Raw genomic sequence first — 203,997 nt, 5'->3', positions numbered from 1 at the left:
AATTCCTTATAAGTAATCAGTCTTGACTAAGATAATTTATTTTTCTGAAGAACTCAAAGGGCTTTGCATGTACATCATGTCACTTAATCTGATCAGGGCCATATGCCTGAAATGAACAAAACAGGATAACCATTGGAAAGACATACAGATATGAAGAGTGTTTGTAGGTGGACCAGCAACCAGAAGAACAAAGGAAAGAACATTCATGTAAAAATCCGATTTTAGTGAAGTATATTTTGCTGTTTGTCTTCTATATCTAGGGGAGAAAGATTAGAGCATATCATTCATTATTTGTCCCTTTCCCTCCCATTCTTTCCCTTCCCCTTCCTTTCCCCTTCCTTCTCTTCCCTTCCCCTTCCCTTTCCCTTCCTTCCCTTTTCCTCCTTTCATTCCTCTCTCCCTCCCTCCCTCCCTTTCTTTGTTAATGATGGACTGATTCATTAGGGAAGAGGTTGCAACTGAGCTGAATGAGACTACAGCATATAGGGTAATAAGTGACTGGGGAATGGGGTATGAGGACAGGGAAGGCATGCCTAGAAGCTGGAGCAGCACACGCAAATATGAAGACAATGTGAGAAAGTTCAAAGGGTATGTGAAAGCAAAAGTGTAAATAATGCGGCAGCATTCAGATCTGGAGAGCCTATATTCCAAGGAAAGGAGTCTAGGCTTTGCCTATGTAAAGAATGGAGTAATATACGGTAGGTATGGCCAGATTTATGCTTCAGAAAGCTTATTGTGTAGCATACAGAGAATGCCTTAAAGGGATTTGGGAAATAGTGGGCAATCAAAATTCAGGGAAGTTAATCTATTTGGAAAACCCTTGCTAACAACACAACATGAAAGGTTTAAAGCCCTAAAGTGCAGGGTGAGGCTATGCAAGTCGGTAGAGGAAGTAGAGGGCGAATGATGTTTGACACATTTGAGGAGCTCTAAGTTGTTGAATCTAAGTTGTTGGATGAGTCAACTATATAGATTTTGAAGGTGCCGTCAGTACTGATAATACTACTCCTAGTTAATATTTATTGGGTACTTACTTTGTGTCGAGCACTTTTCTAAGCATGTTACACGTATTAACACATTTAGACCTTACAACAACCCTAGAAGTCAGTACTATTATTTTCCTCTTATGGTTGAGGAAGGTGAAGCAGAGATTACATACCTGATCCGTATTAGAGTTTGTCGTGGGGGAGTGGTGGCTATCTAGGCCCATGGCGCAGGGGCAAAAGAGTTTACCGTTGTAGGTAAAAGAAAGACAAACTTGTTAGAGAAAGGAGGAAAATACGTTGCCAGGGAGACAGTGGGCAGGATCAGCAGAAGGAAAGCTGACTGCAAAGAAACAAAGGCTTGCTGGAGATTTTATAGGATGGTGTTTCTGCTGTATGCTGAAGACGGCTTTGTGCAGTACAGATAATGCCAAGGTTGCAGTGAGCTCACTTGCAGGTGTCTGGTGATAGTCGGGCACAGGAAGATTCAAGTTATTTGCACAGGAGGGCTATGTGTCCTTGTAGCTTATCTGCGTTTTCTTTTTGCTTTCCCCTGCTCCCACCAGCCTGACTCCTTTTCCCTAATTAGGACACCACAGAATTGTGCTTACATCTCTTGCAGTCTGCCTTCAGAGTTCCTGTCTTTAACTACTATGCAATGCTACCTTTCTGGTAGCAGTTGGGGTGGAAAGGTCTACGAGCCAGGTGCCATAGTCCTTAGTGAATAAAGGGCCGTGTTAACAGGCCCTTTTGGTTGCAAGAAAGGGAGCCTGTTTTAGGTAATGGAGGTATCTTTCATGATACACAAGACCTAGAAAGCCAACAGGAGCCCAGGCAGCTCTAAGGATGAGCAACTCCTGCTGATTCATCACCTGAGTTGGTTTTCAATTATAGTATCTTTTTTTTCTTCATATTATTTTTCCCATCATCTTCTTGAACCTAACTAGCCAGTTTTTTTTTTTTTTTTGAATTACAAGTCCAACTTCTGAAGGGAAAGAGTGATGATGGTTTAGAAGTGACCCAGGGGAGCAAAAAATATTTTTCATACCTCTTTACTCATGAGAATAAAATAATAGAGGAAGGCAGCTCTTTCAAATAAGAAGAATGTGTATGAAAATGTATTTGGGAAAAAATTTTGTTTCCTGTAAGGAGAGAAGATGGAAGTAGCGCAATATCAGAAAAAAAAGAATTTTTTTTTTTAGTTTTTGAAAACATGACTGACTTTGTTGAGCAAACAATGACAGTGTGTACGACAACTGTGAAATGAGTAAAAGGGGAACTTTTAAAATTTAAGTTTAAATGGAAGCATTTGAGGAAGGACTGTGCATGAAGTAGTATGAGGAAATATTTACACAAAATTGTTGTGAAGGAGAGTGACAAATTCTAAAAGCCATACGAATTTTTCTAAGCCATGTTAAATTATGCATAGCATCTAACATGGCAGATTCACTTTCATTATTCCAAGAGTGCATATTATTTGGAGAATCACACTGTAAAACGTTGTTGCAATTTTTATTTCAGTATAGATGTGTTAGAGGTAAATGATGGGAAATTATGGTTGAAAATTTATGTAAGATTTTGGAGATCAGATTAAGGAAATGCATATATAATATAAATCATCAACATATGAAATGAACAGAAAGGCAGAAGCATAATAAGTGTGTTTACTTTTCAAAATTTATGTTCACTAAATACTAAAAGTAGTAATCTTTTACTTTTAAGTATAATTAACAATACATAAAAAGATTTAAACCAGCAATACAAGAATTGTATTTATTTCAACAATTCAATTAACCATTTATTAAGCATTATGTAATACACACTATACTTGTGGATACCAAAAATAAGGCTAGCCAAAGCTCATATTTGATATTTCCAAACATATTTTATAATTATATTGTATTGTTATGAATTTTTTTTTTCAATCAGAGTCTTGCTCTGTCGCCCAGGTTGGAGTGCAGTGGCATGATCTCGGCTCACTGCAACCTTCGCCTCCTGGGTTCAAGCAATTCTTCAGCCTCAGCCTCCCAAGTAGCTGGCACTACAGGCGCATGCCACCGTGCACGGCTAATTTTTGTATTTCTAGTAGAGACAGGGTTTCACCATATTGCCCAGCTGGCTCGAACTCCTGACCTCGTGATCCACCCACCTCGGCCTCCCAAAGTGCTGGGATAACAGGCATGAGCCACCGTGTCAGGCCGAGATATTTTTATTTACATAAACTTTATGTAGTTTGCTTGTATTAAAAAGAGTATAATTTCAATTTTGTTCTTTTGCTGATAATCTTCTGTTGACACACAGCATTTCCATTTCATGATGCAATTCAATTTTAAAATACGACATATCTTATTTCCACCTTCTTCAGAATTGGAAATTTGAAAGCTAGATCCCCAATAATTGTATTAATTAAGAATTTATGCCAGGCACAGTGGCTCACACCTGTAATCCCAGCACTTTGGGAGGCCAAGCTGGGTGGATCACAAGGTCAGCAGTTCAAGACCAGTCTGGCTAACATGGTGAAACCCCGCCTCTACTAAAAATATAAAAATTAGCTGGGCGTGGTGGCATGTGCCTGTAATCCCAGCTATTCAGGAGGCTGAGGCAGAAGAATCACTTGAACCCAGGAGACGGAGATTGCAGTGAGTTGAGATCACGCCACTGCACTCCATCCTGGGTGACAGAGCGAGACTCTGTTTCAAAAACAAAGAATTTATGATGCAAATGTACAATAATATAAATAAGATTCTAAAATACAATTTAGAAAAATATGATTATTAGTATTATTGGTTTCTCTTTAAGTTTCAGTAAGACTGGGCACACATGAAATTGACATCCTGTTAATTTCTATATAACATATTCACTTTTATTTTATTATTATTTCTTCTTTTCTTATTTTAGGACTTTTAAAATAAAATAGTTTTTTAAAAATTGAATTTTACCAAAATAAATATTGTATTTTTAAAATATTTAAGAAACAAGATTAAAACAAAGATGAAGCTTGGGCAATATAGGGAGAGCCTATCTCTACAAAAAATTTTTTTAAAAATTAGTCAAGCATGGTGGCACCCACCTGTAGTCCCAGGTACTCTGGAGGCTAAGGTGGGAGAATCCCTTGAACCCAGGAGGCGAATGTTGCAGTGAGCTGAGATTGAGCCACTCCAGTCTGAGATAGAGCGAGATCCTGTCTCACAAAACAAACACTGTTGAAGCCTAGAGATGCTGTAGTTATTTAATAAAATCTTTGAAAGGTACTTTTATTCAGGTAAATCACTCACTTCCTTTATAGTTACTTTTATCTGAAATTTTTCCACTAACTGATTTGCTAGGATGTATAATTTGGAAATTTATTAGCATTATTTTTCAAAGGTAGAAATGATAACAGGAACGGAAAGAATAAAAACCCCTTTCTTCTGCTTATTTCTCTTTATCTATGATGCAGATACCACACATACAAGGCCTTTGTTTTAAGGTGTAATTTCATAGATAGGGGTATATATCTATGATATAGTATTACTTGTATAGAATTTTTTCTTTACGAACATCCATAAAAACAAAGAAAAATCTTTTAAAGCAAGAGTCTTTGAATAGTTAAACTTGATTAACTGGCATTCTACTAACCAGGGTTATGGTTAGTTACCTGAAAATTCACTTGCATTCCACTCCTGTGAGAAACAGACAAAGAAAAAGGAAAAAAAAAAAGTGTAACAAGTGTTTTGTCAAATGTAAGAATATGTCCTAAACTTAGTATAGTTTTTTTTTTAAATGCTTTTTGTTTTTGTTTAGATGCTTAAACCACCTGCATTTAACTTTACCATACAATACGAGGGAACTTCCTGTTTGGAAAGATGAACTTTAGACAAGATATTCTGGAACAATAATGATTCACTTGGGTTTACTGTATTGGATTTATTGAATTAGAAAAATACACACATGCATTTTAGGGAAAGTACAAGAAAAATGTTTCCCTTAACAGTTCAAGTCAGTGGAAAACTAAATCAACTAATGTATTAAGTTGAATTTCGTAGAGCAGAGCTGGAGATGGGGATTCTTGTGCGAGCGACTTGAGAGTGTGCTTTAAGGTGAAACCTCTAAGAGAGTGAGGAAAGCAAGACAGGGCAGAGGAAGAATCGAAGCAAATGTGTGTTCAGCTGAAGTCTAACCTTCCTTAGCCTGATCCCACATGAGACACTGGGTCTAAATGGAACCACAGACTTGCCCCACCATTAGGACAGGAGGCTGAGCTTTGGCACTCCTTTATCAGTTACCATCTGGCTGGGGCCTATCGTTTATGTGGGGAGAAGTATAACTTCTCAGGTGTTTTTGGGTGGTGGCTCCCATAAACTGATGGCATTTCTCAGAAGAGGGTAGCTATGAGCTCATGGCAGCCAGTACTGTCAACAGCTGATGGAAGAGTCTTGATGTCTGAGAAAGGGCTCCTGGTGGGACACCGCCAATGTCCATTACAACCAGTATAATCTATTCAAAGAACACTGAGAAATCAATGTTCAAGGGAAACAGCTTTTCCTATAATGGAATTTAAACTATATTTTCATAATGAATATCGTATAGAAGAAAGAACACTATATTGGGAATTACGAGATCCCAGTTCTCTTGTGTAATCCTCGTCTCCTAGCTCTCACAGCTATTATCTGTAACATTTGTAACACAATCTTCAAGTTCTCTTTACCTTAAAAGTCATTTTCTATTATTCCCTTTTATTATGCACAGTTTTCTGCTCATTAACATGATCTATTTTCATTTGTTGGTTATATCTTATTTAAAAGAGTCATAAGAACTATAATTTCCAAATTTCATTCATTTATTTAACAAATATTTATTCGAGTTTTGGGCAATGAGAAATAGAATAAGACAGAGCTCATAGTCTCATGAAGTTTATGTTTTTTTAATAAGCAAATTTTAAGAAATGTGGTTTAAAATATATGGGAAGGCAAGAAGTTTTCGTCTTAGAAAAATAATTAATTTGAATTTATATTAAAATCTCTACACAGCAAAGAGTTAAAGGGAATATAATAAGGATATCCTTTTTCTGACATTTGAAAATGTATGTAGTATGGATTTTTTTTTAAGTAAGAGGATTCTTGAAAATAAAGAAAGAATAAACTCTTTAGAAAGGTTTTTTTTTTGTCTCGCATTGTTTAATTGTTGAAAATTCTTTTTGGTTAAAATTATTAAAGAAGCCAGTCTCTTCCACTTAAATTGTGAGATCTTCTGAGAGGAAGTAAACAAATATGCCAACAAGACTGAGCGATCTTAAGTGCATTTTCTAGCAGCATGAACAAAGGTAGTCTGCTCAGCAAAAGAACCCTGAAAAGCAGCCAAAGCAGCAGTCTAAGTTAAAAGGAGAGAACTCAGAGGTCAAAGTGAAAGTGTTAGTAAAGGTAGCAAATCTCTTACTAGATGTTGAATTACCCGGTGAGGGAGTCTATAAGCCACAGCTGAGTGCAATCACAAAGATGCCAAAAGAGATGCCAGATAGTTCATGTTAGTAGTCACAAATGCGTGTGGTTTAAAAGGCGAAAAGAAACCAGCTGAGAAGTGAAACTTAAGTTTATTAAAATTTTACTAGCATATTGTCAGGATGTATTGATAGAGAAAGTATATTGTCTATTTTGTTTCGACATGCAGCACGTGTAGTGATATTTGTATTCTATTTAATGGACCTATTTAATAAACTTGGTAATAATTTATATTCAGCATATTCAGTTTTCACTATTATTTCAAGGTTTTTAAATTTTAAAATATTTAATTGACAAATAAGGATTTTATGTATTCTAAGTTTACATCATGATGATTTGATATACCTATACACTGTGTAACGATTGCGATCTAATTAATTAATTAACACATCACCACAACCCATGCTGTACATTAGATCCCCAGAACTAGTCATCTTATAACTGTACTCTTTGACTAACATCTCTCTATTTCCCCCAAACCCCAGCCCCTGGTATCCCTGTTATATTTTTTGAATGAGGTTGACTTTTTTTCAATCATGAAGTATTTGTCACTCTGTGTCTAGGTTATTTTACTTAGCATGATGCCCTCCAGATTTATCTATGTTGTCACAAATGGTAGGATTTACTTCTTTGCTATGGCTGAATAATGCTTCGTCTGTGTGTGTGTGTGTGTGTGTGTGTGTGTGTATGTGTATCACATTTAAAAAAATTCATCCGTTAGTGGACACTCAGGTTGTTTCCATGTTTTAATTATTGTGAATAAATGCTGTAATCAACACTGGGATGGAGATATCTCATTGAGATACTGATTTCACTCCCTTGGATATATACCCAGAAGTAGGATTGCTAGATCTTATAGTAGGTCTTTTTTTAATTTTTTGAGGAATCTCCATACTGTTTTCCATAATGACTGTACCAATTTACCTTCCTACCAACAGTGTACAAGGGTTCCCTTTTCTCCACACACTCACCAATACTTGTCTTTTTGAGAAAAGCCATCCTAACAGGTGTGAGGTATTAGCTCATTGAGGTGTAATTTAATTGTGGTTTTAATTTGCACCCTCTGGTGATTAGTGGTATTGAGCATCTTTTCATGTACTTGTTGGCTATTTCCATGTCTTCTTTGGAAAAATATCTATTCAGGTCACTTGCCCATTGTTAAATTGCATTATTGCGGTTTTTTGGTATTAAATTGTGTGAGTTCCATATATATATTTTGGATATATGATTATAATACCCTTAGCAGGTATATGGTTTGGCGATATTTTCTCCCATTTCATAGGTTGTCTTTTCATTTGTTCATTGTTTCTTTTGCTGTGCAGAAGTTTTTCAGTTTGATGCAGTACCACTTGTTTTCATTTGTTTGTTTGTTTTTGCTTTTGTTGCCTGTGCTTTTGGTATCATATCCAGAAAATCATCGCCAAAACCAATGTCAAGGAGCTTTTCCCCCTACATTTTCTTCTGAGTTTTACAGTTTCAGATTTTACATTTAAGTCTTAATCTTTACATTTAAGTCAAAGAGTTAGTTTTTGCATATGACATAAGATCAGGATCCAATTTCATTCTTTTGTGTGTGTTTTCATCATGAATTCTTGCCAGATACTTTTTATAGCATAAATGCTGAAATATGAAGAGTTATGATGCAGTTGCCCAGGTGGGGAGACATTATTAATAGTAATAGTGGTGTCTCCCCATTGTTACTGTCTTGGCTTGGAGAGAGAAAAAGGGAATCCATTATTATACAGCACGTCATCATGCAGGTAACTTAAAGCCAACTTATTTGGAGGCACATTCTTAAAACGTATTAACATATCTTTGTGTTAAATTATTTTCTAAATTAAAAATAAAATATTTTGTATGCTAGATAAAAATAATACTTACCTATTACCCAATGCAAAATGTGCTACATTCTCAATCAATACACTGTTATTCAAAATAATATAATGTCACAACAAACATTTTATATTTTCATATGTTTTTAACTTGTAAGTCACAGATTTTGCATACTATGCATATTCTGTTATCTTGGAAAAAAAGCAACATAGCCTAGTGATTTAAGCTACCAGTACTCCTCTTTACCTATTTTTTTGTGTGTATGTAAACCATATACAATTCCTACAGGAAAAAGAAGCATTTTACTTTTCTGGGAATGTCCCTCCCTTATCCGAAGAGATGTCAATCAAAAGTCCATCACAGGAGTGATATCCTGATCCAAACTTGTAATCAGAGGCATCTTCAGGACTTTTTAATTTTTATTTTTACTGTACAGTGGACAAGATTACTGTATTTTTGTCTGAGACTTGTAGCTTAGCACTAACGACAATCTAAGTCTAGAATCAGTGAGCATGTCTTCACCACCTCATAGGGAAGTGTCTGCCTATGAATGAAGACTAAAGAGAGGAGAGTTAAGATGTGACTAGAGAGAAAGAGAGAGACACTGTTTGAGCTCCTGGATCCAGTCTCAGCTATGTCAAAGGATGTAGATCTCTACATTTTTTAGTTAGATTAGCCAATAAATGTCTTCTTTTTACTTAGGCTAGTGTTGATTGAGTTTCTGTCACTTGCAACCAAAGAATCCCGGACATTATGCCTGTAGCTTTATTTTGTTTATGCTTAATTTCTAAAACATCAAAAAGTAAAAAGTTAAACATCAAAAAGTATCTTATAAGTGTATGGTGATATGTCAAATATTTTAAAAGCAATTAAATAATGAAGCTACTGTAATGAGTCATCCATAAAGTTTATGACAAATGTTACATTTTAGAAGACTATGGAAGGTAGAGCTTTGGTTATAATCATGTCATGTAACATAGTATAGATGCTAAAACTGTGAGCTCTGGAATCCAGTTGCCTGATATTGAATCCCAGTTCAGTTCATTATAAATTCTGTTTTTTGGCAAGTTACTTGACTTCTCTACCTCAGTTTCCCCAAGGTGACCATCATCACAGTGCTGGGGGGACAGTTCAATGTAATAATACATGTAAAGTGTGCCTGGCACATAGTAAGGAATCAGCAAATATTATCTGCTATAAATGCAATTTTGAGGGGGTTTATGAAAAAATTTACATCAAAACGAAGGCAATTGGTGGTAGCTGTAGGATTGTCAGCAATGAAGAAGAGGAGGATAAACTACTGAAGAGACTGAAGTGGACTACAATCTGGGAAAGCACTCTGATGAGATCATTTTTAGGTAAATGCCAACTGACTTGCTAATTTGGCCTAATAGTGCCTTTATAAACATCCGTACCTTCAGCTAGGATTTTGGTATGGGGAATAAAGTGAGTGAAGTGGAAGCAAAACTTTCTATTATTTATTCTGGTTGATAACTTGTATGATTGAGAAACTTTAGTAGTTTGGAGAAATACAGTACAGTAGTATTTGCATGGTCTATTCAAGGCACTTATTGAAACGTAGCCCATGTGTCTGAGGATTATTTTACTATTAAGTGTGCGTATATTTGAGAACCATTTTCTGGCTTCACTTTCATGCTTGAAGGAGAATGAGAACAAATCAGCAAGCATTGTGACCTATTCAATGTACCTCAGGGGATTATCATGTTGTTTTGTGTCACTCAAGGTTAGGAAGTCATAAATAGATAAGGGATTAGTGTTGGCACAAGAACCAGAAAGAAAACAGGTAGATACATTTTCCTGGGTAACTTTTATAGGCAATATTATTGCAACTCACTAGACTACAACCTACTAATATGTTGATCCTGTGAAATCCATGTGCTTGTCATCAGGGGATGACTCAGAAGGGAGTGTGTTGCTAATAGCTACTCTGTGATTCTCCAAGAGTCCTGGATCTGCAAATTAGTACAGAAAACTTCCTTAATAAACTGTAATCCATGTTTACTCATATAATTACCATCGATCTGAAAAGGTAAAAGGGAAAATTGTATGTCCTAGTCCATTAGTCTCATTAAACTTTTGTCAAATTATAATAAACAGAAAGTTTTCATAGTACTAAAATAGTATGTGTTTAAATGCAACATTAAATGTGCAGAAGAAGAGGTGACATCTAAGTTAAATATGGTTTGGGAATTACAAACATGTAACAAGCATATAACATTTGAGCTTTAATCTACAGAGAAATTTTGCACTAAAGACCAGTTTTGGATAGGATGCAATAGTATGTGGACTCAGTAGTATGTCACTTGAGTGTAGACACTAGGCTTGTTTGGAAGAGCACGTTCATTTCTCCAGCTTTCAATACCAGCAGGGAACCTTTAGCAAGGATGCCTTTAGAATCTGTACCAACCAGTGGTCCACCAGAGTCACCCTAGAGAGGAAAAGGATATATATATATGTATATATATATATGTATACACACACATACACACACACACACACACACACACACACATATATATACTTATTATTTTCATCTACTGATCTTTAGGCCATTTTCCCAGAATGATGGAACACCTCAGCATCTGGATTTCCCTGTGCTGTAATTCTTCCCATCATCCTGGATAATTTTCAACATCTGTTGGTGATACATGTAATACTTTAGTTCACAGTCTCTTGGCTTCCTTGACTCTGATCATTTTATTGAACCTTTCCATGTCACTCTTTGTTATCACCTGGAACTGCTCCACCTCTGAAACACCATTATTCAGTATTACGATTGTGTGCATCTACCCCTTACGTTTTTTTGTTCCACTTATTCCACTTTTTACTTTGTGTCTGCTCTTCAGTCTCACTAAGAATGTGAATCCTTGGACTCCTCTATGAATGTATTAGCTCATGTCCTCCTGCTCTTCTTTCTTTATGCCAGCTATATTTCATAATGCACCATACCACTGTGGAGCTTCTCAGCTCCCCATCTTTCTCCCCATCATAGCCTGGGCCAAAGCAGACACTGTGAAGCCATGTTACAAATTCACATCCTCAAACCAACACCTCTAAGCAATATTTATGTGTCTTTAGCCAGCTTCTTTTATTTTCTTTTTGTTTTTTTTTTTTCAGATGACTGTTAGCATTTTTTTTTAACAATGAAGTATTTTTTAAAAACTTTTATTTTAGGTTCAGGGGCACACATGCACATTTGTTATATAGGTGAATTGCATGTCATGGGGGTTTGGGGTCTAGGTTCTTTCATCACCCAGGTATAGTACCTAACATGCAGTTTGTCAGTCCTTACCTTCCTTCCACCTTCCACTCTCAAGTAGGCTCTGGTGTCTGTTGTTCCCTTCTTTGTGTCCATATGCACTCAATGTCAGCTCCCACTTATAAGTGAGAACACGCATTACTTGGTTTTCTGCTCCTGTATTAGTTTGCTTAGGGTAACTAAGCAGCTCCCTTTCTAATTTTTCAGGGCAGCCATTCCAAACTCTTGTGATTTCACAGTTTTTAAAAATCCCGTTCCCTCATTCTGAATCTAGTGTTTTACTTTTAAATTCTGAGAGTAAGTGGAGAGTAACAGGTGAGAATCCCTTCATTCCTTGTCTTGTCTTTTGGCTTCTCAGCTTACTTAAGTCAGTCCACATCTGTGTCTACTTTTCTTCTTCTCAGACAGGTAAATGTATTTCATCTTTTAAAAAATTGAGATCTGATCTACAAATAAACATTGTATATATTTAAGGTGTACAATGTGATGTTTTGATATACATATTCATTGTGAAATGATTCCCCCAATCAAGCTAATTAACCTATTCATAACCTCACATATTTACTTTTTTTTGGTGAGAACACTCAAGATCTCTCTGAGAAAATTTTAAGTATACATTATTATTAATGATAATCACCATGCTGTACATTAGATATCTAGAACTTATAACTGAAAGTTTGTACTCCTTGATCAACATCCCCTTATTTTCCCAACCACACCCCAACGCCCCATCCGTGGTAACTATTGTTACAGTATGTTTCAATGAGTTTGATTTTTTTTAGATTCTAGGTATAAGTGAATCTGTGGATTATTTTCTTTCTGTGTCTGGCTTATTTTACTTAGTATAGTGTCCTCTAAGTTTATCATTGTTGAAAATGACAGGATTTTTTTTTCTTTTATATGGCTGAATAATGCTCCTGTGTGTGTGTGTGTGTGTGTGTGTGTGTGTATCACAATTTTTAACCTACTCATTCCTAGATGGACACTTAGATGGTTTCCATATCTTGGCTATTGTGAATAAAGCTAGAATGAACATAGGAGTGTAAATATTTCTTTAAAATCCTGTTTACAATTCTTTTGGATAAATACTTAGAAGTGTGATTGCTGGATACCATAAAAATATGATAATTCTATTTTTAGTGTTTTTGAAGACAATTCATACTTTTTTCCCTAATGGCCGTACCAATTTACATTCCCACCAGTGGTGTACTCTTATCAGAACTTTTTGTTAATAGTCATCCTAATATGTGCAAGGTATAACCTCATTATGGTTTTGATTTATGCTTTCCTAGTGCTTAGTGATATTGAGCATCTTTTCATGCACCTGTCAGCCATTTGCATGTCCTCTTCGGAAAAATATCTACTCAGTTTATTTGTTCATTTTAAAATTAGGCTATTTTGTGTTTTCTTTTTAGCATTGAGTTGTGTGAGCACCCAAGAGTTCCTACAAAGAGGCTTGATGGAAGAGACTTAATAACATTTGCAGAATGTACCAAGAGGTCCATCAGGGTGGGACAGTTTGGAAAATATAGAAGAAAACTCACATTAATAGAAAGTTCAAATACCTATGTAGTAGGAAGGAGACTGAGTGAAAAACACATGCAAGAGATTAGTTTTGAATAGTAAAAGAAACTTGTTTATCCCAAGCCCAGAGGGTGAGAATGAGTACAAATATAAATGTATCAAGGAGAAAGGAAATAAAAGGATTTCTCATATGATTGCTTCCATTGTTTTTCTGGCTAGTAGGAGAAAATATCATATGCTAAAGAAGATAAGGACATGGTGAGATACGTAGGTAAAGAATATAATGAAAGTCCGGCGTAGCATTATAAAAATGCATTAATAATTGTACAGGGTGTTAAGGACCCACATGTAATTATGTAACTCCAGTTTACAAGAAGGCGTGATTTCTTCTAGCTGTTCTCAGTAGCTTGCATATAACAGCAAATACAGTTGATAGATTGCTCTGTGGTTGATGATTATTTGAATGGGTGTCGGGGAAGTCAAGGATGAAGTCACCGAGAGTGCTGTCAATAGAGTGGCTGAAATAATAAAACAATTGTCCTCGGCTGTTTAAGGTTAGGAGAGAGTCATGAGGGTGGGGTTTGACGCACTGAGAAGAAATTAAGAGGAACAGAGCTTTAAGCTCTTCATGATATTGAAGAATAGGTTTAGTGGGACAGCTGGAAAGCTAGAAATTTGTAGTTAGAGATGATGATTATGTATTGCAAATACTTGTTTGCATGTCTGCTGGCTCCTAGAGTACAGGAATATGCTGTGTTTATTTTAATTAACTTCCCTGCACATAGCACAGTATCTGGCACATAGGTAGTAGTCAATAAATAATCACTACATGAAAGATTGCATGAATAAAATAAAGGTTTTCTTGGATTTATCACTGATTCTACCTGCTTAGAAACTTTTGTTAGCTCTGGGACTATTGTTCATAAACAGCAACGGTTGTTAAAAGCACATTAAGCATAAGGAAAAACATCTTAGTGTAGAGTTCAGAGCATGGGCCCTAGAGGCCAATTTCCTGCGTCTAAATCTCAGTTCTTTTGCCGCTTAATAGCTCTGTGAGTTTAGACAAATTACTTGATCTTTTTGTTTCAATTTCCTCATCTAGAAATAGGGCTTACAATAGCACAAATATACTGCAGAGGACTGAGGTAACTATAATACATTGATATTTGTAAAGAGCTTAAAACAGTGCTTGGCACATGGGAATACTATATAAGAGTCGTTAAATCAATAAAATATTTAGGATGTTGGAACCACATTGTGAAAGCTCCATGATTGTTAGTTTTGCTATTAGACCCAGTTGAGTGTTTCTCAGTGAAATGACAATCACACTAAAGTCACCAGTGAACCATCTCATCTCTTCACTGCTTGTTCTAAATTGAGTCTCTTTCCCACTGCTGCTCCCAGCTTTATACAGCAAGGTAAATTAGCACTTTAGGACTTTAATGAGACCTATTTGATATCATTGTAATTCTAATTAGATACTTTGGCTAGGAAACATACTTAAGCCTTTAAAAATTGTCAATCCCTTGAGAAAACTGAACTGATTATTTGGAAATTTAAAACCACAAGAATAAAGTTCTTGAAATTAGAATAAACAGACTTACCTGGCAGGCATCCACACGTGGCTCCAGAAACCCCGCACACAACATTCCAGATGTGATGACTCTGCTATCTGCCTCCCCGTTGTTGCAGGTCCTATTATCTATAATCTTCACTAATCCCTTTTGGAGTACATTCGGAGTTGTTCCTAAAGGAAGAAAATTATATAATTTTTGTTGATGTCACTATTAATCTTTCTGGCTAGGCAATTAGTGTCTAACTTTAACACTATGTACAATTTCTAAATCAAATCAGTGTAAAGTATAATTAAGCTGTTAGCTGTTTTCTTAGTAACAAAAAAGCACGTAATGTTTATAAACATACCAAGCTATTGCTGAAAAACGACCATTTTTAGAAATATTTAGTGTATACATCTATATGTAATAAGATTTTTTCTTTTGAATTGTTTTGAAATTTTATATGTATTATATGTATTAATATGTAATAATATGTTTATTAATGTATTAATATGTTGTATATAAGCAAAAAATAAAAATAACGAGCATATTTTGAATAACTCAGTAAGCTATGTTTTAGAAGATAACTCATGGAAACTACATCTGATTTCTTATTCTGTACAGAAAAGACTGTCTTAGAAAACAAAATGAATCAGGTGCTGTGGCTCATGCCTGTAATCCCAGCACTTTGGGAGGCTGAGGTGGGGACATCACCTGAGGTCAGGAGTTTGAGATCAGCCTGACCAACATGGTGAAACCCCGTCTCTATTAAAAACACAAAAATTAGCCAAGTGTTGTGGTTCATGCCTGTGGTTCCAGCTACTCGGTAGGCTGAGGCAGGAGAATCGCTTGAACCTGAGAGGCGGAGGTTGCAGTGAGCCGAGATCACGCCATTGCACTCCAGCCTGGGCAACAGAGCGAGACTCTGTCTCAGAAAAAAACAACAACAACAACAACAACAACAACAACCAACCAACCAACCAAAGAAAACAAAATGAAAAACTCATATTGCAGGAGCATACATTTTATGATTATTTAAAAATTTTTCAGCTAAGTTTTTACTGTAATTCTGAACTTTGAAATTAATTTTAGGTTTATTTTTCTGCTTTCAAACTGCATTTATAACCGTGAATAGCCACTAAGTGTTCACATTATTAGGGTCATGGGGATGCATATATTTAAATCTTTGCTCAAGTATCACCTTGTCACCTCATTAAAAATGCTGAATTCCCTGTAGTCCCTATTTTTTTCTATGGCACTTAACCGTATAAAATTTGCTATAACCTACTTATTTCCTTTAATATACTTACATCCTTCATTTCTTGGAATTGTCCATTTTCCTTTGTTAAGGATGAAAGCTTTTTCCTTTTTTTTTTTTTTTACTAAGAAAATAGGCAGGAATATCTGCCCATTTCATTCATTAATGTATCCAAACCACCTAGAACAATCCCTGGAACAAAGGTGGTAATTATTTTTCATTAGTAAATGAATAAATGAATGAAGGAAATGAATTACTTATTCAAATAATGTTTTTTTGAAAAACTGCCATCTTAAGAGGAATTATAGTAAACAGCTCTATGAAGTTACAGTTTCTGCATGAATGTTGTTGAGTATAATTTTCAATCCATTCCACATTGTACTCTTAAAAATGATCCAGATAAAGTATTTTTCAGTTTAGGTATAATTCTTAGTACTTTTTAACTCCTAAAATTCAAGCCATATAATGGAGTCAGGTGAGGAACTCACCATCAGACTTTAAATGTTCCCCATCCAGTGACCACTGCTTCTGAATTGCATAGGAATATATAATTAACATCTGGAAGACATGCTTTTTGGATGTTGCTTGTATATAACACCGGTGAAGACAGATGCACAACAGCAATGTCATTGTCATGTGCAGGGTAATGCTAGTTTTCTTGAATTATAACATTCTTGATATTTCACTGTGTTTGTGGATTACTTAAAATAACATTCCATTCTTTAGGATCATGGACCCTAAAAAATAGATTTATTAATTAAAAGTCCTGTATATTGTACTGTAGGAATTAATGTCTTACAATTTTAAAAACAATTAGGTGTGTTTTGAGTTCCCATGATGCTTATAAGCATACAAAAATAAAGTTGTGTGTAAGAGAAAAATAAAAATAATGATAACAGCAGATTTTGAATAATGAAATGTCATGTTTAGAAGATAACCCATGAAAACTACATTTTATTTCTTATTCTGTACAGAAAAGACTGAAGGGGATTTAGAAAAATAAATAATGACAATATAGGATAATAAGATTAAATAAAAAGTGGGCAAGGGTATGGGAAAGTGAACTAAGGGAAATTATGGAAATAGTCTAAATCCTCTTTTTGACCATTAAAATCTATAAATAGAAATGTATTTCTGACCTATTATTTGTTAATCCAGGATTTTTATATTAAGTGCTGAAAAATAGTGCTGCTGAAACATTTTCAAACTCTCTGCTAAAGCAACATAAGAAGCAAGCACGATTTTGAAAGAGCTGAGCAGGTTTGGGAGAGATTTTTTGCTTAAAAAAGACCCAATGAGTGCTATATAAAACCAGTGGAAGTTAATGAAAAGCATCATCAAACAAAAGGGTAAACATGTCTTAGTTAAAAAGGGCAAACTATTGGTGCAATAATATACCCTTTAAAGACATCATCATTTCAAATAGGGCTGTACAAATATGGAAAGATATAGGATGAATTCAAAACCTATGACTAAATAATTTAAACCAAATGCAATAATGATGAGAAAGAAATAAGATCCATGTTCAATTGGGGATTTATAGTTTCTTTATAAAGATGAAGTACAGTGACTCTAGTGTAGTGGTTCTTGACGGGGGACAATTTCATCCCCCACATTTAGCAATGTCTGGAGACATTTTGGTTGTCAATACTGAGGGGTGCTACTAATATTAGGAGTCAGGTATGCCACTAAATATCCTTCAATGCACAGGACAACTTTAACAAAGAATTACTTATACAGTCTAAACTGTCTATACTGCCATTTTTGACAAATCATGCTTCAGCCTATGTCTGTCATTACGTTGATAATTAACTGAGTAATTTTGAGGCCATACCTCACAGTATTAGACAGTTGGATGTGTAGTTGTGTGGGTGCATTATTGAAAGACAGTAGGCTTTTAAGGACTTGAGTGACTTTGAGGCCTTACTTTATGAAGCAGTGAGCAGCAGTGATAAGCCAGCTGTTACTAAGCCATGTGGCTCCGTGTCGGTAGACGTTGTTCTGTGGAAGGCTAGCTTGCCAGGGCCATTCTCCTTCCTCAGCATCCAGACCCTCTGCTATTTTGTTGCCAGAGGGAGTTATTGTGCATTGTCCACAACCTGCTCAAAATACAGTTCTGCTTATGCATGTATATTGGTATAGTAGAACCTACCACAGAGAATCCATCCCATAAAAGGAACTTGAGAAATATTTGTAGAAATGAAGTCCATATTGGGCCAGGTGTGGTGGCTCACGCCTGTGTAATCCCAGCGTTTTGGGAGGCCAGCGTGGGCAGATCACAAGGTCAGGAGATCGAAACCATCCTGGTCAACATGGTGAAACCCAGTCTCTATTAAAAATACAAAAATTAGCTGGGTGTGGTGGTGTGTGCCTGTAATCCTAGCTACTCGGGAGGCTGAGGCAAGAGAATCACTTGAACCAGGGAGTCAGAGGTTGTGGTGAGCCGAGATTACACCACTGCACTCCAGCCTGGCGACAGTGCAAGACTCTGTCTCAAAAAAAAAAAAAAAGAAAAAAGAAATGAAGTCCATATTGTATTATCCATGACATAGCTTTTGTTTTTGTATTTCTTTAAGCTTTTGCTTTTGTATTTCTTTAAGAAAATATCAGGAAGATATTTTGAAATAAAAATGATACTTGATTACAAAGCCCTTTTCTGTAATGGGTATATTGCAAAACATTTGTACAAATTTGTATAATTTGTATAATGAAAATACTGCCATAATCAATGCGTGGGCATAAATTAATGCAGTGGCTTTCAATCAGGACAATTTTGTACACCACCTCCCCAAGAGAGATGTATTTGGCAATTCCTGTGTTAGAGCAGGTAGTTAGGTAGACATGAACAGAGCAGGAGAGCACCCCCGCAACCAGGAATGTCAGGTGACCATCAGGTGATGGTGAGGTGGTGGTTAAACTGTCTCTCTAAAGTAATAATTGGTCACAGCCAGTGCCAGGGAAAGGCAGTCACCCAACAGGTAGAAGACACCTGATGTGGGTGACCAGCAGCTTCCCAATCAGATCTCAGGAGTTGGGCAGTTGGGCTCAAGCATGAGCACTAAGAGGGAAAATGGTGGAGTTTAACTGGTATATGATCTTCCTTTAGGAAATCTCAACTGGTAAAAGAAAAACGCCTCAAATGAGCATGCATACAACTTTTGTAAACACACTGTGCGTGCAGCCCGTCCCAAGTGCTGGCAGGCCATCGTACCTGTGGACAGCTCACCCCAAGGGAAGAATCAGGGGAAAGTAAAGCAGATCCCAGAAGCATGTCAATATGTAAAATACCAAGTCAAATGTCAAACTGTGCACTTGATCTCTCAAGTCACTTGCTTAGCCCGCTTCCAAGTGTACTTTACTTCCTTTTGTTCGTGCTCTAAAACTTTTAAGTCAACTTTCACTTCAGCTCTAAAATACTTGCTCTGGTCTCTCATTCTGCCTTATGCCCCTTCAGTTGGATTCTTTTTTCTGAGGAGGCAAGAATTGAGGTTGCTGCAGACCCACACAGATTGGTTGCTGGTAACACTTGGAGACATTTTTGATTGTCACAATTGTGGAGTGAGAAGCCTACTGGTATCTCGTGGGTAAAGGCCAGGGATAGTGTTAAGTATTTTGTAATACACAGGACAGCCTCTGAAACAATTATGTGGCCCCACATGTCAATAGTGTTAAAGCTGAGAAACCGTGGGTTAGGTAAAAGTACTTGTTACTGAGAATGAGAATATTTAAATAAATTGGAAAGGTTAAATGGTCAATTGCTTCATATAGATGTTAATTATATATGTCTAGATGTACACTGAGATACTCTTTCCTAGGGTGAAAGGGCAATAGAAGATAAGGGAGAACCATGTATATTTTTACAATTTTTTATTAAAAATTTTTTCATGTAAACTTTAAAAAAGGCAACTGGTCCTCTGAAGTCCTTGAGTTTGTATATTGCTTCTAATTCTAGGTTATTCTCTTGTTGCAAACCAAACTTCATGTTGTGAAGGCATCCTTTTCATAAAAATCACTTGGCTAAACTGTGGCCTTTGTGGTTGCTTTTTCTAAATGAGCCAGCATTCACACTGACTTATTGAATGTAACTCCCTTTTCCTTTTCTTCCCACTCCTTTATCATAGACAACCATGATGTAATGCTTGTCCCGTACCATGGACAACCAGAGGTCTAATGGTTTCTTCCTATCCTCTCTTCTGTCTGGACAACTCCTAAAGGAAGTTGGCTTTTACTCAGCTTCCTTCAGAAAAATACAAAAACAAAGATGATTCTCCGTGGGTGAGGAGAACCTTGCCTCTGTGACTCTGCTTCCATCTTTCTCCTCTTACTCAGAACTCTAACTTGTTTTCATGCATTAACTTTCATTCTAAATTCTCATTTAATCATATAATTGCATGTTAGTCTTTCAGCTGCGACCTCTGCAGTTACTACCTTATTACCTCTGCTGAAGTCTTACCTGTCATCTTATAGCTTTGTTATGTCAGAAGAGATCATATGAAAAATTTCAAGGACTTAAGGACTGTAATGAAGATTGCTGGCTGATACTTTCAGAAACACAGGCAAATCAACTGATTTTGTACCGCCTTCCAACTCTTGTAACTACTTCTACTCGTTTACTACTGCATTTTAATACACTTTATGTTGCATATCAAGGCTCTATTTTTTAATGCTGTTTGATCTTCTTTACCCCTCCTTTTTAAATTTAAAGTACAAAGAAGCTAAATAGGCCAAGTGAAATTCAGAATACTGGTATGGATGGTTGTTTAGTATTCCAGCTCCATCCAGCTGGAAAGAGCTGATCTCTCTCTTACCACTGCTTTTATTCCTGTCTTGACTATCTCTCTTCTATGAACCTGACAAATCTCAATTGTGGATTTGGATCATATTGGTACTGAAGTTTTTCATTAGAATAATTGACTTTAAGACATTTTATTGAGGATTGTTTTCTCATACACTGTAAGAGAGAAAAATAATCCAGTACAGGTTTCCGTTTAAGTTTTGCCCAGGTTTCTCAGAAATAGCTATACTGTGACTGAGGGATAGTAAGAGCAGTCAGGGTCAGTGTCACCTGGTTCCAGAGGGTGAGTCCTCTAATCCAGCTGTCTCAGTCAGTCTCAGTCCCCAGATAAGAGCAGTGCCTCTTCTGACAGCCTGCTCTAGGTTCCTACAACCCAGGGGATCATATTTCCTAGGCAGGTAGTGGAAGAATGGAGGCAGAATGCCTTGGCCAGCCAGGAAGAAGCTGCTTGTATGTAAGGCAGCTTACTCTTTGCACACCAAATTTGGGTTCTAGGATCAGAATTCTCCAGTGAGTTTCTAGGCCTGGAGTTCTCATAAGCAAAATAGAAAATACTAATAGATGAAATTTAGTGAGTTCATAATATGAGCCATGTACTCTGATAAGTAATTTACTTGTGGTATTTTATCTTCAAAATAATTTGGAACTGGGGTATTGATAATTTAAATAACTGTAAAAACTCATCCAGTTAGTAAGTGACAGAGCTGGGACTCAAAATTCATATGTAGCTGGTTTTAGATTCTAATTTCTTAATTATCATTGCTTGTCCCTATAACCCCTCTGCCATATGGTGCGTGATAATGTATTCCTCACTTTAATCAATGATATCAGTCAATTTAAGGCCAACTCTGGCCTTAAAGCAGAGTTTCTAAAAGCAGCTTTTCTGTTATTACACATTTATGGATATGACAATGACTCTCAAGGAGAGGTCTCTTTTGGCATCCGAAGAATTAATTTTCCCTTGAAAACAACTTATTCTTGATGAACTAACTTGAGAAGATTTTTGGCTGCCGGCATTGCAATGTCTAAAAGTCACGGGAAAAGAAAGTGAAAATATTTACATTTATGAACACATTTTATTTTCATATTAATGTTAATTGTTTTCTTTTTGGAAACACATTATTCTGTAGGCATAATCATCTTATTCAATCTTGACTATAATTTCTATGTTCATAAGTTAGTATAGAGAGTAATAACATCCTTGCATTCATTCTTCGGTTTCTAAAGAGACTCTCAAGTTCTTCATTATAAGTTATCTGAAAAAGAGGTCTGGATCCTGGAAAGTACTAAAATATATGAAAAATTGTGATCTTCTATCATATTCTGAATGTACAACACAGAAAACTGAATGTATTTGACACCTTTTGTGGACCACTTTAAATTCTTTTTGACTTATCTCTTATTTCTTTATTTTTATTGTACTTTATTTATTTACTTATTTTTTGAGATGGAGTTTCACTCTTGTTGCCCAGGCTGGAGTGCAATGGTGTGATCTTGGCTCACTGCAACCTCTGCCTCCCGGGTAGCTGGGATTACAGGTGTGCACCACCAAGCCCAGCTAATTTTGTATTTTTAGTAGAGATAGGGTTTCGCCATGTTGGTCAGGCTGATCTCGAACTCCCGACCTCAGGTGATCCTCCTGCCTCAGCCTCCCAAAATGTTGGGATTACCGGCATGAGCCACCGCGTCCGGCCCTTATCTCTTATTTCAACTGCAGTTGTGGTGACTACATAAATTTGGATCTGCTTTGCTCAAAGGTAACTTGATAGGTGCCCTGCTAAGTCAGCACCTAAGCCTTCTCACTTTTTCTTTTTTTTTTTTTTTTTTTGAGACGGAGTCTCGCTCTGTCACCCAGGCTGGAGTGCAGTGGCGCAATCTCGGCTTGCTGCAAGCTCCACCTCCCGGGTTCACGCCATTCTCCTGCCTCAGCCTCCTGAGTAACTGGGACTACAGGCGCCCGCCACCATGCCTGGCTAATTTTTTTTTTTTTTTGTATTTTTAGTAGAAACGGGGTTTCACCGTGTTATCCAGGATGGTCTCAATCTCCTGACCTCGTGATTTGCCCACCTTGGCCTCCCAAAGTGCTGGGATTACAGGCGTGAGCCACTGGGCCCGGCCAGACTTCTCACTTTCTGCCAGAAGAAACCTGCTGGACACTCCAGATGGACAATTTGGAAACGCAGGAGTTAATGCCAGGATAGACAGTGACCAATGTAAAATGGGAGCTGATGGACAAAAGCTTCCCTCTTTAGTCATAGCGGGTACAGTTCTGAAATACAACTAATTAGGTCCCAGAGGGTGGAGCTAGGGTTGCCCCTAGTGATGGCCAACTCACTTTCAAGTCAACTACTGCATGCAAGCTTTTGTTTCAAGATCTGCTTTTTGAGAAACCAAGCTAAGACACTTGAATAATTATGTATCTTCACACATAACATTAATAACGAGGAGACAGTACATACATTGTTGTATTAAATGTGTTTTATTGTGTCAAGTGTATTTTACGATATTTTAGCTCTTTAAAAATGAATACTCTTTGTGTGTTAAGTTTCAGTTATTCAAAACATTTGGTTAAGCATGCCATCCCATTTTCCATTCATTTTGGGTCAAAAGAAATTTAATTCAGTAATGAAGCAAACTTTAACATTGTCTGCTAATCCCTGGATAGACAAATTATTTCAGGGAATATTGCAGAATGGAATTATTTACTGGAGTAACTATTTCCTGAAATAATTTGTCTATCCATTGATTAGTAGACAATATTAAAGTTTCCTTCATTACTGAATTAAATTTAAATTAGTAGATCCCTGATAGACAAATTATTAGATCCCATATCTCTGCAGAATTTCAAACCTGTTCTAATCCCATATGAGGTACGAGTAGAATCTGCAGAATTGCAAACCTGTTCATTTCATGTGATAAATGTGCGAGGAGAGGGTGAACAAATGAGCGATGCTTCAAATTTCAAATCCAGAAGACCATAAACCTACTTACCATATCTACTTAAGAGTTCCTCTTCAAAAATAAATCACCAGCTGTTGCATGAATTAAATAGTATGTCACTGTAGGTTCATTTTTATTAGGTTTCTGGATTTCTATAAATCCAAGAAAGAAAAGAACATTCAGTTCTACATGCCGATTACAATAACACACTCTTATTAGGTTGCACAACAAATCAGGGAGACAAAAGAACCATTTACCAGAAAGTCGACTTGTCTGAACAAAAAAGCCAAAGTAATTTAGCAGTGAGGGCTAAGTAGTCATCGGGGTTGTGAGTTGATATGAGTCACACCTACTTAAATTGAAAGCTGGCATTTTTTCATCTAATCTTTCACAGGTGCCTTCCAAAGGCTGTTTTTTATTTGACATGATACTTCTAGGGCTCAGTTTTTAGTTTTGTGGCTTGGCAAATATATCAAACCATATTAAGATTATTTAGGAATAATTAAACTTTTATCTAGACTGGAAAAAAATGTTAATTCCTATAGCTTTGGAACTAATTATTTAGAAACCCTATAATGTTTATGGAAGTTTCTTCTTACTTTGAGATTTTTCTTTATTGATGTATGTCTTGCTAAAGAGAAGAAATGACTTATAATTTACTTTTTTTTTTTTTCTTTTTGAGATGGAGACTCGCTCTGTCACCCAGGCTGGAGTGCAATGGTGCAATCTCTGCTCACTGCAACCTCTGCCTCCTGGGTTCAAGTGATTCTCCTGCCTCAGTCTCCTGAGTAGCTGGGATTACAGGCGCATGCCACCACGTTTGGCTACTTTTTGCATTTTTAGTAGAAATGGGGTTTCACCATGTTGGCCAGGCTGGGCTCGAACTCCTGACTTCGTGATCCACCCACCTTGGCCTCCCAAAGTACTGGGATTACAGGCGTGAGCCACCGCGCCCGGCCATAATTTACTTTTAATAGTTGTATTATCCCAGACCCCTTGGGTAGGTGGAAGACAGGTTATAATGACTGGGGAAGTGACTTAAGCCATCACCCCTTTTGGCAAAGTCGCTGCTGTGGCTGTTTTTGTTTCCTTCCTTTTAAGCCCCTTGGCACACCCTCAGAGTCTGGATATTCCGGTAGATTTACCTCGGAGTTAAGGAGTCAACATTGTAACCTAAGATACTCTGTTTACAATGTCCTATATAAAGGAAGTGACAAAAAACAATGGCACATGCCTACTGAGAAGAAATTCCATCAAAGGATAATAAGACAAAGCAGTTTTGAAAAACAGCTCAGCAAATGTGCATTGGTCTTCTCCTGTGGGGCAAGAATCAAAAAATAGATATTCTTCATGGACCATTGGTGGACCCAGCCCTCACTGAACTTGGAGTCTAATGGAAGAGATTTTAAAAAAATGTGTATAAGTTAAAATCAGTGTAAAAGTGCTGCAAACCAAAAATGAAATTCTAAATCCCCCTAACCATCTGAATGGACCCCTCCTCTCGGCAAGATCATTCGAAAATTAACCTGAAAAACTATTTCAAGGCCATGATTGGAAGTGGGGGTCAGATGTGTCTCATTGTACCCTCCTTCCTTTTGGAATTCCAGAAAAGCCAACCAGCATTAGGATCAACACAGACCTTAAGTCTAATAAGAAGCAATCTTTTCTCTCTGAAGTCTGCTGTTTGGAGGCCTCATCTGCGTGATAACACCTTCGTTTCCCCTTATCGTAACCCAGATATTCCTTTCTATTGATAATAACTCTTTAAACCAATTGCCAATCAGAAAAATTTTAAATCTGCTTGTGACCTGGAAGCCCTGCTTCCAGTTGTCCTGCCCTTCCTGATCAAACCAATGTAACTCTTACATGTACTGATTGATGTGTTATGTCTTCCTAAAATGTATAAAAGCAAACTGTACTCTGACCACCTTTAACACATGTTATCAGGACCTCCTGAAGCTGTTTAACCTTGGCAAAATAAACTTTCTAAATTGATTGAGACCTGTTTCAGATACTTTTGGGCTCACAATAATATGGAAGAAGTATGCATAGACAGTTGAAAACACCAGGAAAAGTCATTTAGCATAGAGGAGTGACAGGGGGAATTGGCATAGCTGATAACAAAAATTCTTTTGGAAGGGCAGAAGGGAGTCAAGATTTCTCTTAGGGGTAAAATAGGCAAAATTCACTGGCTGTTGAACATTAGATTAGAAAAAATCTTAGACACTTTCTAAATGGGCCTTTTGGATCTTCAGTATAGCAGGTCCATGACCACTGTTCATATTTGCCAAGGTTAGGAAGTGAAAAATGCAACTTTGGATGCACTGGTAAGAAGGAGGGCTCATCAAAAAGTCTGATTTCCAGTGAATATTTCTAACCTTAAAAGAAGAAATCTGAAACAGATAAGGATAATCAAATCTAAACTGTGTAATTTTGAAGTATAAGGAAAGATTTTCCAGGAGCTATAGATTAAATTACACTATAAATTCTATCTAGACCACAGGCTTTAACTCTACTTAGGTGAAGTAATGACTTCACCTTCATTACTTTACATGGGTCCAAATGCTAAATTAGCGGATGAGTTTTATTTTTTAGATAGTTTTGCTTTGAGCCTACCAATACAAATTTAGAAGAATTGAGCTGTATTCTCTTATGGAATGTGCTTTAGGCGATATTAAAAATGTTCATGTGGTAGATTTCTGAAAATGTTGAAACTTACGTACATGGACTTACCGAACAAGGTAACAACTGTAAATTGTTTTATGACACAGAAAACATCTTCTACCATGGCAGTTTATTTATAATACTTTTTCCAAAAAAGCTCTAATAGGACTGGTCTACATTAAAAATAAATGAGCAGAGCATAGACCTGGATTGTGGTTGAACAAAATTTGAATTCTTTACTTACTGCAGGTTGTTTGTTTGTTTTTGTAGAGATGGGGTTTCGCTATGATGCCCTGGCTGGTCTTGAACTCCTGGCTTCAAGAGATCTTCCTGTCTTGGCCTCCCACAGTGCTGGGATTATAGGCATGAACCACCATACCTGGCCTCACTGCAGGTTTTGATTAGTCCTCCTGGCTGCATATTTGGGCTCAAAAAAATGCTTTTCTTTATGTTACTAAATAGACTGAAATTTATCTCTGTGGGTACACATTATATATCATTTGTTATTTCTTAAAGTCATGTAGGTTAGTCTTTCACAGTACATATCTTCGATGTTTACCATTTTGACTCTGAAGATATAATGCTAAAGATTTTATTAAATAAAATTAAATCTTTATAAATTAATTGAAGTTAACTTATAATGAGTTGTATACACAGACAGTAGTTCTTAAGGTAGAACTGTACTTCATTTTTTTTAAACCTTTATACAGATTATAAGAAATATGAAAAATCAGGACTATTTTTATTTGGATATTATATATGCTTCTCCTACAACACAAGCCTTTTTTTATTTTAAGCTTTGGAAGCAGTACAAAAGACTGTTGTGATGAAGAGAGAAGAAGACATATAGCAAATCATATATTTAGGCAATCATGTTGATATAGTGAGGAATGGATAATGTATGTTATAACATGTCTTATGTGTTTCTAAGGGGCTCTTTTGAACACACACTAACAGGGGTTTAATATTTAGGATTAGCACTTTCAGTTTGGAAAGTTTCCAGCTTGGTTCTTCCAGGCCCCTAGATACCTTCTAAGGGTCCGCACTTTGATGGCACAGCTCTGATGTTTCATTCAGCAGAGAAGACTGTGGGTTCCTTCAAGTTCATGCCCATTGCTTTTTTTAAGACCTATCTTAAGAGGCATCTTTTCCAGTAAGCTTTCCTTCTTATCTCCCGCTTTTCAGATTATCGCTTAGCTTCATATTTCCTTGCCAGTTTGCACATAGTAGTTTCTGATACAAATTACCCATCACCTAATAATATTAACTCATTCATTATTAATGAATTCACTTTTTTCTTCTGGAATTTATTTCAAGTTTCTTGTTTTTACAATAAACGTATCTTTCCTATAGTTAAAAAAGCATTTCTTCTGGAAACTGTATATGATGGGAAAAATATAGAAAAATAAATATTTAGGTGGTAGTTAATAGACCCAATAACAACCATGACAGAATTTATAGACTTATTTTCTGCAGCACTTATATGGCACTTATATATGGCAATTGCATAGTTTTTGAATTTGCACAATTTAGCTTTCATTAAACACAAACTGTAACTATTATTTTCTTACTCAGAACATGTAGCATTCTTCCATTTCTTCAGAAATTCTGCGTAAGAGACAAGTATGTTGAAGGTACAAAAACGAAAAAAAAATATTGGTTTGAAACATTTTTTTTGAAATCCTTAAGCTTAAATTTTAAATAGAAATGAGACTGGCACACTTGGTAGCTATCTCTCTGTCTTTTTTAAAAAAAGAGCTATTAATATTTTGAATGCCTCTTCCTGTTCCTTAGTAATTTTTTTGCCACATTATGAGCTTCAATAAAATCTCATAGGGCCCAGTGGCTCAGGCCTGTAATCTCAGCACTTTGGGAGGCCAAGGCGGGTGGATCAGTTAAGGTCAAGAGTTTGAGACAAGCCTGGCCAACACGGTGAAACCCTGTGTCCACTAAAAATACAAAATTTAGCTGGGCCTGGTGGCGAGTGCCTGTAATCCCAGCTACTCTGTAGGCGAGGCAGGAGAATCACCTGAACCCAGGAGGCGGAGGTTGCAGTGACCCAGGATTGTGCCACTGTTTTCAGAGTTCTTAGGCTGGGCACAGTGGCTCATGCCTGTAATCCCAGCACTTTGGGAGGCCGAGGCAGGCGGATCACGAGGTCAGGAGATCAAGACCATCCATGGTTAACATGGTGAAACCCTGTCTGTACAAAAAATACAAAAAATTAGCCGGGCGTGGTGGCAGGCACCTGTAGTCCCAGCTACTCGGGAGGCTGAGGCAGGAGAATGGCGTGAACCCGGGAGGCGGAGCTTGCAGTGAGCCAAGATTGTGCCACTGCACTCCAGCCAGGGCAATCTAGACACTAGTGCTTTGTTATGTGATGTGCAAATATTTTTCCCCAGTCTGTGGCTTGTCTTTTCATCCTCTTAACAGGGTATTTCACAGAGCAGAAGTTTTTAGTTTTGTTGAAGTATAAGTGTTGTGCAGTTTTCAGCATACAAATCCTGTACATAATTTGTTAGAGGCTAGAAATGGTGAAAATATAGGGTTCCAACTCAGCCTTTGCCAGCATGGGTGCTGGTGAGGCAATAGTTTTTCAATGCTGTTTTGGCTGGCGTAGAGCCGTTATTGTCTAAAAGAATTTTTTCTTGCTAGGCTGATCCTTTCTTGGTCTTTTGGCCAGAAAGAGGGGGCTTTTTCTGGGGCTTCTTTTTTCTTCCTGTACCCTTGGGAGTTTTGGGGGTGCTGGCTTCTTTAGCTCCAATTTTGGAATATATGAAGTAAAAAGAAAATTCATAGAACCCAACTACCATGTTATTAAACTCTGAAGTCACTAGCCAGCCTGGCTGCTTCTGTTTGTCTTGTAATTAGTGGCTAGGGTTCTTAGTTGTATTTAGTGGGAGGAATAAGGACAAACACATTTATCCCATTTTCCTGGAATGAGAAATCATGCTTCCATACTGAATGTTTATAAAACTATTTTTATTTATCTTTTTTTGTTTTATCATCTGAAATTCTGACTCCTTTTTCTTTTAATAAGTGAAAATATTCCCTGACATTCTGCCTTTGACCCTCTCTCTCCTCATTTTCACGTATTCTTTGTAATCATATCCTTTTTCAGGATTTCATTATCAGCCTTTGGGAATGGACACTGTTTTTAGGGTTTTAGATGCGAGCTTTCTCCAGATGACCAATTCTTTATTTCTCAGAGCTTGCTAAATGATCACCCTCTGTCGCACACGCCTTCTCTGTTGTCTGCTTTTCTTTATGAGGTTATCATCCCTCCAGTTACTCAGACTGAGATGCTGTATTTGATTCCTCTCACAGTTGTGACTCATATCCAAGTAGATATGTTCTGTGAATTCTGTAAATATCATCTCTGACATATGCCCCCTCTTTCTAATATTATTTTCTCTATGACAGTGCAGGTTTTCAGTTCCTCACACTTGGACCATTGTAATTGCTTCCTAACTGATTCCTCTACCTGAAGACTGTCTCCCTTCTGATTCATTTTACACAGTACTATCGGACAAATTTTAGAAAACAAAACTGTGATTATGTGTCCCTCATAAAGACCATTTATACTACCAAAGCACAAACTGTTTAACCCAAAACTTTTCACTCTTAATTTTGATTATAACTCACTCAAGCCAGGAATGAGTAATACTGTGGCTTCAGGGTCTCAGGTTCCTGGGAAATGAAAGGAAGCTGAGACACATTTGAAAGGCGATAGGAGAATGGGTCAAGTTGTATGTGCAATTGGCCTCCTAGGAATATATGAGGCCAATGGGGTTTCTGAAAGGCCATAACAAATTTGGGCTTGGTGGTTATTGGCAGTCCACTTCAGCAGTTTGTATTAATTAGTGTTCCCTAGAGAAATAGAAGCAGCCAGGGCGTAGTGTCTCATGCCTGTGATTCCAGCACTTTGGGAGGCTGAGGTGGGAGGACTGTTTGCATCCAGGAGTTCCAGACCAGCCTGGGCAACATAGTGAGACCCCATCTCTACCAAAAATAAAAAATTAGTCAGGTGTGGTGGCACATGTTGTCCTTGCTACTCAGGAGGCTGAGGCAGGAGGATCACTGGAGCCTGGGAGGTTGATGGAGGCTTCAGTGAGCCATGATTGCACCACTGCACTCAGTGTGGGCAACAGAGCAAGACCCTGTTTCCAAAAAACAAAAAGAAAGCCAATAGTGTATGTGCATATGTATAAATATACATTAAATATATATATTTATACATATATATATTTATTTTGAGACAGAGAGTCTTGCTCTGTCACCAGGCTGAAGTACAGTGGCACAATCTCTGCTCACTGCAACCTCCACCTCCCCTGGTTCAAGTGATTCTTGTGCCTCAGCCTTCTGAGTAGCTGGGACTCCAGGCACCCGCCACCACACTTGGCTAATTTTTGGATTTTTTTTAAGGTGGAGGCAGGGTTTTTTCATGTTAGCCAGGCTGGTCTCAAACTCCTGGCCTCAAGTGATCCACCTGTCCCAGTCTCCCAAAGTGTAAAATATATATTTATTATGAGGAATTTGCTCACAGGATTATGGAGGCTGCAAAGTCCTGTGATTTGCTGATCTGCCACCTGCAAGCTGGAGACCCAGTGTAGTTCCAGCCTGAGTCCAAAGGCTTGAGAACAGGAGAGGTGATGATGTAAGTCCCAGCCTGGGGGCAGAAGAAAACCAATGTCCCAACCCAAACAGGCAGAGAGATAATTTAACCTTCTTTGGCCTTTTGGTTCTACTCAGGTCCTCAATAGATTGGATGACACATAACCATGTTGGGGAGGACAATCAGCTTTACCGAGTCCACCCGTTCAAATGTTAATCTGTTTTGCAAGCGACCTCACAAATATACCCAGAAATAATGTTTAACAAGATATTTAGGCATTCATTCCATGGGCAGGCAAGTTGATGAGTGAAATTAACCATCACACAGGTGTATTCCAACCTCAGAACTGGTCATCCATCAACACAGTAGTGTTTGATTCCAGGTGCTCAATCCTGTGGGCTAAAGACCCCAACCATTTAATGGAGGAGGTGGCAAGAACTAGCTTAGTTATTGGTAGCCCAGTCAAAAGGGCTAATAAGTTTCTATGAAGAGCTTCCATTTTAGCAGAGGACAAGAATGCAAAACTACAAATTAGCTAAAGTGGAAATAGTTGTACAAAACTATCTAAAGTGGAGAAACTGATTTGGAATTCATTCAAGTAGTGTCAAAGAAAGAATGTGATGCAGAGAGCACACGGCTGAAGTTCAGGACTCATACTGGGTATATTTGATCTAAATTGGCAACATGAATTTAGAACTACACTAAATAAAGTCTATTTGGGTCTAGTGTACTAATAGCCTGCCTACTTTGAAGTTTCGAAGACATTTTCCATGTCTGGAACTGAATCAATCCTGATGCACTCCCCAAGTAGTCCAGGCTATTAACTGCATTGGCCAACAAGATGGAATATTTTAGCACTAATGATTTAAAATTAGTGCCCAACTATAAAAAATAACTATTAGAAAATTATAGTGATTTTTCCTCTGACAGAGATTAGAACATAAGAACAATTAGGCTGGGCAGGTAGATGGCTCATGCCTGTAATCCCAGCACGTTGGGAGGCCGAAGCAGGCGGATTACTTGAGGTCAAGAGTTTAAAGCCAGCATGGCCAACATGGTGAAACCCCATCTCTACTAAAAATACAAAAAATGAGCCAGGCATGGTGGCACACACCTGTAGTCCCAGTTACTCAGGAGGCTGAGGCAGGAGAATTGGTTGAGCTTAGAAGGTAGAGGTTGCAGTGAGCCAAGATTGCACCACTGTAGTCTAGCCTGGGTGACAGAGTGAGTCTCCGTCTCTGTCTCTGTCTCAAAAAAAAAAGAACAATCACTCCATGGATATTTTTGTGGAAGTTTATCTCATGTGCCTTATTGGTAGTGGATTTCTTTAATTTGCTAATAACTAAACTCTCATGAAGTATTCAGACAGTGTCTAATATATAGTTGTATTATTTAATAATAAAGATTTCTAACTTTAAGCATAAGACTGAATTTGAAAAATACTTTAAAAATCCTTTTAGTATATTCCTGGTATTATAGAAAAACATTTTGAAATACCAACAGGTACAGTTCTCCACATCATTCAGGAGACTTGGCAATATTTTCTGTATGAATATTCTTTCTCTAAGATTAAAGCCAAGAATCAGGAAACAAGGGCATCTGTGTAGCCAAGAAAGAGAGAGAGATATATATAAAATCAATACACTGAAACTTACATAATTAAATAAGAAGGCCCAACATATTTTCATTCAAAGGCTATTTATTTTTCTAATTTATTTTTTAATTTGTTTTCCTTTTTTTTATTATACTTTAGGTTTTAGGGTACATGTGCACAATGTGCAGGTTTGTTACATATGTATCCATGTGCCACGTTGATTTCCTGCACCCATTAACTCGTCATTTAGCATTAGGTATATCTCCTAATGCTGTCCTTCCCCCCTCCCCCAACCCCACAACAGTCCCCAGAGTGTGATGTTCCCCTTCCTGTGTCCATGAGTTCTCATTGTTCAATTCCCACCTATGAGTGAGAACATGCGGTGTTTGGTTTTTTGTCCTTGCGATAGTTTACTGAGAATGATGTTTTCCAGTTTCATCCATGTCCCTACAAAGGATATGAACTCATCCTTTTTTATGGCTGCATAGTATTCCATGGTGTATATGTGCCACATTTTCTTAATCCAGTCTATCGTTGTTGGACATTTGGGTTGGTTCCAAGTCTTTGCTATTGTGAATAGTGCCGCAACAAACATACGTGTGCATGTGTCTTTATAGCAGCATGATTTATAGTCCTTTGGGTATATACCCAGTAATGGGATGGCTGGGTCAAATGGTATTTCTAGTTCTAGATCCCTGAGGAATCGCAACACTGTGAACAGGCAACCTACAGAATGGGAGAAAATTTTTGCAACCTACTCATCTGACAAAGGGCTAATATCCAGAATCTACAATGAACTCAAACATATTTACAAGAAAAAAACAAACAACCCCATCAAAAAGTGGGCAAAGGACATGAACAGACACTTCTCAAAAGAAGACATTTATGCAGCCAAAAAACACATGAAGAAATGCTCATCATCACTGGCCATCAGAGAAATGCAAATCAAAACCACAGTGAGATACCATCTCACACCAGTTAGAATGGCCATCATTAAAAAAATCAGGAAACAACAGGTGCTGGAGAGGATGTGGAGAAATAAGAACACTTTTAACACTGTTGGTGGGACTGTAAACTGTTTTTTAATTTTTTAACTTTTAGAGACAGTGTCTCACTCTGTTGCTCAGGCTGGAGTGCAATGTTGTGATTAGACCTCACTGAGGCCCTAAACTCCTGGGCTCTGGCAATCCTCCCCCCTTAGCCTCCTGAGTCGTTAAGACTACAGGTGCATGCCACTGTACCTGACTAATTTTTATTTTTATTTTTTTATAGAGATTGGGTCTCACTTTGTTGCCTAGGCTGGTCTTAAACTCCTGGCTTCAAGTGACCCTCCAACTTCAGCCTTTCAAAATATTGGGATTGCAGGCATGAGCCACTGCACCCAGCCAGTTTTTCTAATTTGTATATATAAATTACTGCAAAATACTTAAAATGAACTAGAAGGATATAGAAGAAAGACCATAGAAAGGATCATTGAACTGATTGATATTGAGGAATGACAAATAAATAAAATATAAAGAATAAATATGAGAACTCTAAAAACCAAATATTGGGGTCATTTGGTGATGGTGGCAATAACCGTACGTTTTCCAAAATGCCTGAAGGTCACCACAATATCCACTATATACCCTTAGTAATGTCAGAAAAGTCAGTGGTAAATTTGAGAAAGATTTTTGTAAAAATATAATTGTATTAGTCTGCTGTCACACTGCCATAAAGAACTACATGAGACTGGATAATGTATGAAGAAAAGAGGTTTTGTTGATTCACAGTTCTGCAGGCTTAATAGGGAGCATGACTGGGAGGCCTCAGGGAACTTACAATCATGGCAGAAGGTGAAGAGGAAGCAAGCACCTTCTTCCCAAAGCGACAGGAGACAGAGAGAACAAAGAGGGATGTCCACATACTCTTAAACCATCAGATCTTGTAAGAACTCACTCACTATCGTGAGAACAGCAAGGAGAAACCACCCCCATGAGCCAATGGCCTCCTACCAGGTCCCCCTCAAACACTGGAGATTACAATTCAACATGATATTTGAGTGGGAACATGGAGCCGAACCATATCAATAATTTTAAAAAGAACTTTTATATTTTATTTAAAAGATAAACTACTCAGAAAATTTACCAATTTAGAAAATGCTTATTTTCAGAGAATTGTGGGTGGTCAAAGTCTTACACTCTTTGGAATAATTTAAGAAACAGTTTGATAATATAACACAGGTTTATAGAACTGAAGATTGGTTCTTGATTAAGAAAGCCCACTGTGGGCAATAATATGCTTTAAAAAATGTCCTTTGGAATTTAGCAAAGAATGATTCATTAGTTCAGTTGCTTAAAGCATGACATAAATGAAGCCATGTCTTGTCTCAGGATTAAATTGCATGAAAAAGGTGTGTTCGATAACAATCTATACCTCTGTGTAGGCTAGCCACTCACAAATGAGTACTAGGCCAAGCTTCATTTTTCTTGTAGAACTCTTTGTAGTGGGTCAGGGCCATCGTCCTTGTATACTAATGTATTTGCTATTATTGTTTCTATTACTTCTATATAATTTGAATTTTTAGTTTAACCAATCATGGTTTTGAGTAAGTATGTTTTTAAAAATGTTTTTCATACCTATTCCATTCATGAGATGGAGTTTGCCAGGATAGACAAGACATTTTTATTTGGAAAATGATGACTATATTTTAAAACAAATGGTAGTCATACCCTTAAGTATGCCTACTAAAGTTCTGAGTAGTCAACTTTATGAGGCATTTCATTAAAAACCCTCACTTTAACGTATAAGGCATTTCTTTGCTTTTTCAAAGACTGATTTGAATTTTTCTTTCCAGAGCTTTCGGAAGAGATCTACTATGTGGTCATTTTTGCAGTTTTATAGTCAGTTCAGCTAATCTAGTGTTGTGTTCTTTCTTTTAGTTATTGGGTTGATAGCTTATGGCAGTGATAGTCAATTGTATCATGCCATGATGTCAACTGTTTGGTAAGTGAGATATCACTTGCATTTCTCTACTTGTTCTTTTCTTTCTTTTTTTTGCGTTGAAGTTTGAATTATATAAACATTAAATATCATATGTATATACTGTTTTGATTGTTAAACTATAGAATAGCCTAATGAGATCATATAAGAAGTCATAAATTACTTAATAAAAGAAAAATTGTTTTAACTAATTTTAACTATGTAATCACCTCTGTTACAGGAATGTGATATTGTTCAAGCATAAATGAATATAAATTTGAGAGCTTGGGGATGCTTAAAATCTTTTCCCATTGAGATCAACAGAATTAGATCAAGCAATTTACCCTAGGAGAGATTTTTCAGGAAATAATTCTTTCATAGGCAGAGGAAAACTATGCTATCAATAGTTTTTCTAGGTTTTATGCTAAATAGGCAATTTTAAAGTCTTCTGATTTAGAAGTTTAGAATTGATAGAGAAAACTTTGATCTCTCACTAAATAATACACTCCAGAAATACTGATTTTATTAATTTCTCAGAAAGTAGTAGCATTGCTACTTTTCATGAGATTCAGGAGTAATTGGAAAATAAAATTATACATTATATTTATGGATCTTAATAATTGAAGTACTTTTTACATCCTAAATCTGGGATGTTTGTTGAACATTTTCTATGTGTAAACTATTATTCCAGTCAAGGGGAGTACAATGATGAACAAGATTACTAATAAAAGTAAAAATGCAAAAACTATAAAAAATTAATTTTGTTTTATATGCTTTATACTATATGCATTTTATATTAGCTTCCTAGGGCTGCCATAACAAAGTACATGGACTGAGTGGCTTTAACAACAGAAATTTATTTTCTCACAATTCTAGAGGATAGAAGTCTGAAGTTAAAGTGTTAGCAGTTTTGGTTTTTTTCTAAGGCTTCCCTCCTTGGCTTTTAGATAGTCTTTTCCCTGTATTTTCCCATGATCTTTCCTCTGCACATATCTGTGTCCTAATTTCCTCCTCTTTTAAGGACAACAGTCATATTGGATTATGGCTTACCCTAATAACCATATTTTAACTTACTTCTATTCTCTTCAAATAAAGTTACATTCTGAGGCACTAGGGATTAGGATTTCAATATAAGAATTTGAGAAAACGCAATTGAGCCCATAAAAGTATTTTTATATTTTATTTATATATTTCATATTAATATAATAAAACACATTTTAATATTTTATATACTAAATACCCATCTGTAATACTTTGTATATGCTTGTATGTATGTATGTGTGTGTATGTTTCTAATATATAAAGAAAAATCAGCATACATTGAAATGACTGTACTAAATATTAATTTGAGAGACCTATATTAATACCTATATTATTTTTACCTGCAAACAATCAAATATTTATCAGAAAATATGTTTTTTTAGTTTTCTAGCAGTCAGTGTCTGAACAGATGAAATTCTCTGAACAGATAGTATTAAGTAGATCTCCAGTGCAGGTAAAGTCTTATTTTTTTGGGAAACTTAATTTTACTTAAAAAGCACTCCCAACATTATAAAGTATTTTGTTCAAATTATGTTTGCACATTGTGTGTAAAAATTAATGTCTCAATATTTCATGGATATTTATACCCATGAAATATTTTGTCCATTGAAAAAAACCTTAAAAAATCTCACCATGTAAGAACTTACAGGAAGGTACTTTTTCAATCTGATCAACTCACTATTGAGTCTAGGATAGCGCTTAAAATTTTTGGAAAACATATTGACTAAATGATATTGTAAACCTATTAAATCAATTTCTTAGGGGTGGGTATGTGCTGTAAAACGTCCTCCTCTATACCCATTGGTATATGTTTGCGTAGTTTCCTCAGTGCAGCTTGCCGTGGGATAAGCCCCAATGATAGTGTAATAAATAAGTGTGAGATTTTATGTGGCAAGTAGTTGGGTGATATTTTTCTATTCTTTTTAACTGCGTCCTTCCACTAGATTGAACTATTTAAAAATTGCTGCTTTTGTAGATGAAAAATTGAATAATGATAAATTTATCATAATTCAATCTATAGATACACAAATATCCTTCATTTATTTTTTCACCTTGGTTTTGTGTACAAGATGATATAAAAGTGATTCTTTTTTTTATTATTATTATACTTTAGGTTTTAGGGTACATGTGCACAATGTGCAGGTCTGTTACATATGTATCCATGTGCCGTGTTGGTTTGCTGCACCCATTAACTCGTCATTTAGCATTAGGTATATCTCCTAATGCTGTCCCTCCCCCTCCCCCCACCCCACAACAGTCCCTGGAGTGTGATGTTCCCCTTCCTGTGTCCATGATTTCTCATTGTTCGGTTCCCACCTATGAGTGAGAACATGCAGTGTTTGGTTTTTTGACCTTGCAATAGTGTACTGAGAATGATGTTTTCCAGTTTCATCCATGTCCCTACAAAGGATATGAACTCATCATTTTTTATGGCTGCATAGTATTCCATGGTGTATATGTGCCACATTTTCTTAATCCAGTCTATCGTTGTTGGACATTTGGGTTGGTTCCAAGTCTTTGCTATTGTGAATAGTGCCGCAATAAACATACGTGTGCATGTGTCTTTATAGCAGCATGATTTATAGTCCTTTGGGTATATACCCAGTAATGGGATGGCTGGGTCAAATGGTATTTCTAGTTCTAGATCCCTGAGGAATCGCCACACTGACTTCCACAATGGTTGAACTAGTTTACAGTCCCACCAACAGTGTAAAAGTGTTCCTATTTCTCCACATCCTCTCCAGCACCTGTTGTTTCCTGATTTTTTAATGATGGCCATTCTAACTGGTGTGAGATGGTATCTCACTGTGGTTTTGATTTGCATTTCTCTGATGGCCAGTGATGATGAGCATTTTTTCATGTGTTTTTTGGCTGCATAAATGTCTTCTTTTGAGAAGTGGCTGTTCATGTCCTTCACCCACTTTTTGATGGGGTTGTTTATTTTTTTCTTGTAAATTTGTTTGAGTTCATTGTAGATTCTGGATATTAGCCTTTTGTCAGATGAGTAGGTTTCAAAAATTTTCTCCCACTCTGTAGGTTGCCTGTTCACTCTGATGGTAGTTTCTTTTGCTGTGCAGAAGCTCTTCAGTTTAATTAGGTCCCATTTGTCAATTTTGGCTTTTGTTGCCATTGCTTTTGGCATTTTAGACATGAAGTCCTTGCCCACACCTATGTCCTGAATGGTATTGCCTAGGTTTTCTTGTAGGATTTTAATGGTTTTAGGTCTAACATTTAAGTCTTTAATCCATCTTGAATTAATTTTTGTATAAGGTGTAAGGAAGGGATCCAGTTTCAGCTTTCTACATATGGCTAGCCAGTTTTCCCAGCACCATTTATTAAATAGGGAATCCTTTCCCCATTTCTTGTTTTTGTCAGGTTTGTCAAAGATCAGATAGTTGTAGATATGCAGCATCATTTCTGAGGGCTCTGTTCTGTTCCATTGATCTATGTCTCTGTTGTGGTACCAGTACCATGCTGTTTTGGTTACTGTAGCCTTGTAGTATAGTTTGAAGTCAGGTAGCGTGATGCCTCCAGCTTTGTTCTTTTGGCTTAGGATTGACTTGGTGATGCGGGCTCTTTTTTGGTTCCATATGAACTTTAAAGTAGTTTTTTCCAATTCTGTGAAGAAAGTCATTGGTAGCTTGATGGGGATGGCATTGAATCTATAAATTACCTTGGGCAGTATGGCCATTTTCACGATATTGATTCTTCCAACCCATGAGCATGGAATGTTCTTCCATTTGTTTGTATCCTCTTTTATTTCATTGAGCAGTGGTTTGTAGTTCTCCTTGAAGAGGTCCTTCACGTCCCTTGTAAGTTGGATTCCTAGGTATTTTATTCTCTTTGAAGCAATTGTGAATGGGAGTTCACTCATGATTTGGCTCTCTGTTTGTCTGTGATTGGTGTACAAGAATGCTTGTGGTTTTTGTACATTGGTTTTGTATCCTGAGACTTTGCTGAAGTTGCTAATCAGCTTAAGGAGATTTTGGGCTGAGACGATGGGGTTTTCTAGATATACAATCATGTCATCTGCAAACAGGGACAATTTGACTTCCTCTTTTCCTAATTGAATACCCTTTATTTCCTTCTCCTGCCTGATTGCTCTGGCCAGAACTTCCAGCATTGTGTTCAATAGGAGTGGTGAGAGAGGGCATCCCTGTCTTGTGCCAGTTTTCAGAGGGAATGCGTCCAGTTTTCGCCCATTCAGTATGATATTGGCTGTGGGTTTGTCATAGATAGCTCTTATTATTTTGAGATATGTCCCATCAATACCTAATTTATTGAGAGTTTTTAGCATGAAGGTTGTTGAATTTTGTCAAAGGCCTTTTCTGCATCTATTGAGATAATCATGTGGTTTTTGTCTTTGGTTCTGTTTATATGCTGGATTACATTTATTGATTTGCGTATGTTGAACCAGCCTTGCATCCCAGGGATGAAGCCCACTTGATCATGGTGGATAAGCTTTTTGATGTGCTGCTGGATTCGGTTTGCCAGTATTTTATTGAGGATTTTTGCATCAATGTTCATCAAGGATATTGGTCTGAAATTCTCTTTTTTGGTTATGCATAGCAGACAATTTTAAATAGTCTCTTTAAGCCTATGACAGAATCAATATCTTAAAAGAAAAATTTATTTTTAGTCAAAAGAGGCTGCTGTTCTAATTCTCAAAAACAGCTTCTACACAGGGGTATTCAAGGCTATTGAAAATATTCTGTTTCTTATATGCATTTGTGCTGCTTTGAAAAATTTTTCTCTTAAATATATATCAATATAATATGCTCTTTTGTATATGTATTATTTCACTACATATGAAATGTATATACTCTTATTTTAAGCTAAAACCCAACCTATACTCTAGAATTGAAAAGTACTTTCTTGTTCAGAGCCATTTTTCTCCTCATCTGACCAGACTAGATACATTTTCATGGACTGGAAGAGGGAGTAGAATGTAGGAATGGAAAGCAATAGAGTGAGAAAAAGTCTTTGACCTTTAACCCTTCCCATGCTCCTTCCCTAACTCAGAGTTAGTGCTGGAGAGTAGGGACAATAAAACTCAGATAAACACGAAGGGAAATGAAAGTAGAGAGGGCTTATGTCCCCCTTCACATTTGGAGCTGAAAAGTGACAAACTTGCAGAATTCCTTGTACACCAATGGTGTTTAATCCTTGACTAGAGAGAGCCTCTAAGAGTATTGAGCCAGAGAGACCCCGAAATAGCCTTGTTGAGTTTGATGGTGACTGAGAGCAGTAGGGGTTAGTAGACCATGTGTTATATTCCTCTAAATGAGTTCAAGAGAAAGCTGGCAGACCAGGTGGGAGAGTGTGCAGTGGTTAGCAACATGATCTCTGAGTGAGAGACACGATGAAAACTCAGACTTCTGAGAGGATAGGAGGGTTGATCACGCCTGAAGACCAGACAGCACAATTACATCTCAGGGGATGACAGAGTGAACAGATGACGACTGAAGATCAGCCCCTCAGCCCAGTGCATTGGCAATGTACAAGGTGGGTCACTTGGAACCTAGAGAAGGATAAGGGATATGGTAAGTCAACTGAGAAAACCTCATACTGTCTAAGAAAACCCTGAATTGGCAAAATCTACCAAGAATAGAGTGTATATTTGCTGTCCTTAGGCAGAAAGGAGGCTTGAGAGATGTAATTAAAAAAATTACTTTCTGGGGGGCTTAGTTGAGTTTACAGCAAGAAAATATGCCAGATGGAATAGAAAGTTTGATATAAGCTTAAAAAGAAGCAGCTTTTAAAGATCATATTCATTTTTTGTTTAAGAAAATGGGCTTTTGGCTGGGTGCGGTGGCTCACGCCTGTAAACCCAGCACTTTGGGAGGCCGAGGCGGGTGGATCACAAGGTCAGGAGTTTGAGACCAGCCTGGCCTAAATGGTGAAACCCCATCTCTACTAAAAATACAAAAGAATTAGCTGGGTATGGTGGCATGCGCCTGTAGTCCCAGCTACTCGGGAGGCTGAGGCACAAGAATCCTTTGAACCCGGGAGGCGGAGGTTGCAGTGAGCTGATCGCGCCACTGCACTCCAGCCTGGGAAACGGAGCAAGACTCTGTCTCCAAAAAAAAAAAAAAAGAAAAACAAAAAGAAAAGAGGCTTTCATAAAAGTTTTAGTTTTTAAGCAATGAGATGTTTAGAAGTATTAAAAAAACAGGAAGATACCTTTAAGATATTCTATGGAAGAAGAATGCCATAGAAAGTTGTTTAAGGAAGTTATAATTCCCTAATATTATATGTTTGAAAGTATCTTCTCTATATACCTAACATTTGTGATGATGTATCTGAGAACATTTTCAAAAATAAAATATATATTTTTGTTGTTCATTTATTCTTTTCCTTCTTATTACAATTTTTATGGCCACTTTAAAAGCTACCAGTAAAATCAACCAGCCAACCACTGGATTGAAATTTAAAAGGTTAAAAACCTATTTTCTATAGTATTATTATTTATTTATATTTTTGTGAATTGACTGGTACATGTTTATTGAAAGGAAACAGAAGTGGCAAAGTCTTCTGAATTCATTACTGCTACTAAAGAACATTCACAAAGTGACAGTGAGCTCTGAACAGACCAACTTTAAAGTTTTATCTAATACACTGGAAAGCATGGACAGGAAGAATACCTCATCAACATCCCTTTCTCCAGATACGTTGTCAGGACTACATGAAATAATGAAAAAACTATTTTTAAATGAATATTAACTGATGTATTGACATATAAACTAAATAAAAAAACATTTTGGTAATTATAATGAAGCAACATGGAATGAATGTGAACATATATGAATATAAAGTGAATAAGGCAGAATGCAAATTTTTTTATGATTATAAATGAAGTAAAATTATGTATGTATTTAAATGAGAACTGAAAAGAGAATATGGAAAAGGAAAATTGCTGTGATTGATTGTTGGCAGTGTCATCAATTTGTTTTTAAGTTTTAAATTCCTTCCCATTATTATAATGCTATTTACCCAATAGTATCTTTTGAAATGAAGGAGCATTTTTAAAAATGTTGGCTTATTCATTTATAATCACTTTTGAACATTTCAGGTGAAATTTAAAAATAAATCTCTTTTAAAAGTAAGTATAAGATACATTTGCTTTCCCATCTACCTTTCAAATAGAAAACTTTTTATAAAGAGAAAATTTGTTAGCAGTGAGGAAGCTACACAGAATAAAACATAAATATATTTCAATTTTAGAAGGCCTTTAGAAAAGAAGACAAATGGCTTACTTTTTTAAGCATAAGTAAGCCATTTGAAAAGAAACATGATATGCAAAATTTTAAATTAAAATACCAATAAAGCTAATTTAAGAGTTAATTCTGGAATATATGCAATTCATAATTTGAGAAACAGTATTTTGGGTTTTGTTAACAAATATATATGTGTATACTCATTGTCGATAATTCATATTTTAACTATTTTTATAAAAGTTACCTAACACATAAATACTAGTGTTAGTCAAATTCTCTAGTTATTCCTACCTGAGATTCTATTTCTCCTGCACTTATGAAGCTTAGTTTGGCTGGATATGAATTTCTGGGTTGAAAATTCTTTCCTCTAAGAATGTTGACTATTGGCCCCCACTCTCTTCTGGTTTGTAGGGTTTCTGCTGAGAGGTCCACTATTAGTCTAATGGGCTTCCCTTTGTAGGTGACCTGGCCTTTCTCTCTGGCTGCCCTTAACATTTTTTCCTTCATTTTGACCTTGGAGAATCTGATGATTATGTGTCTTGGGGTTTATTGTCTTATGGAGTATCTTAGTGGTGTTCTCTGTAGTTACTGAATTTGCATGTTGGCCTGTCTTGCTAGGTTGGGGAAGTTCTCCTGGATAGTATCCTGAAGAGTGTTTTCCAACTTGGTTCCATTCTCTCCCCATCTCTTTCAGGTATTCCAATCAATCATAGGTTCCGTCTTTTTTTTTTTTTTTTTTTTTTTTTTTTTTTTTTTTTTGAGATGGAGCCTTGCTCTGTCGCCCAGGCTAGAGTGCAGTGGCACAATCTAGGCAAGTGATTCTCCTGCCTCAGCCTGTACCTGGGATTATAGGCATCTGCCACTGTGCCCAGCTAATTTTTGTATTTTAGTAGAGATGGGGTTTCACCATGTTGGCCAGGCTGGTCTCGAACTGCTGACCTCTTGATCCACCCACCTCAGCCTCCCAAAGTGCTGGGATTACAGGCATGAGCCACTGTGCTCAGCCTGTAGGTTCAGTCTTCTTACATAGAAGACTTTAAACCAATAAAGATCTGAAAAGACAAAGAAGAGCATTACATAATGGTAAAGGGATCAATGCAACAAGAAGAGCTAACTATCCTAAATATACATGCACCCAATACAGGAGCACCGAGATTCATAAAGCAAGTTCTTAGAGACCTACAAAGAGACTTAGACTCCCACATAATAATAGTGGGAGACTTTAACACCCCACTGTGAATATTAGCCAGACCAACAAGACAGAAAATTAACAAGGATATTCAGGATTTGAACTCAGCTCTGGATCAAGTAGACCTAACAGACATCTGCAGAACTCTCCACCCCCAAATCAACAGCATATACATTCCTCTCAGTGCCACATGGCACTTATTCTAAAATCAACCACATAATTGGAAGTAAAATACTCCTCAGCAAATGCAAAAGAGATGAAATCGTAACAGTCTCTCAGACCACAGTGCAATCAAATTAGAACTCAAGACTAAGAAACGCACTCAAAACCATACAACTACATGGAAATTGAACAAACTGCTCCTGAATGACTCCTGGGTAAATAATGAAATTAAGACAGAAATCAAGAAGTTCTTTGAAACCAATGAGAACAAAAAGACAATGTACCAGAATCTCTGGGACACAGCTAAGGCAGTGTTAAGAGGGAAATTTATAGCACAAATGCCCACATCAGAAAGCTAGAAAGATCTCAAATCAATGCCCTAACATCACAATTAAAAGAGCTAGAGAAGCAAGAGCAAACAAATCCAAAACTAGTAGAAGATAAGAAATATCTAAGGTCAGAGCAGAACTGAAGGAGATAGAAACATGAAAAACCCTTCAAAAAAATCAATGAATCCAGGAGCTGGTTTTTTGAAAAAATTAACAAAATAAATAAATAGACTACTAGCTAAACTAATAAAGAAGAAAAGAGAGAAGAATCAAATAAACCCAATAAAAAATGATAAAGGGGATATCACCACTGACCATACAGAAATACAAGCTATCATCAGAGAATATCATAAACACCTCTATGTAAATAAACTAGAAAATCTAGAAGAAATAGAAAAATTCCTGGACACATATACCCTCCCAAGACTAAGCCAGGAAGAAGTCAAATCCCTGAATGGACCAATAACATGTTCTGAAATTGAGGCAGTTACTAATAGCCTACCAACCAACCAAAAAAAAAAAAAAAAAAAAGCCCAGGACCAGATGGATTTACAGCTGAATTCTATCAGAGGTACAAAGAGGAGCTGGTACCATTCCTTCTGAAGCTACTTCAAACAATTGGAAAGGAAGGACTCCTCCCGAACTCATTTTATGAGGGCAGCATCATGCTGATACCAAAACCGGGCAGACACACAATAAAAAAAGAAAACATCAGGCCAATATTCCTGATGAACATCGATGTGAAAATTCTCAATAAAATACTGGTAAACTGAATCCAGCAGCACATTAAAAAGCCTATCCACCACAATCAAGTCAGCTTCATCCCTGGGATGCAAGGCTGGTTCAACATATGCAAATCAATAAATGTAATCCATCACATAAACAGAACCAATGACAAAAACCACATGATTATCTCAATAGATGCAGAAAAGGCCTTTGATAAAATTCAACATCCCTTCATGTTAGAAACTCACAATAAGCTAGATATTGATGGAAAATATCGAAAAATAGTAAGAGTTATTTATGACAAACCCACAGTCAATATCATACTGAATGGCAAAAGCTGAAAGCATTCCCTTTGAAAACCGGCACAAGACAAGGATGCCCTCTCTCACCACTCCTATTCAACATAGTATTGGAAGTTCTGGCCAGGGCAATCAGGCAAGAGAAAGACATAAGCGGTATTCAAACAGGAAGAGAAAGTCAAATTGTCTCTGTTTCAGATGACATGATTCTATATTTAGAAAATCCCATTGTCTCAGCCCCAAAACTCCTTAAGCTGATAAGCAACTTCAGCAAAGCCTCGGGATACAAAATCAATGTGCAAAAAATCACAAGTATTACTATACACCAACAATGGGCATGCAGAGAGCCAAATCATGAGTGAACTCCCATTCACAATTGCTACAAAGAGAATAAAATACCTAGGAATACAGCTAAGAAGGGATGTGAAGGACCTCTTCAAGGAGTACTGCAAACCACTCCTCAAGGAAATCAGAGAGGACACAAACAAATGAAAAAACATTCCATCCTCATATTGATTCTCAGAAAGAATCCATATTGTGAAAATAGCCCTACTGCCCAGGGTAATTTATAGATTCAATGCTATTCCCATCAAACTACCATTGATATTCTTCACAAAATTAGAAAAAAAAAAACACTTTAAATTTCATATGGAACCAAAAAAGAGTCCATATAGCCCAGAAAATCCTAAGCAAAAAGAAGCTGGAGGCATCATGCTACCTGACTTCAAACTATACTACAGGGCTACAGTAACCAAAACAGCATGGTACTGGTACCAAAACAGACATATAGACCAAAGAAACAGAACAGAGAACTCAGAAATAACACCACACATCTACAACCATCTGATTTTCGACAAACCTAACAAAAACAAGCCATGGGGAAAGGATTCCCTGTTTAATAAATGGTGCTGGGAAAACTGCTAGCCATAGACAGAAAACTGAAACTGGGCCCCTTCCTTACACCTAAACAAAAATTAACTCAAGATTGATTAAAGACTTAAATGTAAATCCCCAAACCATAAAAACCCTAGAAGAAAACCTAGGCAATACCATTCAGGACATAGGCATGGGCAAGGACTTCATGAGGAAAACACCAAAACCAATCGCAACAAAAGCCAAAATTGACAAATGGGATCTAATTAAACTAAAGAGCTTCTGCACAGCAAACAAAACAAAACAAACAAACAAAAAACTATCACCAGAGTGAACAGGCAACCTACAGAATGGGAGAAAATTTTTTTTAAAATATTTTATTTTAAATTATTATGGGTACATATTTATAGGGTACATGTGATATTTTGATACAAGTATACGATATATAATGATCAAATCAGGGTAACTGAAATAAGAATGGGAGAAAATTTTTTGCAACCTATCCATCTGACAAAGGTCTAATATCCAGAATGTACAAGGAACTTAACCAAATTTACAAAAAAAAATCCTCATTAAAAAGTGGGCAAAGGATATTAATAGGCACTTCTCAAAAGAAGACATCCATGTGGCCAATAAACATGAAAAAAAGCTCAACATCACTGATTGTTAGAGAAATGAAAATCAAAATCACAGTGAGATACCATCTCACGCCAATCAGAATGGCAATTATTAAAAAGTCAAGAAACATAGATGCTGATGAAGGTGTGGAGAAACAGGAACACTTTTACACTGTTGGTGGCCATGTGAGTTAGTTCAACCATTGTGGAAGACAGTGTGGTGATTCCTCAAGGATCTAGAACCTGAAATACCATTTGATGCAGGAATCCCATTACTGGATATATACCCAAAGTAATATAAATTATTCTACTATAAAGACACATGCACACAAGGTTATTGCAGAACTATTTACAATAGCAAAGACATGGAACCAACCCAAATGCCCATCAATGATAGACTGCATAAAGAAGATTTGGTACATATACACCATGGAATACTATGCAGCCATAAAAAGGAATGAGATCATGTTTCCTACAGGGACATGGACGAAGCTGGAAGCCATCATCCTCAGCAGACTAACACAGGAACAGAAAACCAAACACTGCATGTTAGCCACCGTGCCTGGCCAGACTTCTTTTGTTTAATTTTATGATTTTCATTTTTGTTGTAGAGTGATATTCTATTGTATGACCATAACAAAATCTATCTGTTCTACTGATGATGGATATTTGGTTGTTTCCACTGTTCGGCTATGATTAATAATGCTTCTTTGAATATTCCTGCACATGTACATCATTTATATCATATTTACTTTAGCATGGAATTCCTAGGTCATAAGATATGTATATGATATCCTTTATTAGATAGTACCATTTTCCAATTTTATTAAAGCAATTTACACCCCATTCTTGCCAGTTCTTCATATTGGCAACTTTTAATTTTTACCCATTCTGATTCATGTGTAGTGATGATATATTACAATGGCTTTAATTTTCATCTTTCTTATTTCCAATAATGTTGAGCCTTTTTTTCTTACATTTATTGGCTACTTCTTTTTTTCTGATGTGCCTAATCCAACTCTTTGCTCATTTTCCATTCTGTTATTGGTCTTTAAAAAATTTATTTGTAGTCGTTTTTCATGTATTCTAGATACAACATGATTTTTAATTTATATGTATTGTATAGAAATTAAAAATATGCTATTCTGGCATATTGACTATTTTTAGTTAAAGCCATTTGAAAACAGCAGGTACAAGATCACTCTGACCTTCGTGCTGTTTCTTAAAAGCAGGAGATGACATTCCCATGTGAAAGATGTACTCCCTCAACCAAAAGGAAAGAACCGTTTTATAATCAAGGATGGCATGCTGAGGCTGAGAACATTCTGCACAGATCTTGTTAAAATATCTTGTACTGTAATCCCAGCTCTTTGGTAGGCCGAAGCAGGCTGATCACTTGAGGTCAGGAGTTCAAGACCAGCCTGGCCAACGTGGCGAAATCCTGTCTTTATTGAAAATACAAGAATTAACCACGCATAATAGTGGGCACCTGTGATCCCAGCTACTTGAGAGGCTGAGGCAGGAGAATTGCTTGAACCCGGGAGGCAGAGGTTGCAGTGAGCTGAGATTGCGCCACTGCATTCTAGCCTGGGGTATGGAGTGAGATTCTGTCTATAATAAAACAAAAAAACAAAATAAAAGATCTTCTAGCCTTCCCTTATAATTTACTTTTTTTTTTAACCTTAGTGCTCTTCAACTCAGTATGTGTTCAACTCTTTTTTTTTTGAGACGGAGTCTCGCTCTGTCGCCCAGGCTGGAGTGCAGTGGCGCGATCTCGGCTCACTGCAAGTTCTGCCTCCTGGGTTCAAGCAATTCTCCTGCCTCAGCCTCTCCGAGTAGCTGGGACTACAGGTGCCCGCCACCGCACTTGGCTAATTTTTTGTATTTTTAGTGGAGACCAGGTTTCACCGTGTTAGCCAGGGTGGTCTCTATCTCCTGACCTTGTGATCCGCCCGCCTCGGCCTCCCAAAGTGCTGGGATTACAGGTGTGAGCCACCGTGCCCGGCCGTGTTCAACTCTTAACTGTATTTTGGGGTCTTCATTTTCTTATGAAGGCTCCTGTGCCATGTAGAACTTCTATTAACTTTGTATGATTTTTCTCTTGTTGATCTGTCTTATGTCAACTTAATTCTCAGGTCTAGCTGAAAAAAACTCTAAGATGGTAAAAGTAAACTTTTCCCACCCCTACAATTGCAAATATCTTTTCTCACTCTGTTATTTCGCCTTTTAATCTTACGATAGTGTCTTTTGAATAACAAAAAGTTTCGAATTAAAAAAATTTAGCATTATTTCCTTTAAGTCCCTTTTATTTGTGATACTAAAAGCTGTTTTTAAATCATCTTTAAAACTTCTTTCTTTACCTTGAAGTCATCAAGATATCATCTTGTATTATTTTCCAAAAGCTGTATTTCCCATTCTCTCTTCTCGTCATTCCAACATGACTTTTTCCCCTACTTCCCTGAAACTATTGTTGTAAATGCCATCTCGATCCCTCCCCTGAGCTACAGATGTATATTCGCAACTTTTTACCTGTTCTCATAGCTTGTACATTTCAAATGTATCAGATTCAGAAAGAAACTTGATTCTCTACTCTTCAAACTTGGTTCTCCTCCCAGATTTTTCTATCTCAGTTATTTTCTATCTCAGAACCAAAACTTGAGCCAACTTTGATTTCTCTCTTTTCTTCAGCACCTAAATCTAATCAATCAGAAATTATTATTTTTTTCCTATAGATATTTCCTAAATTTCAATATTTTCTACCATCTTCACTGCTAGCTCCTTAATCAAACTCAAGCTCATCCTTTTCCTAGATGACTGCAATGGTCTATTGATTAGTTTCACTTTTACTCTTGTCCTCTGGTAGTTCTCTGTAGAGTAGCCAGGTTCATCTTTAGAAAATGGAAAATTGATCATATATTTCCCTCCATACTCTTGTCCTCACATTTGGAATAAAACAGAAACTTATCTATGTGGCCCACATGTCTATTTCTTCAGCCTCACCTAATACCAGTCTCCCCTTCATTAATTTTGTTCCAGCCACACTGGCTTCTTACTGTTTTCCAAACCCACCAACTTTGTAGTTACCTCAGGAACTTTATACTTGCTTTATCTTTTGCCTGTCTTGCTCTTTCCCAGAATTCAGTTTGACTGGCCTAGCATAGTATCTGGCACATGGCAAGCGAGCAAAAACTATTGATAAATAAACAAATGGATGGTTAAAAAATGAATGAAAGGACAGATGCATAAATTTTGCAGAAAAATCTCTTTCTGAACATGTCAACCATCTTAAAAACGATCTTAACTGATTCAGGTGGTAAAAGTGTAGTTTTATTGTACAGATATATTGAGCAGTGGTGAAGTCTTGGCTTGTCGTGCACCCATCACCTGAATTGTGAACATTGTAACCAACAGGTACTTTTTCAATCCTCACCCACCTCTCCCTTTTGAATCCCCACTATTATTCCCCACTATATGTCCATGTGTACCCATTGTTTAGCTCTCACTTGTAAGCGAGAACACGTGTCAACAGATTTTTATTGCACTAGTAATTTCAGTATAACTTGTATGATAAAGAAATGCAATGAAACACCAGAAATAGAGAAGGAAATAACCTGTTTCCCCTACAGAAGATTAATCAAACTGACTGTTTTGAAATGAAAAGGACGAGGGTTGATATCTGGATTAGGTAGACATGTAATAAATATAAAGAGAAAAATCTATTTTGGGTCTCATTGAACCATTTCATATTTAGCAAGTTGGAAAGAAAAGGAAGTGAGTTGTGTAAACTAGAGCCTGTGAAGGATTTAGATTCATAATCTGAGAAGTTCTCAGTTTCCTTTTCCCTAACCACAGGGAAATTATCGTGGTTCGTGGCAAATTGCTGCTCCGAAAGACTCAGTTTTGATTTTATGATAAATTAAATATATTTTTATTAGTCTTCTATGACCTTCCCATTCTTTTGTTATCTTGTCAGAAATGTTGTACTCTATCATTTCATCCTTTATGTTATATTGCATAATGTGTTTGTCAACATCACTATTCTCTGCCTGTCTTAAGGGCAAGTATTATGTCTTATTTATCTTCGTTTCATTGGTTAGCAGAGAACCTCAAACATAGTAGGACTCAATACATTTATTAAAGGAGCAGTTTACACTCTGTAATTAAGACTTCAAATTAGTGCAATAAGTAGTAAACTGTTTGCTCTAAACTTTCTTGGATAATTCTCTTTTCATTAGTTCTATTCACTATTTTAAACTCAGGAGGATTCAGTTTTAGTGCCAAATGTTCACTTAGTTTGACACATTTTTAATTGATTAGTATGTGTGCTTTTGAAAATTGATAGTATGTATGCTGAACAGGATTCTCCTTGTTCAATAACTCTTTCTACAACTGAATTAGGGTGCTAGAAAGTTTCTTCCAGAGCTCCCAGAATGATTTTTTTAAGGACTGAAAGCATTTATAAATTGCCACTCCTCCATAACTACTCAAAATTACTTTCATGAAGCCATACATAGGTGTCAGGAAAAGTGAATTTATCAGTACATAAAAAAAGAAGCTCTTAAAATAAATGCTCCCCTAGTTTTCTAACATCTTTTCACAAAATATGCATATTTTGCTAAATAATTTTTTGTTTTCAATAAATAATTGAATTTGCTCTATTTTCTGCTAAATAATTATCTTCTTTTATATAGCTTTCAATACATAAGAATAAACACAAATATCTCTGCTATTATATGAGGGCAGCTGCACACACAAACACACAAACATACTCAAGCACAAAGTCTCCCTCCCCTTGAGGCTTACTCTAAATTACCAGTTCAATGTTGTCGTCACAGGGTGCAACTGAGGAGTGTCAAGCTGGACGCTTGCCTCAATTATAGCGCTTGATGAAAAGGCAGCAGAAAGTGCCAAGCCTTTACTAGAGTATAGGTGGCGGTTCTTTCATTGCAGAACCAATTAAATAAATGGTTTTGAATTGTCCTTCAAAAGCCATAACTTCCATAAATAATTAGGCAGGGAAATTATTTTAAAAAGAGTTTATTTGAAATAAAGTATAGCAAAGATTTGTTTGTACAATTCACCAAGAGTTGGTTGCATTTTCAACTCCCTTTCCCTAAAAGTAGATGGCTTTAATGTAGGTATTTTCACAATTTTACATCAGGAAATACAAGAAGTTTTCAGCAAATGTATGGAGCAGTCCTGATGCCCAGATGTAGGGAGTTAGCTTGTAGAAGGAGGAAGCTCTGACGCACAGATGATCATGCATAGGCAAACTTTAGCTATACTAGGAGCTCATAAAAACTCAGGAATATTAGTGATTCACACTACATAGATTTTTGTGCCATTACATTTTAGTGGATTTAATTTACATTATATTCTTTGGTGGGGGAGGCATGAGTCTGAGAAGGGGAGAGAGAGAGAAAGAGAAAATGAGAGAGGAAGAGTGACAAAGTTTTTTCTGTCTTCAAGATCATTCTATTGATATTAAGCTATTTAAACTTTTCCTTTGCAAACCAACTCTTCCCCCTCTTTAAACTTTCAATTCATTACTTAGATTTAGCGTTTGAAGACCCTTTTACGCTCAAAAATATAACTGCCAGTGATAGGAAGTCTGTAGTGGGACATTCTTCCCGATGATTAAATTTTTCATTCTTAAAATTATTATTATTTTGTTGTTAAAGAGTACTACGTAGTTGTAAAGCACCTGAGAAGTTTCTGAAGTTTGTATAGGTACATTTCTTAGCTTCTCTATAAAATAGATATAGTCTCTCCTTTATGTAGATGAAGGATATTTTTCATGGGTCATCATGAAAAATATCTATAATTCTTTGGGTCTCAGTTGAGGAGTGAACTATTTTAGCTTTTGCCTTAAATAGCTGAAAATTATCCACTATTTCCTACGGGAGCATGTTCTTACAGAATAATTAAGGTTAGGTTATACATATAGTACAACAGTTTCACATTTTTAATTTTAGGACTCATACTAACTATAAGATATTGAGTAACCCAAAATTTTAAATACATATTATTTCTCTTGCCTCATACTGTTCTTTTTGTCTTGAATATTATTCCATCACTTTTTCCTTTGCATGTTTCCACACTTTGCTTACTTCTCATCCTCAGTGAAACCCAGAGAAGACCCCTCTGACCCATTAGACCTGTGCAGGTTCCTCTACTATACATGCTCAAGGTTCCTGTTTTTCTCACTACGGGCATTTAGCACAACTGTAATGAAATTGTTAACTTTGAAATTAGTTTAGTGTGTTTCTTCTGTTACACAGCCACAGTACTATGCAACATTCATATAGTTCTCTGGAGAAAAGAGAAAACCTTTAATAATAAAGAAAGATTAAACAGTGTTTGTTAAACCATATTTATGTAACAAGATGTTAAATTAGGACATTTCTAGTTTCTTTTTCAGTTGAACTGTAAAGCTTTGGAATTTAAGACAGGCACACCTGCATACCGACTTTGCAACAGGGATGCACTTGTTGCACTAGATCTCAGTTTGTTGCCTAATCCAGTCAAGGTAGGCTGTCACTCGAGTATACACTCCTGGCTTATCTGGCAGGCCACACTGATCTCCCCAGCTTACTATCCCCACAAGAAACCAAAGCCGCCGTGAGTCTTCTTGCACTAGCGGGCCGCCAGAGTCACCCTGTAAAAAAACGGAATGACTGATTACTTAAGTGCAAAGACAAACCCAAAATATGAAGCTTGTTTCTATGGCAGTCGAGGAAGGAGTCACATTCATTATACAAATAAAGTCAGCCTGTTTCCTTTTGAAATATTATACCAAGTCGTGGAAAAATTACTGAAACCCTCAAAGTACCCACGTCATTCCTTCAGCAAGTCTGAGAAGATGACAAATGCATTTTTCAGATTTCCCCCAGTCACTGCGTGGCTGCCTCCTACTCATCCAGGCTTTCTCTCCCTCAGGAAAACTTCTCTGGCCAACCTTTTTCCTTCACACTCTCACCCTCTCCAGCTTTGGGCTCAATTGTTCTTCATTGTGTCCTTATATCTTGTGTGTGTCTCTGTCACTGCTTCACTATTTTATAAAAGCATATTTGTGCATTTGTGTGCCTATTTACACTTAATCCCACTGGTCAGTTTGTTTGTTTGTTCTGTTTTGTTTTGATGTAGCAGCTGCACGTCTCTGAAACACTCACTTGCATTTATGATATTTGTTCAATGTCTGTTTTTCCAGATATACTATAAGGTCCAACAGGAAAGAGAACATACCTATTCTGTTCACTGCTGAAACCTAAGCTTCTAGCCCTTAGGGGATATTTGTTGAATGAATGAGTTTCTAGAAGTTTCACTTATCTTCCTAACCTTAGCACCCTGCATGGTGTCTGATGCATAGTATATCATCAAAAAGTCTTCTTTCGGTGAAGCAATTTATATAGTCATAAGCAAAACACTCCTAATGACATACTTACCACCCAGTCATAATAATGAACTAACCAACCAATAAATATTTGTGCACATAATAACCTAGTTGGGGAGACAGATTGAGTATGTCTTACATTCTGCACGATGGATTAAGTCTGTGGGTTCTGAAACTAGATAGTCTGGACTTAAGTCCTCCACTTACCAGCTATGTGACCTTTGGTAAGCTGGTGAATAGCTCTCTGTACCTCTGTTTCCTCATATAATGTTTGTATGAGTTTAAAACTCGAAGCACTTTGAGTACAGCTTAGCATATAGTATAGTCAGTACTAATAAAAGTCAGCTATTATTACCAAGTGTGCTTCTAAATTAGTCAGCTATTCATCTGGCTGCTCTTAGTAGCTAGCTCGTCCATACCTGTTTAATTACTGGTCTAGATGGGGAGAAGGGTCAGTGTGTGAAGTGCCAATATGCATGGCAAGTACTTCATGAAGCTGGTTGTCACCTGCTTCTTTTAGACGACATATGCATGCTTCAGTTAACCAGTTCTCAGTACTTTATATTATTGTTTTTGTAGTGTTTTTTTTCTATAGTGAGAAATTATTTTGCATGATGTCTGACCAAATGTGGGCAAGCAAATGTTAAAGCAAGAGGGACTTGTAATTTTTCCATATCTAGCCAGCTTCACTGCTTGACCACAGACATTTGAATTTGTGTCCTCTCTTATAGACCATAGACTTGCTGAATGCAGGGATAGTATTGTTGTGCTAACATGTCTGGTGCATAGAAAGTAATTAATATAATTCCTTTGAATTAATGATTGTAAAAATGAACAAAAGAATGGATAAAAGAAATAGGATCTTGTAAGCTCGTATGTAAAGTGCTGTGGTTTTTTTTTTTTTGAATTGTGAACTATGCATTATAGTATTTCAGTTAAAAATCAGTGAGGCCTAGAGTGGAATATACATGGAAGGTATCATGGTGAGGTACGGCTTGAACTGGGCTTGAAGGAAGAGAATAATTTGTATGCACTGAAGGACAGAAGGTAAGGGACGTTATAAATGGGAAAATAATGAATAACACCCTTTTAAAACTCATGTTTATTTTTAAGTCTTAATTAATGGTCTTAGTAGGTCTGGAATTGTCAGTGTTGAGGTGTGTTGCTTATTTGATTGATGGATTCTTTGGAAGCTGTCATGAAACTTGAGAATTTGTTGTTTCAGGGCCAGTAGTAAAAGAGAAACAGGAAGGAGAGCGAGAAGGGTTTCCTAGCACAGAGACATCTCCACCGAAAGGAGATAAAGGGCTGGGTAATTAACAGTATCTCGACAATTGAAAAAGAAATCTCCACCTACACACAACTTGCAGTTGATAAAAATGTTTCATTTTGGGAAAAGTGCTCATGGATTGGGGGCTTGACATAAAATGTGAAAATTATTTTTTATCCACTTTTTAAAGACCATGAGCACTAAATATGAAAGTCAGTGACCTTTTGATGCGAAGAATAATTCTTATCCTTCTGTATACAATTCACCCATGAAAACAGCAACAAATTACTCAAGTAAACAGATTGATTTTTTTAAAACTCCAGACTAAAAGAATATGTAATTTCTGACACCAGCTGTTCCTGTTACAATGTGGAGTTGGATTTCATATATGTGGACAAAACCTATTAAAACATATAACTGCATCAATTATGTTTAGATAATTTAATTTAAAATTTTAGAATTCAAATTTGATTTTAATCACTTTACAGTGAGAATTTCATATTTGTTGTTTGTTTTTGTACATTTGGTTTAAAATTATGGGCTAGATCCAAATATAATAGTTATTTCTTTTCTTTTTCATTTGTACTGTTTCATTATTTTAGGAGCTTTTGTGACTCAAATTACTAGGAGTTTGTATAAATTTTCTATCTTCAAGGTGTCCATGAATTATTATGTATCTCTTAAAATTCATTTATTATATATCGATTAATTTTTATAATATAGTGATTAATTTTTTATTTAATCCTTCATAGCAGTGAAAAGATTGAGGTTAAAGTTATTAACACCAGTGACCATGGTCTACATTAACAATAGTGAAATAGATGAGATTTCTTTGTTGCTTAACATGTGCCTGATATATTTAGTCTTCATTTAATTTTTCTTAGTACCCAAAAAGTTAGGTGCTATTACGATTATCCCCAGCTTTTAGTTAAAGAGACTTGGTAATAGAGGTTAAGGAATTCAAATCGAGGTCTTTCTGATTCTTGCGCTTTGGATGGTTAACTACTCTGTAATTTGGCCTCTCAGACTTAATGCTTTCATGATAGATAAACTTCATTCATAAAAAAATTCATTTCTAAAATCTATATTATAAATTTTAGAGCAACAGGGCTGTGTATTGTAACTGTTACCCTTATGTCTATCACATTATCACATACTGGGAAGTACTTATACACTTCTTGGATGATGGCATGGATGAGATTGTCTTGAGCTTACCTGACATGCATCCACTCCACCTTGAGGTACTCCAGCACACAGCATTCCAGACAAGATGGCTCCATTATAACTATATGGTGCATTACATACATCATTACTTATTATTCTGACCTGTCCTTGCCTTAGCTCTGGAACTGTGTGGCCTGTTTGGTATAAAAGCAGGAAAAAAATGGACTTAAAGATGTGTACATTATTGACCCTGTAATAAATTTGAGAAGAAATAAATGTACTCCAAACATTATTTCATATTTAACAATGAAGGCTCCTAAAGATTTACCCTGGAGTTTCTTCGCAGCAAAAATTCCCCAAGTAGATGAGGATAACCCCTTTCACAGATCAGGTTTTTTTTTCTTTTTTTGCTTTAGCTTTGTCACACAGTGCCCCTTAAGCCTTTAGAGAAAACAAATATCTTAAAATTGACTAAAAGCATTTAAATTATCCACTGACAGATTCTGGATTGGAAGATTACATATTGAATAACCTTTAACCTAGCAGCAAAAGAGAAACCAGTCTAGTTTCAAGGCTAAAGAACTAGTCTATTTTATATTGATGTACTCTCAGAAACACTGCTAGTTTTTCACGACTGGTGCAAATGTTATCTATTACAACAATTTACTCTGGGCCACAAGAACACAATAGAACATATTCTAGGACTATTAAGGCTTTGTATTATTCCTTGGAGAGACAATCTACAACATGGGTAAAAGCCCAGGGAAATTGTCAATGCTACCCTTCCACTCCTTCGCTGATACTCTTACTGGTTCTAGTAGCTCTTGTGCACTGTCCTCATTTTAGTTTCCATTTTATTCATTCAGTAAACAAATATGACCAATGTTTATGTACACACCGAGTTTTTGCCATAGAGGCAGGATTTATTTTATCCCAGAATACTTTAAAGGGCAGTTAATACCTTAAGGATTATTAAGGCCTCATACAATGTCTAATCTAGATCCTCCCATTGCTTTGGGAGGCCAAGGCAGGAGGATGGCTTGAGGGCAGGAATTCCAGACCAGCCTGGGCAACAGAGCAAGAACCCGTCTGTAGAAAAAGAAAAAAGCTGGGTATGGTGGTACACACTTATTTATAATCCTAGCTACTTGGCAGGCTGAAGCAAGAGGATTTCTTAAGACCGGAGTTTGAGGCTGCAGTAAGCCCTGATTGCACCACTGCACTCCAGTCTGAGAAACAGTCTTTGTCTCTAAAAAACAAGCAAACAAACAAACAAAATCTTTTTTATTGTTTATAGGGAAGCTGTTTGAATCTTATAGAATCTCTGGATTATTAAAGAACTCATGTTTCTTCATAACTTTCTTTTACATTTTCCTATTACTATATTTGAGAATTCCTCATAGTTTCTGGGGCATTGCTTTGCTTTGCTAAGGAAACTCGGGGGTAGCCAGAGCTTGGGCGGAGCAGAGTATAGAATGGTTCTGTCTGTAGAAGAATAGAAACACCTATTCCAGGTGTTTCCTCATTTTAAAAATTACCTAATAGCAAATATAAGACATTTCTGTTGTTAACTTTTTTTTCTGAGACACTTACCAGCATATTCTTGAGCGCCCCATCCTGTTACATAAGCAGTAGAGCCAGGTGGAATATTCTGGGTGGCAGCTGGGAGACACACACTATGGATATCTTTGGTAAAGATGACACTGTTCTCAAGTCTCACAAGCGCAATGTCATTTTCATGAGTTGCAGATTTATAATTGTTATGAATTAAAATACTTCTTACTCTCATTCTTAGTTTAGGAAGTGTTGTGGAAATACCAAATGCGGCAATCCATTCACGAGGATTAGAGTTGCTAAAACATTATGAAAACACGCTATATGAGTAGGGAATTTGTGAACATTTCAGATATATAAATTCATCTTAGCCATCCTGTACCACTATCTAGAAACTAGTGGATCCACATCTCTTTGCTATATTTTCCTGCATTATAAGCTGGCAAGTGAGTTGAATTCTTCACTGGCCAAATACATGGTCACTTGTCTAAAGAAATGGAGAAGATTTTAGAAAACATATCATGGGGTGATCTTGGTGTTTTTCTATTCCATTGAAGTTATTCTGATACTTTAATGATAAGTAGCATAACACAAATATCTTCGATTTCTCTTTTGTCCATACCTCCCTTCCCATTTAAGCAACTAAGAAACCTGAAATAATGAACATTTTAGATTTAACTAATTTCTTTCAATCCTTGTCTTTTCCTTTAGCCAGGAGCTCCATTTAAATAGTAGTGTTGATAAGGGGCATTCTTACCTTGTTAATGGATGAATAATTTTTCTGCACTAAGTCTGATAATGGTTGAAGATCTTGGTATATGTGTGTGTGTGTGTGAATATATATACATATGTATGTATGGGGTCTTCAAAAGTTCATGGAAAATGTATATTATAAACAAACTGCATGGATTTCAAAAATTTTTGCATGCAGATAAACTCATACTAACTTATTATACTGAACAAGATCTACTTTGAGGTACTAAGAGGAATAAGACATGAATTTGAAAAGAGCTCTTATCAAAGCAACATGAATGCTGCTAAAATTGAAGCAAAAACACATCAAATTTATGGTGAAACTGGAAGAATGGTGAAATTATTTATGCCTTACAAAAAGTTTATGGCGACAGCATCTCCTCCAATCCTCAGTTTACTAATGGATAATGTGTTTTAAGAAAGAAAGAGATGTTGAGGGTGAAGCCCGTGGAAACAGACCATCCACATCAATTTGCTAGGAAAAATTTCATCTTGTTCATGTCTCAATTAAAGAGGACCAACAATTAACTGTGAGAAACAATAGACAATACCACAGACATCTCAACTGCTTCAGCCTATACAATTCTGACTGAAAAGCTAAAGCTGAGCAAGCTTTCTACTTGATGGACGCCAAAACTGTTCTGCCCAGATCAGCTGCACACAAGGTCAGAGCATCCAATAGAAATTTTAAACGTGTCAGATCAAGATTCTGAAGTATTTCTTTGAAGAATTATAACAGAAGATGAAACATGGCTTTACTAATACAATCTTGAAGACAAAGCACCATCAAAGCAATGGCTACAAAGAGGTAGAAGTGGTCCAGTCAAAGCAGAACCAGACTAGTCAAGAACAAAAGTTATGACAACAGATTTTTGGGATGCTGAAGGCGTTTTGCTTGTTGACCTTCTAAAGGGTCAATGAAAAATAACATCTTCTCATGAGAGTAAGAAAGTTAGCCAAAGCTTTGGTAGAAAAAGTGTCCAGGAAAGCTCCACCAGAGTCCTTCTCCATCACAGCCATGCTCATGCCCATTCCTCTCATCAAATAAGGTTAGTTTTATGAAAGTTTCAGCAAGAAATCACTAGGCATCCACCTCTCAGTCCTGATTTGACTCCCTCTGACTTATTTTTGTTTCCTAATCTTAAAACAATCTTTAAAGGGCACCCATTTGTCTTCAATAAGTACTGTAAAAAAGTAATGTAAAAAAGACTGCATTGACATAGTTAAATTCTCAGGACCCTCAGTTCTTTAGGGATGGACTATATGGCTGGTATTATTGCTTAGAAAAGTGTCTTGAACTTGAAGGAGTTTATGTTGAGAAATAAAGTTTATAATTTTTTATTTTATCTTTTAATTTTTTTTCCATAAGCTTATTGAACTCCCCTCATATATAGGTATATGCATGTGTGTACAAGTATATGTGCATCTATATACACAGGGGAAGACAGAGAGAGAACAGTAGCGTAAAAAAAAAAAAGGACATTACCTTTATGACCTAGGAATAGGGACTTTTTGGCTAAACAACAAAAACACAAACTAAAAGGTAAAAAAAAATGAATTCTATTAAATCAAAACTAGATATACTATAGACAAATTTACCAGATGGATGAGAAACCATGGGAAAACATTGGTAATGTTTAATAACTAAAATTTTTGTAGAATATATTTTAAAAGTCTGTAAACCACTAATAAATAAGCAGAAAAACCATTATAAAATAGGCAAAGAATATTAATGGCAGTTCATGGTAGGGGAGATCAAAACAGCTCTTAGATATATGAAAAGATACTCAAACTAGTAAACCGAGAAATTAAAATTATAAAAATGAGAATCTTATGTACATTTAAAAGATTGATACAACTTAAACAAAAGAATAATACTGAATGTTGATGTGGAGGGAAATTGGGCCTCTTTTGCATTACTGGTGAAGATTTAAGTGCCTGGAAGGTATTCTGGTATATTTAGCAGCCTGCATGTGTGCTTCTGAAATTCCTGAAGGTTTACAGAAAGATAAGTACAAATATTTTGTGTGTGCTCTTTGTGGCAATGGGAAGGTAGGTCATGCAACCTAATTGGATGAAGGAAATATGGTGGCTGCATACCGTGGGGTGCTATGCAGCAGTGCATCAGAAGAAAATTCCAAGGATTGAGTGAAAACAGTAGGAAATAATATTAGACTTTTACACAATGCTACTTATTTAAATTAAAGACATATACATACAAAAAAATATAGGTTTTATAGGTTCATGCATGTACCTTTAAGACATGTATATTTCGAATATATTAGTATGAGGCATATGGGCGGAAGGAGGGCAGTGGAAGTGAAATCCAGGGATGACAGGAGGAAAAGAAAAATAAAATGAGAGAAATGCCTTGTACAGACTGATGAAAATAAGGATCTGTGATTTGGAGGGCTGATTAACTTAACATTGTTCCTAAGGGTTGAGTAAAAACAAAATGTAACCAAATAATACCAATTTAGGAATTTTATGGAGATTAGATAGTGAAGTTAATACAGACAATAAAAATTATATGACCGGAAATAGTTTTATAAGACACAGTAGTTTGTGTAAGAGTGAACCTGAGTTAAAAATTTTGCCGAAAAAATATTAGAAAACAAACAAACCCATGCTGGTTTTATATTCAACTTCTTTCGCTCGGAATCTTTACAGTGAAGGTTCTGAAGAGACTCTTCTTTCTTTCCTTCCTTTTCTCTCTTCCCTCCCTCTCTTCCTCCCACTTATTTTCTTCCTTTCCTTCTTTCCAGCAAGTGAATTAGAGCATCATTTTGGAACCAGTCACATTTATATTTAAATCGTGGCTATGCCACATATGAAAAGTGTTATTTATGACAAGTTAATTAATAGCTCTGGGGTTTATTTACATATAAAATGTGATTGGTGATAACTTCTCACACAATTGTGAAGTATTAATGAGACAAATGTATTATGTCAAGTATAGTGTTTGGCACAAAGTGTACTTTCATGAAGGTAGCTATTATTTTCATTAATTATAGTTCAACAAGCCATTGTTAAGTGTCTACTTTGTATAAGGAATAGTATGAGTCTCCAGGAATAAAAATATAAGTAATTATGGTCTCTTTCCTTGAGGAACTCCACACTAGTGAAGGAAACTGCCAAGAGGTAAGTCAAATATCACAAATCATGAGAACAACTGTTAAAGGCAGATAACAAATTTCTGTGGAACTCAATGGAGAGGAAAGAGAGTATCAGGGAAAGCTACATAGAAGAGGTGTTAATTCAATAATCCTCTCTGAGAAGACCTCATCACTTCTATGTACTTTGATGTAAGGCTGGTCATGCCCCAAACAAATCCTCTCTGATGGTTCTCAGTGACAATCAGGTCTTTAGGGAGGGGTCCAATACAAGGTTCACAGAGTTTGTTAGCTTTAGTGGATCAATCATGGTGATGAATAGAAGGATGTGGGGTGGCAAAATTCAAAGTTCCATGGATTCCTGTGGTAATCATTGGTGATATTTATAACTGTGGCTTTCATTATAGTGATATCATTTAGTTTTTGGTGGTTGGGCCTAAATAGGGCTTAGAATCCAGTAAGGTTTCTATTCCATTCTTGGTTATACTAAGTGCCTGATAAGTCCAGGTATTTTAATTCCTGGTTCCCACACTCAAGAGTATGATTGAAATCAATGCGTGCCATTTCTGCTTTTTGGCCTTTCAAGTGGCAATGAAGATTGAAATGTTTTTGTGAATTTTGTCTCTTGGGTTATTTGGGATATAGTAATAAATTTGCCAATTTACATCAGAAAACTGATAATTCTGGAAGTATCTTTTAAAATTTCAAATTTGTTCACTGCATATAAAAATATTGTTATAAAATTACCATAAGAAAAATTCAAAATAATTTGGGATTTCCTAAAACTTTAGTTCAGAAACTACTCTAGTCTTTTAAATGTTTATTCCTTCTAAATTTAACAAATACTTTTGTAATAGGCACTGTACCATGAAGTAGTGCCTATAAATCTGAAAAAGACTACTTAGAAATTATCAAAAATTTCATACAATTCAAATAGAGATTTGGGAAATATATTAACATTACAAGGATAAGCAGATTGAGCAGATACTCATAGGTAGGGAAATGTAGGAAGAGTCCAGGGGAAGAGAACAATGCTGTTTATCTGAAGCTCAAGGTACATGCTTTGAGAAATAAGACTGGATTGATCTGGCTCTGGAAGACTTTGTGTGTGTGGTAAGGAGGTCCAATTTAGAGTAAGAGTCTGAAAAGAAAATTGATATGGTCAGGGGCACACGAGTTCAAATCTCCATTATTTTCTGGGTGAACTTTTTGAGTTAAGTTCCCAACAACTGTTGTGGTCTACGATGCCCCAGTAACAAGGCAGGTTTGAAATAGATTTTAGTTATGCTGAAATCTAAAATCCTTCTTTTATGAGCAATGTGAACTTTTCTTTTTTCCAATAGGGTAAGTTTATGCAACCTACTCTCCACTGGCAGCGTATCACCCTAGTGTTAGCAATAGTTTAGTCACCTCAATTGAGAATTCTTATAAGTTGCCTGAATTAATTTTATTTATGCTATTCATTGTAATTGATCATTATTTTTGTGCATTCTGATTCCAACATTCGAGTGTAAGCTCTTTGAAGACAGAGGCAATACTTTGTTTATACTAGTAGCTTCTACAATGTATAACACTGTGCTTATACTAGATACTCAATAATCTTTATGAATGAATAAATCAATGGCATGGGGCAGTCTCTAGGTTAGCCATCAGCTTCCATGATATAATGTGCAAATCTTCCACAACAATTCGTTTTGCTAACATTTAACATATGTTTACGTTAGTGTACTCAATGCTACCAGTAACACTAAGTTACAGATAACAGTGTTGTCCCTTAATTTGGAAAAAAAAAAAATAAAGCTTATGGAGATTTAGTAAATTTCTTAAGCTTTTATAGCTAGGATTTAAAAAACATTCTGACATATAAATCTTTGTTCTTTACTGTGCTAATATATTATTACCTGAAACAGAGAAATAGCACTAAATTAGCATGCTAAAGGGGAAAAATCCTTTTCCTTTCATAAATAGGAAGAAAATTCATATTGATTTTTTTGCATTGAATTATTTCTGGCTCAATTCAATCGTAGGGTAGAGGGTGCAGTCCTCATGACCTGTCTATTCTAATTGTTCCCAGATGGGTAGGTAGCAGTAGCCTCACCTTCTGAAGCAGTGAGCTGCTGTTATGATCCACATGTTACTGATCAGGCTGCCTCCACAGTGGTGGGCATTATTGAGCCGTAGACTGACTTGCCACGGCCAGCTTCCCTCCTCAGCCTCAGTGCCTCCAATGATTCTCTGCTCAGACAGTGTTATTAGGTCTGGACCGGCCCCACATTCTAATGAGAAAAGAGCATTAATGTGCTGGGAAGATCATGATTCCTTTATATTTGGAAGAAGCTGAAGAGTCTTTCCGTAATTTATGACTTTTATGTCTTATATATTCTTCCTCAGGACATGCTGGACTTTCCAAAAAACATGATCAATATATTTTTACAATGCATTTGTGACTACTGTTGCTTATAGATGGCATTTTGGAGAACATTTCTGAATTTAGTTGGCATATAGGCTTCCAATTTTGAGCAGCTTCAGAGTTCCTTGGAATTCCCCACGAGTTGAGGTTAAGATAGGTCATTATTGGATGTGCCAGCTCAGGCCACAGACTCCTGGGAAATTTCCTTTTTCTCAATAGTCTTGCTATGCTCAGTGTGGTTTGTGGGCCTGCAGCATGGGCATCCCCTGAAACTTATTAGAAGTGCTGATTCTCAGAATCACATCATGGGACAAATCTAAAGCTGCATTTTGATGTGAGGTTCATGCACACATTGAAGTTGGAGGAAAACTGGTCTCATCCAAAAGACTCCTTAGTGACTGCAGTTCATCTTGTAGAATCCAGTCCACCTCCAAGACTGATGCTGTGTTACCAAACATGCCCTCAAAAAGGAGTTGCTATACCACAGAATATTCTTGAGGGTGACAGAGGGTTTCTAGTATCTAAATAAGGTTTATTTAAATGTTTTCAAAGAGCCCGTGAATAGTCTACTGGCCAGAGCTGAAATGGGCTGCAGTAGGCTGATCACCCAATTCCTCTCAACTTGCATTCCCATGATTTTCTTCTCTTGTGTAGTCTATTACTAAGAAATTAATGGTAAATCACGCAACTATTGCTGGGCTGGCTCTTAAGTAGTGCCCTGGTTTAATAGCACAACCACCTAAAGGCTTTTTTTTCCTAGCAAATTTCCTGGATAAAGGAGGACCAGACTTCCATTAAGAGATACATATGTTCCTTTGTGGCATCTCCCAAACAAATACCCTAGTAAATTGCTTATCACAGTTTCATTAACAATAAGGATGAATTAAATATGTAGTGAAGCTGAAAAACACCCATAGGACTACCATCACTTTGTAAAATCACTTAAGTACCTAAGATAGGCCAGCTACCGGTACATTGAACTAATTTTTAACTGCATTCTTTTGGTCAGAGAAGTAAGTTGCTGTTTTCTAGGGATTGCATTTCTGCTATCCTAGCCTGAGAGTACACAGGATGATGTTGAAGAGTAGTGACTTGTCCTTCAGGTTATAGACCCAAAGCTGAGAAGACTTCTGATAATTCTTTTTTATTATACTTTGTGATTAACCTGAATTCACAACAAAGCAAGCTACTCTGGTGGTTAGGAGAAGCTACATAAACGGTGTCATCAAACATGATTTGTAAGTCTTCAGAAATGCCACCTTAGAACCAGGGCAGTAAAAGGTTCTCAAAGCTGCCAAGGAAATTTTCATGAGGGCAATTTTGAGTGCAGAGTGGGTAGTCCTCCACTACAACTCCTTCCTTTTTCTAAAAGGAAAGGGGAAACCTAAAGTCCACTCCATGGGACACTTGGGATCAGCCCTGTCTTGTTTCAACACCACCTGAGCGAACTAAGAACAAAGACATCAACTTGATAGATACTGCCTTGGCCAAAAGTACACAAAAGTCTTGCACTTTTACTCTTTATGATTTGGCAAATTATAATTACAAAATCATATTAAAACTTACCATTAATAAGCCAATTTGCTGCAGCCTGGTCAGTAATTGCTAGTATTAAAAAATGAGAATAAGATAAATACAATAAAGGCTGTATATCATTTCACCATAATTTCTTAAAGTACAGTACTCAGACAACAAGAAGCAGAATTACTTGTTGGCGGGGGGGTTCCTCTAAAATGCAGATTCCTAGGCTTCCTTTCAGACCTGCTGAAACAATCTCTAACTCATGGGCCCTACAAATCTCTTTCTTTACAACCTTTTCCCAATTTGTTGTTATGCATACTAAAGTTTGTACTTTAATTTCTCATTAAATAATAGATATCTCTTTTTTTCAAGTTACTCAATTTATATGGGAAAACAGAAGCATAAGCAAGTCATTGAGATGCAATGTGATAAATACTATAAGGGAAGTTAATTTATCATGTACTCAAATATATGTATATTACTCTAATGACACCATTCTATAATAAGTGCTGCAGATTTAACTGTGAGCAAAATATAGAGGACCTGCCCTCACATAATTTACAGATAGAAATTAATCAAGCAATCATTCAAATAAATGTAAGTGCAAAGTAGAGAAAAGAAAAGAGAGTAACTAATATAAATTATATGGAGGAGATAATATTTGAGCTAGAGGAAATAGCATCTGCACTGTATTTTGAAGATCTGAAAGGAATTTTTCAGGCACACAAAAGGACAAAAGAGATTCCAGATGGAAGGTATAGTGGGCACAAATGCTTGGAGGTGTAAGATGTTTGCGGAGCAATAAAGTAAGGAGAGCTAGTGCATGTGTTGTGTTTAGGGAAATGGAGGGTGAGCCTGGAAAGGAAAATATGTCAGTATCAGAAGGTAAAGGTCTGTCTATTTCAATTTAAGAATGGCATATAAGACAGTTTTCTCTGCATGTCCAACAGCCATCTCAAACTCAATGTGACCCAACTTTATCCAAAATTTGCTACTTATTATTTCCTTTTAGTAAAATGACACCACTTCCAAAATCCAAAATTTTCTCAAACTCCTCCTTTTCATCATTTCCACGTCTTAAAATCTCCAGGTTCTGCACCTCTGTCCTCTATCTTTTGAATTATTCCATCCTCCTTGCTCCTTTTGCTACTACTTTTGTTCGTGGTTTCGTCATTTGACATCAGTACAGTTACAATAACTTTCTAACTGAATTCCACCACTTTTGCTCCTTTTCAGTTTATGTACCTCTACCTTACCAGACTGATCTTTTTTTAAAAATGTTATGTTAGATCATATCCTTGCTTGATTGAAATTTTTAATTGAGAAACCCATCATTTTTATTTCCTGCAAGATAAATTAAAACTTTTCAAGACAGGTTTCCATACTCTCTCAAACCGACTTATGCAAAGTTATTTCCCACTAAAAGTTTCACAAAGTTTGAGTATCATGTTTTGCAAGCTTCGGTGGAGCCAAATCATACTTTTAGAGACAGAAAATTTTAAAAAGCTGGCCATTCTTAATGTTTTGAACAAAACAGACTTAGTTTGAATCCTGACTGTCTCATATACTGACTGTGTCAGCCTAGGCAATTTATCTTTTCTAAGGGGGACAATAAAACTATCTATGGGATATGGTTGTTGTAAGGATTAATCAAGAAACTGGAAACCATCATTCTCAGTAAACTATCGCAAGGACAAAAAACCAAACACCGCGTGTTCTCACTCATAGGTGGGAATTGAACAATGAGAACTCATGGACACAGGAAGGGGAACATCACACTCCGGGGACTGTTGTGGGGTGGGGGGAGGGGGGAGGGACAGCATTAGGAGATACACCTAATGCTAAATGACGAGTTAATGGGTGCAGGAAATCAACATGGCACATGGATACATATGTACCAAACCTGCACATTGTGCACATGTACCCTAAAACCTAAAGTATAATAATAAAGTTAAAAAAAAAGAAAAAAATTCATATAAGGCATTAAAGCCATGCCTAAAAAATAGTAAGTTCTCATTAAATAAGTGTTTTGATGACGATGATGTGAATGATGAACACTAATCAATCATTCCAGCAGGCCCCTTTCTTCATTGTTCTGTCAAAGCATCGCGTTCAGTACAGACTATTTGCCTTTTCATGCTTTCCTTCTCTGGCAACTTTCTTTTTCTCGTCTCAAAATATGTAAATCCTGCCCATATTTCAAAGTCAAAGTCCATTCGCCTTCATGAAACTTTTGCTAGATATCCCAAGCACGCTGGTCTCTTTCTTCCCCGGATTCCTGCAGTGGTCATTGCCTGGGCCTCACAGTGGGCCCTTGATCATATTCTATCTTGATTGTCAACACTCTTGTGTTGGAATATCTTTCCCTTCAACTAGATTACGGGCTCTGGAGGTGGAAACCGCTATTATGTTACCATTGTATCACCATATTGTCTAGTATAATGCTAAATAAATAAACGCTCAGGAAGTGCATTTGGGAGCATTCCCTAATGTGTGGAAGCAGAGGTAATATTTAACTACCTAACAAACTGCAGTGCGTGAGCATCGGCCAGTCATAAAAGATGCAGTCAGGCCATGGAGTTGGAGCAGTGTCTTGGAGTTCTTTGCTTTGCTAAGCATAACTCTTTAGCTGCAGGGGCAGTGGATTTGAAACATCTTGGAAGACAACTTTGTGGGCGTGATGCAGTAATTGTTTACCAACAAATAGGAAAGCATTTCAATATTTAACAGTTAGTACATCTGTAACTGGTACCTACCCGTCTAGTGTGGGAATCATCAAAATCCTTTTAATCTTGAGCTCATCGAGAAAAAATAATGGCTTATTAAACTAGCAGAATGTAACCAACTTGGAGGAATGTCCTTAAATTCTATGCATTATTATTTCTTTTCTTTCAGTCATGCAAGAATTATTTATTGAATATGTGTTATATAATGGAGACTGGGTGGTAGGAGGGTAGTAGGATGAAGAAGGTTGACTGGTTCTTTCTTTTAGGATGATTACAGTGTACGATGAAGCCAAACTACAAACATTACACAAATAACTTTGTAATTTCAATTGTGATAAATGTTACAAAGAAAAATGAAGATGCCTCTGAGGTGGATCATTAATTAAATAGTTCTCTGACCTTGAGCATCTATGTACCCCTCCTATGGCATATCCACAAATGACAGCTGACAGTAACATCACTCATAAGGAATGTTGCAGGGATAATGAGAATTTTTAGCAAATAAAATTTACTATATAAATGCCAAATGATTCTTTACATCTTAGAATGCTTTACGTTAGAGAGCTATATGGTATATTTAGCTTTTCAATGGATTGTTTTCACAGTTTAGTTTCAAAGAAAGAAAAGTCAGCCTCTCAATTAAAATGTGAATTTGAATTGGTAAACTTGAGGGATATATTGAAATAAAATCGTTTATGAAAAATTATACTTACATGTTATCTCAGTTGAAGGGTTTATTTCCAGGTTTCCAGAGTTATTCAGCATTTGCCGTAAAACAGACTCGATTCTGCTTTTCATGGATGCCCCGTTGTTATTTCTAGTGAATCGAAATTTCATGACAACATCTGCTCTCACACCACTACCATCTTGCCTGTAAATCATAAAGATGTTTTAAAAAACAAATAACATGACAATTTTTCACCATCCTGTTTATATACTCTTCCTGATTAAACCCTTTTAAAGAATTCATTTGCGGAATGTAACTTTAGACAGATCTCTGTAACAGTTTGCATATGTAATACTATATCACGATTTGATTTCAATGCACAGAACACTGTACTCACTGTAGGATAGCTGATTTTGAAGTTATAATGCCAGAGTTCTACTGTGTAACTTTGGATAAGTTATGTAAGTTTCTTAATCTTTCTATATCTAAGTTTCTTCACATGTAAAATGGGTTATGAAGATTAGATGAATCAGTATATGCAAAACTTCAAAGAAGAGTCAATAGCATACAGTAAGTGTACTATAAATATTAGCTATTCTCAGACTTCACCAATGTTATTAAAAATAATCTCCTAAACAAATTCATAAAGTGATAGGGTTGTAAATTTGTGTGAGTTAGAGACTCAGCTTAATTTTTTGATACCTAGCCCATTCATCTGCCTACAAAAGCAAATTTTAACTTTTATCGTTTCATCATTCATTTTAATTAATAATAAAAATTCCTCACAATAAACCTTGGTGACTTGATTAAATATTCGGATTATCTAAAACCTCAGTAATTTCTATTTTCTTCCATGAAAGTTACCTCATAAACCAGTTCCTCCACCTGACATTGGCTGTCTTCTTTTCTGAAAAAGTACATTAAAGATATTTGGCTTTGAGGCTCTCATATTCTCTCTTGGCTTCCTCCTCTCACCCCAATGACCAGCTCTAACTTAATATTCATTCCAGATACTAATTTAATATTTATTTTTAAAAATGTTAGATAAACAACTTCTTGAGATAGGCACTATTCTAAGCTTCAGAAATTAGCTGTGACTAAGATTCACAGTTGCCATATGGGTCTTGCAGTTTAGATGTAGAAACAGGCACTGAACAAATAATTACAACTTCCGTGTCTAGCAACATGGAAGCCTAAATAATTTTAGAAAACACTTTCTGTATAAAACAAATAGAAATGATAGAAAATATATCATAAATTCCATTTCAAATGCGAAACTGGCTCATAGAAAAGTAAGGAAAATCCTGGAAGACCAAAAATAAAGAAGAATGTGAATAGTATGTGGTAAGACTAGAATATTCCACAGGTTTATGTTTAGCATTTACATAGAGACTGGAGATGGGACCTTGGGCTAGTGCAAAATAGGAAGTTGAACTTGAGGTTTTAGAAAAAGGCCAGGAGTCTCAAAGAACTAAACCCCCAATAACAGCATTAACTAGAATGAAAAAAATATGCTCGTCATGTCATAAAAAAATAAATTTATCTGTTTCTGAGATCCGGCTTTAAATTTAGAAAAAAGAAAAAGAAGTATCACCTGAAAATTCATAAGCATGGGCCTGGCTGCATGATATCTGAATCTTCATTAATACTACCTGAATACTCCCAGAACCTTTAAACTAAGAAATTAACAACAACAACAAAATCCATGTGCTTCTGATTCCTCTAGAATGTCTGACAGATGTAACTGCTCTGGAGGTAGATGTGATAAGTCTAGGTTGTACAGGGTCCCAAGTGAGATTAAATTTAAGCATACCATTTCAGTGGTAAACAATACATCATGAGGTGTGTATTAGTTTTTTCTCACGGAGCTATGAAGAACTGCTCGAGACTGGGTAATTTACAAAGAAAAGAGGTCCGCATGGCTGGGGAGGCCTCAGGAAATTTACAATCATGGCAGAAGGGGAAGCAAACACATCTTTCTTACATGGTGGCAGGAAAGAGAAGAACAGAGCAAAGGGGGGAAAAGTCCCTATAACCTAATCACCTCCCACAAGGTCCCTCCCACAACATGTGGGTATTATGGGAACCAGAGTTCAAGATAAGATTTTGGTGGGGGCACAGCCAAACCATACCAAGGTGGAATCAAAATAACAAAAAGATTATCCTCAAAAACCTCACCTAATAGAATCAACAGACAAGTTGAAGACTATATTTGAAATGACAAATGACATAAAAGAGGGAATCATAAAAATGAGATTAAGGAGAAAACATTATTTTTAAAAGATCACCTAGTATCTGATAGCACGACAGAGTGACTATGGTCAATAATAATTTAATTGTACATTTAAAAATAACTAAAAGAATATAATTGGATTGTAACACAAAGGATAAATGCTTGAGGGGATGGATGCCCCATTTTACACAATGTGATTTTTATGCATTGTTTGCTTGTATCAAAACATCTCATGTACCCCATAAATACATACAACTACTAGGTACCCACAAAAATTAAAATAAGAAATGTGTTTAAAAGACCAGGCAGATTCTCAAAAGAAACAAATAGAACTTGCAGATAGGAAAACATACTCATTGAAATTGAAAACGCAATACATGGGTTACACAGAATACAAGTCAAAGCTGAAGAGAAATTAGTTATCTAAAAGAGATGAAGAAATTACACAGAATCTAACATAGATAAAAGATAAAACAGAGGTTGAGGGACATGATAAAGTTCCATGTAAAGCCATGCTAAAAAAGAGCGCAGAAAAAAATAAAGAAGCAGTCATACTGGAAGAGATCATGAGAATTATCCACGTGATGGTACCACGTAGATGGCTGCATATATTCATGTCTAGAGGCAAAAGAGGACTGGCCTAGACATACAACTTTGAGAGCACTCAGCATATGGGTGGCAGTGAAGGCCAATGAAAGGAGAGAGTGTGACCTGAGATGAGAGGCCTAGAGCACAGCCTGATGTTCAGCAACATTTAAGGAATATACAAAGAAGTAAGACCTAGTAAAGCAAACCAAGAAGGAATAGCTACGGAGGTAAGGGGAAAATCAGGGTGTACAAGGTCATACAAACCACGGGGTAGTCCTATTTCAAGGAGTGACAGGCCAACAGGACCAAATACTGTTGAGAGGTTCAAGAATAGGAGTGATGTGGTTTCTTTGGATTTTGTTATTTGCACGTCATTGTTGAATCGGCAAGAGCAGTTGATATTTTGTGGTGGTATTGAAGCCAGGTTGCAGAGGATTGAGTGACAAGTGGGAAGTGAACAAAAGGAGAGAAAAGGCAGAAGGCTCATGTAGTCCTACAGGTTTTCAGGGCTTACTCACTTTTGAATATTAGTGGCTGATACAGATACTGACAAGAAAGTACTAAGTGAATGTGCACTGAATTGACTGAAAGGTGTTTTGGAAAATACCCTTCTCGTGGACTCTTCCTATCCCTTTGACTCCTCATCAAAACTTACCTGACCAGACATCTGTGCTCCAGATACTTACTAGGTGACTCTCCAGAGAATAAGAATTAGTTTTCTTGTGATGCTAGTATTTGAGAAAGAATTAGTATAATTCCTCTTCTACCAAAGAACTATTGTATATTATTTAAAGGCTAGAGCAATGTGGTCATCTGAGACATTTGCAGGAGAGTCAGTAAAGGTGACTATTTCAGTTGGAAAGACCGGTTTTATCACATCATATTTAACTAAGGCAGGAATGGCAAATAACTAGCATGCATGCTGCTACTCCTCCTATTATTAACTCATGGTAGGCATGCCTTGGATTTGGCCATAATACCCTTTTATTATAGCACATCAGGCAGATAAAACCAAAAAGCCTCTTTCGATGTTGGTCATAGTGTCTTGATCTTGGATGGATACACCCAAACCACAGCATTGTATAACTCCAGGAGGGACTGTTCACATAGGCTGCACTGTGAGTGAAATCCACTGGAGTTCTACAACAGGATGATGGCCTTGTTACTGTACCTTCACCCCAACTCTCTCTCCACCCCTTCTTCCTCTTCCCACTAAGAATAGATGTAATATGGTTATTTACATTAGTAGCTAAATAGATCATATGTTTGGCTTTTTTGGCACTGGTTTTTAAGCTGACTAAAATACTGTTTTCATAGTATTACAACAACTTATCTGAACATGTCATTTACTATTCATTCTGTGACAAAAAGTCAAGTATGCCACATTGTATCTATACTTAAATATTTTTTCTACAATTCCACTCACCTCAGTTTGACAACATGAGCTCTGATGAACTGATTTCTTAAATTTGATTCTTTGAATGTTTTAGTAATCTGTAGAAAGAGAGAGGGGGAAACTCTCTGTAATTACAGTTCTTCTCCTTCCTATCAACCTTGCAACATAAGACATGTTAATGAAGAGTAGAAAACTGAACTTTCACTTTAGTTCAACCGAATTCCATTGCAAAACACATGGGATTGATTTGGGCAGGTTCTGTAACCTTTTGATGCAGTACCTATTCCTTTATCTGTTATGCAGAGATGATGCTGGACAGGCTGGGTTTTTGCTGGAAATCATTCTAAACACATCAGATGCTTTACTTAATGAAAGGTTATGTTATATGGCTTGGTGGCTGTTACTAAGGGCTTGGGGCAGGAATCATGCCAGCATGAGGGAGGTCCACTGACACAACTCAAAATGTGTGATCCCAACAATTGCTTTTAATGGATGAAACCTGATTAAACCAGACTAAGATGAGTAGCAATGGAAAACTTGAAGAGAAGGGGAGAAGGAAGCAAAGGGCAGTCTTTTTTTTTTTTTTTTTTTTTTGTCATTTCTGATTAATACCTAAGCATCAGAGACTATTTTTTTTTAGCATTACTTGGTAATTTCTTTTTTATTTTTTAGAAATTGAGTCTCACTATGTTGCCCAGGCTGGCCTCTAACTGTTGTGCTTAAGAATCCTGTAGCCTCACAGGAAAAGTAGTGGGGAAGAGGGGAAAAGAGGTGATGCTTAATGGGTATAAAAATATAGTTAGATTAAATGAACGAGATCTCGTATTTAATAGCACAACACGGTGCCTATTCCAAGGGTGGAGTTGGAATGTTCCCAACACAAAGAAAGATAAATGCTTGAGGTGATGGATGTCCCAATTACCCTGATGTGATTATTAAACATTATGTGTCTGTATCAGAGCATGACTTGTACTCCATGGGTATGTACACCTATTATGTACCCATAATAATTAAAAATAAAATAACATAAAAAAGGATACTCCAACCTCAGTCTCCTGAGTGTCTGGGACTATAGGTGTGTACCACTGTGCTTGGCTCAGTTAATAATTTATGGCCAGGCGCGGTGGCTCACACCTGTAATCCCAGCACTTTGGGAGGCTGAGGCGGGTGGACCATGAGGTCAGGACATCGAGACCATCCTGGCTAACACGGTGAAACTCTGTCTCTACTAAAAATACAAAAAATTAGCTGGGCATGGTGGCAGGCGCCTCTTGTTCCAGCTATTTGGGAGGCCGAGGCAGGAGAATCACTTGAACCGGGGAGGCGGAGGTTGCAGTGAGCCAAGATCCCGCCACTGTACTCCAGCTTGGGCTACAGAATGAAACTCAGTCTCAATAATAAAAATGATAATAATGATTAATTTCTTGACTGAATCATAACTATCTCCTTGAATCACTACTCAGTCCTAGCAAGGATGCTTCTCCTGAGGCATAACATTCAGATTCATAGTCAACTGAGAGTGCTGTGACTGATACAGTTCTCCTGAGATGCAGGGTCAGATGTATTGTGGTTTCATTAAGAAGAATGGATTATGCTGGCTTATACTGTGAGGTGGCACCTAGGTGGATGTGGATATGAAAAGGTGAAGATAAGAAAATTAAGTATCATGCTGGATATTACATTAAGCCAGGATTTGGAGCAGATTCTTCTCAAAATGGTAAAATTTATGCAATCTTGATTATACCACAATATATCTTACTTTTTCAATATTCACTCCTAAGGGATGATTGATGTCAGACCAACAGGATTCTTAACCAAATGATAATTTTCTGTTTTTTTTCCAGAGAACCTTTGAACAATTTTAAGAACAATGAGACTGTTGGTTTTATCAAAGTACTTTGTTTCTTTTTTAAAAATTCAAGAAATACTAGTAAGTATTAAGAAGAAAGCAAAAAGTCAGGCCAGGCACGGTGGCTCACACCTGTAATCCCAGCACTTTGGGAGGCTGAGGCAAGTGGATCACTTGAGGTCAGGAGTTCGAGACAAGTCTGGCCAACATGGTGAAACCCTGTCTCTCCTAAAAATACAAAAAAAAATTAGCCAGGTATGGTGGTAGGCACCTGTAATCCCAACTACTCAAGAGGCTGGGGTAGGAGAATCACTTGAACCTGCAGGGCAGAGGTCGCAGTGAGTCAAGATCGTGCCAGTACACTCCAGCCTGGACAACAGAGCAAGACTCTGTTTAAAAAAAAGAAAAAAAAGAAGAAGGCAAAAAGTAATTCTAATTCTATGATCTAGAATTAACCATTGCTGTAATTCGATAAAGTAACTTCTAGTAATCTACTTAGAAGCATGAGCTTTAATATGTTTAGTAATATGGAATGTTAAAGGAGATATTTTAACAAAAATATTTAACTTTAATTTTACTTGACTTTAATCGTAGTAGAAAAAACTGTCATAAAGCTGAAGGAATTGTTAAAATTTGATAAGTGGTTCTTGTAATTATATTTTAATTCATGATTTGGCATTGCACCGGCACCGGCTAGACTGGACTAAAATGTGAAGTATCCACCTTAACGTTTCTGTTATGTGGGCAACATTAAAAGGCAAGTTAGTAAGGACTAAGATAATAAACAACATAAAGAAAGCAAGTGGATTAATTGGTTGATATGCAAATACAAGAATAAAAGAGGAGGCCTATGAATAAGATTTCATATTTCACAGAGTGGGTGAAAATGTTACTACTGACTCTCATTAGAACTTAACAAATGCTTGGTAAGAAAATCAGTAAGGAGATGCTTGCAGAGTATTCTAATGAGCTAGTGATAAGGGCAGGAGATGGAAAATACAGAGACAGGTTAGTTTAGCTGGCGTCACAAAGTTTAATGAACTGTATAAACTTTCTTCCTCTCAGTTTCTCCATCTGTAAAAGGAAAGTAGTTCACGTGTACTAAAATGATTCATCTGTATACAGTTGACTACTGCAAATCATAGAGTTGATGCATCTACTTTTCATAAGTTTTACATTCAATCTTTTAGCCTTTTCCCTCCCTCTACAATTATTAACCTGTTCAAATGAGTTTACTTTTATACACATTTTATTTTGTAACCTGTACTGCTGACACCTTCATTACATTGGACAAAAACTGAGTAAACATTGAAAAAAGGAGAACTATTTAATATTTCCCTTCTGATTGAGGTGACAATATTATTTTTTAAATCCAGAATAGTCTAGAATCCTCAATATCCATAATATTCATAAACAATAGACTGAAGCAAGTTATGGATTGTGTAAGAAAATTCTAACAAAGTGAACATCACTAAATCTGTTAGTAGAACAGGTCACATAAAAGTTGAAACACTGCATACAGGATATCTATAATTGTCACATATTTTTCGTGGCTGCAATAGAAAGGTCTTATTAGTTGCCTATGAATATATCAGATTAATCACCTTCTTTAGTGCATTATTACTTGATAGTTATAGCTTTGTTCATATTATTAGAATAGAAGTAATAGAAGTAATGCTTTTGTCATTTTAATCACTCTTCTGTTACAATTTTCTCTTTTGTTTAACCAGAAGATCTGGAAGGCTCAGTTGTCAAGGAGGAGATAAAATATGTGGCAATATGATCTATCTATTACTATAATGGTCTCCATACATTTCTGATTATGTGCTCCTATAGGTGAAACATTTCATGCATGAGTAGCCAAAACATGTATGTTTACTTATAAATTATATACATGTAATAATACAGCATTACTAACAATATCCATTATAATATATTTATGAAATTAGAAATTAAAAAGGCTGAGTTATAAAATAAACACAGGTATTTTATTTTTTGTAATAATATTTTTAGTATTGTAATATGAGTGGACAGAATTTATAATTTTTGAACATTGTCATAAAATGGTTCAAAAGTCTTATTCTAAGTTTAATTTCAATACTTGGTTTTAAGCACTGAAAAATTTTCCACATAATTACCTGGCCCCATGTGCATGAAGTTTATCATTGGCAGAATTCATTAAATCATGACACTTAAGTTTTCAGTCTCACTCATCATGCAAATTTTTGTTAAAATTCAGCAAGTGAATTTCCATTTTCCATGATGTCAGTTGGTTATCCTTGCAAACCAATTGAAAGGTGTTGTGTTTTATATATTTTTAAAGAAATGTGTACAAAATCTATTAAACATTATAGTTAATCTTTTCTCCCAAATTTTTATGTGTGCATGTCAGAGAACTTTTACAGATAACATACTTTATATGCTTTTCAGTAAAACAAAACAAAACCCAATCACCTAATGATGGACACATTGCGAAACATATTTTCAAAGTCTTCTCTCTATAGCATGAATTATATTTAAAAATTGATTTTTTTTTTTTGAGACAGAGTCTTGCTCTGTTGCCCAGGCTGGAGTGCAATGGGTGATCTTGGCTCGCTGCAACCCCTGCCTCCCGGGTTCAAGCGATTCTCCTGCCTCAGCCTCTCGAGTAGCTGGGATTACAAGCATCCGCCATCATGCCTGGCTAATTTTTATATTTTTGTAGAGATGAGGTTTCATCATGTTGGTCAGGCTGGTCTTGAACTCCTGACCTCAGGTGATCCGCTCATCTCACTCTTCCAAAGTGCTGGGATTACAGGCCTGAGCCACTGCACCAGGCCTTAAAAAGCGATTTTCTGATACATATACCTTGAAGGAAAATGTTGTGTGCGTGTATGGGTCTAGTATATATTAAATATCTTCTAAAAAGTGTACCACTGACTGGCATTGCTTTACCTGTTAATATGGCTTTAATAGAGAAAGAAATATGTCAGTTCTGTCATTATCTTACTGTTCATTATTGTGATTACATATTAGGGTTATTACAAAGTGCAAGTTTTAAAATTTGTTTTTGTTTTGCAGGATTCCTCTCAGTTCCCTTGTTGCTTTTGAGAGGCTTAGTTTTCTTTTATAACTGGATAATACAATCTTTCAGTCTAGTTGTAAACTGCTCATCACTGAAATCTGCTGAGAGCAGGCAAAGGTGTGCTGAAGCCTGGTCTGTCCCACTGTGTTACTGTCTACACTTCCCTCAGATCTCAGAGTGTCTTCATACATTTCATGTGCCCTTAAGGCATAAAACCAAACAAGGATGCTAGTGTCAATCCTGTTTAATGATTTAACCATTTGTTAGAAAGTAACAAAGCTAAGTTTCTTTTTTTCTTTTCTGTTTCTTAAGAAAAGTAATTTTGAGGAAAAATACATGTAAAATGACCTTTGAGTATTTTATTTCAGCACTCCAGTGAATTGTTGGTCCTCCCTGGGATGCATATCCTCATTTTGGAGATGACTGTGAACTCCACTGTGGCTATCATCATGTCTTTATTTTGTGTTTCTTAGACACATGCATCGTTTATTCATTCAGTCAACAAATATTTGAATACCTAGTATGTGCCAAATTCTCTTGTAGGCTTTCGGTAACAATCAATTCCAGTTAAATGGATGTGCCTGAAAGGAATTTTACCCCAAATCCCTGATGGTATAAGTTATGTGATAAGATTAATTTTAAATTAATATTGCTTTCTTTCTCCTCCCATGTTCTAGTTTGTTTATGGAAATGCCATTCAATATATTTTGGGAAAAAAGTATTTGTTGTTTGCAGACATTTGTTGCAATGTCACTCCTGATGGCAAAGGAGAGATTTAATGACTCAGTTGGTCCCAGGTATGAATCCTGATTGAAGTCTTTTGTTTCATTTGGAGAAAACCATTTAAGTAGAATGCATTCATAGTTTTGATACATGTACTTTGCAAACAGGTACTTTCATTATTTCTAAATGGCCTCATTCATTTACTTATTCAACAACTGTTTTTGAGCATCTCTTGTGTGCCACCACCTCCCGCCCCCCTTCTGTCAGGTATTGGAATACAATGATGGATAGAAAACAGTAATCTGGCCATCATGAAGCTTATGTCTAATGGATGGAAATAGACCTAATCAAATAATCATTCACAAGTAAGTAAAATTATAACCATGAAAAGTGCAGCAATACAGTAGAGGGACCTGAGCCCATTAATGATATGAGAGATATTTCTTAGAGGAAATGCCTATTGAGCTGAGATTTTCAGGAAGAATCAGACTTAGCTGGTTGAAGCGGAAGGAAAAAGGCTCCTCAGTAGAATGAATGGCACATGCACGGTCCTGAGGTGGGAAGAACAGATTGTGCTTAAGGAATGAAAGAAGGCCAGTGCAATTGTACCATGGAGAGCAAGTAGGGTAGGGTGACAGGAAATTCCCGAGCATGCCGGTCTTTGCACTTGAAGCATTTGGTTTTATCATAAACAATGGGAAACCATGGAAGTGTTTTAAACAAGAGGATAATATAGTGGGATTTGCAATTTGAGAACAATCTGTCTTGCTGCATATATAGATAATCAGTTTTGGAGAAAAAATAATGCACATGAACAGATTAGTTTTGTTGCTATTTTGGTGCCCTAGGGTAGAGGCGATGGCTTGGATAGTCATGGCAGCAATGGATATGGAGAGAGGTGGATGGATTTGAAGGGAATACAGGGGATTAAGTGGACAGTGGCTAGTGATGAATAGGATATTTGGAATGATAGAATTTTAAGGATGAATTCTACGTTTCTGATTTGGATAATTGAATAAATGGTATTGCTATTAATAGGGATAGGTATTGTTGGTGGAAAGCTAGGATGGTGTGGGGATATCATGAGTTTGATTTTGAGAGATAATATATTTGAGTTGTTTTGAAACAGCCTTGTAAGGATATCAAGCTGGCAACTAGAGTGCAAAAGAACAGTCTGGGCTGGAAATATAGTGAATCATTGGTGTATAAGTAGAGGTTGAAGTAATGGGCATGTATGTATGGGATCGTCTAGACAGAACGATAGTGTCAGAGGAGAGGTGGACATAAGCCAAAGCCTAGAGGTATTTCAACATTGAATGGCAGTGTAGAGGAGGGTGAGCCTGTAAAGAACACAGGGAAGTAATGACCAGTGAAGCAGGCTGGGAAAAAGAGGTAAATGAGTGGCATGAGTAACTCTCATTAAAATCACAAAATTATAGACTTTTTGTGTAAGAATATGCTATACAAATTATCTAGTCTAACTATTTTATTTTACTTATGAATAAACTGAGGACTAGAAATGACAAGTGAGTTGCTAAATAAAATAAAAAATTCTGAGACTATTCCACTGCTCATTCAGTGTTAACACTTTGTCTATGGGATAAGGATAATAACAATACTCATGTTATCATAAGAAATGGTATGGTCCTTAGATTCTGAGTCAACAGACCCTGGTTTGAATTCTGGTGATACCACTTTCCAGCTCAATGGCCTCTGATATGTTTCTTAATCTCACAATCTTTGCTTACCAGTCTATACAAATGATTTATTAATTTTTATGGCTCTTGTGAAATAAAGGTTAGATAATATATGTGAAAATGTTTTGTAAACTAGAAAGCACTGTATTAGAGTACTATTCATGTATCATTTTAAAAGTTCAAAGTGTTTTTACAAAAGGATACATATGTAAGATTAACTAGGGAAGTCATATATCAGAAGAATTTCATGGAAATCTTGAAATACTAATATATTGTCAAGCCACAGTACTCTAAATATCCTGGTAATGCTGCAGGCAAAGATTAATTACAGAAAGAGATTAGAGTACAGAAAAAAGACAAAGAAGGATTTAGTGTATGATAAAGGTGACATGACAAGTACATCAACTGCACTATTTAACACACTTAGTGTTTAATAGTGTGTTAAATAGGTGTTTTAACTAGAAAGCATCATCTACAAACCAGAAGGTGGCCCCTCAGACACCAAATCTGCTGGTGTATTCATCTTTGACTTCTCCCGTGAGAAATAAATTTTTGTCATGCATATGCCACCCAGTCTATGATATTTTGTTGTAGCAGCTCGAACAGATGAAAACAGCAACTGACAATAAACTTTGTATGGGAAAAAAAAGAGTCTGGAGTTAGGAAGAGATAAAACTGCTGGGGGTGGGTGGGGGGAAGGAAGTCCCAGGGATGCTAAGGCTCCTGCAGAGGGAGGAAACCCCCTGTCAAAAGCTGACACCCCAGGGAAGCGCAGCAGCAAGGGCTCAGTGCCAGCTGTGGTGGGGTGACAGCCCCAGAAGAGAAGGAGGGTTTCTGTAGTAAAGGAGTACACTTGGACAGGCAGAGCCCCAGGTCTGCACGGTCAGGATTGCCTCCAAGGGGAGCTGTGCAGTGTCAGTGTGTGTGTGCACTTGCGTGTGTGCCTTCATTTGTCTTTAAATCCCAGTCAATCAATCTTATATTTAAATTCCTTTCTCCACAATGCCTGACATTTTTAGCATTCAGCCTTAAATAGCCCAAATCCCAAAGTTTCACCATTGTGTAGTACCTTACAACTTGCAGACGACTGCACACACTCATTTCATTATTTACAGCTCAGTAGAACTCACTGGACCCATGTGGCAGGTGAGGAAAAAGCCTGTGGGCCTTCGAGTGACTTGCCTGGAAGTGGAGGAAATCAAACCAGGCCTTTGACTACCTGCCCAGGGCCATTTCTGCTGCCCCAGAGCAAATCTTTGTACACAGACTGAGAACTTTGGAAATGTACCGAAGTGGGAACTGGTCCTGTCCTGGCATTGACTCACTTCCATGCTACTGTATGTGTCTGGGAGGATGCACTGGTTTTAATGGAGATCTACTGCAGCCATTCCGTTCCCTCTGCACATTCACTTAGGTGGTGGGTCCAGAGTCAAGGATTCAAGAGAAGTGGCATCAATAAACCTGCATTGCTTAAACCAACAAGTGGTTCAGAAAATACACTCCCAAACAACTGGGGGTCCAGATCTCTAGGCATAATAAATTTCACCCATCTCCCAATTCTGGACTGCACTTGTGTGTAAAGGCAGGCAATGGCTGAGAGACAGCTCTGCAGACAGATGCTAGAATAAAAAATATCAAAAGATTTCAACTCCCTGGAGCCACTGGTGCTTTGCCGTCCTCCACTGAGGGAGGCGCAGCTCCTAGCCTCGCCTGGACTGTAAATCTGAAGCAGTGTGGCTGGGGAGCATGGCTGAGGAGCAGTTCGTTAGGGATTGTTCATCTTGTATCTTTATTGCTACCTCCAGCTTAGATCTTCCTCTGAAGTGGTCTAGGCAGCCATTCCTTTCCCCACTGAATCACTCTGCTGAGATGTCCACAGTGAACTTTTGTCTCCCTGAACAACCTCTTTCATTTCGGTTTCCTCTTCCAGCCAATGGCACCATTATCTACCGAAGTTAGACATTTCTGTGTCAGTGTTAACCTGTCACTTCTCATCCTGTCTTCTAATCCATTGCCAAGTTCTGTGGATCCTACCTGAAGCCCATCCTTTCCTCTCTATTCCCCGGCAGCACTTCTGGCGCCTGGTGTATCTCTGGTTTGGCCCTTGTAGGGGCTGCTCTGCTGCACTCCCACCCACCTTGGGACTGAGGTTACACCATCAAGGAGGTGGGGCAACTCACACCCAATGGTGAAGGATGGATGCTAAGGGCCCACCTCTACCCCCTGCCTCTGACCCCCTTCAGTCTTCTGTGCCAACAGCACTGTAGTTCGACTATGCCTCTGCCCAATGCTGCTTCCTTCTCTTCCTGAAGGTGTTGGTTGAGAGCACCCCAGAGACACTCCCTGCACGCAAGTCTCAGAGTCTGCTTCCCTGGGAAACTAACCTGTGATACTTGGTGCCTGGATAGCCCTAGGAAGCAAACTCTAAAACGCAGTTAGAGTTGGAAACCCTCCTGCCGGTTTCCATAGAGGACCCCGTCATTGGTGGGAGATGAGCATTGAAAGCTTTGAGTGGGGTTCCAAGAAGCAAAGGGACCAGGCTGCACTGGCAGGCTTGTTAGAACACAGATTTCTAGGCCCCAGTGACAGAATTTCTGATGTAGTATGTCTTGGTGAGCCCAAGAATTTGCATTTCTAACAAGTTTCTAGGTTATACTAGAGACCATACTTCAAAAACCACTGAGCTAATCTTCAGTGAGAACCATCACAGCTGGAGGACTGAATCACAAGCTTATTTAACACATCTTTTTCTCTAGAAGCAAGAATCATTGAAAACCAAGTGATGAGAAGACTGCAGGGTGAGCATAGAATAAAGCAAGGGAAGTTAGATATATCATTTAAATGTTTTACGAGATCAGAATGAACAGTTGAATCAGAATGATTTGGGAAGAGAATCTAGGACAGGAACCAGATGTAGGGTTAACACTGGGGGAAATACATTCATTATGTCGGAAGTGGGAGACTCCTGTTCCTTCAATAAACATTTATTAAGCATCAACCCCACCAAATGTTGTGGATATACAAAAATGGAATGGATATGGAGCTGTCCTCATGGAACTTAGTCTAACATGGCAAATTAAACAAGTCTACAAATATTTATAATATAAAATACATACAGGTATGTGTCATGAGATCAACACAGATACGATTTTGTGGTGAGGTGATGGGGAAGGAGGATTAATTATATCCAATCATGGAGATCAGGGGTAGTTTCTCATAAAAGATGGCTTTTCAGGTTGGCTATAAGAATAAGTAGAGCACACGATGGCTGAAATATGAGCCAAAGCATAGACATGAGAAGGTGCTTAGCTAACAAGTTTGGATTTTATTTTGTAGGCAAAATGTCTTGAGCTGGAGGTAACATGAAGGAAACAGGCTGTGAGAGATTTGTGTTCAGAAGTGTGTAAATTAGATTAGAAGGAAAAGAGCCTGCACACAGTGAGAACAGTTAGAAGCTCATTGCAGTGGTTCAGAAAAGCACCAAGGGATTAAAAGCCTGGATTAAGGAATATTCCAGAAAATGTAGAAATGCTGATAAAATTTTATCTTGAGCTCACCAAAGCAACCCTGCCAGGTGACTCAGTTACATGCTAAAATTGTAGAACCATTGAATTACTTTATATTCTTAGGACTTTTTTTGAAAAGGTAAGGGTAAGTGAGCGACACTGAGACTGGCCAAAGCTAAAGGGCAGCCCCTGGTTTATGGTGACACATGAATGTTAAGGGTTCACTTGTGAGGTTTCCTGGCAGGCAGCCAGAGGCCCTCTTCAAGTTAGAGCTCAAACTTGCTTTGCATATTTCTGTTCAAACTTCTATGTCTATCATTGAACCAAAGTGTAATGTTGTCCAAACTATGTTACTGCTGATATGGTAAACCTGTTTTTTAAGTCTTTAGTTGGGTAAGGAAGAGGGAAGAAGGTAAAATGAAAAGAATTTAAAAAGACAATGTCAATGCTTAATTAAACAAATAAAAAAACTTTTAGTATTTGAATTCATAAACAAATAAAATGCATATTTATTCGTGGCCTTTCTAACACTTTTTACTCATGACAAAGATGTGAATAAGAACCAGTATATGAGTAAACTAACTGGATAAAAGCAGAGAGAAACACATGTTTCACTATGCAAGGAAGGAAAGTATGTAGAGCACTTAGCAACTGAAAATATATTACAAAACATTAGGTTTATTATCATATTCATTTTATAATGGAATAAAGAGCAAAGACAAATATTAACTTACCAGAGATTCAATTCTTCCACTCAAAGTCCTGTATTCCTGTGTAGCTGGTGAATTTAACTGATTATTATATTCAACATTTAGGAGTTGAAAACTGCTCCTATAAAAGTAAGATTTTTGATCTGAAAAAGAAATAAAAGGGAAGGTCAGTCTTACTTTACTAAGTTGTTGAACCTTTAATTTATTCAGGATTATGGGAGGTTATATTATAGGATTTCAAAAATTTGCTTTCCTTGAAAGAAAGAAAAAGTTCTATGCTTAAGTGTAATTATGATAAAGTTATTATCTTTTCCATTTTTAAAAAGATTGGCAAAGCCAGAGTGGTGTAGATGTTTAAAAATCAGAGTGATATTATTATTTGAGAAATTAAAAATTATCATAAATACTATAATTTTTATTATTGCTATATTTTAAGGGAGATTTGTGGTGTATTCATTCAGGAAATATTAATGAATGTTTGTAATATACTATTATTCATTTATCATTAAGAAAGAACCCAAAGTAATTATGAAATTTTAAAAATTATTTCAAATAATATTCTTTATTGAGGAGTTAGTAATTCACCATTAGTTTTTCTGGAGTAAGCTAGAAAGTAAGTCATCTAACAAGATATCTAATCTAGTAATCCAATGTAAATTATTTTCATCAAAAGGCACCTTGCAAAATAAAAACTTGACAGATCAATAACAAGTAATAAGATTGAATCAGTAGTAAAATATCTCCTAATAAATAAATGTTCAGGACCGATGGCTTTATTGCTATTCTACCAAACCTTCAAAGAAGAACTAACACCAATTCTCCTCAAACTATTCAAAAACACCAAACAGGAGGGAGTTCTCCCCAACTAATTCTATGAAGCCAGTATTACTCTGATAGAAAACCAGACAAGGACACAATAAAAAAAAAAATACTACAGGCCGGGTGCAGTGGCTCATGCCTGTAATCCCAGCACTTTGGGAGACCAAGGTGGGTGGATCACGAGCTCAGGAGTTCGAGACCAGCCTGGCCAACATGGTGAAACCCTGTCTCTACTAAATACACAAAAATTAGCCAGGTGTGGTGGCGGGCACCTGTAATCCCAGCTATTTGGGAGGCTTAGGCAGGAGAATTGCTTGAACCCAGGAGGCGGAGGTTAAAGTGAGCCAAGATCATACCACTGTGTTCCAGCCTGGGTGACAGAGCAAGACTGTCTCAAAAAAAAAAAAAAAAAAAAAAAGGCCAATATTACTGATGAACACAAAGGCAAAAATCCTCAACAAAATACTGTCAAACTGAATCCAACAGCATATCAAAAAGATAACATACCACAATCAACTTGGATTTATCCCAGAGATGCAAGAATGACTCAACATATGCAAATCAATAAACTTAATACATCACATAAACAGAATGAAGACAAAAAACCATATGATCATCTCAATAGATGTTCAATAGATTCAATATCCCATCAGAACAAGAACTCTCAACAAACTAGGCTTAGAAGGGACATACCTCAACAACATAAAGGCTGACCAACCCACAGCTAACATTTTACCAAATGGGGAAAAGCTGAAAGCCTTTCCTCTAAGAACTGGAACAAGACAAGGATGTCCACTTTCATCACTCTTATTCAACATAGTACTGGAAGTCCTAACCAGAGCAATCAGGTTAGAGAAATAAATCAAAATGCATTCAAATTGGAAAAGAAGTTACATATTCAAATTGTCCCTCTTGCAGATTATATAATTTTATACCCAAAAGAACCCAAAGACTCCAACAAAAAACTCTTAGATCTGATATATACTTTCAATAAAGTTGCAGGATACAAACTCAACACACAAAAATCTGTAGCATTTCTATACACCAACAATGAAATAGCTGAGAAAGAAAAATAAAGAAGGTAATTCCATCTTCTACAAGGAAAACTACAAAACACTGATGAAAGAAATGGAAGAGGGCACAAACAAATGGAAAGACATTCCTTGCTTATGGATTGAAAGAATTGATACCATTTACATACTATACTCTTCAAAGCAATCTATAGATTCAATGCAATCCCTATCAAAATAACAACATCACTTTTCACAGAAATAGAAAAAGCCATCCTAAAATTTGTATGAAACAAAGAGCCCAAATAGTCGAATCAAACCTGAGCAGAAAGAACAAATTTGGAGACATCACACTACCTGACATCAAACTATACTCCAAGGCTATAGTAACCAAAACAGAATGGCATTGGTATAAAAACAGACACATAGATCAATGAAATAGAATAGAGAGCCCAGAAAGAAATTCACCTACAGCCAACTGAATTTCAACAAAAGTGTTAAGAACAAACAATGGGGAAAGCACACTCTTTTCAATAAATAGTACTAGGAAAATTGGATATCCATTTGCAGAAGAATGAAACTGGACGCTTATCTCTCACTATATACACAAATCAACCCAAGATATATTAAAGACTTAAATGTAAGACCTAATACTGTGGGAACTATTAAAAGAAAACATAGAGGAAACATTTCATGTCTTTAGGGAAATAATTTATCACTATGACCTAAAAAGTACAGACAACAAAACCAAAAATAGACAAATGGGAATTAATTAAACTAAAAAGCTTCTGCACAGCAAAGGAAACAACCAACAGAATGTAAAGACAACCTATTGAATGGGAAAAAACATTTGCCAACTGTTCATCTGACAAGAGACTAATATCCAGAATATACAAGGACTCAAACAACTCAACACTGAAAAAAAAAAAAAATTCCATTAAGGAGTGGGCAAAGAACATGAGCCAACATTTCTCAAAATAAGACATACAAATCATCAACAGGTAAATGAAAAAATGCTCAACATTACTAATCATCAGAGAAACGCAAATCAAAACCACAATGAGATATCATCTCACCTCAGTGAAGATTTCTATTACCAAAAAGACAAAAAATAACAGATGCTGGTGAGAGTGCAGAGAGAAGAGAATTCTTATACACTGTTGGTGGAAATGTAAACTAGTGCAGCCATTATGGAAAACGGTATTGAGATTTCTCATAAAACTAAAATAGAACTACTATATGATCCAGCAATCCCACTACTGGATATTTATCCAAAGAAAAAGAAATCAGCATGTCAAAGAGATATTTGTACTTGGGTGTTTATCTCAGCACTGTTCACAATAGCCAAGATGTGGAATCAACCTATGTGTCCATCAACAAATGAACGGATAAAGAAAATATGGTGTATATACACACACACACACACACACACACACACAATGGAATACTATTTGGCCATAAAAAGAATGAATGAAATCTTGTCATCTGCAGCAACATGGATGGAATTGGAGGTCATTGTGTTAAGTGAAATAAGCCAAGCACAGAAAGACAAAATTCGCCAGGCATGGTGGCTCATGCCTGTAATCCCAGTACTTGGGGAGGCAGAGCTGGGAAGATCACTTGAAGCCAGAAATTTGAGACCGGCCTGGGCAACAAAGTGAGACCCCATCTCTACTACTAAAAAAAGAGTAAAAAAGAAAGACAAGTATGTTCTAACTCATATGTGGGAGCTTAAAAAGTTGATCTCATCAATGTAGAGAGTAGAATGACAGATACTAGAGACTGGGAAGGGTGGAGGGGTGTGAGGGGGATTGAAGAGAGGTTGGCTAACAGGTATAAACATATAGTTAGATAAATGGTATAAGTTTTATTTATTTTTTTTGTTTAATAGCAGAGCAAAGTGAAGTTAACAACAATATATTATATATTTCAAAGTAGCTAGAAAAGAGGACTTGAGTTGTTCCAATACATAGAAATGATAAATACTCAAAGGGCTGTATACCTCAAATACCCTGGCTTGATCATTACACATTGTATACATGTAACAAAATATCACATGTATTCCAGAAATATGTAAGATGTTATGTTTCATTAAAACAACAAAAACAACAATAGCAACAGGGGTCTTCCAGAGGACCTATTCAGCTGTGTGAAGGAGATAAAAGTCTCTGAAACATATCTGTACACAACTCAGAAATATTATGAAGATGTACATAACCTAATGGAATCTGTCTCAGAATAAAAATGTCTACTTTCTTTTGATCGTTCATATGCAGTACTTATGCAGACAAATACCTTGGTAAGGGGCAAGAGTTGAAGATCCTGGGGGAAGGGTGGTTGTTTGTAGTGGAAGATCAAGTCATTTGGGGGCCATAAGTGATCACTGGAACACAGTTTGCAGATGACTTACCAAGGGGCCTACTCTTTAAGCATGACAATGCCATGTCATTAAGAGTGAAAATTCATTAATTTAATCTGAAACTCCATGTCTCTTTTTTCTACCTCTGTAGTTCACCTTAGGGGTAGGTGACTCCAGGTGATTTGACAGCAAAATGCAGTCAAAAGCAAAAATTTAGCCACAACCTTTACATTTGATTGGCTGAAATGATTGTGTATCATTATTGGTATTTCTAATGTTGGTAATTTTATTGCACCATTGGAAGTATTTCAATCTTTGCATAGTTAAGCATTTTTGCTTGTTTACAATTGGACATACTGTGAGTTATATTCTTTCTCTTTTTCTCTTAACACTCACACATACCCATGTACACACCTGCACACACACACATGATTTAAGTGATTTAATAGAATTATATTTGAAATAAAAATAACCTCAAAGTGTATTTTAAGTGAAAAAATTCTAATATATGATATTATTTAGTAACATATGACATATTTTACATATCTATGTTAAAGCATCTGAAAGAGCCTTCACAGAGATTTTTAAGGAAAGTTGTTTATGAATTAGCACGATATGTGTATTCTTTACATTATTTTTTCTTGTCCATGTTGTCTATTTTTAGTGATATAATAATAACAAATTAAACAAAATAATAGAGACAAATAACTAAAGAGCATAATGTTTTAAAAAGTTTGACTTTACCCCTTTTAACATCTGAACTGAAAATTTATCTCCTGACCATCCTAACTGTTAGGCTTGTAAGACACTGTTTTCAGAAGACAGAAGCATTATTTGTTAATAAGTATGGACAAATACTTAGGTACATCCAGATTTTAGGTGTTGAAGCTTAAGGTTCTTTGCAGTATTTCACTGTTATGATTTTATCAGGTTATCAATGAAGGAAATCATAGTATTAATGAAAAACAAAATGAGTAAATTTTAGCATCAGAAAATTATTGAGAGTTTTTTTTCCTTTGGATAGAACAATTCTTTTTTGAGTAACAATGTTTGGTGTACTCACAAGGTATGTTTGGGGCACTAAAATTGGCCAAAATAGGAAAGAGAAAAAATACTGATTGAGAAAAAATACAGATATGAATCTGTATTTGGGGAAGAATTATAAGTAAGATATATAATCACATTATATTAAGAAATAAAAGCCATAGTAAAAGAAAGAATGCCAAGCTTTAAATCTGAAATTGTATGTAGCTATTAAATCTGAAGAGTAATGATGTTCTGGTACTTACCAAAAGCTAAAAAGTAAACAAGTAGAGCTATGATGACTGCCAGGATCACTACCGCTGCGACGACAATGAAACATACTACATATGGATTCAGAAATCTTGAAGTCGAAGGTACACGTGCCGGCCTTACGAGAGAGAGATTAAAGAACGTCATTCATGTCCCTGATTTCATCCATCATTTTAGTGCTCATGATTGTCTTCTGTCTTTCCCAGTCTCTTATCTGGCACATGGCTCTAGCCATAGAAACATATTCCTAGAAATGAAACTGAACTTAACAAGGCTGTCCTTAGTGGTTTCTCTTTCAAGTTTTTTTTTTTTTTTTCAGCACAAAATGATTGAAATTCAAGTAGTCTGATGGAAGAAGAGGGAAATCTGACTTATGGTTTGGAGTTGCTTTCCTTTCTGCCAATTGATAAAGTTTTTGAGAATAACAAAAAATCATTGTCTGTTCTACTGCAATGTCTTCCAAAATTCTATGCTGGACACTACTGTAGTAATCAACCTTGCTTGGGCACCATCCCCAAGGCTGTACTGAAGAGAGATCATTTGGATGGGAAGAAGTGTCGAGGAAGATAAAGAAGCAGGGGTGGGGTGGTAAGGGGGTCAGGACAGTAGCGTTTCTCATTGCAAGATTCCCCATATTATTAAAAATCAGCAGAGGCATAGAGCTAGGATCAGGGAGAATAGCAAGTAACTGAAATGAAATAGAACTGCTCCAATAGCCGATGATGTATTTGATTTATCATATTTTCCCCATGAATTTGTACTAATACATAGTCACACACACTGACACTGGGAAAGTCACCAGAGGAGCTGGGTGTGAATTCCAGTTTTACCCTTTGTTTGCTTGGAGGTCATATTGTCATTTATCTGAGATTTTCTTTATCTGAAAAATGGGAATAATAATACCTACCTCAAAAGGCTGTTTTGAAGATTAAGTGGGGTCATGTTACGTGTTACAAAGTATATATTTGTAGTTCAATAGGTTATCCACTTGGCTGTGAACACCTTGAAGGTAAAGATAATATTCATGCCTATGTTTAACATAGGCAAAGTGTTTAACACTTTGCAGAATGCTTGGGTTATATAGGTGTTTTGTAAATATGTATGATATTTATAAATATTTATCGCCTGTGTTAATTCTTGACATGTTTCAGATTTAAAAGACTCAACAGAGCTGAGAAGCAGTTATATTTAGGCATATTCTAATTTTTATATTTTTGTATTTTGTTTTGCCAACAATCTGGTATAAGTGAGAAGGGTATGTTCTGAGGGTCAGTGATGTGGGACACATTTCACTGCAATGTTGCCTGCTATTGTTTGGGCTCTACTCAACTCACAAGCCTATAAAAGGGCACTTCTTGATATTTTGTATTGTGCCACCTGCACATTGTATGCTGTGGCACTGGAACTAGTAACATTTCAGAAGACTGTTGGAAGCAGACATAGACTTGCCAATTTTCCATTTTGTTGAATAAACACAGGACAGTTTATAAAAATTGACCGTGTTCAAGCATGATCACTTTTAAAAAGAGCATTGAAGTATCTAACATAGGAAGAAAATAACCTCAGAAAAATTTATATTAAATGCTATAACTTTATGATGTCTTTTTGCTGTATTTGTCTTATTTGTTCATTTTGCTACACTAGTGAAAACTGGCTTTCCCTCACATGGGTTGAGAGTCCAGTGTTCAACAACCACTACTGTAGTAATTTTCTAGTTGAAGAAAACTGTCACTTTGCCATTTGCTAACTATTTGAGTTTCAGTTTACCCATTTGTTACCTCATGGGGTTATTGTGCCTGTTACATGCAATCACAAATGCATAGTGTCTGGTGTTTGTGATTTCAGTAATTAATAGTGGCTGCTGAGTAGTGAAAGAGTTAAAAAGAGACAGAGCTGGAGGCAAATGTAACTCCGAAGGCTAAACAAATCTCAAATTGTTCCTTTCTGCAACAATTAGGGATGGATTTTGTTTCCAGAGATGAGCTGATATGTCAGGATCTGTAAGTGTGGAGTGAGAATAACTGTAAACAGGATTAAGCTGGAGGCTAAAATCTCCAAAAAATGAAATCGAAAGGCTAGAGTCAATATATGCTTTAACTTGGATGAGCCTCCCACGGGAATGACTTTACAGCCAATTTTACTTTCAGTTCACGAAAAACATCTTGAACTCAATAACTGAAAAGCACGAGGAGACAAATGACTCAACAAACAAAGGGTGTGGAGCCCAAATTACCTTACGCTCACAAGCCATAACTAATTACATAAGAATGAATTGTTCCACCATGTAGAAACAACTGAAGAAACAGCATGCTTCAACTTTCAATAGCATGTTCAACTTCTAGTTGAACCTCTGAACGTTGCTAACGCAAACTAAATTGTGCACAATATTTACTCTAAATGTGTTTGTAAACACTGAATTTTCATTCATAATGCAATGGAAATCTGTGAAAGAAAATATTTTGCTTTTAAAGCAGGGTCTTGGTCAGTTAGATTTTTAGTGCTTGCATTTAAACAGCAAAGCAAATATTCAGTTGTGACCCGTTTACCCAGTTTCCCTCTCACTCTTTCTCTTTTTTATTGACTTGAAAAAATTGCATGAGGGTGGAAAATTTAACTTTTTATACTTTTATTGTGAAAGCCGATCTGTCAGGCATTGTACATGTACGTTGTCAATCTTCACGATCTTTTCATAGCCTTGTAAATTCTGTATTATGATTGCATTCTAAATATAGCAAAGGTGAGGCTCAGAGAGTGAATAATTTATGTTTATTCAGGAGTGACAGAGCTGGAAACAGAAACCAGGTAAGTTTGAATAAAGAGACATGAACTTCCGCTCACATACACTTCATCCCTAAGCACATTTGCTTCACACTACAGAGAATGGAAATGCTTTGGGTTTCATGTCTCTCATGACCTCACCTTGGGGAAGCAAAGGGAATCAATAGCTATTAATAATAATATTTCTTAAGATATATCTTCAGCCCAGACCTCTCTCTTTGAGCTGCACATCATCATTTCCAATTACTAATTGAACGTGTTGTGGGTGCTTTACAACCACCTTAAATAGAAAAGTTCAAAACCACAATAGCAAAGACTTGGAACCAACCCAAATGTCCAACAATGATAGACTGGATTAAGAAAATGTGGCACATATACACCATGGAATACTATGCAGCCATAAAAAAATGATAAGTTCAAGTCCTTTGTAGGGACATGGATGAAGCTGGAAACCATCATTCTCAGCAAACTATCACAAGGACAAAAAACCAAACACCGCATGTTCTCACTCATAGGTGGGAATTGAACAATGAGAACACATGGTCACAGGAAGGGGAACATCACACTCCGGGGCCTGTTGTGGGGTGGGGGGAGAGGGGAGGGACAGCATTAGGAGATATACCTAATGCTAAATGACGAGTTAATGTTTGCAGCACACCAACATGGCACATGGATACATATGTAACAAACCTGCACATGGTGCACAGCTACCCTAGAACTTAAAGTATAATAAAAAAATACATATATAAAAAAAAATAAAAAATTAAAAAAAGAAAGTCTCAGCAAGCATAGATCTGAATACAACTCATAACTCTAATGCTCAAACCATGACCTTGGGCGACTACATTGGGTCTTTAATTAATACGTGTAAAAACTGATCAGAATGGAGCTCAGGACCTGATGTACATGCAATAGTTGTTGGTTATTATTATTGCCAGTCATAGTGTTGGTGATTCTAGCATTATGTCTCAATTTCCTTTTCTAACAAATAGAAAAAAAAAACTGGTCTTGCTCAAAAAAAAAAAAAGAAAAGTTCAAAACCGAACTTGGTATTTTTTCTCCCATTAGACTGTAGTGTTTGAGGATATGCCCAGGGTTGTATTAAAGAATTTTTCTACAAGACATTTTTTCCAATTAAAACATGATCATTTCTTATTTTTTTAAAAATTTCCTTTTTTCTAATATTAATCATGTCTTTCAAATGAAGGAACTGAGATATGAAAGATTTCTTTAATTTATTTAAACTTCTAAGCACAGTGTTTAATTCCTACATCATAAAACACTTCTAAGGGGATGTGAAAAGGGAACTAGACTAGAGCTAGGAGATGTGGATTCAAGTACTCTTTCTGTCAAATATAAGCTATGTGATCTCACATTAATCATAACTATTTTAAGCTTCAGATTTCCAAAAAATTTTAAATGGTAAAGACAATACCTTCCTCATAATTTGATTTTTTAAAATCAAATAAAACAGTGTATACACCAATGATTTGTAAACTGGAATTTAAGGTATTAATATAGAGGCAACTGAAGTATAACAGCAAAATCTCTAGAACTGAAGATTTTTCTGCCAGTAACTGTTGTGTGAGCTTGGATGAGTCCTTTTAATATTGTGGAATCTTAGTCCCCCTGTGACATGTTGGTGATAACAACAGTTATTGTACAGTATATTTTGTGAGAATTAGAGCAGATGACATGCATGCTGTATAAACTATAAAGGGCTAAATAACCATAAAAAACTTTTGAGAAAAATAAATTTTTAATTAGTTTAATTTATTTATTACTATCTATTTATATTTCAACTTACACTATCAAGAGAAAAAAACGCATTTCTTTAAAGTATTCAGTATTACCCGTTTACCGATTTACCTATTTCACTTTTTCTCCACACTTTTTATCTTGCTGTATATCATTCTTATCACACAGGTAACTTTATAGTAAAGAAGAGGAATGTGTCAACACCTACCTCCATTGAGGTACTTTTGACGTAGAAGAGTCAATACTAGTCTTCTACTCTTCTGTAGTAATTAATTTCTTAACTCTCTAGACTGGCTCTGCGAGAAATGCTCAAAGGAATTCTAAACATGGGAATGAAAGATCAATACTCACCTATCATAAAAATACATGAAAGTATAAAACTCACTTGTCTTATAAAACAATTAAAGAAATGAGAAAGAGAAAGAAACAAAATGGCAATATGACAGAACTCCACCAAACCATGGGGCTTATAAAACAATTACAGAAATGACAGAGAAAGAAATAAAATGGCTGCATGACAGAACTCCACCAACTATATGCTGCTTACAAAAAACTTAACTTACTGATAAAAGCACTTATAGACTAAAGGCAGAGGTATAGAAAAATATATTCCACACAGATGAAAACCAAAAGAGAATAGGAGTGGCTATGTTTGTATCAGACAAAACAGAGTTTGAATCAACAATAGTAAACAAAAAGCAAAGAAAGTTATTATATGATAACAGAATCAACAAGAAGACATAACAATCCTAAATATATACATATCCAACACTAGAGCACCCATATTCATAAAACAAATATCACCACACTTAAGAAAAGAGATAGACAGGAATACAATAATGATGGAGAACTTCAGCACCCGCATTGACAGTACTAGACAGATCGTCGAGACAGAAAATCAACAAAGAAACACTGGACTTAAATTGGACTTAGACCAAATGGACCTAATAGACATTTACAGAAAATTCTGCCCAACTATCACAGAATATACATTTTTATCAGTACATGGAACGTTCTCCAAGATAGACCATATATTAGGCCACAAAACAAGTCTGAAGAAACTTTAAAAAATCAAAATTATATTTGGTATCTTCTCAAATTACAGTGGTCTACAACTAGAAATCAATACTAGGAGGAACTCTTAAAACTATAAAAAAAAAATGAAAAAAAAAAAACCCAACATACTCCTGAATGATCTTTGGGTCAATAACAAAATAAAGAGGGAATTAAAACAATTTTTGAAATGAATGAAAATGGGGACAAAACATACCAAACCCTCTAAACTATAGCAAAAACAGAGCTACGAGGGAATTTTATATCATTAAATGCCAATGATGTACCTTAAGGAACTAGAAAACAAGAACAAACCAAACTCTAAACTAGCAGAAGAAAATAAATAACAATGATCAGAGCAGAACTAAATAAAATTGAGACCAAAAAATTACAAAGGATCAACGAAAGAAAAAGTTGGTTACTTGAAAAGATAAAGAAAATTGATAGACTGCTACCTAGACTAGCCAAGAAAAAAAGTGCAGATTCAAATAAACAAAATCAGAAATGAAAAAGGAAACATTACAATGATATAGAAATATAAAGACCGTTAGACACTACTATGAACAACTCTATGCTCACAAACTAGAAAACCTAGAGGAAATCAATAAATTCCTGGAAAAATGTAACCAGGTAGAAATCTACCAGGTTTAATTTACAGATTAAACCAGGCAAAAACAGAAATCCCAAACAGACCAATAATGAGTAGTACAATTGAGTAAGGAAAAAATATCTTTCAACAACAACAAAAACCCCAGGACCATATGCATTCACAGCCAAATTCCACAAGATGTATAAAGAAAAACTGATGCCAATCCTAATGAAATTGTTCCAAAATATTGAGGAGGAGGGAATCTTTCCTAACTCATTCTATGACTCCAGTATTACCCCGATACCAGAACAAGACAAGGGCACACACACAAAAAGGGAAAACTATAGGCCAATATCCTTGATGAACACTACATAAAAATCCTCAACAAAATACTAGAAAACTGAATCCAACAGCACATCAAAATGATAATATGCCATGGTCAACTGGGTTTTATTCCAGGGATGCAAGTATGATTCAACATACACAAATTGATAAATGTGATTCACCACATAAACAGAATTAAAAACAAAATGATGATCATCTCAATAGTACAGAAAAGGTATTTGATAAAATTTAGTATCCTTCCATGATAAAAACCCTTACAAACTAGGCATAAAGGGCACATACCTCAAAACAATAGAAGCTATACATGATAAACCCACAGCTAACATCATACTGTACAGGGAAAAGTTGAAAGCATTCCACCGAAGACTTGGAACAAGGCAAGGATGCCCACTTTCATCACGTCTATTAAACACATTATTTGAAGTCGTAGAAGAGCCATCAGGCAAGAGAAAAAAATAAAAGACATCCAACTTGGAAAAGAGGAAGTCAAATTTTCTCTACTGACAATATGATCTTATACCTAGAAAATCCTTAAAACTCCTCCAAAAGACTCCTAGATTTGATAAATGAACTCAGGAATGTCTCAGATACAAAATCAATGTACAAAAATTAGTAGCATTTTTATACATCAATAATGACCAAGCTGAGAACCAAATCAAGAAGTCAATCCTACTTATAATAGATTAAAAAATAAAATACATAGGAATATATTTAACCAAGGAAGTAAAAGATCTCTACAAGGAAAATTACAAAACACTGATAAAAGAAATGGAGATAATGCAAACAAATGGAAAACCATCCCATGCTCATGCATCGGTAGAATCAATGTCATTAAAATGATCATACTTCTCAAAGCAATCTACAAATTCAATTAAATCCCTATCACAATACCAATGTCATTTTTCACAGAATTAGAAAAAAAAATCCTAAAATTCATGTAAAACCAAAAAAAAGAGCCAAATAGCCAAAGCAATTCTAAGCAAAAAGAGCAAAGCTGGAGGTATCATATGACACGACTTCAAATTATGCTACAAAGCTATAGTAACCAAAACAGCATCATACTGGTATAAAAATAAACACATAGATCAATGAAACAGAATAGAGAACTCAGAAATAAAGCCACATACCTACAGCCAACTGACCTTTGACAAAGTCGACAAAAACATACACTGGGGAAAGGACACCCCATTTAATAAATGGTGGTGGTAAAATTGGACTGCTGTACATCAAAGAATAAAATTGGACCTCTATCTCTCACCATATGCAAAAATTAAGTCAAGATGGATTAAAAACTTAAATTTATGATCTGAAACTATTAAGATGCTAGAAGAAAATGTAGGGAAAACTTAAGGACATTAACCTAGGCAAAGAATTTATGATGAAGTCCTCAAAAGCAAATGCAACAAAATAAAAATAGACAAATGATACTTATTTAAACTAAAAAGCTTCTGCAGAGCAAAAGAAATAATCAACAGAGTGAGCAGACAACCTGAAAATGGGAGAAAATATTTGCAAGCTGTGCATCTTACAAAAGGCTAATGTCAAGAATCTATAAGGAACTCAAATAACAACAGCAAAATAACACAACAACCCCCTTAAAGAGTGGACTAAGGACATGAATAGACATTTCTCAAGAGACATACAAATAGCCACAAACAAATGAAAAAATGCCCAATGTCACTAATCAGAGAAGTGCAAATTAAAACCACAATGAGATAAACTGTTACACCAGTCGGAATGGTTATTAGAAAGTCAAGGTATAATATGTTGGTGAGGATGCAGAGAAAAGGGAACACTTTCACACTTTTGGTGGAAAAGTAAATTAGTAAAACTTCCATGAAAAACAATGTGGAGACTTCACAAATAATTAAAAATAGAACTACCATTTGATCCAGCAATCCAACTACTGGGTATCTACCCAAAGGAAAAAAATTATATCAAAAATTACCTGTACTCATATGTTTATTGCAGTACTATTCATAATAGCAAAGATGTGTATTAAACCTAAGTGTCTATCAACAGATCACTATATATATATATATATATATATATATATATATATATATATAAAAAATATCAGAATACTACGCAACCATAAAAGGAATAAAATCATGTCTTTTACAGCAATATGGATGGAACTGGAGGCTATTATCTTAGGTGAAACAACTTAGAAACAAAAAGTCAAATATTGCGTGTTCTCACTTATACACGGGAGCTAAATAATGTGCACACACAGACAGAGAGAGTAGAATAATGGAGACATGGAAGAGTGGGAGGGGAAAGAAGGATGAGAAATTACTTAATGTGTACAGTGTACCCTATTCAGGTGATGGCTACACTAAAAGCCCAGACCTCATAACAGTGCAATACCTCCATGTAACAAAACTGCACTTCTACCCCTTGAAACTATTATAAAAATTCCTTCAGTCAGAGGAAGGAGGAGGAAATGCCACCAATCTTCATAGAATATGTGACATGTGAGCTATGCCTTGAAAGATGGGTAGGCCTTCTGGGTAAATGAAGAAACGGGAACAGAAGAGGTAGAAGTGCAAAGTATGTTTGGCGAAAAGTAGTTGGCCCAGTGTGGTGGTTATAGGAAAGCAAATGGAAAATAATCTAGAAAAATAAGGCTGGTCAAGATTATGGAAGACTTTGTGAGTAATGGATTTGGACTCTTTCTTGGCTTTAGGGTATCAGTGAGCTTTTTGAGATGAGGAGTTAAAGAAAAGCAGCAGTGTTTTAGAAAGGTTAATCTGGTGGCCCGGTTGGGCTGCAAGAGGTGGGAGTTATGAGGCAGGAGGTCTCATTGTGCAGACAAATTTATTAGTCCCATCAGACAAATTTATTAGTCCATTCATGGGATATGACGTGCCAAGGGCCATGTAGGGGCTGTGTGTGTGGAAAAGAAAGGGTTTAGGAAAATGTTGAAGATGAAAAATTAGAACCATTCCCTGGTAGAGAATTCAGTGCCAAGGGCAAGAGTGGAAGTCCAAGATGAAACTTTGAAGACTGAGCTTGAGTGACTGGGGATTTATTTATACTAGTCACATGACTAGACAGTTTGAGTTTTTTTGAGATGTTCTAATAATAATTTTCACTTCAGTAACTGTTAGTATTTTTGTGTTAATTCCCAGCAGTCAGCTGTTAAGATGGGTCTTGGCTTAGCAAAAGTCTTGGGACTGGAAGTGTTCTTTTTTTTTTTTCTGCTATGACTTTATTTTTTTATTTTTATTTTTTATTTTATTATTTTATTATTATTATACTTTAAGTTTTAGCGTACATGTGCACAACGTATGTGCCATGTTGGTGTGCTGCACCCATTAACTCTTCATTTACATTAGGTATATCTCCTAATGCTATCCCTCCCCCCTACCCCCACCCCACAACAGACCCCGGTGTGTGATGTTCCCCTTCCTGTGTCCATGTGTTCTCATTGTTCAATTCCCACCTATGAGTGAGAACATGCAGTGTTTGGTTTTTTGTCCTTGCGATAGTTTGCTGAGAATGATGGTTTCCAGCTTCATCCATGTCCCTACAAAGGACATGAACTCATCATTTTTTTGAAGTCATTATCTTAGAGGTAGTATCTGAAGCTCTGAAAAAGAGTATTGGAAACCACTCATTTCACTGCCTTTGGATTAAAAAATACAGACCTACAATATAAATCTCTAGGCATATATGTAGACAGACATGAATTTGATATAATAAAGAATTTCCCATTACTGTAGCCTTAGGTATCTAGTAATAAGAGGAAACAATTGGCAATTATGATTACATAGATGTTATATAATTTATAATAATGTATGTAACATATATATGCAATATTACAAGTATATAATTTAGGCAGCTATCAGTTAATATTTATAATCATATGATCATACCATTACCATAAGTGAAATAATTTTACATATGAGACGAAAAACACAGACAGTGATTTATGACCGGGAGAAAATGAAACTTTATGTGGCTTACAAATAGAAAAGAAGGAAATATGAAATTCGTTCTGTACTTCATTTACTAGCATATGCTAATTCTTCAAGAGTTACTGGTGATGAATGAAAACAACGTAAATAATTACTCATGCTGGCTGCTTGGGTGTGTGGTTATTTAATAAGTTGGTAGAAGGACCACACCTATTACATTAAGCCATCAATCAGTAGCTGGTTATTTTAGGTACTTAGGGCACGGTATAATGAGACCAAGTTCAAAGGTTTAATTTTATATAGATTTTCCCGATTAGTTCACAGATACAGGCTCAGCCCTTATTCTTATTTGCTATTTTCCAAATTTGTGCTCCTTTTTTTTAGCAAACACCCTCCCCTGCCAAAAATGGAAGGAAGTCTCTAATTAAAAAAGATGGTTTTGGCACAAGCTACCTTACCTGTGGTGCCACACTGATCACCCACTAAGGACTTCATGCTGAGTGTCACATGCTTTTCTTGTGTGTGGCAACATCATTTTTGCATATTTTAAGTTTTCTAGAATATTTAAAATAAAATTTTCATAGTGAACATGTTTATTAGACATCCAGGATAACCATGAGTATTTATCTTGTAATATTTTGCCTCTTAATTTCTTGGTACTGCATCAAGACATTACTTCCAGGAATTTCTAATGTGGTCCCATATCTCCTTCAGTCTGTGACTTTATGTCTAACTTCACTCTACCTCCATATCCTGTTCCAGACATCCTCAAGCACAATAGGCCCTCTCTACCTCTGGGACTTCGTGCTTGCCCTTCCCTCTGCCTGGAACACTCTTACCTCAGGTTTTCACAGGGCTTGCTCCCTGGCCTCTTGTATGTCTTTGCTCAGTTGATGTCTTCTCAGTGAGACCTGGCTAACTACTCTATTAAAAATTGCACCTCCGGCCGGGCGCGGTGGCTCATGCCTGTGATCCCAGCACTTTGGGAGGCCGAGGCGGGCGGATCATGAGGTCAGGAGATCGAGACCATCCTGGCTAACATGGTGAAACCCCGTCTCTACTAAAAATACAAAAAGTTATCCGGGCGTGGTGGCGGGCGCCTGTAGTCCCAGCTACTCGGAGAGGCTGAGGCAGGAGAATGGCGTGAACCCGGGAGGCGGAACTTGCAGTGAGCCGAGATCGCGCCACTGCACTCCAGCCTGGGCGACAGAGCAAGACTCCGTCTCAAAAAAATAAATAAATAAATTGCACTTCCTCTCTCTGCTTTATTATTATTATTTGCTTTATTATTTTGCAGTACACTTATAACTTTCTAATATACCCCACAATTTACTTATTTTGTTATCTGTCTCCCTCCACCAGTTAAGAAGCTCCATAAAGGTGAGGATTTTTATGTTCCTTCCTTTCTTCCTTCCTACCAACTCATTAATGCCTTTATTTTAAAAGATGGTTATCTCATTACTTTGGCTTCTGTATATTTAATACATTCAAGAACTGTTCCTAGGAAGGCATTGGCTAGGAGCAGGAATTGATTCTGGTGTTGAAAAGTCTGTAAAGGAAGGTGATGAATACTAAAGCCAAGAGTCTTTATTCATTAGTCAAGCTAATTTGCAGCCTTTTCAGGGAAAGGATTTCTTGACTGCAGACTTATTTAAAGAAACGCAAAGTGTTTCCCTTTCAAGTCAGAGCTGTGATACAGCTCTGCACTCATAATTTGCAAGGCAAGAATTTTCAGATGCTGTTTCTGATCCTCATATGCTATATATCTTATTTTAAACTGAAGGAGATTGTATATCTGTATTGTCACTCTCATACCTCATCTTCCTCAAGCAATGGTATAGCTAGGAGGATGGTATAGGCTGCTGAGTAGGGTTTCAAGAATGCTGCTGACACAAGTTGGTAGTTTGCCATGTTTTCCTTCACTCAGCATATATCCCCATATTGAATAATAGGGTCAGCCTTGCATGATTATTAATAGATGTCTGAAGACTACTTGCCATTTCTGTGAAGAATCAGTTGAAGACTTAAAGACATATTCTGATTACTGCTCTCTTACACTTAATATACACTTACTTTGCTAAGGAAAGTAATCTTTTCTGGCATTTTGCATCTGCCCAAAGTGTGGATTCTTGCTTCCATAATTCAGATTATGAGGCCTTTTCTGTCTGCAAATGAGCATGGTGGTAACATGGTAGGGGTGGCGCCATCTATAAAGGTGAGTCTGCCTAAATGATTTGAAAACAACAGAACAATTGGAAATATTTTTTCTGGAACTTTATGATGCTAAGAGTTTAAGTAAATTTCTCTAGGAATCACCAGATTTGCAAAGTGATGGGAGCAATACGTTGTTGACTCTACTGGTGTTTAAGAACATGTACTGAGTGTTGGTAACCTGTTTCCAAGAATCATAAGAGAGAGAGCCCTGACAGGTTAGTTATGTCCTTACTGATTAATGTTAGTTAGGGATAGCCCAGTATGTACTGTAGAGGGCACTGCTGTTCAATGTTAATATTTTTTTCTGAGTTCTACAAAGTGTAGTCATTCATAGAGCCATGAAGCCCATACTAGTTTCAAAACAAGAAACAACTACTTACAGACCTGCTTGCTTCCTTGCCTATTTCCCCCCAAAATGGCCAAAATAGAATTTTTCCCTATCTGGATTTAGTTTCCAAATAGGTAGGTTTTCTTCCTCCTTTCTTTCATTCTTCATTTTCATTTTCTTTCCTTTTTACCCCTTTATTTTTAACTACAGATGTTTTCTAACCTTTATTGGCACAAAAAAATTTTGCTGGCTACCGTAAATTATAAAAAATACTCATGACAGTTTAAATATGTGGTATTTTACTGTAAAAATGCTCTTTGGGAAATGAGTACTTGAATATCATGTATATTTGAATATCTTTTGGGATGAAGAAAATATTTTGAAATTGGATTTTGGTGATGGTTGCACATCTCTGTACATATACTAGCAATCATTGGATTGTGCACCTTAAACACGTGAAGTTTCTGTTTTATAATTTTATTTCAGTAAAGTGGTTAAAATTAAATTTGTCTTTTAATGATTGTTAACTTAGTGGAATAACAAAATTACCAAGTTTCCTGTGTGTAATTGACAATGAGGGTGGGCTTAAACTTCCAGAACAGAAAAAGACTCGGCCCATTCAGTTCAGGTTTCAATGCTATTTCCTAGGTAGCAATTGTTAATGAGATACTGGAATACAGGAGTGTGTTAGTATTGATGGCAAGCAATTTGTTACACATAATGGTTAAAACACAGCAGAGTTTTGAAATGATTTACTTCTTATACAATTTAAACTGCTTAATTCTAGGATAATGTTTCTCCTACCCCCTTGCATTTTTGTTTTGTTTTGTTTTCTGGGTGGAATTACAAGTAGTGCATTGGGAATTGCTTTAAACCTGGTTGGACTCGTGGAGATGTGTCACATATTTTCATCAACTGTCATATGTCAGAGTGGATAAAGGACTGAAAAAGCCTAGAGAAAAGTTCATGTTTAACCTCAAGATGCCAAATGACAAAAAGCCAGTTGCTCTTTGCACGTTTCCAATTCTATTTCTTCTTTTCCTTCTGTAGCCCGAACTGATGAAACAGCAGTGTTTCCCACACTTATCAAAACACAGAAACATTTATTTCTGAAATACCCAGCATTTTGAGGAGCACAGTATTCCCGGAACTCAGGAATGTGCTGCTCTGTGAGTTCTAACTTGCCAACACTTTCAGTGTTTCTGCAGGAGAGGAATGGGGAAATCTATTGCACACTCAGGTTAGGGTCATGTTTATTCATATTTAAATACACAAGCAAATGTCTTGCTGTACCTGTCTCTTCCATTCTGGGAATCTGAGAAACTAAGCCTGTAACTTGTAGCTTGTAGCATGAATGATGGAGTAGAATAAATAAGAAAGAAATATATCATTAAATGCACAGGTTAAATAAATAAAAATTTATTAATAAAGAGCCTAAAGAAAGAAAGATGACATTTCAGCACATATTGGGTGAAATAAGTTGTTTAGTCCAGCACTTCTCAATTTTTAGTGGATATGTGAATTGCCTATTAAAATGCAAATTTTAAATTAGTGAATCTGGGTTGGACCTGAGTCTGCATTTCCAACAAGCTCCCAGGTGACGTCAATGCTATTGGTCCAAAGACTGTGTTTTGTGTAGCAAGGGTTCTAGATGCAATTACATTAGAAACGATCAGAGAAAAGTGGAGTGATTGTACTGAAGGCATCGTAGATCCTTTTCTGTTTCCTAAAGTCCGAGTAAATAGGCAATCCCCTTTGCTATAGGATTATGAAATGTTCAAAGCCTTAACTTATTGCTTCATCAAAATACACTGACCCTATTATAGAACTACAGTCATGAAACATATAACAACATCTTTGTCGATCACAGACCACATGTATGACAGTGGTCCCATACGACTGTTATACACATTTTTAATGTACCTTTTTTATGTTTAGATATGTGTAGATACACAAATATTTACTATTGTGTTACGATTGCCTACAGTATTCAGTACAGTAACGTGCTATACAGGTCTGTAGCCAAGGAGTAATATGCTGCATAGCCCAGGTGTGTAGTAGGTTATATCATCTAGGTGTATGTAAGTATACTCTATGATGTCTGCATAAGGACAAAATCGCCTAACGATGCATTTCTCAGAATGCTTCCCTGTCAAGTAACGCATGACTGGTGGATCTATGTTTACTTTCTATAGGACATAAATCAATGAAGGATTTAGAAGTTGCTACACACAGCTCAGTGTGATCTGATTTGTAATGTGCAATAGAAAGTGTCAAGATATTCTCCACTCATTGTTATCTCTACAAAATGTGTCCCGAAAAGGTGAGAAATTTGGTACATTACACTCTAATGGCAGTGTTTTTTGCTCCAAATGTGTGCATCCTCCAATGTTTGATTTTACCTTTATAGATAGATGTAAACCATAACGTTGGTTACAGTGTTAAAAATGTTGGGGATGGGAGTGAGGAGGTGAGAAGGGAGGCACCGTGAATGATGGAGTACAATAAATAAGAAAGAAATATATCATTAAATGCACAGGTTAAATAAATGAAAATCTATTAATAAAGAGCCTAAAGAAAGGAAGATGACATTTCAACACATATTGGGTGAAATAATTCAGAGGAGATGATAGAGTAGGGAATCCAGAAATTTACTGAAATTATTTTCTCACAGCAGCTAGTTGAGGGTCATTTAGTAGAGAGGAGTGGATACTGGAATCAGAGCCTCATTTGTATTCATCATGGTTCATTCTATTTAACTATATCTACTAAATCATAATCGTTCTCACAGAAAAAAAAGGTGACTTTTAGTGAATCATGGACCAAACCCGAGATTAGTTCTTTGAAATGTGCTTGAGTAATATTTAGTTGCATCAATATATTTTTAAAAACAACATCTTGCATTCAATCCCTTCTGAATTTAATCCTACTGGCTTCTTGCCTAGATTGTCTTCAGAAGCAGAGGAAAGAATCAAGCTTCTCAGTTTTATTTTCCCAGGAGGATTTTGTGTTACAATGAAATGAACAGAGTTCCAAGGTCTATGGAATGAATACTTTTGATGCCTATACAATGTGTTCCTCAGAGCTTATGAAAAATGCCACACATCTATTCTCTTATCCAGGGAGGCAGTGTGCATACTGGAGAGTGAAAGGGGAAAGCTGTTGTCATCAGAAAAAGCTGCTCCACAGGAGGCAAGTCCCTTCTTTGGATTTCAGTTTTCTTCCTTGTCATTGAATGAAGAATCAGCAAGTGTCTTCATCACCTTCACACTGTTCTCTTCATCCTCCCTTCCTAACAAGAAGGTTCATTCTTCCTTCCCATGGCTAGTCCGTGGATAGATCCTCCCATGACTCCTACACACTCTCAATCTTTGCAAACACTTTATTCCCCTGAAGGTCTGTCTGCTCATATATTTATTACCTGTCTCCCCATCCACAACCCGTCCCTACAAATAAACTGTTCCATGAGAGAGACAGCACAGCTGAGAGCACAGACCCTGAGACTGGACTAACTGGGTTCAAATCCCATTTCTGCCATTTATGTGCTGTGTGAACCTGGAAGTCACCTAACTCCTCAATTTCCTTGTTTGCAAAACAGAAGTGACAGTAGTACCCACCTCCTTGTTATGAGTCCAATGAATTAAAAATTTGTTAACACAACTCAAATAATGTCTGGCATTTGGCCCTATGTCAGTGGTTGGTAAATCAAATAGATGAAAGCAAGCACTGACTGATTTGTTTTCTGCTGTGTCTCCCAGAGTATTTAATGATCTGTTCATTAAGTGAATCTGTACAGTAAAAGGATAGGTTAGATGATGGAAGGTAGGCTCTGCCTACCTTGTGAATCTTGCCATGGAATCTAATACTGGCACAAATAGTCACATAAAAAAGAGATTTCCTTCTGTCTCCTGAACAAATGTACTTGTTTACTCTCTTTCTTCTCTTTTTATATAAAGATTACTATGAAACACTAGTCCTGTCCAGAGGCCTGTGTTTTTAATTACTACACTGGCAGTGCAGAAAGGTAATATATTACAATAGTAATAACCATGAGTTTTATAATCAGATAGACCCATGTGATCACTGGGAAGTAACAAAACCTCTCTGAGCCTTAGTTTCCTCATCATAAAATGGAGATAGTCACATGCCTCAGAGGGTTGTGAAGATTAAATGAGATACTGTTTATAAAGTACTTAGATTCTGTTGTATGTTCAATAAATTGTAAATTTGGTAGTCTTTCTATGTGTAGAACCTAACTTTGGCTAAAAATAATATATATTTTTAAAATATATAATAGAATATATACATTTTATTTTCATTTTAAAATATTTAATTGACAAATACAATTTTACATATTCAAGGTGTACTACATGATATATTTTTATAATAACATTTTATAAGATTGATGGCATTTTGTGGAATCATAGCATGTTAGCAATGGAAGAGAGTTTCAAAAATATCCACTCTGACTTTGCTATTATGCAGATAAATAAACTGATCTGCAGTGAGATTAAGTGGCACCACAGAGGGGCCAGCATTTAGACCTCGACTTTTTTGTCTGTGCTTTTTTTCTGAAGCCTTATTGTTTTTTGCAACCCAAGACATGGTGGGTGCTCTATAGATACAGTGCTTATTGAATGAATGTTGGAAAAACTAATAGCTATTGAATACTTATTGCAATATTCTGCCAAGCACTTAGAACATTTTTTTAATGGCCAGATAATTGTCCTTCCCTTAAAGTACTCATGTCTTACTGAAGAAGGATATTACATAGCCCCCTTAGCAGCATTTCCCACCCTTGAATATCCCTTTTTATTGAAATACTCTTTTTCTTTTGATTTCCATGATTCCATACTCTTTTTCTTTCCGGCCCCATCTCCTCTCTAAATATCTTTTGGGTGTGGGTAGGGGACGGAGGAAACGAGACTGGCTGCTGAGGTGTGGTAACTTTAAACTGGCGATAGGTATGAGGATTCATTCTATTGTGCCCTGTACTTCGGTATATCTTTAAAATATTCTATAATTAAACAGTTTTTTTTTTAAAAAAAATCTTTTGCTAGTTGCGTCTCCTCTAGTCAACCTAAGTGTCTGGTGTTGCTCCATGCTCTGTCCTGCGTGTTCTCCTTTCTCTCTAGTTGGTCTCATTCGGTCACTTTCAATTACCATCTAAGCCAATGGTTCTCAAATTTTTGTGTGCGTAAGAATTACTTGGAGACTTGGAAAAGTGCAAATTCCTGTACTGAATCCAATACCCACCCAGACTATTTCAGTAGGTCTGGTCTTGCATCTCAGAGTTCTGCATTTTATACAAGCAGCCTGGGGGATTCAGAGAGAGATAAACCAAAAATTATGCCTGAGAAACATTGATCTGTACGTGATTTTCAGACTACAATATCCAGCTGCATCTTTCACATATCTCTATTCAGTGCTTAGAATTCAGCATTTGCAAAGCTGAATTGATCATCTTCTTTCTGATTCTCACAACCTTCCTTTGCCCCGTCGAATAGGCCCTTTTCTGGCATTTTCTTTCTCAGTAAATGATGCCAAAATTCACGAAGTTACTCTTGTGAAAAACCTGAAAATCATACTTGACACCTCTCTCATCCCTCACATCCAAATGAATGTCAAATCTGGTTCTTTCGACTTCTTAGACGTATCTCAAGTTGTATTGCAAGTCCCACCACTTTATCCAAGCCACGTTTATCCTTTTTCTGAAATACTGAACTAGCCTCCAACTAGTCTCCCTTCATCAAAAGATACTTCCTTTCTCCACAGAGATTGTTCTCTATATGAAGCTAGAATCATCTTTTAAAAACCATCATGGCACATGTATACCTGTGTAACAAACCTGCACATTCTGCACATGTACCCCAGAACTTAAAGTATAATAAAAAAAAGAAAACTGGGTAATTTATAAAGAAAAAAATTCTAATGTAATAACATCTCTGCCCTGCTACGTCTTTAACAATTTTGTGTTTGAGGATATAATCCCAGATTCTTAATATAGTCTTCAAAAACCAGCATGATCTGTTTCTTGCCTGCCTTTAAATTTCTGCTTAAACAATGCTTCCTCAGAGAAGTCTTCCATGAGCTTCTAGCCTGGTTTAGTTTTCACTATTATAATACTTATTTCAGTGTCATTGTATTAAACAAATCATAATGAAATTACATATTTCCATGTTAATCACTGGAACAGTTGTCTTTTGGATGGGAAGGTTTGTAGTTTTCAGTAAAGACTACCTTTTGCTCTACTGAGATTTCCACAGAGTAAATGTTTTCAGTGATGGTTGTTTCTATTTATCTTGATTACCCAAAGTCCTTAAACTGTTCTTCATAGCACCATCACAACTATAATTAGATAGGTATTTGTCTAATGTATTTTAGTGTCTGTCTTCCCAGCAAGCACCATGAGAACAAGGTCTGGGCCTTTTTGTTCCAGTGCTGTCTATCTAGCACCTAACAGCTCTTCACTCAAATTAGACACTCAATGAATGAATGAATGAATAAAGTATAATATAAGGAGTAATTGGCCAGGCGCAGTGGCTCACACCTGTAATCCCAGCACTTTGGGAGGCCGAGGTGGGCGGATCATGAGGTCAGGAGTTTGAGACCAGCCTGACCAATGTGGTGAAACCCCGTCTCTACTAAAAATACAAAAATTAGCCGGGCGTGAGGGTGTGCACCTGCAATCCCAGCTACTCAGGAAGCTGAGGCAGGAGAATCACTTGAACCCAGGAGGCAGAGGTCGCAGTGAGCCAAGATTGCACCACTGCACTCCAGCCTTGGCGAGAGAGGGAGATTCTGTCTCAAAAAACATATATATATATGGAGTAGTTATATATATCATAAAATATGTATAAGTATAAATAAAGCACTAGGATATTTAGGATTCAAAATGGTTTATTTTGCCATATGATATTAAAAGTTGCTTCAAAGTAAGAGCATTTTGTGTTTTCCAGTGAATGATAGTGGACTTAAGGGACATTAGGGACATTCCCTAATGTCCTATGGAATCATTAGCTTATGTAATATTGAAAACCATGAGACTGATGGAATCACACAGAATGTAAGAAGAAGAAAAACATTTAAGGCCGGGAGCAGTGGCTCACGCCTGCAATCCCAACACTTTGGGAGGCCAAGGCGGGCGGATCACGAGGTCAGGAGATCGAGACCATCCTGGCTAACACGGTGAAACCCCGTCTCTACTAAAAATACAAAAAATTAGCCGGGCGCGGTGGCGGGCGCCTGTAGTCCCAGCTACTCGGGAGGCTGAAGCAGGAGAATGGCATGAACTTGGGAAGCGGAGCTTGCAGTGAGCCGAGATCACACCACTGCACTCCAGCCTGGGCGACAGGGCGAGACTCTGTCTCAAAAAAAAAAAAAGAAAAGAAAAGAAAAGCACTTAAACTCTGGGGACAGGAAAATTAGTAGAATCTAGTAACAGAAACTGAGAAAGTTTGACTCATGGGATAAGCAAAAAACCAGGAAAGAATGGTGTTTTGGAAGCTTTGTGAAGATCACGTTTCAAGAAAAGAATGGTCTCTGGTGGAGTGATTATGTAAACTCACTGAGATCTGACCACTGGATTTTGCAATTTGGAGCAAGACAGGAGCTATTTCAGAGCTGTGAAGATCAGAAACTATTTGCACTGGGAAAAGGGAGGATAGATTAAAGATAAAAATACATACACCATGTGACTCAGAAAATCTATTTCTAGGAACATATCCAAGAGAAACTCTTGCATGTTTGTACCATTGGACCTGTGTAAGAATATTCAGTGCTACATTATCTGTAATGACAATATACTAGAAAAGTGGATATTTAAGTTATGGGACAGTCTTACAATGAAATATTATATAGCTATGAACATGAATAAGCTATGCACACTTTATTGTATATAACATACATAATATTGATCTCATTTATATGACTTTCAAAGGCAGGTGGAATTAAACCATAAGTTTTTTAGGAATATATCCATGAATGGTGAAACCATGAAGAAAATGAAAGAAATTAAGATACCATGCCATGTAACAGTTACATTGTGAAAGGTGGGGAAAGGTCAGTTAGTAGACAGGAGGTGCCCATGGGGTCTTCTAAGATACTGGTGATGCTATTTTTATTAATAGATGTCTCGTACCAAGAGGTTCATTTTTTAAAATTAGACTTTATATGTGATGTGTTTAACAATAAAAAATTAAAAAGCAAAAGGAGAGAATGGAGGAAGAAAATAAAAATAGAGGCAATAGGTTTAGACAGATCTTTAGAATAGTTTTGCTTTTAAGAGCAGGAGATGAGAAATGATGCAATAGCCGGACAGGAGATATGGGTCAAGGGAGGGATTTTTTTTTAATTGGGGATAGTATGGCCTGTCTTTATGCTGACAAATATTCAGCAGAGAAGGAAACATTACATCTTAATTTATTCTTGCGCTTTTAAATTCAGGTAGATATCTTGGCCAAGAAGTAAGCTTGTCAGAATAAAAACTTGTCTAGTTTAGAAAAAATATACTCAGTGGCTTTTATTTATTTATAATTTTTAATCTTTTTTTTGAGACAGGTTTTTGCTCTGTCACCCCAGCTGGAGTGCAGTGGCATGATCATAGCTCACTGTGACACTGAACTTCTGGATTCAAGTGATCCTCCTACCTCGGCCTTCAGAGAATACAGGGAATACATGTACCACCATGCCCATCAATGACTTATTGCTCCACTGTCTTGAACCCTGAGCGCATATATTATTTTATTAATCACTGATACACTTGTTCAAACCTCTGGCAAATGGATATTGTAAATATTCCATAGAATCTGCTTTTTCTTTCTGGTGAATGACTCATCAGTATAAACTTTTCCAAAGTCCATTTTTATTTACAACTATCTTAGGCAGTTATCCAATTAATGACTTTAGACTTGGGATGGTGCTTTTATTTTACATGTCATGAGCATATACTAAAGCTAGAGAAAGAATACTCCCCAAAACTGTGAAATCATGCCAAGTCTTCTTTGCTCAAAAGAACGAGATCCTTCAAATGGGAGCAATACCTTTTAAGAAATTAGATTGGATAACTTTAAGTTCCCTTACAACAGTAAATATTGATTCCCTTCCTCGTGACTTATTTTAGGGGTGCCAGTCATAGCTATTTGGGAGTTGCAGTAGTGTAAGTGTTAGGTAAGTAATGAATTACTGAGAAAATAGATTGGGAGTGCCTTCTGGAAGACAAGTTGGCAGTGGCATGGGATAATTTGCTAGGAAGTACACAATCCCAGATGACTGACTGCAGCTAATCTTCCTGTGTGCAGGCCCATCCCACACCATCAGTAGAAACACATTTGGGCCAAATGCGCAGCTGTTTTAGCTTGTGGCCCAAGATTTTATAGGCAACAGCTTGTACTTTAAATGCACTATTTTGGGCTTTATGACTGTAAATATAAATTGGTGTCCACCTGCCTAATTTCTAGGAAGAAATATGTTCTTTGCCTAATGATTTACAATTTTAAGCATGTTCTTCTAAGTTCCTATAGCAGCTCAAAAACCGGGATTGAAACAACAGGCAGAATTTGGAATGCGTTTTTGACAGCGATGGCTCTTCCCCCTGCTGACTTTTGTCTCAGGGTCTTTTGGACTGTTGGGAGGCAGGGCATCTGATTGTCTTTGGCATGTCTCTGCAGTCAGTTAATCATGTCTTGAGCACAGACAAAAGGGAAGAAAATGGAAATAAGATTTGTTTGGTAGGAGGAGTCCTGCTAAGACTTGTCTGTCCCTGAGCTGAGATATGCTCATTTACCTTAAATCTTTCCGTAAACTACATTCCGAATTCCAGTTTATAAATCTTTTTCTTATTTCCCAAACCTCATCTCACACGTTTTATGTAATCTGGTGGGCACAGATATTCCCTTGGTGAACCTGAGAAAATCTAGAGTGACCAAGGATCTGAAATGAGTAACACAGCTGTTCAGGTGCCTGGGCCCTATGGTAGAATTTCCTTCTTCAGAGAAGGGAAGAAGGTAGATAAAGAAAGAGCATTTCATCTTACAGCAGCTTGGAAGAGAGCTGGGAGTTTAATTTTTATAAAAAAGCAATGAAACCATCCAAGGCAGCCCATTCCAACCAAAAGTATTTCAGAATTACCTGAAGATTTATCTAAAATTATGCCAAAATTACCTAGAATTACCTAAAAAAAGTATATTGTACAATTTAATTTCCTTTCCGTTACATGATATGAATACCTAGCTACTATTTATTAATAGTAGATACAGATGATTAAAGAGATAAAATATTCCAAAAAGTGTGATCCTTAGAAACCAAAATTCCACAGAAGAGTTCTTTGTAATTGGCAAGGTTGACTCTGAGTGTCAAATTTCCTGTACAATGATGGATCAACTTAGAAATTTGATTGATTCAAAGCCTTCTGAAATTGTGCAACTCTTTCAGGATTTATATTATTTACATGCCTTCTTTTATTATTTCCCATTGAATGATGTTTTGATATACACTTGGCTGCTTGTAAGGGCAATATTTTAAAATCAGAGCAATTTCTTTAAAATTAAAATATTTCAGCAAAATACATTTTAAAATGCACTATATTACCCAAATAATATTACACTGTTATAGATAGTTTAAGAATAATAAAAAATATAATTCATAAACTCACTGCTTTAGTATAACAAACCCGATTAATGTTCTACGTTCTTTATTAGACTTTCTCCCACGTATAGCTTTACAAAGTAGTAGTTGATGAGTAAATACAATTTCGTGATTTGTTTTTTTTCACATAAAATAAGAACAAACTCAGTATGTAAATTACTTCATAGGTTTTTAAGCTACTTTAATAAATTTCTTATGTCTATTACATGAATATGAAATAATTTTATTTCTTCTATCACTGGAAGCTTAGACAGCTATCCACTTTTCACTCATATATATATATATTCAAGTGCATATAATTGTATATATATTTTTATTATTTAAAATGGTTTGACTTTTGATTGAATTTTCCAATGTTCAGGGGATTTAAAATAAATTCACCCACACTTACTATAGCAAACTCATTGTTCATGCTTTTGTTCATCCTTTCAGCATGACTTATCAGTATGATGTTTTTCTGTAGTCACAGAAAAATAATGTGCATAATATATACACTTATGTGCACACATAAACATACCAAGTTATATAATTATTTCATTGTTTTGAGATTTTAACGTTTGACTTGATTATCTCACAACTTTTTGCTTTCTTTGTGTGAAAGTATATGAAAATACTTATTCATTAACTAAAAAGAAAACCAGAGAGTTATTATTTTCTCTTAAATGTTAGCAGGAACTTTCTTGAAAATAATTCCACAACTATATAAAAAGTAGAAAAATACCGTCTTTGCTTTCTAAAAGTGTACTTTAGGATTTATGGCATATTTATTTAATAGCTAGCAATAAAACTGTAATGGAAGTCAAAACACAGAATCCTCAAAAAGTTCCAAACAGCACAAGAATTATTTACTGATTGCAATTTTAAAATCCACACACCACTTTTTGAAATGTTGCACATGAGAAACAAAACCACTTCCTTATTTAAAGATATGTTGTCATAATGCTAAGCTGTATTTTTGTGGTTATTTGTTTTATAAAAAATTCAGTTAAACAACTATGTACCTTATGGAAATAATATCAAGCATATTATCTAAAAAATATCCAAGAGTTTCAATGAAGTTTTCAGAGAAGTAACTAGAAGATTGCTAGACACAGTCAAAATTTCCTAAGCTTCTTTATATTTTTCCCACACTGTAAGATACAGTAAAACTTTAAAAGCTACAAAGACAAAAACAGGACTTACCTATACATTTTAATCCTTAATGAAGAGGTTCTTTTTTCTGCCTACTCAACTGCTTTGAGATTCCCACTCAAATGAATGACTCTCCTGTATTACGTGTGATCTATAGTTGAGGACAAAGGAGGAAATCTCATGTTAATTAAAATCTAACTTGTTAAACAAGTTTGAGGGAATCAACAAACCAATAGTATGACTTGTGGAAGATAATCAGAAATAGAGAATTTCACAAATTGGTAAGAAATGTATTTATTCTGGTAAATTGAGATTAAATACAATTACAATTGACAGGTAGTTTATGAAAGCCTGTGACTGCTTCACAATTGTAGAGTCACTTTTAGTTCAAGAGGATTTGACACTTATTTTGCTCGTGTTATCATATTGTCATTCACCTCATTCCTCAGCACAGCCAGCCAAGAACTATCAGAATATACTTTCCATACATTAATGGGCACTACCTCTGAATTCCCTCGTTTGTATGATTAAATGCGGTTTTTCTCACAATATGTGAAACAGAGCAGTAATTGAGTAGATGCACAAAGTAAGACAAGCAAACAGAATAGTTGGAACTAAAATCCACTTTGTCTTTTTCCAACTATGATCATTTGAAAAAGATACTCTAACACTACTACTAGAAGAGGAGCAGACAGAAGAAGACAGTAGGAGTGTGTAGGGTGTTAGGGTAAGGCTGGAGAGCTCAAGACAGCAGACAAGACTAGCACGGAGGGGAAAAAGGGCATTCCTGTCTAACATTGCAAAGAAGCAGGATATAAATTTGGAACGTTATACTGGGGTTACTTTGTGAGAACTAATGAATGCTAAAGAATTGGAACTTGTAATAGAATTATTACAATATTATTATTAGTACAATATGAATTCTAGTCTTAGCTTTTTCACCAACTAATTGTGTAGCTTAAGGGAAAAAATTTACTTATTTCTCCATGAGTCACATGTATCTACTAAGAAAATGGGAAGCTGAATCAGGAGGTCTTAGAAGACTCTTTCAATTATAAAATTCTATGACTTCATCTGGTAAAGCACTGACAACTAATGGTTAAATTTACTCCAATACTGCGACTTCAGATGTGTTCAGTTACTTGACTTTTTTTTATATAATGTGCAAATCAAACAACGGAGACAGGAATAAGTGGTTATTCTCTACCCTTCCCAAATATATTTTTTACATACAGTATCTCATGCCTCACATTCTGCCATTGGTTTATTTTTTAGCAAAAAATACATAAATATAATAAGATTTAAAAGTTTAAAAAATAAAGTTACCTAAACAAACCATTTTTAAATTTTACATGTTAACTTCAAGTACCTTTAAATACAGTTATATCATGGTATATAATTTTGTATTATGCTTTTTATACTTAATATTATTTCACAAATATATCGCTTTACTAATTTTTATTTTTAGTAGCTATATATTTATAACTTTGTATTTTTATATAATTTAAAACTCACAAATATGGTACCAAGATTCATCAATTATTAGCAGTTTTAATGGTTGCATTTTAAAAGGTAAATCATATTACATTGAATGGACTTATCATAAAGCACCAAAGTTATCTTCTAGTGTGAAGTATTTAGACATTTTCTATTTTTTATTGTAGATGATGCTTTGAATGACCACCTTCACAAACATAGTTTTTCTTTGTCATCCTACAGCTGAATTTTTCTTCAGAATAAACTGAAGAGGCTTATTGAGCCAAGTAATTTAAATATTTTAATGGCTTATAAAATTATACTTTTGTTTTAATAATTTTTACTAGGATTTAAAGTGTTATTTTCTGTTTTTTGCTTACAGAAATTTTCTCTAATTATGCATGCTCCTTCTTGTATGTCTTTTTATTTCCTGGAATACTCAGCAGCAAAGGCCTTTTTACCACGTAGGTACTTACTCAACATATGTTGTTCAGATGTCTCGTAATTAACGTATTAGCGCAGATCCCAGTGCCCTGTTACTATTCACAACAGAACTTGGGGATGAGTCGGGGGAAAGGCATGGGGAAAATTGAATTCAGTCTGAAAGTGACTTCCTGTGTGATGAGCTCAACACAGAAAGGGAGGTGGGGCAGGAAATTATGGTTTGTGAGGCAAAGGAATTGTTCATAACAGGGGCCAGTTTAAAGATGTTGACTCTTCATCTTTAGATCCTCAGGGAGTGGCAGGATAGGCCTTGACCTATTCTCTTTTTAAGAGATTGCATGAATGAGAAATGTAGAATCACATTATACAAAAAATATAAGTCCTCTGCCCTCTGGTTACAGGCTGCTTTTATTCTCCTGGTTGAACAGTCACAAAACCAAGGCAGCTAGACTGAGAAGGAATGACAGGAACAGTTTTCAGGGACATAGTAGAGATCATTTATATTTCTGGAAGATGAACTATGCAATGTAAGAACTATTAAGATTGGTTCTTTTGCCTGCTGATGGGGAGAGAGTGTGGTTAAGAGACCCATGAAATCTTAAACTCTGGACATATTTCCCTGCAAATGTGTATTAACACGCTTGGTTTAGAAGGAAGTATGAATCATTCAATGGAACCATCATAACAATATTAGCAGAAAAAAACCAACCAAAAAGCAGGTGACCTAAGAAGGTGTGGGCCAGTAGTGTGTTTTTGAATTTGAAGTTTGTTTAGTCATCAAGTTCAGGAAAGCACAGTCATATGGCTATGGTAGGCAATATATTTGTCATGACCTCCCTCATAGAGTTACTGTAAAAATAGAAAAAAAAGATAATGGATGTGCTCACCATATGAAAGCTATAAATGTTATTTAAATACAAGTATTTATATTTGTTATAAACGTAAATTTTAAAATTGGGTAATAATTGGATTTTGCAAATGTGGCTAAATGTAATTTTGTGCTTATGACTTGCAGGTAGTTGGAGGCAAAGGTACAAGTACATTCTACCATGTTTCAAAGGCGTTTGTCTATTCAGAAGGCATGATGTAGTAGAAACAGTATTCTCTTTGGAGTTAGAATACACTTTAAATAAAATCTTGACTCTCCTCTTTACCACCCAGCAAGGTCAGGAAAAGTTATTTATCTCTGCAAGCCTGAGAGTTTTTTTAACATGTAAAAATTGAGTTAAAATACCATTCTCATAGTGTTGCGGAAACTAAATTTAGTCAAATCAAATCAATGAACTAATAAATGTAAAGCACTTGTCATGTTCAGTAGTTCACAGAGTACTTGTTCTCAAGGCAGTGTGTGTGTGTGTGTGTGTGTGTGTGTGTAGGGGTCATAATCTCTAAGGAGTGGAGAGCTCATACAATTTGAAACTGGTCCTGGATGTTTCCAAAATACTGCCGCCCGCTTAGATTGGCATGTTCTTTGGCTTCTACAAATCGGTCTTATTCCTAAAGCATTCATACAAACATGGTTTAAGAAATCCAACACTCGTTACAACCTATGATGGCTTTCATGTTGACAGTCAGTTATTTTCTTATGTTTTCTACAAGTAATTTTTTTTTACCTGCACTTAACCATAGGAGGCCAAAGAAACATCTTGACTAGAGGCATTCTTTAATCTTGTTAAAGGAAGAAGTGTGTATCCTCTACCCCTCTCCTAAGTTCTCTGTATCAGTCCCTTTGAGCTGCATAGAGTTGTTTTCTTATATGGAGAGTAATTTTCACTTTCCTGCATGCATTCACAAATTTTACTCTTGTAATTTTTCTCCACAATGAGAAAAGCAATCAGAGCAAATAAATATAATACATTTAGTATGCAACATCATACATTATTTCACATACTGGAGGGTCTGGCTGATAAACTCTGTTATTAAAGAGATACTACTATGTATTAAAATAGATATTACATAGTATCTATTTTAAGAATTATTACATTATAAATTTATGACTGTTGGTCTTAGCTGGCCCTTCAATACTGCCTAGCAATACAGCTAGGTTTCCCTGGTCAGTGTCAAGCATAGGGTTTATTAAAACCATTTCAAATCTTTCTACTCTTCCCCAATATGAATTTTCCATTCCTTATTCACTGCACTTGCCTTCAACAGATGACTTACCTTTTTACTACTGGAAAAACAAAAGAGAAGCCTTCAGATGGACACTCCCTCCACTTCCTGCTATCATGTCCACAGATCTGTACCCATCTGTCCATATTCTTCCTGTTACAGCAGAAGAGGTTTTGTCATCCCTTGGGAGGCTAATCTTTTCATTGTGCTCTGTATTCACGTCGTCTTCTTTCCTTTTTCTAAACCTGTTTCTCCAGTATTCCCTATTTCCACAAGTCCACTCCCATTCACCCAGCTTTGAACCCCAGAAACCTAACAAACTAAGGTGTCATCCTTGACTCTATCTCTTTTCTTGGTGCCCTATATACATAAATATTTATTGAACCAATTTCTTTCCCTCTCATCCCCACTGCCACCACATGACTCCAGGCCACTGTAATCATTAGCTTGATTACTGTCACAGCCTTCTGATTAGCCCTTCCACCTCTAATCCTTTTCCCACTCTGGTTTACTCAGCTACAAGAATGATGTTTACAAATTGAATTATGTCACTATTCTTTTAAAAACTCTTCAGTAGCTTCCCGTACACTTAAGATAGAATCTGTTCTCCTTAACATGGGTGGCAACGCTCTGTAGTATCTGGCCCTTGCCCACCTTTCATGCTCATTCCCACCATACCTCTAATACTCTACACTCTATCCATTGAATTTCTTTTAGTTGCTTTAATATGCTACCTCTCTATCTCTTCCAGTTCTGTTCCTTTAGCTTGGATTATCTTCTCCTACCTCTTTCAATAATTTTTTTTCTTAGTTCCGAAATCCGAATGATCATTAAGGTCTACTTCTAGGCTTTTTCTCTTTGGGTAGGTTGGTTCCTCTGCAGTGTGATCCAACATCAGTTTGCTTCTCCTCCTATACGCATTACAACACTCGGTATACTTTTTTATTTTATTTTGAGACAGGGTCTCTCTCCATTGCTTATGCAGGAGTGCATTGGTATGATTGTGTCTCACTGTAGCCTTGAACTCCTGGGCTCAAGCAATCTTCCCACCTTGGCCTCCCTAGTAGCTGGGACTACAGGTGTGCACAACCATGCTCAGCTAATATTTTAATTTTTTATAGAGGTGGGGTCTTGCTAGATTGCCTAAGTTGGTCTTAAACTTTTGGCCTCAAGCTATCCTCCTGCCTTGGCCTCCCAAAGTGCTGGGATTATAGGAATGAGCCACTGTGCCTGGCCTCAGCATACTTTTTTGAAATTTGTCTACACAATAGACAATAGAGTCCACAAAAGAAAGGATTGCTATGTTCTCAGAGCCTGTCACCCCTACGTGGCATGGGGTTACTTTCTGATACTGCAACTATGTTTCAGCTGTTACAAAATTCACTCTTACAGCAGACATGGAGATATCCTTCAGTTCCTTCTTCAAGACAAAGCTTGGTGCTTAACTGCAGAGAGTATGAGTATCTGCCTTTAACTGTAGATTTGTTTTTTATTTAGGTATGGTGAGGCTAACCAATGAAGAGAAGATTGTCACTGAAAAGACAGTTTGTTACTCACATTTCCCAAGAGGAGGGTGCACACCATGCCACACAGTGAAGCACCAGGGTCACTTAGAAGGAAAGGGGTGACATGAACTCATCATTTTTTATGGCTACATAGTATTCCATGGTGTATATGTGCCACATTCTCTTAATCCAGTCTATCGTTGTTGGACATTTGGCTTGGTTCCAAGTCTTTGCTATTGTGAATAGTGCCGCAATAAACATACGTGTGCATGTGTCTTTATAGCAGCATGATTTATAGTCCTTTGGGTATATACCCAGTAATGGGATGGCTGGGTCAAATGGTATTTCTAGTTCTAGATCCCTGAGGAATCGCCACACTGATTTCCACAATGGTTGAACTAGTTTACAGTCCCACCAACAGTGTAAAAGTGTTCCTATTTCTCCACATCCTCTCCAGCACCTGTTGTTTCCTGACTTTTTAATGATCGCCATTCTAACTGGTGTGAGATGGTATCTCACTGTGGTTTTGATTTGCATTTCTCTGATGGCCACTGATGATGAGCATTTCTTCATGTGTTTTTTGGCTGCATAAATGTCTTCTTTTGAGAAGTGTCTGTTCATGTCCTTCGCCCACTTTTTGATGGGGTTGTTTGTTTTTTTCTTGTAAATTTGTTTGAGTTCATTGTAGATTCTGGATATTAGCCTTTTGTCAGATGAGTAGGTTGCAAAAATTTTCTCCCATTCTGTAGGTTGCCTATTCACTCTGACGGTAGTTTCTTTTGCTGTGCAGAAGCTCTTTAGTTTAATGAGATCCCATTTGTCAATTTTGGCTTTTGTTGCCATTGCTTTTGGTGTTTTAGACGTGAAGTCCTTGCCCACGCCTATGATGAGTTCATGTCCTTTGTAGGGACATGGATGAAACTGGAAATCATCATTCTCAGTAAACTATCGCAAGGCCAGAAAACCAAACGCCGCATGTTCTCACTCATAGGTGGGAATTGAACAATGAGAACTCATGGACACAGGAAGGGGAACATCACACTCTGGGGACTGTTGTGGGGTGGGGGGAGGGGGGAGGGACAGCATTAGGAGATATACCTAATGCTAAATGACGAGTTAATGGGTGCAGCACACCAACATGGCACATGGATACATATGTAACAAACCTGCACATTGTGCACATGTACCCTAAAACTTAAAGCATAATAATAATAAAATTAAATTAAATTAAATTTTAAAAAAAGAAATGCAACTAATATTTTTGTGTTGATTTTTGTACTTTGCAACTTAACTGAATTTATCAGTTCTAATGGTTTTTTTGGTGGAGTCTTTAGGTTTTTCCAAATATAAGATTATATCATCCGCAAACAAGGATAATTCGACTTCTTCCTTTCTAATTTGAATGCCCTTTATTTCCTTCTTTTATCTCATTGCTCTAGCCAGGACTTCCAGTACTACTTCGAATAACAGTGGTGAAAATGGGCACCCTTGTCATGTTCCTGATCTTAAAAAAGAGACTTTCAGTTTTTCCCCATTCAGTATGATACTAGCTATGGGTCTGTCATATCTGGATTTTATTATGTTGAGGTATGTTCTTTCTATACCCAAATTTTAGATGATTTTTATTATGAAGGGATGTTGAATTTTATCAAATGATTTTTCAGCATCAATTGAAATGATCATATGGCTTTTATCCTTCATTCTGTTGATATAATGGATCACATTAATTGATTGCCTATGTTAACCCATCATTTCATTCCAGAAATAAATCCCATTTGATTATGATGAATAATCTTTTTAATGTATTGTTTAATTTGGTTTGCTAGTATTTTTGGAGGATATTTGCATCAATATTCACCAGAGATATTGGCCTGTAGTTTCCTTTTTTTGGCTAGTCTTCGATTTTGGTATGAAGGTAATTCTGCCCTTGTAGAGTGAATTTGGAAGTATTTCCTTCTCCTCTGTTGTTTGTAGTATTTTGAGTAGTATTGGTATCAGTTTTTGTTTAAGTGTTTGGTAGAATTCAGTAGTGAAGCCATTGGGTCCCAGGATTTTATTTACTGGGAGATATTTTATTATAGCTTCAATCTCATTACTTGTTATTTGTCTATTAAGGTTTTAGATTTCTTCATGGTTCAGTCTTGGTAGGTGGTATGTGTCTAGGAATTTGTTCATTTCTTCTAGGTTTTCCAACTTTTTGACATATGGTTGCTTATAGTAGCTGCTAATGATCCTTTGAATTTCTGTGATATCAGATGTAATGTCTCCTTTTTCATCTTTGACTTTATTTATTTGAACTGTCTCTCTTTTTCTTAGTCCAGTTAATGGTTTATCAATTTTGTTTATCTTTTCAAAAAACTGACTTTTTGTTTCATTGATTTTTTTGTATTTTTTTCATTTAAATTTCATTTTTTTCTGCTCTGATCTTTATTATTTATTTTCATCTACTAATTTTGGGTTTGGTTTGCTCTTGCTTTTCTAGTTCTTTAAGATGCGTCAGTAGGTTGTTTATATGAAGTTGTTTTTTTCTTTTTTTTTTTGATGTAGACACTTATAGCTATAAACTTCTCTCTTAGTACTGCTTTTGCTGTATTTTATAGGTTATAGTATGTTGTGTTTCCATTATCATTTGTTTCAAGAATTTTTTTTAATTTCCTTTTTAATTTCTTCAATGACCTACCTACTGGTCATTCAGGAGTACATTATTTAACTTACATATATTTGTATAGTTTCCCAAATTTCTCTTGTTATTGCTTTTTAGTTCTATTCTGTGGTGGTCAGATAAGATGCTGGATACTATTTCAATTTTAAAAAATGTTTTAAGTCTTGTTTTGTGACCTAACATGTGCTGTATCCTTGGGAATGATTCATTTGCTGAAGAAAAACAATGTGTATTCTGCAGCCATGGGATGAGATGTTCTGTAAATTTCTATTAGGCCATTTGGTCTATGGTGCAGATTAAGTCTGATGTTTTTTTATCAATTTTCTGTCTTGAAGATCTATCCTTTGCTGAAAGTCAGATATTGAAGTCTCCAGCTATTATTGTATTGGGTCTATCTCTTTCTCTAACTCTGATCATATTTGCCTTATATATCTGGGTGCTCCAGTGTTTGGTGCATATACATTTAAAATTGTCATATCTCTTGCTGAATTGACCCTTTTATATTAATATAGTGACCTTCTTTGTCTCTTCATATAGTTTTTGTCTTGAAATCTATTTTGTCTGACATAAGTATAGCTACTCTTGCTCTTTTCTGGTCTCCGTTGGCATGGAATACCTTTTTACATCCCTGTGTCTTTATAGGTAAAATATGTTTCTTGTAGGCAACAGATCATTGGGTCTTTAAAAAAAAATCCATTCAGCTGTTCTGTGCCTTTTGATTGAAGAACTTAGTCCATTTACAATCAATGTTATTATTGGTAAGTAGAGGCAAATTTGAGCCATTTTGTTATTTGTTTTCTGATGGTTTTGTGATCCTCTCTTCCTTATTTCTTTTTCTCCTGTCTTCCTTTTAGTGAAGGTGATTTTCTCTGGTGATACAATTTAGTTTTTTGCTTTTTATTTTTTGTGTATCTGTTGTTTCTTTTTTTGATTTGAGGTTACCATGAGGCTTGCAAATACTATCTTACAACCCATTATTTTAAGCTGATAACAATTTAACACTGTTTTCATAAACAAACAAACTAGCCAATACAAAACTAACAAAGACTTTATGCCTTAATGTAATTCCCCTGCTTTTTAACTTTTTATTGTTTCTATTTAATCTTATTGTACTGTCTTTGTCTTGAATAGTTATTGCAGTTATTGTTTTTGATTGGTTCATCATTTAGTCTTTCTACTTAAGAGTAGTTTACACACCACATTTACTGTTATAATATTCTGTGTTTTTCTATGTATTTCCTATTATCAGTGAGTTTTGTACTTTCTTATCTCTTATTTTATTAACATCCTTCTCTCTCTTATTGAAGTACTCCCTGTAGCAATTCTTGTAGGACAGGTCTGGTGTTGATGAAATCTCTCAGCTTTTGATTGTCTGAGAAAGTCTTCATTTCTCCTTTATGTTTGAAATACAAATTCGCTGGATATACGCTTTTGGGGTAAATATTTTTTCCTTCAGCACTTTAAATATGTCATGCTACTCTTTCCTGACCAGTAAGGTTTCCAATGAAAAGTCTGCTGCCAGATGTATTAGAGCTCCAATGTATGTCATTTGTTTCTTTTCTCTTATTGCTTTTAGGATCCTTTCTTTATCTTTGGCCTTTGAGAATTTGATTATCAAATGCCTTGAAGTAGTCCTCTTTGGGTTAAATTGGCTTGGTGTTCTTTCACCTTCTTGTCCTTGGATATGGATATCTTTCTCTAGGTTTGTAAAGTTCTTCATTATTATCCCTTGAATGAAACTCTTCTACCTCTATCTCTTTCTCTATTTCCTCTTTAAGGCCAAAAACTCTTAATTTGCCCTTTTTAGGCTATTTTCTAAATCTCATAGGTGTGCTTCTTTTTTTTTTAATTCTTTCTTCTTTTGTTTCATCTGACTGAATTTTCAAATACCCTATCTTCAGGCTCACTGATTTTTTCTTCTGTTTGATTACTTCTGCTATTAAAAAACTCTGATGCATTCTTCAGTATTCCAACTGCATTTTTCAACTCCAGAGTTTCTGCTTAGTTCTTTCTAATTATTTCAATCTCTTTGTTAAATTTACCTGGTTGCATTCTGTATTCCTTCTCTGTCTTGTCTTTAATTTCTTTGAGTTTCTTCAACATGGCTATTTTGAATTATCTGTTTTAAAGTTCACATATCTTTCTTTGTCCAGGATTGGTCCCTGGTGACTTATTTTGTTCATTTGATGAGGTCACATTTTGCCTGGATGTTGTTAATGCTTGTAAATGTTCTTCAGTGTCTGAGCTTTGAAGAGTTAGGTATTTATTATAGTTTTCTCAATCTGGGCTTATTTGTACCCATCCTTCTTGGGAAGGCTTTCCAGATATTCAAAAGGACTTGAGTGTTGTGATCCAAGCTCTGTCTGCTTTAAGGGGGCACCCAAGGCCCAGTAACACTGTGGTTCTTGCAGATTCAAAGAGTACTGCCTTGATGGTCTTGGACAAGTTCTGAAAGAATTCTCTGGATTACCAGGCAGAGACTCTTGTTCTCTTTCCTTACTTTCTCCAAAGTGAATGAAGTCTCTCTCTCTCTCTGTTCTAAGACACCTGAAACTGGGGATGGTGTAACACATCATCACTACTACTAGAACTGGGCTGGGTCAGAACCAAAGCCAGCACAGCTCTGAGTCTCACCCAAGGCCTGCTGTAACCACTCCCTGGCTATGACCTATGTTCATTCAAGGCCCTGGGACTCTACTATCAGCAAGTGGCAAAGCCAGCCAGGCCTGTATCCTTCCCTTCAGGGTGAGTTCCCCCCACCTCTGGGCATGTCCAGGGTGCCTTCTGGGAGCCAGGGACTAGAGTCAAAAACTTTAGAAGTCTACCTGACTTTCTATTGTACTGTGCCTGAGCTGGCACTCAAACCAAGAGATGCAGTCCTTCCCTTTTCCAAAGGCAGGGGAGACTCACCCCATGGCCATCACTGCCACAGGCCCATGGGAGTACTGACAGACTACTATTGATGTTCCCCTAAGGCCCAAGGGCTCTTTCGTCAGCATGTGGTGAATTCTGCCTGGACTGAGATTCACCCTTTAGGGTGAATAGGCTCCCTTCTGGCCCAGGGAAGGTCCAGAAATGCCATCCAAGGCTCTAGTCCTAGTTGGAGACCCCAAGGGCCCACTTGGTGCTCTATCCCCCTGTGGCCAAGCTAGTACCGAAAGTGCAGGACAAAGCCTCCTTTGCTTTTCCCTCTGCTGTTCTTAAAGGAAAGGAGTCTTGTAGCCACCACAGCTGGGAATATGCTGAGTCTCATCTGAGCCCAGCACATCTTAAGAGTCTTACCCAAACCCTTCGACATAGTGCCTAGGTATTGCTGCTGGCTCTTCAGGGATCAAGGGCCCTTTCGTTAGGGGGTGATGAATCCTGCCAGAACTGGGTCCTTCCCTTCAAGGAAACAGGGTCCCTTCTGGCCCAGGGTGTGTTTAGAAATATCATCCAGGAGCTAGGACCTGGAAAGGGGGCCTCATGACTCTGACCACTGCCCTATCCTGCCGTGGCTGAGCTTGTATCCAAGATGCAAGACAAAGTCCTCCCCACTATTCTGTCCTCTCTCCTCAAATGGAGGGAATGATTCTCTTTTGGGGCTGTGAGTTGTGCAGCCTGGGCTTAGGGCAGAGGTGATGCAAGCACTCTCTCAGCTGGTGTCTCAGTAGGTTACATGTCCTCTCCAGTCCACTCTCTCTGGGCCCAGTTCAGCACTGGGACACGCCTAAGTGTTTCAATCCTTGTCGCCTAGCCTGCCTGTCAAGTTTATTTGGAACCGTGGTGCACTTTAGCCCATGGTGGTGAGGCTCTCAGGAACACAAAGCTGGACCACTGGGATAGATTATTCTCCTCTGGTTATGGCTGGTTTACATACTCCCTCCATGAGTGGCTGTCAGCTGAGTTTAGTCTATGTTTGTTTTCTGTTATAATAGGGCAGCACTGAGTTTAGTGCCTCAAAAATACTGTCATCTCTGTCTGCTTAGCACACCAAAATATTCTTCGCACCACACCGCTGCTTCCTTCCTGGGTACGGGGGGAGGCATGGTGCCGGTGATTCAGAACTGTTTCTCCTACCTTTTCAGTGCCTCTGTCAGTGATATAAAGTTAAAACCAGATACTGTGAGTTCTCACCTTATTTTTGGTTCTTATGAAGGTGATCATTTTGTGTAGATAGTTGTTAAATTGGTGTCCTTTGGGAAGGGGGACAATCAGTGGAGGCTTCTGTTATCCTGTTCCACTCCTCCCCAAATGGATGTTAATAATACACTAAATGTTCAGACTTCACCACTGTACATACATCCATGTAACAAAACTGCACTTTGTACCCCTTAAATTTATACAAATAAAAAATATAATAGTGAACGATTATTTGAGAACATTTATTGCCATTGCCGGTCATGATTGATTAGATTGTGAAATCAATTTAGTTGACGGGATAAATGTTTTTTTAAAAGTAAAATAGAATTGAATAGCATAGAGTACAATAAAGTAGAAAATATTAGATTTCGTTACATTTTGTAATGGTAAGTATTGTTTTATGAAACTTCTGTTTCGATTTTTGTATGTATTTGGTTGTTTATGTATAGAACTGTGATGTAAAACCTATTTCCTACTGTGGATTCTGGTCAAGGTAGAGAAACTCTGCTAGAGGGTGTTTTTCATAAAGCCCTATCTTCATGGAAAACTTTAATGGTGCTCTATGACTATACTCTAGTTCAGGCAGAAGCATAAGACAAATTCTTTGAGGACATTACATGTGGGGAGATCAGTCTGTATTTGAAACAGCCACAGGCTGAAGCACCAGTCAAGTATTCTGTTATTTCTTTTAGGAACATGATAGTGAATGTTCAGCTTGATCAGAAAACTATAGTTTCTGAATATTTGATGTCATAACTTTGGGTCGTCTCTCACATTTCTAAAAATGATCAAGTGAATTCAGAATAGTGGTACTCAAAAGGGGACAATTTTATACCTTAGGGGACCTTTGCCAATGTCTGGAGATATTTTTGATTATAATAATTTGAGAAAAGGGATATGCTACAGGCATCTAGTGGGATGCTGCTAAGTATTCTACAATGAACAGGATAGCCCCTTACAATAAAACATTATTCAGATCAAAATATTAATAGTGCCAAGTTTGTGAACTCAGCTTCAGAGTGATCCAAACTAGTTATTTAAAAGAAATGTGATTTTAATGACAGTTGGAAGATTCATGATATTGGCCCAAAATAAACTCAGTGATATTGTTTGTAGAATGCTCTGATCACCAACTTTATTAGAATAAAAATGATATATCAATATCTGCTTACATGTGACCCAAAATGAAATGCTGCACCAAACAGTTTAAAAATACAAAGTTTATAATTCTAAGATCATTTCCTGAATCTGAACATCCAAAGTCAGCATTACATTTTACCACCATAATATAGAATAATTTATATGCCTACGTATATTTATATATGAAGAAGAAACTTTGTCTTGAAGTGAATTCAGAGAATTGGCAGCCAGCTGCCTAAATGAATCTCATCATTTAAAATTCTTATCTTAAGAGTTTTCTACCTTAATACAGGTTCAATAGCTCTCACTTAAGATTTTATAGATCTGATGATTCAATAAAAATAGGCAATAATAAAGATACTTTGTAAGAAAAAGAGAAGGTGAAACTGGTACCTGTGTTCTAGGCCCATTGGTGATTCAGACAACCTATTGCTTCATTGCGTCATTTGTTTTCTGGCTTCAGTTCTCTTAAACATAACATAAGTATATTGGCCTATGTGGCATGCAGTGTCTTCTGAGCTTTAAAATTCTATGAGTCTGAATTATGAATCAAGTGTTTTGTGAGTGAACTGCATATCTCTTTTAGATATTTTAGGATTATTTTCGTGCCTTCTCAATAGCGCATGAGGGAAATTATTATAAAGCAAGTTCATCGTTCCAATGATTTGTCTTATATTTGGACCAAATGAGCAAATGACTCCCCAGCCTGAAGATCATAATATTTCACAGGCATTGCCAAGCAGAATAACTGCTTCCATAAAGCCTTAATTTAATTGTATTACAAAATACATGAGCCTTACTCTCCTAATGACTTCAGGAGACACGTTGCTTATGGAGTATGTTTTCTCTTTTGGACCACTTTGTTATATGTGGTCCAAAAGAGAAAACATACTATATCATATGTTATAACCACATGTGTTATATGCAGTAGGTGCTCAAGTTTTATATTTATTTTCAAATTTTTCTAAAACTAGGGTTTTATGATTGCAATAGTTTGGACATTGCCATAAGCCTTATAAGCTATTTGTCTGTAGTAATGCAAGGGCATAAAATTTTTCTTGCTACAGAGGAAGACGATGTTCTTTGATTTTTCAAGGTATTAGTAAATTCTTTTTTTTTTCAGGCATTTAACCGTACAGTAATAATGCACAAAATTTCCCCCTTGTGGTCAAAATATGTAAGTGCATCTATGAAATGTCAAATTTCTTGTGCCTGTGTTTTGGGACTACTCATGAAATTACCATCACCTTCTCCCAAATTGTTAACAAATATATAGTTTTGATTAACTAATCACTCTATCTATCTATATATCATTCGTTAATCGGGATTTTTCTGGTTATATCTGTAGGATAGGAATATCTATGTGACTGTGTGTGTGTGTGTGTGTAGAAAAGTCACCAAAAAATTAGAGGTTTTATAACTAAAAAAAAGCTAGAAGATCTCTGGCTTGTTTTACTATCAGACTTTGTTTCCTACATATGACTTTCTTTTATTGGTGTCTCTTAAATGGGTGTAGAAGTAGAAAATTCATTTCTTATGGTGGAAAGGTACTTTGGAAAATCTGATTGAATAAGGAAAAAGAAAAAAAAGTATTTGTGAGCTCGAGAGAAATGTAGGGAATTATACAAGGGTTTCTTGAACACTCTGTGAGTTCAAAAAGTTTCTCAGTTAAAAGGAGACCCTTGACAACGACATTCTGAAAATCCCACGGACTATCTTCAAAAACATATGTTGAGTCTCACTGGTCCTTCAACATTCGTGATTTAAAGAGCTAAGTATCTCTACTGTGTTTTTCAAGCCAGATTCATTACTTTATAAATAAAAGTCCCTTACAAATTGGCTAAGGATTATTGGTTGATTAAAGTGATTCTAAATAACTTATGTTGTGCGTTTCATATTGCTAGATCCAGTAATTTAATATCACTTTGTTGTACTACACCCACTAAATAGTTGAATTCTCATGCATATATGACCTGCATACAGCTCTCTTTGTTTAACTTTTATGGTGAATTAGAGGCCTGTTTTTGAAGCAATCCAGTTTCGGTAATAAGTCACTTGTGTGTAGACTCCAGGCTTGTCCTTTTGACCACAGTTATCTCCCCAGCTCACAATTCCAATGAGATACCAGGTATCTTTCAGATCCCTTGTGACCAAAGGTCCCCCAGAATCACCCTGAAAATAAAAGCATAAGAGAAAGAAAATTAGCTAAATATAAAGCACATTATTTAAGATATTTTGATGAATCACATATTTCGTTACTAGACAGGACATGTATAGACTATCAACACAGAATAATTAATTGAGACATGGATTTTAAAATTACAAAGAGCCTTAAGGTTTAACTTTGACATTTAAAAAATAAAGTTTATTTTATTAGAGTAAACAGCACTTAGTTAAAAAAGACAAAAACGAAAAACATGAAGAGGCATGAAAAGCAATTATGTCCCACGTTTCCTCAGGCAAGCAGTTCTCCAAGAGGTAGCCACTTCATGCTTGTTTAATAATTTCTTAGAGTATCTAACTCCTTATCACTAGATAATATGCTCAAATTACAGCTTCTAGATTTAGACAGCAAATATTTATTTTCTCTTATGTAGTTAGGGATTTAGTTGTTTTACAACTTCTTTGCAACTTCTCCACACCACATCTTTACATTATAGCATCTCTATTTTTGATTAAATTAACAGCCTATGTTTAATGCCAGTTTGTAAATTTTATTAATTGAAGAGTCAAGTAACACATTTGGATTACAGAAATCTTTTTTTGCTTTCCCAGAATTAATAACACAACTCTTTTTTCATGTGGATAGTTTTCTACGTACCTGGTAAATGTTGAATGCTCCGAAAGAGCTACCAACACCTCACGATAATGTTTACTAATTTTCAAGGACATCGGATAGCTTGTTAGTTCTTTTGCTTCCTCTGAAGCTGTTCCACCATATCCACACACACACACACACACTCACACACACACACACACACACACTCTCACACTCACACACACACACATCTTTTCTTACTTCTGCTCAAATTCGAGCTGGTTACTTTAAGACTGGTGCAGAGCTATGGCGTTGGGATTATCTGATAACACTCCTTAGTGTTGGGTTAACAGTTTCAGGTCTTATGTCTTCCACTTTCTTGATTTATCCCCTCATTTTGCAGAGGTACCCTCTCAAGTAGTTTCCTAAGAAATAGGGTATCAGAGGTACATTTTTTCAGTCATTGCTTGTCTAAAATTCTTAATTCCACCCTCACAGTTGATATTTAGTTAGCATGGGCAGGAATCTAGGTTGAAATAATCTTCCCTTTGAAATTTGAATGTGTTTTCCACCATCTTCTACCTTCTGGAGTTACTGCTGAGGAGTTCTATGTAGCTCTGATGCTTCTTCCTTCAAAGTGTTAAGATTGTCTTCCTTATCCCTGGCTTCTGACCCTTTATGATGGTATGTCGTGTAAAGAACTACTTCATTTATTGTGTCCAGCACTGCTTGGACCTTTTCTTCAATAGGGTGCACGTAAGCTTCGGAACTAGAAGCATTCTTTGTTTTATATCGTACGCTCATGTTTGATGTTTTCAGAACTCCTATTCATTTGATGTTGGATCTCCTGAGCTTCTCCTCTAATTTTCTTAATTTTTCTGGTTATTTTTCTCCTCTGTGTCTTTTTTTGTTCTTTCTGAGAGATTTCCTTGATTTTATCTTCCAATCATTCCACTGGATTTTAAAAATTATGATTATATTATTGCTACATTTCCAGAGATGATTCTTACTGTTTGGTTCTAGGGTATGGTGCTAGAAACCAGATTGAAAGCTCTGTGCCTTTGTGCTGGGTGGTGCTGTGGTTTGAATGTGTGCCCAAGAGTTCATAGGTTGGGGAAACTGAATCCCCAATGCAACAGCGTTGAGAGATGGGACCTAAGAAGAGGTGATTAGGTCATGAGGGTTCTGCCCTCGTGAGTGAATTAATATGATTATCATAGGGATGGGTTTGTTATCACAGGAGTAAGCTCCTGATAGAAGAATGAATTTGGCCTTCTCTCCCTCCACCCATCTTGTGTGCTTTCTTTGCCTTCTCACCTTTCTGCATGGGATGATGAGGCAAGATGTGGGGCAAGGTGAAGACCAGATTTGGGATCCCCAACCCTGGACTTTCCCGTTTCTAGAACTGTAAGAAATGCATCTCTGCTCCTTATGTGTACTTAGTCTTGGGCATTCTGTTACAGCAGCACAAAATGAACTAATACAGGTAGGTAGGAGGGTTTTTGGGCTGATACTCTTCATTCTGGTAGGGGCCTCTCAAACATCAGTATATGGAAGGTTTTTCTCCCCCGCTCTAGACTGTGGGCTTCTCTAGAGAAGATTCCTGCAATCTCTTGCATTGGGAGAAAGTTGGAGGCATTATGTGTATCTGCCTGCATCATTTTCAGAGAAAGCACAGAAAGAGGTTGAGGCCTGCTGTCACCCAATCCCACCTTTTCAGGCCCCATCTGCTTTCTGCTATGTTTACTGTCACTGAGTTAAAGGGCCTCAGATTCAACTGCTACAGAGTACAAACGTCCCATCTCTGGAGTTGATATGTTTGGAAAGAGGTGGGGAAAGTAGAGATATGATATGGATTAGACTGGTTATTTAGGATAGGGAGAAACAGGGAGTTCCAAGTACTCTCTGCGAAGTCTTTACACATTTCTGCAACCATTTTCTAGCTCATGCCAGACCCCAAACTTCAGCTGTATGTGATCTCCCAAAATACTGGTTTTACTTAAAATTGGTATTCCACCCCCCTCTCCACCCAAGACATTTATGTTTTAACCTCTTCTTTACTAAGCCACATAAAACTTCTGCATCTGCTCTTTCTCTTTCAAAATTTTGTTGGAATTTTTTCAGCTTTCTCTCTTTTGGTTTTTATTAGTTGATAGCTTTTTTTAAGTACGATTTGCAGATATATAGAAAATTATGTTTTGCAGATGATGCCAAACAATTTTTCAAAATGATTGTTACAGGGTTTTCCTGTTTTGTTTTTTTGAGCCGCTCTTTGTCTCCCAGGCTGGAGTGTACTGGCGCAATCACAGCTCACTGTAGGCTCAAACTCTTGGGCTGCAGCAACCCTCTCACCTCAGCCTTCTGAGTAGCTGGGACTACAGGTGTGCACCAGCACACCCAGCTAATTTTACGTTTTTTGTAGAGATTGGGTCTCACTTTGTTGTCCAGGCTAGTCTTGAACACCTGGGCTCAAGCGAGCCTCTCTCCTTGTCCTTCCAAAGTGCTAGGATTATAGGTGTGAGCCACCACACCTGACCTTATCTTCCTTTATGTTCATTTTGATGGGTTTGGTGGAAAAGCTGAGATGAATTTGAATGTAAAATCTCCATGCTTAGATATTTCAATCTACACATTTTAAAGATGAACAAAGAAGAAACCTAGAAAATCTGGCTGATACAAAATCATAGCTAAGGGTGCAGTGGAATAGAGAAAAAAAATAGGAAGTCTGACTTCTTGTCTAGTGTCCAAATGAGGGCAAATTAAAACCCACTCGAGAGTCATAAAATGCCAAACATAATTTAATCTTTCTTTATCCATTCAAATGTTCCTTTGGGCTTTCATCAGGAATATCCATGATTACTGTACTGTACATGAACATTTTTTGGTGGACTTAGTTTATGTTCTAGAAATGGACTTTTCTTAAGTGTCTTCTAATAGCACCATGGTTTCTTGACATTCATGGATGGTCAGCTTCTGCCTTCCTTTGGAGTATTGTTTAATAGAGTTTTTTAGTTAACGTGATACAGATTAGATAGTTAAAAAAACAGTATAGTGATCTTTTCACCATTTCCTTAAGTTAGAAAGTACAGGATTTAAAAAAAAAAACCTCAAAAGATCAACTGAGATAAGATATAATGGAATATATTAAAATATAACAAGAAACATTCCATGCACTACGAAGGGTATGGAAACAGGTGGAATTATTCAAAATCCTATTCAGAGCATTAAAAAGGCATCTACCTATAGATGAAAAAAGATAATTCTATTACCATGAACATCTTGGGATTTATAACTGACATCAGTTTATCAGTGTTTCTCAGACTTCATTCTGAATAAACATTATGAAGGGAAGTTCTTAAATGCAGATCTCTGATGTCCACCTCTAAAGATTCTGTTGGACTAGGGTGGAATCCTAGACCTGCACTTTTAACAAGCATCCCCATTGATTTGGCTTCATGCCAGCTGCAGTGTGCTTCTAATCATAAATTTAGACAGATGATAGTTCAAATAGTATTACCTTCCCCTTCTTCCTCTCTTTCTTTTCACTACTTCTCATTTCCTATTCCTTAAATAATCAATCACAAGAAAAATTCAGCTAGTCAGGAGCCGCCACAGTTCTTACTGTCTATTTGAAGAGGCAGGGCACAAAGGCAGCAAGAAGCCATATTGAGTGTCAGGTGAATTGAGTGCCAGCTACTAACACAAAAGGACAGGGGATACAGTGGCAACAGGCTTAAGAGTTTCACACATGAAAAGAGAACTACGCTAAAACTTGGGCTATGAATTGGTAGGCAGACAGAGGACATTCTTCTAGATAGGGGATTGGCATGCGTGGAGGTCCTCACTTCCTTACTTGTGTGTCTCAAAAGCACCTCCAGCCCCATCTGGCTGATGCTGGACCCATGCTGTCTCTCTAGATCTGGACCTTTGTCACTGTTTCCTAACTCATTGATTCTTATCACAATCCCTGCAGCCACTCAAGCCAGTAGTCTGTTTTATTTTTATTTTTTAGCCATGAATTTATACATCATTCTTTGCCCCACCCCTTCCCTCCAACCTTATGAAATCCATTACTTCATTTGCCACTGTTACCTCTAAATATCTTTGTCTCCATGTCACCATATTAGTCCAAACTAACATATTTCACCTGGGTTTTTGCAATACCTGCTGATTGATCCTCAATTACCCTTTTCCAGATTTTTTCCTTACTTTGACCATAACACTTTTCACAATATTCAAATTTGATCATTCCACCCTTTTAATTTAACAAATGTCTAAATAGTACTCACAATATACCAGGCAGTGTTTGGGGAGCTTTACACATATTAATTAATTTAATATAAATCTCTTGATTAAAACTTTTTAGTGGCTTTCCACTGTCGTTACAAAACAGGGAATAATAGTGTGGCTCACGTGGTCCTGCGAAGTCTGGCTTCAAACAAACTCTTCTGTCTCTTCTGTACCACTCAGTCATGTACGTTCTGTGTTCCACCACGTGATGTTTCAGCTCCTAGAATTCCCCCTGCCCCCATCATCATTTGCAGTCTTCCTAGTTAACTCCTACTCCTCTCCTAGATACTAGTTCACTCCATTCACTACTTAACTTCACCACCCTAGCTAGTCATGTTCATTTCTTACAAATATACTCATAGAAAAATGACCTTCTCCTTCCCAGTTTTCTTTTTCATTGACATAATTTTTTGATTCATTCCTATCTGGCCCACTAGACAGTAGTTTCCCTAAAAGCAGGTTCCAGGAAGGTTTTTGCTTGTGAGACTACCTTCAGTATATGTATGATGTATGGTAAAGAGTAGGGCACTCGAACTTTTTTTTTAGTGAATAAGTGAAGAGAGTTAGAATAAATGGAAAAATAACCAGGGACAGACAGTTCTTGACTAATTTTCCTTTACAGCAGGTTCCCAGCAACCTGATTTTAAATTATAGGTCCTTCAGAAAAATGTTGCCAACATCCACCTTTCATTTTCTAAAATAATTTTCAGTGCCATCTTGACAGAGTTCTCTAATCAGTGTAGCAGCTGCCTGCGTGGTAATTACAACCAGGGATGCTTTTGTAAATGCTTAACTGAACTGGAAACAAGAGTGGAATCACAAATCTCGGTCAAGTTGTCAAAGCCTTTCATTTCTGGCTTTCCTGGAAGCAATTCCAATCCTTTTCTCAGTTGTGTTTGGGTCTTGCTTGGCTAGACTTCTGGTTGAAAAATTAGGGGCTCTTTCTCTCTCCTTTCCCTCCAAAACAGGCTTTGGGACCAATCTTGTATATACAGGATGGGATTTATTGAGTTCTACATCAATAATTGGTAAATTGGAGAAAGACCAGCTGATGGTGGTGCTTGCACTTCTGTTGTATCAGACTAGGCCCCTCACCATGTGCCCCAGTTACAATCACTGTATTCCTGTCTTGGATCCTTGTACCTGAACCGCTGCCCTGATAACTTACCGTATCTTTCTATGACTGGAGCCTTGTTTTATCACTGACTTTGCACAGTTAGGCAGAAAGCTTTACCTCTGCTCCCCAGTCCAGGGAAGCATCTCTGTGACCACCAGTCCCTCCTAAGGCTTTTCAGTAATGTCATGGTTCACCTGAATTCCCCCGTCCTGTCTGCTCCAAGACTCCTGCACCTTCCACCTGTTCCCCATGGTACGGGCCTTTTGTTGGAATCCCTAAATTCTGCCTGCCTCCCTCCACATTATCAGCAACTGAGGCTGGCCGTGGACCAGATCCTGCTTTTGCCCACCCTCTATGTCACATAGATCCCTGCTCCTTTTCTGATAGAGGTCGCACGTGTGGTACAGTTTGTGGGACTCTGGACAGGACTTTCTGCCACCTGATATCAATACCATTCCATCATTTCCACAAACAGTGGCCTCCTTAGAGTTCTAAAGAATCTCATGTTAAAATGCAAGTGTCTCCAGGAAGAAACACACTCATACCTTCATTGGAAAACATACATGTTAGAGGGCATATGAGGGCACTGGGGAGGGCCCGTGGAATCACAGCATGGCCTAATCCACCTTCTCATGGTTATCTACTTGTTTCTCCTCTCATCCTCCTCGTGCTGAGACCCAACCCATTCCTTGGAGTTCCCTCAGATATGAATTGTCATTTCACAGCTTCATAATTTTGGCTATGCCTTTTGTCTTTTCTATAACATTATTTTCTTATTCTGAAATTGGATGTTATTTATTCTTCAGGCCTTATTTACATCTCATCTCTCTGATACTTGTTCCAAAAATGTTTCCTTCAAGAAAAATATTTGCTTTTCATTGTATTATTTATAACATCACTTTATACTTCTCTGTTTATGATTATTTTCTTTCTTGAATGTGAGCCCCTTGAGAAAATAAACTGCTTTATTATTCTTTGGATTTCTGGTTAAGAAATTCTAATTTTGTTTGTTCGATAGCATCAGAGAAACTCTTAGTTCATTTATCTTAATAAAACATTTAAAAGTATTTTGTGATGTGAAATTTGCATTTGTAACTTTTTTGAGCTGACATGATATCGATGTTTTGTCCTTATGTAAAGAACATATAATATATCCTGAGCCAGATACAAATTTTTGAGTTAGTAATATGAAAAAATCCCTCCAACTTACCCTGCAGGCATCATAAATTCCTTCCATATATCCGGCACAGAACATTCCAGATTTTACATCATTGCCATACACCTGTGGTTGCTTGCAGACATCATCACTTATGATTTTCACTCTGGCTTCTTGAAGATCATTTTGGGATTCACCTTAAGAAAAAATAAAGTTATTTTAGTATTTACAATCAGCATCTTTGGCTAGAGTGAAGTGAGCAGACTTTCCTAATATTTTTTTCATAGTAAAATTGTCAATACAGAATGAGGTTAATACAAGCAGTTTCTAGAAAAAAAGAATTTGTGGTTAAATCTGGCACATCTAATGATAATTATTGTCCAATCACATTTTTATAAAAACTTCTCAAAGCAAGAAAGCCATTTGGATTCTTTTTTCTGGAAAATCTAACCTTAAAAATAATCAGCTTATATATTTCAGGAAGGCCTTTTATCTTTTGTAAAGCTTTTATTTATGGGTTCCAGATTGTTCCCAGAAACTTTGCATGCCTGGATGGTTTTCTCCATTGGCTTGATAAATGCCTAAAATACCATGTACATTTATTTTATTATTTAAAGTTTATGATGAGCTTTCACATATATAAAATATATGTGAAATATACATATATTATATATCATACATATATATAAATGCATTAAATGTCAATGATTTCACTTCTGATGTATCACAAGTTGGTGGCTGCAGACTGTAAGCTAGGTTCTGGCTTTTAGAAACCATTATTATGGAAGGCTATGTAGAAAAATTAGAATAGCACAAACATTCAGGGATTCTTTATACCAAACCATATATTGACTGGGAAACCATGACCCCATGGTTGGCAGAATTCTAGGATGGTCCCCAAGATTCCTGCGTGATTCCCCTCCTCCCAAATATGGGCAGGATCTGTGAAAATAAGGGATGCCATGCTCATGATTATGTTATATGGCAAAGATGAGGGAATTTTACAGATGTGATTAAGACCTCTAATGAGTTTGACTTTGAATGAATCAAAAGGAGATTATCAAAGGTGGGCCTGACCTAATCAGCTGAGCCATTTCAAAAAGGGCGAGCCTTCCTGGAGTGCAGAGACACTTTCCTAAAGAGTTAAAGCAGCAAGCGGTCATGCATTCATACAGCTGTAAGTAAGGGAATTCTGCCAGCACATCTTGAGGAAACCCTCAAAGGAGCCACAGATGTGACCACAACCCCAGCTGACGTCTTGATTACAGTTCGGTGAGACCCTGAGAAGAGGACCCAACTAAGCTGTGTCTGAACGTCTGACTCATGAAAACCGTGAGATAAGAATAAATGAGTGCTGTTTTAAACTGTTTGTGGTTATTTGTTACACAGTTATAAAAAACTAATACAAGAATACAATATATCATCAGCTAGAGTCACCATGATGTATGAGAGATCTCTTGAACTTATTCTTCCTAACTGCAAATATGAATTTGTTGACCAGCATCTCCCCAGCTCCTTCCCCTGTAAAGACCCCCAGCTTCTGGTTGCCCACTGATGATATATTGTATTCTTGAGAAATGCTACAAGAATAGATATTAAGTGTTCTTGCCACAAAAATGGTAATTATGTAAAATAAGACGTTTGTTAATTAGCTAGATTTAACACTCACAGTGTACATATACTATACTTCAACACATTATGTTGCACATGGTAAGTACATGCAATTTTATACATCAATTTTAAAAAATAACTAAGTAATTTGAAAAAACCCTAATACACCAGTTTCTTTAGAAGACCATTTCCAAGATTTATTTCTGAAGAAAGGTTTGTAAACACATATTTAAAAGTGCTCAGAAGATTTAAGTGTGTAACTCAGAAATACGCTGAGATTTTTCAAATTATTCTGTTATTTGAATACAATTGGTTTATATATATTACACACACACACACACACACACACACACATATATATATTGCCTACTATATCATCAATTAAAAACATTCATGACCTGGCACGCAGTGGCTCAAGCCTGTAATCCCAGCCCTTTGGGAGGCCGAGGCAGGTGGATCACGAGGTCAGGAGATCAAAACCATCCTGGCTAACATGGTGAAACCCCATCTTTTCTAAAACTACAAAAAAAATTAGCTGGGCGTGGTGGCAGGCACCTGTAGTCCCAGCTACTAGGGAGGCTGAGGCAGCAGAATGGCGTGAACCTGGGAGGGGAGCTTGCAGTGAGCCGAGATCACGCCATTGCACTCCGGCCTGGGCGACAGACTGAGACTCTGTTTCCAAATAAATAAATAAATAAATAATAATGCTGAGAAGAGAAAGGTGAAACTGACAACCTATGTATCGTAAGTAGGTGACAGTGCAAATCCACAACTTCTTCAGCAAACTAAACTGGTTAGTAAAATGTATTCCAAGTCATGAAAAGCATAGCCCATAAATTCTTGACATCCCTGAACTATATCTCATCTTCTATAAAAATGCTTAATAACATTCCTCGCAAAATACTGATTTCATCAAATAGTCAGCTTTTTATTTATCAATTTTCTATATTGCTTCTTATTTTTAATTTTATTCATTTCTATTCTTATCCTTATTATTTCCTTCCTTATGTTTGTTTTAGTTTTGCTTTTTCTTTTTCTAGTTTCTTGAAGTGAGAACTTAATTATTGATTTGATATCTTTCCTTATAATATGCATTTTCTATAAATTTCCCTTTCTATACTATTTTAGCAGCATCTGACATATATTTACATTTTTTTGTTTTCATTTAGTTCTATGTGTTTTTAAAATTTGAGATTTTCTCTTTATTTACATATGTTTTTTAATTGGTAAGCATTTGGGGATTTTTATGTTATCTTTCTGTTACTGATGTCTAGTTAGATTCCATTATGATCAGAGAATATACTTTGTACAATTTCAATTTTAAAAAACTTCTGAAGGTTTGCTTTACAGACTCGAATATGGCCTCTCTTGGTGAGTAACGAATGGGTGCTTTTAATCTATTAATGTACTTAACAGATTAAGAATGATAGGTTAATTTAATCTATTTAATAGATTAAAAGCACCTGTGGGTCACTTACCAAGCGAGGCCGTATTCAAGTAAGGTGGCGTGCTCTGTAAGTGTCAGATTCTGTTGCCACTCACAACGCATTATGACAGGTATGTTTCTGTGCCAATCTCAAACTCCTGAAAGTGATTTTCCCACCAAGCCAAAGGGGATTTGTGATGTCTTTCCCACCACTATGAAGCAGAGAATGCAACCGCTATCTTCGGAGAAAATCCATCCAAGAAAGTGAAGACCTAGGGAGGTGTCAGGCTTACAGCAGCGCTAGATCTACTAGAATTAATAAACTATAGGTAATATTTTCTGCGATTGGTAATGCGACCTTAAAGAAAGCAATGCAGGTCTCACTCTGTATAAGATGAAATAAAACCACATGCGACATCTGGAAAAAATCTAGAGACCCTGAAACCTATTCCTGCCTATGTGAGTGAAAGGTTATTCCCAGTTCCTTAATGGGAGACTGAGAATCAAAAGCTTATTCTTTATCATTTGTTGTATGTAAATAAATTGTATAGAATCCTGCAAATAGATTTAGTCATTCTCAGAAAGCCCTTTTGCATTTTCTCAAGCCCAGTGTTAAATAAACTCTCTAGCTTTTGTTATACATATGTACCTGGACCACATGGTAGAATCCACAGCGTATCTCACTAAGATTGCCTAGAACATTCAGTAACTAAATCATCATTATTTCTTACAAGACTAAGTTAGTATATCAAGTTGAATCCTTTTAGGGGGCCAAATAATTTGACAATTTATCTCTACACTATTCTTATTCGCCATCACACTTAAATTAGCCTCTTTAGTACTGAAGCAAATTTTGCTACATAGGCATAAAGAATATTTGAGTTAGCCACTCCATCTGAGTCCTCCTAGACACAGCTGGAACAATAGAAATTAAGGTGAATTCTGGCAAAGAAAAGAAATAAATGTTCCTTTCTGTGTATTTTTTCTTGGTTGAGAATGATGTAAGTGCTGAGGTGTTGTTAGTCACCTCTGACACTAGGTGAAGCTAGCATCCCTCTGAATGAAGCCAGCCTAGAGTAAAGCAGGGGCAAAAAACTCAGATTCGGAGACGCAGAGCCAGATGACATCATATGAACTCCTGTGTCTGAAGTGAAACTTACTACGCTTTTTGGACTTCCAAATTACATGAGCCAAATTTGTTGAAGTTTTTGTTTCTTTTTTATTCTGCACTGGTTAATGTGAATTGAATTTCTGTCACTTCCAAAATAAGAACCCTAACTAATCCAACCCGACTGTGTGGAAACGGCTGTCAGGATAATATTGCCCTAGACGGGGCTTCGTGCTCTGTTAGCTACCCTGAGACACCAACCCCCATAGTAAAGTGCTCCAAATCCCGTGATGTAGACAGTCAAGTTTGGTTGGAAGGATGCAGAGGCTTCTGGCAGACAAATCCGGCGTATGTCATCCGAAAAGGTGACTCTGGAGGAGACCTGCACAACAGCAATGTCGTACTCTCTTGCTGCCGAGCGATACTTCTCATGGATAATAAATCTCCTGACATTTCTTTTCATTAAGGGAGGGTTGATTTTTGTTCCAAAACTAACAGTCCATCGATGTGGATTTTTGTACCTGGAAAAGGTTAGAAATTAACAGAATATATATAAGCTGCCCAAAGTATATGAACGAGATTAATTGAATTTAGGCTAATATAAGAGAAATACAATCCTGAGAATACTTGGCTGCAGTTATAGTTTTCTTTGATCACTTAAATATAATCTATTGCTAATGTTTTGAAAGATAAAATACACATAAACACCATATTAGAACTGATATTTAATACAAAACTATTGAATTTTAGAACTGTAATACACATAAAATATCATTCATTTCTCCCTTCCACAAATATTTACTGAGCATCTGTGTGCTGAGCCTTATCTGAACTGCTGGGGATAAAGTGATGAACAAGACCTAAGGTGCCTGCTCACAGGACTGTAAGATTCCAGAGAAGGAAAAGATCAAAGCAAGCAAACAAATAGATAAATAACCTTAAACACTGATAAAGGCTATGAACAGAATAAAATAGGGTAACGGAAGTGAGTACTAACAGGTCATTAGGACTATTTTAAGAACGCATTTGGGCTACGACATAGTAAATGAGGGTCAGTGTGAGGAGATGAGGGAAATGAGTTTACAGGCAAAAATCCCAAGGTCTGGGGTTGGACGGGCTGCAGTCAGAACACAAGGGAAAGCATGGTTGGGGGTGAGCTTGGAGAGGTAAGCAGGGACTAGATTTTAGAGTGTTTTATAGGTCATGATAAAGTGCTTAAATTTTATTCAAGTGATATGGGAATCTACTGGATAATTAAGCCAGAGAATAATGTAGTCTCATTTACATTTTTAAAAATCATGTTGGTTCTTTCTGGGGAGTAGATTCTTGAAGGTCGAGAATGGATGTGGTAAAGTCTATTAGACGACTGCATAGTCCTTTGAGAGATGATCAAATGTGGTAAATGTGGTTGACTTCTAGCTTGTGGGCTTGGGCAATGGGTGGACTGTGGTACATACAGGGATCAGAAAAATCATTTAGTAGCAATGAAAGATCGTCTAGTAAAGACTGTGTTTTATACTTAAGGAAAATAAAGCCTGGATAGGTTAAACTATTTGATTCACATCACATGTCTGCCTGCCTCTCTCTGCTCTTCCCTTTATAAAACACTGTCTCCCACCAATTTATATTATTTGTATTTTTCAGAAGACTTCCTGCTTTATTTTGTTATGTGTGACACTAGTCCCACATCTGTATTGGAAGCATATTTTAAGGAAGACACTGAGAAAGTCTAGAATGTTCAGAGAATAAGAACCAATGTGGTAGGGCACCTGGAAGTTGGTTCTGCAAAAATGAGGTAATTATATATATATACACACACACACACACACACACACACACACATGCATGTGTGTGTGTATATATATATATATATACTTTTTTCTCAGTTCAGGGTTACATGTGCAGGTTTGTTACACAGGTAAACTTGTGTCGTGGGCTTTTGTTGTACATATTATTTCATCACCCAGGTATTAAGCCTAGTACCCATTAGTTATTTTTCCTGATTCTCTCCCTCCAGCACTCTTCAGTATAGCAAAGACATGGAATCAACCTAAATGCCCATTAGTGATAGACTGGATAAAGAAAATGTGGTATACATATACCATGGAATGCTATGCAGCCATGAAAAGGACAAAATCATGTCATTTGCAGGGACATGGATAGGGCTGGAGGTCATTATCCTTAGCAAAGTAAAGCACACAGTAATGATATTTATTTTCACTTATGGTTTGGATATTCTCACTCATTTTATGTTTGGTCTGAAAAAGAGAAACTAAAGAATAGCTGTTATATGAATGAAGAAATAAAATTGGTTCCTGTTGTTCCAGATTAAAAAAAAAAACAAACATTGATAGTAGAAGTTAATAGAGTACAGATTTGGTGTTCAATGCTATAAAGATATTTGCAAAAATAGAACTATCTGCCACAAAAATGGCTAACTTTGGCAAACTAAGTTTCCCATTACTTTGAAAAACCAGACACCAGCATAAGGGATTTCTGGCTTTCTAATATATCAGCTTACTGAGCTCTCACATCTTTCAAACATTAAGAATTTATGTAGATTATTTTTAAAAATATATTACTATTTTTTTAAGATGGGGTCTTGCATTGTCACTCAGGCTGGAGTGCAGTGGTGCAATCATAGCTTGCTGTAGCCTCAAACTCCTGGGCTTAAGGGATCCTCCTGCCTTAGCCTCCCAAGTAGCTGGGCTGATAGGTATGCACCACCATGCCCAGTGGGGTTTCACTATCTTGCCCAGGCTGGTCTTGAACTCCTGAGCTCAAGTGGTCCTCTCGCCTCGGCCTCCCAAAATGCTGGGATTATAGGCATGAGCCACCATGCCCAGCCTCGATTCTTAATATGTATATTCTTTAGAATATTAAGAGTCTTTATAAATATTTATGCTCTTAGGCAGATGAAATTTATTATAGTAACAAAAGTTAGAATTTTATAGGTCAAAAAGAATGTGAAAAGATCTAGCCTATCTGTTACCTAATACACTAAGGTTCAATAATTTGCCCAGCTCTCCAACCGCCTGGGACGTATTTTTCCCACTAAATCCTGCTGCCACCTATTATATAGAGATACTCAAGAAGTCTTTGTTATTACCATAATAATTGGCAATGAAGAAGAAAGGCGATACAGTTAATCTACTTAGAAACAAATCTAAAATTCTAAATGTAATAGTGATAAAAATGACTGGTTATTATCTTGAAAAGTAAAATTAAAAGTTATAAAAAGTCATTTAATCTTATATTTAATAAAATGTATGCGTTCAGAAACAATTATATGATAGCACAATTTGCTATTCTTCACTTCAGCTTTGTCTTTTGTGGCCTATTGTGAAGAGGTGCTCTATTATGTGAAGGTCACATTGAGTAGCCCAAGGGCCTCTCTGAATCCTTTGATACTCCGAGGAATCTCTTCTGAAGTGCCTGTCTTTATCATGCTAGCAATCTCCCATTTTGGTTGTAAACTGTTCTGATTCCACAGATCTTCATATGTCAATGCTCTAAATTTGATCTGCGGTTCTCCATCATCACGGTTACCAACTTCCGGCATTTATTGAAAATCTCCATTTTACTTTGGAATTAGTTTGATTATTTAAGATCAGTATGAGACTAGCCCAAGTGTTTGGCAGAAACAGACACTAGTTTTAAGTGGGGAGCATTGTTTGACAAAAGATTAATGGTACATGTTATTAGTTAATATTTTGTGTTAGGATGTCACAAAATAGTTCTGATTCCTTACACAGTTTGCTTATTAGAAACTTTGAGGAAATGATTGATGAATACTAGGATAATGACTGTTACTTCCTTTATTCCCATCAAATTTCTGATTAAGTATGCAAGTGTAACATTATTTTAGAAAAGAACCTGAAATAACTTCCTCCCCTGCTCCCTCCCTCCTTCGCTCCCTTCTCTCCCTCCTTCCTTCCCTCCCTCCCTCCTTCCCTCCGTCCTTCCTTCCGTTCATCCCTTCCCTCCCCTTCAGTAATATTTGAGACATTAACTGTTACCAACAATATGACAAAACTCAGGGCTTTTTAGCAGAAGTGGGTTCTAACTGAAGGTCAGTAACTTACTTCTGGAAGCAGTGTGCTGCAGTGACAAGCCATGTATTACTAATCAAGGTGGCCCCACACTGATGGACGTTATCATACTGAAGGGAAGCTTGCCAAGGCCAGGCCGCCTTGGGTGCAATGACTCCAGATGCTATTCTGTTGACGTTTAATGGAACAACTCGTTTACCACAACCTGAAAAAAGATGAGATCGTTAAGTTGTAAGAAACATCTTGTAATTAGAAGAAATGGCCCCATTCTTACCTGCCTGAAGACATTTTTGTATACTACTCCTCCTGCCCGGGACACTCACCCCACCCGTCACTGGATTCACGGCCTCTTCTCTGTCGCATTTCAGGGTTCACTTTCTTACTCTGTGAGAACAGGTTAGCTGACTCTCTGATCAACTCTCATAGCACCATGCACTTCCTCTGTCATAGCATTTATCACACGATTTTCATACTTCCTGATTTATTTATATTTTTCTCTATTTCGGAATTCTAATTTTAGAGCAGGGATCATGTTTTATTCACAATGGTACCATCAACTCCTGGTCTAATTTCTGGCACTTGGTAGATGTTAAAAGATATTTGTTGAATGAATAAATACATGAATAAAAATACTTAGGGTGTTTGCAAGACACAGAGGCAAATGCATGAACATCACTGCTCAAATTCATCACTGTTTTTGTAAAATCTTTCAACATATAGGCCACAGTGATTTGAAGTGATTTAATGAAGCCACTGTTAGCGATTAGGACGAATTTTTTTTTTCTTTTTTTTTTTTTTTTTTTTTTGAGATGGAGTCTCACTCTGTCGCCGAGGCTGGAGTGCAGTGGTGCAATCTCAGCTCACTGCAACCTCTGCTTCCTGGGTTCAAACGATTCTCCTGCCTCAGCCTCCCAAGTAGCTGGGACTACAGGTGCTTGCCACTGCACCCAGCTAATTTTTGTATTTTTAATTTAGATGGGGTTTCTTCTCCATGTTGGTCAGGCTGGTCTCGAACTCCTGACCTCAGCATATTTCATAGGTAACTTGTCGGTCACAAACAATGGGTTTTATCTCCTATTAATCACTTTCTCATTATTTTATTTTGTAGCAGAAAGTACATTTTATGGCATTTTTAAAAATTAGAAAAACAAGTCCAGTATTCCCAATCAGAAATATATACTTTCTTCAAATTGCCCCAGAAGGTTACCATGGCAATTTTTTTCTTGAACATGACTAAAAGATCAGTCCATGAGTTAGAAAAAAAAAGTATTTAAATCTATTGTACAAATAGTTATTATCTCTCCAAGGAAATTTGGAGCACAGATGGGCAAGTATGAGCAAATATTTGAAAATGTCCTTTCTGATGTGAAAATTGAACTTATTTATATAAGCTAACTCGACTTACTTGCTTGGACAGTTAACTCCCCTGTTGATGAGCTCATTGCTGAAAAACAAGATAAAACAAATAGTGATAATTTGATATTTTCCTGGGTGGTCTCAATGACCAGGAATAATCAGAGGATACTGACCATATATGGATTCTGGACAGTTGAACATATAGATTAGTTAGGAGAACGGCTATCTGATATAACATCTGTGTACAGTGTTTGCAGAGACTTATAGGCAGCCTCTAATTAGGTGGATACTGTCACAAGCAACGGGTGAGTAAGGCACAAATAGTGGATGATTAAAGCCCACAAATAGTTTGTATTAATAGAGAACTATGGTTTTCCAGCAGTTCAGGGTAAAGCTTCTTTGCATTCCACTTCAGAAGATGGGTAAATGGGACAGAGGAAACAGGTTATATTAGTTCGTTTTCACACCGCTGATAAAGACATATCTGAGACTGGGTAATTTATAAAGAAAAAGAGGTTTAATAGACTCAGAGTTCCATGTGGCTGGGGAGGCCTCACAATCATGGAGGAAGGCAAAAGGCATGTCTTAACGTGGTTAGTGGCAAGCAAGTCAGAGAATGTGAGCCAAGTGAAAGGGGAAGCCTCTTAAAAAACCATCAGATCTCATTCACTACCATAGAACAGTGTGGGGGAAACTGCACCCAGGATTTAATTTATCTCCCACCAGTTCCCTCTCACAACATGTGGGAATTATGGGGGCTACAATTCGAGATGAGATGTGGATGGGGACACAGCCAAACCATATTGCAAGTAGACTGTCTTACAGGTCTCAAACTCAGCCTCAGCCAGAACAGATCTGCTTTGATCTCTTCTATTTACTTCGAATTTCACATAAACCTTCTTTTGTTTTTTTTGGTTAAAGGGTTTAGAATGGAAAAACCTTGAAAACTCTTGCATAAATGATATTTTAAATGCTTTTTAAACACAGTTCCTAAATAGTAAAATTGTTTTTTGTTAAAGAATAAACAATGTGTTTCTTATCCAAAATATACTGAATATTGGTAAAACCTAGTTATTGGACACAATCCAAGATTAAATTCTGTCAACTTCCAAAAAAGTGAGGAATTTGACTAAGGAAACACAAATATTTAAACTTGTATACATGTATCAAAACATTATGTTGTATACAGTAAATATATACAATTTTTATTTGTCAATTATATCTTACTAAAGCTGGGGAAAAATAAAGTTGGTGGACGGTTTCATGAAAATTGTGATGATTTTCAAGTTAAAATGACTTAGCTTACCGAGCAGATGAGAATAAACTGTTTTACTTTTTCCTACCAGTGCCATGTTTCTCAGACACATTCGCAGTATTCTATTCCTCATTATACAAAATAAGATTGTTTCATTCTACTAACTTTCTACAAATTCCACTGGGGAAACTAGTGATGATAAACTCTACAAAGTGGGGGCTTTTGAAAATATTCAATTCAAGTATACCCTTGAAGTCATCCCAAATCACTGTATGGCGAGGAATCAATCGCTCAGGACCATCAACTGCTCTTAGTGCTTATTCTATGGAAGGAACTGTTTACCGTCAAATGTAGTTTAAGGCAGTACATCTATTTCATTTTTAAGAAAACTATATATTTTGTCCTTAGTAATGCAATAAAGTGGAAAATAGCACAAAGTTAGAATTCTTCAGTTAAAACTTTGTCAACTTAGTGTGAGCAGGATGCAAGTTATCCATTTCCAGGAATGATACCAGGAAAAGTATAATGGTCGTGAATATAACCGGATTTTTAGGGAGAATGATTACACCTGGAAAGAAACTGTCAATACACAAGTAACTAGTTGTTAAAGATTTCAATTTTGACCAAAGATTTTTACTTTCCAGGTATAGAAATGGAAATAAACATTAACACTTTAGTTTTGAAAGTGACCACCCCCTAACACGGTTCTGAGTTGGGAGAAAGCTAGTTAATATTCAGAGCTCTAAAGGCTACAAGTATCATGATGAAAAATGAAGCAAAGTCATCTGACACGTAGGCAGTGAGCTGCTTGACTACAGCCTTGGCGTTCGCAATGCAAAGAAGTTGATTTTAGCTTTGCTTTGTCACACTGTGTCTCCTGAGGGACCCACACCACACAGTTTTTTTGTCAAAACAAAATACAGATTCTTGACAAATTATAAATACATCTTGGGCTACAGGATTATTCCTAGACTTAATCTGGAATCTCTGCAGTTTTCTATTTATTGGTAGTCCAAAATTATGTGTTCCCAGGAAACAATGTTTTTGCCTATAAAAAATTGACTTAAAGATTCTCCTGAGCCGTCCACTGAATGTGCCTTTCTTAAGTGCTCGTGATGGCAGCTACAGGCTGTCTGGAGCAGTGGCAGCAGGAGCGGATGCTGGAGTAGCAGTGATGGTGGTGGGTCTCCTGCGTCCCACATCCTTGAGGCGGCCGACTGTGCCGCCCCCAACCTCACATGACCAGGCAGGACCCACTCCCAGGCATGGAGCCTCTCCTGCTCCAGAACCTGGCCCCGCGTTGCCATTCTCGACCATGGCCACTGCAGGGAGGGCGTGGGGAGAAGGTGGACAGTCCTTGGAGCCCATCCCTGGGAGCGCCCCAGAGCCTGCCACGCTGGGAACTACCTCAACGGGGCTGGGCCGTGTTGCCCACTGGTGAGGGAGCAGCGTGGTCAGGCACAGAGGGGTGGGCAGAGAGGTTCCGGAGGCAGCAATGGGCCCTTGCAGACGGAGAGGTGACTGGGAGACCATGGGACTACCTGCCTGCAGAGAGGAGATAGGCCACTCTAGGGCCTACTGTCTGCTGAAAGCTGAACACTCAACAGGACAACCTGCCTGCAGAGAGGAGCTTCTAACTCCAGGGCCTCCTCTCTGCTAGGAGCTGAACACTTGCTGGGCCACCCTGGCTATGAAGAGGAGCTGCCCACTGTGGGTCTCCTGTGAGCTGTTCTCTTGCTCAGTAAACCTCTTCTTCGTCTTGCTCACCCTCCACTTGTCTGCATACCTCATTCTTCTTGGTCTCAGGACAAGAACTCAGGACCTGCCAAATAGCAAGACTAAAAGAGCTGTAACACAAACAGGAATGAAACATACCCCTTGCTTGCCACATTGTGGGTAAAAAGAGAGAAAAGATGCAGCCCTTTAGGGATCCCAGACCTGGGAGCTCCCCAAGCCAGGGCTGTGACTCCCTCTTTGGGACCCTGCAGTTCCTGGCATCTCCAAGCTTCCTGGGTGCCACCACATTCCCAGGTGCCAGCCAGGGAAGCTGCTTGCAGTGAACTTTGTCCAGCCACAGCCTCACAGAGAGCCAGCACACCTGTGCCAGTGCCTGGAGCTGCCCGTCATGCTGCAGCCAGTGTGCCTGGCTGTGGGCAGTGGCCAGACCCCGTGCTCCCTTAGACAACATTCACAGCCCCATGCCTGGGTTGGCCTTGGTGGGCATGGGATCCAGGCTGGTGGCGGGAGGTGGGCACAGTCTGCCAGGTCAAGTAGGAAGAATGAGCCCAGTGGGCCAGAGCAAAACTTGGGCAAAGGCAGCAACCACTGGCCACAGGGGTTTCTGGCCAGAAAAGCAACATCCCCTAGGCTCCCGTATCATTAACAAACACTGTTCTTTTTACATTTGACATTCTGAAACTTTCAAGGATCTGTCTTTCTGCTACTAGTCAATCACTCAAATGAATGATTTCAGGTTTCCAAAGCATATGCACAACATAATAGCTTTCTCATTAGTAACAGCCTCTCTATTCCACATTGTGTTTCTCTTTCCTTGTGTATTCTTATAATCTCTCTGTGATTTCAGGAAGAACAAACATTATCATTGGAATTTTACAGATGAGAAAATGAAGACAAAGTCATGAGCCAATTATTTGGGTGGTCCTGTAGTGACTTAGTGGAGTTAGAATTGGTCAGGTAACTCTTTTTTTTTTTTTTGGAGATGGAGTCTTGCTCTGTCACGCCCAGGCTTGGGTGCAGTGGCGCGATCTTGGCTCACTGCAACCTCTGCCTCTTGGGTTCAAGTGATTCTTCCCCCTCAGTCTCCCAAGTAGCTGGGATTACAGGTGCCCGCCACCAGGCATGACTAATATTTTGTATTTTTAGGAGAGACGGGGTTTCACCATATCAGCCAGGCTGGTCTTGAACTCCTGACCTCAGGTGATCCACCCCCCCTTGGCCTCCCAAAATGCTGAGATTATAGGTGTGAGCCACCGTGCCCAGCCTCAGGTAACTCTCAAATCAGGGTCTCCATTAGCATATCCTGCCTTTTAATTTAGTACAATTATTAGAATAAGTTGAAGTTTAGAAGCTGAGCCTGTAAAAAACAAAAAGACCAGGCAGTCAATGACCGATTTATGCTTTACTCTGGTTTCAGGCAGTTTAGGCTTTTACATTCCTGACAAATTAACTATTCGTTGGCAATTACACAGAACACATCATGTAAGTTATCAGAATGCCCATTGTTTCACAATTTCTATTCATTCGCTTCCCCATCTAACAAAGAAGATGGATTAAGCACTTGTCAGGTTCCTCCCTTCTGGCTGGGAGAGGTCCTCAGCTTTATTCCCTAAGTAGCTGACTCGTTCTCACATCAGCAAACATCTGCCCATTCCATTACCTCACATTTTTTTACTTCCTTATCTGGTTTCCTCTTGAAGAGTCAGCTAGACCCTTACAAGGGCAGTGCCCTGTTTCATGTCTGATGAAAATCGCTTGCCCTGAATCTCTTCTGTAACTCTTAGGTCTGGTATCCACTGAAATTTGTAGGAGAAATCTCTACTTGTCTGTTGGAAGGAGATGCTGTGAAAACAGCTTAGTGGACGAGGGTGAACAAGTTTCTCTCTAGCTGGCTGCCTTAGAATCTTTAATACGATACTGTAAGGAAGAATTTCCAAGAAACGAATATCATAGCCAGAATTTTTAAGATGTGTTTGACTATAGAAACCTTTTTCAATTGGAGCCTTTTGAGAAAATTAGAGATTTAAATTTGATTCTTAGCTCCTTTTAATTACTGAATTCCTCAACTCTTTTTGCATGAATTTCACTTCTATAAAGGTGAATTTGCGTATGTCACTGGAATATAAAAAGAAATTAGTTACTTCAGGTAAAGGCCATAGAGATAGACCTTGATAAGTGTTCGTTCTCCTTAATTGAGGGAAGTGATAATGGTATAATGGGCTAAGGGTGAACAAAAAAAAGAGAGAAGTGGAACAATGTACACATAGTTTCAGTGATGCTTTCCTAGGCCGTGATTTTTAAAGCATTAATGGTAAAATGACTCTAACAACTTCAAAGTTGGCTTGCCATTTTCCCAAATGCCCATAGGAAAAAAGCTAAGAAAAATTTTATATCACCATATATAGAAACTATCAATAAAAGTATGGCGACAAATGAATTTGTGTTATAGGAAGGTCCCACCCAGAAAAACAATTATTGCGAAACCCTTAGTATTTTCACTTGCTTAGTCACGGAGGCAGTGCCTGGGTGAGATGAACCCTCTGTTAGTTGTAAATGCTTGCCTTTATTTTGGGTTGAGTGCCAATCAATTACTGTTGGGAAAACCACTGGATGACTAACTTCAGACGTGCTTACATTAGAGACGAATACACCTTGAAATGTCACATCTTTAACTTGAATTTTTCCATCTGAATTCTAGCTATTATTTGAAATGGAAATAATGACAAATAAATTTGAGATTAGTCAAAACATGGACCCAATAGAGAACTTCATATCACATAGAAGGGGACCTCCTTACCATTAACTTGAACTGATGAGGCATTTATTGGCAAGGCTCTTAAATTCCTTATCTTCTGATTTAAGGTGCTTTGGATTTTCTTCTCTCTTACTGCCCTTTGTTCAGTAGAGGGGAACTGGAACACCATAACGACATCTACTTTCACACCGTCTTCCTCTGGACTATGACACACAAAAGAAAGGTACATTTTCAAAGAATATACCTGGAATTGTCCTTCAGTCTTTCCCGTATCTTCCTCCCCTGAATGATCCCTCAGTTGCTGAGAATGTCAAGTGCTGATCCTCTCATGTCATCCTGACCCAAGGTCATTTCATATGTTCTGTCTTCTAGCTTTCATTATGTTTTCAGTGCATTTCCCCCATTAATTTGAAGGATTGTTACAACAGCTAGGAATGACAGATACAAAAATTCATCATCAAAATTACAAGCTCTGAGAGTTAGAAGAAGCCTTCGTGTTTTCTTAGGCTAATCAGTTGTAGATTTGATACCTGAATCACTTCTACAGGGTCCATGACAATTGGCCCTCTGACAACAGTGCAGTAATTAAAAAGAGAGTAAGTTTAATTTTCTAAAGAGGCTTGTTTCTCTTTGGTCGGCTCTGTTTTTAAGAGTTCATCATTTGGAGTTGAAATATGTCTCCCTGTATCTCCCATTCCATAAGGCTTAGGTCTACCAGTTGGAACATACATAAAATAATTTCCTCTTCTAGCCCAAATTCTTGAAGACGACAATATTGTGGTCCCCAAGTCTTCTCCAAATTAAACATGCCCGATTTCTTGAACTTTTATCATATAAACAGGTTCAAGTTCTGTTACCTGAGGAACTAAACTTTTAAATATTCTTAAAATAGGAAAACCAATTACAGGTTTTTGTTTAAAAACAAAAAATAAAAAACCCTGAAACTAATACATATTGATCTGTTATCTCTCCTATTTTTTTTTTTACAAAAAAAAAAAAAAAAAACTGTGAAAGACACCAGAGGTCCATCTCCCTGAATCTTTTGGCTAAAAGGAAATTCTGAGACAATTTATGTATTTTTGTTCATTTAGGCTCTGGAATATAAAGATCTAAATAACTAGAATTTTATGTCAAATTGGCAAACAGATGACTAATTTTACTTCTGAAATCTGAGGCATTAACATTTTTACCAAGTATTATATAGTGACGATGGCTACCATCCGAAGGGGTTCACGGGAGTACAATAATGTTGCTACAATAATATGGCAAATGTGAATTTGAAAACAGAAAACATGAAATATAGAAACTTCTAGCATTTATATGCTTTTTCCCCTCCCAAGTATTTTAGAAATTACCCGATTTATGTTATAAAATCCTTACGGAAGTCACTAGTTACTCAGTAAAGACATAAAGAACATGGAATACACCTGCCAACAAAGCATTATTAGTCTATTGGTAAGAGAGTGATAATTATTTTCTTCAGATAAATCAAACTCTGAATATATTATTTTTCTTTATCTTTAAGAAATATGAGTCATACAGGCTCATGGGTTTGTGTATATGACACGTATGTTCTGCTATGCAGTTTTTCAGAATAACACAATTGAAACTTCTGAGCAATATCTGCAACTGATATGAGTCTTCCCCCTCCACCACAACAGAAAGAAAATTTATTACAACAGGAATATCGTTTTGTTTAGGCATGCCTCATGTCATTAGGCTACATTACAGGTAAAATTTGTGATCCCATGTTGTAGCCAAGTTTGCCTGCTTAACATGTTTGAAATAATATAGTTGTCAAAATAATACAACTTGGTGCAAGCAATGACAAGCTGCTGGGTTTTCCCCACGTCATGGGTTCTGGTAGGTTCCAGGCCTCACAATAAGTTGATGGGGTTTGATTCCTGGTTCTGTCACTTTGGGAAACTGTCAGTTGGTGAACTTTGAACATATTTCTTACCTTTCCTGAATCTTAGTCTTTTTGTTGACAAAATGGTGGTCAGCCCTATACTTCAAGACTGCTTTAAAGATAATGTTTATGAAAAATTCTAGCCAAAAGCCTAGTCCATAGAGACATACAATACATGAGAGTCCCTGTCTCCTTGATTCCTTTTCCTTCCAGTCTTGTGATTCCACCATTGCCCGAACATACATACGTCAGTCTGACTACTTGGTTCTTGATATAGTTTTTCTTCCAGGCCGAATCTATAAATATCTCATCCACCTGTTACACAACAAGAGAGAAACTATGTATTAATAATATATTTTATAATAGGAATATATCCTTGATTAAATGTTAAAGCAATCAAAAATTTTTTCACAGAACTAATATCATTATTTAAATTGGTGGATCTCAGCCTCCACAGTGCAACAGAATCATTTGCTGAATTAAAAAAATTGATGGATGCCAGGGACCCTCTCCAAGAATTTTGGGTTCGATTGGTCTAGAGGGGACCTAGGCACTCATATTTTTAAAAAACCTACCCAAGTAATTCTACTGCTAGAGTAGGTTTCTGGAGTAGAAGATGTCTTGCTAAAATACCGTAGAAGGAGTAGCAGAGAGATACACAGCAGAGATGGGATATTCAGGGAGGCTTTGAGTGATGACAAAGAAAACCCTGCCTCAGTCCTGGATTTGAGCGTATGCTACTTTTCACAAACTGGGTAATCTTGGAAAAGTTACTGAATCAATTTGAGCCTCAGTTTTCTAACCTGTAAAACAAAGATATTGATCTGCTACTCATAAGGCTATGAAGGTTAAACACATAAAATTCTGGGTAAGTTTTGGTAGTTAATTGCTGATGGTGCTCTAGCCTCCATCCTGGCATTACAGGTCTTAGCTCTGCAGGTCTTTGCTTGTAAGGTGTAAGGAGGAGGCAGTAGGGATTTCAGAGAGAGCCAAAATTTTAAAATTGTTGTCAATTGTGGACTCCAGGGTAAATCAAGGAGGAAAAAAGAATTAGGCGGTATCTCCGTATTAGGTCAAATTTGTTACTCAGTTTATGTCACCAAGGTAGGAGAAGCAAAGCCACTGCTTTTAGTCCATATGCACAGCTTTAATCTCCTGCCACAGTTGGCATTCGGCTCGTGGTACCCCTAGCACTCACTTGGTAGAAATAGTGTCATCTCAGTGTGGGTAAGGCACTACAGTTCACGTTGGACAGAAGAACCAAATGTGCGCACAAAATATCCTAAATTCTCAAGGAATGAGAAGAAAAACCAACTCGCGTGACTGAAACACACACACACACATACACACATACACACACACACAAATACAGGGAAAGCTGTTTCAGGGATCAAGAAACAAGTTATAACTTCCTTAGCACGCTCAGGAATTCATAAATAGGAATCAAATTACTTGTCTTCTTTAACTCTTATGACAATTCTGCGAAATAAGAAGTATTTTCATTCCTATTAGAAATCTGTGACTCAGAGGCATTACGTGAATTTCCCTGGCATCATGCGGATACTAGTAAGCTGGGACTGGAACCCAAGTCTTTTATCTGTAGGGTCCGCCTCTTCCCACTCAATCACACAACCACCCTGTTAAATGTGATGTAAATTTTACTTCAGTTTCTTTTGTAGAACTCATAGTAATAAGTTATCAAATAATTTATTGACCTAAAGTATAAAACTTGTAGAGATATAGATTTGGTAATAGCCTTAGACTTAAGATCAAAGATAGCATTTGGAAAATAAATTGCTAGTATCCAAAATATGTCTTTATTGGTACTTAAATAAAGAAATCCTAAATGGGCTGAGGTGGTGTGGGGTTTATATGCTAGAAACAAAATTCTTTGGGAAGACGTGTTTTTGAAAGGGTGACTTTGTTATAATAATTTCTGTCTCATCACCCACAGCCAGCTCTACTACTCAGTATGGAGGTGAGGGAGTCCAAAAAAAAAAAAAGGCAAACAAAATGGAACAGGGAGAGAAGTGATACAATTTAGAAGGAAGAAAAGCAAATAGCAGTTGGGTATTTAAAGAAGTTTGTTTTGTAATTACCCTCTGAATAAGTTCAACCACAATTTATTCCTGGCCATTTGTAACTTTTTGGTGAAGGCATTCGATCAAGTTGACTCTGGATGACATCATCAGTCTGGCAATGCGCCTGCTATGAATATCTAAACCAAGCACCAATTTTATCTTTGAATGGTTAGGTTGTCTGGGAAGATAGGAGCTGAAAAAATAACCTAAGAAGAATCTAGGCAGAAGTAACTTTGGTAATCACAATAATAAAAAGGATTCTTCTTTATAAAATTCTAGGACCCTCTTTCTAGAAAAGTCTCATTTACTAGATCGGAGGAGGCCTTGGAATCTGTAGGTGATACAGGTAGTCTGAGGACAACGCTTTGAGAAATGGGGTAGAGGGACTGGTAAAAAGAATTCTTATAAAATGAATTTACAGCAGGATGAAAAGCAGAAAAAACATGAACATAAGCTTTATTGTTGAATGGAGCTTATGTATAAACTAGCTTTCTAAAGGGCCTGAAATTGTTTCCATGGCAGATGATGGCTTTCATTATTAGAAGCATTCTTTCTGCCAAGGTTCTGGCATTCCAAGTTCCCAGAAGTTTCAGAGAAACTTATATATTTAAAGCTGTGTGCCAGGTTGTTATAAATCTATTATTATCTATACAACCTAATAGCATTAGCAATTTGTAAATCTATCCTACCTCCCTCTTTAGGGCATTTCTAGAATTTTGTAGTTGGAGTTTGTCTCCTAGCATTGAACAAAAGACCCTCTTTAGGGTAGTATCTCTTTCTGCTCGATAATTTTGACATGCTGGAAATTACACTGAGATTAAGTTCCAAGAGGGCAATTGAAGGTTAGTTGGGTATTTAACGAAAGAGTGAGGGAGAGGCTGTCAACTCAAACAAACAGACTCGCCCAGCCATTCAGCTCTCATTCCTGAATTAACTCTGTTTATACATGTTGCCTGCTTTTCTCTGCAGGTGCTTCCTGAGTGGCTCCGCTTACAGCAGTCAATGTATTCACTTAGGGAGTGTTTTGTGGCTAACACTGCAAACCTCAGATAGATATGTCACTGAAGACTGGCATATGGAATATAAATGAGATACAAAAGCTGTTTTTTCCCACATAACACCAGGTGAGCTCCTTAGAATTAAAGAAACCAAAACCATGCTATGAAAAAAAACTTTAGACCCTATTGCTTTCTCCTAATCGTAACAAGAGTAACATGCAAAGGATATTATATAAGAGCTTTTTGAAAGACACTTTTAGCCTTAAATAAAGCTTCACTGAAGTTTCATTGCCACAAGGTTTGAACTCAAGGTAAAAATAGGGAATTTGAGCCTTTGAGCCTTTGTCCACAATGTCAGACATTCAAGGTCCTCTCCCTCTGTGACCAACTTGCCTGGCTCCATCTTCAACACCACCAGTACTTTCAGGCACGGCCCCCGTTTTCCTGCATACTCACCTGTCTCAGGCTGTTCCTTTGGTCTGTAGCAACCTTCTCATTCTGCAAGTTCTGTGTTCCTGAATCACACCTATCCTTCAAGGCCAATCTCAGATAATACCCTCTTTGGGGATATTCATTAATCTCAAACTGATCTGTCTTCCTTCTGTCTCACTTTTTCTTATCCCTCTTACACCTTTTGTTCTTTAATGTAAACATTCATTATATATTTATACAATATATTCACTATATATTTATGTAAATATACAGTCTCTTTTATTAAATGGCAAACCCTTTATGCATAGAGATGGCAATTTATCTTTTCATACTCTATAAAATCTAGCATAGTGCTTTGCATGCTGTTGGTATGTAGTATATTTTTGTTGAATAAACAAATGAATAAAAAGGTGAGAATTTATTTATCAGAAAGTTTTGCATTTACTAGGAAAATTTTACAAGACTTTTTAAAGTGCTTGCTTTAAAAAGCAACATCAGGTTGTGATCAGTGTTCCTAGAGAAAAAAGAAAATTACACATGAATTATTGGAAGGGAATTTTTTTTCCTGTTTGTGGACATTTTAGGTAATTGATTATTTGTGGAAAGCTCCTCCTTGATAAGACTGTAATAATTATAATAGTAGGAACCACTGTTGTCTGCCACATGTGCACCAAGCACAGATGTCACTGTTTGAGCTCATTTGCTTTCAAATCAGCCCTCTCAGGTGAGTACTATGATTATTCACAGTTCATAGAAGAGGAAGTGACGTGCCCACGTTGACAGCGCAGAGCTCACTGAAACCAGGGCCGTGTAGCTTCAGAGCCTGTTAATGCCTTCCCAGTGCCCACCTCAGGATGAGCATGAAGGTAGGTTCTCACTAAGACCTCCTACCCGCTGATGGGCAGCAAGCAGCTTGTAAGCGGATCAGAAACTGTTGCGCCCCTCTCCAAAGGTAGCCTATTTTCTTTACTCTCCAAAAATAAGAATCATAATCTTGGTAGTTTTTACTGCAATCCTTTAAAGTTCGTATCATATCTGTATAAAACTCTAGGTGTTTTTTTTTTTGGATCCAAGAAGTCAGCTATGAACCATTCTCTCAAGCCTAGATAGAGCTTAGTCAACCTGAACACAGAGTGATGCTCATAGAAGGCTTTTTGGCCTTCTTGGGGTCAGGTCTAACTGCCACATCTTTAAGTGCTGTGTCTATTGGAGAAAGCAGTTGGATCCAGTGTCATAAAAGGCGGTGGGTGTGGAGGGTGCCATGAAACTGTGACTTTCTGATCACCCTCAACAAAGAGGTAATCAGATCATCAAATGGAATATGATATTTTGTGATGCCATCAGTCATTTCTTTGATTGCACTGGTCCTTCTTCAGTGTTTCTTTGTGGAATGTCAGAAAGAAATGGACAGACATCTGTCACTAATCACATGTAACAAGTCGCAATATATTAGATATCCATATCCCCAATTGGTTTATATTTCTGAGATCACAAGGCAAAATATTTATAGAATTCAAAGATTTGCAATTAAGGATTTTAAAGAATAAGGTATTAATTTTCAGTGTACCACAAAAACCTAGATCTTCGAATTGCTTTTTTAAAAGAGGAAAATACCTCATCTGGATCTATTTAAAGCTGTACTAAAAATATTTAAAACCAGGATACCCAAAGCAAGGGAAGGCCATTATTTACAAGGTTCATGTTCTCTCCAGGTTTGTTGTCTTTTAAATCTCTAAATTGGATTAGTTTATGAGAGAGAGAGAATCATTTTTCTTAGCCTTTTATAGTGCCTAACGTCATGCTGTATTTGCTGAATGATGAATGATAAACTAAATAGATTCTCCTGTGAAGACTATGCTGTATTTACAACTTTATCAGGAAATTTAGAAATAGTTCATATTACTTCTTTTCTCAAAAAACTTCCCTCAAAAAGCATACCCATCCACACCTTTCTTCCAACTATAGATTGTCCACACTAGATATACATACATATGTCAACATATCCATCAGCTTCCTTCATCTCTCTATATTACAGTTCCTTCTACCTTTGCCTTCCTCACCAAAAACTGATACAGGGAAATGAGAAAGAGAATATTTTTCTATAATAAGTATACCTAATGTATCTGTCAAGAAAGAGTGAGCTAGCACAGCATAGAGGATTTATAATCTTTATGGATTTAAAAAATGAAATGATAGAAGAATTGATTTAGATTTTAATAATTTTATCTTCTGTCTTAGCTGAGTCCCTTCCTGACAGTAGAAAATTTAGTGGAAAGAGCACATGTGTGGAGTTGCCTAGATGACTTCAAATCTCCCCTCCATCATTTTCCAGCTATATTGTCAGTAAAGAGAGATAATTTGACTTCCTCTTTTCCTATTTGGATGCCTTTTCCTTCTTTCTCTTGCCTGATTGCTCTTTCTAGAACTTATAGTACTATGTTGAATAGGAGTAGTGAGAGCGAACATTCTTGTCTTTTTCCTGTTCTTAAGGATAGTGCCTCCAGCTTTTGTCCATTCAGTGTGATGATGGCTGTGGGTTTGTCACAGATGGCTCTTATTATTTTGAAGTATGTTTCTTCGGTGCCTAGTCTAAGCATTTTTATTATGCAGGGATGTTTAATTTTATCAAAAGTTTTTCTACATCTATTGAGATAATTGTATGATTTTAATTTTTTTAATTTTTTAATTTTTTTGAGGTAGGTTTTGCTCTGTCACCCAGGCTGGAGTGCAATGGCACAATCTCGGCTCACTGCAACCTCTGCCTCCTGGATTCAAGTGATTCTCCTGCCTCAGCCTTCCGAGTAGCTGGGATTACAGGCACCTGCCACCATGCCCGGCTAATTTTTATATTTCTAATACAGATGGGGTTTCACTATGTTGGCCAGGTTGGTCTTAAACTTCTAACCTCAGGTAATTTGCCCACCACAGTCTCCCAAAGTGCTGGGATTACAAATGTGAGCCACCGTGCCTGGCTAATTGTATGGTTTTTGTTTTTAATTCAGTTTATGTGGTAAATCACATTTATCGATTTACATATGTTGAACCAGTCTTGCATCACAGAAATAAAGCCTACTTGATTTTGGAATATTAACTTTCTGATGTGCTGCTGGATTTGGTTTGCTGGTGTTTGGTTGAGGATTTTTATATCTGTGTTCATCAGGGATATTGGCCTGTAATTTTCTTTCTTCAGTGTGTCTTTGTCAGGTTTTGGCATTAGGGTAATGCTGACTTCATGGAATGATTTAGGAAGAAGTCTATTCTCAATTCTTTGGAATAGTTTCATTAGAATTGGTCCTAGCTATTTCTTGTACGTCTGGTGAATTTGGCTGTGAATCCATCTAGTTTGGGCCTTTTTTTTTCCTTTTGGTTGGTATGTTTTTTTAAATTACTGATTTAAGTATGAACTCAATATTGGTCTGTGCAGGGTTTCAATTTCTTTCTGATTCAATCTTGGAAGATTGTGTTTTTCCAGGAATGTACCCATTTCCATTAGATTTTCTAGTTTATCTACATCAAAGTGTTCCTAAGAGTCTCAGATGATCTTTTGTATTTCTGTGGGATTGGTTGTAATGTTACCTCTATCATTTCTGATTGTGCTTATTTGTATCTTCTCTCTCTTTTTTTCTTTATTAATCTAGCTAGCAGTCCAGACTGGTTTTGGCTGACTCACAGAGGATGCATAGTAAGGGTTTTGTGTCCTCGGCTTCACCTTTGAACATCAAATGACTGAAAACTCCACCCTTGGATCATGCTAATGCACCATTTTTTGAACATGCAACACATGAAGAGACATAAAGCTCAGTTGCACATGGTTATGTTTCTCCTTTCATAAGTATTTGTGACTTCCCCTAGAACTTATTGAACATGTATACTTAGCCAGCTTATTCAGCATAAATTGCTGACTTATCCTTCCCTCCCTCAAAGTGCGTGCTGTCAGCTTCTGCTGGATGCCATGCTTCTCCACCTGCAGGATGGCCACCCTGCAGTAATCAGATATCAGTAATGTCTGATTAATGGACCCTTCTCTGAAGGATGATATGAGAGAATGAGATATGTCTGCTCCACTATCTCAGGGAACAGGAGTGGATTATAGCAGTATCTGAATATGAACTCTTTTTACTTTTGCATCTCAATTTGCATTCAAATCAGTAAAGACCAATGTGAAGAAGAACAGGACCTGCAACCTGTCTTCCTTGGTTGTCTAATTAGCACCCATTTAGGACAGAGAGAAGAATCTGGTTGTATTCATTGGGATTTAGCAACAACAAACAGGTGTGGCTCAGGATGAGGCATAAACTCTTCCTGTAATTCTAAAGCTAACCTGGTGCGGGATGGGAGGAGAAAAACACCTGTCTTATTTAAACAGAGGTAAAATAATATAAAGCCTTTTCTGACCATGGGAACCCTTGTTCGGTTTTGAAGTTTTTCTGTACTTACTGTCCTCAACGTATAATTTAGCCCTTAATTATATCATGTCATGATATTCAATTCCATGTGTGTTACTCACATCTCTCCAAAAAAATTGGAAGCAATTTGAGGAGACAGATCATATTTCCTCTTCTGCAAGACCCAGGTGCCAAGAAATGCATGCAGTGAACTCAATAATAATACCATATATTAGGAAAAGCTAAGATATTTTAACTAGTTATATTCAAAAACTGGCTCACTATATGAATTAAAAAACTGAATCTACCTAACACATCCAAAGGTGGATTCCACATGTATTAGAGACCTAATGTAAAAGATAAAACTGTAAGGTTAATAAATAACATAGTAAAATATTTTATGTCTTAGAAGAGAAGGACTTCTTAAAGAAAAGCTTCAAAATACAATCACAAGGCAAAACAGTGAAAAAATGATTACTTCAGTTACAGATTTCTGTTTCATAAAGAACAACATGGTCAATATTAGTAGAAGACAGAATGGATAAGTGCAGTGTCTACAACCAACACACTATCCATATCCAGAAAATGTAAAGAACTTCCACAAAGCAATACAAATAAGGCAAAAAAGCAAGTTTAACAGAAAAATAGGCAAAGAATATGTACAGGCAATTTATAGAAATGAAAGTACAAAAAGTTAATAGTTATACATAACAATGCACAAACTCATTCGTAATTAGAAACATGCAAATTAAATCACAAATAAAATACTACTTTATACATATTAGGGTGGCAAATTTAGAAAGCCAAATAATACCAACTGCTGTGGACTGAATGTTTGTGTTCCCCTAAAATTTATATTTTGAGATCTTAACTCCCAAAGTGATGATAGAGGAGATGGGGCCTTTGAAGGATAGTTAGGTCATAAGGGTGGAGTTCTCATGAAAGTCATTAGTGTCCTTACAAAAGAAAGTTCTCTTATGGCTTCTGCCATGAGGGACACAGCAAGATGGTATTCTATGAACCAGGAAGCAGGCTCTCACCAGACATCTGCTAGAGCCTTGATCATCTTCATCTTGGAATCTTCAGCCTCCAGAACTATGAGAAATAAGTGTTTGTTGTTTAAGATACCCAGCCTATGGTATTTTTTGTTGTAGTAGCCTAAACATACTAAGACACTAAGTGTTGGTTAGATGCGGGGACATAGAAATCCTCGTGCATTGTAGATGGGCGTGCACACTGAGTCAGCCATTTTGAAGAGCAAACCTGTACCAATTGGTCAAGTTAAGTATATGTACATTCAGTGACCTAGTAATTCTGCTTCCAGAAGTACTTGCATAGGTCTATAAGGGGGTAAGTAGGAGTCTGTTTAGTGTGGCATTTCTTGGCATGACAGGCAGGTAAATATGGTAGATACACACTATGAATTAGCAGCTAACAGCAATAAACTAAAGGTATATTTAGTAACATAGATCTTTTAAAAAGTTCTCAGTAAAAAGAGATGAAACAAAAGTGATTTATAACACAAAACATAAGTTAAAAGCATGTGCACGCAAAACAACAAAACATATTTTTGTAAGAATGAATACAAACAAAAGAATACCACATGAAACATAGAATGGTTGCCTGCAAGGGGGAGGGTAAGGGCTTATGCTATGGTGATAAAGGAGGATAAATAAGTAATGACAAGGGCCTTGCAGGTACCCATGATGATAATGTGTCCTTACTTAACTTAGCCTTAGCCTTCGAAGGAACACATGCTTAGCTGAAACTTAAAACTCTACTTTTAAATAGAGTTTCTGTTCAACTTGCACCTCCGCATTTCTCTCACTTCTTTTAAGACCTATTGCATTCCTGTCCGTTTACTTCAGTAAAGACGGAATTGCTTAGTTAACTTACAACAACAACAGTAGCAGTAATGTTGGGCATAAGACATAAATGAAACAAGTTTCAAAATTTCCCAGTAAATTGTAACATTTTCCATCATTCAAAGATGTGTTTATCTTTTTAACTAAGGCAAGTTAAGAGTTTTTTTTACATTGAGGAGGTTATGTGGAGTCACTTAGGACTGGAAGAGTAGAGAAGGTATTTGGGTGTATTTGTGCAGGCTCCACGTTCATCCTAGCATAACTCAAGAATTGATTGCAAATGCTCTTTTATAAGATGCTCTGCATGTGAACGAATGAAGAATCGATATCAATCTGTAGACATTAATTATTGGTTGGGAAAGATGAAACCACAAAATTAAGAAATTATGCATGATTTAATGTTAACTGAAAATAGAGATTATAAACTCTATTATTGTAAATGTGATGCCATTAGGTGTACTATGGACAAACAGCAAATGATGACAGGAAAAAATGATAGATGATTTGAGAAGGAAAGTGTCTTAAAAATGGTTCTTTGATTAAAACAAACCAATACGTTTGTCATTTCTTTCTTTTTAAAATAACTCTCTGCTTCTGTGCTTCCTTGTTAGAAAAATTAATTTGAACCTAGTTTTTTGAGTGAGAGTTCATGGGCATTCTGAGTGGAATGATTATACAACTGAGTGTGCTTTTTTCTTTTTGGGAGCAGTCTTGCACTTTAGCTTTAACAAAATTATTAGCATTTGACAAGATTACTACAAAATAAGTCTGGGCTTTTTGTCTTTATCAATATATTTACGAGACGAACGTAAATTCTGAAAATACTCAAAATCTTAAAATGTGGTTTTACAAAAAAGTGTGTGGACTTATAAAAACTAGTTTTGGTATGATTGGGCTTTTCTATTGGGGAAACGTGGTGGAATTGGGGAAGAAATGGGCTAGGATACCTTGGCCTCAATTCTCTTACCTTTAAATAAGGTAGCTGAGTTAGAAAGAGGGGCTTATTAGAATCACCCATTTGTTAGACACGCAGATTCCCTTACTCCCCCCTCCCCACCTACCCATCTCATCAGACTCTGATTAAGCAGGTCTGGGATGGGGCCTAGCAATCTGCAAGCTGATTCTAATGTGAGTGGTCTGAAAATCATGTTTTTAGAAATGGAGAAATGATCCACAAAATCCCTTCCACTTGCATTATTCTATGATAAAAAGAAGTTTACCTGACTCACCAAATTTTCGGTCGTCTCTCGTAAGTCCTTAAGTTGATATGTGTCGCTTTGTCCAAAATTGTTATTGATTTGTGGATCTAAAATTTTAAAAGAGCCATGATAGTACTCCATTTTTTGGTCTGCAATGGAAATGAAAAAATAGGAAACTAAATGGTTTGGACAAAGATTTCAGAACCCAATTACAATGGGGCTAATATAAAGTCTTGAATATGTCCCTGAGCCTCTTCATAATTGAGTTTTGTTTAAAAAATAACAATTAATGTCCTATATTAATTATAATAGCTGTCATTTATTGAGTTTCTACAATATGCCAGGCACTGTCCTGTGCACTTTTCATGTATTAGCACATTTAATCCCCACACCAGCTCTCTAAGATTGGTATCATCTTCATTTTACAGATAAGGAAAGTAAGGCACAGAGGTGTTAAGTAACTTGTTCTGTAACTAGTAGGTGGCCTGTCCAAGTTTTAAATCCAGTCTAGCTGTAGAGCTTGAACATTTCATTGCTACATTGCTCCTTGTTGAGTTGAAATGTGTACCACCATACACTCTAGTGGAAGTAGAGATAAGTGAACGTCCTTGTGAATTTTGATTTGTAACAAGAGAGCCAGGCACACTAAGAAAAACCTGAAAAGGAAGTGTAGAGAAGAGCTGTCTGAGATTGAAGACGAGACAAGCGTGCAACAGGGATAAATCTATTAGGAAATGTAGAAAGGAAAGCAGTTGAGACTCCTAAGGAATTTGGTAATCTCAGGAGTAAGGCCCAGAGGGGGTAAGAAAGATACAGAGTTAAAGATAGAGAATGGGAAAAATACAAAACAACCTCAATCCTTGAGAAGCCTGGCTCAGGGAAGAGGCAGTGGGTTTCGAGACTACAAACCAAGGAAAGAAACAGGGATATCAGGAAGGCATATGTCTTAAGTGGGAAATCTCTGGACCTTGTAACACTTTTTTGGATGTCCTGATTACTTACCCATATAATCCATACTGTTAACAAACCTTACTCTCATTGTAAAGGGGCTTTTATGCAACCAAATAAAGTGACCTGAGAATCTTTTGCCAATGGTATAAACTACAGCTGGGGTTGTCATATAAGGCCTAGGACTATGATCTTAAGCCCTCTATGGCTCCAAGTAGAGTCTTTGCTCCCCCATTGAGTCTGTGAAGGTGACAGCAGATAAGACCATTAAAGTAAGCAGCCTGAGTTATTTGTTTTATCACAGACATCCATGTGAGAGTGACATTGTAGAGATTTGTGAAAAAATGTAAATGGCTTGTATTCTCCCCAGAAAGAGACTCAATATAAAAAGAGAATCTTGAAGTGCATTATTTGTGTAATTACAAATATATTAGCTGATAAAAATATAATCCCTGAATATTGTTTTGGAAAAAGTAAAATTTTTTTCTCTAAAAATAAACGATAATATTGTGTCATACTTATAGGTTTTCAATCATTTTGAAATTCCTTATTTTATTAGACAAGTGCTTTTCTTTTGCCTTAGAAATGTTGGACAGAAAACGATGGTTCATGAGTAAAAGAGCCAATTTTAATAACTAATTTATCATAGCTTTTCATTTAAATATATAATAAGTGATGAGTTGTTTATTATAATTACTAATAAGTTCCAGACAATTACAATATTTGATCTTTTTGTGTAGATTCTCAAAAGAATTCTGGATTGAGAGCTCTAAGGAAATTAGAAATCTGTCTACTTTGCTTAAAGCTGTATCTTGAGTATCCAGAGAAGTACTCACATATAATAAGAATTTAGTACTTGTTTGTTGATGAAATAACTGAAACAATTAAACATACTCTGTGGAAATTTGCAGGTAAATGTGCAATTTTTTAGATGAAATTACATTTACATATATGTAAATGGAGCTTTGCAGAAAAATAAAATCAAATAGAGTGAAATCTTTAATTTTACCTACCAAATACTAGGAAGTGAACCAGGAGACCTATGGTCACTGCCACCACTGTCAGGGACAGCACAGTGAGGACGGCAATCATCCACGGCTTCAGATTTCTGCTTCGGGTGCCAAATCCCACCGTCCTGAAAAAGGAAGGGCCCACTGGTTACTCTCAGATAGTCATGCTTGCAGGTTTTCCAGCTCTCCTTAGACAAGTTCAAGTTGCTGTCGCCTGCCTTTCCCTGCAAAAAGTTGTTGGTCTTTAATTTTGTTCAATGTCATCTTGGCCTGAGAAGATGTGTTAAAAAAAAAAAAAAATCAGGATCTGGGAATCCTAATGTTGCCCCTGGTTTCTATTCTAGAGGCATTTGGTGGCCTCTTTGGGGTGGTCAGGAATGGTTTCTCTTAGCAGCATGGTCCAAGGTGGCATATATGCTTGAAGAGGGACCATTCCTCCTTTCTCCAGCACTCTGTTATCTCTTTTATCTGTCTATCCTTTTAGAGTTTACAAAGTGATTTTTAAATCTATTATCTCATTTATTTTTATCTTTTATCTTTTATTTTTAAGTATTATGAAAATGTTCAGACATAAAAAATTACTAAGAATAGTATAATTGAGCATCCATATATATATATCACATTATTATATCAATTGTTAACACTTTTACTGTATTTGGCTTATTTATTTTTTTCTGCTACTATTTTTTAATGTGAAATAAAACATCATGACTTTTTACCAAATCATTATTATAAACAATTAGGATATATCCAGCATAACCATGATACTATTAACACTCCTAAAAAATTAATGATATTTCTGCCATATCATCTAATACCCAGTCCATCTTCAAATGCCCTCCATGGTTTCATTATAATTACAAATGATTTGTAAAAGCCAAGACATAATGGAGGACCAGGTAGTGCACCTGGTTGTCATGCCTTTTTAATCTCTTTTAATCTAAAAGAGTCCTGCTTCTTTTTTAGTTTTTAATGACATTGACTGTTGAAGAGATCAAACTAATCATCCTTTAGAATATCTTACTTTCTGGACTTGTCTGAATGCTTTCCTGTAGTATTATTTAACTTGTTCTTTTATATCCCTCATTTCCTATCAATTGGATTACCTTTAGATTTTCTTTAGATCTGAAGTCTTGATTAGATTTTGGTTAAATTCATTTGGCAAGAATACTTCAATGGTGGTGCTGTGTATTTTATATTGCATCACACCAGGAATAAAAATTTTTCCACAATTTTGGAGGAAAAAATAACTCTTTGCTGTTCTTCTGGCACCTATGATCAGCAACAGTGCTTATCACATTGAATCAAGTATTAGTTTGCATGTATGTTCACTTACAGATAGCTTCTCAATGGGCTGCATTAGCCTTGTTCATCTTTTTACCACTAAGACCCAATAAGGCACCTGGTGCAGAGTAGGAATCATATAAATCTATGAGAGTCAGGCAGGAACGATACCAACATTACACAGGAAATAACAGAGGATGAGAGAGAGGATATCTGTTTAAGGGCCCAGGTCGACTAACTCCCATGCTTGTTCTCTAAAACTTGCTATTATAGTGAATTTTATTTATCCATTTTATCAGAGTTTATCTCTTTATGTGTATATATTGATAGCCTAAATTGTTTTGGAAACAGAGGATATTTTTCATATTTTCTTCACAGGATTGGTTGATTTATAGAAAGTTTTTCTTTTGACTATAAAACAGTGCTTTTTCTTTTTTTTTTTTTTTTTTTTTGAGATGGAGTCTCGGTGTGCCACCCAGGCTGCCAGGCTGGAGTGCAGTGGCGTGATCTCTGCTCACTGCAAGCTCTGCCTCCTGGGTTCATGCCATTCTCCTGCCTCAGCCTCCCGAGTAGCTGGGACTAAAGGCATCCACCACCACTCCCAGCTAATATTTTGTATTTTTAGTAGGAACAGGGTTTCATGGTGTTAGCCAGGATGGTCTCGATCTCCTGACCTGGTGATCCGCCCGCCTCGGCCTCCCAAAGTGCTGGGATTACAGGCGTGAGCCACTGCGCCCGGTCTTGTAAAAGTTTTTTATATATAAATGCCAGGATAAAAGTTAAAACTGTTTGGACCTAAAATAGTTAAGAAGATAATAGTTTTGGCATAAGTAATAAAATTAATCAAGAATCCTCGTGGAATTTGAGAAACCTGAGTTCTACTGAGTACATATTGACCATGTGTGCACTGACTGATGAAAAATAATCTAGAGAACTGGCTGCGGAATGGCAGCGGGTCCTCTGATAGACACCAGCTAACATGCTTGACTAGAACAACAAACAGAAGTCCCATGGGACATGACATTATTTAACCTCTTAAATGGCTTAAAACATACATTTATAAGTGAAGGAGACCTTAAAGATTGTTTAGTGTGATTGAATTATTTTCCAAATGAGAAAAATGAAGTCCAGTGATGGTTAAGTAATTTCTCCAGTATAATACAACTACTAGTTATCTCAAACTCAGGTCTTCTAACTTCTAGGACACAAATTTATTCTTGGTGCCTCTCGATTGATTTCGTTCAAATTATTTAATAAATTTATCATTTATGTATGAATCTATTCATTCACTCATATATATTCAATTTGTTCAACTCTTCATTTTCTCATAGAATTTTATCAATGTGTCTTCAAGTCATTTGAAAAGAAAAAAAGACCAAAGGAAAAAAGTTAAAACTCAAGGAAATTTATAAGCTTTCAATCTATTTCCCTATTAGAGCACAGTTCCTCTGAGTAAGATAAATGGAGAAAGTAGATGAAAGAATCACATCTCCCACCACCAAGACACACATAGTCACACCGAAAGGAACTGAGCCTGTAATTCCAGCTACTCAGGGAGACCGAGGCACCAGAATTGCTTGAACCCATGAGGTGGAGGTTGCAGTGAGCTGAGATCGCGCCACTGCACTCCACCCTGGGTGACAGAGTGAGACTCCATCTCAAAAAAGATTATCATCACCTTCTCATTCTGGATAGGCCATATTAGTCATTTGTGTAATATTACTTCAGATTTGAAAAGAAATACACTTGGTAAATCCTTTTGGAATCTAACCTTTTTGAAATTAAAGATGCATCATTTTGCTCCTGCATTTTTTTGTGCTTTGCTTATGCTGATAAAACAAACACAAGTGTATTAATTTTCTATTGCTTTGTAACAAATTACCACAAATTTAGCAGATCAAAGCAACACCTATTTATTAGCTCACAGCTCTGTATGTGGCATGGGTGGGCTTTCTGCTCAGGATCTGAAATCAAGGCTGGAATCAAGGTGTTGATTGGGCCTGCTTTCTCATCTGAAATTTGGGATCCTCTTCCAAGCCCATTTAGGTATTAGGCAGAACTCAGTTCCTTGAAGCTGAGCTGAGGTCTCTGTGCTCTTGCTGGCTGTGAGTCGGAGGCCTCTCTAGCTCCCAGATGCCATCCATTACTTGCTACTTGGCCACCTCCTTCTTCAAAGCCGGCAGTGGAGAATTTCCCTCACATCAAATCTCTCTCACACTTTGAATCTCTCTACTGGGGAAGCCCAGGCTCTTTAAAAATGGTATCTGATTAGGGTAGGCCCATCAAGGATACTCTCCCATCTTCAAGACAATTGATTTGGGAACTTTATTACATCTGCAAAATTTCCTCACAGCAGCACCCAGATTAGTATTTGATTCCATAATTGGGAGAAAGTGTATGTACACTGAGGGTGGGAATCTTGGGGGCCCTCTTAGAATTCTGCCTACCATAACTGAAAATACTATGACTTTCAGGAAAATGAACAGAAACCTATAGCCTTCAAAGAAAGCATGTGGGATTTAAATATTCTTTCATTTTTGAGGGAGAACTATTCAATGAAAAGGGAATTTTATGGTAAGCATAGAATTAAAAATAACGAAGGGATATTTTACTGAAGTAGTAATTTTGTAAATACAAAGTGCTTAAAAATTAAAATAGGAAGAAAGCTAAAAGTCATCACTGATTATGACTACTTGGCACTCTGCAGTCTTTGGAGATGTAAAGGTGGCCAAGAAGGAGCCCCTGGTGAGGTGGAAGAGCCTTGGTGGGACAAGGCAAAGGCAGGCATCACCTTTGGAGGTCACCTGGCCAAACAAGAGATGGGCCAGACCCCCTGGGACAGACACTCCCAAAGGATGTGAGTCCCCAGAGTACAGATGATCCTTATTCACAGTAACACATTATCCTTACTCAGAGTAACACAACCTATAATTTCCATGAAATCCAATTAGACCAATCCAAATCCGTTAGACCTTCGTTCAGTTTGATTATTTGGGATTTAGAAGGATGTAGTCATGCCAGGTTTTTTCTAAAGATGCTGTCGATGAAAACATGGTGATAATTTGAATAATTTCATGACTTTGCTTTCTGCAATCTTGTAGACTGAAAGACACATTCATTGAAGAATATATAAAGCAGTATGGATTGTTAATGATCAGAGCTGGGAATTGCAGTTTGTCAGTAACAAAGTTCTGAGCTGGCAGCTTCTGTGTATGTGAGTTCAAAGATAACTTGAGTCGAGACAAAGACATTGTGAACCCTTTACTTCACAAGGATCTTACTTTTCCTAGAAAAGCCTCCCCTGAAGGCAGCCACTTTGGCCACTCCAAGATCAACCACATGCTTTTATCATTTTATCCCTAAGCTCCAAGTCTCTTCTTTTGGGGGGGATATTTTTTTTTTTTGCTTTCTTGTAGATATATATTAACAGTGTATAAATGTAGATGCATGTGACTATTACACAAGTGCCAATTTACAGACAGGATATTTTTCCACAAGTCTTCATAAAGAAATCCAAAATACACTACCTGATTTTAAAAGGATTATTGGTCATCTTTCCAGGCCAAACTACAAGTCTACTTAACTCCTAATGTAACTGAATAAAGGTGCTAAGGTACTAAATTCCATGGAGCCATTTCACCCAGAAAGCTTTGCTTCCCTTTTCCTAGCCTAGGACCTATTTCAGAAAGAAAGTTCTTATAGAAGCAGAGTGATAACTCTCCTTTTACTAAAGGAAATTGTGGTTCTCTTTGAGGGACTGAACTTAGTCATTTGCTACAAGGAAAGCAACCTTTCGTGGTGACTTAATATACTCTGATATGTGGATATCTGTCTGGGTGTGCTATGACTCTTTTAGAATGACCATTTAATACCCAAAATGATAGAATATAGAACTGCTATTTAGGAAGTGCTAACTTTGTAGGGATTGTTGATATATTTTCCCATTTTATTCTCCAAACACTGCTGTCAGTAGAATTGTTTGTCATCATTTTATAGGTGAATAACTTGCTCTGAGAGCAATAACCTGCTCAATTCACGCAGCCAGTATGCAGAGTTAGAACCTACTGTGGCTGCTATGACTTAGAGCCTGTTTTCTCTGTTACGTCAAATTGCCCTTGAGAAAGCTTCTTTTTCCTTCTTCAGAATAGGCTTCCTTTTAACCCAAATGAATAATTGTGGAACTTCAAGTAGCATAAAAGGTAAGTGAAAGGTTTTATAAAATGAGTGTAGAGGTGGTTTTACTGATGTGAAGCTCCACCAATCTTCATTGCGATTACATTTGAAATTTGATTTTGCTTTCATATCTCCTCCCTTTCCAAGGTCTTTAAATTCTTACATACTTTCAAAAGGTTAGAATTCCTTTCCTCCCCATCCCCACAGAGGTTCCCATAATGGTGGCCAAAGTAATGTCATGGAAAGGAGGCCTGTGAGATAAGTGTGTATGGAAAAATTAGTGACCATATTTGGGGTTGTTTGTAAGCTTCAAAGGCTTTTATTTAATTTGATGCTTTTTTCTATGCCTCCAAATATTCTCTATATGTTTTAATTCTTGATATGTTATGTGTACACATATCTTCTTACCCCTAAGTGTGTAAGATCCTGAAGATGGTGAATAAATCATACACAGCATTGGGGCATTTCTCAAATAGTGTTTCCAAGTAGTGGAGGGAAGAGAGGTTTCACGCATTCAAATAGATTTGGAAAAAAATGGTTTAAATCAGCAGCCCCAACCTTTTTGGCACCAGGGACTGGTTTTGTGGAAGACAAGTTTTCCATGGACGGGGGTAGGGGGGATGGTTTGGGAATGACACTGTTCCACCTCAGATCATCAGGCATTAGATTCTCATAAGGAGCATGTAACCTGGGTCCCTCGCATGTGCAGTTTACAATAGGGTTCATGCCTCTATGGGAAGCTAATGCCTCTGCTGATCTAACAGGAGGGAGAGCTTGGGTGGCAATGCTCACTTGCCTACTGCTCACCTCCCGCTGTGCTGCCTAGTTCCTAACAGGCCATGGACAGGTGCTGATCTGCAGCCTGGGACTTGGGGATCCGTGGTTTAAATGAAGTTAAACAGAATCCTCACTTATGCAAGTCTTAGCGCCTTTAATGGTTTCAAATGAGATTAAAGATGAGCAGCTTTTCTTAGTTTTTTTTATATATCTGATAACTAATATAACCCCAGGGCCTAATACACCACCTAGCTCTTACAGACTTGAAAACTACTTGTTGAATTAGATTGAAATAAGTTTTCCAAATGTACTTTTTTACCCCCATCTCTACTGGGGGTAAAAAGTATTTCTTGGGGCCAGGTGTGGTGGCTCACTCCTGTAATCCCAGCACTTTAGGAGGTCAAGGTGGGCAGATCACGTGAAGTTGGGAGTTCGAGAACAGCTGGACCAACATGGAGAAACCCCATCTCTACTAAAAATACAAAATTAGCTGAGTGTGGTGGCACATGCCTATAATCCCAGCTACTGGGGAGGCTGGGGCAGGAGAATTGCTTGGACCCAGGAGGCAGAGTTTGCAGTGAGCCAAGATTGCACCATTGCACTCCAGCCTGGGCAACAAGAGTGAAATTCTATCTCAAAAAAAAAAAAAAAAAATAGGTATTTCTTGGGATGCTTCTGCTCCACAGAACAGTTTTGAAAAGGTGGCTCCAGATGTACTCATGGGATATCTCATGGTCAGATAGGTCAACAGAAGAGGAAGGAACAAAGAAAACATTTTCTATTCCTTCTGCCTCTAACTCCCAGATATGAGTAGGGGTGAGGTGGAGCAAAGAGGGAACTGCAGCATTGAATAAAATACCACTGTGAATCCAGACCAAAGGTAATTCTCTGTGGAAAATGATAAAGAGATTCAGGCTGAGCTGAGTTCAAGGAACTCAGGGAAGGAAAGTTAGGAACCAAGAAAAGAAAATACTTCATTTCCTCACCTATCTAGAAAAATACCTTCATCCTGGTCCCAGGGACAGAAATTAAGCAAACTAACCAAAACAAAACAGAAAAAGGGAAAAATTAAAGCATAACTGGGGAGATTGAGGCTGAAGGGGACTGAGAGCACCTTTCCTGGGTTCCCCATGGATGTACTTCTCCCCATGGAGGGATACTTCAATCCCCTGCCACTTCAGGACAAACACACAGATACTCACTGTTGATCACATCTGGCCTGCCAGGCTGGAGTTACTCCAAGTTCCTGTAGCCCTGTCTTTCCTCTAGCATCCATCTGACCCTAATCAGTGAAATTAATTTCAGTTTCTTATCCCTTCTAGATCTCCCTGCCCTCACTCAGTTAAAGGTCCCTCTCTAGATGTATCCTGAGCTATGACTGGCATTTAACTCCCTCTCACCTTGAGATATTAGCAAAATACAGAGTTTTATCATCCTAGCTTATAGCTGCAGAGGCTTTATTAAATAGCATTGAACTTAGACTTTGAATTAATGTTAGAGCATAGTCACATATTAGTTTAAATTAATGTGACATGAGTGAACTGACTTCTGATTGGGAGTGGTATAGCATTAACAATACGAGCCAAAATCTGGAGCCAGACCGCTTGAGTTCAAGTCCAAGTTGGCCACTTGGTAGCTTTGCAGTGTGAGGCAAAGCATTTGGTCCTTTTGTGTCTTAGTTCTTCCATTTGTAAAATGCAAATAAAATTGATACCTATCTCATAGGATTTGTATGAAGATTAAATGCATGAATACATATTAAATGTAACCTACATAGAGTAAATAATATATAAATGTGAGATGTTATCATTCTTTTTATTGTTATTATTATTACATACTTGATAGAAATCAGCCATGCTGAGAAAATGAGCATTTTAGTGTGAGGATACATTTTTGTATGTAATTTTGATGACAGTAGCATTTTAGTTTTTTTTTTTTTTTTATTATACTTTAGGTTTTAGGGTACATGTGCACAATGTGCAGGTTTGTTACATATGTATCCATGTGCCATGTTGATTTCCTGCACCCATTAACTCGTCATTTAGCATTAGGTATATCTCCTAATGCTGTCCCTCCCCCCTCCCCCAACCCCACAACAGTCCCCGGAGTGTGATGTTCCCCTTCCTGTGTCCATGAGTTCTCATTGTTCAATTCCCACCTATGAGTGAGAACATGCGGTGTTTGGTTTTTTGTCCTTGAGATAGTTTACTGAGAATGATGGTTTCCAGTTTCATCCATGTCCCTACAAAGGACACGAACTCATCATTTTTTATGGCTGCATAGTATTCCATGGTGTATATGTGCATTTTAGATTTTAAGATCATCTTGTCGTTGCCCCACAGGAGGGAGTTTAGATAGGAAAGGTATCAGGAAGTACCGGAACATTGTTAATGCAACACTAACCAACACAAAGTGTACTCCAGTGTGGCTTAGAATGACGTAATAAAAGGAAGATGCTGTTTAATTAGTACAATATTAAAAATGGAATAAAGGGTTGAGCCACAAAGTAAAACTTATTATAAAATGTTCTACTTTTCTAGAAATGATAGGTAGTGCTTAACATCATACAGTGTGTGTGTGTGTTTGTGTTGTGTACGTGTGTGTACGCACACTTAGCTTTAACATGTTTTGGCACTAGGTACAGTATCACCTATTAAAGTTTGTACGACATGGTGTCAGGTTGGAGGTTTAGGCTCATGCTGAAATGATATGCCTGCGTGCAAAAGGAATTGTTTGTATTCAAATGCCTGTGTCAGCATCCTGTACAACATAAATATGCCTTGACAAACTACTTCTATGAATTTACCAGCCATTACAATATTTATGATTTCTTCTTTGTCCTTTCTTTTGTCTGTCTCAGGATCCATTCAACTGTCCATCTATGCATCCATCCATCCATCCACTCATCCACCCATTTTTGTTTCCCATAATGTTTTAGTGGGCCTCTACTATATCTTAGGTGCCGTGTATGCTTAGGGAGGCAGGGATGAGTAAGACATGGTTTCTCTACCCTCATGCAATTCATGGTACAATCTTTAGTACTTTTGCCTCAAGCTGTGCTATGACATTGAAACTCATGAAGCATTGTAAACTTATTTTCTGTAAATATTTAAAATAACACAAATAACAAATTTCCATTAAGTTAACAAAAATGAGAGTTTAAGATTTTAAAAAAGAGGCCTTCTATAGGCATCTTGGTGTTGCAGATATGAAACTACCTTTTAGGGTCAGTAGACTTTGGTGTCAGTCCTTGCTTATGACTCTAACATGTATCTTGAGAAGTTTATAAAACCTCTTTGATTTTCAGTTTTCCCCCCTGTAAACTGGTGATAATAAATGCTACCTAGAGATGTAAAGCCATGAAATGAGTAAATGAGGGACTCTAGCATAAGTCCTACTCTGGGTCAGGAGTTGTCATATAGGTGATCTCGTGTAATTGTTGCTACAGCTTGATGTGGTAGGCTTTATTATTAACATTTTACTCATGAGGAAACTTGGGTTCAGAGAGGAAAAGCAACACAAGTGACAGAGCTAAGGTAAGGGAAGGACTTATCTGTCTGATTTCAAAGCCATCTGTTCTGTTTGTAACCGGATCACCTTGATAATGATGTAAAAAAGGCTTTAATAGTGTATATTCAGATCTTGCTTATATTACTTTCATATCTCCAGTGGGTCAATTTCTTGTCATTGCCGGAGATATTTTGGAAACATGTCTATGAATCTGTTGGGAATAGGAAGATATGGATAGCTTCAGTTTAATGTCCAGTAACTCTGTGATCTGAGGCAACATTTTCCCCCTATAAAATAGGGCAGGCATAGGGACTAACTCACGTGAAGATTGTAAGAAATAAATGAGATAATCTGCACGAAATGATTCAAATTTAGTAAGTGTATAATAAATGGTAGCTGTTGGTGCATTACAAATGAATCATCACCCACTGTGGAATCATAAGCTTCTCTGATCATAAATTCTTACAAACTAGGCTTCCAAGTACTTTATACACATTTCTGTCATCCTCTCTCTTTTATCTATCAAATTTTGTTCCTTATATGGCAGTGATAGAGTTTGGCTGTGTCCCCACCCATATCTTAGCTTGAATTGTACCTCCCACAATTCCCATGTGTTGTGTTGTGGGAGGGACCCAATGGGAGGTAATTGAATCATGGGGGTGACTCTTTCCCATGCTATTCTCATGACAGTGAATAAGTCTCATGAGATCTAATGGTTTTATAAGGGGGAGTTTGCCCAAGCTCTCTTCTCTTGTCTGCCACTATGTAAGACATGCCTTTCATCTTCTGCCATGATTTGAGGCCTCCCCAGCCACATGGAACTGTGAGTCCGTTAGACCTCTTTCTTTTGTAAATTGCCCAGTCTCGGGTATGTCTTTATCAGCAGTGTGAAAACGGACTAATACAGTAAATTGGTACCAATAGAGTGGGATGCCACTGAAAAGATACCTGAACATGTGGAAGCAACTTTGGAACTGGGTAACAGGCAGAGGTTGGAACAGTTTGGAGGTCTCAGAAGAAGACAGGAAAATTTGGGAAAGTTTGGAACTCTGTAGAGACTTGTTAAATGGCTTTGACCAAAAACCTGATAGTGATCTAGACATGAAATCCAGGCTGAGATGGTCTCAGATGGAGATAAGGAACTTGTTGGGAACCAGAGCAAAAGTGACCCTTGTTATGGTTTAGCAAAGAGGCTGGTGGCATTTTGCCCTACCCCAGAGATTTGTGGAACTTTGAACTTGAGAGAGATGATTTAGGGTATCTGGAGAAAGAAATTTCTAAGCAGCAAAGTATTCAAAAGGTGACTTGGGCGCTATTAAGGCATTCAGTTTTATAAGGAAGACAGAGCATAAAACTCCAGAAAATTTGCATCCTGACAATGCGATAAAACAGAAAATTCCATTTTCTGAGGAGAAATTCAAGCCAGCTGCAGAAATTTGCATAAGTAACGAGGAGCTGAATGTTAATCACCAAGACAATGGGAAAATGTCTCCAGGGCATGTCAGAGGTCTTCAAGGCAGCCCCTCCCATAACAGGCCTGGAGACCTAGGAGGAAAAAATAGTTTCTTGGGCCAGGTCCAGGGTCCCTCTGCTGTGTGCAGTCTAGGGACTTGTTGCCCTGTGTCCCAGTTGCTCCAGCTGTGACTAAAAGAGGCCGAGCTATATCTTGGGTCATGGCTTCAGAAGATACAAGCCCCAAGCCTTGGCAGCTTCTATGTGGGGTTCAGCCTGCAGGTAAACAGAAGTCAAGAATTGAGGTTTGGCAATCTCCACCTAGATTTCAGAGGATGTATGGAAATGCCTGGAAGTCCAGGAAGAAGTTTGGTGCAGGAGCAGGGCACTTATGGAGAACCTCTGCTAGGGAAGTGCAGAAGTGAACTATCGAGTCAGTGCCTCCACACAGAGTCCCTACTGGGTTGCTGCCTAACGGAGCTGTAAGAAGAGGACCACTGTCCTCCAGACCCCAGAATGGTAGAATCACCAACAGCTTTCACCGTGCACCTGGAAAACTACAGACACTCAATGCCAGCCCGTGAAAGCAGCTGGGAGGGAGGCTGTACCCTGCAAAGCTACAGGGTTGGAGCTGCCCAAGACCATGGGAACCCATTTTTGCATCAGTGTGACCTGCATGTGAGACATGGACCCAAAGGAGATCATTTTGGAGCTTTAAGATTTGACTGCTCTGCTGGATTTCAGACTTGTATGGGGCCTTTAGCCCCTTCATTTTGGCCAATTTCTCTGATTTGGAATGGGTCTATTTATCCAGTGCCTGTCCCTCTGTTGTATCTAGGAAGTAACCAACTTGCTTTTGATTTTACAGGCTCATAGGTGGAAGGGACTTGCCTTGTCTCAGATGAGACTGTGGACTTTTGAGTTAATGCTGAAATGAGTTAAGACTTTGGAGAACTGTTGGGAAGGCATGATTGGTTTTAAAATGTGAGGACATGAGATTTGGGTGGGGCCGGGGCAAAATGATATGGTTTGGCTGTGTTCCCACCCAAATCTCATCTTTAATTGTAGCTCTCACAATTCCCACGTGTCGTGGGAGGGATCTGATGGGAGGTAATTGAATCATGAGGGCGGATCTTTCCCATGCTATTCTTGTGATAATGAATAAGTCTCACAAAATCTGATGGTTTTATAAGGGGGAGGGGAGTTTCCCTGCACAAGCTCTCTTCTCTTGTCTGCCACTGTGTAAGAAAGATAATCATGCCTTTCACCTTCTGCCATGATTGTGAGGCCTCCCCAGCCACATGGAACTGTGAGTCCATTAAACCTCTTTCTTTTGTAAATTGCGCAGTCTCAGGTATATCTTTATCAGCAGCGTGAAAATGGATTAATATAGGCAGAGATTTGGAAAAGAAGGAAAACAAATCAAGAAGAGGATGCTACAAATCAGCCTTTAAATCCGAATGATAAGCACGTATATTTCAATTCATTGACTATAGACAGAACCCTATGGAGTGACTGGTATTGTGAATATTTTACTCAAATTATAGAAAACCTAGGAAATAACCTTCTTAACTTCAACCCTGGTGAAGAATTTTTGGTGAAGTCTCCAAAAGCAATTGCAACAAAACAAAAATTGACAAATGAGACCTAATTAAACTAAAGAGTATCTGCACAGCAAAAGAAACTATCAACAGAGTAAACAGACAATCTACAGAATTGGAGAAAATTTTCACAAACCACGCATCTGACAAAGGTCTAATACCTAGAATCCATGAAAAACTTAAACAAATCAACAAGCAAAAGACAGCCCCATTAAAAGTAGACAAAAGATATGAACAGACACTTCTTAAAAGAAGACATACAAGTGGCCAACAAACATGAAAAAATGCTCAACCTTACTAATCATCAGAGAAATATTATCTCACACCCATCAGAATGGCTACTATTAAAGAGTCAAAAAACAGCAGTTGCTGTCAAGGCTGCAGAGAAAAGGGAATTTTTATACACTGTTGGTGGGAATGTAAACTAGTTCAGCCACAATGGAAAGTAGTTCGGAGATTTCTCAAAGAACTTAAGACAGAACTATTTAACACAGCAATCCCATTACTGGATATATACCCAAAGAAAAATAAATCATTATACCAAAAAGATACATGCACTCATATGTTTATTGCTGTGTTATTCACAATAGCAAGACATGTAATCAACCTAGGTGTCCATCAATAGTGGATTTTTAAAAAATGTGTTACATATACATCATGGAATACTATGCAGCTGTAAAAAGTGAAGTCATGTCCTTTGCAGAAGGTGGAGGCCACAATCGTAAGCAAACTAATGCAGGAACAGAAAACCAAATACCACATGCTCTCACCTATAAATGGGAGATAAACGTTGAGCACACATGGACATAAACATGGGAATAATGGACACTGCAGACTACTAGAGGGGGAAGGTTGGGAGGAAGGCATAGGTGGAAAATCTACCTGTTGGGTGCTGTGCCTACTACCTGAGTGCAATATATCTATGTAACAAACCTGCAGATGTATCCACTATAGTGAAAAGAAAAGTTGAAATTTTAAAAAATTAAATTAAAAAACAGTTATTCTTCTCTTAGAAATTACTAAAAAGAAGGAAAGAAAGTTAAGTTACCCTATTCGTTAAACTCAGGCTCTGGCTCTATTTTTCAGGTTGAAATTCCAGCTCCTTCACTTATTGGCTTGTGATATTGGGCTACTTTCTTCACGTATAAAATGGAGATAATATTACCTAAGCCATAGGATTGCTGAGATAATTAAATGCACCAACATAATGTAATATGTATATTATAGTTTGAATGCTTATTTATAGTAAGCACTATGAGTTTGCTGAAAACTAACCCAAAAAGTAATTTTTAATTGACAATTTATAACAAGTTTAGTAATTAGTAACTAACATGGAGAGTTTGCTATTTTTATTTTAATTCTGAAGGTATAATTTTAGAATATATTGGGAAATGCTCATGGCAAATTAGAAGTTGATTAAAACAATAATCTGAAGTGAAATTAAAATATAAAACATGAAAGCTTACAAAGGACTTGTCCAGGATCTTTTTCTCTAAACATGGTGAGGAAGAGGAGAATTCTGATTTTTTGCATTTATTAAACAATACTGAAAATAAAGAGCTATGGGAAAAACAGATGCCAGACTTCTGGGAACAGGATAAGAATCTCACCTGAAGAAGTCATTTGGTATTTTATCTTTTTTTTTTTTTTTGAGACAGAGTCTCGCTCTGTCGCCCAGGCTGGAGTGCAGTGGCGCGATCTCGGCTCACTGCATGCTCCGCCTCCCGGGTTCCCGCCGTTCTCCTGCCTCAGCCTCCCGAGTAGCTGGGACTACAGGCGCCCGCCACCACACCCGGCTAATTTCTTTTTGTATTTTTAGTAGAGACGGAGTTTCACCGTGGTCTCGATCTCCTGACCTCGTGATCCGCCCGCCTCGGCCTCCCAAAGTGCTGGGATTACAGGCGTGAGCCACCGTGCCTGGCCTGGTATTTTATCTTTTGTAAGAAAGATATTTGAGGTACTTAAGTGAATGAATCATTCAGTTAACGAAAGTGTAGGAAAAAGTAGGTGTATGGCTATTCTTAAAGGAAAATTCAAACAGAGATTCACACCAAAACAGAAAGAATCCCTGCAATACAGAGAAGAGGGTGACAGGACCCACAGAGAAGACATACAAGGTTCATGATGGCAGAAAGAGCAAGGTTACAAATCGAATATGTTTGACGAGGCTTCCAAATTGTGTTTCTTGTTAATGGAGAAGTACGAATGGAGAGCATGACTATAGAACATATTGTAGAATGACTGTAGGTGACACACAGGGTATTGTAACAATTGTTAACCATCTGCTTTGCCTCATCCTTAAGCCTACCTGTCGGTGTGACCTGACATCTGCAAATCTTCCAAGTCCTAAATTAATACTGCATGAATTTGGCTTAAAGAAACCATAACCATTCAATGTTTCCCACCATTTCCTTTCTTGTTCTTTTCTTTTCGTTCTTTCCTTCTTTCCTTCTTTCTTTTTTTTTTTTTTGAGACAGAGTCTTGTTCTGTTGCCCAGGCTGGAGTGTAGTGCCATGATCTTGGCTCACTGCAACCTCTGACTCCCAGGTTGAAGTTATTTTCTTGCCTCACCCTCCGAAGTAGCTGGGCCTACAGGTGCATGCGCCACCATGCCTGGCTAATTGTTGTATTTTTAGTAGAGATGAGGTTTCACTATGTTGGCCAGGCTGGTCTCTAACTCCTAGCCTCAAGTGATTTGTCTGCCTCGGCCTCCGAAAGTGCTGGGATTACAGGCATGAGCCACCACGCCCAGCCTGTTTCCTTTCTTTATCAGCAGGTGTCACTGATGTCTGGAACAATGGCATTGACCACTGATTCTACCCTTGTAACTTACTTCCCTAAGCTGCAAACACTCCTATATATGTATGTATAAATGTTCATAGAAAAGGACACTTGGTGCCCATAGTTAGGAGTTTGATAGTTTAAAAGAATGATTTGGAGAATATGAAATATGAAAAACTGGAAATCCTGTTTTACAATATCATGATTCTATAAACATGGACATGCATTTTCACATTCAATATACTTTAATAATTTAATAGTAAATTATTAATTTTTAAAATAATTTTTTAACAGTAAAACATTAATGCTAGATATTTACATCTGCTTGCCCATTCATTTGTTCAATAAATATTTATGGAGTACTGGTTACGTTTGAAGCATTGAAGACCCTTTCTGAGGGTCTCAGAGACTTTTTGTCAATTACTGTGTGGTTACTGAAGGACTGATGCAAACAAGCATTTTATGAGTGGGGAAGGAAGCCTAGTGAAGTTCACTAACTTTGTGGCCAATCTCGTATCAAATTATCATCTCTGAAATTCACCAGATGGAATCCTTGCCACCCAGACAGGCTGCAGTAGCTGATAAGGAAGACTCGATTCCAAGGAATTATAGCCATGATTCTGGCTTCTGACAGCCCTCTAGACCTGGAGACGTCCCCTAACTTCTGTTTTCCTCAAATTCCTTGCTTTAAAATGGGAGTTAACGATACTTGCGATACTTGTTCTACTTAGCCACAAGGCTGTCTTGGCTATAAAGGAAATAACATACATGAAGATGTTTCAAAAATAGTACAAGTCTAAACAATGGTGAAATATTATTATCATCATGGCTGTTTAAAAATCACTGTTTTAACTGTATATAAAGTTATGCCAAGGAATCTTATTTTTTCATATTCTTTGCACATGGCATACCCCATTTTGAAAAACAATATCCAAATAATTCATGTATTTTTTCTTCAAAATGCAACAGGAAGAATTGTAGAGAATAGGCATGTTTTCCCAGCAGTGAGCTTGTTTTCTCATTCTCCCACGTGGAAGCCCTGGGTCTTCTACAATGCAGGCAGGTGTCTCTGCAGCTATTTACCTCTCAATCTGCATTAGTCCCACAAGCACCCATCATAAGGGACAAGTAAACACGGCGAAAGAGAAAACGCTATAGAAGCTAAATTTTGTCAATATTGCTGAAAGGAGGCTTGTTTTAAAACACATAAACACCCTCCTTCCACACACACAAATATCAAAACCAATTAAGTCACAATGTAATATAGTTTTTCATTAACCTTTTCTAAAATCTTAACTATTGAACTTGGCCACATGAAATAATGCTAACAATTTTTATACAAAAACTTTGATTTCAAACACAGAAATTAATCCAGGATGCTATAATAATTCTAGAAATTTTTAAAAATCCAATGCAGATTGAATCCACTAAAGACACCTCACTAGCAGTCCTCTGACACATCAGGAATCTGGCCACTGACGGAGAGTACATCAAACAAGCCATCTATAAAACAGAATTGAACTTACCGATACATCATGTACAGGAGGAAGAGTATGATCTTGCAGGTCTGCACCCGCTGAACTCAACTTTCTAATCAACTATATGACATCTCTAGATGTATTAGAAGTCTACAGCTCCAAGAAATAAGGAAACAAATTACAAGTAGTTGAAATGAAACTAGTTTGACAAGTCTGAACAGAGAAGTTTCAACCCATAGAAGGCCTTGAAGAAAGCCAGAGACAGCATAGTCCCAACAAGAAAGCAATATTTTTTTTGGTATGGACTAATTTTGTTAAAGGAGGAGAAACTGGTTACAAAGATTAGAATGAGAAATACCTTAGGAATGTACTAGAATTAAGAGTTTAAAGAAGATAATGGTTGGTGTATAAGTATCTTAAATAAACTGTCATGTAAAAGCTCTAGATAAAAACAAACAGATCTTCTTAAAATCTAAATACATAATAAAAATATAACTCAGGAAATATTCCGTAAATTCATGTTGAACAGCAGTTATCTTACAGAAGTATAGTGAATTTACTAGCATATAATAATTTTTTAAATACCTACTTCTGAGAGTACAGGCAAATAAATTAATATAAAACTATATGTTTCCCCAGATGACTTAATGTGATAAACATTGAGAGACATTTACTAGAATGAAAGAGAAGAAATGAACTTTTTCAATTAGACAAACAACATATGAATACATGCTGTTTGTAAACAAATGAGACTAAAACCATGTTTGACCATGGCCTCATCTTGGTCCCTTTCCTTCTCCCTCAGAAGCAACTAGTGTTTGGAGAAGGAGTGTTAATGCTTATCATGCATAAAAAACATTTATCACAATGTATACATTATAGTGCAGTTTGGTTGTATTCGTTTAACATTGTGAAGATCATTCCGTTTTGGGGAACACAGATCTCCTTTATTCTTTTTATTTTTAGAGACTGAGTCTCCCTCTGTCACCCAGGCTGGAGTGCAGTGGCGCGATCTCAGCTCACTGCAAGCTCTGCCTCCTGGGTTCACGCCATTCTCCTGCCTCAGCCTCTCCGAGTAGCTGGGATTACAGGACCACGCCCGGCTAATCTTTTTTTTTTTTTTTCTATAGTTTTAGTAGAGACGGGGTTTCACCGTTGTTACCCAGGATGGTCTCGATCTCCTGACCTCGTGATGTGCCCGCCTCGGCCTCCCAAAGTGCTGGGATTACAGGCGTGAGCCACCGCGCCCGGCCCAGATCTCCCTTATTCTTTTTACTAATTGCATGAAGGACGAAAATATTTAGTGTTTAGCCTTGATCATACTCTCATAACCAAATGGTACCCATTTAAGGGGGAACACTACTTTAAATAGAGGTTTTCCACAGTCATTGCTTCTAGCACTTGGAGAAAGCACATTTGAAATCTTTTTTTTTTTTTTTTTTTTTTTTTTTTTTTGAGATGGAGTCTCACTCTGTCGCCCAGGCTGGAGTGCAGTGGTGCAATCTCGGCTCACTGCAAGCTCCGTCTCCCGGGTTCCCGCCATTCTCCTGCCTCAGCCTCTCCGAGTAGCTGGGACTACAGGCGCCCGCCACCACGCCCGGCTAATTTTTTGTATTTTTAGTAGAGACGGGGTTTCACTGTGGTCTCGATCTCCTGACCTCGTGATCCGCCCGCCTCGGCCTCCCAAAGTGCTGGGATTACAAGCGTGAGCCACCGCGCCTGGCCGAAATCTTTTTACACAGTACAGCAGAGAGCTTTAAGTGCATAGGCTCTCTAGGAGTGCCAAGGTTCAAATCTCAGAAGTTTCCATGTCTGTAAAATAGGAATAATACTAATTATCATCTTTTAGGGTTTTTATGAAACGTGTGAGTTAATGCTGTGCATGTAAAATATTTAAAATAGTGCCTCATGCAATGGAAGCACGACAGAAACATCGGCTATTATTTGGACTGTATTTCATTTGCATATGTTTTCTTACCTGATATTTAATAGATAAAACCTTAGTGAAGGTTATTCTATTGAACTATACAAGGAACACACATAGGAACATTTTTGTTTTCCTTTCCCTCTTTTTCCTTCTTTTCTTCTGGCATAGTGCTTCATGGAATAGTCAGTAGGGCATGCATGGACTTAGAATGGAATTCTGACTCTGCTAGTTAATTTGAACAGGTTACTTAAATCCCTTGAGCATCAGTTTTGTCCTATTTAGAATGGGTTGATCCCATCTATATGCAGGACCTTTGTGCGTATTAAATTGCATAATGTATATGAAACTGTCTAGTACAATGGCAATAAACAACAGCTTCCACTGTGAGTGGCAGAAGTCCTCACAGACAGAGCTCTAACTTTGGAGAGAGATACACCTGTCTGCAAATCCTGGCTTTACTCTGTAGCTGCTGGTTGGCCCTTTTGTGTCTTAACTTCCTTGTCCGTAAATGGAATTAATAATAGCTTTCCAGACTATTGTAGGAATTATAGGAAACAATATATGCAAAATGCCCCTCACACTATCTGGTACAAATAAGAAGGGAATCATGGACTATATTAAGGTGAAATGATGACTGCTGTGAATGTCAGTGTGGTAGAACATAAGAATTTTGTTCAGAATCTCTCTGTGCATCCTAATGCAATCTGGCTTCTTAGCTTTCTGTGTATTTCATTGCAGGAGTGTAGAAGACTAAATGTCTGAATATCAGCATAAAATCCAGAATTGGCAGTGGGAGTTTAATAAGCTATAGGCCAACAGGAGGCAATATGACATAGCAAACAAGAAACATACAACTTTGAAAGAACCAGAACCACATTTCTGTCTTCTAACAATTATGGATTTGAGTAAATTACCTAACTTTCTGTACTTAATTTTTCTGCTCTAAGAATAGTAATATATGTACAAATTAAATGAGAATAGTTCAATGGTGTTATGCTGAGTAAAAGAATCCAGATTCAAAAGGTTGCATATTGCATAATTCCATTCATATGACATTTCTAGAAAAGGCAATACCGGAAAGACAAAAACAAATTAGAGGTTGCCACAGTATGATGATGACAAAGAGGGCCTTTATGACAAGGAAATTTTGGGGGAGAAGAAATTTTTCTATATCTTGTGGTGTTGGTTTTAAGACTATATGTGCCTGTCAAAACTCACAGAACTATTCACTAAAAAGGTAAATTTTATTTAATGTAATTTATACCTCAATAAAATTTACATTCAAAATAGAAAAACAAATGAAATTATAATTATTTCAAATAAACAGTATTCATCAAAGGCTAGCCATTGCCATCACGACTTTACATGCATTAACTTATTTAATACTTCACAACAGCCCTTTGGGGAGGAATTAACCTCATTTTACAGAAATAAAAACTGAGGCTCACAGATATGAAATAATTTGACTAGTCTCATATGTCTGTAAATGATAGAGCCAGCATTTCCTTCCAGGTCTTTCTGACACCAAAGGCTCTCCTCTTTATCATTTAGAATTACTATGTGAATGGTGCTTGATATAAATCTAGCTCTAAAAAATAATCGTTTTTTTTTTCCCCATCACCAGCTGATTATGGAAGTTGGTGGTGGGGGGGAATAGCAGCCCTTGTCTACTATTTATGTCTATCTTTTATGTTGTATCCCCTCAAACAACTACAGTGTCCCAATATAACTTCCCTGATGTGATGGGAACAAAGATGTAAACTGGCATGATGGTCAGCAATCACATTTTTAGTACGGAGGTAATTATTTTTTGTTTCCCTTTAGGCATCTACTTGAGTAGCTCTCAAGAATTCATAATATGTATAAATCGCCTGGACTTGTTTATGCCCAAACCTTACTTGTACAGTTGAAATTTATTGCAGAAAATCCTTCTTAAGATTGTTTTAAATTGTTAATAATGTAAATAGGCATGCTACTGCTTTCCTATTATCTCGTATTAATGTGCCATTATAATGAAAAGATACTACAGTGCATAGGAATTATGTCATGAGGCAATAGCAACATACTTTCCTTGAGGAAGATGTAAGATGCTTCTCTGACTGAGATTTTTCTTCAACTGATGTTATTGTTGTCCCTGAAAAGGAGAAATTACAAAACTGACACCAGGTAACAAGTAAGTATTGTCATGTTGTGAATGAAGAAGTGGGAAATAGAACATAGATTAGGAGTCATTGCACATAGTAGCTCAGACCCTATTGTGTTATGGTGTTTCAGAGAAGCCTAATGTGGTAAACGTCATGGCATTCCACAGATATTTGTTCAGTTCCTATGATATTCCTATGATGCACTTTAAGGTTAAGACAGTAAAACAAACATCATTAAGATCTGCTCGTTACATGTATATCATCAACTTTTTTTCTTCAACATTTATTTTATGTTCTGGGGTACATATGCAGGACGTGCAGGTTTGTTACTGAGGTAAATGTGTGCCATGGTGGTTTGATGAACAATCAGCCCATTACCTAGATGTCAAGCCCAGCATCCATTAGCCATTCTTCCCGATGCTCTCCTTCCACCCACCACCCCTGACAGGCCCCCGTGTGTGTTTCCCACTATATGTCCATGTGTTTCCATATTTCCATTCCCACTTATAAGTGATAATATGCAGTGTTTGATTTTTCTGTTCCTGCATTAGTTTGCTGAGGATAATGGCTTCCAGCTTCATTCATGTCCCTGCAAAGGAAATTATCTCATTCTTTTTTATGGCTGCATAGTATTCCATGTTGTATATGTACCACATTTTTTTTAACCAGTCTATCATTAATGGGTATTTGAGTTGATTCCATGTCTTTGGGCCATTGTGGATAGTGTGGCAATGAACATACACATGCATGTATCTTTATAATTTAATTAAATCCCATTTGTCAATTTTTGCTTTTGTTGCAATTGTTTTTGGAGTTTTTATAATGAAATCTTTGCCTGTGCCTATGTCCTGAATGGTATTGCCTAGATTTTCTTCTAAGGTTTTTATGGTTTGGGGGTTAACATTTAAATCTTTAATCCATCTCGAGTTAATTTTTCTGTAAGGTGCAAGGAAGGGGCCAGTTTCAATTTTCTGCATATGGTTAGCCAGTTCTCCCAGCACCACTTATTAAATAGGGAATCCTTTCCCCATTGCTTGTTTTCGTCAGGTTTGTCAAAGACCAGATCTTTGTAAGTATGCAGTCTTATTTGTGAGTTCTCTATTCTGTTCCATTGGTGTGTCTGTTTTTGTACCAATACCATGCTGTTTTAGTTACTATAGCCATGCAGTATAGTTCGAAGTCAGGTAGCATAATGCCTCCAGCTTTGTTCCTTTTGCTTAGGATTGTTTTGGCTATTTGGGCTCTTTTTTGGTTGCATGTGAATTTTTTCTTTTTTTGAGACAGGGTCTCATTGCATCCCCCAGGCTACAGTACAGTGACATAATATCATCTCACTGCAGCCTCCACCTCCCAGGTTCAAGTGATTCTTCTGCCTCAGCCTCTGAAGTATCTGGGACTATGGACTATCTAGTGGGTGTGATTGATGTCAAATTTTGTTGAAGCATTTTCTGTGTCAATTGACATGATTATATATTTTTCCTTCTTTAGCTTGTTAATATGGTGTATTACATTAATTGATTTTCAAATATTGAAACATCCTTGCATACCTGGAATAAATTCCATTTCATCATGGCATATTCTTTTTAAATACTATTGGATTCAATTCGCTAAAGTTTTGTTTAGAATCTTGTGTCTAAATTAATGAGAGATATTTGTCTGCTGCTTCCTATTTTTGTTGCTCTGATTTTAGTATCAGGATAATACTGTCCTCATCAAATGAATTAGAAAATGTTTTCCTTTCATCTGTTTTTTATTGGAAGGGATCATGTAAAATTGGTGTTAATTATTTGAATATTTTGAAAAATTCTCCAGAGAAACCATTCATGCCTGAATTTTTTTAATAGAATTTTAATTACAAATTCAATTTATTTAGTAGTAGGAATATTTAAGTTATCTATATTATCTTTGCTGAGTTTTGGTAGCTTGTGGTTTTCAAGGAATTTGTCCATCTCTTCTAAGTTGTTAAATTTATTAATGTAAACTCATTTCTGGTATTCCTTAATTAACATTTGAGGGCTGCTAGCTCTTTTGTAATATTCCATCATTTCATTCCTGATCCTGGTGATCTCAATCTTCTCTATTTTAATCTTTCTCAGTCTTTCCAGAAGTTTATCAATGTTATTATTGATTTTCTCTTAAACAGTTTTTTTGTCACTAGTTTTTCTCTGTTGTTTCTTTGTTTGCAAATTTATTTATTTATTTATTTATTTTTTTTTTATTATACTTTAGGTTTTAGGGTACATGTGCAAAATGTGCAGGTTTGTTACATATGTATCCATGTGCCATGTTGATTTCCTGCACCCATTAACTCGTCATTTAGCATTAGGTATATCTCCTAATGCTGTCCCTCCCCATCCCCCCACCCCACAACAGTCCCTGGAGTGGGATGTTCCCCTTCCTGTGTCCATGAGTTCTCATTGTTCAATTCCCACCTATGAGTGAGAATATGCCGTATTTGGTTTTTTATCCTTGCGATAGTTTACTAAGAATGATGTTTTCCAGTTTCATCCATGTCTCTACAAAGGATATGAACTCATCATTTTTTATGGCTGCATAGTATTCCATGGTGTATATGCGCCACATTTTCTTAATCCAGTCTATCGTTGTTGGACATTTGGGTTGGTTCCAATTCTTTGCTATTGTGAATAGTGCTGCAATAAACATACATGTGCATGTGTCTTTATAGCAGCATGATTTATAGTCCTTTGGGTATATACCCAGTAATGGGATGGCTGGGTCAAATGGTATTTCTAGTTCTAGATCCCTGAGGAATCGCCACACTGACTTCCACAATGGTTGAACTAGTTTACAGTCCCACCAACAGTGTAAAAGTGTTCCTATTTCTCCACATCCTCTCCAGCACCTGTTGTTTCCTGACTTTTCAATGGTGGCCATTCTAACTGGTGTGAGATGGTATCTCACTGTGGTTTTGATTTGCATTTCTCTGATGGCCAGTGATGATGAGCATTTTTTCATGTGTTTTTTGGCTGCATAAATGTCTTCTTTTGAGAAGTGGCTGTTCATGTCCTTAGCCCACTTTCCGATGGGGTTGTTTGTTTCTTTCTTGTAAATTTGTTTGAGTTCATAGTAGATTCTGGATATTAGCCCTTTGTCAGATGACTAGCTTGCAAAAATTTTCTCCCATTCTGTAGGTTGCCTGTTCACTCTGATGGTAGTTTCTTTTGCTGTGCAGAAGCTCTTTAGTTTAATTAGATCCCATTTGTCAATTTTGGCTTTTGTTGCCATTGCTTTTGGTGTTTTAGACATGAAGTCCTTGCCCACACCTATGTCCTGAATGGTATTGCCTAGGTTTTCTTGTAGGAGTTTAATGGTTTTAGGTCTAACATTTAAGTCTTTAATCCATCTTGAATTAATCTTTGTATAAGGTGTAAGGAAGGGATCCAGTTTCAGCTTTCTACATATGGCTAGCCAGTTTTCCCAGCACCATTTATTAAATAGGGAATCCTTTCCCCATTTCTTGTTTTTGTCAGGTTTGTCAAAGATCAGATAGTTGTAGATATGTGGCATCATTTCTGAGGGCTCTGTTCTGTTCCATTGATCTATATCTCTGTTGTGTAATAATACCATGCTGTTTTGGTTACTGTAGCCTTGTAGTATAGTTTGAAGTCAGGCAGCGTGATGCCTCCAGCTTTGTTCTTTTGGCTTAGGATTGACTTGGCGATGCGGGCTCTTTTTTGGTTCCATAAAGTAGTTTTTTCCAATTCTGTGAAGAAAGTCATTGGTAGCTTGATGGGGATGGCATTGAATCTATAAATTACCTTGGGCAGTATGGCCATTTTCACGATATTGATTCTTCCAACCCATGAGCATGGAATGTTCTTCCATTTGTTTGTATCCTCTTTTATTTCATTGAGCAGTGGTTTGTAGTTCTCCTTGAAGAGGTCCTTCGCATCCCTTGTAAGTTGGATTCCTAGGTATTTTATTCTCTTTGAAGCAATTGTGAATGGGAGTTCACTCATGATTTGGCTCTCTGTCTGTGATTGGTGTACAAGAATGCTTGTGATTTTTGTACATTAATTTTGTATCCTGAGACTTCGCTGAAGTTGCTAATCAGCTTAAGGAGATTTTGGGCTGAGATGATGGGGTTTTCTAGATATACAATCATGTCATCTGCAAACAGGGACAATTTGACTTCCTCTTTTCCTAATTGAATACCTTTTATTTCCTTCTCCTGCCTGATTGCTCTGGCCAGAACTTCCAGCACTATGTTGAATAGGGGCGGTGAGAGAGGGCATCCCTGTCTTGTGCCAGTTTTCAAAGGGAATGCTTCCAGTTTTTGCCCATTCAGTATGATATTGGCTATGGGTTTGTCATAGATAGCTCTTATTATTTTGAGATACATCCCATCAATATCTAATTTATTGAGAGTTTTTAGCATGAAGGGTTGTTGAATTTTGTCAAAGGCCTTTTCTGCATCTATTGAGATAATCATGTGGTTTTTGTCTTTGGTTCTGTTTATATGCTGGATTACATTTATTGATTTGCATATGTTGAACCAGCCTTGCATCCCAGGGATGAAGCCCACTTGATTATGGTGGATAAGCTTTTTGATGTGCTGCTGGATTCGGTTTGCCAGTATTTTATTGAGGATTTTTGCATCAATGTTCATCAAGGATATTGGTCTGAAATTCTCTTTTTTGGTTATGTCTCTGCCAGGCTTTGGTATCAGGACGATGCTGACTTCATAAAATGTGTTAGGGAGGATTCCCTCTTTTTCTATTGATTGGAATAGTTTCAGAAGGAATGGTACCAGTTCCTCCTTGTACCTCTGGTAGAATTCGACTGTGAATCCATCAGGTCCTGGACTCTTTTTGGTTGGTAAGCTATTGATTATTGCCACAATTTCAGAACCTGTTATTGGTCTATTCAGAGATTCAACTTCTTCCTGGTTTAGTCTTGGGAGGGTGTATTTGTCGAGGAATTTATCCATTTCTTCTAGATTTTCTAGTTTATTTGCATAGAGGTGTTTGTAGTATTCTCTGATGGTAGATTGTATTTCTGTGGGATCGGTGGTGATATCCCCTTTTTCATTTTTTATTGCCTCTATTTGATTCTTCTCTCTTTTCTTCTTTATTAGTCTTGCTAGCGGTCTATCAATTTTGTTGATCTTTTCAAAAAACCAGCTCCTGGATTCATTAATTTTTTTAAGGGTTTTTTGTGTCTCTATTTCCTTCAGTTCTGCTCTGATTTTAGTTATTTCTAGCCTTCTGCTAACTTTTGAATGTGTTTGCTCTTGCTTTTCTAGTTCTTTTAATTGTGATGTTAGGGTGTCAATTTTGGATCTTTCCTGCTTTCTCTTGTGGGCATTTAGTGCTATAAATTTCCCTTTACACACTGCTTTGAATGTGTCCCAGAGATTCTGGTATGTTGTGTCTTTGTTCTCGTTGGTTTCAAAGAACATCTTTATTTCTGCCTTCATTTCATTATGTACCCAACAGTCATTCAGGAGCAGGTTGTTCAGTTTCCATGTAGTAGAGCGGTTTTGAGTGAGTTTCTTAATCCTGAGTTCTAGTTTGATTGCACTGTGGTCTGAGAGACAGTTTGTTATAATTTCTGTTCTTTTACATTTGCTGAGGAGAGCTTTACTTCCAACTATGTGGTCAATTTTGGAATAGGTGTGGTGTGGTGCTGAAAAAAATGTATATTCTCTTGATTTGGGGTGGAGAGTTCTGTAGATGTCTATTAGGTCCACTTTGTGCAGAGCTGAGTTCAATTCCTGGATATCCTTGTTAACTTTCTGTCTCGTTGATCTGTCTAATGTTGACAGTGGGGTGTTAAAATCTCCCATTATTATTGTGTGGGAGTTTAAGCCACTTTGTGGGTCACTCAGGACTTGCTTTATGAATCTGGGTGCTCCTGTGTTTGGTGCATATATATTTAGGATAGTTAGCTCTTCTTGTTGAATTGATCCCTTTACCATTATGTAATGGCCTTCTTTGTCTCTTTTGATCTTTGTTGGTTTAAAGTCTATTTTATCAGAGACTAGGATTGCAACCCCTGCCTTTTTTGGTTTTCCATTTGCTTGATAGATCTTCCTCCATCCCTTTATTTTGAGTCTATGTGTGTCTCTGCACGTGAGATGGGTTTCCTGAATACAGCACACTGATGGGTCCTGACTCCTTATCCAGTTTGCCAGTCTGTGTCTTTTAATTGGAGCATTTAGCCCATTTACATTTAAAGTTAATATTGTTATGTGTGAATCTGATCCTGTCATTATGATGTTAGTTGGTTATTTTGCTCGTTAGTTGATGCAGTTTCTTCCTAGCCTCGATGGTCTTTAAAATTTGGCATGTTTTTGCAGTGGCTGGTGCCAGTTGTTCCTTTCCATGTTTAGTGCTTCCTTCAGGAGCTCTTTTAGGGCAGGCCTGGTGGTGACAAAATCACTCAGCGTTTGCTTGTCTCTAAAGTATTTTACTTCTCCTTCACTTATGAAGCTTAGTTTGGCTGGATATGAAATTCTGGTTTGAAAATTCTTTTCTTTAAGAATCTTGAATATCGGCCCCAACTCTCTTCTGGCTTGTAGAGTTTCTGCTGAGAGATCAGCTGTTAGTCTGATGGGCTTCCCTTTGTGGGTAACCCGACCTTTCTCTCTGGCTGCCCTTAACATTTTTTCCTTCATTTCATCTTTGGCGAATCTGACAATTATGTGTCTTGGAGTTGCTCTTCTCGAGGAGTATCTTTGTGGTATTCTCTGTATTTCCTGAATCTGAATGTTGGCCTGCCTTGCTAGATTGGGGAAGTTCTCCTGGATAATATTTTGCAGAGTGTTTTCCAGCTTGGTTCCATTCTCCCCGTCATTTTCAGGTACACCAATCAGATGTAGGTTTGGTCTTTTCACATAGCCCGAAATTTCTTGGAGGCTTTGTTCATTTCTTTTTATTCTTTTTTCTCTAAACTTCCCTTCTCGCTTCATTTCATTCATTTCATCTTCCATCAGTGATACCCTTTCTTCCAGTTGGTCGCATCTGCTACTGAGGCTTCTGCAATCTTCCCATAGTTCTTGAAACTTGGCTTTCAGCTCCATCAGCTCCTTTAAGCCCTTCTCTCCATTGGTTATTCTAGTTAGTTATCCAATCGTCTAATTTTTTTTTCAAAGTTTTTAACTTCTTTGCTATTGTTTTGAATTTCCTCCCGTAGCTCAGAGTAGTTTGATCGTCTGAAGACTTCTTCTCTCAACTCGTCAAAGTCATCCTCCATCCAGCTTTGTTCCGTTGCTGGTGAGGAACTGCGTTCCTTTGGAGGAGGAGAGGTGCTCTGCTTTTTAGAGTTTCCAGTTTTTCTGCTCTGTTTTTTCCCTATCGTTGTGGTTTTATCTACTTTTGGTCTTTGATGATGGTGATGTACAGATGGGTTTTTGGTGTGGATGTCCTTTCTATTTGTTACTTTTCCTTCTACCAGACAGGACCCTCAGCTGCAGGTCTGTTGGAGTTTACTGGAGGTCCACTCCAGACCCTGTTTGGCTGGGTGTCAGCAGCGGTGGCTGCAGAACAGCGGATTTTTGTGAGACCACAAATTCAGCTGTCTGATATTTCCTGGAAGTTTTGTCTCAGAGGAGTCCCCGGCTGAGTGAGGTGTCAGTCTGTCCCTACTGGGGGGGTGCCTCCCAGTTAGGCTGCTCAGGGGTGAGGGACGCACTTTAGGAGTCAGTCTGTCCATTCTCAGATCTCCAGCTGCATGCTGGGAGAACCACTACTCTCTTCAAAGCTGTCAGTCAGACAGGGACATTTAAGTCTGTGGAGGTTCCTGCTGCCTTTTTGTTTGTCTGTGCCCTGCCCCCAGAGGTGGAGCCTACAGAGGCAGGCAGGCCTCCTTGAGCTGTGGTGGGCTCCACCCAGTTCGAGCTTCCTGGCTGCTTTGTTTACCTAAGCAAGCCTGGGCAATGGCAGGCGCCCCTACCCCAGCCTCGCTGCCGCCTTGCAGCTTGATCTCAGACTGCTGTGCTAGCAATCAGTGAAACTCCGTGGGCATAGGACCCGCCAAGCCAGATGCGGGACACAATCTCCTGGTGTGCCGTTTTCCAGGCCCGTTGGAAAAGCGCAGTATTAGGGTGGGACTGACCCGATATTCCAGGTGCCGTCTGTTACCCCTTTTTTTGACTAGGAAAGGGAACTCTCTGACCCCTTGCGCTTCCCGAGTGAGGCAGTGCCTTGCCCTGCTTCGGCTCGCGCACAGTGCACTTCACCGACTGTCCTGCACCCACTCTTTGGCACTCCCTAGTGAGGTGAAACCGGTACCTCAAACAGAAATGCAGAAATCACCCGTCTTCTGTGTCGCTCAGGCTGGGAGCTGTAGACCGGAGCTGTTCCTATTTGGCCATCTTGGCTCCACCCCCGTTTGCAAATTTATTAACAGAGGTTTTTATCTAGATTGATTTTGTTCTTTATTATTTCCTTCCTACTCCTACTTTACATTTATTTTGCTCTCATTTGCTTGTTTCTTGTAGTAGAAACTTAAAGTATTGATTTTTCCCTTTATCTTTCTATAATGGGTTCCCAGTTTTACTCCATTGGAGACAGAGCACCTACTTTGTATGATTTTAATTTGTTTAAATGTGTTGAGGATAATAATCCAGAATATGTCTATCTTGAGAACTTTTACATGTGTGCTTGAAAAAAAAAGTGTATCTTGCTGTTGAGTGAAGTGTTTTATAAATGTCAATTGGACCCTATTAGTTGATAGTGTTGTTTAGATCTGTATCCTTGCTGATTTTCTGCCAGGTAATTCTATCAATTATTGAAATCAGAGGATGTTGAACTTGCCAACTACATTGTACATTTTTCTTTATCTCTTTTTACTTCTCTCAGTTTTTGCTTCAAATATTTTGAAGCTCTGTTGTTTGGTGTATGAACATTTAGAATCGCTAAATATTATTGGTAGATTGATCCTTTTAGAAGTATCTATGTGCCTCTTTGGCCCTAGTAGGTTTCTTTGTTTTGAAATTTACATATTCTGATACCAATACAGCTATTCCTTTTTAAAATCGTTTTTATGATTTATCTTTTTCCATCCTTTTATTTTCAACTTATCTATGTAGCTATATTTGAAATGAGTTTCTTTCTTGTCGATTAAAAAACAAAATAAAACTTTTTTTTCTTCAACTTTTACGTTCAGGGGTAGATGTGTGAGATATGCAGGTTTGTTACATAGGTAAACACGTGTAATAGTGGTTTGCTGCACAGAACAACCCATTGCTTAGGTCTTAAGCCCAGAATCCATCAGCTGTTCTTCCCTCCTCCCATGCCCCACCCTCCAACAGGTCCAAGTGTGGTGTTTCCCCTTATGTGTGTCCGTGCGTTCGCATCATTCAGCTCCCACTTATAAGTGAGAACATGCAGTGTTTGGTTTTGTGTTCCTGCATTAGTTTGCTACGAATATGGCTTCCAACTCCACCATTGTTCCTGCAAAGGACATGATATTATTCCTTTTTATGGCTGCATAGTATTCCAGTGTATATGTACCACCTTTTCTTTCTCCACTCTGTATTTAATAGGCATTTGGGTTGATTCTGTGTCTTTGCTATTGGGAATAGGGCTGCAATGAACATACGTGTTATGTGTACTTTGGAATAGAATGATTTATATTCCTTTGGGTATATACCCAGTAATGGGATTGCTGGGTCAAATTGCATTTCTGCCTCTAGATCCTTGACGAACTGCCACGCTGTCTTCCACAATGGTTGAATCAATCAATTTATACTCCAACAAACAGTGTAAAAGCATTCCTTTTTCTCTGCAACCTCACCAGTGTCTGTTGTTTCTTGACTTTTTAATAACAGCCATTCTGACTGGCATGAGATGGTATCTCATTGTGGTTTTGATTTGCTTTTCTCTAATGATCAGTGATGTTGAGCTTTTTTTCATACGTTTGTTGACTGCATGTATGTCTTCTTTTGAGAACTGTCTGTTCATGTCCTTTACTCACTTTTTAAGGAGTTGTTTGTTTTTTTTCTTTTAAATTTGTTTAAGTTCCTTGTAGGCTCTGGGTATTAGACCTTTGTCAGCTAGATAGATTGCAAAAATTTTCTCCCATTCTGTAGGTTGTTAGCTCTGATAATAGTTTCTTTTGCTGTACAGAAGCTGTTTAGTTCAAGTAGATGCTATTTGTCAATTTTTGCTTTTGTTGCAATTGCTTTTGGCATTTTCTTTTTTTTTGAGTTTTTATTATTATTATACTTTAAGTTTTAGGGTACATGTGCACAATGTGCAGGTTTGCTACATATGTATCCATGTGCCATGTTGGTGTGCTGCACCCATTAACTTGTCATTTAGCATCAGGTATATCTCCTAACACTGTCCCTCCCCCCTCCCCCCACCCCACAACAGGCCCCAGAGTGTGATGTTCCCCTTCCTGTGTCCATGTGTTCTCATTGTTCAATTCCCACCTATGAGTGAGAACATGCGGTGTTTGGTTTTTTGTCCTTGCGTTAGTTTACTGAGAATGATGTTTTCCAGTTTCATCCATGTCCCTACAAAGGACATGAACTCATCATTTTTTATGGCTGCATAGTATTCCATGGTGTATATGTGCCACATGTTCTTAATCCAGTCTATTGTTGTTGGACATTTGGGTTGGTTCCAAGTCTTTGCTATTGTGAATAGTGCCGAAATAAACATACGTGTGCATGTGTCTTTAAAGCAGCATGATTTATAGTCCTTTGGGTATATACCCAGTAATGGGATGGCTGGGTCAAATGGTATTTCTATTTCTAGACCCCTGAGGAATCGCCACACTGACTTCCACAATGGTTGAACTAGTTTACAGTCCCACCAACAGTGTAAAAGTGTTCCTATTTCTCCACATCCTCTCCAGCACCTGTTGTTTCCTGACTTTTTAATGATCACCATTCTAACTGGTGTAAGATGGTATCTCATTATGGTTTTGATTTGCATTTCTCTGATGGCCAGTGATGATGAGCATTTTTTCATGTGTTTTTTGGCTGCATAAATGTCTTCTTTTGATAAGTGTCTGTTCATGTCCTTCGCCCACTTTTTGATGGGGTTGTTTGTTTTTTTCCTGTAAATTTGTTTGAGTTCATTGTAGATTCTGGATATTAGCCCTTTGTCAGATGAGTAGGTTGCAACAGCAAAAATGGTTGGAAGACTACACAAGTATTTGAAAGCTTGTAGTTGGGAGTTGAAAGAATTCTGACTTAGTATTAAAGCCAGGCAGAAGAAACAATCCCTTGAGATGGCTAAAACAAAGTGATGTTTTAGATGGTGACATCCAGACTTTAGTAAGATGATGTGGAAGCATTCTGCGGAGAGGCTGAAGATACAGGAGCACTTTAATGAAAGGGAACAAGGAGGACTCCATGAAACCAGCTGGGAAAGAGGGTGCTAAAGAGATGTTAAACCAGTGGAGGAGAGAGTGGTATGGGGTAAAGGGGGAGAAATCACACACATTATTGGTAAGGAACAAAATAGGGGAAATGACAAGTGGTCACAGGGTGTTCATGCGTGCATGGAGTGGGGAAGGGCAGGATGCCATACTTATGGTTCCTGATCCTGATATTAAATATAATTGATAACAGGCCAGCCTAATGTTCTGGGTTAGGTCTCTGTGGCTTAACTATTTGATGTATCATAGACATCAAAACTGATGATTATATAAAAAATATCATCATAAATATATAATTTAAGGTGGAGAAATACATAATTTTATAATGCTACTATGTCAATTTGTGAAATATATGCATTCATATATACAATAATTAGAAAATAAAATTAAAAATAGTTGTGTTAAGTTGGTACAATTGTGTGCTCTCGCCCATCAGTATGTGTCATGTTTCTTTAATCTTTTTCAAAGGTGGTGAATAATCCATTTTCTTTACTTCTTAAAAAGTAACCTTTGTTCTGAATTCCAGCTATTTTTCATCAAGTAGTTTAGTATTTGTCTTTCCAGTAGTTTCTTCTTTATTCTTAGATTGTTTATTTTTCCTCTCCATTTTTAAATTTCCCCTTTTCTCATAGTGAATTCTAGCCTGTTCGTTTAACCTCTGAATCCACTTTTCCTAAAGATTATCAATATAGGACAAACACTAAGGATAAAAATGCTAACATTATATAAAATCTTCTGTACAATCTTAACAAATGGGTGGCATTGTCTGTGCTGAAATCAGTTTATAATAATATGCTTTACACTTTTTTTTTTTTGAGATGGAGTCTCGCTCTGCCACCCAGGTTGGAGTGCAGTGGTGCGATGTCAGCTCACTGCAACCTCTGCCTCCTGGGTTCAAGTGATTCTCCTGCCTCAGTCTCCTGAGTAGCTGGGCCTACAGGCGCGCACCACTATGCCTGGTTAATTTTTCTATTTTTGCAGAGACGGAGTTTTGCGCTGTTGGCCAGGCTGGTCTCGAACTCCTGACCTCAAGTGATCCACCCGCCTCGGCCTCCCAAAGTGCTAGGATTACAGGCTATCTTCCTCATTTCTTTTAGTCATAGTTAAAACCTTAAGGCAAGGAATATATTGAAACCTGTAAAAGAGCGTTAACTGTAAGCATTTACAAAAGTGGCTTAATCAAAACTTGTTTATTTTTTGCATTTTAGTGGGCTTCTATAGTTTTTTTTTATAAAACAGATATTCTGAAAAAGTAAAGAGTAAAACAGATATTCAGTGTTTTAATAAGGCTTGAAATATTTTGCTGCCTTATTTTAAAATATGGTGTGGATATTTTATTTCTATCATATTAAGGCTTTAAATTACTTCAAAATTTAAAAAAATTATAACTGTGGGGAAAGTGAGAAAAGGATGGAATAAGGTATGAATTTGGGGGGTAAACTTCCCATGAAGTATTATGATCTGCCTATTTAACTAGCTTAGTAGCTTTGCCTACACTCAATTCATCTTCTGTTTCCTTAGGTATAGTTGAATATAGTTTTAAGTAGGTTGTTGTCTTAATCATAAAACTGGTTTGGTCCAACAATATACTTTGCAGAACACCATGTAAGTTTAGCTTACTTCATTTTTTTTTTTTTTGCATCCAATTGATGTGAGGTAAGATCTTGCAATTCTTATTATTGAATTACAGAAATTAAGTATAATTTACTTAGGGCTTTGAGGATTCTTGGTCTGATTTAACATAAGTTTCTAGTTTAATATTTAAAATATTGGTGAGATTGGCAGGAATACGGCTGAGGTAATAATGAATGGTGGCAGGAGGAGGATGTTTTATGTTTTAAAATCGCAATTTTAATGTTATTAGTTGTTGGGAACATCATTAGTGACGTGGAATAAATTAGATGTATATAAAAGTACAGGTTGAGAAGAGCTATGATAGCAGTGAATGTAGGTATAATGAGGCTATTATTTTGTTATTTCTTGAATGATAGCTCATTTGGGTAAAAATCCTGTTAGCAGGGGCAGTTCTCCTAGGGATAGTAGAATAATAAGGATTATAGATGTTAGTGATGGTCATTTATTTCACATATAGGATAGTGATAATGTTGTGTTACTTATATTTGCAATGAGTAGTATAAATATGGTTACTGTTAATATTAGGTAAATTAGTAGATTTGAGAGTGATGGTGGGGATGTAAATTAAAATTGCGATTACTCAACCTATGTGGGTAACTGATGAATAGACTAGAATTTTTTATTGTGTTTGAGTACTCCTCAACCTCCTACTAGAATGAATAGTACTGCAATTGCTAATAGTATATTTAGGTCTATTGAGGAAAAGATTTAGAACATAATAGAAATTGGGGCTAGTTTTTGTCACGTAAAAAGAATCACAGCTGATGTTGGGGAAATCCCTTGTGTCACTTCTGGAACTCAGAAGTGAAAGGGAGTTCCCAGTTTCATTGCTAAAGTTACAACAATTATTGGAGATGCTGTTTGGTTTAGCATATTTATAACTACTAGGAGAAACTAGTTTGGCAGTAGTCATTTAACTTTAGTGACTTGTAGGTCTGCAATGATCCTGCCTACTGAACCTGCATAACTCAGGTTAGAATAGTGGAGAAAAGACCGGACTGCATACTAGGGCTCCTAGATTCTGTTCCTCCACTATCTAAAATCCACTGTATAACCTTGCAGAAATTCTCTTGGCCTTGATTTCACGTCATTCAAAAGAGGAGGTTGATGTAGATAATCTCTTAGGTCTCTCCCAGCTCTAATAGCTATGATTCTAGCTTTCAAGTTTATTTTTCATTTTCATGATTGCATGAAGAGATTCCTTGCATATCACCTTTGTCTGTCAAATAAATACATTAACAAAGAAATAAGTTTATTCAGTGAAAAGAGTAAATTACTATTAAAATGTTTTTGTCTTTCATATTGTTGTTGAATCATATAGATTTCACTGAGAGATGGTCAGCTATTGGCAGTAACTTTGGTCTAATATTGTTCTAGCATTATAAACTAACTAGAGTTCTCATGCCACCCAAAATTCCATCAGGACTGCACAGAGATTATGAGCTGCCTTATT

The 203,997-nt window shown here is 37.1% G+C and overlaps 2 protein-coding genes and 1 pseudogene across 4 annotated transcripts; all 3 read right to left on the bottom strand.

The window, feature by feature from the left end:
- Positions 1-10,602: 10,602 nt before the first annotated feature.
- On the bottom strand, positions 10,603-26,434 carry LOC105738199 (annotated as a pseudogene).
- A 25,521-nt stretch (positions 26,435-51,955) lies between these two features.
- LOC100589965 (transmembrane serine protease 11D) lies at positions 51,956-115,643 on the bottom strand. Its single transcript, XM_003268426.2, has 10 exons — positions 115,567-115,643; positions 90,749-90,870; positions 85,296-85,414; positions 73,753-73,820; positions 69,552-69,709; positions 66,158-66,196; positions 64,280-64,457; positions 58,355-58,614; positions 56,813-56,955; positions 51,956-53,592 (listed from the first exon to the last, which is right to left on the bottom strand). Exons 1-10 carry the CDS (start codon positions 115,572-115,574, stop codon positions 53,431-53,433), a joined length of 1,257 nt encoding a protein of 418 aa, XP_003268474.1. The 5' UTR covers positions 115,575-115,643; the 3' UTR covers positions 51,956-53,430.
- A 14,297-nt stretch (positions 115,644-129,940) lies between these two features.
- Positions 129,941-185,660, bottom strand: TMPRSS11A (transmembrane serine protease 11A). 3 transcript variants are annotated; one of them, XM_012499370.1, is made up of 10 exons: positions 185,529-185,660; positions 168,428-168,549; positions 166,488-166,615; positions 155,754-155,821; positions 153,640-153,800; positions 147,900-147,938; positions 146,528-146,699; positions 142,704-142,963; positions 138,352-138,494; positions 129,941-131,148 (listed from the first exon to the last, which is right to left on the bottom strand). In XM_012499370.1, the coding sequence occupies exons 1-10, from the start codon at positions 185,537-185,539 to the stop codon at positions 130,987-130,989; spliced, it is 1,266 nt and encodes a 421-aa protein (XP_012354824.1). In that variant the 5' UTR covers positions 185,540-185,660; the 3' UTR covers positions 129,941-130,986. The 3 variants fall into 3 exon arrangements, with proteins under 3 accessions (XP_012354824.1, XP_003268475.1, XP_030674705.1); XM_003268427.2 differs by having other exon boundaries at positions 130,180-131,148; positions 166,497-166,615; positions 185,529-185,598; XM_030818845.1 differs by lacking the exons at positions 147,900-147,938; positions 185,529-185,660 and having other exon boundaries at positions 130,987-131,148; positions 166,497-166,615; positions 168,428-168,506.
- Positions 185,661-203,997: the final 18,337 nt, after the last annotated feature.

The sequence above is a fragment of the Nomascus leucogenys genome, chromosome 9 (assembly GCF_006542625.1).
Source record: "Nomascus leucogenys isolate Asia chromosome 9, Asia_NLE_v1, whole genome shotgun sequence".
NCBI lineage: Eukaryota > Metazoa > Chordata > Mammalia > Primates > Hylobatidae > Nomascus > Nomascus leucogenys.
The sequence above is the reverse complement of the archived record's forward strand: the minus strand, read 5'-3'. Positions and strand labels throughout refer to the sequence as shown.

Coding starts and splice junctions, on each gene's coding strand:
- LOC100589965 (XM_003268426.2), bottom strand. Junction 58,615..64,279: donor GCAGCTCACTGCTTCAGAAG/GTGAGGCTACTG, acceptor ATAATGTTTTAG/CAACTCTAATCCTCGTGAAT. Junction 53,593..56,812: donor GTGGAGTGGATGCATGTCAG/GTAAGCTCAAGA, acceptor GTTTTTTTACAG/GGTGACTCTGGCGGCCCGCT.
- TMPRSS11A (XM_012499370.1), bottom strand. Junction 166,616..168,427: donor GGTTCACTTCCTAGTATTTG/GTAGGTAAAATT, acceptor TTTCCATTGCAG/ACCAAAAAATGGAGTACTAT. Junction 153,801..155,753: donor AACCAAGTAGTCAGACTGAC/GTATGTATGTTC, acceptor TGTGTGTCATAG/TCCAGAGGAAGACGGTGTGA.